This window comes from Tursiops truncatus, chromosome 10 (assembly GCF_011762595.2).
Source record: "Tursiops truncatus isolate mTurTru1 chromosome 10, mTurTru1.mat.Y, whole genome shotgun sequence".
Classification (NCBI taxonomy): Eukaryota; Metazoa; Chordata; class Mammalia; order Artiodactyla; family Delphinidae; genus Tursiops; species Tursiops truncatus.
Genome location: NC_047043.1, coordinates 54135447 through 54388468, shown reverse-complemented (window position 1 = coordinate 54388468; position 253022 = coordinate 54135447). Strand labels below are relative to the sequence as shown.

At 40.8% G+C, this 253022-nt stretch overlaps 3 protein-coding genes, 2 long non-coding RNA genes and 2 other non-coding genes across 23 annotated transcripts; 3 read left to right on the top strand and 4 right to left on the bottom strand.

The window, feature by feature from the left end:
* Window positions 1-41975: 41975 nt before the first annotated feature.
* On the bottom strand, window positions 41976-49865 carry EPM2AIP1 (EPM2A interacting protein 1). 5 transcript variants are annotated; one of them, XM_073810991.1, is made up of 3 exons: window positions 47122-49865; window positions 46438-46558; window positions 41976-43843 (listed from the first exon to the last, which is right to left on the bottom strand). In XM_073810991.1, exon 1 carries the CDS (start codon window positions 49723-49725, stop codon window positions 47899-47901), a length of 1827 nt encoding a protein of 608 aa, XP_073667092.1. In that variant the 5' UTR covers window positions 49726-49865; the 3' UTR covers window positions 41976-43843; window positions 46438-46558; window positions 47122-47898. The 5 variants fall into 5 exon arrangements, with proteins under 5 accessions (XP_073667092.1, XP_019802443.1, XP_019802445.1 ...); XM_019946884.3 differs by having other exon boundaries at window positions 41976-46558; XM_019946886.3 differs by lacking the exon at window positions 46438-46558.
* Window positions 49866-50077: 212 nt separating this feature from the next.
* MLH1 (mutL homolog 1) lies at window positions 50078-101300 on the top strand. Of its 2 annotated transcripts, XM_019946881.2 has the most exons (19): window positions 50078-50325; window positions 52140-52230; window positions 54380-54478; window positions 58525-58598; window positions 60212-60284; window positions 61402-61493; window positions 62928-62970; window positions 63111-63199; window positions 65147-65259; window positions 68002-68095; window positions 68998-69151; window positions 74796-75172; window positions 77228-77376; window positions 93714-93822; window positions 94693-94756; window positions 98178-98342; window positions 98906-98998; window positions 99295-99408; window positions 100988-101300. In XM_019946881.2, exons 1-19 carry the CDS (start codon window positions 50210-50212, stop codon window positions 101153-101155), a joined length of 2277 nt encoding a protein of 758 aa, XP_019802440.1. In that variant the 5' UTR covers window positions 50078-50209; the 3' UTR covers window positions 101156-101300. The 2 variants fall into 2 exon arrangements, with proteins under 2 accessions (XP_019802440.1, XP_033720441.1); XM_033864550.2 differs by lacking the exons at window positions 50078-50325; window positions 52140-52230; window positions 54380-54478; ... (3 more) ...; window positions 62928-62970; window positions 63111-63199 and having other exon boundaries at window positions 69003-69151.
* On the bottom strand, window positions 66316-66388 carry TRNAG-CCC (transfer RNA glycine (anticodon CCC)). The gene has a single exon. It is a non-coding gene; the product is annotated as a tRNA-Gly (tRNA).
* TRNAG-UCC (transfer RNA glycine (anticodon UCC)) lies at window positions 85245-85317 on the bottom strand. The gene has a single exon. It is a non-coding gene; the product is annotated as a tRNA-Gly (tRNA).
* A 2338-nt stretch (window positions 101301-103638) lies between the features above and the next one.
* LRRFIP2 (LRR binding FLII interacting protein 2) lies at window positions 103639-221558 on the bottom strand. Of its 12 annotated transcripts, XM_073810990.1 has the most exons (29): window positions 221364-221558; window positions 200547-200689; window positions 182497-182583; window positions 181227-181277; window positions 174646-174702; window positions 174503-174547; window positions 171251-171319; window positions 168684-168725; window positions 167150-167215; window positions 165775-165849; window positions 164422-164469; window positions 164296-164340; window positions 163384-163431; window positions 162876-162932; window positions 160433-160501; window positions 157996-158085; window positions 152106-152150; window positions 150554-150670; window positions 147691-147762; window positions 142644-142814; window positions 129330-129422; window positions 126430-126522; window positions 115344-115445; window positions 114932-115064; window positions 112685-112734; window positions 107636-107756; window positions 104995-105074; window positions 104322-104426; window positions 103639-103897 (listed from the first exon to the last, which is right to left on the bottom strand). In XM_073810990.1, the coding sequence occupies exons 2-29, from the start codon at window positions 200634-200636 to the stop codon at window positions 103787-103789; spliced, it is 2232 nt and encodes a 743-aa protein (XP_073667091.1). In that variant the 5' UTR covers window positions 200637-200689; window positions 221364-221558; the 3' UTR covers window positions 103639-103786. The 12 variants fall into 12 exon arrangements, with proteins under 12 accessions (XP_073667091.1, XP_073667079.1, XP_073667081.1 ...); XM_073810978.1 differs by lacking the exons at window positions 164296-164340; window positions 164422-164469; window positions 165775-165849; window positions 174646-174702; window positions 181227-181277 and having other exon boundaries at window positions 221364-221553; XM_073810980.1 differs by lacking the exons at window positions 162876-162932; window positions 163384-163431; window positions 164296-164340; ... (1 more) ...; window positions 165775-165849; window positions 181227-181277 and having other exon boundaries at window positions 221364-221552.
* On the top strand, window positions 197818-203335 carry LOC141279756 (uncharacterized). Its single transcript, XR_012334544.1, has 3 exons — window positions 197818-197958; window positions 198085-198131; window positions 203225-203335. It is a non-coding gene; the product is annotated as an uncharacterized lncRNA (long non-coding RNA).
* Window positions 221559-221705: 147 nt separating the features above from the next.
* LOC109552015 (uncharacterized) lies at window positions 221706-226157 on the top strand. Its single transcript, XR_002178739.3, has 2 exons — window positions 221706-221939; window positions 225678-226157. It is a non-coding gene; the product is annotated as an uncharacterized lncRNA (long non-coding RNA).
* The last annotated feature ends 26865 nt before the right edge of the window (window positions 226158-253022 follow it).

The window sequence follows — 253022 nt, the reverse complement described above, 5'->3', positions numbered from 1 at the left end:
TGCATTAGATAATCTCTCAATTTTATGGCTCACATTTATACAGAGATGACAGAGTAGAACATGAAAAAAATTTAAAGAATTGATTGAATAGAGAATAAAAACATGTTTCTCTTTCAAATATTGCAGGCCAGTGTGTCCAATGAATAATCTTAAACTGGCCAGTTTTGGACAGCTAGAAAAAGGAAATGGCTGTAACAACTGACAAAGGGTTAATACCCCACCCCTTTTTTTTGGCCACACCACTCAGTTTGCGGGATCTTAGTTCCCCGACCAGGGATTGAACCCAGGCCCACGGCAGTGAAAGCGCTGAGTCTTAACCACTGGACAGCCAGGGAATTCCCGATACCCCTCTTTGATAAATACCTTTTCACTGCAAGAAAGGACCAACAACCCTGACCAAAACGCGTAAGGCCCTAAACAGAAAATTCACAAACGAATACAAGCAATTGCTAAATACATGGAGAGTGGATACCCAGGTCCACCGTCACTAGTAAGCAAAGAAATGAAGAATTAAAATGGCAAGGTATCACTGGGAAATACTTAAAAGAATGACCCCAAGTGGCGGGAGCAGTCATATCCTTTTTTTTTTTTTTTTGTGGTACCCGGGCCTCTCACTGTTGTGGCCTCTCCCGTTGCGGAGCACAGGCTCTGGGTATGCAGGCTCAGCGGCCATGGCTCACGGACCCAGCCGCTCTGCGGCATGTGGGATCTTCCCGGACCGGGGCACGAACCCGTGTCCCCTGCATCGGCAGGCGGACTCTCAAGCACTGCGCCACCAGGGAAGCCCCACACAGTTATTTTTAAAGTCATGTTGTAAAAGAACACTTAATGATAGGCTATGTTAGTAAATGAAAGATATGGGCTACATAAAAAGGCGTATAATCCCAAATTAAATTTTAAACACATCTAATGTATTGAAAACACGCCAGAATGTTAACAGCCACACCATAGGGATTAGGTAGGGTTTTAATCTTCCTCCTCGTGCTTTTTGAATTTCCAGTTGCCCAAGAATGTTCCACCGTCATAATCAGACCATAAATGTTATTAAAATGAGACTCTTTAAGGGCTTAATTGAAGAATTCAAACACAAAACCTTTCCACTGTATTTACAAATACAATAAAAATTATTCACGTGAGAAATTTTTTTCATACTCCTCTAGAAACCAAGAGTGAGCTCTTAACGTTATGTGAGTAGACATCAAATGTATTCATCCACTTACATCTCTATTTTTTCTTGGTGCAATCACGTGACAGGGGAAAGGGAGACTGCCAACCACAGGGAAGGTTTTTTGTTTCTCAGTAGGATTTATTTAGTTACATCCTCATTGCAGGGGAGAATGCTTTATATCTCTGCCTTTGAATACTTAGGGCTCAGCTATTGAGTCTTCTTTTTAACAAGTGAGCAGTCTATTTATAGGATGAAACCGTTAAATACAAGTGGTAATAATTTACCATAATGCCAATACCCTTGAGAACGAATACGTAGTTAGCATCTGCTACATGCTTTACAGCATCACGTCATTTCATTCTTACAAGAAGCCCCAGGAGGTAGGCTTGACTGTGTCCCCATTTGACACAATATGGGGAAACTGAGGCAAGGAGAGGTAAGCGCCTTGCCATAGTCCCAGGGACAGTGGTAGTGCTGGAATCCAAAGGTAGGTGGGCTGACTTTGGGAGCTCGACTCCACCCTGAAGAGCCAAGGCAGAGGCTAAACGGTCAGCAGGCAGTCACACCCCTCAGAGTGTGACACTTGCTGGCACGGAGCGATCACACCCCTGCACTTTCAGTTTTGTCAGCGGGGCTAAAGCTGAAAGATTAGAACGTAAAGGCAGTTTCACAGGGTAGAGTTGTCTTTTGCTCAGTTTCACTACGTCCCTAGGAGGATTCAAGGTCCAGTTGTTGGGAGGTGGCCAGGGCTGCCTGGCAACGATGGAGGAAGTAGATGCAAGAAAAATGCAAACGCACGGGGGAGGTTCTGAAACAAGCAAGTTTGAAACAGAGCAGATGCAGATTGTTATAGTTTTGTGTGTGTGTGTGGCGGGTGTGTGTGTGTGTGTGTGTGTGTGTGTGTGTGTGTGTGTGTGTGTGTGTGGGTTATCGAAGGATAGTTGATTTACAATGTTGTATTAGTTTCAGGTGTATAGTAAAGTGATTGGGTTACACATACATATGTATATATCTATACTTTTTTTTTCAATTCTTTTCCATTATAGTTCCATTGTGTATATACACATGAAGTTTTCTATAACTGACTTGTGGGAGCAAAACTGAAAACTGGGGTGGGCTCGGGACAGCTGAAAGGGGCAGAGAGACGCTTTTCCCCTATCTCTTATCTGGGTACGACTTGACATCCTAACAGCAAATGTGTTTACTTTTTTTGGTTTCTGGTGGTGGTGTTTCTTTTTTTATTAAAATCCTTTCAAAACACCCCCAAATTAGTGGATGATCCAAGATCAACTCTGGAAAGCTGGGTGTAGAGACAATTCCAGACTGAGGCCAGAGACAGCAATTCTTAAAACCGACTCCCTCCTGCTCCCCACAGGAAGGTGGGTACAGACAGTCCGGGATAAATATCGAAAGTCAGAACTCATTCTGGGGACTCCAATTTGTTTTCTTTGTTTTTCTTTCTTTTTCTCTTGGGGGAAGGGGTGCAATTTCCACGCTCCTTGCACTATCTTATTCCCATCTCTGAGCACCGTGCTGTCTTTCTATCCCACACAACATCTAACACATTGGGATGAATAATATCTGCTATCAGGAGCTAAGTTCTCATGGAATTACTTCTGCACCACATTTCGGCATAGAACGTGGGGTCACAGGTTGCCATATATCCTCCGTTTAGTGGCTGCAGTAGTACAACTAGAAACTAGTTCACTGTTCCATAGCTTCCCCATAAATACACAACCTTGAGTTTCCATCCTACTTATTCCCTTAAACAGAGCAAAGATGTGCAAAAGCAAGGTACAAGTCAATTAAGCTGTTATTGACCTTGCGAAGCAAACATAAAGAAGAAAAGGTTCTGACATGATTTCATGAAGCAGCTTGGTTTCTGTCTGAGGGGGACAGAATAGTTTTAGTCCACTATTCAAGCCTGATCTCTACTGTTCAGACCTGTCAATACAGCCAACTGAAAGTCCTGTTTCCCCTGATATTCATATTGACTCGATTCACCTCAGACTGACTCATTCCTGTCCTGCAACTAACCAGTACTTCAAAGCATGTTTTTTGTTAAATTCTCGATTACAAATGGAACATGTCACTATGTGCAGAAAAGCAGAAGCAGGACTCCTGGGAAGTCAGTTATATTTACACTGCTTTACAATTTGATGTTTACAGGCTTAAATTAACACAGAACAACAACAAAAAAAACCCCAAATAAGCAGAAACAAAAACCTTGTTATCTGTCCAACCTGAGGGAACAGACACAGATTTTCAAAGAAAAAAGAGTAATAAGAAAACTTTTAACTAAAAAAATGTAAGTATATATTACACATAAAATTCTCAAAGAAACTTAAAAAAAATCTCCTTATAAAATAGCCACTAGCACTCTTAAAATTGCAAAACTGATATGGAAAAAAACAAATAAAACTTTACTCAAAAAAACAGTCTTGGGTTTCCCTGGTGGCGCAGTGGTTGAGAGTCCGCCTGCCGATACAGGGGACACGGGTTTGTGCCCTGGTCCAGGAAGATCCCACATGCTGCGGAGCGGCTGGGTCCGTAAGCCATGGCCACTGAGCCTGCGCGTCCGGAGCCTGTGCTTCGCAATGGGAGAGGCCACAACAGTGAGAGGCCTGCGTATTGCCAAAAAAAACACAACAATAAACAGTCTTGAATTTTAACTTTTAATACTCAACATTATTCTGTCTGGAGAAATTCACTATTATAAAATATCAAATCCTCTCTAAATTAATGTATTTTCAACAAAATTCCAATTAAAAAACAGGATATTAAAAGAAATTAATGCAAGAATTCTCAAATTCATCTCAGAATACACAAGACAGAATAGCCAAGATATTCTTAACAAAAAGAAAAGTATCAAGAGAAAAACCTTCTCTAACATTTTAAAATGTATTCATAAAACTTAACTAATTTTTAAAGTTTGATACTAACGTGAAAGCAAGCAGATCGGTGGAACAAAACAGAACGTCCAGAAATAAACATACACTATAAAAGAATTCCATGTGTGAAAAAGGTAGCTTTTAAAATAGGGAAAGAATGAATCCATTGACACAACTGGTGAAATATCTGGAAAAGAAGTCAAATTTCTAATTCATACTATTTGATAGGCCGAATAATAGACACACACACACACACACACACACACCCTCCCCCAAGGATGCCCATGCCCCAATCTCCAGAACCTGTCAATGCATTGTGTGGCAAAAGGGCCTCTGTAGATGTAATCAAGATTACAGACTGTAAAACAAGGCTATTATCCTGGATTGGGTGAGCCCAATCTAATTACATGAATCCTCTAAAGCAGGAAACCTTCTCTGGCTGGAGTCAGAAAGATGCTGGGGAAGAGGAAGGCAAGAGAGATGCAGCAGCAGATGTGAAACCCAAGAAAGACTAGCCCCATCACTTTGTGCCTCGAAGATGGAGGGAGGCATCGTGGGGAGGAATGCAGGTGGCCTTGGAAACAGAGAGAGGCTCCTGGGTGACAGGAAACAGGAACCTTGGTCCTACAGCTGCAAGGAACTGGATGCTGCCTACAACACGACTGAGCTTAGAAGAGGATTCTTGGGGACTTCCCTGGTGGTACAGTGGATAAGACTCTGCACTCCCAATGCAAGGGCCCGGGTTTGATCCCTGGTCAGGGAACTAAATCCCACATGTATGCCACAACTAAGGAGCCCTGGAGCCTTAACTAAGGAGCCCGCCTGCGGCAACTAAGGAGCCCATGTGCTACAACTAAGGAGCCGGTGAGCCACAACTAAGGAGCCTGCCTGCCACAACTAAGGAGCCAGCAAGCTGCAACTAAGGAGCCCATGTGCTGACACTAAGGAGCCCACATGCTGCAACTAAGGAGCCCACCTGCCACAACTAAGACCCGGTGCAACCAAATAACTAAATAAATAAATATTAAAAAAAAAAAAGAAGAAGAAGAGGATTCTTGACAGACCCTCCCTGTAAGAGCCCGGCCAGCCAATACCTTGATTTCAGCTTTGTAAAACCTGCTGCGCAAACCCGGATGTCTCACCTACAGACTGTGAGGTAATTAATCTGCATGATTTTCAGCCGCTGTTCTTGTACATTTAATATGGCAGCTGTAGAAAACTAACACATCATATACCAAAATTTGTTTAAGTCAATGAAAAAATTGCTAGTGTTAAAAAGACACCATGGCAGGGGCTTCCCTAGTGGTGCAGTGGTTAAGAATCCGCCTGCCAATGCAGGGGACATGGGTTCGAGCCCTGGTCCGGGAAGATCCACATGCTGTGGAGCAACTAAGCCCGTGCGCCACAACTACTGAGCCTGCGCTCTAGAGCCCATGAGCCACAACTACTGAGCCCGTGTGCCACAACTACTGAAGCCCGCGTGCCTACAGCCTGTGCTCCACAACAAGAGAAGCCACCGCAATGAGAAGCCCACGCACCGCAACCAAGAGTAGCCCCCACTCACCACAACTAGAGAAAGCCCTCACGCGGTAACGAAGACCCAACGCAGCCAAATATAAATGAATAAAATAAATAAAAATTTTTAAAGTGTTTAAAAAAAAGGTTAAAAAATAAAAGACACCACGGCAATAAAAAGAAACTGCTGGCACACACAGCAACGTAAAGAACCTCAAAAACATTATGTTAAGCAAGAGAAGCCAGACTCAGAAGACTATATACTGTGTGATTCCATTTGGCTGATGCTCTAGAACTGGCATATCTAAGAAAGCAGAAGAGTGGTTGCCTAGGGAAGGAGGGAGGATGACTGACTGGAAAGGGGGTGTGAGTGCACTTTCTGGGGGATGGAAATGTTCTCTACTGTGATTGGGATGGTGGTCACACAGGTATATACATTGGTTAAAGCTCATTGAACAGTACCCTTAAAATCTGTGCCTTTTATTAGCTGCAAATATCTCATTTTTTTTATACCCATGCTTTTTAAAAAAGCATTGAGAGAAAGAAACCATAGCTACAAATTTTAGATTATCTTCAACTGCTCCAGGAGGAAACTTGGTCAGATCTAATCAAGTGCCACATACATAGGACCTTCGACCCAGCAGTTCCACTTCTGGGAATCAATGTTACAGACCGATTGCACACACAGGAAATGGTAGATGTACAACGTTATTCACTGTCAAATTGTTTACAATAATAAAAGACTGGGACCAGCTTGAATGCCCATCAACAGAGGACTGGTTTAATAAATTATAGCGTAGCCCCCCCCCATAGTGAAGTATTACACAAGTTTTTAAAAAGAAAGAAAGAAAAAAAAACAAAGAAGATGCTTTGTATTTACTGATCTGGGATAATCTGCAAAATATATTTGCACAAAGCAAATTTAGAACTGTGTATATTACGTTCCATTTTGTGCAAAATTTTTAAAAGACAGAGGGGAGGGCTGAATAAGAATATATATTTGCAATTGCTTATATATGCATAAAGAAATTCTGGAAGGATGCACCAGAAATAAAATTATTTACCTTTATTGGGGTATGGGATGGAGGAGGGAGCGGAGAGACCTAATCCCGCCTTTTCATTGTAACCTTTTTGTATTTTTTGATTCTTGAATTACATAAATTCGAAAAGGTTTTAATGCAATGAAAAAAATGTATGTAATCTTCACATCTGAGAAGGCCATTCTAATGATACCAAAAACAGAAACCATACAGTGATAGCCATGAATTCATTAAAAATTTAAAACTTCTGTACATCAAAAAGCCCTGAAAATAGTTTAATAACATCCTAAGTAGCAAGATTATGGGTGGAGAATCACTCTCACATACAGCTAAAATGGCAAGATTAAGTGGTGCAGCATCTGTCTTCAGAAATGCACAAACTTCTCACACAGCCGCTCGGAATTTATGCTACAGACCTACTTCGTTCAAATACATGAGGATGTTAATTGCCTCATTCTTTGTCAAAGCAAAAAGGATACAAATCCAAAAGTCCAACAAGTGGAGACGTTTACATAAAGAATGGACAGCTCAGTAGAGAACACTATAGTTGTTAAAAATATAAGGCTGGGCTTCCCTGGTGGCACAGCGGTTGAGAGTCCGCCTGCCGATGCAGGGGACACGGGTTCGTGCCCCGGTCCGGGAGGATCCCACATGCCGCGGAGCGGCTGGGCCCGTGAGCCATGGCCGCTGAGCCTGCGCGTCCGTAGCCTGTGCTCCGCAACGGGAGAGGCCACAACAGTGAGAGGCCCGCGTACCGCAAAAAAAAAAAAAAAAAAAAAAAAAAAAAAGAAATGAATAAGAGTGGTGATCTTTGAGGAGCAGATCTGAAAAAAATGGGGAAGATGCTCCTGAACTAGGAAAGTATACCTTTCTGTCAAGTCACCCAGTTTGTGGTTGCACAATTACTTCCTGCAGACCTAGGAACATAATACAACACCTCTCTGAATATATTCCCAGAATTATATAAAGAGAAAGGATTTCAGAAAGTGAGATGGCTGGACTAAACTTTCCCGAGCAAGGAACCCCAGGCTCAGAGATTCGGGGGCCTGACCACAGTCACACTGTGGTGAGCACCAGGGGTGAGACCTGGGCTGACTCCTGCCCCCACCCAGCACCCTGGGCCACACCGCCTGTGAGTGGGCAGGAAAGCCAGGACCAGAACCTGGTCTTGCCCCCAGTTCAGGAAGGTTCAGGTTAGCAGTACGGGCTGTGGTGATCCCTGCAACATTTACAGAACCTTTGCTTTGTTTACCCAGCAAAGAGAAAATATTTTGTTAAAAACATAGCCCTGGGGTCATACAGAGCGAAGTAAGTCAGACAGAGAAGGACAAATATCATATGATAGCGCTTATATGTGGAATCTAAGAAAACAGTACAAATGAACTTATTTGCAAAACAGAAATAGAGCTACAGATGTAGAAAACAATCTTGTGGTTACCGGGGGGAAGGGATAAATTGGAAGATTGAGATTGGCATATACACACTACTGTATATAAAATAGATAACTATTTTTTAACATCTTTATCGGAGTATAATTGCTTTAAAATGGTGTGTTAGTTTCTGCTGTATTACAAAGTGAATCAGCTATACGTATACATATATCCCCATATCTCTCTCCTCTTGCATCTCCCTCCCACCCTCCCTTATCCTACCCCTCTAAGTGGACACAAAGCACCAAGCTGATCTCCCTGTGCTATGTGGCTGCTTCCCACTAGCTATCTATTTTACATTTGGTAGTGTATATATGTCCATGCCACTCTCTCACTTCGTCTCAGCTTACCCTTCCCCCTCCATGTGTCCTCAACTCCATTCTCTACGTCTGCGTCTTTATTCCTGTCCTGCCCCTAGTTCTTCAGAACCATTTTTTCTTTTTGTTTTAGATTCCATATATATGTGTTAGCACACGCTATTTGTTTTTCTCTTTCTGACTTACTTCACTCTGTATGACAGTCTCTAGGTCCATCCACCTCACTACAAATAACTCAATTTCATTTCTTTTTATGGCTGAGTAATATTCCATTGTATATATGTGCCACATCTTCTTTATCCATTCATCTGTCAACGGACACTTAGGTTGCTTCCATGTCCTGGCTTAAAATAGATAAGTATTGATAATAAGGACTTACTGGATAGCACAGGGAACTCGACCCAACACTCTGTAATAACCTATATGGGAAAAGAATCTAAAAAGGAGTGGATATATATATAACTGATTCACTTTGCTGTACAGCAGAAACTAACACAACATTGTACATCAACTATACTCCAATTAAAAAAATATATATATATATACACACACACACACACACAAACATATATACATAGCCCTGAGGGGAGGGGGGGCAAAACCACAGCCCTAGGATTTGCCGGTTTTCACAGGGGTTCCCTGAAATTACCAGTTAAGCAGCTGAGGAAAAGCTGTGATTCAAGGCCTTGAATGAAGGGTGGGAGGGATCAGCGGTGTTAACATCTGAAAATGGCCCCAAATCTTTCTCTACTGGGATTGCTCCTTTGAAAGGATGGGCCCAAGTGTGTGGAGGCAAGCCCAGGGCCTCGACTGGGCTCTGGGTGCCAGACCTCCAGGCCAGAGAGTCTCCCTTCCTGGGAGGGTTTGGACTGGAACTTTGGGAAAAGTTCCTCTGGTGGTGGCCGCTCGGGTAGGAGGCTCCAGAGGAGTGTGTGTGGCCTTACCCCCAGCCCAGAGAAGAAACCACTCTGGGAGAGAGATGACAGTTCCTACACCTGGAGAGAGGAGAGGCAGAAGGAGGGCTTTCTGGGGCCCCACAAGTCCACATTCCCCTGCCTCTGAGGCCCAGCAGCTGCCCTGCACCTTCCCTGGTTGCCAAAGACAGCAGCAGCCTTCCAGAACTTTCCACCTTTGGCCTAAGTCATTGGAGTTTTTTCTTTCATTCACTAGAAAGGAAGGAAGTGAGAATGGCTTGCCTATTTCACCCTTCTCTACGACTTCGCCATTAGGCAAGCGTCCATATCCAGGGTCCTGCCCCTCCCACTCGATGCCTCTGGTCACATTACTCATGCCCGCAGGGCCTGAGGAGGCCTCAGAATCCTTTTGGCAACATTCATTCTAGGTGGCCACACTTTCATGCCCCAGATGAATCCTGTGTGCCACTCCTAGTTTGCGTAACAAAGACTTGGGCCAAAATCAATTTGTGCATCCAAGCATGAACACCCACAGTGCCCTACAGCAAGTCACTCTCCCCACCTCACCCCAGCTTTGTCTCCCCTAAAGAGGCATGCAGGCCCCGGAACAGGTGTCCCCAAGCTGGGTTCACACACACCCTCCAGAGATATCGCCCCCATCAGCCTGGATTGCTACCATACCGGCCTTGCAATTAGCGCTCCCTGCTCCACACTCACCCAGCTCCCGCTCAGCCTCTTCATCTCCATCAGCAAGACAGTCCCCGGATCCATCAGATCATGTGCTGTGCCCAGGTTAAAAAAGCCTCCAGGATCATAAATGAGGCCTCCTCCACCCCCACCTCCTCTCAAGCACAAGTTCCATGAAAGTTCCAAAGGACTTCCAGATTCTGTGGCCCTTCTCCCCTACACTCTACATCCCTGCAAACCTGTCAGCTGCCACGCTCACCCCAGCTGAAGTCACCACTGCTGCTCCGAACGCCTCTGTCAGGCCCTGTGTGTAGCTTTTATAACCACTTAACGCTCTGAGTTAGGATCTAATCATTCTTTCAACATGTATTTCCCCCATAACCTCGATATTGCAGGCCTTGTGCTAGGTCTCAAAAGCTCCATGCTAGACACTGTTTTTCTGCCTTTCCCCAGTAGCCTGAACCCTTAAGGCAGAAACTAAGTTTTACTAAGTTTTATTATTTCTGCAACCGAGGACTCAGCGTTGTTGCCTGAATAAATGATTCTCTGGCTTTCTTTACCTATCAAAAACAGATTAAGCGGGAGAAATGGGAGAGGAAGAAAGGTTTGGGGGGGTTTCATTTAAACTAGCCGATTTCACTGGGGGTTTGGCCTTCTGGCCATCTCCGGGGAAAGCCAAGAAATGTCAATTGTTCCCTCAGAGAAGGACACAAATTTAATAAAAGCCAACCACACAAAGTACAAACCAGAAACAACCAGATGACTCCAACCAAAATAAAACTGCCAAAGCTGTTGGCAATTTGGGGAAAACAAAGGAGAAAGACGTTTACCCAAATTTATAAGCACCTGTTGAAAATTCAACAGTCAGCAAACAGGGCCACGTATCACCTGTGAAATGATAGCCCCAGAGATTCAGAAATGCTAAAAGCAAAGAATAATCCTGTAGATCAGTGGTAGACTTTTGGAACTGACAAACAGTAACATTTGCACACACAGAAAAGAAATCGAAGGGAATCTAAATAAGGTTGCCAACTCCTTAATTTGCCAAATCAGAACATTTTTTTTAAGTGTACCATCTTTATAAAGAAATAAATAAAGGTGTACCATCTGCTGTCCCCACAATTTCACAAGAGGAGTATTTTAACTCCAATAAATAAATAAATAAATAGGAAGAAGAATGTAAACTCAGACTAAAGAAATTCATTCTCAAGGAAGAGCTAAGAGCTTTCCAGCACATGTTAGTCTTGGATAGAGTGCAGATGGTTTGGACCCTGAAAGGCAGATGTTCCAAGTACCTAAAACCACCAGGTCCCTGGAAGATGCTCAAGAAATATCGCTGAAGGGCCAAGATGGATGCATCTCAACTCCTGGCTCTGAAGTGGAGTCTCAATCACTTGACCTCCAAAGAGGAAGGCCATAAGGAGGTCCCCCCCCCCCAGTTGGTGGCTGGGGGTGGGCGCAATTTCTCCTCCATGGGTGTCACAGATTGGCCTTTTTGCACTGCTCAGTTCGAATGAGAGTAGTCCCAGGCAGCTGTGTGATAACAGGTAACATTCACGGAGCACTTACTATGTGCCAGGCCCTATGCTAAGCCCTTCTCGGACATTTTCTCATCAAATGTCCCTGACAATGCCAGTGAGGGAAGTATAATTATGATCCCAATTTTACAGATCAGAAAACAGGTTTAATCAAAGAATAGGGGTGGGGGGGCTTCCCTAGTGGCGCAGTGGTTAAGAATCCGCCTGCCAATGCAGGGGACACGGCTTCAAGCCCTGGTCCGGGACGATCCCACATGCCGCAGAGCAACTAGGCCCACGCACCACAACTACTGAGCCCGTGAGCCACAACTACTGAAGCCCGCGCACCTAGAGCCCGTGCTCTGCAACAAGAGAAGCCACCGCAAGGAGAAGCCCACGCACCACAACGAAGAGTAGCCCCCGCTTGCTGCAACTAGAGAAAGCCCGAACGCAGCAGCAAAGACCCAACGCAGCCAAAAATAAAATAAATAAATTTATTTTAAAAAGGACAAAAAAAAAAAAAAAACAAGAAAGGGACTTCTCCAAACAAGGCACAAAGCCAAGTCTGATACCAAAATCTGTGTTCACAATACCCCAGAGAGATGAGGTGAACAAGAAGTCAGGGGGACTGGGGGAAACAGGAAGGGTGGCCTTGAAAATTAAAATCAAACCTGGAAAAAAGCGACCCTGAAAAGCTGGCATTCCACACTCTGCCCCAAGACAAATGAGGAAGTTACACATCGGCCAGCTCAGGCTGCTCATAAGTCTTGACTCAGTATCTGTGCTAAATCCAGGATGCCCAACTACTGCCACAATCCCTTCATTTAGGCTTCCCGCGCTCCCTCAGAGCACCTGGGAGCTACAGATGGTTGTGAAGTTGGAGCAGCCCCTACAAGGGCATAAGCCCCACCCCCCCCCAGCCCCAGTGACAGCCCATGAACAACGGTGCTTTCTCATTCAGAGGAGAACTCAAGTTGGATAACAGCAGCCCAGTCACGCTCACCTCCACATCCCTCCCCAAGCCCCTCTGTAATACTTTAGATGCAGATTAATGGCCTCTGTCCCACCTCCCACCCCTAAGACCACAGCAACCTGCTTTCCCCTCAGTCTGAAAGGCAAGACAAACACAGCGGAGAGCCTGACACACCATCCACTGGGGCATGGGAAGGATCCAAAGGTGCCCAGGAGCTCCCCATAAATAAGAGACTACAGGTGTCCCTGAAGGGCACGCCCTCGAAGGGAGATCCCTTAGCAGTGCTGGGGGGACTGAGGTCTAGCCCAAGTTCTAACACCAGCTGACAGTTTCCTGAAACACAGGGCTTTGCACTTGGCCTTGAAAAAAATACGAACTTGGGTCAGGCTGAAAAGATGTGGTTCACCCACTCTCCCAGCCTTCTAAATAAAATACAAAGCTGTTACACACACACACACACACACACACACACACACACACACACACACACACACACACACACACACACACACACACACACACACACCTTTCAACTTCCCTTTCCAGCCTTCTCCACGTTGTAACCACATGAACCCAAATTCATCTGGCTCCCTCCCTGTCACATGCCTTTGCACATCCAGCACCACGGGGAGGATAGGAGTGTCTCTCTCCTCCTCACAGAAGAGAAAGTCCAGAAACCTGTGATCCAGTTCCACTGGGCCTCTCCCAGGCCTGGTGTCAGGTAGCCAATTCCCTTAACCCCGGGCCTCAGTTTCCTTAGTGCAAAACAGGGACAGTATCACCTACATGACTGGACTCCCTCTTTCCTCAGCCAGTCAACAAGTATTGAGCACCTCCTGTGTGCAAGGCACTCTGCTGGATGCTGGGACATGGGAATAAGCAGGACTGACCCAAACCTCTGCTGTCCTCATGAAGCTTACATTCTGGTGCAGATAAACCTGTACAATGGAGATTGCTTATAATATTTTTACGAGGATTAAATAAAAATATATGAAATACACTCAATATAGAGCCTGGCACAGAGTCAACTATTATTATCATTATTATTACATTGGTGCGCATAAGGCCTTTTGCTCACCACTATTCTTTTTTTTTTTTTTTTTTTTTTTGAGGTACGCGGGCCTCTCACTGTTGTGGCCTCTCCCGTTGCGGAGCACAGGCTCTGGACGCGCAGGCTCAGCGGCGATGGCTCACGGGCCCAGCCACTCCGCAGCATGTGGGATCTTCCCGGACTGGGACACGAACCCGTGTCCCCTGCATCGGCAGGCGGACTCTCAACCACTGCGCCACCAGGGAAGCCCACCACTATTCTTTTAAAAAAAAAAAAATTTATTGAGATGTAACTGACATATAACCTTTTGTAAGTTTAAGGTGTACACTGTGATTTGATATTTATCTTTTTGTTTTGGCCCCTCCTCACAGCTTGTGGGACCTTAGTTCCCGGACCAGGGATCAAACCCACGCTCTCTGCACTGAAAGCATGGAGCCCTAACCATTGGACCCCCAGGGAATTCCCGATATTAATCTATTTCCATATGATTACCACCATAGCATTAGCTAATACCTCTATTATGACACACAAGTATAATTTCTTTTTTGTGGTGAGAACAGTTAAGATCTAGTCTTCTGGCAACTTTGAGATTTATATACAATACTGTTGACTATAATCACTAGGCTGTGCATTAGGTCTCCAAAACTAGTAGTTGCAAGATTGTACCCTTAAATGACATCTGCCGCGGCTCCTCCCTCACGGCCTCCTGCGCATGCCCGGTGGAAGACGACGCCCTTCCCCCATAGAGGAGGACCACGTTTCAGTCAGGGTTTAAAAGGAGCTTCGCTCCCCAGTCAGAACCTCCAAACACGCTCTCAAGGTCTTATTACCTCTAGTCTGTATGTAAGGAAACGGTGCTCGCCATTATTCTTCATAAGAAGCTGCCCTCCTTTTTTTTTTTTTTTTGCGGTACGCGGGCCTCTCACGGTTGTGGCCTCTCCCGTTGCGGAGCACAGGCTCCGGACGCGCAGGCTCAGCGGCCTATGGCTTACGGGCCCAGCCGCTCCGCGGCACGCGGGATCCTCCCAGACCGGGGCACGAACCCGTGTCCCCTACATCGGCAGGCGGACCCCCAACCACTGCGCCACCAGGGAAGCCCGAAGCTGCCCCTTTTACCTGGAATGTCCCCTCTCCCTCCTGGCGCCCCTCAATCTGCCTGCTGGAAGTGCCCTCCATCTGTCTGGGCACAGCTCAAAGCTGACCTCCCAGACTTCGTCCTGGGAAGGATTCAAGATCTGGGAACCCTCCTGGAGGGCTTGTCTGCAGGTCCACTCACCCTTTCTCACAGGGCTGCCTGGCACTGCCTCTGTTCTGACCCCGTTAGCAGCGCCTAGGTCTTGGGTGTTTACACCTTTCATCGGCCAGTACGAGCCCTCAGGTATATGAGGAGAGAAACTGCCTTGGAAAACAGAAAAGCAAAAAGAGGTGAGATACTGACAGGAGAAGAAAGGGTATACTAGAGAGAAAGTCTGAGGCCAGATTACGGGGACCCTTAGTACCTGGACAGTGAGTTCAGACCCCAGACGCCAATAAGCCTTGGAAGTCACCAATTTTGGAGCCTCCAGGTGCAGTGGACTCTGATGGCAGAGGATGAGCTGGCCCGAGGGTGACCAAAGGAGACAGCCCCAGGGGCCGCAGGTGGACACGAAGGTCATCCCAGTTCAAGGCTGTGATCCAGAGTATTTTTCACAGTAAATCCAGCTGCTCAGTAGAGCACATAATTCTCTATATTTTCTGTTGTTGTGCAGTTTTCCCCAAAATGGCGTGGTTTCCTCTGAATATGCCACCCAATAATATGCCCCTCTGGCATAGTGATTATTTCGAATTAAAGGTACTTGACAAACAGCCAGTGCGAAAAGGACACTGTGACCCTCCTTTGTTCCCCTCGAAGCAGAAAATAAATTTCCCATGTGAAAGGCACCCTCCCTGTACCGGGAGGGTAGAAGGCATCCTTGTCACCAGAGACAGGGAATTTAGGGCCAAGAGAGCTGTGTAAACAAACCTTGTTACTTTTTCACCAATTTATTACCCCAAGCCCCTTTGTCTTGTCAATGCTTCACAAATGTATTGTTTCTTTGCCTAAAAGGTATAAAAGCTTCCTGTATTGGTCACTTCTTTGAGTCTCATGTTTTTATGGGGCTCCCATATGCAGCAAATTAAATTTGTTTTTTTCCTGTTACTCTCTTATGTCAATTTAATTATTAGAACCAGCCAAAGAACATAAAAGAGAAGACGGGAACATTTTTCTGCCCCCAGACCTTCAAAAGGTCATCACCATTTTCTAAGGCTAGCAATCCCGCCCCCTTTCCAAGTGCTGACCCCATTGATCGGAGGACTCAGTGCTTAAAAGATAAAAACATCTCAATCTAGATGTCATCGGAACTTCAAACATAGACATAGCTAAACTCAGACGTGGCTTGTCTCCAACAGACACACAGGAGGTCCCACCAGCTCGCCAGGCTCACGGAAGCTCAGACAAATGTGCCACGGGGGTGCAGGTGGGCACTGATGCTGATGTTCAACGCCCAGGCGAAAGATGGAGTAGATCAGGTAAGCTGGGTCAGGGGGTCAGAGGTAAGGCTCATTCACACTTCCAGATTTTCCACAAAATCAAGGAAACAAGGCAATGCTTACTTAGGAAATTTGAAACAAAGAAAAAAGTCTGATCAGGCAGAATGGACAACCTCACTAACCAAAGAAAGAACACTGCTCTTGGTTTGGGCACTGTGAGATTTTGGGGTTCACAAGATGTCTGTTTACCTGGTTCAATACCTTTATTTTAAAGTTTAAACCCAGGGAGGAACTCCCCTGGTAGTACAGGGGTTAAGACTCCGTGCTCCCAATGCAGGGGGCCCGGGTTTGATCCCTGGTCAGGGAACTAGATCCCACATGCATGCCGCAACTAAGAGTTTGCATGCCCCAACTAAGGAGCTCCGTGCTGCAACTAAAACCTGGCGCAACCAAATAAACAAATATTAAAAACAAACAAAGAGGGAATTCCCTGCCAGTCCAGTGGTTAGGACGCCACACTTTCACTGAGGGCGCGGGTTCAATCCCTGGTCGGGGAACTAAGACTCCCCACAAGCCATGTGTCACGGCCAAAAATAAAAAATAAAGTTTAAACCCAAATTTTATCCCCACCCTTGCCACTGTCCACACCATCAATCTCAGCAGTGACGTAAAGTGTCATCTTTGCTAAAGAGACTGTCCATTTCCCCCAAAGTCTTCTTTCTTGTAAAGATTTCTCATAACAAAGATTTCTTGGCCTTAAGAACCTCAGGCTACACTTCAAGGAAACTTATTACAAAAGCCAGGAGCCAAGGTCAGCTGTGTCACTGACTAGAAACCCAGAGGCGGGGCACTGATTTGTCAGCTCCACTTCTTCATCTGGAAAGGCAGAGGAGAGCTTGTTTGTTCCTCGACGTCAATAAAAGCAATGCCAACACCATGACAATGACCAGAGGCCCACAACCCAACCCCACTTCAGTTTTTAAAAACATCCTCAGGGTCACTTACCTTCCCCACCCAAACATGGGGTTGCAAGCTCTACTTTGCCTGCTAACAGAATCTTCATCCCAAGAAGCAAAAATAAAGTAATAAGAGGGTACACAGCATAGCCATGAGACTTTGGTAGCAAGTGCAGGAAAACAGGACTGGTCAGCAATGAGAAGTTTAAGAATTCCACAAAGACAAAGCCTCTTTTTGGTCTAACCCCAGATCTACCACTAATTAGCTATAATGACTACCAGGTGATGGGCCTCAGGCTCCTCATCTATAAAATATTCACAGCCCTGCTCCTGACCCTGCTGTGAAATTCTGTGCAGAGACTTAAGAGTCCCCTTTCCAATTTATGAATCCAGAGCTCGTGGCAGCCTTTCAGCACTCTCCTTCCTTCTTCCTCCAAAAAAGAAAAGAAAAGAAAAGAAAAAAGACATGATGGCAAGAAGCCATTACTCCCCTACCTCCCCAGCACTCACACAAGACCCCACTCACTGTGCTTATGGCAGGCGGCCAGCTTGGCGGGGCCAGACACATGGAGCCAGAGTAACCAGAAGTACCCTTCAGCCCACCTTTGCAGCCACAACCTATAATACTCTCCTTACTCAAGTATGAATTTCCTTACTCAAGTTTGAATCTCAGCCTTCTTCATGTCTCATCAACCAGCTCATCCCTTCCAAAGTTAGTTCCCAGGGAAATGCTGATGCTCTCTCCTCAGCTCCTCTGGGCGTGCCCCAAAGAAAGCTTGCCACCTAGAATTGGTTAGTCAGTTGTCAAATCAAGTTAAGAGATTATGACTAGCTTTCTTAAAAATCAGAAAATAGAATAGGATAGAAAATATCACTGTGTCTCTCCCTGTAGAGAGAATAAATATCCTGTGAAGCTCTTCTTGCGGTTTTGTACTTATAGATGTATGTGGGTGGGTGTGCTTCTCTACTGTGGATCTTGATCAGGAAAAGACTGAAAAGATCACAGGCCTGAAGCAGAGGGATCTGACCCTAGGGACGAATGCCACACACACCCATCCCACCTCCATGCCCTGTGGAGGATGCAAGGGCCAGCACAGAGTACTTAGAACTCAAGCATCCATCCTGCAATTCTACAAAACAGAGTTGACTACAAAACAGTTGAAACAAACTTCTGACTCTCCTACAAGGTAGTACTTCCTATAAAGCACAAAACAGTGTGAACTACAAAAGACCAAGCCATCCGGGTAACAGCCTTTCTTCAGAAAGGCGTCTTCCACCTTGGAGGCTCAGCACCAGACAGGGGGCAGAACCTGGGTGCTGGGAACAAAAGGCCCTTGGCTCCCTGCTTTCTTCCCGAGTATGGACTGATTGGACCACAAGCAACTGGGCTGGGGACTAGAGACCTCAGAGGCCCCCATTCTCTCTCCTCTTTAAATTTTTTTTTTCAAATTGCACATCTCCCGAAGTATTTTCCCTGGGAAGCACCAAAGCTTGCAGCCTCACAGAAACGCCCCCAGCTGGGAGCGGGCCTGCAGAAAGGCACAATTTCATCCGGCTAGGGCTCCTAGTGGGCGCGCGGCGAGGGGGTGGACTGCGCCTCCCAGGCTCCGGGCTCCGAGTCCGCGTTTGCAAACGCTCAGAAGCAGAAGCTTGGGCTTCTGGGGACTCTGCTTCTGAGCCCCGGGCCCCTACTGCAATCCCCTCCTCCCACTCGTTTAGCCGAGGACGGTGGGTCGTGAAGCCCCTTTCGGGCAAGCCCAGCTCACGATCCAGCAGGCTGGGGGAGAGGCCTGCCTGGAGCTGGAATCGCCAACCTCCTCCGGCCGGGACGTGGCCAGCACTCTCCCAAGTTCCCCACAAATCCCGCCCTGCGCCCAGGCGCCTGCCAGCCCGAGGCATGCCCCGGGGGCGCGTTCCCTGGTCTTTTCATTCGCGGCCCCGGGGTCCCCGGAAGGAGGTGGGAGGTGGGCCCGGGAGCCTCATCTTCGGTGCCCGGGTGGGGACGAGGCAGGACGCACGCCGCCGCAGTCCTGTCGCAGCGCGCGCCCCGTCCCGCTTCGCCTGGAAGGCCGTAGCCGCCCCCCGAGTCCGACCCCGCGCAACAGGCCCGAGTCTGCACCTGGATGTGCGCGAGGGCAGCCCGCCCGACCGCAGCCTCGGGGGTAGCCGGCCCCAGCGCGGGTCCGCCTCCTTCCGGAAAGAGGCGCGGGGCCCGGAAGGCGGAGGCGCTCCCCGCGCTTCCCGCGCCGCTACGCACCTGGTTGCCCGCGGGTCCCACATGGCCGGCGCCGCCGCCTCGGGAGCCGCTTCCCGGGGGACAGACGCGGCGGAGGGGGGGTCCCCGGGGGGTGTCCCTTGCTCGCAGTGGCTCGGACCCCGGGCCCTGACGAGCGGGGTGTGGGTGCGGGGACCCCGGCGCCCGGCTGTGTGCAGCCGCAGACCTATTCCAAGTTCCCACGTAGTTGCGACGGCCCGAAAACTGTCACGTGCACGTCGCCGCTGTGTGGGAGGGGGTCTTTGTCACCGTGTGTTCAAAAGAGGCGTTTCGATGTATCCCATCTTGCGGGCGAGCGCTCCAGTGGGGTGGCTCTCGGCCGCCTTTGGAAAACTAGTGCTTCGAGCCGATCACCACGAGGGACCGGGCGAGCATACAGCCCCCCTCCAAAAGGTTTCGGTCACCGTGACTTCTCGCCCTAGCTGGGTCGCCGCGATTGTCGGGGGGACTGAGGAAATGGTCAGCCCACGGCCTTGGCCCGCCTCTGCCCCTGGCCTCCCGTCCCCGACAACAAAGAAACTAGGGGGACAAGCCCGGGGTCGATGCCCCTCGTGCCCAGCAGCTCCCACTTTCTGTTTGCCTCCGTTGAGTCTTTCCTTGCATATGGAGTACTTACTGTGCGTTCGGCCCTCCATTGTAGGGGTCCTGGGGATTCGAGTGGGAAGAGGCCGGCGAGGCCGCCGACTTCTAGACCCTCACTGGCTTTTTCATGGCGCCGGCAGAGGAGTGAACCTCTCACCGCAGGCGGGAATAGCAAGGAAGGGCAGTGACGACCTAAGGAGTTGGGGGGCAGTTAGGACGACCTCAGGCTGTCATTGCCCCTTCGGTTGTTGGCGCAAAAAGCTGCACAGCCTCCTTACCCACCGCCCCTGCTTGGTCCTCAACTTCTCCGGGACGGGGATCACTTTCCTCCACGCCGGGGATCTGGCCCAATCAGAGAGCAGAGTCCGCCGCCCTCTATTGGGCCGGGCTTTGGCCGACACTGCCTCCTGGTGGTTTTCCCACCCATCTGGGGGACCACCACACCAGACGGGCCCCATGGAGCTTGAGAGAGAGGAACAGTAGTTTCCAATGATGCAGGGAGGACTTGGTGACCCGTGGACACACCAATACACAGCCTGCATACTTCTCTGTGCTGCTTCCTCTGACTTTAAGAACTAGACTATCAGTCTAGCCAGTGTTCTCCGTGCTTCTGGAACTCACCTCCTCCCACTTCTTCTATGTATTAATCTCCCCATATACCGCACTGCATCACTTCCAGTTCAAAAGCTTTCAGTGGCACCTCCATTGCCCTCTAGTAGCTGGGCATTTGAGACCCTTCACAATTTTACCCTATCCTTTCAGTCTTATCCTCCTCATGCACACACTCTACCCCAATGGTTCCCAAACTTAACTGCACACAGGAATCACCTGAGGGTCTTTGAAAAAATACTGATGTCGGGGAATTCTCTGGTGGTCCAGTGATTAGGACTCCATGCTTTCACTGCTGAGGGCCCAGGTGGGGGAACTAAGATCCTGCAAGTCCCCCAGCATGGCCAAAAAAAAAAAAAAGAAAAAAAATACTGATGTCTGGCCCCTACTCCTACTTAGTCTGATTTAATTGGTATGCGGTATGATATGGGCCTCAGGATTTTTAAAGGCTCCCCTGGTGATTATAACATGAAATAAATTTGGGAAACACTATTACTCTCCAAATCATTGGAGTTATTTGGCATTTCCCTGGCATCACTGGTCCTTTCACTTTTAAGAAAGTTGACATATCCTTTCTTCAATGTTTTTCCCAACATCTCCCAGTTCTGTATTTAGGAAAGACCCAAGCCACCTCTTCCAGCATGTCTCTCTCTCTCTTGTTTTTTTTTTTTTTTTTTTTTTTTTACCAACTGAAAGGAGTCTCTTTTTCCAGAAGGCCTAGTCAGGTTCTTAAATAAAGGAGGGCAAGCCAGGAGATTGGTGAGTGCAGATGGTTTAAAAGGTGCTTCTAAACTTTGATGCTTTAACCAGTTTCCATAAACATCTCAGAGTCATACTTCTTCCTCTGTATCTTTTATCATAGTCTTCAAAACAGTCACATCAACTTAAAACAGTTCTCAAAAGTTATCTTTTTTTAAAAAATTGTTTCTTCTCTCTCTGATATTTTTTATCTGCTATTTTTATCAAAATTACTCATTCTCACAGTTGAAAGAGAATTCCCCCCTCCCATATGATCTATTCCCAGGGGCAACCACTTTTACCTCTGTTAGCTGATTGTTTTGATGGCTGTGTTTGTGTCTGTAAATAACATTCTGCTCTTATTGGGGTTTTTTCTCCAGTTTTATGCATCATCGGGTAATTTATGTTTTTTTAGATTGTGCTTGTCTGAAAACCTTCACCCTCAATGCAGTTTGGCTGGGTATAAAATTCTAGGTTGGAAATCATTTTCCTTCAGGACTTTGAGGCTATTACTCCAATGACCACTAGCTTCCACTTCTGCTGTTGCAAATTCTGAAAACATCCAATTACTCATCTTATGTGACCTCTTTTTTTTTTAATTTTAAGAAATCTAAAAAAATCTTCTTTTTCTCCCCAATGTTTTGAAGTTGTACAATGATATTCTGTGATGCAAGCCTATTCATCCATCCACTGTATACTGAGTGAGTTCTTTCAGTCTTGAAACTCAAGCTCTTTGGTTCTTGGAAGTTATCTTAAATAATTTTGTTATTTCTTCTCCTCCATTTTCCCTGTTCTCTCTTTTAGGAATTCCTATTATTCAAATATTGGACTTCCAGGACTGATCTCTATGATGTAGTCCCCTGATTTTCAAATCACTTCTCTCCTATTTTCCATCTGTATGGGGTTTTGGTTTTTTGGTTTTTTGCTCTAATTTCTGAGAGCTTTCCTCAACTTTATCTTCTGATCCTTCTTAATGAAGTTTTTGGTTTTTTATTTTTTTTAATTTCTGATTCCACACTTTGATTTTTCCAAGAGCTCTTTCTTATTCTGTAAGCATTCCTTCATTGGAGTACCCTGTTCTCTTTTCCATGGTTACATAACTTTTCTAATTTCCCTGCAGATATAGTAGTTTTTGTTTTCTCTACATAGGCTCTGTTTTCCAGGTTCCTTTTTCTGTTTCTGTTTTTTGTTTTGTTTTCCTTGTTATGGATTTTCCTCAGATGGTTATCCGCTCAGGATTAAGAATGAGGGAACCAGATGTACATTAATAGAGAATGATTGAATAAACCATAATATATTCACACCATAGAGAACTGTGCACTGAGTCATGAGGAGGATCACTAGGATAAAACACTATGGGCTAGTGGGCAGAAAATACTATTAAGTGGGAAAAAGTGTTTATAGTATGCTACCTTTAGAGTAATAACAAGAAGTGGATATTTTTATGCATTTGCTTATATTTTCTGAAACAATGGAAGGAAAACCAAAAACTAAGACAAGTGGTTACTTATAAGGAGGAACAGAGTAGAGGGGAAAGATAGGGAAGCTAGGCTTCTTTAAATACACCTTGTTTTATAGTTTTGACTTTGAAACCATGGGAACCTTTAATATAATTGAAAAATTAAATCTAATTTCTGAAGAGTAGTTCCTAAAATTGAAACCATACTGAGACAAATGAACTTAACTGTATATCAAGTGGGTAGCACAACCAAACAAAAATTATTTCACGTGACTTTAAAACACAGTTTTGTTTACCAAAGGGATATACCCTAAGGGAAAGAAAGAACAGAGAAATCTTGAATTTCATAGTCTTATTGTTACTACGTAATATTGGTATGTTTTACAAACATTCTTAAAAACATGTATTTAGAGATATTACTTGGAAATATTTTTATTACTCAGTAATGTGTATAAGTTAGAATAAGCAAATAATCAATTATAGTAAATTCATTCAGAATCAAGATTTTCAGTGTAAGAGAAAAGAAATATAAAATCAAAGAAGTTAGGGAAAATTCTATAATCTGAAAACTAAATTGGAAATATCAGTATGAACTTGTAGTTTATTGTCTGGCTCTGTACATTCTCTTCATCCTTGATGTGATGCATTATTGCTGGGTTTAATAACAGCATACATCCCTGACACCCAGGAGGTGATCCCTAAACACCATTCCTTTCTATCTATACAAGGAGCCAGGACTCTTTAAAGAAAATCATTAATTCCATGTTGGGGGCAGAAATGTACAGGTTGATCCTGGGATACTTTGTTGTTCTAGAAAGCAAAGAAGCTATCACAGGGAATGAAAATGAAGAAAGCCTATGTGAATTATAGGATACCATCAGACAGAACAACATGTTATTGGAGTCCTCAAAGGAGAAGAAAGGGAGAAAGGAGCAGAAAGCTTATTTAAATAAATAATGGCTGAGAACTTCCCAAATCTAGGGAGAGATTTGGACATTCAAGTTTATGAAGCTCATAGGTCCCCAAACAGATTCAGCCCAAAGAGATCTTCTCCAAGACACATTGCAATATAACTTTCTAAAATCAAAGACAAAGAGAGAATTTTTAAAGCAGCAAGAGAAAAAAAAGAATCTCACATACAAAGGAACCCTCAACAGGCTATCAGCAGAAATTTTGCAGTCCATGAGAGAGTGGGGTGATACATAAAAGTGCTGAAAGAAAAAACTGCCAACCAAGAACACTTTACCCAGCAAAGCTGCCTGTCCTTTAGCAACAAAGGAAAGATAAACCCTTTGCCAGGCACACAAAAGCCAAGGGCATTCATTGCCAATAGACCTGCCCTACAAGAAATGCTGAAAGGTATTCCTAAAGCTGAAATGAAAGGATGCTACTTAGGAATATGAGCATATAAAATACAAGTAAGTGTATAATCAAATTCAGAATACTTTAATACTGTAACATAGTGGTGTGTTAATCATTTAATTCTAGTATAAAGGTTAAAGAACGAAAGTATTAAAAATAACTACAGGGGACTTCGCTGGTGGTCCAGTGGTTAAGACTCTACACTTCCACTGCAGGGGGCGCAGGTTCAATCCCTGGTTGGGGAACTAAGATCCTGCGTGCCGCGCAGCACGGCCAAAATAAATAAATAAATATCTACAGTTGACCCGTGAACAATGCAGGTGTTAGGGGCACTGACCCTCCGCATAGTCAAAAATCCACGTATAACTTATAGTTGGCCCTCATATCCGAGGTTCCTGCATATCCGAGTTTCCTCCATATCCGAGGTTCTGCCTCCATGTATTCAACCAACTGCAGATAGTGTAGTAGTATTTATTGAAAAAAGCCACGAACAAATGACCAATGGGTACGTGAAAAGGTGCTCAACGTCAATAATCATCAGGGAAATGCAAATCAAAATTACAGTAAGATATCACCCCTCACCTGTTAGAATAGCTATCATCAGAAAGACAAGAGATAACAAGTGTTGGCAAAGATGTGGAGAAAAGGGAACCCTTGTGCAATGTTGGTGGGAATGTAAGCTGGTACAGCCACCTTGGAAAACAGTATGGAGTTTCCTCAAAAAACTTAAAAAGAGAACTGTATGATCCAGCAATTTCACTTCTGGATATTTATCCAAAAGGAATGAAATCAGTCCGTTGTGGAGATATCTGTACTCTCATTTTCATTGCAGCATTATTCACAATAGCCAAGATAGGGAATGGATATAGAAAATGAGATAGATAGATACATACATACGTGGATAGAGTATAATGGAATAGTATTCAGCCATGAGAAAGAAGGAAATCTTACCATTTGCAAAAACCATGGATGAACCTAGAGGACATTATGCTAGGTGAAATAAGCTTCACAGAAAAAGACAAATACTGTATGATCTTAGTTATTTGTGGAATCAAAAGTAAAAAAAAGCCAATCCCATAGAAACAGAGAGTAGAATGGTGGTTACCAGGGGCTAGAGAGGGGGAAATGGTGAGATGCTGGTCAAGGGATATAAGCCTCCATAAGATGAATAAGTTCTGGCGATACAATGTATAGCATGATGACTATAACTAACTATACTATACTGAAAACTTGAGGAAATTCCCTTGTGGTCCAGTGGTTAGGACTCTGAGCTTTTGCCGCCAAGGGCGCGGGTTCAATCCCTGTTCAGGGAACTAAGATTCCGTAAGCCATGCAGTGTGGCCAAAAAAGAAAAGAAAAGAAAAGAAAGAAAACCCACAATGACCACTTGAAATTTGCTAACAGAATAGATCTTAAACATTTTCACCACACACACACACACACACACACACACACAGAAACACACACACACACACACACACACGGTGACTACATAAGGTGATGGATGTGTTCATTGTGGTAATCATTTCACAAAGTATGTGTATATTAAATCATCATGTTGTACACTTTAAATATAAACAATTTTATCTGTCAATTGTACCTCAATAGAGTTGGAGGGAAAAAAAATAGTATTAATTTAAATGAGCAGGAAAGTCACCTGGCAAGAGCATCCATGGGTCTCTCTCCTCCAAGTCTGTGCCTTGTCCCTTACTACCGTGTTTTCAGGGCCAGAGTCTTGACCCACATATCTTTCTGCTTTTCACATGTGGTTGGTTGGTTGGTTGGTTGGTTGGTTGAAAGAATACAAGCTCTTCTCTCTTGAAAGTGTCCAAGAACTCATTTCAAATTGATTGATGATCTGGGGAATTAGGCAGGACAGAATCATCACTGTCAAAAACATCATGAACACGAATGACAATTGAGTCACTAGTGGCCACAATGGCCACTATACCAAATGAAGATACAGACCCAATCCACATAGCTAACCAAGAAAGAAAGACAAATATTTAGATAAAGTAGCAGGAACACAGAGTACATAAATAAACGTCAGCTGACTTTTTAAGGGAGGAGCTTATATAATGAGGAAGAACAAGTTATTTTCACTCAACATTTATGTAGCACTATTTTTTTAAGTCTTTATGATAATGTAAGTTGTTCTCAAGAGAGTCCCCTAAGAAGCATATTAATTAACTCCACTTTACAAGAAGGGAAATTAAAGAAATGAAAGGTTAACTGGTTTGTTGTACAACCAGTTGGTCAAAGTGCTGAGACTCTAGTCTCTAGAACACAGATGAACTCAGAATGGACTTGACTGTGCTTCTTGGACCCTGAGTTCAGTCCACCCTGGATTCTGGTGCTGAAGCATGATGTCATTGGAGACCATTGGGGTTAACACCCATTCATTACACAATACTTATGTCTAGAGATAGACAGGTCTACACAATAGGAAAAACCACTCCAAACCAAGTTTCATTTCAACTTCAGTAGAGCTGAATCTTAGCGTACTGAGAGTACCAATTAAGTCTCATATATGACACTAATTTATCTTGATAACACAGGAGGAGGGGCAGTGTGGACTATGTACAGTCCAACCTCAAAACACACAGATATCTATGTCCTCATGCATATACGTACACCCACACTGAGAACTGCACATTCTCAGAAATATGTACACAGAGTAAACCAAAGTACATGCTCATTCAAATACATGCAGCTACACACACACACACACACGCACACACACACACAATACTCTGTCTTGGTTTCCCCACTCTGAGCATAGCTGTTCACATCTGAACCCACCAATGCTCCATTCAGATCCCTGTCCACAGCAGGAGCTGCTCCTCTCAGCCTCTGAGCCAGCCCTGTAGAGGCAGGTATATATGCAGTAGACTTCATTCTCACAGTCCTGACCACTGACTACATCCACCTGAAAGGACCAATCCTGAAGTCTCCTATCCCCTTAGAACAGTGGTTCTCAACCAGGGATGAGTTTTCTCCCAGGAGACATTTTTACTTATCATAACTCATTGAGAGGGGGAAGGGATGCAGCTAAACATCCTACAATGCATAGGTCAGTCCCCCACGACAAAGAATTACACAGCCCAAAATGTCAATAGTGCCAAGACTGGGAAACCTTGCCTTTGAAGAAGCAGGGGACAACTGTCCTGCCCTCAGCAACTTGCTAATAAACCAGTTGGGGCTGCTTCCTCTGGGACAACTGGCCATGGTTTGTACAACAAGATCCCAACCCTGGACACAGTTACTTGGACAAGGGTGGGCAGGCACCTATCCCAATGGCAGCCATGGCCATCTGGCCAGTTCCCACTGAGCCCAACTTGTGAGAAAGCTGTTCCGACAGGGACCACAGCGATTTTCCATACCAGACCATTTCTCAGTAATGTAAACTGGAGGCTAGAGTGGACGGCGGGGCAACTGGTAGTGCGCAAGAGATGAAAACTACTGAGAGAGAGCAGCAATACGGGCCAGATAGATTAGCCACACTTATCATCACTAATAAAACTGAACACCCCTGCCAGATCCAGTTGGCAAGCCGAGGCAACCAGGGAGCTTCCCACACGTGGTTTGCCCTGACCTCTTGAACTCCAGACAGGCATGAGGAAATAATGTTGTTTTCAGGGGCTATTTTTGCAGCCTGATATGGCCTTGCTGCCCTCTTCCATCTGGTAAACTCCAAAAGTCTCTGGATGACTCATCTCCATCCTCGCTTCCCATGGAAGCCTAAGCTGGCCATCCACCAGGCCCACCTCCCCGTCTTCAGCACTTCCTGCTCACTGCCGCTTATTCTCTCTTACAGCCCTTACCACATTGTTTTATAACAGTTTACTTGTTATTTACCCCTGGACAGCACATACCTTGAACCCTAGGATTTTATCTTGTTGGTTCTGTGCTGCTAGCTCCCTGACACTTAGTGACACAATGCTTGTGGAATGAATGAGTAAACAATACATGTCCGTAACGAGCCCCTCCTCTCGAAGCTGCTGACTATAGTTCCAAGTTGGTATTTGTGACAACGAGTGTCTCATCTTAAGAGCTTAGGAGTGGGGCAAACAAAAAAAGTTCAGCAGGATTTTGCCAAGAAATTTGCAATTCAATGTGGAAACTGATTCTCATATGGCAGAGGGAGGAGCAAAAGAAGAACAATCCAGAAATGAAACTGAGGGCTCAAAGGACAGCCCTGGTGGGCTGTGACGGTGAGGATGGCAGGGGGAAATGTTAAGACCGCAGGTGAAAGGCAGTGACTGTGTAAAGGGGGACTGTGGGGTGAGGGTTGTGTAGGGACAACGGAGGTGGCGTCATGAGAAGAAGAAAGCTCTTGCAGCATCCTGATCACGGCCACCACACTTGGGAAGGGGTTTGTTTCCTCCCCTGGTAGGAGCACCCTTGCTGCTTTGGAAATGCGCCACCGTGAGGCCGGAGCAAGCAACTACACCTGGGCAGTGGACTCGGGATTTACCTCCATCAAGCGAAAACAGCTCTGGCCCCGCACGCTTAGGGATGCAACTTCAGTGGCATCTAAATGTCATACACAGACTTCTCTTTACAGCAGCTGAGGTCAAGCAAAAGGAAGACCACACGCCACTCATCTCACAATCCATCATGCCCTCCGCTGTAGGGACAGTGGTTTATTTATCTTTGCTTTACCACAGGGCCTTACGCTCAGTGGGTGTTTTATTTTGTTTTTTTTTAAATCTCTTGCTTAGTACATTTATATGAAGATGATGTCTTATAGCAAGTTTGTTTAAAGCTCCAAAAACAAGTGAAATAAGCCAGGCACCAAAGGACAAAGGTTGTATGATTCCACTTGTGTGAGGTACCTAGAACACTCAAATTCATAAAGACAAGGTAGAATAGTGGTTACCAGGGGCCGAGGGGAAAGGGGGAGGGGCAGTTGTTGTTTAATGGGTATAGAGTTTCTGTTTGGAAGATTGAAAAAGTTCTGAAATGAGATAGTGGTGATTGTGAATGTACTTTATGCCACTGAGTTGTACATTTTAAAATGGCTAAAGTGCAAATTTTACATTATGTGTATTTTACCACAATTTAAAAAATGAAAGAGGGGAATTTCCTGGCAGTGCAGTGGTTGAGACTCAGTGCTTTCACTGCAATGGGCCCGGGTTTGATCCCTGGCTGGAGAAGTAGGATCCCACAAGCCACATGGCATGGCCGAAAGAAAAAAGAAAGGAAGAAAGAAAGAAAGCTGGTCTCGCTTTAGTAACATCATACAGAACAGAATTTAGGGGCTTCCCTAGTGGAGCAGTGGTTGAGAATCTGCCTGCCAGTGCAGGGGACATGAGTTCGAGCCCTGGTCCAGGAAGATCCCACATGCAGCGGAGCAACTAAGCCCATGTGCCACAACTACTGAGCCTGCACTCTATAGCCTGCGAGCCACAACTACTGAGCCTGCGCACCTAGAACCCGTGCTCCGCAAAAAGAGAAGCCACTGCAATGAGAAGCCCGTGCGCCGCAATGAAGAGTAGCCCCTGCTCACTGCAACTAGAGAAAACCCGGGTGCAGCAATGAAGACCCAATGCAGCCAAAACAAAAAACAAAAAAACAGAATTTAGGTCAAAAAGCATTAGAGACAGCCACTTCATGCTGACAAAATGTTCAAGTCATCAGGATGAATGAACAATTCTAAATGTGTACGTACCAAAAAACTACCTCCATATGTCTAAAGCAAAAGTTGTCAGACTTTTTCTTCAAAGAGAAATTTGCAACGCTGGTGGGAGATTTTAACAATGCTATACTAGTAACCCATAAAAAATTCTTCTACAAATCTCCAAGACAAGGATATTTTATAGCAGCATTACTCACAGTAGCAAAAACTGGAAATAACGTAAATATGCATCAGCAGTAGAGGGCTAAATACATTGTATTAGATTCATCTGATGGAATACAGCAATGAAAATGAATGAGCTGCAGCCTCATGCAACAACATGAATTTCAAAATATAATATTGAGCAAATGAGGTCAGATATAATATATACTATATTCTTCTATTTATATGAAGCTTAAAATAAGCAAAACTAGACTGTGTTTTGGGATGCATACTTAAATGATAACTTTTTTTTTTTTTTTTTGCCACACGTCTTGTGGGCTCTTAGTTCCCCAACCAGGAATTGAACCTGGGCCCCAGGCAGTGAAAGCACTGGGTCCTAACCACTGAACTGCTAGGGAGTTCCCGATAACATTATTTTTTGAAAGAAAGCAAGTTATGTACACAGAACTCAGAATTATGGATCTCTCTAGGAGGGAAAGGCAGCATTGTGATCAGGAAGGGGAGTATAAGCTGGGGGGTGAGAATGTTGGTATAGACTTCTAGGGTATTGGCAAAATTTTATTTTATGGCCTGAATGGTGGTTATATGGGTATTTACTTTATAACAATTCATTAAGATAGGGGCTTCCCTGGTGGTGCAGTGGTTAAGAATCCTCCTGCCAATGCAGGGGACATGGGTTTTAGCCCTGGTCCAGGAAGATGCCACATGCCGCAGAGCAACTGAGCCTGTGAGCCACAACTACTGACCCTGCACTCTACAGCCCATGCACCACAACTATTGAAGCCCGCACACCTAGAGCCCGTGCTCCGCAACAAGAGAAGCCACCCCAATGAGAAGCCCACACACTGCAACGAAGAGTAGCCCCCACTCGCCGCAACTAGAGAAAGCCTGCACGCAGTAATGAAGACGCAATGCAGGCAAAAATAAAATAAATAAATGTATAAAAAAATTCATTAAGATACACATTTTTCAGAACAACAGTCAGCTCTACCCACCACCAGTTGCTCCCATCAAACCTCTTAGATATCCTCATCCATGAGAGTGCACACAGCAGAAGTAAGAAGAACTACAATCCTGCAGCCTGTGGGGAAAAAAAACCACATTCACAGAAAGATAGACAAGATGAAAAGGCAGAGGGCTATGTACCAGATGAAGGAACAAGATAAAACCCCAGAAAAACAACTAAATGAAGTGGAGATAGGCAACATTACAGAAAAAGAATTCAGAATAAGGATAGTAAAGATGATCCAGGACCTCGGAAAAAGAATGGAGGCAAAGATCGAGAAGATGCAAGAAATGTTTAACAAAGACCTAGAAGAATTAAAGAACAAACAAACAGAGATGAACAATACAATAACTGAAATGAAAACTACAGTAGAAGGAATCAATAGCAGAATAACTGAGGCAGAAGAATGGATAAGTGACCTGGAAGACAGAATAGTGGAATTCACTGCTGTGGAACAGAATAAAGAAAAAAGAATGAAAAGAAATGAAGACAGCCTAGGAGACCTCTGGGAGAACATTAAACGCAACAACATTCACATTATAGGGGTCCCAGAAGGAGAAGAGAGAGAGAAAGGACAAAAGAAAATATTTGAAGAGATTATAGTCAAAAACTTCCTTAACATGGGAAAGGAAATAGCCACCCAAGTCCAGGAAGCACAGAGAGTCCCATACAGGATAAACCCAAGGAGAAACACGCCGAGACACATAGTAATCAAATTAGCAAGAATTAAAGACAAAGAAAAATTATTGAAAGCAGCAAGGGAAAAATGACAAATACCATACAAGGGTACTCCCATAAGGTTAACAGCTGATCTCTCAGCAGAAACTCTACAAGCCAGAAGGGAGTGGCATGATATACTAAAAGTCATGAAAGGGAAGAGCCTACAACCAAGATTACTCTACCTGGCAAGGATCTCATTCAGATTCGATGGAGAAATCAAAAGCTTTACAGACAAGGAAAAGCTAAGAGAATTCAGCACCACCAAACCAGCTCTACAACAAATGCTGAAGGAACTTCTCTAAGTGGGAAACACAAGAGAAGAAAAGAACCTACAAAAACAAACCCAAAACAATGAAGAAAATGGTAATAGGAACATACATATTGATAATTACCTTAAACATGAATGGATTAAAAGGTCCAACCAAAAGACACAGGCTTGCTGAATGGAAACAAAAACAAGACCCATATATATGCTGTCTACAAGAGACCCACTTCAGACCTAGGGACACATACAGACTGAAAGTGAGGGATGGAAAAAGATATTCCATGCAAATGGAAATCAAAAGAAAGCTGGAATAGCTATACTCATATCAGATAAAATAGACTTTAAAATAAAGAATTTTACAAGAGACAAGGAAGGACACTACATAATGATCAAGGGGTCAATCCAAGAAGAAGATATAACAATTATAAATATATATGCACCCAACATAGGAGCACCTCAATACATAAGGCAACTGCTAACAACGATAAAAGAGGAAATCGACAGTAACACAATAATAGTGGGGGACTTTAACACCTCACTTACACCAATGGACAGATCATCCAAACAGAAAATTAATAAGGAAACACAAGCTTTAAGTGACACAATAGACCAGATAGATTTAATTGATATATATAGGACATTCCATCCAAAAAATGCAGATTACACTTTCTTCTCAAGTGTGCACGGAACATTCTCTGGATAGATCACATCTTGGGTCACAGATCAAGCCTTAGTAAATTTAAGAAAATTGAAATCATATCAAGCATCTTTTCTGACCACAATGCTATGGGATTAGAAATCAATTACAGGGAAAAAAAAGTAAAAAGCACAAACACATGGAGGCTAAACAATACGTTACTAAATAACCAAGAGATCACTGAAGAAATCAAAGAGGAAATCAAAAAATACCTAGAGACAAATGATAATGAAAACACGACGATCCAAAACCTATGGGATGCAGCAACAGCAGTTCTAAGAGGGAAGTTTATAGCTATACAAGCCTACCTCAAGAAACAAGAAAAATCTCAAGTAAACAATCTAACCTTACACCTAAAGGAACTAGAGAAAGAAGAACAAACAAAACCCAAAGTTAGCAGAAGGAAAGAAATCATAAAGATCAGAGCAGACATAAATGAAATAGAAACAAAGAAAACAATTGCAAAGATCAATAAAACTAAAAGCTGGTTCTTTGAGAAGATAAATAAAATTGATAAACCATTAGCCAGACTCATCAAGAAAAAGAGGGAGAGGACTTAAATCAATAAAATTAGAAATGGAAAAGGAGAAGTTACAACAGACACCACAGAAATACAAAGCATCCTAAGAGACTACTACAAGCAACTCTATGCCAATAAAATGGACACCTGGAAGAAATGGACAAATTCTTAGAAAGGTATAACCTTCCCAGACTGAAGCAGGAAGAAACAGAAAATATGAACAGACCAATCACAAGCACTGAAATTGAGACTGTGATTAAAAATCTTCCAACAAACAAAAACCCAGGACCAGATGGCTTCACAGGCGGATTCTATCAAACATTTAGAGAAGAACTAACACCGATCCTTCTCAATCTCTTCCAAAATATAGCAGAGGGAGGAACACTCACACTCATTCTACAAGGCCACCATCACCCTGATACCAAAACCAGAAAAAGATGTCACAAAGGAAGAAAATTACAGGCCAATATCACTGATGAACATAGATGCAGAAATCCTCAACAAAATACTAGCAAACAGAATCCAACAGCACAGTTAAAGGATCATACACCATGATCAAGTGGGCTTTATCCCAGGAATGCAAGGATTCTTCAATATACACAAATTAATATGTGATACACCATACTAACAAAGTGAAGGAGAAAAACCATATGATCATCTCAATAGATGCAGAAAAAGCTTTCGACAAAATTCAACACCCATTTATGATAAAAACTCTCCAGAAAGTAGGCATAGAGGGAATTTAACTCAACATGATAAAGACTGCATATGACAAACCCACAGCCAACATCATTCTCAAAGGTGAAAAACTGAAACCATTTCCACTAAGATTAGGAACAAGATAAGGTTGCCCACTCTCACCACTATTATTAAACATAGTTTTGGAAGTTTTAGCCACAGCAATCAGAAAAGAAAAAGAAATAAAAGGAATCCAAACTGGAAAGGAAGAAGTATAGCTGTCACTGTTTGCAGATGACATGATACTATACATAGAGAATCCTAAAGATGCTACCAGAAAACTACTAGAGCTAATCAATGAATTTGGTAAAGGAGCAGGATACAAAATTAATGCACAGAAATCTCTTGCATTCCGATACACTAATGATGCAAAATCTGAAAGGGAAATTAAGGAAACACTCCCATTTACCATTGCAACAAAAAGAATAAAATACCTAGGAATAAACCTACCTAAGGAGACAAAAGACCTGTATGCAGAAAACTATAAGACACTGATGAAAGAAATTAAAGATGATACAAACAGATGGAGAGATATGCCATGTTCTTGGATTGGAAGAATGAACATTGTGAAAATGACTCTACTACCCAAAGCTATCTACAGATTCAATGCAATCCCTATCAAACTACCAATGGCATTTTTCACAGAACTAGAACAAAAAATTGCACAACTTGTATGGAAACACAAAAGACCCCGAATAACCAAAGCAATCTTGAGAAAGAAAAATGGAGCTGGAGGAATCAGGCTCCTGGACTTCAGACTATACTACAAAGCTACAGTAATCAAGACAGTATGGTACTGGCACAAAAAAAGACATATAGATCAATGGAACAAGATAGAAAGCCCAGAGATAAACCCCACACATATGGTCACCTTATTTTTGATAAAGGAGGCAAGAACATACAATGGAGAAAAGGCAGCCTCTTCAATAAGTGGTGCTGGGAAAACTGGACAGCTACATGTTAAAAGAGTGAAATTAGAACACTCCCTAACACCATACACAAAAATAAACTCAAAATGGATTAAAGACGTAAATGTAAGGCCAGAAACTATAAAACCCTTATGAGAAAACATAGGCAGAACACTATGACATAAATCACAGCAAGATCCTTTTTGACCCACCTCCTAGAGAAATGGAAGTAAAAACAAGAATTAACAAATGGGACCTCATGAAACTTAAAAGCTTTTGCACAGCAAAGGAAACCATAAACAAGACGAAAAGACAACCCTCAGAATGGGAGAAAATATTTACAAATGAAGCAAGTGACAAAGGATTAATCTCCAAAATTTACAAGTAGCTCATGCAGCTCAATATCAAAAAAACAAACAAACCAATCCAAAAATGCACAGAAGACCTAAATAGACAGTTCTCCAAAGAAGATATACAGATTGCTAACAAACACATGAAAGAATGCTCAACATCACTAATGATTAGAGAAATGCAAATCAAAACTACAATGAGGTATCACCTCACACCAGTCAGAATGGCCATAATCAAAAAATCTACACACAATAAATGCTGGAGAGCTTGTGGAGAAAAGGGAACCCTCTTGCACTGTTGGTGGGAACGTAAACTGATATAGCCACTATGGAGAACAGTATGTAGGTTCCTTAAAAAACTAAAAAGAGAACTACCATATGACGCAGCAATCCCACTACTGGGCATATACCCTGAGAAAACCATAATTCAAAAAAGAGTCATGTACCACAATGTTCATTGCAGCTCTATTTACAATAGCCAGGATATGGAAGCAACCTAAATGTCCATCAACAGATGAATAGGTAGAGAAGATGTGGCACATATATACAATGGAATATTACTCAGCCATAGAAAGAAACGAAATTGAGTTATTTGTAGTGAGGTGGATGGAGCTATAGACTGTCATACAGAGTGAAGTAAGTCAGGAAGAGAAAAATAAATATTGTATGCTAACACATATACATGGAATCTCAAAAAAAAAAAAAGGTTCTGAAGAACCTAGGGGCAGGACAGGAATAATCATGCAGATGTAGAGAATGGACTTGAGGATATGGGGAGGGGGAAGGATAAGCTGGGACAAAGTGAGAGAGTGGCATGGACATATATACACTACCAAATGTAAAATAGCTAGCTAGTGGGAAGCAGCCGCATAGCACAGGGAGATCAGCTCGGTGCTTTGTGACCACCTAGAGGGGTGGGATAGGGAGGGTGGGAGGGAGATGCAAGAGGGAGGAGATATGGAGCTATATGTATATGTATAGCTGATTCACTTTGTTATACAGCAGAAACTAACACACCATTGTAAAGCAATTATACTCCAATAAAGATGTTTAAAAAAAAATTAATTTTTACAAACAAATGGGAACATGTGAATATGGACTAGGCATTAGTTTTTGTCGAAGAATTATTATTAGGTGTGACAGTAGCATTGTAATTATAGAAGAAAATGTTCTTGTTTTTTTAAGGATGAAATAAAAACTTCAGGGCTAAAAGAGGTATTGTGGCATGTCAAAGTATCCATACCAGTCAAATAATTCAGGGCAATGAAAGGCATAATATAGGTCTTAAAATTTTATTTTATATTGATAATAGGTTTGAGGTACAATGAGGATAGGTTAGTTAGTAAACAAAGTGTAAAAATATTCATCTCAAGGATGAGGGAAAAATACATTAACAGAAAAAATGAATAAGAAAATAGGAAGAATGAATTAAAGAAAATAAAAGCAGAAATCAATGAATTAGAAAATAATGGTACTGATATATTAACACGGAAACAAATTCTTTGAAAAGGGCAAAAAAAAAAAATTCTGCAATGAGGCTAATTAAGAAAAAGAAAGCTCAAACATTGGGAATGAGAGAGAGAGAGTATAACCAGGGATACCAAGGAGATAAAATAAAAATGGTATGAACAACTTGATAAATTTGCAAACCTTCATTTAATGGAAAATTCCAAAAATTGGAATTAATTCAATATACAAGAGACATAAGAGGAAATGCAAAAACTGTCAGAGAACTCCCTAAAGTGGCTGCAGTCTCATTCTTTTCAGATAACTTTTTTCAAACCCTCCAGAAACAGGTAATATATACAGTATTGAAACTGTTTCAGAATACACATCAAAATATGAAAATTTTATATTTTTATTATATACCTCATGTAGCAATATCTCAAAGAATTCTAGATTCCTAAAGGCTTTCTGTGTAAGCCCTGTTGAAACCACACCTCAGATGGGAGTCGAACCCACAATCTTCCAACTGAAACCACACACCTGGTCTCAGGACTTAATGAAGCTCAGGTTCTTTGTGTCTTGCTGCAGAAGGAAATCAGCGAGAGGCAAAGTGATAGGTAAGAAGTAGATTTATTAATAATAAGTGGGGGGCTTCCCTGGTGGTGCAGTGGTTAAGAGTCCGCCTGCTAATGCAGGGGACACGGGTTCGAGCCCTTGTCCGGGAAGATCCCACATGCCGTAGAGTGACTAAGCCCGTGTGCCACAACTACTGAGCCTGCGCTCTAGAGCCTGTGAGCCACAACTACTGAGCCCATGTGCCACAACTACTGAAACCTGTGCGCCTATAGCCCATGCTCTGCAACAAGAGAAGCCACTGCAATGAGAAGCCTGCACACCACAACGAAGAGTAGCCCCTGCTTGCTGCAACTAGAGAAAGCCTGCACACAGCAATGAAGACCCAACGCAACCAAAAATAAATAAATAAAATAAATCAATTTATTAAAAGAAAAGGGACCTAATTAAATTTAAAAGCTGTCGCATTGCAAAGGAAGCCATAAACAAGATGAAAAGACAACCCTCCGAATGGGAGAAAATACTTGCAAATGAAGCAGCTGACAAAGGATTAATCTCCAAAATATACAAGCAGCTCGTGCAGCTCAGTATTCAAAAAACAAACAACCCAATCAAAAAATGGGCAGAAGATCTAAATAGACATTTCTCCAAAGAAGGCATACAGATGGCCAGTAAACACATGAAAAGATGCTCAACATCACTAATTATTAGAGAAATGCAAATCAAAACCACAATGAGGTATCACCTCATACCAGTCAGAATGGCCATCATCAAAAAATCTACAAATGGGACTTCCCTGGTGGCTCAGTGGTTAAGAATCCACCTGCCAATAGGGGACACGGGTTCGAGCCCTGGCCCGGGAAGATCCCACACGCTGCAGAGCAATTAATCCCGTGTGCCACAACTACTGAGCTTGCACTCTAGAGCCCACGATCCACAACTACTGAGCCTGTGAGCCACAACTACTGAAGACTGCACGCTTAGAGTCCGTGCTCTGCAACAAGAGAAGCCACTGCAATGAGAAGCCCGCGCACCGCAATGAAGAGCAGCCCCCACTTGCCACAACTAGAGAAAGCCCACGTGCAGCAGCAAAGACCCAACGCAGCCAAAAAATAATAAATAAATAAAAATAAATAATAAGAAAAATCTACAAACAATAAATGCTGGAGAGGGTGTGGAAAAAAGGTGACCCTCTTGCACTGTTGGTGGGAATGTAAATTGATACAGCCACTATGGAGAACAGTATGGAGGTTCCTTAAAAGACTGAAAATAGAACTACCATATGACCCAGCAATCCCACTACTGGGCATGTATCCTGAGAAGAACATAATTCAAAAAGATACATGTACCCCAATGTTCATTGCAGCACTATTTACCATAGCCAGGACTTGGAAGCAACCTAAATGTCCACCGACAGATGAATAGATAAAGAAGATGTGGTACATATATACAATGGAATATTACTCAGCCGTACAAGGGACGAAGTAGGGTCGTTTGTAGTGATGTGGATGAACCTAGAGTCTGTCATACAGAGTGAAGTCAGAAAGAGAAAAACAAATGGTACTGATGAACCTATTTGCAGGGCATGAAAAGAGACGCAGACATAGAGAACTGACTTGTGGACATGGGGGACGGGGAAAGGGAGGGTGTGACAAACTGAGAGAGTAGCACTGACATAAATACACTACCAGTGTAAAATAGTTAGTGGGAAGTTGCTGTATAGCACAGGGAACTCAGCTCGGTGCTTTGTGATGACCTAGAAGGGTAGGATGGGGGGGGGGGTGGGAGGGAGGCTCAAGAGGGAGGGGATGTATGTATACATACAGCTGATTCACTTTGTTTTACAGCAGAAACTAACCCAACATTGTCAAGCAATTATACTCCAATAAAAAAAAAAGTGATAGTACATCTTAGCAAGATCAGACCCCCATTTAGATAGACATTGAGGTTGCTGGCCTCAAAACCATGCTCAAGTTGTACAAGCTTGATAATATTAAATATTTAGCAGGGTCTATATTTATGTGCCTAACGGTGAGTCTGGGATTTTATCACCTGTGTATATAATAAAGTGTCTATTTTTTAAAAACATCCTTTGTAAAGAGGTTGCAGGAAAATGGGGTGCGAGAGGATGGTCATGACCCAGGTCTCAGGTGAGTTCCTGGGACGGGCCACCAAGTGGGGCTTTGCGTAGTAAAGTGAAAGCAGGTTTATTGAGATACTCCATAGAGTGTAGGTCGTCTCAGAAGGCGAGAGCGGCCCCAGAATATGGGATAGTTTGTTTTTAGGGGCTGGGTAATTTCATAGGCTAATGAGTGGGAGAATTATTCCAACTAGCTTGGGGAAGGGGCAGGGATTTCCAGGAATTGGGCCACCATCCACTTTTGAGCCTTTTATGGGAGGCTCGGAACTGTCATGGTGCCTGTGGGTGTGTTCTTTAGCATATGCTAATATGCTACGATGAGCGCATAATGAGGCTCAAGGTCTACTGGAAGTTGAATTTTTGACCATCTTGGACCTAGTTGGTTTTAACCAGTTTTGTTGTATCCTCAACAGCTCTGTCATTCTTTTAAAGGCTGTGCCCTGCTCCCCACCAAAGCCCTCCGGAAACTGGTAATATGTACAGTATTTAAACTGTTTCAGAATGAAGCTGAATTCAGCCTCTGGCCCCCGACACTGAATTAAATCTCAGAGACAGAGTTTTGGGTGAAGTAGAAAAGAATAGCTTTATTGCTTTGCCAGGCAAAGGGGGCCACAGAGGGCTAATGTCCTCACAACTCTGTGTCCCAACCTAGAGGGGTAGTGAGAAGTTTTATAGTAATCGTTCAAAGAGGGGATGATCAGCTTGTGGACATTCTTCTGATTGGTTGGTGGTGAGGTAAGTGGGAGTCAGCATCATCAACCTTCTGGTTCCAACTAGCCTGGGGTCTACATGCTTGTGGGTGGCATACCGTCCTTAACTTCTTCCACCTGGTGGGCGTTTCAGTATCTGCTAAACAGCTCAAAGATATTGTTATGTGTATCCCTTGAGGGGGAACCGGTTCTGCTGCGTAATTCAGAATAACCTTAGCCCCCAATCTGGGACCCAATTTCTTTACCTGTAAAGGAGTTGGGATAAATGAGCTTTCTATGGATTCTTTAACATTCAGTTCTATAAATTCTGACTCAGAAGGATCAATGAGAACTCTGATAACAGGAGACAATAAATCCATCGGAATGGTTTTGAATATCAATGGTTGCTTAACCACCAGAGATGTGATAGACAACTTTTGGTGTGTCTGCCCAGCCCAAACTCTTTTGTAGAGTCTTCCTCTTCAACCCACCCCAACCGCAGGACTGGAGTGTATGTTATGGACCCCTTTTAAGAAAAATATCTTTCCAGTCATAACAGTGTTCTCCCATTAAAAATATATATATGAGCAGTGGAGGCTGGTGTTCAGAGAGAAGAATGAAGCAGACGTGCAGAGGGAACACACAAGATCCATGAGGGTAGGAAATTTATTTGGCTTCAAAATCTGAATCTCCAGTGTCCAGACCAGTGCCTGGCTCTAGCGGGCCTTCATTAAATAATTGCTGAATGACCACTGAATTCAATTCCCCCACATGGCTTCTGTAAAATACTTCCGTATTTCTCTAAGCATTCCCTTCTTTCCCTTTAAGCTAGTGCTTGTTGGTTCTCACAATCAGAAATCCCTATCAAATACGTTATGGGACCGTTCCCTTCACAACCATCACTCTGGCCTCAGGGAAGACATCAAAGACTGAACTGCCACAAGTTCATGCCCGGAAATGTGGAACTGGCATATGAGACTGGGTTAGTTGGTCAATGGCCCTGGAGTGGGGTAGTGATGGAGAGCCACGGAGGTGTACGAGGCTGGCTGGCAAATGGAGGGAAGTTGACAGTGGTGGTTCTGAGAGACATCCTCCCCCTTAAATTGGAGTAAAATTTCCTTCCCATTAGTCAAAACCAAATGGCAAACTTTTGCAGGTGAGGAAATATTTTGATTGTGGTGAGTTTCATGCATTTATGTCAAAACAAATCAAATTTTATACTTTAAATATGTGCAGTTTATTGTTACTTCATTGTATTGATACATCAGTAAAGTTATAAAAAATGTGGTAAGTGCTTAAGTCGAATTCTTTCAGTTATTTTATAATAACCAATAATGTACCAATAATTTAAGGAGGCCTTTGTTATGACTGCTATTTTGGACTGTGCTTGATATCAGCACTTATTTATTCCAATGCCTTCTCACCCCTGTTCACCCCTCTCAGCCCCCACCTACCCCTCATGGAAGTGAACATGTAATAGTAAATTGTAATAATGTAACCAAGTTGGTGAACTCTAATTCATAATCAGTGGAACTAAAATGCAAGAACTTACACATTTCTTGAATTTATCAACAGGGTTTTACATTTTAATCTTACTTCTCTAAATCCCTTCCAGGAGTTAAATATTATTGTAAATTATGTTATACTAATTATTTTAATCATAGGGCGTATTTGCCTCTCATTCCCTACAGAACTAGTAATTGACTTAACGTAAATCAGTGTCATGGCTTGTTAAAATTATCTATGTAGACTACAACAACTTTAAGGACAGAGTCAAGCCATTTATCTTCAATCCCCAACTTACCAGCAGTGTCTAGTACACAGCAGAGCAAGTTGGGGGAAGGGAAGGGATAACGGTTATGATATAAGATGGGGTAGGAAGAAAAAGGGTGTGTGTGGGTACAGATCTTGCAGACCACGATAGACCTTGGATCTTATTCTAATTGTGATAGTAAGCCACTGGAGGATTCTGAACAGAGGACTGGCATGCTGATTTATATTTAAAAATTAAGCGTCAGTTTAGTTGCTGTGCAAATAATTATGAGGGAAGTATGGAAGCAGGGTATATACCAAGGAGAATACCAAGAAAAATGGGTGCTCACGTTCACTGAAAGACAGACACAAAAATGTTCATAGCAACTTTATTCATAATAACCACAAACTGGAAACAATTAAAATTTCCATCAACAGTAGAATGGATTCATAAATTGTGGTATAAGTCATACAATGGTATACTACACAGAAGTAAAAAACGAATTGCTGCTACACGCAACATGGATGACTCACAGACACAATGTTGAACAAGAGTACATATAATTATTACATTTACATGAAGCTTTAAAACAGACAAAAGTAATCCATGGTGATAAAGGTCAGAATAGCAGTTATTTGTGTGTGTGTGTGGGGGGCACAGGGCACTGACCGGGGTACGAGAAATGTTCAATATCTTGATTTGGGTGATGGGTTCAAGGATGTATATAAAAATCCACTGAGGTGTACATGAAATATTTGCATTTTACTGAATGTAATTTCACCTCAATTAAAAGAAAAAATATTTTCAAAGAAATTTTATAAATAGGGAGATATAACTATATGTGTAGTCGGTAGTTTTGTCTTCCAAGTATTTCGGGTTCTCTTCCAAGGCTCGAGGAAGGATTACACTCCTCCTTGAACTCTGGTGTGGCCATGTGATTTCCTTTGGCCAGTGAAAGTGCTTTAAGGGCCGGCCTATAAGTGATTTGTCAGACTTTTTCATTTCCCAAAACGAGCAGCCACACCATACGTGATATCTGCTTGGTCAGCCTGAGTCCTAGAATGAGGACCACTTAGAGCAGGGATCACTGAACATTTTCTGTAAAGGGTCACACAGTAAATATTTTAGCCTTTGTGGGCCAGACACTTTCTTCCACAACTACGCGACTCTGCCACCGTAGAGCAAAAGCAGCCAGACAATACATAAACAAACGGGCAAGGCTATTTTCCAATAAAACTTTATTTACAGTAACAGGCAGCAGGACAGATTTTGCCCATGGCCATAGTTCTTCAATTCCTGACTTAGAGCAAAGCCCCTAGCCAAACTACAAGAGAAAAGCTGGGATTTTGGGGTTGTTACCGCACAGCAACCTAGGCCATTCTGATACAGAAACTGGCTCTGTTTTTGAAAAACCTAGCATACTGAACATTGGCTTAGTTGGCAGGCATTCAGGAAATTGCTAGTGGAAGATGGAAGAAATAACTTATGCAGGGGCGATGCATATTAATGGAGCGATGAAACTGTCTGGAGAGAACCTGGAAGGCAGAGAATCTATACTTTACTCAAGAAAAAAAAAAAAAAAGACAAGAAAACAAAATATGTTATGGTTGCTGTTGGCCCCATTTGACAAAATAGACAGGAAAGAGATGAACTCAGAAAAGAATTAATCAGTTTGCAAGCAAAAAAGCAAGGGAATAAAGAGAGTTCACAAACTCAAGTACTTACTGGGTAGGAAGAAGCTACTTCTCAATTACAAAGAGATAAAAGCGAGAAATCCTATACGCCAAAGGTTGACTAAAACCCACTTTCGCAGCAAGGATCAAATCACTGGATGACTATCACACCTACTGTTAAAACCTCTGAATTAGTTAATGGGCCTCAGATTAAAAGTCCAACTAAGAGTGTAACACTGGTTAATCCCTTAAACTGGAAAAAAATGGCTCAGGGAAAAAGAGACTAAGGGTATGGCTCTCCCACAAAGCCTGAAAGCCCAGGTTACCCAGAAAGTAAGTTCAGAGAGGCATGCGAACAAGAAAGCAAAGAAACGTAGCAAATCTAAGAAGTACATATTGACCAGATGTCACTTTCGGATTACCTTCCTTGGGGAGGTGATGAGGACATTCTGCAGGTAGGAAAGCAAGTGAACTGAATATCTAGTGACCAGAAGGGCTGACTGAGTCATTCTTCTAACATTTTGTTAAATTTACTTACTTTAAAATCCCAGAAGAGCCAGAAATTATCTGTAAAGGAAAAGAGCAAGTAAATAAGATGCCATTTTCTCCTAGGGTTGATGCTTACAGAAGGAAAATGGATATTAACTCTTAAGCAGCATTATCTTTTTCCAATACTGAATGCAACTTTTTAATTACTGAGATATTGTTTTAGTCCACTAAATAGTTGTCCAGTCTTTCTCATCCAGGTTCCTTTGCAAGCCTCCCTTTAGAAATTAAAAAAAAAAAAATTAAGACTTCTACATCAAGGAGGTAAAGACAATATTACATGGTGGATTTATGTGAGTATACTCAGCTTTACTACTTACGTTTACTAGGGCAAACTGCAATCTAAGTTTGTTTCCTCAACAACATTCACATAGTAAATATTTGAGCCACGTGCCAAGCACTAAACTAAATTCTAGGAATACAATTCCCTAGTCACAAAGAACTTAGTTTCATTTCTTGATTTGTAATATGTAGATAACAATTACCCAGCAAGCAGGTACAGCAGGACCACTGTGAAGGTCAAAGGAGACTATGAAAGGGCTGCAAAGATCGTAAAGCACTATACAAGTATTTATTCATCCAAACATTTATTGAAATGTCAGGCATTGTGCTAAGCACTAGATACAGCAGTGTGCAGGCATATATATGGTCCCAGCCCTTGTGAAGCTTACAGTCTAGCACTGATCAATAAGAAGGAACAACAAAGTGTGCTAAGTATATGGCTGGTGAAGAACAGGGTATTTAGGGAGTGCACAGTAGGGGCACCTAGTCTAGAGGGTATTGATGAAGGCTTCCTAGAGGAAGTGGCATATAAACTGAAACTTGAACAGCCGTATCCTAAGAGCAGTGGTGAAAGCAGAGGAGTGATATGACCAGATACGTCTTTTGGAAAAATCTGGCTGCACTGTGAAAGGGATCACAACCAGAGAAATGGAGCCTGAGAAGGCCCGTGCTATAATATAGGTAGGTTGATGGCCTTGATCAGGATAGTAGCACTGTAGAATCAAGGAAAGTTTAGGCAACAGGCTTAACAGAAAGGTGTGTGTGAGTGGATGTGATGAAGAGGGAAAAGTCATGGCTAACTGGGTTTGGGCCTTGGGTCAGGGCAACTGAATGGTTGGCAGTGGTGGTGCCATTTACTGAGAGAGGGACCAGGAAAGGAGGAGCAGGTTTGGGGGGCAAGGTCAAGGACATGTTGTGGTGCCTATGAGACAGCAAAGTGGACTTAAGTTAGTAATTAGATATAGGAATCAGGAAAGGTCTAGAAAGGAGATATGAATTTGGGAGTCATTTGCATAAAGTTGGTAAGTGAAGCCATGAAAGAAAAAAGAGATCAGCTATGGAGATGATATAGAATAAGACAGCTTAAAACCAAATTTAAAAATCCCAAGGACACAGATGTTTAAGGGAAAGAGGTACCTGCAAAGAAGACTGAGAAAGCATACTTGGAGATGGTATCTCCCTGAAGCCAAACTAAACAAGTATTTAATGAAGGGTGGCCAGTGGGGTAAAGAGGGTAGGAATATTGACAAGGACTTAGTAAGCTTGGTAGAGCAGTCTGAGCAGCGATACGGGACAGTGGAAACACAGACAAATCTTTTAAGAAAACTAGTAGGAATGGGAGATATGGGGACACAGAGTTTTTTAAAAATAGTACTTATTTTAACTATATTTACTGATACAACAGGACTAGTTAACAACTATTTTATAAAAAGAAATTTTTAAAGACTGCCATGCAGTTACAGAATTACTTAGTACAGAAAACAGTAAAATACACACTTTTTTTTTCTGTTTTACATAGACTAGTTTATGGCAATTCTCTATTGTTCAGGGTGAATTTAAAATTCTTAGCTTATGCCTCCCCCACATTCACTGACTATATAACTAATCTTATTATTACCTTAAGCAAAATATATAGTGGAACTTCACAAAATGTACAAGAGTTCAATATTTAAGGAACTGGGGTTAGAAAGCAGAAGCAGCTTTCAGGTCTTCCAATTATCCTTTCAATAAAGCACCTGCATGAAAGAGAATACGCCAAACTATTGGGAAACTACCGGTAGATTTTTGTTGTTGTTGTTTGGTTTTTCACTATGTTGCTTTTCCAGATATTTAAGTTTACTTCCTGTTAACCCAAATCTTAACTTGACCCTTCTTGCTAAGTATCTTAGTAATACATTACACGTTCTTTTCTGCCCTAAACCAATTATGTATAATAGAACAGAGCCCTTTAATCTGGTTCAATACCAATTACTGAGTTATAAATGCTATTGTGAGCTACCAGAACCTAGCAAGGCCTTGATTGCATCTTACCAGCCAAACCTGGAATGTTGGAATTAGTGTCCCTTATCAAGTATTATCAGTCTTCCCAACTTGCCCTTCTAATTCTGCTTCTACCGGTAATTTGCCCTGTCCCTCGAAATATAAGAGAATCTACACAGGGGGTCTACTGGCACTTTGGGAGGAATAAGTCTTTATTGTGCTGTGCTGTCCTATGCACTGTGGGGGATGGGGTGTCATTCATGCTGACATGCCAGCAGAACTTCCCTCAATAAGTGTGACAATTAAAACAGTCCCCTTTATGTCTCCCAACATCCTCTGGAAAGAGGGCATACCGTCTCTGGTTGAGAACCACTGGCAGAATTTTGGTTCTTGGGCTGTTTATGGCATCTATTTTGATAGCTCAGCCTTCAGTTCCTTCTAAATTCTTGTTTGTATTCTGGTTCCTTGAATTTGCTGAATTAGTGGCCACAGAAAAATGCATTACAATAGTTAAGACAGGACTTGAACACAAGTTTTCAAATTGTACTTGAGAGGATCTCTAAGTTGGGTCCTCTTCTTAAATCATTTCACATATTTGGCTTTACTGTAAGATTTCCTTTTCATGGTTAACATAAGTTTGAAAATTACTGTTTTAGCACAAAGCAGATGTCTCACTTAGAAATACGGAAGTGCTACAATCTGTAAATAAAGCTGCTTCTTGAGAGTTAAATATTTCCACTTGTGCACTGTCTTAAATACACAATGTGTGGGATAGTGTCAAATTTATAATAAATCCATTTCCAGCAACAAACAACATTTGATATTATATCACTTTAAAATAAAGGGTTTCCTCTAAGCAGGATTTCTTTATAAAGCTGCAACACTCATGCAGATAGGACAAATTAGCTAAAATATCTCACACCTCCTGATCCTGGGATGCAAACATCTTTTTTTCCTCATCCTTTTTTGACAGGGCCAAACTGTCTAGAGTAGAAAAAAGAATTACTAGCGGGCAACCCCTAAGAGTCTATACTTACCGTAGTCCTTTAGTAGGCAAGCTCATAAAACAGCACCCAATTGTGAAAAATTCAGGGGAAACTTCCAAAAATTGGTTAGTCTGATCTCCAGACTGCAGGAAGCCTCCTAAACTAGCAATTAAAAAAAAATTCTTGCTCCTCTGACTAAAATTTTACGTGCTTATTTTCTGTATTAGTAATATCATTATCGCTAGGGCGGGTGGGAGGGAGGTGAGAGGGAGGAAATATGTCAATATTTACTTCAGACTCAGAAATATGTCTAAAAAAATAGTCTCAAACATTCTGACAGTTTGACAAAATACCTCCACTGTATGTACGTTCCTCCTTTTCAGAAACTTCTGCACTTGCTATGTGAGTTTCTGCAAATTGGCTCAAACATATATTTAAGCAGTTGATAATTTCAGACTATATGCATCAGAATTTTAACACTTTGTTAAAATAAGAGCTAAAGTTTCTTCGAAACACCTTAAAAACAGACTTCTAATTCAACTCACATTATTAGTACTAAATGTCTTTAAAAACAGTTGTATCATAAAAGCAAAAGATAATGACTTTGCCATCAAATTAAGTTTTAAAAAAAGGTGTCTGCATGTTTCAGTCCCATGCTGCCTCTTGATATGGAAAAAAAAATATGTCTGAAGAATTTGAATTGTGATCAATTTGGATGAATAATGTGGTGCTTTCCCACAATCCAAATTAGTAAACTTGAAAATCAAACAGATGTTTGCTTTTAGAATTGGACTCCTGTTGAGTGTTTCAATGTTGTACTACAAAAGTTTATGGATTTGATTCATTTCTTCGTCTCACAAGATCATCCCAATGCGGCTCTATTTCAGTGGTGGCAATCCGAAACAGGGCATGGAGGTGTTCGTCTGTCAATGGCTGGCTTAAAGTGTGTTGGTTCCGAGTCAAATATGAAAAAGCCTTTTCACAGATTTTGCTACTATCAAACAAGGATGCCACCTTACAGGCAACCCCTTTGATAATCGGGTAAGATTCAGCAGACAATCCGGCATAGAACTGCCCTAAGTCTTTGGTTCTGTATTCGTTCCAAAGGTTAGTATTTGCCTGAAGTTTTGTTAGCTCCACCCTTACTGAAATAGGTGCATATTCAGGTTTAAAGCTAAATGGATTTGCAAAAAGTTCTAAGTCCTTTTTAATGAACTTGAGGTCCTTGAAATGTCTCTCAAACTCTTTTTGTAGGCGACAGATCACCACTCGATACCTATCAGGATCGAGTATTTTTTCGTCTTCTTGAAGATGCCCTTTAAGCTCATCAACAACTTGGCTCAAGGCGGCAAAGTGTGTTAGATTTTTTTCCTCAATATGTCTCTGAAGTAAATTCAGCTTCACTTCAAACGCACAAATATGGTCAAAGGCAGCAGCAGCAAAGACTTTACTCACTCTCAATAGTTCGCTGAGTTCTCGAAGGTGGTCCATAATATCCACCAAGAAGCCAAAGTCACAAAGCCATTCGTGGTCTGTGAAATGGACCGTTGTTGCCCCTATCGAAACCAAGAATGTTTTTATCTCTTTTCTTAAGGAAAATATTAGTTTTAAAGTCTTCCCTTTTCTAAGCCAATTGTTCAGACAGCGTCCATTAACCCTTTCACCGTGCTCTGATTCAGATTCAGTTAGTAAAGCCTGAAATTCCGGCCGCCTAACGCCTCTGGTCTTAATTAAAACTATCCATTCAGATATGGCATTTACGATTTGATTAACATCTACATCGTAGGAGCTCAACAGTTCCAAGTGAAGAAATCCTGAATAATGGATCACATTCCAACAGTTGGGGCTTACAGCCTTTTCTCTCATGTATGACACCAGTCCTGAGTTCTCACCAATCATCCTCAGAGTGTGGGTCGTGGTCAGTCCAACCATCCGCTGCAGGCTAAGCCCTGCCGTCTGTAGGGCCTCAAGGATTGCCGCCATGAGGGCACCAACACTGAAGTGATGAGTCAGGTTGATTATGGTCAGAAGCTCTTCTTGCACCTCCAAATCGTGGCCTACGCCGCGGACAAAGACCAGGAGGTAGTTCTCATAGGCCACAAAAGCCTGGTCATCCAAGGCAAGGGAATAGGCTTTAAAGTCCTTGGCTCGGTTAAAAAGCTGACTGCGTAGATTTTGGTTAATGTCCAGGACCCTCTGCCGCGTGATCTCCGGAGATAAATCAATGCCATCCAGAACGCTTACGTGATCGGGCAGCACATCTCTCAGCATCACCTCCATGCACCGGTGCACAAAGTCCCCCTCGCCCCAGCCGCAACCCTTCAAGGCCAAGAGGCGGGCGAGCCCGAGACCTGCACGAGCAGCTCTCTCCTCCGGAGTGAGCGGGGCGGCCTCGGGCAAGTCGCCCTGACGCAGACGCTCCACCAGGGCCGCGCGCTCGCCCTCCGCCACATACCGCTCGTAATAGTCGTGCTCGGCCTCGTAGTGGTGCCTGACGTCGGGTTCGCCGGTGGCTACGACCAGGCGGCGACACACCAGGCACAGGGCGCCCTCGCCCTCCGGAGCCTCCACCACTAGGTACCGCTGTGTCCACTCGGCCCGGAACCCCCGAGACTCGTCGATTTCCATTTTGCTCCTCTTGGGCGTCATCCACATTTCACGGGAGGCCACAGGAGCTGGGCAGACCTCCGGGAGGCCGCAAGGAAAGGGGAGGAGCAGGAGCGAGCCGCAAGCGCCTCCTCCACTCTGCGCCAGATCACCCCAGCTGGGGACACCAACCTGCGGCTCCGACACCTCTGTTCCTATTGGCTGGAGATTTCGTATTCCTCTGCCCCAGACATGAGCCAATAGGAAGAGTGGACAGCGGTTTTTAGTGCGCAGGCGCACATCCTTCTAGCTGCAAAGTGGACTGAAGGCGCTTTAGGGCGGGACTAAGAGAACCGGAACTCACGTATTTGACTGGCATTCACGCTGCCCAATCAATAGCTCACTGTCCCGGAAGCGGCCCTGCCGCTAGAGGTTGGGGCAGGACGGCGTCAGCAGAGTTGATGGAAAGATGTGGGCACGAAGCTCTAAGGGGATTGGCTGAAGGCACTTGCAGTTAGCTTCTCTCCGTGACTCGGGCTCCCCTGGCGCCAAAATGTCGCTGGTAGCGGGGGTTATCCGGCGGCTGGACGAGACAGTGGTGAACCGCATCGCGGCAGGGGAAGTTATCCAGCGCCCGGCTAATGCCATCAAGGAGATGATAGAGAACTGGTACGAAGGGAGTCAAGGCTTCCTTAGAGGCTACGACTTAACGGGCCGATGCTCAGGATAGGGCGGACACGCCTCCCTGCCCGGAGCCAAGGCGTGTGCGGCGCAGGGCCGCGGCGGCGGAGGCCGGGGGTCTTGCCTTCGCCCCTCACGGGTCCTCGAGCGTCCTCGCGAGACTTTAGGGTTGTTGCGGGGCAAGGAGAGGGTTACACAATATTTTCATGTTGTCATTAAGAGAAGTCCTTTAAAAATTATATATGCGGAAGGTGCAAATTTTTAAATGTATAAAAATTTTATAATTTAAAAGGAAAAAAACTTCCTTCATCCTTCAGAGGTTACTATGTGTTATCAGTTTCTTGCTTATTCCGGAAGTCATCCATCTACATTCAGAAGTACGATTCATTTTGAGTTTTATTCTAAATAAATTGCTGAGATTTTAGGAGAGTTCGATGGACTTGGGGTTTAACTTGTGATTCCCCTATTGCCAAGTGATTGACCCCACTTAGGATTTTCCTGCCCTTTACTTTTTGCGGGGTCACTTTGAAGATATCTGATTTTATGGATTCTGAAGTTTAGAACTGTCACACAAACCTTGTGGAAGGAGGAGATTAAAAACGTGGAAAGAAAGTTGGGTGTAAACTGTAAACTTTAAAAAGGACAGAGGCTCATAGTGTACCTAAACGTTATGTCAGATCCTTTGTGTTAAAATGCATTGATGTTAATAAAATCTATACGTTAAAAGGAAAAAAATGTCCCAGCGAAGATTGGTAGGTTTGTAAAGGGATTGTTGTGAAAACACAAACAACCATCGTGGGTAATGGGACTGAAAGAACAGTGGGTCTGAAAGGACCACTGAGAGAAAGGAAGAGAATTAGAAGGTAGACAAAAGAAGGAGCAGGGAGACTGGGGATGGTTTCTCCTTTTGACTTTAAATTCACAAAGGCTGGCTTTTGTTTCTGCAGTGTTAGAATTAACTGACAGAACGATTTAGGCCTGTTACTGTACTGTGCCAGAAGACTACGGCAACACTACACATGTTAGATCAGTGGATTAGAATTCTCTAAGCAGAGATTTTGTATGGAGTCCAGTTATGCTCTTTTTAATACGTAAGTCAAGACGGCTAAGTACAACTTCAATTTAGGGGCTCCTGAGAAAGATCTTTAATATTTAAGTAACTTAATATCTTATTTCTGAATAAAGAATTTTCTGTGTGAGGAGGAGGAAACTTTTCTTTCTCATGCAGCCTCAGTCTGGATTTATTTTCTGTAGCTCTGTAGGTGCTCTATGCTTGTAGGTTACTCTTTGAAGGAATAAAAAGATGTATTGACTTCTTAAAGAGCTTTCTGCACTGCCATTTTTTCTTTCCCCCAACATAAATATATTTGCATAAAGAAAATAGTAGAGAAAAACATTTAGAATTTTTTTAATGACATTTTATAAGGGTCATTTAGGAGCGTGAGGCTGAATAAAGTTTGAGTAACAGATGGTAGAATTAGTTGAAAAGTAGGTAAGAAAGAGGCATGTACTAAAAGGTCCCACTTCTAACTTCCCTTTCTTTTTTTCCTAGAGGAACAGAAAAGTTGCTGAATGTCCTATTGGAAATGATGGTTCCTCACTCCGTCCCTCTCTTCCTTCCCTCTCTCTCACACAGCATGTAAACTGATAACAATGTAGTCACAGAGCCTGTGAGACAAAGGAAAACACACTGAGTCTTATATTTGTCTGGAATTTGTTCTTATCCCCTGACTCGTATTAAAATATGTGCATTAGAGTAGTTGCAGACTAATAAATTATTATTTTTTTGTTTGATTTGCCAGTTTAGATGCAAAATCCACAAGTATTCAAGTGGTTATTAAAGAGGGAGGCCTGAAGTTGATTCAGATCCAAGACAATGGCACCGGCATCAGGGTAAGGAAAACCTCAGAGCGGCAGGATGTTTGTGTGCTTCGTGTGCTACATCTGCAGGAAGTGGTGGGACTTCTCCCTGTTCTGGAAACTTTAGGCTTTTATGGATGGGATTGTTTGAAAAATAAATATTTATTGAGTACCTACTCCATGCTGGGTACTGTTCAGGAGAATAAGGAGGTCAAGGAGCGAGTCATGAAACTTTAAAGGTTGAGTGTCCTGAGCAAAGAGAACAATACACACAAAAACCACGAAATGGAAGCTTGCATGACACGCTTAAGGACTAGCAAGGGGGTTGGTATGTCTAGAATGGGTGGTGGAGGGAGTGGAAGCCTAAAAGGAAATGAGGTCTGAAGGATAACCAGGCTGAGCATGTAGGACCTTGTAGGATGTTGTAAAATATTTGGCTTTTACTCTGGATGAGGTGGGATATTCTTTAGAGGGTTTTGAGCAAAGAGGTGACATGCTTTGGCAAGTTTTATAAGAACTCTTTTGTCTGCAATGCAGAAAATAGACTGTAGCAGGACAGGATAGAAGGACCGGACAGGACCGGTTTGGTTGTGACAGAGATGTAAGAAGCAGTGAGATTCTGGGTTGATGATGAAGACCAAAGCTCTCAGAATTTGCTTGTCCAGGGAGTAAGAAAAAGAGGAGTCAAGAATGACTTCAAGGTTTTGGCCTGTGCAAATAGAAAAAAAGTTGCCATTTACTCTTGAGAAGGCTATGGAACAAGCAGGTTTGGGGGAAGATCAGAAATTCATTTTGGGGTATGTTCAACTTAAGATGCCTGTTAGTTGGATACATGTATGAGTCTGGAGATAAAAATTTGGCGTATTCCATTTTGATGGTATTAAAAGCCATGAGACTCACATAAAGAGAAGCTCAACATGACTGGTAACTAGGGAACTACAAATAAAAATTGCAGTGAGATACCACTTGACATTCACTAGGATGGCTGTTATAATTAATTAAGTAATTAATAAAAACCAAATATTTCAACTACAATAAAAATTAAAAATATTGACAAGGATGTTGAGAAATTGGAACTCTTGTATGTTGCTGGTGGGAATATAAAATAGTACAGCCATTGTGGAAAATGGTATGGTGGTTCCTTAAAACAATTAAACAATTGCCATATGACCCAGCAATTCCACTTCTGGGTATATACCCAAAAGAGTTGAAAGCAGGGCCTTGAAGAGATTTGCACACTCATGTTCATAGCAACATATTCATGATAACCAAAAGGTGGAGGCAACCCAAGTATCAACAGATGAATGGATAAACAAAATGTGATACATACAATGAAATGTTATTCAGCCTTACAAAGGAGTGAGATTTTGACAAGTGCTACTACGTGGATGAACCTTGAAGACAGTATGCTAAGTGAAATTAGCCAGTCACAAAAGGACAAATACTATATGATTCCACTTGTAAGAGGTACCTAGGGTAGCTAAATGCATAGAATCAGAAAGTAGAATGGTGGTTTCCAGGGGGTTGGGGGCCTGCGCCACATGGCCTGCGGGATCATCTTAGTTCCCCGACCAGGGATTGAACCCTTGCCCCCTGCAATGGAAGCATGAAACCCTAACCACTGGACCACCAGGGAAGTCCTGAGAGGTTTTGTTTAATGGGTACAGTTTGTTTGTGGAGATGAAAGAGTTCTGGACATGGATGTTGGTGATGGTTGCACAACAATGTGAATGTATTTCATGCCACAGAACTGTACACTTAAAGAGGGTTAAAATGGTAAATCTTGTCATGTATATTTTACTACAATTAAATGTACCTATAGATTTTTAATAAAGAAGTTTTCTAATACAGTAATGATTTTTGTAAAATCTGTGAGCCTGGGTGATATCATCAAGACAGTGAGTGTAGACAGAGCAGAGGTCCAGGGATGGAACTGTGAATTATCCACTCTCAGGGGAGATGAGACAGAAGCAGCAAATGAGGCTGAGGAATGAGGCGAGAGAGGAAGAAGGAGCAGCAGGACCGAGTGGAGTTCTGGACGTCCAGAGAGGAGGCTCCTGCTGATTTAGAACTCTTCTCCCAAGAGGAATGTCTTCCTGGATTCAATCAAGAAGAGGGAAATTAAAAAAGATTTGGAAAAATGAGTAACATAATTATTCACTGATTTTTTTGCACCTTCTAGAAAGAAGATCTGGAGATTGTGTGTGAGAGGTTCACCACAAGTAAACTGCAGTCCTTTGAGGATTTAGCTCATATTTCTACCTATGGCTTTCGGGGTGAGGTAAGCTGAGGATTGAAGAAATGTGTAAAACATCCTCCTGTGATGATATTTCTGCCATTTGTCAGCATATGTTTCTCAGCAGGTCAATAAGACATGATACTTTTTACTTGTTAAAATATATGCGAATCTAAACAAACTTAGATTCAATTTTCCAAAACTGAGAATTGTTCATAAATACTTTTTAAAAATAATTAATTAATTATTTTATTTTATTTAATTATTTTTTAACATCTTTATTGGAGTATAACTGCCTTACAATGGTGTGTTAATTTCTGCTTTATAACAGAGTGAATCAGCTATACATATACATTTATCCCCATATCTTGTCCCTCTTGCATCTCCCTCCCTCCCACCCTCCCTATCCATAAATACTTAATACACCATAAACTGTATCTACAGAGACCCCCCAGGTCTCTTGATGGAAGAAGATAGCACTATCTACCAAGGTTTATTGTCCAAAATCAAATGTGAATCTTACCAATACTTAGATCCAAGTACCCATATACAGAAAAATACAAGGAGCAAGGGAGCATGGTAAATGGTACTGAGACTGGAAATCACATGATAAAAGACTTGTTTCCTGTAAAGTAAACTGTATGGGGGAAAAAAGGTAAAGGAGGAAGAAGCATAGATTAGAAGGGATTTAAGAGGCATGTGAACCAGCTCCAATGTATTGATCTTACTTGGATCCTGATTTGCACAAACTAAAATCTTTTTGAGACAGATATTTGAACACAGATTGGTTATTTGATGGTATTAAGGAGAAATTACTGTTAATTTTCTTGGTATAAAAATAGTTTCATCGGTTTTTTTTTTTGAGTCCTTTTAAGTTATATTCTGAAATAGCTGTGAATGAAATTATATGATGTATCATAGGGATATATTAAATAGAAAATGGATAAAAATAGTATCATATTTTTATGACAATACTCTGGATATAAAGATATTATTCAATATATGTAGGGCAACATAAATTGTAATGGCTACATACTGTTCTTTTTTTTTATAAACTTATTTATTTTTGGCTGCATTGGGTCTTTGTTGCGGCGAGTGGGGGCTGCTCTTCGTTGCAGTGCGCAGGCTTCTCATTGCAGTGGCTTCTCTTGTTGTGGAGCATGGGCTGTAGACGCATGGGCTTCAGTAGTTGTGGCACGTGGGCTCAGTAGTTGTGGCTTACAGGCTCTAGAGCACAGGCTCAGTAGTTGTGGTACACGGGCTTAGTTGCTCCACGGCATGTGGAATCTTCCTGGACCAGGGATCGAACCCGTGTCCCCTGCATTGGCAGGCGGATTCTTAACCACTGCGCCACCAGGGAAGTCCCTGTTCTATTACTTGTACATACTGCAGTCTATTTATATAATTTCCTGTTGAACATTTATGCTCTTTGCCATTTTTTTCGTGTTTAATGCTCTGGTGAATATCCATGTACATACAATGTGTTTTGTTCAGTTATTTCCTTAGGATAAATTTATAGAAATAGCATTCGTGAGTAAAAATATGTATCCTTTTCAAGTAGTTTGTATTAGTTTCTTATTGCTGCCCCCCAAAATGACCACAACCTTCGTGGTTTAAAGCAACACAAATTTGTAATCTTACAGTTCTGGAGGTTAGGGGAAATAGGTGTCACTGGGTCTCACTGTGCTAAAATCCGGGTGTTGGCAGGGCTGTATTCCTTTCCGCACGTTCTGAGGTACCAGAGAAACTGTTTGGAGTAGTTATTTGGGGGAAATGAGAGCCAGTGTCGGGGAGGGGAATGGGGCAAATTACTTTTCGTTTTAGGCCTTTCTGTAGTTTTTGGAGTTTTTATCATGTGAATGTAGTTTACTTTTATTTGACTTATCTGTTTATTTTATTCTCTTTTATTTTTTGGCCTCTCTGAGCGCCTTGCGGGATCTTAGTTCCCCAACCGGGATCAAACCTGGGTCCCGGCAGTGAAAGCGTCTGAGTCCTAACCACTGGACCACCAGGGAATTCCCTATTTGATTTTTTTAAATTAAAAGGCAGCTGTGACCCAGTCACTGCAATTTAGATCAAATCCGGGTAGTCTCAAGCACCCTCTGGCTCACAGTGAGCCCCAGGTTGTTCCAGGTAGGGGCAACATCAGACTGTGTACCCTGAGGCCCCCTTGACTTTAAGTAGGCCTCAGGTCAACCCTAGCAAAGCAGTTTCATTCTGGCTTTGCAACTTCCTGAGTCAGTTCCTAAGCGCATGGCCTCCTGGAGCCTTAGCCCAGCTGTAGGGTATCTTTGGGGTTGTAATTAAATAGGGAAGATTTATTGAAGGATTGCTGTGTGCCATCCATGGTTCTCAGCCCTTTGTGTGTATTAACCCTTTCACTCTTAACAACTCCATAGAGTAGGTTCTATTATTATTATTACCATGTTTTACATATATACGAGGAAACTGACAGACTTTAAGAAACATGACCAGGGCACACAGCTAGGAAGTGGCAGAATGGGGACTTGAGCCCTGGCAGTTTGACTCCAGAGTCTGTGTTCCTGTCCTCTTGCTCCGGTGCCGGTACAAAGGCCCCTGAAGAAGCAGGACCATCTGCCAGTGGCCCTTTCTTTTCCTGGTGTTGGGTAGCATTGTAGTTTTTGATGTATTTAATGTCCTTCCTTACCACAGGTTGCAAAATCATTTACATTTTTAATGATGAAAATTAGCTCAATTACATACACCAGGGAAATCCAGCTAGGACCTGGTAATCTCTGAGCCTGAGCCATGGTCCTTGTTAATGAACTGAGTCTGCCACAGCTGTATTCACTGTCTCCTGAGATGCTGTCACACAGACCCCATCACAGTGCCTGGGTTGCATTTTTTTATGCTATGGTGTCCTTGGGAAAGGAGATACAGATTCCAAAGGGCTAGCAAACCAATCCTGATTTTAAGGGGGAAAAAATGGTCTTTTGTTTTCTTTTAATTTGTTTAGTCTTAATTTCATAATTAAAAAAATATTTATTTATTTATTTGGCTGGGCTGGGTATTAGTTGCGTTGCCCGGTGTGAGATCTCAGTTGCAGCATGTGGAATCTAGTTCCCTGACCAGGGGTCGAACCCGGGCCCCTTGCATTGGGAGCACGGAGTCTTAACCACTGGACCACAGGGAAGTCCCTGCATAATTTTAAATTTATATTTCGTTTTTTTTTAACTTTATTTATTTTTGGCTATGTTGGGTCCTCGTTGCTGAGCGCAGGCTTTCTCTAGTTGCAGCAAGCGGAGGCTGCTCTTCGTTGCGGTGCTTCGGCTTCCCGTTGCGGGGGCTTCTCTTGTTGCAGAGCACGGGGTCCAGGCATGCGGGCTTCAGTAGTTGTGGCTCACGGGCTCAGTAGTTGTGGCGCACGGGTTTAGTTGCTTGGCGGCACGTGGAATCCTGACTGACCAGGGCTCGAAACCATGTCCCCTGCACTGGCAGGCGGATTCTTAACCACCACGCTACCAGGGAAGTCCCTAAATTTATATTTCTAAACATAAAATTGCTTATAGAAAACAGTTTTGAATAATAGTATACAGCACTATCTATTTGCAGTGTTTCCATTATCCATTTCTGAAGGCAGGCTTTAAACTTGTTAGAAGACAAATCATTGAGACTATTAAATACACCTATAACTCTACACCTGAACACAGTTGCTATTAAGGTTAACGTTAATGCTTGGGGGTGGGGAATTCCCTGGTAGTCCGGTGGTTAGGACTCAGTGCTCTCACTGCTGAGGGCCCAGGTTCAATCCCTGGTTGGGGAATTAAAATCCTACTAGCTGTGCGGTGTGGCCAAAAAAAAAAAAAAAAAATGCTTGGGTGTGTTTCCTTTTGGACTTTTATATATATATTTTTCCCTTGTTCTAGTAATTATGCTACAGATTCAACTCAATAGCTTTCTTTTTTTTTTTTTAAAAAAAAGCATCATCAAAGCGAGTGAGCAGAGTGCTCATTGTTGCCATTTGTTAATACAAAACAGAAGAGGCAATTGAGATAACTTCTCCATTAATGATGAGATGGGGTGACCCAGCAGTGGGTTTTTCTTTCATTTCATTTCCTTTTTTTCCTTAGGCTTTGGCCAGCATAAGCCATGTGGCTCACGTCAGCATTACAACCAAAACAGCTGACGGGAAGTGTGCATACAGGTATAGTGCTGTCCTCTGCTATGTGTATAAATTCATCCTGAAATGTGCTTTTTGTCTGCATCTCAAAGTAATCCTATCTGAACACCAGTGTTATCTTTTTTGGCCTAGATCTTGGGTAACTTTTCTTTCCTGCCTTTGGATTAGTTGTTAATCCACAGGGATCATCATAGGTAATAATCTTACTTTATGGACTCGTGAAAGCTACGAGGTAACAGATTACAAGTGCCTAGCAAGGTGTCTGTTACACAGAGGAATTCTGAGTCCGTGGGAGCTGTGATGTCATTCTGCCCCTTTGCCCTTTGGCAGGATGTCCCTTTGGCCTGATTATGGGGCCATGGCTGGGGTGCTGAAGGATCCTGGTTCCTTAGCTGCTCTGAGCCCCCTGCTGCACCTTCCCACAGGTGGCCACTTTTATGTTGGCACAGTTTTCAGAGGCTGTTGAATGACCTTGGAACAGAACAGAAAGGGGATTCAGGGAATCAAAATCACACCTTTGTTTTCATAAGCACTGGCCATTCCCTAGTGAAAGATGGGTATTGAGTGTCTAATTCACGCCAAAAAACAGAATTTTTTTTTTATCATACAGATTGTTAGTTTATATAGAAAATAGCTTCAACAAAGGGCAGTTCTGCCTGTTTCTCAGCCCTCTTTAACAGTTGAGTGTGTGCAGTAATGGAAGATGGAACATTTCAGAGTCTGCAGCACTGGTGCTAGAGCGGGTTTACTCGATGCAAATTGTAACAGCCCTAGGACCTAGCTGGGCTGATATGATTAGAATCCCTTCTGACAAACTGGGGAGCCACTTGTGAGTGAATATCTTCTGAAATAGTCTGGGACACAGGTTCCATTTCTTTGCCTCTGGGGTGTTATGCCCCTGCTTGGGACCTCTAGTAGCCCTCCTTCTGTGGGAGGATGAAATCGAGTCATTGTCATAGCAACTAGCGTCCTCCCAATGCACTCAGTCCATCTTTCCAGCCTCTCCCCTCCACACATCCTCAGCTGCTGCATATTCTAAAGCTTCTTTGCTTTTGTTTATGTTTTCCCCCTCCTGGATGGTCTTCCCTGTTCTCTCCACCTGAGATTATACTGCTTCAGAGTCCAGGTGAATTGTCATCTCTTCTGTGACACTTCCCCCACTCCCACCCCAGGCTAAATGTTTTCCTACTCTGGATCACTTAGCACCTTGTTCTACACTTAAGGGAAAAGTCTGTCCCCTCACTAAATCAAGAACCTCCAAAGGCCTGCCTTTATTACAGGGCGTTTACAGGCCTGATAACATGGTAGCCCCTCAAATAAATGATTGCAGAATCATTGGAAAAAATTTTACAGTCATCTTAGGCAATGGCAAAACTATTGTTTGTAGCCCAGAACTCAGGAACTAAAAAGCAATATTTGCCAAAAAAAACAAACCAAAAAATGGATTTTTCCCCCCTCCTTTGGTATCAAATTAGAATGGTTATGGAAGTGGAAAAAGAGAGGAAACAGGTAACTAAGACAATTTATAACATGGCTATATTTTAATCTATTGTTGTGTAATTTACCTTTTTACTCTTTGGGTAAGTGTCTGTTCTTTTTTTTGTTAGCTCTCAGTAATCTCTTATATTTTCTGCTAGAGCACATTACTCAGATGGAAAGCTGAAAGCTCCACCTAAACCATGTGCAGGCAATCAAGGGACCCAGATCACGGTAAGAATGGTGCACGGGAGGGGAAAGTTTTGAAAGGGAGCTTTATATAAATATTGAAGTAAAAAACAAAATTGTCTTTGAGTTCTCAAAGGATTAAAAAAAATGAATATTTACTAGTTAATGGGAGCCCCAAGATACCACACTCTAAGAAAGAGAAATAATTATTGACTTTTGTGGCATGGCAGCCTGCCCACCGCCTCCTTTTTTTTTTTTAAGAGGCTGGGAGTTTCTTTTGTTGAGACCACAGAACTCTGTGGCAGGGTAGCTGGCATTGAAAGAACCTTAAGCTTGGCTCCAGTTGAGGAGTCAGAGTCTTAGCCTTGCCACTCAGTGGTTGTGTGTCCAGAGGCAAGTCGTTTAATGTCCCTTAACGTCACTTTGCTCATCTGTCAAGGAAGGATGTAACGAAGAATATCTGCCACTCACTCAAAGGGCTCTGAGTAACAGATTGTATCATTAATTAGGAGAAAGTGTTACACTGCCTTATTTCTGTGGTGCCACATTTGGTCTCTTCCCGTTCCGAGATCCCATAAAGCACCCCACTGTCATGTTACACATCCCACCCTACCACCCTCAGCCCCAGCCAGAGCACATCTCCTCGAAGGTTCCAAGCCCTGGGCTTGATGAGGCAGGTGGAGTGGGGGGTGGGGGCTGAAATGAACGTGTACTTCGTAGTGCGTGTTAAGGGGGAATCCTGTAACTGGGACCACAGTGTAATTTCCAATAACCCCTAAAAGATCTGATAATTATTCTTAGTCTGCAAAATAGGTTTGAATGCCATGTGGTATTGTAATTGTTTATAAGTTTATGTTTGCCCCACTAAATCTTGTGCTACTCTGGGCAGTACTGTGCTTCATTTGTCTTCTTATTCCCAGCACAAGGCAAAGAGCCTGACATGGAGGTAGCCCCCAGTACCTATCTGAGAAATCAGTGAGTAAAGTGGGAGGCAGGTGAAATATCCCTTCTTTCTTTTGTTAAGACTGCCCCATCTCTTGCCGCCTCTCCTAATGCTTAGAACTGTGCTGGTGATAAATGTAGTTGGATTCTCTGCCTTAAGACCCAGCTTTATTTCCATCTATTTCTGTGAGTTTACAAGAAAAATCAATCTTCTATTCAGGTAGAGGACCTTTTCTACAACATATCCACGAGGAGGAAAGCTTTAAAAAATCCAAGTGAAGAGTATGGGAAAATTCTGGAAGTTGTCGGCAGGTACAGTCCAAAATCTGGGCGGGGGTCTCTGAACCACTCTCTCACCAAAGGAATGTGTTCTGCTGCTTAGAAATTGAGAACAGTTGCTGAGCTAGATGGTAAGCAGCAGTACTAGCCTACAGATTGTTTCTGGTCAAGGTTTAGTCACCAATTCTGGGTTGTCTTTCATGTCCCCAGGAGAGAGCAGGAGTTGGTCTCTGTATCAGTGAGGGTCCTTTGGTGGCAGGCAAAACAAACTGACTGTACTAACCTGAGCCCAAAAGACGTTTATTGAAAGGCGAGGAGTGACTCAGCAAGTGGAAAGAAGTGTGTGGACGGCTGCTCCTTGGGGAGAACAAGAAGCAGAGTGGCTTCAGGGATTTAATATAGTGGCCCTGCTCCAACTGTTTTCATTCCTTTCCTGACCCTGCTCAAGAGCCTGTCTCCCAGGAGAGTGCATCTTACTGGCATAGCCTGGGCCCCCCATCGTGTGCCCACATTTGTGGGGAGAAGATTTCTTGACTGGCAGTCTAAGGATATATCAAGTGAAATGGGGAAGAGGTAGTGTCCCAAAGGAAGACTAGGGCCTGTTAACAGAGTGAGAAGGGACTCAGGGCAGGTGAAAACGTTATGTCCACGATTGATTTAACCCGCTAGTACAGTGGCCCCAGCATGGCTCTCTGAGCCTGCGTGTCCTTGAATTGTAACTGAGTGTGTTAACTATTTCTCAGTATTGCTACAAAAATTAAAATCAGTAAAACATTTACCTCTATTAAAGTGGAACAGACACATGAAGTTTTTTTGCTTTTTTTCCCCTGGAATCGTATGAATCAGTATCACAATATCAATTAGCTCCTGGAAATAGAGGAGTTCTGGTTGGCTGTTTTAGTTCTAGGTGTGATAAGTGAACTAATTGTTACTGATTAGTGCGTTTGGCTGGACACAATCCTCCAGGTCCTGGGGCCCATGGTGGGAGGAGTAGTAAATGATAGCCAACCGAGAAAAGGCTGGGAGATACTAGGACAGGACCTCAGGGGAGAAGAAGCGGGTGGGGAGGGCGTGTGTTGGGGACTCTGAGACAGAGCAACAGAGTGCAGGGGGTGTTCAGGCTACATTCTCAAGATGTCTTTGAGGCAACCCAGATCTTTTGAGTTTGTGAAAATAAAACTGTAGGCAAGGAGGAGATTGTATTGAAATATCCTTGAGTCTAGTCAGCAACGTATAGAAGCAAAGTTTTTTGTTTTTTATTCGATTCTGCCACATTTAGCATTGATATCTTCATGTCGTCTCTGTTGGCTTATTCTCCTGTGGGTAAAATATGACATTTAAAGATATTTTTGTTTGTATATATCTTTGTTTAGATTACTTAACTCCACCAGTTTGTTTAACTGAAAGGGGGCATGTACTCTGCATTTGACCACTCTTTTTTTACTGTTTTGTTTTTTTCTCTGCCAGGTATTCAATACACAATTCAGGCATTAGTTTCTCGGTTAAAAAAGTAAGTTCTTGATTTATAGGGGATGGTTATGTATTGTAAAAGAAGAAAGGATTTTTTTATAGTTGCCCATGGAGACGAGGTTATGGTGTTTCAGTCAGCCCTGTGAGACAGTAAGTTGGATCTTCTGTTCTGTTTATCAGCAAGGTGAGACGGTAGCCGACGTCAGGACACTGCCCAATGCCACAACTGTGGACAACATTCGCTCCATTTTTGGAAATGCTGTTAGCCGGTACGTTGATAATTTATATTTTTAAAAATCTGCGTTCCGTCACATTATTTTGGAATCTGTTAACACCTGCCTTAAGAGTTTGCTTTAACCAAATATGCAGGCTTGTTTTCATGCTTCAGGCTTAGTGTCAGATTATTTCATGGAATCAACCCTTCTTGGGTGCATGACATCTCCTAGATGCTCTGGCTATGAATCAGTGTGTTCTCTCTAGGTCTCTGTCTTCAAAATATCTCCAGTATAGGAGAATTCTGTCATTTTCCAGTGCTCCCTCTTGTCCTTGTATTTTCATTATCATCACTTTAGGATTGCATTTATTATCATTCAACATTTATTAATTGCCTCCCATATTCCAGTTTTTGTGTCAGAAGTTAGGATATAAAGACAAATAAAATGTTTCTGCCCTTAAACACTTGCCTGTCTGGGGGCAAGCAGTTTTGTGTCACCAAATCTTGTCACGGAAAGCCTAAGCAGGAAAATTGCTTGTATTATTATAGATTTTCCACGGCACTCCCTTCTGTGGGTGAAAACCACTGTTTCCATCACAGACCCATAGCTAAATCTCAGGACTTTGCAAAGCCCAAAGTGCCTGTGTCATAATCTGAGGGGAAAAATACTAAGAGCCTTCTATATGCCAGGTGTGCACCAGATGCTGGGGGTACACAGATGAACTAGAGAGCCCCTGACTTCACTTTTTCCAATAATCTTAAAAGCAGGAGCAATAGTCCTAGAACTCAGTTTTCTACTTTGAAGGATAAATTACTCACTCTTGGAATAAAACCACGTTCCTAGCTAGGGAACAGTCAATTTGCTTTTAACTACCCTTTTCTTACTAATTAAGTATTAAGGAATTTTTTCAGCTGTGCTCCCAGAGCAAAAAGAGAGCTGTGTTGTACAGTGAAACTTTTAAGAGCTCAATGACCAAATTTTAAGACTCAGAATTAGTTGTTATGAAATTCCTAGGGGCTGTAAGAGAGCAGCAGTTCCCAAAATATGTTTCCAGAACACCAGCCTCTTTTTTTGGGGAAGAGAGGATTTGATGGTTCACCGTGTGTTGGAAGAAAGGCGAGCTGTGCCCTCTACTCAGATTGGGAGCACACACCACTGCCTGCAAAGCATCCTCCATCCATCCAGCAAGTGCTTAATGAGCAAGTGCTCCTTGCTGGGTGCTGTGCTGTGTGGTAGAGATATTCAGTAGGGAATAAAGCAGAAAGGATTCTTGCCCTCAGAGGACTCATATTCTAGTTGGAAAGACACAGGAAATAATTATTCCATTCATTAGTGACTGTGCTATATGCCTCAAAGGAAAAGTATAAGGTGGGGGAATCTCCTGTGGTTGGGGAGAGGGATTGTCATAGAAGGCTCTTTGAGGAAGTGGTCCCCGAGTTACAGGGGATAAGGAGGAATTAATTAGCTAGCAGTGGGAACTTTCCAGGCAGAGGGACCAGCACTTGCGAGGCCCTCAGGCAGAAATGAGTGTGGCTTGTGGGAGAACTTCCTTTCACCTATTAGCCTCCCCTCCCCATAAACACACTCTGGGGAGCACCACACAGGAGCCCCGTCGTGGTGCCCATCAGCAGAGTGAGGGATTCAGCAGAGATGAGTTCTTTGGAATCTCATCTTTGGGACTTAGTTACTAAGATACATAAAAGTTTTGGCAAAATAAGGTCTCAGAGCCTGGACTTGCTGTGTCCTAGCAGTGACGGTGACGCTTGGCACGTAACATATTATAAGTGCTTGAAAATACTAGGTAGGTGGGTAGGTGGGTGGATGGGTGGACAGATGGATGAATGGGCGGGCCCCGGGGATCTCAATGAACCAAGTCACAGGGGTCCACATTTGGCAGTCAATTTATGGGAAGGAGCCCTGATTTTTCCAACTCTGATTCTTTAGAAAGTTTGAATTTTCCATTTTTTTTCCAAAGCCTCAAAATTTCTCTTTTCCAATCAGAGAATTGATAGAAGTTGGGTGTGAGGATAAAACCCTCGCCTTCAAAATGAATGGCTACATATCCAATGCAAACTACTCGGTGAAGAAGTGCATCTTCTTACTCTTCATCAATCGTAAGTGAGAAAGAGCCACGTGGGGAAATCTATCCACAGGGAACCTTAGGGGGCCATGGAAAAAGTCCTCGTGGACAGGTTTGATTACACCCAGGAAAACCTCATGCCGAAATGTGGTTTAATTTCTGCCCTTAGCCTGCTCAGCCCTCTCACATGTGCTCATTGTTGGCTGACAGTTGGGGAGTCTGGTTCTTGCCTGTGAGAGGGCGCCCAGGAGACGGCATCCCAGGCCCCTGGGAGCCAGTTCAGCCTGCTCGCCTGCTGGCCTCAGAGCCTTTACCAGCAGGCCCTGGGCAGATCTTTGTTCTCTCCTTATATCAAGGCCCACCATTGGAAATTGCACAGCAGGATACAGGGAGGGGGTATCTCAGGTGCAGGCAGTATTTGTTTTTTTTAATTGAACTATAGTTGATTGGGAGTTCCCTGGCGGTCTAGTGGTTAGGACTCAGCGCTTTCACTGCCATGGCCTGGGTTCAGTCCCTGGTTGGGGAACTAAGATCCTGCAAGCTACGTGTAGCTGACCCCCCAAAAAAGAAGTAGTATAGTTGGTTTACAGTATTGTATTAGTTTTAGGTACACAGCAAAGTGAATCAGTTACACGTCTATATATATATTTTCAGATTCTTTTTTGTTATAGGTTATTACAAGATACTGAATATAGTTCCCTGTGCTATACAGTAAATCCTTGTTGTTTGTTTTATATATAGTGGTGTGTATTGGTTAATCCCATGCTCCTATTCTTCCCACTTTCCCCATTGGTAACCATAAGTTTGTTTTCTGTCTGTGAGTCTTTCTGTTTTGTAAATAAGTGCATTTGTATTATTTTTTAGATTCCACATGTAAGTGATATCATATAATATTTGTCTTTCTCTGACTTCACTTAGTACGGTAATTTCTAGGTCCATCTGTGTTGCTGCGAATGGCAGTATTTCATTCTTTTTTATGATTGAGTAATATTGTGTATATACATATATACACCACATTTTCATTTTTTTTTAAAAAAAATATTTATTTATTTGGCTGTGCTGGGTCTTAGTTGCAGCATGTGGGATCTAGTTCCCTGACCAGGGATTGAACCTGGGCCCCCTGCATTGGGAGTGCAGAGTCTTAGCCACTGGACCACCAGGGAAGTCCCTAAACCACATTTTCTTAATTCACTCATCTGTTGGTGGACATTTAGGTTGCTTCCATGTCTTTGCTATTATAAATAGTGCTGCTGTGAATGTTGGGGTGCATATACCTTTTTGAGTTAGAGTTTTCTTCTTTTCTGGATATATACCCAGGAGTGGGATTGTTGGATCATATGGTAATTCTATTTTTAGTTTTTTAAGGAACCTCCATACTGTTCTCCATAGTGGCTGTATCAATTTACATTCTCACCAACAGTGTAGGAGGGTTCCCTTTTCGCCACACCCTCTCCTGCATTTGTTATTTGTAGACTTTTTAGAGGTTAGTTCAGACTCTTATGTGTGTCATTCACTTATCTACACACTGGACAGGCTCGCTCAGGTGGCAGGGACAAAGAACACTCCTTAGGCATATCTCAAGATCAGAAATCTCAGCTGAGGGGCTCCAGCTGTCCTTTTGTCAGATTACACAGTACAGCAGCATTATTGAGGCAGCTGTGGGTGATGTAGTGAGCACTCAGAATAATAGTCTCCTCATTGCTAAGATCACGGCCGGTCTTCTCATTGGAAATAAAAAGATGTGGCATATCCTTGGCTCCAGCAATGCAGGACAGCAGGTCATCAGCAGGTCATCGGTCTGAGGAGAAAAGAGAGCTGTGTTGTATGAAGATCTTCCTCTGATTTTAGTCTTTTTTTTGAAAGCAGCTCCTTTTTAAAAAAAATTTATTCTATCTTTGGCTGCACTGGGCCTTTGTTGTTGCACACGGGCTTTCTCTAGTTGCGGCATGCAGGCTTCTCATTGTGGTGGCTTCTCTTGTTGTGGAGCACGGACTCTAGGCGCATGGGCTTCAATTGTTGTGGCATGTGGGCTCAGTTATTTGTGGCGCACGGGCTCTAGAGCGCAGGCTCAGTAGTTTTGGAGCACTGGCTTAGTTGCTCCATGGCATGTGGGATCTTCCGGGACCAGGGCTCGAACGTGTGTCCCCTGGTGGTGCAGTGGTTAAGAATCCACCTGCCAATGCCCTGATTTTAGTCTTATCTCTCCTGATTTTAGTCTTATCTCTCCCAGCTTTTATTGTTTTCCAGCCCCTCAAGCCTGCCTCATTTCCTAAATTACCTCCAACGTGCATTCAGATATTTCTACCACCTGAAATGCCTGGAAAACACAGTCTTAACCTTAAGTACTCCTTTTGGCTCCCCCACTGTTGGAGGTCCTTGAGCAGAGGTAGCCACTCCCTCCCCTGTGGTCCTTACCGCTGGGAGTTGGAATTAGGTTTATTTACCAGAGTTTGTTTCCCAACTTGTGGCACGTGTGGTAGGTCCCCACGATGTATTTGCAGAATGAAATTCTGAGCAAGGGCATGTGGTCCACCTGGACTGGCAGGGGGAAGGGAGTGGGGAGGCAGAATTGACTGCCCCGTCGTATTCCTGCTACTCGGGTGAGAAGAGAGCCCCAATCCCAGTGAGATGCTGAGGAGTCATAATGGTAAAGGGGGCTGATGTGGATGTCACCCCAGAGGTGTTCTTCCTGAGCTGATGTCATGGCATAGTATAGGTGTGCACCTGTCACCTCACCCCTTGGGACAGATTTGAGCTAATTACTTTTATTTTCTAGATCGTCTGGTAGAGTCAACTTCCTTAAGAAAAGCCATAGAAACGGTGTATGCAGCATATTTGCCCAAAAACACACACCCGTTCCTGTACCTCAGGTAATGCAGCTCTGAACTCCTTACCCAAGACTCACAGGAAGAGTAATTCTGTCCAGCGGTCCTCTTTGAAAGAGATGGACTTGCTAATTAGCCTGGTCAGAGTGAATCCCATAACCCAGTGGCACAGGTTGTTCTTTCCCTTTTCACAGATAAAGGGCACAGTTTTCCTTTATTCACTCCTGCAGAATCCCACTGAGAGGCTCCCTTGTGCCAGGCAGTGTGTTAGTGAAACAAAGGTGAATAAGGTCTTGCCCCTGCCCCAGGAGGAACCTGCCCGAACCTGGCAGAGAAACGCTTCCTTCTCCAGGGTCTGTCCAGTGCCCTCTACCTACAAAGATCAGAGCCAGCAGTGAGTGGTGAATTTGGCCTGAGGCAATAAGTTGATAGCTGGCACAGCCTCTAAACTGACTTTTGTATTACATTTTAATGTTAGAAAGTTCTCTCACATATACTGTTTTGATCTCCATGTAATACTGAGCACTAAATAGGGACAGGTTCATGGTTACAGATGGGGGAACCAGTCCAGAGAAGTTAAGTGCCTTGGCCGTGGGTTATGTAATGAGAAATTCCACTAGTTCTGGAGAGGTGATAATAACAGCTGACGTATGATAAACATGCCATGTACATGCAAAGTGCTTTACACGAGTTTAATCCCCACCATGTGTTATGTCCAGTTCACAAGTGAGGAAACAGGCATAGAAAGATGCTGTAACTTACCCACAGCCACTCAGCTCTCAAGTAGCAGAGTCAGCATTTGAACCCAGGTCACTCAGACTTGACCTTGAAGTCTTAACCGCTGTGTCATTCGGCCTCAAGTCTTCCACCCACCACATACACCGTGAGTGAACTGCCCGCCCCCATTCTTCACCATGTGAGGCAACTGTTCTCTTTTTTCCTGCCAGTTTAGAAATCAGCCCCCAGAATGTGGATGTCAACGTGCACCCCACGAAGCACGAAGTTCACTTCCTGCACGAGGACAGCATCCTGGAGCGGGTGCAGCAGCACGTTGAGAGCAGGCTCCTGGGCTCCAACGCCTCCAGGACCTATTTCACCCAGGTGGGGGCGCTTCACCCAGCTCTTTCTCTGGTGCTTTTGCCACCGTATATGTGCCCTGTCACACGAGAGCCCAGGTTTTTGACGGTTGCTTTAGGACTTTCCTTCAGCAGCATTTCCTTCTTTGAACCCAACTGTAAAGGTTTTGTGGTGTTATTCCTGGGCCTGGAGTCAAGCCCTGAGTTCTTCTCTCTGCCTCCTTCTGACCTTAGACTGCCTTCCTAGGAAAATGAGCTGTCTGAAACAGAGTAGGGTGCCGCTCCCCTGCGTTCTCCACTGGAGACTTTCAGAGGAGGCTGATTCCACATACCTAGGGCAGAGTGCAGGGGCCAGGCTCTGGAGAGGCAGGGGAAGGACGGGGCCTCTCGTGTCAGACCTGGGTTACTGCTGTGTGACTAACCTTCCCTGGCCTCCATGTCCCCCTCAGTAAAGGTGGAAGTGGTCACCCCCACTTTAAAGGAAGTTTACAAGTGGTTGGTGAACAGCAGATGGAAAATGTCCAGCCATTCATCTTATTACAATTATCCAGGTTCTAAGTGCTTTGATTATAAACTGCTCCCCCTCTCTGGGGCCTTAGTTTTCCCATCTGTAAAATAGTGGGTTGGTAATATGATCTCTAGTGTCCTGTCCCAGTTCTGAGATGACATCATTTCTGGGCAGTCCTGTACTGTATTCATAGTGAGGATGGGTTCTGATGGGTTCATCAGAAGCACAGCAGACACCAAAACTACAGAAATGGAAACATTTTCCCTGTTAAATTACACTGGGTCCTGCAAGCAGAGAGCAGGCTTCTGTGAGCCCTGCTTCTCAGAAAACTTTCAGAGTGACCAAGCAGATGAGTGCTTCCCGTAAGAGTATTCACAGTTACCACCTGGAAAGAACCTAGGTGGGAGACCAGCAGTGAAATGAACGCACTTGGGGCAGCCCTGGGGCCCGCACGCCTAGAGGTTGCTGGAGCTGAGGGTGGGGTGTGTGTGAGCCGTTGGAACAGGAGCTGCACGGGGGGGCTCCATAACTGGCAGGTGGTTTTCATCCGTCGTTGTTGCTCAGCACCCTTTACTGCTCCCTCCCCAAATATGTGCTGAGGCTCCCCCATGGGCAAGGTGCTGCTGGGTATGGTCTCCTCTCCTCGAGTCCCCATCCCACAAGAGAGAAAAACAGAGACTTGGGAGGAGGGAGGAGGGGGCTCCTGTCCTGGGCTTGGGCCTCAGAGATGTGAAAGAAGGGATATGGAGCCTGGGCCCCCAAGGCTGAGAAGGAATTAGGTGGGCAGAAGGGGACGAGGAGTGCACAGGGCTTTTCTGGCCGAGGAAAGGATGAGGATAACAGGCCTTGGGGAGGGGTGGGGGGCGGTGCAAGAGAACAGGTGTTAAGGATCTGAATGCTCAGCGTGCTGAGTCAGTGTTCTCTATGCTGGCTGCCATTAGAATCACCTGGGAACCGTTTAGATAATACCTGGGCCCTCCCCAAACCAATAAATCAATCTCAGGGGGTGGGGACTGGGCATCAGTAGTTTTCAAAAGCTTTGCTGGGTGCTGGCATGTGCAGCCGGGGTTAAGCAACGCGGAGTCTGCGTGTTGAAGGCCTACGCTCACCGCAGAATTCAGGCCAGATCGAGAGGTTTTTATCAGTAAGTTAAGGAGTTTAGACCTTGACTTGATGGGATTTGACGGGATCTGGTTTGCATTTTATGAAGAGCTCTCTGGCTGTGGCCTGGAGAGTGGATGGAAATCCACAGCGACTTGGGACAAGTGGGGAGGGGGTCTGAGCAGAGGACGTGGCTCCATTCACTAATAGTTAAAAATCTGGAATTGCCAGCATCTGGACATAGGTTGGCTGGTGGGGAGTTGGGGGAGAGAGCGAGAGGAAGGGGTTCACCAGAGATCCAGGAGGAGTCTGTCGCTCCACTGGGAAAAGAACCTCTCAGTTTCCCTCTTTGTCTCATCTTGCATGAGGCAGATTCATTTAGTTAGATTACATTTTATTTCCCAAAAGAACTCTGCATGGTCCTGACCAGTGTGTCTTTAGAAGGAAGGTGGGTTTCTGGATCAGAGGGCCTCCCTCTGTTGGTGCATTGCTCTGCATGGAGGGCTCCAAACTCAGATTGCCCCTGCTCCTGTGGGGTGATTAGAACACCTTCTTGCCCTGCCAACAGCAGGTTGCCCTGGCTCCTGACCTTCTGGCTGTGGGTCGCCTTCGTCCTGCTCCCCAGCTTGTGCCTTGCACTCTACTCCAGGGGCCAGTACAGCAAGAGCCCTGGTTTGCTGTGAGGCCATTTGGTATGGAAATCGGGAACCCTGGCGGCTCTTGCAGTTTGTTCCGACTCTGTCATATTGGACAAGGTATTTCACTTTTCAGGACTTTAAAATTACTGAGTAGTTATGTTACTTTCTGCCTCCCAAAATCCACCTGTGGAAATTGCACAGGCAGATGAAGCAAGTGCATCGCAAGGCCTTTTTAAACTGTGCCAGGAGACTTTTTCCTTTTTGAGCAGAGTTGCTACTGTAACTTTTTATTATTTAACTCTTTATTACTGAATCTTTCTAAACACACAGAAAAGCAGGTAATACAGCAAATCTCCATGTACCTATCACCCAGTTTCAACAGATCATCAACACTTGGCCATCTTGTTTTCTCTCTCCCTCTCCCACTTGAGGGTGGGGGATGGGGAGGAGTGTTTTTTAATTAATTCTTAATTTTTATTATTTATTTATTTATTTATTTGGCTGCATTGGGTCTTAGTTGCGACACCCGGGATCTTCATTGCAGTACTCGGGCTTCTCTCTGGTTGTGGCATGTGGGTTTTCTCTCTCTAGTTGAAGTGCACGGGCTCAGTAGTTGTGGCGCGTGGGCTTAGTTGTCCATGGCATGTGGGATCTTAGTTCCCCGAGTGGGGATCAAACCCGAGTCCCCTGCATTGGAAGGCGGATTCTTTACCACCGGACCACTGGGGAAGTCCCTGGGGAGGAGTATTTTAAAGCAGATTCCAGGCACTTATTTTTCCCCTAGTACTGCATTATGCATCTAAAAACATTTTTTTTCTTATACAATCACAATGTCCTTTTACACCTAATATAATTAATAGTAATAATACCATTTCACATCCAGTCTGTGTTCAAATACCCTAATTGCTCAAAAAAAGATCTTTTTATAAAAGTAGCTTTGTTCCGGAATTCCCTGGCACTCCAGTGGTTAGGACTCGGTGCTTTCACTGCCATGGGCCCAGGTTCGATCCCTGGTCACAGAACTAAGATCCTGCAAGCCATGTGGCACGGCCAAAAAAAAAAAAATAGCTTTGTTCAAATCTGTATCCAGTCAAGTTCCACTCATTATATTTGGTTATGTCTCTTTGAAACTAGAAAGATCACCCTACCTTTTTTGGTTATAGTTCTTTTTAGCTTATCTTGAAGGTGTCCTGTAGAAAAATGCACATTTTGGGTTAGCCGATTGCTTCTTCTTAGTGTCCTTTAATTTGTTTCAATCCTCCATATTTCCTATAAACTGAAAATTAGATCTAGAGGTATGATTATATTCAGATTAAAAAAATGTTTGCAAGAATTTGTTATAGATGATGCCATGTACTTTTAAAAAAATATTTATTATGGCTGCATTGAGTCTTCGTTGCTGCACATGGGCTTTCTTTAGTTGCAGTGAGCGGGGGCTACTCTGTTGCAGCGCGCAGCCTTCTCATCGTGGTGGCTTCTCTTGTGGAGCACGGCCTCTAGGTGCGCAGGCTCAGTAGTTGTGGCATGCAGGCTCAGTAGTTGTGGCACACAGGCTCAGTAGTTGTGGCATGTGGGCTCAGTTGTGGCTTGCGGGCTCTAGAGCACAGGCTCAGTCGTTGTGGTGCACGGGCTTAGTTGCTCCGTGGCATGTGGGATCTTCCCGGACTAGGGCTCAAACCCGTGTCCCCTGCATTGGCAGGCAGATTCTTAACCACTGCGCCACCAGGGAAGCCCCTGCCATGTACTTTCTATCGAATCCCAGCAGGAGGCGTGTGATGGCTTGTTCTATCATCCTGGTGTTAGGATTTCTCAGCAGGCTTAGCTGGTGACAGCCTGATTCCTTCACCATGAAGTTCACTATTAGTGATTAGCTTAAAGGTTTCACCATTCATTGATGACCATTGCCTGCATCAGTTATTTCATTAGGATTGCAAGATTATGATTTTCTGATTTTATCATTTCTTCTTTATTAATAAACTATAATTTTCTGTACAGAATAATTTTCACTCATTTGTTAGAGCTAACAGGTTATCCTGAAATACAGTTCATACCAGAAAGTAAGGATAAATGCTGAGTTCTATGCCTTTGATGATCAATTTGCAGGGAAATGGGTTGGTGTCCTAGCAATGTCCAGTAACATTTAATGACTTTTTTCTGTCTCTCCCTCTCTCCCTCCCTCTTTCGCTTCTCCATTTTTCTCTCTTTCTCTTTTAGTATTTTGTCATAGTTGTTAACAAGCATCATAATTCAATCAGTTGTAGTCAAATTATTCCATCTTTGGCCAGCAGAAGCCCATTCAGGCTGGGGCTCTTGTCCTTTTGACCCAATTCCATGAGTTTTTGATAGTTTCCTTGTGTCTGGTGAGACAGGATGTTTGTAGGCTCACTCTGTACTTTCCCAGCCCATGCCCTGGAATTGGCCACTTTTCCAAGGAACTCTGGTTTATTTTAGTGGGGAATGGCATTTAGACACTATAATCTGGGATTGGGGGACCTCATTGCTACTGGGTGGTCATTGCTTTCAGGCCTTTCCAGTGGACAGACCTAGGAAATGTGTATATTTAAAAATAGTCAGTAGGAAGGTAGTTGCCAGAGCTAGAGGGGAGGGGAGAATGGGGAGTTACTGTTTAATGGGTAGAGAGTTTCCGTTTGGGAGGGTGGATGTTGGTGATGGTTGCACGACAGTGTGAATGTACTTAATGCCACAGGACTGTACACTTGAAAATGGTTAAATGATAAATTTTATGTGATGTATACTTTACCACAATAAAAAAAATCTCTTATGGCAGCAAAAAAATAAAAAGTAGACAAAAATATGAGAGTTTTACACTAGTATTTTTATATCAAACCAGTTTTTATTTTATTTTTTAAGGGTTATTTTGATAAATTTATTTTATTTTTGGCTGCATTGGGTCTTCATTGCTGCGTGCGGGCTTTCTCTAGTTGCGGTGAGTGGGGGCTATTCTTTGTTGCGGTGCGCAGGCTTCTCATTGCAGTGGCTTCTCTTGTTGTGGAGCATGGGCTCTAGGCACGCGGACTTCAGTAGTTGTGGCACGTGGGCTCAATACTTGTGGCTAATGGGCTCTAGAGCACAGGCTCAGTAGTTGCAGTGCATGGGCTTAGTTGCTCCGTTGCTTGTGGGATCTTCCCGGACCAGGACCCAAACCCGTGTCCCCTGCATTGGCAGGTGGATTCTTAACCACTCCGTCACCAGGAAAGCCCTCAAACCAGTTTTTAAATTATAAGGATTTAGCTGAATTTTTTATTTGTGTATTTTTAATTTCATACTTCAAATTTTGGTCAGAATTGCTTCTATAATAATTCTGTAATGATATACCTGGTTCTAGCTTTTACTCCATTTTGGGACCTGTGCTTCTGTCCTTCATACACTGACTTTTCCCACTGTCATCTTTTTTGACACAGACTTTACTACCAGGTCTTACTGGCCCCTCTGGGGAAGTGGTTAAATCCACAACAGGTGTGACCCTCTCATCTACTGCTGGAAGTGGCGACAAGGTGTATGCCCACCAGATGGTCCGCACAGATTGCCGGGAACAGAAACTCGATGCCTTCGTGCAGCCTGTGAGCAAAGCCCTATCCAGTCAGCCCCAGGCTGTTGTCGTAGAGGACAGGACAGCTGCTTCTAGTAGCGGGGCCAGGCAGCAGGATGAGGAAATGCTTGAACTCTCAGCTCCTGCTGAAGTGGCTGCCAAGAATCAGGGCTTGGAGGAGGATGCAGCAAAGAGGACTGCAGACTCGTCAGAGAAGAGAGGGCCCTCTTCCAGCCCTGAGAACCCCAGGTATGGCCTTGTGGGAAAGCACAGCTTGCCTCCTTCGTTATTATCATTATTATTTTAAACTATTTTAAAAAAATTATTTACTTTATTTTTGGCTGCATTGGGTCTTTGTTGCTGCGCGCAGGCTTTCTCTAGTTACTGTGAGCAGGGGCTACTCTTTGTTGCGGTGCGCGGGCTTCTTATTGCGGTGGCTTCTCTTGTTGTGGAGCACGGGCTCTAGGCATGCAGGCTTCAGTAGTTGTGGCACGCGGGCTCTAGAGCACAGGCTCAGTAGTTGAGGCGCATGGGCTTAGTTGCTCTGCGACATGTGGGATCTTCCCAGACCAGGGCTCGAACCCGTGTCCCCTGTGTTGGCAGGTGGATTCTTAACCACTGCGCCACCAGGGAAGTCCTCCTTCGTTCTTTAATGAAACTACCTTCTAACTTGGACTGTCACAAACCCCTTGCATCTTCTCTCCCTGATTTGCCCTCTCCCTCCAATGGGTTGGTGCTTTGGCCTGGTCTACTGTTGGCCTTTGACCATGGCTTTAGAGTCACCCATCACAGTGGCCTTTGAAATATCTTAAATGTCCGTGATTCCAAACATTATTTAAAAACACATCAGAAAAAAAGAAGATCTATCCTTTAATTTTAGTATTGAATTTTGATAAAGCCTCAACAGCAGAGGTGGCTGGAAAGGGGGGCCTAAAATATCTGGAGGATTCTTCCATCCTACTGCAAGCTGCTTTCACTCCTTTCAGAAGAACAGTTTCTCAGTTCAAATTATGAAACTCCCTGAAGTGCATGAGCTAGTGGTTAGAGAGAGGGGGCAGGAACAGCCGTACTAATGACTGTCAGTTAATTTTGAGCATCTTCAGTGTACACTCTGTGGGTGCTTCAAGGACGTCTCACTGACATCTGTAAGGTGGATGTTCCTTATTCAGTGTGTGCGGGTACTGACCCTGGAGCTCAGGGTGAAGTCCTTTGCCTGAGGCCGCACATCCCCCTGGTGTCTGACCACTGAAACCCTGGCTCTGATTGCCCAGTGGAACTTGGGTGAGTTTTTTAACTCTGGTTTGCTCACTTCCAAGTCAGTCTAGGGAGATGGCTTCTAAGGATTTGTTTTCAGAGAATAATAAAGGATGCTAACGTTCACTGAGCATCCACTGTGTGCCAGATACTTAATATGCATTATCTCAGTTAATGCTCTTAACAGCCCTGCTGGGAAGTGTGACATTTCTGTTTATCACTTGGGGACTTAATGCTGCGAGCCATTTACCACACAGCAGAGGAATCTTTCTGAACCAGGAACCAGGGTGTCTCACTCCTTGCTGAAAACCAGTGCTTCCCGCGGCACTTGGGGTGAAACCAGCCTGCCTGCCCCCAGCTCATCACTCTCCTCCCCTTCGTGGCGCTTTGGCCACGCTGCTCCAGTGCTGACCCGACCTCCCTGAGCTCTCACCCCTTTGCTTTTGCTGGTCCCTCGGTGCAGGAACTCTCCGGCTTCTTGTCGCCCAGGTCTCAACTCGGATGTCGCCTCTTACCAGAGACCTTCTTCGTCCATTTAATCTAAAGTTCTCTTGCTTCTCCTTCATTCTGTTACCTTGTTTTATTTTCCTCACAGTATTTGTTGCTACTTAAAATGATCTTTCTTCGGTTGCTGTTTGACTCTCCCACTAGAAAGGTAGCATGGTGAGGGCAGGCACTTTGTCATGGCTGTGTGAGGTTGGTACTATAACAGTGCCCGATGGACGGATGGATGGAGGGCTGAATGAATGAGATGTGGTGAGGTCAGCGCACTTGATCGAGACCCTGCATGTCTCCGGGCTGAGCCAGACTCCAAAGCCCTGCTGCCTGCAGTGGCCACTAATAAGGCTTGAGGGGTGTCAGGGAAGCAGCATCTGGGAGGACATCCTGATCTGGCTGGCCGCCTCCAGCACAGGGAGCCCTCCCCAGATGTGGAGATCTGGCACAGAGAAGCTGCTCCCTTCTCCAAAATGCAAGGCACAAAATTTGACTGGGTTTGAAACAGTTTTTTTAAGATAGTTATGAGCTGCCAGTTCCTCGTTTACTTTGCAGAAAGAGACATCGGGAAGGCTCTGATTTGGAAATGGTGGAGGATGCATCCCAAAAGGAAATGACAGCAGCTTGTACCCCCCGGAGAAGGATCATTAACCTTACCAGCATTCTGAGTCTCCAGGAAGAAATCAGTGAGCGGGGACATGAGAGTACGTAAGTGCTGAGGGCTGCCTGCGACTCCCAGGGCCAGAACTGCTAATGTGAAGGTTTGGGAAGTTCAGGAAGCGTTTGTGTTGGGACAGCCTCTGCAGTGTGCTGAACAAACCTCGCTTCCTTTAGTAACCCACAGCAGCAGCAGCTGAAAAATAATTTTCAACTGGGAGAGAAGGGAAAAGTAGTCTCTGGTTTTAGTTAGAATTAATTGGTACTCTCGTTAAACCAGAGGAGTCAGAGTAAAGTGGTCATTTAAATAATCTTCAGTTTGATTTCTGTCTTAGCTAAAAGCAGCACGGCCTGCCCTGGGTGTGCTGTTGCTGAAAGTGCACAGGCTCTGGGGGGCCCTAGTTTGTATCTGGGCACTACTGCTTCTGTTGTGTGACCTTAGACTCATGACCTAACTTTTCTGTGACTCAGTTTTTCCTCATCTGTAAAATGAGATTAATTTCACGCTTGAAGATTATTGTGCTGGTTAGAGAGAAAATGTAAGTAAAACACTTGGTACAGAGTAAGGAGTCAATAGATATTTTTATATCCTAAAGTGAAAAATCCCTCAGAAATAGCTTTCAGAACACCTGAGTATAAAACTCCATTTGAGTCCCCATTACTCCAAAACTAACTTTACGGTTTTAGTAATGGAAGGGACCTCGTCACCTCCCAGGGATGAACTGACACAGGGACTGAGGTGTGTGATAGTGACTTGGCCCTAATAGCAGTCCTGACCCCACTTGTTGAGTTACAGTCGTGCTCCAGGTGGAGCCATCATTGCTGGGCTCCACTGGGCGGCTCTGCACTTGAGCCTACACAGTTTAGCCCTGGCCTTGCCATTTTTCATCTATTACACATTTCTTTCTTTCTTTTTTTTTTTTTTTTATGGTACTTGGGCCTCTCACTGCTGTGGCCTCTCCTGTTGTGGAGCACAGGCTCTGGACGCGTAGGCTCAGCGGCCATGGCTCACGGGCCCAGCCGCTCCGCAGCATGTGGGATCCTCCCGGACCAGGGCACGAACCCATGCCTGCATCGGCAGGCGGACTCTCAACCACTGCGCCACCAGGGAAGCCCTACTACACATTTCTTGATTAAACAAGTTAACATTTTATAGCAGTGTTGAAAGTTATCTTAAAATATGACAACCTGGACTTCTAAAAGAAATGAGTGAGGAATCCCCTGTCAGTCCAGTGGTTAGGACTCTGCGCTTTCACTGCTGAGGGCCCAGGTTTGATCCCTGGTCAGGGACCTGAGATCCCACAAGCTGTGCGGCGTGGCCAAGGAGCAATTTAGTGCCTTTCCCACTGACTGTTAGCCTCCTAAACAGCTGCTCTGACTCAGAGGCCCCTTACATCTCTCTCAGTTACTGCTTGTTTGAATGAATGCAGGAAGGCCTCAATTTGCCTTTCCTTGCCCGTTCTTTCTTTTCTTCGCACTCTGGGCCTTTGTGTGTCTGCATGTGGGGAAAGGCATAGGGGGCCTGTTCCCTTGGAAGGCTATATGCTTCCTGTGACTAAGGCCTTGCAACTTGCAGATGGCGCTGCCAGTTGGCTTCTGATTTCTGTTTCCGTTAAGATTTTCTCCCATTGCTCTTTCCCTCTGTTATTGGCCTTCAAGCTGGGAGCTTTTAAAACCATTTTAAATAATTAAGAGGAGGTTGGGCCATGACTTGATTTATTTAGCAGCCTTCCTCACAGTTGCTTAATTGACAGACTCCCTCAGATTTGGAATTTACTGAGTTTTCTTTAAGGATTTGTATTCCTTATGCAAAGCAGGCTATTTAAAGTTATAATTTCAATAAATTTCTGAATAGTTGCAAACTGTTTTCAGTGCAGTACAAAGCTAACCTGCACCAGGTTTGGTCAGGTTTGGAGTTCATTGATGAAGTGCTGATGAATCTAAATGTTCTGAAATTGTATGTTCATGAGTGTTACCTCATTTAATTCTAGAATAGTCTTGTGAGGGAGGCAGAGCAGATGCTGTTATCTCTGTTTTAAAGATAAGGAAATGGAAGATGGAGAGGACAGATTAGTTGGAACATCCCTACAAGGCAAAACTGGCCTGGGTGCCTGCCCTGTGGAGGGTGGGTCGTTACTGGTGTGGCTTGCATCAGAGATGCTAGCCCAGTATTTAGGTGCAAAACTAGATCAGCTGCTCTAGATCACATGTTGGGATGAGCACAGCATGTGATCCCTGATCCCTCAGACTTGAGGCTATTTTCAGACATGCAGGGTAGGGTCTACAGAGGGAGTCCCAGTCCTGGTGTGGGGAGTGGGGTGAACACTTTGGAGCCAGGAGGACTCTGCTGAAGCCCCTGCCAGCTACACCATTCCGTAGCCACTCAGAAGTCTGTTCACCTTTGTGGGGCCTTTCCCTGCTCTGTGAAATGGTGTTCCTGCTACAGCCCTTACCGGGCTGTTGTGGTGAACACCTGAGACGCCATGTGCAAAGGTGGGGGTGGGGGTGGGGTGCCGCTGCCTCGGGCCCTGCTCACTGCGTCTGTTGATGCGGCCCCAGGCCGGGGTGCTGCTTGTCTCTGAGTTGAATGCCTATGGGGATTTCTCTGAAGCTCAGATCTGGGGAGGCAGGCCAGAGCCTGGCTGTGCCCCCACAGAGCTGTGACCCTGGCCCAGGAAGGAAGTAAGATGCTTTCCTTTAACGATGTTCTTAGTTGCACTTATTTGTGTGATTATTTCATCGCGGTACCTGGCAGAGTGCCTGGCTCGGGGACTCAGGAGATCTTTGCTGAAGGAGGGATTGGGAGGAGCTGCCTCAGAGGGGAAGCCCTGGAATCTATTTTTGAGGGACGTCAGAGTTGAATGCTCCATCAGACAACTCTGGAGTCTTTGGATTTACCCAGTCCTCCTGGGTACACTTTCGAGCAACCAACGAGGATAATTTCTGGCCTGGTATCCCGTCACGTGTTCCATGGAATTAGGCTTATCCTGGATTAATAATGACTAAGTTACTTATTGCCAGTCACATAATTTTGATCTGTTAAGGAGGATGAGGAATGTCATAAGTTACTTGCTATCGCTTGAATCTGAAAATGTGCTTAGCCTTTCATCCACAACTTTATTTTCTTGACGTTTGGTGAACAGTCCTGGGTTTAAGTGTACACACTCTTCTATGGTTTGTCACCATGTAACAGCTTCTTTTTGTTCAAGAAGTCAGTTCAGGGGGCTTCCCTGGTGGCACATTGGTTCAGAATCCGCCTGCCAATTCAGGGGACACAGGTTTGAGCCCTGGTCCAGGAAGATCCCACATGCCGCGGAGCAACTAAGCCCGTGCGCACAACTACTGAGCGCGTGCTCTAGAGCCTGTGCGCTGCAACTACTGAAGCCCCCGTGCCACAACTACTGAAGCCCGCACGCCTAGAGCCTGTGCTCTGCAACAAGAGAAGCCACTGCGATGAGAAGCCCATGCACCGCAACGAAGAGTAGCCCCCGCTCACTGCAACTAGAGAAAGCCCATGTGCAGCAACGAAGACCCAACGCAGCCAAAAATAAATGATAATTAATAAAAATAAATATTAAAAAAATTTTACCCCCCGCCCCCAGAAGTCAGTTCAGCAGACATTGCACCGTGCTGAGCCCTGAGGCAGAAAATGCATTGAATGCACTCAAACCCCTGTCTTAAAGGAGTCTACGCTGTTGGGGGGCGGGTGTTTGGTAAATCGCCGGCTGTGACATAAGGTAGAATGAGGGACGTTCTGGAACAGAGACAGAGGCCGTGTCACCAGGGTGACAGGGTGACATCTGCCTGGAAGGGCTGCTTGATCAGCTCAGGCAGCAGCCAGAGGCCCTGGCGCCCGGGGGCTGCCAGGAAGCAAGTTCCACATGTGACCCTTAGGAACCAGAGGACAGCTCACCCTTCCTTCAGGTGGCTTTACTTGCTTCTCAGAGAACGTGCTGAGACCCTAGGCTGCCGTTGTGAACTCGGATGTGTGGTTTGGCTTTGAAGCACAGAGCATTTGGTCCTATTTTGCTGCTGGCAGAATGGTAGGGAAACGCCCGCAGACCTCCAGTGCTGTGGGCGTAACTAGGAGAGGAATAAAGCACAGGTTCTAGAGGTCCTGATAGGAGGCCGGAATGGGTGCAAGCAGCCTCATGGAGCCCAGGGAGGAGAAGCCCTGCCTGTCCTCCCTGTCGACCTCCTGCCTGGCTTGAGCCCCCTGCAGGGAGCCAACGCCCCCCTCGCGGCCCCCTGCCCAGGCTGGGCCTTTGGTGGCTTGTGGATGCGTCAGAGCATTGATGAAAAGTCTGTATGGAAAAATCTCTGACCCTTTTTTAGTGAATTACACTGCTTCTCTTTCCTCCAGTGCCTCATTATTCAGGATTATTTGATGTTCTCCAGCTTTTAAAATAATCATTTTCCACCTACGCAGAACATCCTGTAGAGACATTGAGTTTCCAGTGGGAACAGAGGGGAACACTTATTCTAAAAATGAGGAAAATAAGCCTCTTTCTGCGGGGGGAGCAGAGAGTGTTGCAGAACTTATGTAACAATGTGAGAACTCATGTGTGGTGTCCAAGCTTAAAAAAAAAGTACAGTAAAAATGTGATGTACAGGCTTATGGCTGTCCCCAGACCCTTGCCGTGCTGTCTCCACCCCCTTCCCTGTCCCCCTTTGTGGTGGTATGTTTACTTCTTCCATTAAATATATATATATGTATACATACACACACACACACTCAGATAAATTAGTAGATGCAAAATCATGCTTATGAAACATAAGTAGGATCTACAGGAGAAAACAAATGAACGCTAACTTAAAGGAACAGCTCGTTGCCATCACCTGTGCAGCCCTGTGTGCTCTTTCCCTGTCCAGCCCCTTCCCTCCTCCCTTAGGGTAACTGTGACCCTACATTTTGTGATTATTATTTCCTTTCTTTTATTATAGTTTTACCACCCATATTTGTAGCCCTACAAAATTTATTGTTTACTTGTACAAATTTTAAACTTTGTATAAAGGGAATTATATTGTTTTTCTGCAGTGTATATAAGTGTACACATATTCCTAAAATTCATCCATCTTGCTACGTTCTGGTTTACTTTTTCTGCTTGTAATAGATTCCACTTCCTGACTTTGCCACATGTTTAGTCATTCATTCTGCTATGGAAGGACATGTGGAGGACTCCAGGGGTGTCACCCCTGCCTCTCAGCCCGCAGCCCCTTTCCTGGACCTGAGCAGATCAGGAGCTTGGTACACTGGCCGGGAAGCTCTGTGCAGAGTAGACACACACTTAGAGTTACTGCTGGCTTGTAAAGTGACAGCTTGTTTTCCAAACGGGTCGCTAAGTGTGTGGTCCCACCAGCAGTGTGAAGAGTTGCTTTGCTCCACTGTTTCTCCGGTATTTGATATTGTCAGACGTTTTACCAGTTTGGTGTTAGTGAAAAGGTGTCTAATGGTGGTTTTCATTCGTGTTTCCCTGATCACTGATAAAGCTGAGTCGGTGTATTTCCTCTTAAGTGCCTGTTCTAGTTTTCTGCTCATGTTTCTGTTGGGTGCTTGGTCTTTTCTAACTGATTTTAGAAGTTCTTTATATGTTTATTCTAGACAGTAATCAGTTACGTGAAAATATCTTCCCTCAGTTTGGGGCTCATGTGGTATTTTTTTATGAATGCTCCCCCCCATATATATTTTTTAAACTTTTTAATATTATTTTTTAACATTTTATTTTATATTGGAGTATAGTTGATTAACAATGTTATGTTAGTTTCAGGTATACAGCAAAGTGATTCAGTTATATATATCTATCTAAAGAATAGATATATTTATCTAGTCTTTTTCAAAATTTTTTCCCATTTAGGTTATTACAGAGTATTCAGCAGAGTTCCCTGTGCTATACAGTAGGTCCTTATTAGTTATTTATTTTAAATATAGCAGTGTGGGCATGTCAATCCCAAACTCCCAGTCTATCCCTCCCTGCCAAGTTTGTTCTCTAAGCCTGTGAGTCTGTTTCTATTTTGTAAATAAGTTCATTTTTATCATGTTTTTTAGATTCTGTATATAAGTGATATGATATTTGTTTTTCTCTAACTTCCTTCACTTAGTATGATAATCTCTAGTTGCATCCATGTTGCTGCAAATGGCATTATTTCATTCTTTATAATGGCTGAGTAATATTCCTCTGTATGTATGTGCCACATCTTCTTTATGCATTCATCTCTCAATGGACATTTAGGTTGCTTGCATGTTTTGACTATTGTGAATAGTGATGCTATAAACATTGGGGTGCATGTATCCTTTTGAACTATGTTTTTTTCCAGATATATGCCCAGGAGTAGGATAGCTAGATCATATGGTAGCTCTGTTTTTGGTTTCTTAACGAATCTCCATACTGTTCTCCATAGTGGCTGTACCAATTTACATTCCCACCAGCAGTATAGGAGGGTTCCTTTTTCTCCACACCCTCTCCAGCATTTGGTATTTGTAGACTTTTTGATGATGGCTATTCTGACTGGTGTGAGGTGATATCTCATTGTAGTTTTGATTTGCATTTCTTTAATAATTAGTGATGTTGAGCATCTTTTCATGTGCCTGTTGCCCATCTGTATGTCTTCTTTGAAGAAATGTCTATTTTGGTCTTCTGCCCATTTTTTGATTGGGTTGTTTGTGTTTTTTTTGATATTGAGCCGCATGAGCTGTTTGTAAACTTTGGAGATTAATCCCTTGTCAGTCGCATTGTTTGCAGATATTTTCTCCCATTCTGTGGGTTGTCTTCTCGTTTTGTTTATAGTTTTCTTTGCTGTGTAAAAGCCTTTGAGTTTATTTTTGTTTTTATTTACATTATTCTAGAAGATGTATCAAAAACGATATCGCTGTGATTTATGTCAGAGTGTTCTGCCTATGTTTTCCTTTAAGAGTTTTATAGTATCTGGTCTTACTCAAAATGGGTTAAAGACCTAAATATATGTCTTCTTTGGCGAAATGTCTATTTAGGTTTTCTGCCCCCTTTTTTTTTTCGGTATGCAGGCCTCTCACTGTTGTGGCCTCTCCCGTTGCAGAGCACAGGCTCCAGACGCGCAGGCTCAGCGGCCATGGCTCACGGGCCCAGCCACTCTGTGGCATGTGGGATCCTCCCGGACTGGGGCACGAACCTGTGTCCCCTGCATTGGCAGGCGGACTCTCAACCACTGCGCCACCAGGGAAGCCCTTCTGCCCATTTTTTGATTGGGTTGTTTAGTTTTTTTGTTATTGAACTGTATGAGCTGTTTGTATATTTTGGATACTAGGCCTATTGGTTGCATTGTTTGCAAATATTTTCTCCCTGTTTGTAGCTTACCTTTCTTCTGTTTATGGTTTCCTTTGCTGTGCAAAAACTTCTAAGTTTGATTAGGTCCCATTTGTTTATTTTTGTTTTTATCTCTATTGCCTTGGGACACTGACCTAAGAAAACATTGGTACAATTTATGTCAGAGTGTTTTGACTTTGAGCTCTTCTAGGAGTTTTATGGTGTCATGTCTTAATGTTTAAGCCTTTAAGCCATTTTGAGTTTATTTTTGTGTATGGTGAGAGGGAGTGTTCTAACTTCATCGATTTACATGCAGCTGTCCAGTTTTCCCAGCATCACTTGCTGAAGAGACTGTCTTTTCCCCATAGTATATGCTTGCTTTTTTTGTCAAAGATTAATTGGCCATAGGTGTATGGGTTTATTTCTGGGCTCTCTATTCTGATCCATTGATCCATATGTCTGTTTTTGTCCCAATACCACGCTGTTTTTTTTTGTTGCTGTTGTTCTGTGTTTATTTATTTATTTATTTATTTGGCTGCACTGGGTGTTCGTTGCAGCATGTGGGATCTTCATTGCGACATGTGGGATCTTTAGTTGTGGCATGTGGGCTCTTGGTTGCGGCATGCAGGATCTAATTCCCTGACCAGGGATCGAACCTGGGCCCCCTGCATTGGAAGTGCAGAGTCTTAACCACTGGACCACCAGGGAAGTCCCATACCACGCTCTTTTGATTCCTGTCACTTTGTAGTATGTCTGAAGTCTGGGAGGGCATGGCTCCTGCTTTGTTCTTTTTCTTCAGGATTGCTTTGGCAATTCTGGGTCTTTTATGGTTCCATATGAATTTTACGATTTTTTTTTTAGTTCTGTGAAAAATATGGGTAATTTGATAGGGATTGCATTAAATTTGTAGATTGTTGTGGGAAGTATGGCTATTTTAACAATATTAATTCTTCCAATCCAAGAGCATGGGATATGTTTCCACTTCTTTGAATCTTCAGTTTCCTTTATTAATGTTTTATAGTTCTCAGTGTATAGGTTTTTCACCTCCTTGGTCAGGTTTATTCCTAAATATTTTATTTTGGGGGGTGCGATTTTGAAAGGTATTGTTTTTTTACATTCTCTTTCTGATATTTCATTGTTAGTGTAAAGAAATGCAACCAATTTCTGTGTGTTAATCTTGTATCCTGCTACCTTGTTGAATTCATTTATCAGTTTTAGTAGTTTTTGTGTGGAGTCTTTAGGGTTTTCTGTATATAGAATCATGTTATCTGCATATAATGACAATTTTACCTCTTCCCTTCCAATTTGGATACCTTTTATTTCTTTTTCTTATCTGATTGCAGTGACTAGGTCTTGCAATAGTATGTTGAATAGAAGAGGCGAGAGTGGGCATCCTTGTCTTTTTCCAGATTTTAGTGGGAAGGCTTTCAGCTTTTCACTGTTTTTAGTATTATATGGGCTGTGGATTTGTCATAAATAGCTTTTATTATGTTGAGATATGTTTCCTCTATGCCCACTTTTGTAAGAGTTTTTTTTTATCATGAATGGATGTAGAATTTTGTCAAATGCTTTCTTTGCATCTATTGAAATGATCATGTGGTTTTTGTCTTTTCTTTTGTTTCTGTGGTGTATCACATTGATTGATTTGCAAATGTTGAACCATTCTTGTGAACTTGGGATGAATCCCACTTGACTGTGGTGTATGATCTTTTTTATGTGTTGTTGGATTTGGTTTGCTAATATTTTTTTGAGAACTTTAACATCTATATTCATCAAAGATATTGGCCTCTAATTTTCTTTTTTGGTGGTGTCTTTGGTTTTAGTGTCATGGGTGATGGTGGCTTCATAAGAATGTCTTTGGGAGTGTTCTCATCAATGTTTTGGAAGAGTTTGAGAAGGATCAGTATAAATTCTTCTTTGTAGGTTTGGTAGAATTTGCCTGTGAAGCCATCTGGTCGTGGACTTTCATTAGTAGTGATTGGTCTGTTCAAATTATTTGTTTCTTCTTGATTCAGTTTTGGTGGGCTGTATGTTTCTAGAAACTTGTCTATTTCTTCTAGGTTGTTGAATTTGTTGGCATGTTCATAGTATTCCCTTATGGTTTTTTGTACTTCTGTGGTGTTGGTTGTTATGTCTCCTTTTTCATTTCTTATCTTGTTTATTTGGGTTCTCTCTCTTTTCTTCTTGGTGAGCCTGGCCAGAGGTTTGTCGATATTGTTTAACCTTTTAAAGAACCAGCTCTTGGTTTATTGATTTTTTTCTATTTTTTTTTAATCTCTATTTTATTTATTTCCTCTCTGATCTTGAGTATTTCTTTCCTTCTGCTGACTAGGTTTTGTTCTTCTTTTTCTAATTCTTTTAAGTGGCATATTATGTTGTTTGAGATTTTTCTTGTTTTTTGAGGAAGGTCTATATGGCTGTGAACTTCCCTCTAAGAAAGGGTTTTGCTGCATCCCATAGATTTTGTATGGTTGTATTTTTATTGTCATTCATATCAAGGTATTTTTAAATTTTCTTTGATTTCATTATTGACCTGCTGGGTTTTTTTAGTAGCATGTTGTTTAGTCTCCATGTAATTGTTTTTTTTTTTCTCTCACTGTTGTGGCCTCTCCCGTTGCGGAGCACAGGCTCCGGACGCACAGCCTCAGTGGCCATAGCCACTCACAGGCCTAGACGCTCCACGGCATGTGGGATCTTCCTGGACTGGGGCACGAACCCGTGTCCCCTGCATCGGCAGGTGAACTCTCAACCACTGTGCCACCAGGGAAGCCCTACATGTAATCATTTTTTCCACATATTTCTGTGGTTGATTTCTAGTTTCATGCTGTTGTGGTCAGAAAAGATGCTCGAGACAATTTCTATATCCTTAAATTTGTTGAGGCTTGTTTTGTGCCCTAGTATGTGGTCAATCCTAGAAAATGTTCCATATGCACTTGGAAAGAATTTCTTTTTTTTTGGGTGTAATGTCCTGAAAATATCAATTAAGTCTAATTAACTGTTCTATTGTATTATTTAGGATCTCTGTTGCCTCACTGATCTTCTATCCAGAATATCTGTCCATTGATGTGAGTGGGACGTTAAAGTTTCCTACTGTTATTGTTTTTTTGTCAATTTCTCCCTTTATGTCTTTTAGTATTTATCTTATGTATTTGGGTGCTCCTGTATTAGTTGCATATATGTTGACCTGTATTAGGTGCATATATGAATGTAATAATCCTCTTCGTGTATTAATTCTTTTATTATTACATAGTGTCCTTAGATTTTTCTTCGTGGCTTTTGTTTTAAAGTCTATCTTGTCTGATATGAATATTACAACCCCTGCTTTCTTTTCATTTCAGTTTGCATGAAATACTTATTTACATCTCCTCACTTTCAATCTATGTGTGTCCTTTCCTCTAAAGTGGGTCTTTTGTAGGCAGCATATTATAGGCTCTTGCTTTTTTATCCAATCTCCCACTCTGTCTTTTGATTGGAGTGTTTAGTCCATTGACATTTAAGGTAATTATTGATAGATATGTATTTATTGCCATTTTAAACTTTGTTTTCCCTTTGATTTTATATTTCTTCTTTGTCCCTTTTTTGTTTTTCCTTTTGTGGTTTGATGATTTTCTTTTGTATTATGCTTATGTTCTCTTCTTTTTGGTTTTTGTGAATCTATTGTATGTTTTTGATTTGTGGTTACCATTTTTCAAGTATATTAACCCCTTCCTATATCTACTTGTCTTAGACTGGTAGTCATTTAGGCTCAAACACATTCTAGGGAATGAAAAAAAAAATCTACATTTTCTTACTTTTCTCCTCCACATTTTATGATTTTGATCTCCTTATTTACATCTTCATGTTCATCCTTTTGCTGTTTCATTGTGGTTATTATTAGTTTCACAGAATTTTTTTTTTTTAATCTGTGTACTGGCTTATTTAGGTGACTTGCTTTCTGATGGTGATTTTCTCTTTCCTATGGATTCTTTTCTATTTAGAGAAAACCTTTCAATATTTCTTTTAGGATAGGTTTAGTATTGCTGTATTCTTTTAGTTTTTGCTTGTCTGAGAAATTCTTTATCCCTCCTTCTATTCTAAATGATAATCTTGCTGGGTAGAGTATCCTAGGTTGCAGATGTTTCCCTTTTAGGACTTTGGATGTATCTTTCCACTCCCTTCTGTCCTGCAGTGTTTCTGTAGAGAAATCAGCTGATAGCCTTATGGGGGTTCCCTTGCCTCCTTTGTTTTTCTCTTGCTGCCTTTAGAATCCTCTCTTTAACTTTTGCCATTTTTATTATAATATGTCTTGGTGTAGGTCTGTTTGGGTTTACCTTGTTTGGTATCCTCTGTGCTTCCTGTACCTGGATATCTGTTTCCTTCTTTAGGTTTGGGAAGTTTTCAGCCATAATTTCTTCAAATACATTTTTGATCCCCTTTTCTCTTTCTTCCCCTTCTGGAATCCTTATTACGCATACATTGGCACAATTTATATTATCCCATAGGTCTCTTATGTTGCTTTCTTTTTTTTTTTTTTTTTTCATTTGGCTTTCTGTCTGCTGTTCTGATTGGGTCATTTCCATTATTCTATCTTCCTGGTTACTTATTCATTCTTCTGCATTATTTATTCTGCTATTCATTGTCTTTGGTTCAGTTTTCATCTCAGCAAATGAGTTTTCTAATTTTTCTTGGTTCCTCTTTATAGCTTCTAGTTCCTTTTTACAGTACTCTGCATTTCTGTCAATAGCCTTTCTAAATTCCTTCAGTATTTTCATTATCTCCTTTTTGAACTCAGTGTCTCTTAGACTGAAGAGGTCTGTTTCATTGTTTGTTATTTCAGGGGAATTCTCTTGGTTTTTTAATTGGGAGTGGTTCCTCTGCTTCTTCATTTTACTTATAGTTCTCTTGCTCTATGAGTTTAGGAGAAACAATTATCTGCTGTGGTCTTGGAGGGCTATTTATATGTGGAAGCCTCCCTGTGTAGCTTGTGTGGGTTTAAGAGTTTTTGGTGTGAGGGCTGTTTTTAGTCTGGATGTCTGCTACCTCTTTCCTTAGTGTGTGCTGGCTGTTACCTCTTGATAGTGGATGTGCAGATATTGTGGCTGGTGCCTGGTCGTGGAGTTCTCAGTGGCAGTGGCAGCTCACGTGTGCCCCCAGAGCGCATGATTAGAATGGAGGTGGCTCGGGACTGCTCCTGGAGTCTAGGAGGGCAAGGTGCGCAGCTCGAGACTGCTCCTGAAGTCCCGGGAACAGCAGCGACTCGTGACTGCTCCTGGAGCTCCTGTAGGCAGTGTCTTGCTGCCTTAGAGCTCTCGCGGGTAGAAAGGCTGTAGTGGTGGTTCCCGCCCCTCCCCTCACGCACTACTGACACAATGGCACCTGGCCTCTAAGGCAGCCCAGGCTTCCTCTGCATACACCATCAGGTGTGGTTGCACCAGGCTCCAGCCCCTTCAGGCTGTTTCCGTGCAGTCCATCCCAGTCCTCTCTCTGGGTCTGATCTCTGAAGCTCAAGCTTCCGCACCCAGCCCCCACCTGTATCAGCAGATAGGTGTCTCAGGTTCAGAAGTGCAGAGCTGTGGTACTGACTGTGCATGTCTTTTTCTGTTCTAACTGCTGCAAACTGGTTGCTGTGTTCTCTGAGGTTCTGAACCTCCCCCTCTGTCCTGGTTGATTCCCCACTGGTGACGGGACTTCCCAGGGTACAGAAACCTTTCCTCTTCTACAGCTTCATCCCAGGGATGCAGGTCCTGTCCCGATTCCTTTCTCGCTTTCTTATTTATTTATTTATTTTTTTGCCCCACTTGGTTACTTGGAGATTTTCTTGCCCTTTCAGAGGTCTAAGGTCTTCTGCCAGTGTTCAGTAGGTATCCTGTGAGAATTGTTCACATGTAGATGTATTTTTGTTGTATTTGTGGGAGGAGGTGAGCTTCATGTCCTAGTACTCTGCCATCTTGATCACTCCTCTACCACACATTGGCCTTTTAATCTTATTTAGGAAATTCTTTCTATCTCTGGGATAATTAAATCTATATTCTTATATTGTCTCCTAAAATGCTTATACTTAAATCTCTAGTCCACCTGGAATTAATTTTTGGTATATGGTGTTATAGTCACAGTTTCCATGTGTATATCTCATTGTTCCATATTATGTTGTTACTGTCAGTTTGTTTGGGTTTAGCCAATATTTTCTGCTCATAATTCTTTTCCTCAGACCTTTCATGGTCTGCCCAAAGCACCTCCTTCTGTGGGGCCTGAGATGGCAAGCTGAGTTTTGCTTTGTCTAATCCATCTTTATTTTGATAAGTTTCTTTGCTGGGTTTAAAATTCCAGATTGGCAATTATTTTTTTCTCAATGCATTGAAGGTGTTATTTTATCAGTCGTTGGCTTCTATTGTTGCTGTTGAAAATTCAGCTGTCAGTCTTATATTTTAATACTTTGTGGGTATTCTCTCTTTTCTCTCTGAGAGCTTTTAAGATCTCTTTAGTGTCCTGCTTATCTCAGGTGTGGATTTTGTTGGGCTTCCTGGAGCTGAGGTTTGGTGTCTTTCATCACTTCTGGGATATTCTCTGATCTTTTGTCTTGAGAGTCTCCAGTTACTGTCTCTCCCTGTCCCCTGCCCCTTCCGGGACTTACTTACATATTTATTCTTCTCCATATTGCATAAGCTGTCTTTCATATTTTCCATTTCTTTGTCTCTCTGTGCTGCACTTCGGATAATTTTTTTAGATCTCCCTTACCATTAATTACCTTGCCAACTTTGTCCACTCTGTTCAGTCTATCTTGATTTTTTTTTTTAGAGTATTTTCCCCCTTTATTGTGGTAATGTTCATGCCATTTTTTTTTTTAGACAATTTATTTAATTTTGGCTGTGTTGGGTCTTCGTTTCTGTGCGAGGGCTTTCTCTAGTTGTGGCAAGCGGGGGCCACTCTTCATCGCGGTGCGGGGGCCACTCTTCATTGCGGTGTGCGGGCCTCTCACTATCGCGGCCTCTCTTGTTGCGGAGCACAGGCTCCAGACACACAGGCTCAGTAGTTGTGGCTCACGGGCCTAGTTGCTCCGCGGCATGTGGGATTCTCCCAGACCAGGGCTCGAACCCGTGTCCCCTGCATTAGCAGGCAGATTCTCAACCACTGCGCCACCAGGGAAGCCCCAGTCTATCTTGATTTTTAATTTCAGTTATTATGTTTTTTATTTTTAGAAATTTTGTTTTTTTTTGAAATCTCCTTGATCATTTTTAATATAAACTTATTTTTATTAACTTTGGTTTAAATTTTTAAGATTGAGTCAGAATAAAATCATTTTCCCCATTGTTTACCATGGTATTTTGACCCCCACCTGTTAGCGTATTAAAATACAAAAGATGTTGTATCACGTGACCTTGCCAAAGGTGCAGATAGAGACAGTTCTACTTTTTTCCTTTCATATTTTTATACTGTTTCCTTGCCTCACTACAGTGGTTAGGACCACCAGTACAACGTCAAATAGGATGAGTGAGCATGGGTGTTAATTATCTTGTTCTCCATTGTGGAAAGAACACATTCAGTATTTAACCATTAAACATGATGTTAGCTGGAGGTTTTTCATAGATGCCCTTTTCAGATTAAGGAAGTTATTTTCTGTTCCTAGTTTGTTGAGAGTTTTTAATTATAAATTGTTGTTGTCTAATACTCTTTCTATATCTAAAATGATCATGTGTTTCTCATTTATTCTGTTAATATGGTGAGATTTTCCAGACGCTAAATCACCTTGCTTTCCTGGGCTTATCTCTTCTTGATTGTATTATTCTTTTTTTTTTTTTTAATATATTGCTGGATTTAATTTGCTGATGTTTTGTTTAGGATTTTTGCACCTATGACTGTAAAGGATATTGGTCTAAAATTTTCCTTTTTTCAATGTCTTCTCAGGTTTGGTATTAGGGTTATGCTAACCTTGTGAGGTAGGAATTATTCTTCCTTTATTTTTTGAAAGAGTTTATGTAAGATTGGTGTTATTTCTGTTTCCTTTTTCTATTTATTTTTTAAATTGCACTATAGTTGATCTACAATATTAGTTTCAGATGTACAGCAGTCATTCAGTTACACACACACACACACACACACACATTCTTTTTCAGATTCTTTTCCATTCTAGGTTATTACAAGATGTTGAATATAGTTCGCTGTGGTATGCAGTAGGTCCTTGTTTTATATATAGTAGTGTATATCTGTTAATCCCATAATCCTAATTAATCCCCACCTGCTTTCCTCTTTGGTAACCATAAATTTGTTTTCTTTGTGTGTGAGTCTGTTTCTGTTTTGTAAATAAGTTTATTTGTATTATTTTTTAGATTCCACATGTAAGTGATACCATATTTGTCTTTCCTTGATCAGTTTTGATAGTCTCCTGTCACTTATTCAATGTTTTAATACCTCTTAAGCATACTGAACATGCTTATTATTTTATCATCTTTGCCAATATTTCCAGTCTCTAAAACTTGGCAGATGTGATTCTGTGATTTCTTCTGGATTCTAATTCTTGGTGCCTAGTTTCTTTGTGTATTTTGTAACTTTTTGACCACTAAGTCCTGGTACTTTATCTGTGAGGAATTATTTGAAGTCTGGGTTGAAGATGAATTTCTCCAGAGAGAATTTGCATTTGATTCTATCAGGAACCTGGAGGAACAGTCAGCCCTGGAATCAGTTTAAACTAAAATCTCCACTTTAAGTTGTCAAGCAACCTGCTTAGTGTGAATCCTGGCTGCAAAAGGGGAAGTGGCCTCCTGTTACAGTCCACATTTCGCAACATTCCTAGGCTTCTGTTTTTCTTTCTCTACACCTCAGAGCCTGCAAAAACTGAAGTTCTTGATACCTGCAGTTCCTCCAGTGTCTTTGGATAAAGCTGGTTTCAGAGCTCTTGTTACTTCTCTGGCTTCCTGCTTTGTCTTGGATGGTGATCTTTGAGTATTCCTAAATCTTTTGGCAATTCCTTGTTGCATTTTGAAAGATTAGTTCTATCTTATTCCTTCTTTGTGTGTACTTTCAGCAAGAGGTTCCATTCAGGTACCTGTTTGTTGTCTCTAGTTCTGGTGCTTTGGGCTGCAGAGAGGTGTTGGTGGGGTGCAGTTACTGACCTGTGTCTTGTTTTCCAGCTCTCCGGGAGGTGCTGCGTAACCACTCATTTGTGGGCTGTGTGAATCCTCAGTGGGCCTTGGCACAGCATCAGACCAAGTTATACCTTCTCAACACCACCAAACTTAGGTAAATCGGTGCGGATGTGAAAAAAGCAGAGCTGCTAGAAGAGTAGTCCTGGAGGCAGAGGCAGGAAAAGCCGGGGAGAGCAGGATGACATAGTTGGAAAGGGCCCTGGCTTTAGAGTCACATGTCGTTTCACATCTGGGCTCAACCATTTACCATTTATGTGACCATGGACAAGTCACTTTCCTAATCTGTGTCTCGGATTTCTCATCTGTAAGATGAGAAATTTGGGTTATTACTACTTAACTTGCAGGGTTTTGTGAAGGTAAAATTACATGAGATGCCTGGGTTTGCTAGATGCCCAGTGCTCAATAAAAGTTGGCTGCTGTGAACTGGGTGCTAAGGGCTTAGTGCTGGTGGAGCATTGCAGCGTGTGCTGTGTACAGCAGGGTACTGTGGGAGATGCTCTGGCGGACGTCTGCTGCACCGCCCACTCTCAGCCCTTTAAATCCAACTGATTGGATTTAAAACCGGGGTCACGTCCCTGCCCTCCCTATACAGCCCATATTTTTTAAATGGTGAGTTGTAAAAGAAGTGATTTATAGGATTCTTTGCAAGTGGGGAAAAGGTGCGCAAACAAAAACTCCTTCTTAACTTTATCACTACTGAGTGTTAGAACCTTTTACAGCACCAGAGGGGTGGGGACGGAGCACGGGTGATGACAAGGCAGATGGTCTTAGTGGTCTGACCTGTGTGCAGAGGCCGGCCACCAAAGCCCTGGTGGAGCAGGAGATCCCAGGACTGTTAGGCCACCGCAAAGCAGCACATCTCTGTCCTACCCGTCTCGGGTTATCTCTCCCATTTTGTCCCTACTGCTTGGCTCTGAAGCATGGATTCAGCTTTTCCTTAATGTCACTTCATTTTTATTTTCAGTGAAGAACTGTTCTACCAGATTCTCATTTATGATTTTGCCAATTTTGGTGTTCTGAGGTTATCGGTAAGTTTATTTCCTGGTTCTCATTTCTGAAACTTCAACAACTGGTCATTTCTGAAAATAGCTCTGCCTTATTATCTTATTTGTAGTATATTAAATTTTTCTAAATATGCTTAGAATAGTTTATTGTATGATTTGCATATGGAGGTATCTTCATATAGTTTTATACAAAGCAGAACAGTCATTTGGTAGCCAACTTAAATGTTTATTATTATTATTATAGAAATTAATACATATCTACTTAAGAAAACTTGGGAAGAGATAAAAATAGAAGTAAACATTCTTTAAAGCCCATGACCCAAACACAACTCCAGCTAACAAGTTTAGTCCATTTCTTTCAAGACCTTGTCATTGCCTAATTTTAATTTAGAGTTAAAAATCATACTATCTATGTAGTTTCATGTCTTCTTTTTACATCTGACATACTCTACAAAAAACCCTCTGGAATTTTTATTGGGATTGTGTTGAATCTATGGATCAATTTGGGGAGAAAATCTTTTGTTAATTTATCCCTTAATATTTCATATTTTTTGGATACTATTGTGACATTTTTATAAATTGTCAATCATTTGTTGCTACTATCTAGAAATACAAGTGTTTTGGTACATTAATCTTATATCTTGTGACCTAGTTAAACTCACTTAGTAGTTCTAGTAGCTTTTTTATTAACTCCAGTAGATTTTCTCCGTAGATGATCATAGCATCGGTGAGTAAAGACAGTTTTATTCCTTCCTTTCCAATCTGGATGCCTTTTCTTACTTTCTCTTGCTTGATTACACTGGCAAGAAGCTTAGTACAAGGTTGAACAGTAGTGGTGAGAATGGAAATCCTTCTCTTATTCCTGATCTTGGGGGAAGCATTCAGTTTTTGACTATGAAGTATGCTTTCTGCCATCGGTTGGCTTTTTGTAGATGACCCTTAGGCGGTTGAGGAAGTTCCCTTCTATTCCTTGTTTGCTCAGAGTTTTTCTTCAGGAATGGATGCTGAATTTTTTCAGATGCTTCCTCTGTATCTGTTCAGATAATTGTATGGTTTTCCTTTTTTTAGTTTGTTACTATAGTGAATTACATTGATTGATTTTCATATTTTAAACCAGTCTTGCATTCCTGGGGTGAACCCTGCTTGTACATGATGTATTATCCTTTTTATATATTACTGGAATTGATTTGTCAAAATTTCGCTTACAACTTTTTTTTTTGGCTGGGCTGCGCGTCTTGTGGGATCTTAGTTCCCTGATCAGGGATTAAACCCGGGCCCCGGCAGTGAAAGTGTGGAGTCCTAACCACTGGACCACCAGGGAAGTCCCTTGTTTACAACTCGTAACATCTGCATTCACGAATGATATTGGTGTGTAGTTTTCTTGTATTGTCTTTGTCTGGTTTTGGTATGGGGTAATGCTGGCCTCATAGAATGAGTTGGGAAATACTTTTTCCTTTTCCATCTTCCAAAAGAGTTTGTGTAGAATTCTTTATTCCTTAAATGTTTGGTAAAATTCATCAGTGAAGCCATTTGGGCCTGGAGATTTCCTCACAGGAAGATTTTTAACTAAAAATTCAATTTCTTTCATAGATATAGAGCTATTCATGTTAGCTTTTTCTTGAGTGAGCCTTGGTATTTGGTTTCTTTCAAGGAATTTGTCCGTTTAAGTTTTCAAATTTATTGCCATAAAGTTCAGAATATTTTTTATTCTTTTAATGTCTGTAGATCTGTACTGATGTACTGTACTCTGTCATTCCTAATATTGGTAATTTATATCTTTTTAACTTGATCAGTCTGGCTGAGGGTTTGATCTCAACTGATTTTTTGTTTCATTGATTTTTCTGTTAATTTTCTGATTTCTATTTCATTGCTACCTGCTCTGATCTTTATATTTCCTTTCCTCTACTTACTTTAATTTGTTTTTCTGTTTCAGAAGCTGAAACAGGTCACTGATTTGAGATCTTTCTTTTCTAGTATAGGTGTTAAGTACTATAAATTTCTCCCAAGTGCTGCTTTAGCAGCTTCCCACACATTTTGATAAGTTGTTTTCATTTTCATTCAGTTCAGAATACTTTCTAAATTCCCTTTTGATTTTTTCTTTGACCCTCGCATTATTTAGAAGTATATTACTTAGTTTCTAATTACTTGGGGATTTTCCAGAGATCTGGTATTGATTTCTAATTTAATTCCATTTAAAAAAAGTTATTTCATTTTATTTTTTGGCTGCATTGAGACTTCGTTGCTGAACGTGGGCTTTCTGTAGTTGCTGCAAGCAGGGGCCACTCTTCGTTATGGTGTGTGGGCTTCTCATTGCGGTTGCTTTTCTTGTTGCGGAGCACGGGCTCTAGGTGCACAGGCTTCAGTAGTTGTGGCTTGCGGGCTCTAGAGCACAGGCTCAGTAGTTGTGGTGCACAGTCTTAGTTGCTCCTTGGCATGTGGGATCTTCCCGGACCAGGACTCGAACCCATGTCCCCTGTGTTGGTAGGCGGATTCTCAACCACTGCGCCACCAGGGAACCCCTTAATTCCATTTTTGCAGAGAACATATTGGAATCCTTTTACACTTATTGAGACTTGTTTTGTGGCCCAGAATATAGTCTATGTTGGTAAATACTTTATGTGCACTTGAAAATGGGCTTGTTGAGTAGAATATTCTATAAATGGCAGGTGTATCAAGTTGATAGTGATGCTCAAATCTTCTGTATCCTGATTTTCTGTCTACTTGTTCTGTCAGTTATTGGGGAAAGGATATTGAAGCCTCCATGTAGTTGTGTCTATTTCTCTTCACAGTTCTGTTTTATCCTTCATATATTTTAAAGCTCTGTTATTGAGTGCATAGACATTTAGGATTGTTAGGTCTTTTTGTTAATTGACTCCTCTGTTGTTATGAAAAAGTAAGAACAGTGTATTGTGGGTTTATAATATGTAAAATGTATGACAACAGTTACAATGTCTGAAGGAGAGCAATGGAAGAAAATTTAGGCATCTTATTTTTCACAATAGATTACAGTCTTCTTCCTAATCAGATGATTTACCTGAAATGTCATTCGATTTAACTCACTCTCCCTCCCCCTTGCTTTAGTTATGGGTAAGGCAGTAGGAAGAAATGAATGATCTGCTTCGTGTCTGCCTTGTGATTTTCTAGAAATACGAAATTGGGGTCCTTAAAGCTACACAGAAGGAAAGTGCCGCCTCACGGCCTCGCCTTTCCCACCTGTTCAGCAGGTCTTTTTGTTGGTCACACCTTCTCTGTTGCAATGGCCATTGGTGAGGAGGAGGAGGATGAGCTTCTGTTGTGGATTTTCAGGTGTTTTCTTTGGGGGAACTGCAGAATGAGTGTTAGATTTGTCGCTTCTCACCTGCTGTTGTGAAGATGGTTTTGTGGGAATTCAGGCTGCGTTGGATGCCCTGTTATGCTCATCCCTAATGTTTTTGATCCGTCCTAGGAGCCAGCACCACTCTTTGACCTCGCCATGCTTGCCTTAGATAGTCCTGAGAGTGGCTGGACAGAGGAAGATGGTCCCAAAGAAGGACTTGCCGAATACATTGTTGAGTTTCTGAAAAAGAAGGCTGAGATGCTTGCAGACTACTTCTCTTTGGAGATTGATGAGGTGGGCGACGGTCATTTTTATACCTCCATTGTATTCTTCAGATAAGAGTCAAGTTCTGTAGTTGGTCCAGGATCAGGACAAGAAGGCTGGGCCCCCTCTCAGAAGCAGCCTGTGACCTCTGTGACATCTTCACTCCCTATTTGCACTTCTAGGTTTCACAACTTTTATCATCCATTCGTGCCCATTCCTGTCCCCAGGGTGCAGGACCCAGGCAGGAGGGAGAGCTGAATCCCACGGTCCCTGCAGGCCCCAGTGAAGGAAATGATGCTTTGCCACTTGCTCTCCTAAGAGGTTTCTTCCTCTTACCCCTTGATTTCTGGGGCTTTCCTTGATGTGTTCTTTGGTTGGTGAGCAGATCCAAAGAGAAGGTGGCTCTGCTACATGTCAGGACAGAAAGCTCTAAGTGCTTAGTTCTGCTGCCCCCAGTGCCCAGCCTGGTCAAGCACCTGGTTGCCCAGAACGGCTGGTCTGAGGACAAGACCTGGAGGAAGCACCAGGGAGAATTTGTTTAAACTGTAACGGCATGATTTCTTATCCCGTCCTGGCCTTTTTTCCACAAGCAGGAAGGGAACCTGGTTGGATTACCCCTTCTGATCGACAACTACGTGCCCCCCTTGGAGGGTCTGCCTATCTTCATTCTCCGACTGGCCACTGAGGCAAGTGATGGAGCCAATCCTGATGACAGTCCTGTGGGTGTGTGAGTGTGTGTGTGGGGGGGCGGGGAGGGCACATGGCCCTACCGTCATCTGTAATGATGAAGAGGAAAAGGGTAGCATGGCTAAGGTCCCTCTCATCCCTGCCCACCCCAGCAATACTCAGTAGTTCCAACTTACAGCTTTAATGCCTAAAAAGTCACGTTTAGTTTTTAAGTTGTCTGTTATCTCCATTTAGAAATGAAATGTGTTTAAAGCACGTACCTATGTTGAGGTATTGAATTCTCTCTTTGGAGCAGGTGAACTGGGATGACGAAAAGGAATGTTTTGAAAGCCTTGGTAAAGAATGTGCGATGTTTTACTCCATCCGGAAGCAGTATGTGTCTGAGGAGTCGACGCTCTCAGGCCAGCAGGTATGAGGGTGTGCACTGGTGCCCGGGACTGGGGGCACAATCTTGCCCTCTCTAAATTCCTAGGATCCGCTGCATATAAGCTTCAAACACAGTGGTCAGCTCTTACGAGTTTTATTTCCTTCTGAAATATAGAAGGTGCCTCCAGAGTGACCTCACTGTCAGATGTACAAACACAAGCCATCGCAGTGAGAAATGGGAAGTTTCAGGGCTAGTGGGTGGACTGTATCTCCCATTGTGAGCCCAGAAGTGTGTAGCCTTAGCCTTCAGGTTCTGGGTCAGTCTCCCCAGTCTCTTTCGGCTTGTGCCTCACTCTGCCTCTGACCACTGCTGTGCCAGGAGGACACGGCTGTACTTGGGTCAGGGCCCCAGCTCTTACGGAAGGTCAGCCTGGGTTCCTCATGTTTCTGTGTCAGATGACAGTGCTCTTTCAATCCACAACTATTTTGGAGGGTTTGGCTGGGTGGGGGAGAGGGGGCTTTGAAATACAGGAGTACCTCAGAGGTTTTATTGGTTCCGTTTCAGACCACTGCAGTAAAGCTAGTTGCGCAAATTTTTTTGTTTCCCAGTGCATATAAAAGTTATGTTTATACTATATACTGTAGTCTGTTAAGTGTACAGTATATAGCACTGTCTCTAATAAAAAGCCAGTGTATATACCTAAATTAAAAAATGCTGTTAGAAAAATGGAGCCAGTAGGCTTGCTCAATGCAGGGTTGCCACAAACGTTCAATTTGTGTTTAAAAAGAAAAGAAAAAAAAAAAACCCGCAACAGTCTGCAAAGTGCAGTAAACTGAGGCCTGCCTGCAGTGTAAGAATGGAAGGGTGGGTACTTGATACACGTAACTGGCTCGGTGATTGCTCCTAGTCCTCCTCTGAGATGACATGCTGTTTCTCCAGCTTCATGGGTGAGGAAGCTAAGGGACAGTTTCAGTGGGTGCTCAAGGGTTCCCAGAGCCTGTGGGTGGTGGAGCGGAGATCCAGTCCCAGGTCGTGTTGGCCAGAGCCCCTGGAACCATCTCATTCCAATGGAGGTGGCAAGAAAGCACACTTACCAAACTGTGCTGAGAGTATCCCGTTTGATTGGAAACACTGACTTCAAGGTGAGGAAGGATGGATGGGAAAGAACATCTTCTTTTACATGAGGCAGCCTAAGGCTTAGATGTAGGAGGGGAAGGGTGGAGTAAAATAATCCTCATTTATTTTTTCATTTCTTACCTGTGGAGCTTTTTGGGAAATAGAACTACATTGAGACTCCAAATTTAGTGGTAATTACAGAATGTACTTCCTACTACTGCCATCCAAACATTATGTTAGATCCTGCTACAGTAAACACACTCTCCCTGAATGGTAACAGTTTCTATGGGAGGAAGCGTCACGAAAGCCACGACTGATTCTTTTCTTCCATCTCGTCTCTCTGCTCAGGCCTGTAGGATCCCTGAGAGGCTGGCCTAGAAAAGATACTTCACAAGCATTAGGTCACACAGCCTATTATAAGCCACCAAGACTCTCCAGGCCCAGTGCACATCAGCCAGGAAACCAGTGTAGACTGGGATGTGAACATCTAACATGTCTCTTTCAGAGTGAAGTGCCCAGCTCTACTCCAAACCCCTGGAAGTGGACTGTGGAGCATGTCGTCTATAAAGCCTTCCGCTCACACCTTCTGCCTCCGAAACATTTCACAGAAGATGGAAACATCCTGCAGCTTGCTAACCTGCCCGATCTATATAAAGTCTTCGAGAGGTGTTAACTATGGTCGTCTATGGCCTCTGGGATGGGTCGTTCCTCCTCTGTATCCCGACATTGGTAGGTTGAACTCACACTTGCATTTTAACTAGTAGCACTCCTTCATGCATGGTGGATTGACTATAAATAAATAGTCAAATTTGTCCTAACATGGTTTTTTATTTAATTTCATTACACTTGAAATTTTCCTAGATCCATTTTCACCTAGTGTATACTGATTGTGTTGAAGAATCCCAAAAGTAGTTTGAAAGCCTCCTGGACGTCTGATAAGAATTCTAAAAGGGCCTTAAAGACTTTATAGATCATGCATTGATTCGATTCTTTCTGTGTTCTGGTGAATTTCTAATATCAGGTGATAAATATTATGTTGGTTCAGGTGCCTTTTTAAAAAAGAGGTCCTGAACCTATAAGAGGTGCTGATGACATTGTCAGTTCAGCTTTCTGCGTAGTCACTCTATTAGTACCTTCAGTAACCAAAGCTAATTAATTTATTCTTAATTTAAAAATTTGAAGAAAATAGTTCTTGTCCAGTCCAAAACAGGCATGAGTTTTTAAGTTAGCTCACTTTGTTAATGGCTATCAATACTACCAGCTTAAGATAAAGGAATTTCTAGGTATTCTTGTTTGAAGGGTGTTGTAAAAATACAAACTGAAACTGTAAGTACCATTAAAATAAGCTACCTTAATATTAGCCTGCATTAATAGAAATGTGCAGTCAGCACAGGGAGGAAGAATGCCTATAGTTTTGAGGTAAAGTCCAGATTACAAGGCTCAGTGAAGAAAGTTCTGTGGAAAAGAAGAGAAGAGTCTATTTTACGAGAAGTGGAACCATTCCATTCGGAAAAGACTGACAACAAAACAGCTCCAGGAGGAGCACAGGCTGAGTGACCGTGGGTGGAGAGGAAGAGGGATTTCCAAGGCCTCAAGAGGTGGACTACACGATGTTTCAGTTCCAGGTATGTATGGGATTCTAGGATAAATCTGCATTTCAGAACATGCCTCGTCACTGCCCACTCCCACACATCAACTGAAAGAAAACTTATAGGAAATCATCTTAAAATATGGAAACCAATTTCCTGAATTATTTTATTTTTTAAAATTTATTTATTTTGGGCTGTGTTGGGTCTTCGTTGCTGCTTGTGGGCTTTCGCTAGTTGCAGCAAGCGGGGGCTACTCTTCGTTGCGGTGCGTGGGCTTCTCGTTGCGGTGGCTTCTCTTGTTGCGGAGCATGGGCTCTAGGTCCGTGGGCTTCAGTAGTTCTGGCGCATGGGCTTAGGTGCTCTGCGGTATGTGGGATCTTCCTGGACCAGGGCTCGAACCTGTGTCCCCTGCATTGGCAGGTGGATTCTTAAGCACTGCACCACCAGGGAAGCCCCTGGTTTCCATGTTTTAAACACAAAGAGCTAATTATTCTAAAGAAGGGAATAATTATTAGAGATTTTATTCATATTTAAGTTAACTTTATTACCTAGTTTCAAGTCTAATTTTATCTTATGTGGCCTTAATTCATTAGACTTTCCCCCATATTTTTTCCGTGTAAACACATTGAAGATACAATAATCATTTCCATAAAACCACCTCAATTCTGAGCGCAAAAGAGAATCACAAATACTGTAACATGGCTACGACTCGATGATAAAATCCTCAAACTGGGTGCCTTTAAAGATGAAACTGAAGTTCTTAAAAGAAATTCTATATTCCAGATTATTTTTCCTTAAGGAGAGAAAAGAGGGGTGAGCTAGGCGGGCATGATTGCCAATGACTAGTTTTAAAGGCTCCTCTAAGAAAATGAATGTGTCAGTAGCCAACTGTAGTCAGCAAAAGGGTATATTTAATAGAATCTTCAGGCTGACTTCCCACCTGCCTGGCCTGGCCTGCCCTCCCTCCCTCCCTCATCGGGCTGGTCTGAGGTTTCATTCCACAGATGAGCAGCAGATGAAATACTTTTCAAGATACAGCACAGTTGATGTGAAGACTAAGGACCCTACTCTTACTTTAAGAGTACAGGCCTTGGACTTCCCCTGCCCCATGCAACAAAGCAAGTTTTATATACACTCCCCATATCTTTTTCTAACATTTTCTTATATAAATTTAAATATCTTACAAAAAAAGGCTTTTTCCTCCAAACATATAAATTTGAGTGAAACATATATTCCCCACCTGTGAACTTGTGTCTTCACTAAAATATAAATGCTACCTGATATTAAGGGTAAATGTCTTTTGACCACTGGAGATCACTGAAGTCTGAATTGCACTGTGGAGAAGGCACTTGTGTTTTCTGAGGTCTCCAGGAAGTACCTCGGTGAGCGCTGAATCGCTGTCCTCCAGAACCCGTGCCAAAGCCTCCGAGTGCCCAGTCACTGAGGCAGCTGGGGAAAAATGGTGAGTAAACTTGATTCTAAAATTATGGAAATAAAAAATAATAACGGCATGGACCAATTCTTAGTCTAGAATCAAACTACCAACAAAATCCAAAGTGTTCATTCATGAAGATTCAAACCTGTTTCATTCTCTCATAAATTATAAAATACAAAGGTGGCTATTTTAATGACAAAGCTCAAACAGTCCTGAAAGGGGTTTGAGTGGACGAAAGATCAGTCCTTCCAGGCGGGGCCCGGGCAGTAGGGCGGCCTCCCTATTGCTGGGCCAGCAGTGCTGTCCTGTTGGCCTTCATCTTCTCCAGCCGCTTGGCCAGATGGCTGTTGGTCATCTCCATCTCCTCGATCTTGTCCAGTGCTGTTCGTAACTGGAGACAGGAAGACCTTGGTCACTTCACATGGTCAAAAACGAAACCCAGCGCTACTTTCCTCTCCAGTTTCTGGGAAGTGGAAGCACTGCATGCGATCCTGCAGTTGCGTTGTTTTTCAGGCAGCCAGAGGTGTTAACCAACGGTGCTGAACATTAATCAGAGAGGACATAGAGAAGCTGGAGAAACAGACCTCATCTAAACAAAAATAAAAACTCTCCTTTTTCTTATTATCTAACTGACCAAAACATAAAAGTAAATGACAGTCACTGTGTAGGTCAGAAACCAACACAGAACAATGATTCCACTGCTGTTTGACTAAGATTGGAGCCAGGATTAAATTCCTTATGCAGCAAAGAATTTATCTCCAAAGGATTTTTTCTTTTTAGGAAAGTATTCCAAGAAGCATAATAAAAGCAAGTACCTCTCGTTGTAGCTTCCTCTTTTCTGCTTTCAGTTCATCCTCGACTTTCTCCGCATTCTCAGCAGCGGTTTTGTATCTCAGCACCTGCCCCTCCAGGCGGCTAATCTGTAAATATGAGAACACAGGCCTCTGGTGCTGGCACTAGGAACCACCACTTTTTTGCAGCCAAGATGGAAATACAATGTCATGACAGATTCCAAGAATCTAACACTAACAAGTCCCCTCAGGGGGAGTCAGAGGTCCTCTCAGAACTCGACTGCTATTTATACATCTAGAACTGTCCCTAGAGAGGATGACAGCTGTAGTGTCATAATAGGGCCAATTTCCCACGTTAAGTTTTACGACAACCATATTGTTTAAAAGCCATAGTAACATCGCAGGAGGAGACTCCCCGATAGACTTTCTGAAATATACAATAAGGGATTATGTTATAAACTACAATCTTCTTGAAGGCTCTTGAAATAGCTACACGAAACAGAATTATAGCTTCAGTCTCATTCATTCATAGAAAAGGCTGAAATGCCCTATCAGGTGTTCTCCGCTGGCTTTTCCACTTTAGAGCTTTTATAGAGATACAACTGCAAAGGCAGCTCAAAAAACCTAGGCATTCATGGGGTTAATCACTGAGATGCAGGAAGCAGATGTGTTGGTACCGTACACAAGAAGGACTTACACTTTGCTCCAAGGTGGTTATATCCTGTTCTGCTTTTGAAAGCTTAAACTTGTACTCACTAATTTGTCTGTTGGCATCTCCTAGAACAGAAGAGAATAATAAACCATCTCACAGAGGTGAAGGTGTGAACGTGAGGCAGTGAGGCCCCCTGCAGTACAGGAGAGGACTCTGCAGAGGAAGAAGACAAAGCACACATGCACACAGGCAACTGCGGTATCTCCTGCAGCACAGGTTCTGGCGCATCTATGCTATGAGAAGCTCTAGCACTTGTGTTGCAACAGCATTTTAGAAGAAAATTCTCTCTTCACACCATGATGTGTGCAGGTAGAGGTTGAAGCAAGGAGCCCTGTCAGCGCAGCAGGGCCCCTGCCAACCTTACCTGCAGCCCCAGGGCCCAGGGAGCCTCTGTGCCCATGGGACCAGGCCCCCCCCACCCCGCTCCAGTTTCCCTGCCCCCAGCCCTACACCTTCCCATCTCCCCAGGTATCCTGCTCCCCCCCACAGCCCAAGTGCCCTTTTCTCCCCACCTCTGATCTAAGTCTAACCAACTTTAAGGTCCTGCTCAAGGTCCTGCTGAATTTTCACCTCCTTCATGACTCTCCTTAGTTAACTAGAGCTTCTCCTTCCTTTGTTGCATTTTTTTGGACTCTCTTTTATGACATCATGCTTTCCTAACATTATATAGATATGTAAGGACAGGGGCCGAGTTTTGGCTTCTTGAATCTACCTCTGTTTCTAGCCAAGTGCTTTGCACGTAATGTACGCTTAATATTGACTGAAAATAAATACTTTTCAGTAATATGTTGTGATAATGTGTTAAGGATAGAGCTATAAATCATTAGCTGTATATCTGACCTAAGAAGCAAACCATTTAAAATGAGAAGCTTAGAAATGCTGGGGGAGAAAAATTCCAGCAATCCAAATTTAACAAAAATCACTCTGAACTAATTACATTGTAATAGGAATCATAAGGTTTGCAGGAGATAAACCAAATCTACCCTACTTAAGAACTTTTCTACTTTTCCATAAAACTAAGGTTAAAACTACCTACATAATCTTTAATGCAAAAGGTTTTTCTAATTGGATAATTACTGTCACCCTAAAATTAATGTGGTTATAAAAGCCTCTCCCCAAAAGCCATCTCTGGTAGCGAAAGAGAACTACTCCCATTTCTGGGCCTAAAACTGAAGCTTTAGGATACTGTTTTTTAATTCTTAACTCCAGCAACTTATTATCAAAATGTGCTGCTTCCTTCTCACCAAACCACTCATTCCTTCCTGTTTTCAAAAGTATAAATCCCTGGTCTCAGCCATTTATTTCATGCGTGTTCTGAAATTCCATCCCCAAACACCATGCTTACAGACAAGGCAGCTGTCCAGAACTGAGAGTCACCAGGTTCCTGTCCCGGCCTCCGGTGCAGGGGAGCTGCCTGCTTCTGTCGCTACATGCCAGGCCCGGCCCAGCCCAGCCCTGCCCGGCCCTGCTCTGCTCACCTGGGTCACAGCCCCACCCCAGTCACTTGCCCTGCTTGCCACAGACGCCAGCTCTGTCGTGGTGCCTGCTCTGGGAAGATGTCACACATCAATGCACACCCATTCCTCCTCAATATGATTCCTTTTGAATTTGCTGTTTTAGGTCAAACTCTTACAAATCTGTGCACTGCCCTCTTTCTAAGACTGTTGGCGGCCACTGGACTGTTTTGGTCACTATCACAACCTCCTAACTAGTCAACCTACCTTTTGTTATGCCCCTCTTTTCATCTACCCTCCACTCCAAATCGGTATTTCTAGAACAAAATATTTGAACTATATCACAAGGGTTCCAACTGATATCCAATAGAGGAAATGATACTAACCTCAAAAGTTAATAGTAATAAGTTAGTTTTAATAAGCCTGGTTCAAAAAGCTTGTCTATTTGCCCTAACTCAGAATATTTAGATAAAAGGGCCATGGAATAACCACTATTTTAAAATAAGTTATCAGAAAAGCCTTATTCAAATTGGAAAAATAAGTGTCTCCCCTGTGTGATTATACATTATCTAACTGTATATGAATGGCTGCTAAAATCTCCCCGCTGTGGGGATTACTGTGACTACCGTAGGCACTTTAAAATAATATGGGGTCAAAAGTAGAAAGGCAGAACAACTGAAATAATTTGGGTAAACTGAGTAGGCTTACTTTGTGGCCTTGGTTTAAATTCCATCTAATAAAGATTAATTTGGGTTAACAAGACTACTTCTGGGAAAATTCTGAAACTACTCCAGAGTAGTGTGAGTTAGTCCCAAATATATTCCCCTCCAGTTATCTAAGATAAATTCCATAGAAAAACATGTCATTAGGAAGGGTGCTTACAGATGACCCGGCGATGTGGAAAAGGATAGTGTCATGATGTCACTATTTGCAAAATGTTCTAGAAATCACTTTGCCAGGAAGCGGGGAGAGCATTACCTCTCAGGCCTTGTCACCCCACGAAGCACACAGCCTAGTAGAAACCTCTTCAGTTCCATGACTGACCAGGATGGCTTTTCTAGTCCAGCTGAGAACTAACCAGTCTTCAGAACTGCAGGCTCTAACAGCCTGCTCACAACCACGTCCCGGACACAGCCCCACGCAGGTCAGTGGCGGCCCGGCCCCAGCCTTACTCTGCATTTCGATGAGCTGCAGGTCCGAGCCATTCTGCAGTCCCGCCAGGTCACCTGCTGTGCCATCGTTCCTGGAGCACTTCTGCTGTTCCTCCTCCAACTGCAGCTTCAGTTTTCTAATCTGAAGAGGAAGTAAAGGCTTATGCGTGAGATCCAGTCTCTCAAATGAAACAGATGCTTGGCCTGGTGTCCACATCTTAGAATAAGGCCACAAATCATTCATTCAGAAACTGTTTCCTGGAGTGCCTGCCATGGGGCACGCTGTGCTCAGGTGCTGGAGATCAGCTACGAGCTAATTATCAAAAGGAGCAAGCTCCAGGACCAGGTGTCCCAGTTAAAACAGCCATATTTTATTATTTGTGCGGGTCTGTGGAAAAGTACATCTTAGGAGTTCCTTTTTGTTATTTTTTATTAAAAATGGAAAATTCATGGGCAGTTAGAGGTTTCTTGTTTAGAGTTAGGTTAAATATTCTTATTTAGAAAAACTGTATAAAGAAATAATTGGAAATATATTTTTGAGTTCAGCTACGTAATCTACCTTATTTTACCCAAAATAAAGGACATTCATAGCAGCTTATTCATTAATAGCCCCAAACAAGAAACAACTGAAATGTCCATCAAGAGAAGGATAAGTAAATTGCGGTCGATTTATACAATGGAATTACTACTCAGCCAAAGAAGGGAACATACTACTAATACGTGCAGCAACAAGGTGAATCTCAAACTGAGTATATGCTGCGTGAAAAACTCCAGAAAATGCAAACTGAAGGGACAAAAAGCAGGTCAGTGGTTGCCTGGAGAGAGGGAGGGAGGTGGGAGGGGAAGGAAGGTTTACAAAGGGACACAGGAACTTTGGCGAAGTTATGGATATTTTCACCATCTTGATGGTGGTGATGGTTTCACAGGTATTGCTGTGAGTTAAACTGTCCCCCCAAATTCGTATTTTGCAGTCCTAAGCCCCAGTACCTCAGAATGTGACCTTATTTGGAAACAGTCACGGCAGAGGCACTTAGTTGAGATGAAGTTACACTGGAATAGGGTGGGCCCCTAGTCCAATATGACTGGTGTCCTTATAAGAAGAATGCCACATGAAGAGACAGACAGGCACAGAGGGAATATGTGCTAAGACAGAGAATGTCATCTACAAGCCAAGGGACCCCAAAGATGGGCAGCAAAATGCCAGAAGCTAGAAGAGAGGCCTGGAACTGACTTCCCGTCACAGGCCTCAGAAGGAACCCACACTGTTGACACAGAGCTTCTCACCTCCAGACTGTGAGGTGAGAGGACATTCTGTTATTCTACGCCACCCGGTTTGTGGTGTTTTGTTATGGCGGCCCTTGGAAACTGATATAGGTATGTACATCTGTACACTTTAAGTATGTGCAGCTTACTTTATGCCAGTTATAACCTAATAAAGGTTTTTTTTTTTAATTTACAAAATAAACTAAAAAATAAAATTAGGAGGGACTTTGGGTTGGGAGAAAAGAAGGCCCAGGTGGAGACAAGAGTCTCACATGTGAAAAATAAGATTAGACGGACAGAAATGAACTGCATGCTGAGGCCTCTGGTCCACCCTCAGTTCCCAAACTGCACACCCAGCTAGGATTGTAGCTCAGGCACAGGACGGGATCTCTCTCTTTAGAACTCTCTGACTAGCCTAAAATAAAAGACCAACATAACCACATCTAAGGTTCCCAATAAGACACCCAGCCACATCAGGCTTCACAGAAACTTGGACGAGCCCTACCCACAAGCTCAGAGCTGCCCACCAGCTTTTTAGTCCTCTACTTTAAACTGAAGACCAACTAAATGTACATAAAAGAACATCTGGAAGGAAACAAACTATGCAGATAGAAAAAAAGAATCAGGAAGCAAACCAACCAGCCTATCAATACCCTCTGAGATAAGGGAAAATATCTACATCCTTGAAATGACTGCAGAAATAGAAACTCAATAAAAATGAGAAGATAACGGTGAGAATATCTTTTAGAAAGCAGAACAAATGAGACGAAAAGGGATGGAAAAACAGGAGAGAAACATTATCTGTCCCGAGGTCTGATCCCCCTCGCCACCCCCAAATCAAATCAAAGTCGTGTTTCTCCAAATGCCTACAACTCTTATCATCAGAGATCCAGGAAGGAGCACAAATCAGAGCAAGTCTGCCCTCTCCTACAGCGGGCCACCTCCGGACCAAGACCAAGCGTCCCCACGCCTCCTGCGTCCTTCATCATCAGGGGTCAAAGGTGAGTCTGCGTGCTCAGAGTTCCAGGTGGCTTCCCCAGCTGTCCTCGGCTCCATCCACAGGGGTCAAAGGGAAAGCTCAGCACTCGGACCAGGTCTGCCCCTCCCCTGATGGAGAAAGGGTGAGCTCGGCACTGGGACTAAATCTGTGCTTCCCAGACAACTCTGCCCTTTCAACCATGACATCACTATCTGCCTCGGGTCAACCGGGACTAATCTCATCATCCCCATCATTCCTGTTCAATCATTCCTATTCAATGTCCATCTCGAAAAGGCTTGTCGTCCCTTTTCCTGCACTCCTTCCCAAAAGGCCCGGTACAAGCCCTACTCTGTCTTCATCTCCTAACCTTTCCCAAAGCCTGACACTCTTGCACTGCACCCTCTGGACTATCCTCCACCCTCTCTGTGCATCCCCATTACCCCATCGGTGCTCTAATAGAGACCTGCCCTCCCCTGAGGGGCCTGCTTCCTCTGCAGCCTGGCTGTCCTTTCAGCCCACCTCTCCCTGAGCCTGAGAATGGATCAGGTGTCTTCTTGCGTTCCTTGCTGTCACAAACTCTTCTCCCTCTAGCCTCCCTGAATTCCTAATGCAGTTCCTAATCGCATCGCTTCAGATTATAAGTACTAACCCCACCTCATCATTGCCATCTCCCCACTCCTTCGTCACCATTTTAGCTCCTAACTCACATGATCTCCAGGCTACTCCTGCCTTAATTGTTGGCAAATTCAAAATACATCTAAGTGTGATCTCTCCTACAACGGATCTCTAGTTTCTGGAGCAAGGATCTTGCCACGTATCCCACCTTGCCCTCAGCCTCTCACTCCCACTGTCATATACTAGATCTCACCACTAGACAACAGCAGTCCCTACTGAATTCAGTTCCATGTATCTTCTCTCTAACCACTACTCTTGATCTTTCCAGCTCATTCCCTCTGGACCCAACTCCAAAAATCCTTCAACCCCACTGGTACCTATAGTCCACTGTTTCCATCTTCTCTCTGCTGTGCCTTGATATCTTCCTGGATTTCCCTCAAACCTCCTTACCCAGTTTAATCTCCAGGTCCGTCATCATCACTCTCTCGCACAAGCCCTCACCTCCTTTGCCCTATTATGCTCACCTGGTAAAATCTCTCTACCCACTCCATGCCTATATATCTATGCAGCTACATGTGCCTGGAGGAGCACACACAATAAATGCATTCACGCAAAACTCCAAACCACATCACTGAAATCTGAGAACCCTAGGGAGAAAGGAGAGTATGGTACAAGCTGCCAGAGAGGGAAAAACGGGTCATAGACAAAAGATCAAAAATCAAAATGTCCTTGAAATTCTCAATAGCCGTGCAGGAGGCCAGAAGACAACGAAGCAGTTTATTAAAAAAAAAAAAAAAAAGTTCTGAAGAACCTAGGGCCAGGATAGGAATAAAGATGCAGATGTAGAGAATGGACTTGAGGACATGGGGAGGGGGAAGGGTAAGCTGGGACGAAGTGAGAGAGTGGCATGGACATATATACACTACCAAATGTAAAACAGATAGCTAGTGGGAAGCAGCCGCATAGCACAGGGAGATCAGCTCAGTGCTTTGTGACCACCTAGAGGGGTGGGATAGGGAGGGTGGGAGGGAGACACAAGAGGGAGGGGATATGGGGACATATGTATATGTATAGCTGATTCACTTTGTTATAAAGCAGAAACTAACACACCATTGTAAAGCAATTATACTCCAATAAAGAAGTTAAAAAAAAAAAGAATGAAAATGATTACAATGAGGAATTCTATACCCCCATCAAACTGTTAATCAAGTAAGAGGACAAAATGAAGACATTTCAGTCCTGCAAAGTTAAGAAAAATTTACAGCCCCAAAACTCTTTCCTCAGGAAGCTACTGGGGGATGTACCAGAATAAGAGAATGGACACAGAAAGAGGGAGGCATAAGACGCTGCTCCAGCCTGAAGCACAGGCAAAGGAAACTCTAGATGATGGTGAAAGGTGGTCACGTCTCTGTCCCGGGGGAGCGAGCCTCTAAGTTCACAAGGGGCGAGTCAGATGCACCAAGAACCAAAAGAGATGGAACTGAGGGAATACCTGATGCATCTGAAAACACCAAGAGTGGACTGAAACCACTATTGGAGAGTCTGCAGCTAGATTAGTAACAAATACATAGGAAACCAAGAAAATGACAAGAAAAACCACAATACTAACTTCAGGAGAACTAAGGAGTTGTGAAGGAGATGAATCCTAGAATGTTCCATGGCTCCACTGTGAGCAGTGTTTACAGAGTCCTGATAACGTAAACAGACTGGAATCTCACTGCTCCTTTATTAGGAGGATGTGGGAATGGAAAGTATACATGCGTGTGGTAGGGAGAGGGGATGAAGGAAAGATAAATCCTTACGTCCCATAGAGGGATGTCAACAGAGTAGCCTTAAACAGAACAATCAAGAAGCAACATAAGCATGTTATATAGAAGCATACAAGGGCGGTACACACCACAAGAATCAGCTAAAGGAAGCAAAAGGGATGGTCGGGGCTGGAGGTGGGGAGAGGGCAGGGCAGGGCACTTCTGTCTTCAGAACAGGCTTTTAAAACTATTTGACTCCTTAAACTTCGTGTCCTTTAATTTTTTTTTTAAAGAACAGGAGACAACAAAGGTGAATTATCTTTTTATCCTTCAACTCTTACTTGAGTAATGATGTTTGAAACAAGCACATTTCTTTCTAGTGTACATTTTAGTTGGCTAACATTTTACCATATGATTTAGTCAGTTACAATTAACATCCCCTTCCAATGAGAAGAATACCTTTACCTGTGATAGTAGCTCTTCCTTTTCTCCAGCAAGTTTTCGTAGCCTTACATCTAAAACAAATGAAAAATTTGTAATGTTGTAGTACATAAACAATTTAAAATAATTCTTCAAATTCACAAACGGCAAACTGATAAACAGTTCATAGCTCTGAATATCAAGACATGAAGGCTTTAATGGTGAAAGGAAATGTACTTAATTATTCAACACATATTTCCACACAACTGATATTTATCAGGGCACTAAATACAACATTTGCTCCCAAGAGCAGTGATTTTCCATCTGAAGACAAAATGAAGTACAAAGATCATTTCCTTGTTTCAAAAATTTGCAAGTTTTACCAGTAGATAGACAACTCAAAGCCAAGGGTACTTCCACAGGCTCTTAAGCCCTTAGCAGGAGAAAACAAACTATGGGAGAGAAGGCAGGGACTAAGAATGGGCCTGAGAGGGGTGCTAGAGCAAAGAAAACAGAGGAACACAATGATGGAAGAAGCAGAGGCCCACAAAGCTAGTTGGGGGAGGGAAGGGGACCAACTCTAAGATGTGTGCCATCAAGAGCCATCTGAGGGGCTTCCCTGGTGGCGCAGTGGTTGAGAGTCTGCCTGCTAATGCTGGGGACATGGGTTCGAGCCCTGGTCTGGGAGGATATCACATGCCGCGGAGCAACTAGGCCCGTGCGCCACAACTACTGAGCCGGCGCGTCTGGAGCCTGTGCTCCGTGGCAGGAGGGGCCGCAATAGTGAGAGGCCCGCACATCGCGATGAAGAGTGGCCCCCGCTTGCCGCAACTAGAGAAAGCCCTCGCACAGAAACGAAGACCCAACACAGCAAAGATAAATTAACTCATTAATAAACTCCTACCCCCAACATCTTAAAAAGACAAACAAACCAAAAAAAAAACCCCAAAAGAGCCATTTGAGGCTTGGTAGCAGGACTGCTAGGGCTTGCTCCTGGCCTGAGGGGAGGGCTGCTTCTTCCCAACATGCATTAAAATAGGCCCCTTGGGGCTTCCCTGGTGGCGCAGTGGTTGAGAGTCCGCCTGCCGATGCAGGGGACACGGGTTCGTGCCCCGGTCCGGGAGGATCCCACATGCCGCGGAGCGCCTGGGCCCGTGAGCCATGGCTGCTGAGCCTGCGTGTCCGGAGCCTGTGCTCCGCAACAGGAGGGGCCACAGCGGTGAGGGGCCCGCGTACCGCCAAAAAAAAAAAAAAAAAAAAAAAAAAGGCCCCTTGGACTGAGGGGACACCTACAGATGAGTTTTTTACAAAAGCACCTGACACCCAGCCAGCACTCCCCACAATCCACCAAGGTCATGGCCAAATGTTTCGGCACCTCCCATCAGGCAGAGAAAACCATCTGAGCTGCCCGTGGCTGTACACTCAGTCTATTCCCCACGGCAGCTCTCACTCACCTCGCCGGCATCCTCTGCTTTATCAAAGTTCTCGACAGTTACACTTCCAGAATTCTGTACGTTAGAGAATGTGCCCTTTAAAACGTTTTTTGGCTGCCCGCCCCCCTTTATATTATATCTATTCTTCTAGGAAACCTACATATATATGAAAATAAGACAAAGAAGAAAAAACGATCATTTTTTAATATAAAAGTGAGCTGATGATACAGTATCTACTTGTGCCATTCTTCTTCTCTAGAATAGGAATCTTAGTGGAGGCAATAGATGGGCATCTGAGTGGTTTCCTGAGACAGGTGTCATTAGGTTCTCAAGGGGTCAAATTTAAGAGGCTTAGCCCTTAAGAGGCTCAGAAGCCCTGCTCTGGAATAACAGTCCTCTGATATCTTCTTGGTCGTCTGTTTGTTGCCTTAAGAAATGCAGTGGGAAAGAGCTACAGAATCCTGGCATGAGTAGCAGGACAGAAAACCAGATGCTCCAGGAAGAAGAAACTTACACGTACTCTGGAAGCTGCCGACCAGCCCACTGGTTCCCCCGGACGGATGTGCTGGATTATCTCTTTGCAGAAGGTTGTATTTAAGTGAAAAAGCAACATGTATACACCCACAGTGCTTCCAACCAGGGGCCTTACAGTTACACTTACTGCCTGTCAATGACCCCAATGCTGGTTTCGCAAGGTCAAGGATGTCTGAAGACAGCGTGCCCAGATTTCTTCCCATTAGGGATCTAGATAAGGCTCAGACAGACCTGGTGTGTTTTTGTTTTCCAAGAGAGGATGTGAACCAGCTGGAAGTCCAAGAGGACAGCATTAATCCAAGTCAATACAGTGGCGGTGTCTTACCCAGTGGCCCTTCTCCTGCCGACTCCAAGACCTGAGCGGCTTCCTGAGACACAACAGTGATGGCTCCGACCACTGGCTCCTGGTGGACGTCGCCGTTGGGAGTGCCGTCGGGGATGATGACTAAGCCATGTTTCTGCAGAGAGGAAGAAACCCACCATCACAAAAAACAGGCACCAGGGAAGGAGGACATGGCAGTGAGGCGACTGACCCTGCGACAACACATGCCTGCCACGGGAACACCTGGTCAGCACTAGCTACACGGAATCTAGCTCTGCAGAGACAGGACTCACACCTACCAAATCTGTGCTGAGGCGTGAACACTGTACTTTGTATTCAGGCTGGAAAGAGGACAGGACGGAAGGAAGGAGGAACAAAGCAGTGAGGGCCTGGCGCGCGGGGGGAGCTCACGTACCTCTCCCGTCTCCACTGCTGCCTTCAGCTCGGCCAGCTCCTCTCTGAGCGAGTCCCGCTCACTCCTAAGGCAGCCAATGTATTCTTTCTGTTTCTCTAGGGCCTGGTTTAGACAGGGTAGCAAGAGAAAGAACGGCACAGAAAAAGAGCAAGTGAAAGGTAGCAGAGAAGTACCTAATTCAAATTCAAAAAAGATAAAGGCATAGGAGACAAGGAAGCATTAAAAGCTTTGGAAACAAGCAGTTAGATATGGGAGGAAATACACAGTTATACGGGTATCTATCTCCAGAAGAAAGTTTTAATAGTAAGTGGTTAATCGTGCATAAATTTGGCAAAACATGCTTATCACATCAGGCAAGAAAACAAATCTTTCTTTTTCAGTCATTTAGTAATACTAAAATAAAGTCTTCCTTACAAACCTCCTAAGTACGTTTGTTTGGTAGACCAAAAAACCCATGTTTCATGTTAAACTAAAGTATATTCAAGAATATACCTGATTTTTTAAAAAATAAAAATTAGTTCTGGAGGAAAACAACCAGTATATATACAAGGTATTTTAATTAAACACTGGCCGTAGTAATAGTTCTCCAGGAGTATGGTAAAATATCCCTCAGATACCGCTTAATTAAAAATAGCTAATCTCAGGCTTCCCTGGTGGCACAGTGGTTGAGAGTCCGCCTGCCGATGCAGGGGACACGGGTTCGTGCCCCGGTCTGGGAAGATCCCACATGCCGCGGAGCGGCTGGGCCCGTGAGCCATGGCCGCTGAGCCTGCGCGTCCAGAGCCTGCGCTCCGCAATGGGAGAGGCCACAACAGTGAGAGGCCCGTGTACCGCAAAAAAAAAAAAAAAAAAAAAAAAAGCTAATCTCCCCCCCCCCAAAATTCTCAAGGATCTGTTTTTGTTAATTTAATTAACAAAATAATAACTAAGGGTTATTTGGTTTTCTGATATACCTTCAAAATGTGAAAAACCAAAAAAAAATACTGACAAAATAAATATAGTCCACCTATGGCAGGTAGCAGAATATGGGTTTGGAAACAGGACGTTGAGTCCTGGCACCTATTAACTGACCTATGCCTCAGTTTCCTCACTGGAAAAGGGGATACATAACAGCAGCATCCTACGGGCACAGGCTGAAAGGAGTACTCAGTGTCAAGCACCCTGCCTGCAGTGTGTAAGATGCAAGCAAGGCTCAGGAAAAGCCAGACTGGGTTCCATTTTTCCCACCATTGCCTAAATCTCACACTGTCAAGAGCTCAGGACAGTGGTGCAGAAGCAGGAACACACGTTTGGTCAACAATGACATACTGTTACTCTGTGTAATAAAATACCCCATACTTCAGAACCCACCCAGGATAAGCAGTCTGTGCAGGTATCTGACAGCTGCGCTATTTGAAAAAGCCTTTCTCTGCACATTTGTTCCTATATTTAATGTTTTCTACCAGCATTCCCATTAATCTAAGAAGTTAAACTACAACAGGTAACTTTCCTCTTGGTTTACAGAGTTTAGAAGTGGGTTAACTGCTTCGTTACTGACTGCTGAATAGCTGGACAACTTTTTAAATCATTATAATCCTATTTTCCAACCAATAAGTAAATAATGGATGATAGCAACTGTCATTTGTGTAGCTCCAGGTGTTAAATATACATATAATTTCTCTCATATATTTTTAACTTAATTTCTCCCTTATATACCCTGTACTTTCCTTATGCCCATTTCACAGATCAGAAAACTGAGGTTCAGAGAGGCTACGTTTTCACCCAAAGTCACAGTAACTGGTAAAGCCAGAAAATGAATCCAGTTCTTTTTGGTTCCAAAGCCCTTGCATACTCTTTATCTATCGTCACCCCATGAAGGCCACAATTATGTTCCCTTATTGTCATCCCAGATAGTACTGGAAAAGTAGTTCACAGGGCAAGTCCTATTCCTTACCTGCCCAAACTGCAACATGAACATCTAACTTCCTTTCAACAATTTACATTCATACTGTGTGTCTACAGTCTGTGTGTAAGTTAACAATCTGCGTTTCTAGCACCATAAGGCATTTACTCTACCACTCCAAGCTAGTATTAACACTCCATTACATTACTAGCAAGTGTAACATTAGAACAGCAAAGCCCAAGCAATACTCTCCCATCTACTGACAGCCACTCTCATCTCTGCTGCGTTGGCTATTTTGGGTTATGGTATCTGTGTGCATAGTCGTGCCATGCGTCACCACACGTAACTGGGTCAGCAACCACTGTCACAACATGCTCTGTAGAAACACCACTGGAGATAAAAGACCCGTTAGGAACAGACCAATTTGAAACCCAGAATTCTATCAAATGCTAGTACATGCCATTTGCTCCTCTTCCCAATCTAATAGCAGATTTTATCTTTACTTTTGGACTTTTAAATTTCATCTTCCCATAATTACGGATGGGAAAATAAAATACATCCTGCAACTCCTTCCATTTCACCACAAAGTTTGAGGACTACTGAAGTACCTTATAATTGGACCAAATGTATTCACACTGGATCTGAAATCCTCTGTATTACCTGACCATATAATCACTACCCTTGTGTTTGTATTCCATAATTGTTCCTAGAGATTTTTTTTTTTAGGGTAAAAAGTACATGCTTGTGGAGATCTAAGTAATTCTTTACCCCTGACCTAACCTCAAATTCTAGTGTCAAGAAGCCTAAAGGCTGAACTTTTGGACAACAGGTTATAATTACATACAGGCACAAATATCTTCCGTCAGAATGGGAGTGAGCCTTGTTCTGGGCTATAGGGATATACAAGCCCTTCATATGTATTGATTATACGCATGACCACTGGGTGCTCAGAACTACACTAGAGGTACGACCACGAGGATCAATGAAAGAACTAAAGAAAACTGAACTTTAATATGAGAATAATGGCCATGTTCCTTCATGGAGTTACTAAATTTAAATCTTGATAATGAAGCTCCTAGAGACAAGTGATATATTAGGTAGTCACAGATCATACTTAAAAATGTGTCTTCTAAAAGTCAAGGGAGGACCACCTCACACACATTAGGATGGCTACTATCAAAGAAAAAAAAAAAGAAAAAAAAGAGGAAACAAGCGTTGTCAAGGATGTAGAGAAACTTGAACCCTTGTACAGTGCTGGTGGAAAGATAAAATGGTGCAGCTGCTATGGAACACGGTATGGCTGTTCTTCAAAAAATTAAACATAGAATTACCATATAATATAGCAATTCCCCTCCTGGGTACATACCCAAAAGAAATCACCAAGAGAGTTTTGCAAACTCACGTTCACGGCAGCATTACTCACAATAGTAAAAAGGTGGAAGCAACCAAGCGTCCAGATGAACGGATAAACAAAATGTGGTACAAGCATACATTGGAATATTATTCATTCTTAAAAAGGAAGGACTTCTGACACATGCTACAACATGTCTGAACCCTGAGGATATATGCTAAGTGAAATAAGCTAGTCACAAAAAGACAAATACTGTATGATTCCACTTTATGAGGTACCAAGAGTAGTCAAATTCATAGAAATGAAAGTGGAAAGGTGGCTGCCAGGGGCTGGAGGAGGGGAAATTGGGGAGTTGCTATTTAATGGGCAGTTTCAGTTCTGCAAGATGCAAAGGTTTCTATGGATGGATGATGGTGAGGTAGCACAAGGATGTCAATGGACTTAATACCACCAAACTCTACATTTAAATTTAAATGGTCAATTTTCTGTTATTTTTTTGGACTTTACCACAATTAAAAAAATTTCTTTTAAGTCAAAGGAGGGACAAACTACTGATGCATGAAACAACTTGGATGAATCTTAAGGGGAATTATTCTGAGTGAAAAAAATGTAACTCCAAAGGGCTGCATACTGTATGATCCCATATACAACATTCTTAAGATGACAAAATTATAGCAATGGAGAACAGATTAGCAGTTGCCAGCACCTGGGATGGTGAAGGGGAGGCAGTAGATATGGCTGTAAAAGGGCAACAGGAGGGACCCCTTATGGTGATGAAAAGGTTCTGCATCTTGATTATATCAAGGTCAATACACTTGTTGTACTATAGTTCTACAAGATGTTACATTTTGGGAAAACTGGATAAAGGGCATACAAGATCTCTGTATTATTTCTTACAATTGCATGTGAATCTACAATGACCTCAAACATTTTTAAAAAGTTTAATTTAAAAAAAAAGCCTAGGGCTTCCCTGGTGGCGCAGTGGTTGAGAGTCTGCCTGCCGATGCAGGGGACACGGGTTTGTGCTCTGGTCCAGGAAGATCCCACATGCCGTGGAGCAGCTAGGCCCGTGAGCTGTCACTGCTGAGCCTGCGTGTCTGGAGAGACACGGGAGAGGCTCCACAACGGGAGAGGCCACAACAGTGAGAGGCCCGCGTACCGCAAAAAAAAAAAAAAAAAAAAAAAAAAAAGCCAAGTAGATAGCCTCATCCACCAAGGGCAGACAGCAGAAGAGAGAAGAACTACAATCCTGCAGCCTGTGGAACAAAAACCACATTCACAGAAAGGTAGACAAGATGAAAAGGCAGAGGACTATGTATCAGATGAAGGAGCAAGATAAACCCCCAGAAAAACAACTAAATGAAGTAGAGATAGGCAACCTTCCAGAAAAAGAATTCAGAATAATGATAGTGAAGGTGATCCAGGACCTTGGAAAAACAATGGAGGCAAAGATCGAGAAGATGCAAGAAATGTTTAACAAAGACCTAGAAGAATTAAAGAACAAACAGAGATGAGCAATACAATAACTGAAATGAAAACTACACTAGAAGCAATCAATAGCAGAATAACTGAGGGAGAAGAACGGATAAGTGACCTGGAAGACAGAATGGTGGAATTCACTGCTGCGGAACAGAATAAAGAAAAAAGAATGAAAAGAAATGAAGACAGCCAAAGAGACCTCTGGGACAACATTAAATGCAACAACATTCACATTATAGGGGTCCCAGAAGGAGAAGAGAGAGAGAAAGGACAAGAGAAAATATTTGAGGGGATTATAGTTGAAAACTTCCCTAAAATGGGAAAGGAAATAGCCACCCAAGTCCAGGAAGCGCAGAGAGTCCCATACAGGATAAACCCAAGAAGAAACACGCCGAGACACATAGTAATCAAATTGGCAAGAATTAAAGACAAAGAAAAATTATTAAAAGCAGCAAGGGAAAAATGACAAATAACATACAAGGGAACTCCCATAAGGTTAACAGCTGATTTCTCAGCAGAAACTCTACAAGCCAAAAGGGAGTGGCACGATATACTTAAAGTGATCAAAGGGAAGAACCTACAACCAAGATTACTCTACCCAGCAAGGATCTCATTCAGATTCGATGGAGAAATCAAAAGCTTTACAGACAAGCAAAAGCTAAGAGAATTCAGCACCACCAAACCAGCTCTACAACAAATTCTAAAGGAACTTCTCTAAGTGGGAAACACAAGAGAAGAAAAGGACCTACAAAAACAAACCCAAAACAATTAAGGAAATGGTCATAGGAACATACATATTGATAATTACCTTAAACATGAATGGATTAAAAGGTCCAACCAAAAGACACAGGCTTGCTGAATGGAAACAAAAACAAGACCCATATATATGCTGTCTACAAGAGACCCACTTCAGACCTAGGGACACATACAGAATGAAAGTGAGGGGATGGAAAAAGATATTCCATGCAAATGGAAATCAAAAGAAAGCTGGAGTAGCAATACTCATATCAGATAAAATAGACTTTAAAATGAAGAAACAAGGAAGGCCACTACCTAATGATCAAGAAATCAATCCAAGAAGAAGACATAACAATTATAAATATATATGCACCCAACATAGGAGCACCTCAATACATAAGGCAACTGCTAACAGCGATAAAAGAGGAAATCGACAGTAACACAATAATAGCGGGGGACTTTAACACCTCACTTACACCAATGGACAGATCATCCAAAATGAAAATAAATAAGGAAACACAAGCTTTAAATGATACAATAGACCAGACAGATTTAATTTTTATAAGAATTCCATCCAAAAACAGATTACACATTCTTCTCAAGTGCGCACAGAACATTCTCTAGGATAGATCACATCTTGGGTCACAAATCAAGCCTCAGTAAATTTAAGAAAACTGAAATCATATCAAGCATCTTTTCTGACGACAACGCTATGAGATTAGAAATGAATTACAGGGAAAAGAATGTAAAAAACACAAACACATGGAGGCTAAACAATTCGTTACTAAATAACCAAGAGATCACTGAAGAAATCAAAGAGGAAATCAAAAAATACCTAGAGACAAATGACAATGAAAACACGATGACCCAAAACCTATGGGATGCAGCAAAAGCAGTTCTAAGAGGGAAGTTTAGAGCTATACAATCCTACCTCAAGAAACAGGAAACATTTCAAATAAACGACCTAACTTTACACCTAAAGGAACTAGAGAAAGAAGAACAAACAAAACCCAAAGTTAGCAGAAGGAAAGAAATCATAAAGATCAGAGCAGAAATAAATGAAATAGAAACACAGAAAACAATAGCAAAGATCAATAAAACTAAAAGCTGGTTCTTTGAGAAGATAAACAAAATTGATAAGCCATTAGCCAGACTCATCAAGAAAAAGAGGGAGAGGACTCAAATCCATAAAATTAGAAATGAAAAAGGAGAAGTTACAACACCACAGAAATACGAAGCATCCTAAGAGACTACTACAAGCAATTCAATGCCTATAAAATGGACAACCTGGAAGAAATGGACAAATTCTTAGAAAGGTATAACCTTCCAAGACTGAACCAGGAAGAAATAGAAAATATGAACAGACCAATCACAAGCACTGAAATTGAAACTGTGATTAAAAATCTTCCAACAAACAAAAGTCCAGGACCAGATGGCTTCACAGGTGAATTCTATCAAACATTTAGAGAAGAGCTAACACCCATCCTTCTCAAACTCTTCCAAAAAATCGCGGAGGAAGGAACACTCCCTAACTCATTCTATGAGGCCACCATCACTGTGATACCAAAACCAGACAAAGATACTACAAAAAAAGAAAATTACAGACCAATATCACTGATGAATATAGATGCAAAAATCCTCAACAAAATACTAGCAAACAGAATCCAACAACACATTAAAAGGATCATACACCATGATCAAGTGGGACTTATCCCAGGGATGCAAGGATTCCTCAATATACACAAATCAATCAATGTGATACATCATATTAACAAACTGAAGAATAAAAACCATATGACCATCTCAATAGATGCAGAAAAAGCTTTTGACAAAATTCAACACCCATTTATGATAACAACTCTCCAGAAAGTAGGCATAGAGGGAACCTACCTCAACATAATAAAGGCCATATATGACAAACCCACAGCAAACATCATTCTCAATGGTTAAAAACTGAAAGCATTTCCTCTAAGATCAGGAACAAGACAAGGATATCCACCCTCGCCATCATTATTCAACATAGTTTTGGAAGTCCTAGCCATGGCAATCAGAGAAGATAAAGAAATAAAAGGAATACAAATTGGAAAAGAAGAAGTAAAACTGACACTGTTTGCAGATGATATGAAACACTACATAGAGAATCCTAAAGATGCCACCAGAAAACTATTAGAGCTAATCAATGAATTGGGTAAAGTTGCAGGATACAAAATTAATGCACAGAAATCTCTTGCATTCCTATATACTAATGATGAAACATCTGAAAGAAATTAAGGAAACACTCCCATTTACCATTGCAACAAAAAGAATAAAATACCTAGGAATAAACCTACGTAGGGAGACAAAAGACCTGTATGCAGAAAACTATAAGACACTGATGAAAGAAATTAAAGATGATACCAACAGATGGAGAGACATACCATGTTCTGGGACTGAAGAATCAATATTGTGAAAATGACTATACTACCCAAAGCAATCTAGAGATTTAATGCAATCCCTATCAAATTATCAATGGCACGTTTTACGGAACTAGAACAAAAAATCTTAAAATTTGTATGGAGACACAAAATAGTGTGTGTCAAATAGTCAAAGCAGTCTTGAGGGAAAAAAATGGAGCTAGAGGAATCAGACTCCCTGTCTTCAGACTATACTATAAGCTACAGTAATCAAGACAATATGGTACTGGCACAAACACAGAAATGTAGATCAATGGAACAGGAGAGAAAGCCCAGAGATAAACCCATGCACCTATGGTCAACTAATCTATGACAAAGGAGTCAAGGATATACAGTGGAGAAAAGACAGCTTCTTCAATAAGTGGTGCTGGGAAAACTGGACAGATACATGTAAAAGAATGAAATTAGGACACTCCCTAACACCATACACAAAAATAAACTCCAAATGGATTTGAGACCTAAATGTAAGACCAGACACTATAAAACTCTTAGAGGAAAACATAGGAAGAACACTCTTTGACATAAATCACAGCAAGATCTTTTTTGACCCACCTCCTAGAGTAATGGAAATAAAAACAAAAATAAACAAATGGGACCTAATGAAATTTCAAAGCTTTTGCACAGCAAAGGAAACCATAAACAAGACAAAAAGACAACCCTCAGAATGGTAGAAAATATTTGCAAACGAATCAACGGACAAAGGATTAATCTCCAAAATATATAAACAGCTCATGCGGCTCAATATTTAAAAAACAAACAACCCAATCCAAAAATGGGCAGAAGACCTAAACAGACATTTCTCCAAAGAAGACATACAGATGGCTAAGAAGCACATGAAAAGCAGCTCAACATCACTAATTATTAGAGAAATGCAAATCAAAACTACAATGAGGTGAGACCTCACACCAGTTACAATGGGCATCAACAGAAAATCTACAAACAATAAATGCTGGAGAGGGTGTAGAGAAAATGGAAGCCTCTTACACTGCTGGTGGCAATGTAAACTGATACAGCCACTATGGAGAACAGTATGGAGGTTCCTTAAAAAACTAAAAATAGAATTACCATATGATCCAGCAATCCCACTACTGGGCATATACCCAGAGAAAACCATAATTCAAAAAGACACATGCACCCCAATGTTCAGTGCAGCACTATTTACAATAGCCAGGTCACGGAAGCAACGTAAATGCCCATCAACAGACGAATGAATAAAGATGTGGTACATATGTACAATGGAATATTACTCAGCCATAAAAAGGAACAAAATCGGGTCATTTGTAGAGACATGGATGGATCTAGAGACTGTCATATAGAGTGAAGTAAGTCAGAAAGAGAAAAACAAATATAGTGTATTAACACATATATGTGGAACCTAGAAAAATGGTACAGATGAACCAGTTTGCAGGGCAGAATTGAGACACAGATGTAGAAAAGAAACGTATGGACACCAATCGGGGAAAGCAGGGTGGTGGTGGTGGTGGTGTGATGAATTGGGCGATTGGGATTGACATGTATACACTGATGTGTATAAAATTCATGAGTAATAAGAACCTGCTGTATAAAAAAATAAAAAAAATTAAAATAAATGTGACACAGACACTAAGTAATAAGCAAATGCTGTTGGAAAAATGGTGCCAACAACAACAACAAAAGCCAAAAGAACATGTTATTATATGCTACACAGAAAGAAGATACCCACTCATTCACACAATAATAGCAGGAAAATTTAAAAGTCAAATTATTTATACTGTAACCATCAGTACATCTTTTGGGTAGAAAAAAATTTTTGTTTTATTTTGAATAGCTATTGGACTGAGAGATTTGGGGGTTTTCTATGGCTGGTCCAAAATAATCAGTTTAATATGCTAAGATAATTATACAAAATAGAAATCATGGAGCTGCAGATCTGTGCTAAAGAAAATTATGTAAAATCCTAAAAGAAGCCCATTCTAAATAGTGACCAGATTTCAACTTAACTTTACAAACTACCTGCTTTTGCTATACAGTTTTCACGTCTCATTTTAAATTTCCCAAGTAAAAAATTTAAATAGAATCAGTAGTTCACAGTCACAATTCAAAACTCTTAACCGAGTTGTTAATTAATACCTCAGAAGGTTTTTCCAGCTTTAGACAGAATTACAGGAACTTGGTATTTTAGCAGCAGAAACTCTAAAAGGTAGCTTTCTTTCTTTAAAACTGCTTGGTCTACCACACTTTAACAAGTAATTTTGTTTCCCAAGTGTCTATTGAGAGGATAGGGTCCTTGGAGGTGTGAAATGACCTGGATACCAGAATGCCCCTAACTATGGAGGGTGTGATCCGGAGGGCTTCACATCCACGCCTGTCCACCACAGGTGCTCTCGGGGATTTTGGCCAGCTTTTCCCTACCCCACCTAACCTCTGGTAGAACGGAGGCTTCCTAACTATGTCTTCAGGCCAAGGGTTTCCTTCTCTCTTTTCCCTCCATGCTGCCGTTCCCTGACAAGTTAAGCCTCTGTGGAACAGAGAGCTCATATGCCATGAGGTGTACGTGGCTGCCAGTCAAAAGGCCACATGGGATGAACTGGCAGGGATTTTTTCAGCTCCAGTGTCCTTGGAATCTACCTGAAGGGTTTAGCAAAAAGGCACTGAAGACTTTTTCCTTATCTGGGCCCCTGCTTTAGGGAGTTGCAAGGATATGATTAGAGGTGACATCATAGTCTGGCAGCTCCAGCAAATCTTACATTCCTATCCACTTCCGTAATTAAAATGATTTTAATCTCTTCCTACTTTATTCACCAAAGATTTATGGGATGCTAATAACTTTTCCCCCACCCCCTATCCTTTTGCTTCTTATCCAAATTCTTACAATGTAAGGATATCAAATTACCCACAGAGTTTGAATTAAATGCCTGTGGCTGTTTCTGCATAAAAATCCTGGGGAAATAAAGAACAACTTCCTTAGAAAGTTCCTACTTGTAGGTTTTACAAGCCCAGAGTCAGCTGGAGAGAAGAGTTCTTTCCAGGCATAGGATTAGGTTTTCCCATGGAAGTTTCTGTCTTCTGCTTATTCATATTTCACTCTGTATAAATGCTCTAAAAATAGTCAAAGGACAGAATTTTAGGAATCTCTACGTTAAATTTACATTGGTCTATTCCTCATCAATGAGCTTTGGGCCAAAGCCCAATTTGATCTCATACCCTAATGTTTTTATCTTTCCAAAGCAGTGTCTCCTGGAGTTCAAACACCTCTTTTGTCATGGTGTCTACTCTCTGCTGCATACGCTGATTCTCCTGCAGAGGAAGAGGGGAAGAGAAGTAATAAAAGAGCACAAAGAAAAAGGGGACGGGGTTAGAGGGAGGAAAACAGAACAAAAATAAAGCCAATAAAGAAACTTAACAAAAGCAGAAAGTCTGTGATCAACAGGAAAGATGGCATCCAGTGTCTTAGAAGGAAAGATGACATCCAGCGTCTTGGCGCTGTGTCGGTATGACAGCAAGTGAGAGGACTGGGGGCAGCTGCTCCAGCCACAGCTATGAGGCAGCAAGCCAGCTGGGGCTTCTGTGTACACCCAGCTCCACACATGTACTCTTCCTCTCATAAGTGCCTTTCCCCCAAACATGGGACAACTTACACTTTTAGAGAGGGAAATTCAGATTTTCTTATGAACAAATGATCCTTATCACAGACAACAAGCAGTAGTTTTGAACCCTATTTTTTTAAGAAGAACTAAAAAACTACAAGAGGGACATAGCTCAATCATTTTGAATTCCTGTTAGCAGAATCTATGATAGCAAGAACATCATAAATTACACATTTCACATCAGTTTTTAGAAAAACTAGATTTCTAGCATTTAGCAATTCTTAACTCTTCTGACTAGGCACTGATGCTCAATTTATACTCTCTTATATTTAGCAGGTTCTTTTATGCATTATTGGTAAATTATCATCTTCCACTTTCCCTACTCATACATTTCTCATCTACTTTACCACGTGGTTCTCCATTCTAAAGACCAAAAAACATTATTTTGGCAAAGTCAGGATTCTTCAGTTATAAGTAAATGTGCATATTAACATCTGAAGGATGTTAATTCTAAACATAAAAAGTACTTAAGGGCTTCCCTGGTGGCGCAGTGGTTGAGAGTCCGCCTGCCGATGCAGGGGACACAGGTTCGTGCCCCGGTCCGGGAAGATCCCACATGCTGTGGACCGGCTGGGCCTGTGAGCCATGGCCGCTGAGCCTGCGCGTCCGGAGCCTGTGCTCCGCAATGGGAGAGGCCACAACAGTGAGAGGCACGCGTACCGCAAAAAAAAAAAAAAAAAAAAAAAACTCTTAAAACTAAGGTTTTTAAAGTTTGTATACCCTGCACCCTGGGCTTTTAAATTGGAAACCATACTGACAAATTGTAAAAATCAAGCATTAAAATAGCTCTTAAATGCAATCAACAAACTAAAAACTAGAACACTTAACCAATTCTAACATAAGTTACTGAATTTGAGAAGCAGCTCCCAAAGTAGTTTTATTATTCTTTGGAAACCATATGGGGAAAAGTACATATTTTAATTAGAAAAAGAAATAACAAGTGGCTGGCATATTGACACACATAAAAAAGAGGACAAAAAGGGAGAAGAATTCACGTGATTTTTAACTGCCAGCAGAATACAGAGTTTGGATAATATGCTTCTTGCCATATATGGAAAAACTAAGGCAATTAACTTCACATGTAATCTGATATTTTCAAAGGGTTCTGTGTTTGCATTTAGAATTCACAAATTCTATCTGCTTTCAGCAGGCTATGTTCAATTCAATTATTCTCAAGAATGACAAAAAAAGTAACACAAATCCACAAAAAGAGTCACTTCTTTTCTTCTATTAAATGGTTTTTAAAGTCATTTATAGGGGGAGAGATTAAGTGAGGCAGGCCCATGGGGGAAGAGAAAAAGAGGGAGGGAAGGGGGGGTGGTTCTGAAGGACGAGGGGCCGGGCTGAGTTGACTGTGATGCATGTGGCATCTCCGGGGTTGTCAAGAGCTGGCCTTTCTGGGACTTCCCTGGTGGTCCAGTGGTAAAGAATCCGCCTTCCAATGCAGGGGACATGGGTTCGATCCCTGGTCAGGATACTAAGATCCCACATGCCTGGGGCAACTAAGCCCACGTGCCACAACTACTGAGCCCATGCACCCGGGAGCCTGCGTGCCACGCTAGAGAGAGAAAACCTGCGTGCCACAACTAGAGAGAAGCCCACGCGCCACAACAAAGAGCCTGTGTGCCGCAGTGAAGACCTGATGCAGCCAAAAAATAAAAAATAATTTAAAAAATGAAACAAATAGATTATTTTTTTTAAAAAAAAAAGCTGCCTTCCTGATATCACCACGGGATCAACACTAAGTTAACATTAGACGTGCTTGATAACCTCACCAAGAAAGTGAGCATGACCCCTTCCCAACAAACCTCACCCCATATTTATAAAAAATGACAACCTCAAGAGGAAAACCACATTTAAAGAAAAACAGAGATGCATGCAAGCTGGCAGGCACAAAAGGATGATACATGCTTTCAAAGATTCCTTGGAGGCCCACACTCCTCCTTCCCTCCTAGGATATTGCTGTGGCCCTCAGAGCTCCTCCACCCCAGGAACCTGAGTCACAGCCCCGGGCAACCTTCACCTCTTGTCTACTACCAGGCGTCTTGACACAATTTCTTCTTTTCATTTAGCCATCTCAGAAATGCACCTACCTGAGTGACGATCAAAATTCTTATTCCCCAAGAATCATGTCCCCAAATATAGCATTCACTACATTCCAAAGAATCATGGTACTTTTGCCCATTTCCTAAGATATCTTTAGGAAACAATGTGCTTAGGAATAAAAGACAATTATAAAAGCTTCTGCTATTAAAAGGCGAAATATTTATAGGGTTCACAGTATTAATTTTTTAAGCCTGCCTTCATGTTTCACGTTTGTAAGATTTTAGGGTACAGCCAAATGTGAAGAGACAAGTTTGTGGCATTTTAACTCCCTTCCCTCCCAACACACATGCCCTCATCCAATTCAGTGCATTTTTTTCCAAAATTAAGTATTTCCACAGTTCATGTACATACCTCAATAAGCTCATCTCTTTGTCGGAGGCCTTCTTTAAGTTCATCCATCTTATGCTGTAGCACACTACACATATGTTTCTGCCTTTCTAACTCCTGTTATTAAACAAATGATGCAGTTAACACAGATCATGGCACATGACAGACTGGAACATCTACAATATACCATTAAGCAGCTAAGTGTTATCTCCAGAAACACACCTGCACTGCCCATGTATTGTTAACTTAGAAAAATTCTGTATTCTTTGGAAAGGCTCAGAAAATTCTCAATTTTCATCTCATACGATTATACATCTAGACAACCCAAACTAATCAATGGCAAAATTACTATGAACAATGAAATGACTTGGTAAAGTAACAGGTTATAAAATTAACATACAAAATTCAATAATCATCACAGATCAAAATAAAACCTAGAGAGAAGATATAATAAACACAATATCAAAAAATAAAGTAAATACATACATGTAAAATTACAAGATATACCCAAAATCAATATGAGGAAAATTATATAAAACATTCCTGGAAGACAGGGAAGTAGGACTGAACAAAAGGAAAGGCATCTTCTTGGATGAAAAGACTCAGCATCACAAAAATACATGTTATGCCCTAAATTAATCTATACATTTAATGCAGTCCAAATAAAAATACCATCAGGTTTTTTTCTCATCAGAGTAAGACAAGTTGATTATAAAGTTTATTTGGAAGAAAAACAAGAAAAAAAAAAGCTAGAAAAACACAAAACGAAAACGAAGAAAGCTAATCTTACTAGATATTAAAACATAAGGCTTATACAATTAAAACAATGTTGTAATGGCTCATGAATACAGACCAATGGAGTAGAATAGAAAATCCATAAATAGACCCAATTACATATACAAGTACATTAAACAACAAAAAAAAAAAACAAAAAGAGCAGCTAAAATCAATGAGAAAAGATAGACTTTTAAATGAAATGTTGGCATAACTGGATATACACATGGAAAAAGAAAATTGGAACCAAATTTTGTACCATACACCAGAACAAATGCACAGAAGGGAAAGAGAGAGAGAAAGACAGGCACAGAGAGAGACAGAGAAAGAAGAAAGGAAGTAAGAACATACAGTTACTAGAGAAAAGATGAGTGAACTGCTATAACCAAGGAGCAGGTAAAAATTACCCAAAAATGACTCAAAAATCCACAAGCAAGGGGAAAGGGGTAACAAATAAGACTACATAGAAATGAAAACTTTTGAATGGCAAAAAACACGATAAGCAAGGCAAAAAGACAAATGACTATAAAAAATTTTTACAATTTATATTTACTTTCTTTCCATATAGAGAGCCTCTAAAATTAGAAATAAAGAGGAAAAAACCCACTATTATGTAGAACAGTAGGCTAAAAAAATGGACAGTTCACAGAGAAACAAATTGCTTTGCATATGAAAAGATGCCCATACTAAGGGAAATGTAAATTAAAACTGTATTTCTCACTGAAACACCAGTAAGAGTCCAAAAACTTGACAATATACTCAGGGAAAAGTAGTGTGGAGAAGGAAACAGACCCTCTCATTTGTGGGAATGCAAAATTGTATAATCCCTACAAAGGAGAATTTGTTACATATAGCAGGATTACCACACCTTTTGACCCGGCAAACTTACTTTTCTGACTCCCATAGACACCAGCAAAAACACAGAAAGACCTATGCAGTACATTCGTCTTTGTAGGACTATTTTTAACAGCAAGAGACTGCAAACAACTCCAACGTCCATTAACAGGGAACTGGTGGAATAAACTATAGTACAATGGAATAAGTGTACAGTTATAAGAAAAGAACGAGGAAGAGCTCTCTATACTACAATCATCAGGTGATGAAACCCAGATGCAGAACAATATAATATGCTAAGAATGGAGGGATACAAATGTGTGTGTGTGTGTGTGTGTGTATATACACACATATATATATATACACACACACATACATATTTTTGAATGGCAAAAAAATGTCTTCTTAAGATTCAAAAAAAATGGAAGGATAAACCATTTAATTAAAAAAATTTCCTTAGGCAGTCTACCTGAAAAAGTATTCAGAGTAATGATAGTAAAGATGATCCAAAATCTTGGAAACAGAATGGAGAAAATACAAGAAACGTTTCACAAGGACCTAGAAGAACTAAAGAGCAAACAAACAATGATGAACAACACAATAAGTGAAATTAAAAATTCTCTAGAAGGAATCAATCACAGAATAACTGAGGCAGAAGAACAAATAAGTGACCTGGAAGATAAAACAGTGGAAATAACTACTGCAGAGTGAATAAAGGAAAAAGAATGAAAAGAATTCAGACAGTCTCAGAGACCTCTGGGACAACATTAAATGCACCAACATTTGAATTATAGGGGTCCCAGAAGAAGAAGAGAAAAAGAAAGGGACTGAGAAAATATTTGAACAGATTACAGTTGAAAACTTCCCTAACATGGGAAAGGAAATAGTCAAGTCCAGGAAGCACAGAGAGTCCCATACAGGATAAATCCAAGGAGAAACATGCCAAGACACATATTAATCAAACTATCAAAAATTAAATACAAAGAAAAAATATTAAAAGCAGTAAGGGAAAAGCAACAAATAATATACAAGGGAATCCCCATAAGGCTATCAGCTGATCTTTCAGCAGAAACTGCAAGCCAGAAGGGAGTGGCGGGACATATTTAAAGTGATGAAAGGGAAAAAGCTACAACCAAGATTACTCTGTCCAGCAAGAATCTCATTCAGATTTGATGGAAAATGAAAACCTTTATAGACAAGCAAAAGCTAAGAGAATTCAGCACCACCAAACCAGCTTATGACAAAAGCTAAAGGAACTTCTCTAGGCAGGAAACACAAGAGGAGTAAAAGACCTACAAAAACAAACCCAAAACAATTAAGAAAATGGTAATAGGAACATACATGTCGATAACTACCTTAAATGTAAATGGATTAAATGCTCCAACCAAAAGACATAGACTGGCTGAATGGATACAAAAACAAGACCCATATATATGCTGTCTACAAGAGACCCACTTCAGACCCAGGGACACATACAGACTGAAAGTGAGGGGATGGAAAAAGATATTCCATGCAAATGGAAATCAAAAGAAAGCTGGAGTAGCAATTCTCATATCAGACAAAATAGACTTTAAAATAGACTATTACAAGAGACAGAGAAGGACACTACATAATGATCAAGGGATCAATCCAAGAAGAAAATACAATAATTGTAAATATTTACGCACCCAACATAGGAACACCTCAATACATAAGGCAAATGCTAACAGCCATAAAAGGGGAAATCGAGAGTAACACAATCATAGTAGGGGACGTTAACACCCCACTTACACCATTGGACAGATCATCCAAAATGAAAATAAATAAGGAAACACAAGCTTTAAATGATACATTAAACAAGATGGACTTGATATTTATAGACATTCCATCCAAAAACAACAGAATACGCTTTCTTCTCAAGTGCTCATGGAACATTCTCCAGGATAGATCGTATCTTGGGTCATAAATCAAGCCTTGGTAAATTTAAGAAAATTGAAATCATATCAAGTATCTTTTCTGACCACAACGTTATGAGACTAGATATCAATTACAAAAAAAAAATGTAAAAAATACAAACACATGGAGGTTAAACAATACACTACTTAATAACGAAGTGATCACTGAAGAAATCAAAAAGGGAATCGAAAAATACCTAGAAACAAATGACAATGAAAACACGATGACCCAAAACCTATGGGATGCAGCAAAAGCAGTTCTAAGAGGGAAGTTTATAGCTATACAAGCCTACCTCAAGAAACAAGAAACATCTCAAATAAACGACCTAACCTTACACCTAAAGCAATTAGAGAAAGAAGAAAAAACAAAACCCAAAGTTAGTGGAAGGAAAGAAATCATAAAGATCAGAGCAGAAATAAATGAAATAGAAACAAAGAAAACAATAGCAAAGATCAATAAAACTAAAAGCTGGTTCTTTGAGAAGATAAACAAAATTGATAAACCATTAACCATACTCATCAAGAAAAAGAGGGAGAGGACTCAAATCCATAAAATTAGAAATGAAAAAGGAGAAGTTACGACACCGCAGAAATACAAAGCATCCTAAGAGACTACTACAAGCAATTCAATGCCTATAAAATGGACAACCTGGAAGAAACGGACAAATTCTTAGAAAGGTATAACCTTCCAAGACTGAAACAGGAAGAAATAGAAAATATGAACAGACCAATCACAAGAAATGAAATTGAAACTGTGATTAAAAATCTTCCAACAAACAAAAGTCCAGGACCAGATGGCTTCACAGGTGGATTGTATCAAACATTTAAGAAGAGCTAACACCCATCCTTCTCAAACTCTTCCAAAAAATTGCAGAGGAAGGAAAACTCCCAAACTCATTCTATGAGCCCACCATCACCCTGATACCAAAACCAAATAAAGATACTACTAAAGAAGAAAATTACAGACCAATATCACTGATGAATATAGATGCAAAAATCCTCAACAAAATACTAGCAAACAGAATCCAACAACACATTAAAAGGATCATACACCATGATCAAGTGGGATTTATTCCAGGATGCAAGGATTCTTCAATATACGCAAATCAATCAATGTGATACACCATATTAACAAACTGAAGAATAAAAACCATATGACCATCTCAATAGATGCAGAAAAAGCTTTTGACAAAATTCAACACCCATTTATGATAAAAAACTCTCCAGAAAGTGGGCAAAGAGGGAACCTACCTCAACATAATAAAGGCCATATATGACAAACCCACAGCAAACATCATTCTCAATGGTGAAAAACTGAAAGCATTTCCTCTAAGATCAGGAACAAAACAAGGATGTCTACTCTCACCACTATTATTCAACATAGTTTTGGAGTCCTAGCCATGGCAATCAGAGAAGATAAAGAAATAAAAGGAATACAAATTGGAAAAAAAGAAGTAAAACTGTCACTGTTTGCAGATGAAATGATACTATACATAGAGAATCCTAAAAATGCCACCAGAAAACTATTAGAGCTAATCAATGAATTGGGTAAAGTTGCAGGATACAAAATTAATGCACAGAAATCTCTGGCATTCCTATATACTAATGACGAAAAACCTGAAAGAGAAATTAAGGAAACACTCCCATTTACCACTGCAACAAAAAGAATAAAATACCTAGGAATAAACCTACCTAGGGAGACAAAAGACCTGTATGCAGAAAACTATAAGACACTGATGAAAGAAATTAAAGATGATACCAACAGATGGAGAGATATACCATGTTCTTGGATTGGAAGAATCAATATTGTGAAAATGACTATACTACCCAAAGCAATCTAGAGATTCAATGCAATCCCTATCAAATTACCAATGGCAGTTTTTTACGGAACTAGAACAAAAAATCTTAAAATTTGTATGGAGACACAAAAGACCCCGAATAGCCAAAGTAGTCTTGAGGGAAAAAAACGGAGCTGGAGGAATCAGACCCCCTGACTTCAGACTATACTACGAAGCTACAGTAATCAAGACAATAAGGTACTGGCACAAAAACAGAAATACAGATCACTGGAACAGGAGAGAAAGCCCAGAGATAAACCCACGCACCTATGGTTAACTAATCTATGACAAAGGAGTCAAGGATATACAATGGAGAAAAGACAGTGTCTTCAATTAGTGGTGCTGGGAAAACTGGACAGATACATGTAAAAGAATGAAATTAGAACACTCCCTAAAACCATACACAAAAATAAACTTCAAATGGATTAGAGACCTAAATGTAAGACCAGACACTATAAAACTCTTAGAGGAAAACATAGGAAGAACACTCTTTGACATAAATCACAGCAAGATCTTTTTTGACCCACCTCCTAGAGTAATGGAAATAAAAACAAAAATAAACAAATGGGACCTAATGAAATTTCAAAGCTTTTGCACAGCAAAGGAAACCATAAACAAGACAAAAAGACAACTCTCAGAATGGTAGAAAATATTGGCAAACGAATCAACGGACAAAGGATTAATCTCCAAAATACATAAACAGCTCATGCGGCTCAATATTAAAAAAACAAACAACCCAATCCAAAATTGGGCAGGAGACCTAAATAGACATTTCTCCAAAGACATACAGATGGCCAAGAGGCAAATGAAAAGCTGCTGAACATCACTAATTATTAGAGAAATGTAAATCAAAACAACAATGAGGTATCACCTCACACCAGTTAGAATGGGCATCATCAGAAAATCTACAAACAACAAATGCTCGAGAGAGTGTGGAGAAAAGGGAACCCTCTTGCACTGTTGGTGGGAATGTAAACTGATATAGCCACTATGGAGAACAGTATGGACGTTCCTTAAAAAACTAAAAATAGAATTACCATATGATCCAGCAATCCCACTACTGGGCATATACCCAGAGAAAACCATAATTCAAAAAGACACATGCACCCCAATGTTCACTGCAGCACTATTTACAATAGCCAGGTCATGGAAGCAACGTAAATGCCCATCGACAGACGAATGGAAAATGACGTGGTACATATATACAATGGAATATCACTCAGCCACAAAAAGGAACGAAATTGGGTCATCTGTAGAGACGTGGATGGATCTAGAGACTGTCATACAGAGTGAAGTAAGTCAGAAAGAGAAAAACAAATATAGTATATTAACACATATATATGGAACCTAGAAAAATGGTACAGATGAACCAGTTTGCAGGGCAGAAATTGACACAGATGTAGAGAAGAAACGTATGGACACCAAGCAGGGAAAGCGGGGGGGGGGGGGTGGGTAGGGGTGGTGGTGTGATGAATTGGGAGATTGGATTGACATGTATACACTGATGTGTATAAAAGTGATGACTAGTAAGAACCTGCTGTATAAAAAATAAATAAAATAAAATTCCAAAAAAAAAAAAAAACCAACTACAATGAGGTATCACCTCACATCAGTCAGAATGGCCATCATCAAAAAATCTACAAACAATAAATGCTGGAGAGGGTGTGGAAAAAAGGGAACCCTCTTGTACTGTTGGTGGGAATGTAAATTGATACAGCCACTATGGAGACCAGTTAAAAAACTAAAAAGAGAACTACTATACGACCCAGCAATCCCACTACTGGGCATATACCTTAAGAAAACCATAATTCAAAAAGAGTCATGTACCACAGTGTTCATTGCAGCTCTATTTACAATAGCCAGGACATGGAAGCAACCTAAGTGTCCATCGACAGAGGAATGCATAAAGATGTGGCACATATATACAATGGAGTATTACTCAGCCACAAAAAGAAATGAAATTGAGTTATTTGTAGTGAGGTGCATAGACCTAGAGACTTTCATACAGAGTGAAGTCAGTCAGAAAGAGAAAAACAAATACTGTATGCTAACACATATATATGGAATCAAAAAAAAAAAAATCAGTTCTGAAGAACCTAAGGGCAGGACAGGAATAAAGATGCAGACATAGAGCATGGACTTGAGGACACGGGGAGGGGGAAGGATAAGCTGGGACAAAGTGAGAGAGTGGCATGGACATATATACACTACCAAATGTAAAAGAGATAGCTAGTGGGAAGCAGCCACATAGCACAGGGAGATCAGCTCGGTGCTTTGTGACCACCTAGAGGGGTGGGATAGGGAGGGTGGGAGGGAGATGCAAGAGAGAGGGGATATGGGGATATATGTATACGTATAGCTGATTCACTTTGTTATAAAGCAGAAACTACCACACCATTGTAAAGCAATTATATTCCAATAAATATGTTAAAAAAATTTCCTTAAGGAAGGAAGAAATCGGGATGAAGAGAAAGAGACAAAAGACTGACTTCTTTGAATATATTTTCTTTATTGATTTGATTCAGATCTGTGTAAATAATTCACAAAATTGTAAAACAAAAGTAAATTTAAAAGCAATTCATTGTGGAAGCAACCCAAGTTTCCATCAACAGATGAATGGATAAACAAAATGTGGTACATAAATACAGTGGAATAGTATTCAGGAAGGAAATTCTGACACATGCTACAACATGAATGAACGCTGAGGACATTATGGTAAGTTACATAAACCAGTAACAAAAAGACAAATATTATATGATTCTGCTTATATTAGGTACCTATAAGAGTCAAACTCACAGAGCCAGAGAGTAGAATGGTGGTTGTGAGGAGCTGGAGGAGGAGGAATGGGGAGGTGTGTAATGGGGACAGAGTTTCAGTTTTGCAAGATGAAAAGTTCTGGAGATCTCTTAGACAACGATGTGAATAAACTTTACTGAAATGTGCACTTTAAAATGGTTAAGGTGGTAGATTTTGTTATATGCTTTTACCAGAATTAAAAGTAATTTCGTAATAAAAATTTAAAAAGCGATTCCTAAGTATTGAAAATAAAACGTAGCGAACCTAGCTATATACGTCTAGTTAGTAGTATAAGCACAGAGAAACTACTTAAAGTAACTTTTAAAAACAATGGTTGTACTATACATAACCTAGAAGCAAAATAACAACCAAAAAGAAAAAAAACAAAAAAACTTTTAACTATTTTCAGTAATTATACTGTTGGTGGTAATGTTGGTATTGCTATTCTAGGTATTGTGGGATAAAGCAATGAAAATAGACTATAACATAATTACTAGCGTCCCTAGTGACTCTGAGACCTGGGAGTGGTAGTGTGGGAAGAAGGAGATACACATATATAAGAGAAAGGAGGTCAAGTAAAAGCCCTACATCCTGAATATAAACTAGAAGTATAAGCATAACATATTTTGACTTTAAAAACAAAAAAAAAATACCCCATATACATATTTCCCTGATATAACCACTAAAAAGGTCTATAAACAGTTACCATCTTGGTGGCAAGTACACCCTTAGCACCCACACTGCTCCACTAAAAGAGAACCAGGGGTCCTTGTACTAACAGCTGATTTCAGGTCTGGAGCAGGAAATGTACCAGACGAGTCCAGAACACTTTCCTGTGCTAGACAGCAAAGAAGCTATCACAACCAATTAGACTCAGATCAAAATTACTTGGGAATCAACCTGAAGATGTTCACATTAGTTAAAGGTGGGACAACCTGAAAATCAATAAGAATAAAAGCTACAATGGATTGAAATCATCAAATGCTTGAATTCTTGCCTTCATCATGATTTTTTAAAAAATAATTGGGCACTATGAGAAGATGCCAAACAACCAATTCCTTATTTTGAAAACTTGTAAACAAAGGAAAAGAATCAAGTTTTAATCCTGCCTTTCCTATGTAAACTGTCTCATTGAGTAATAAGAGATGAGGGGAAATTTCTCTTTAAAGATGGACTTACACTAATAAATAAAGCATAGGAAAGTGAAAAGACAACCCATGGAACGGCAGAAAATATTTGCCAACCATGTATCTGATAAGGAACTTGTATCTAGAATATACAAACTCTAACAATGCAGTAACACAAAGATAATACAATTTAAAAATGCGCAAAGGATCTGAACAGACATTTCTCCAAAGAAGATGTACAAAGAATCAGTAAGCATATCAAAACATACTTGAAATCATTAGTCATCAGGGAGATGCAAAGCAAAACCGCACCTGCTAGAATGGCTAGGAAAAAACTCAGATAAAAACAAGTGTTGGTGAGGATGTGGAGAAATCAGAACCTGCTTACACTTGCACACACTTGCTGGAGGGAATGGTGCAGCTGCTTTGGAAAAGGGGCTGGTTATTCCTCAAATGGTTAAACATAGAGTTGTCATATGACCCAGCAATTCCACTCCTAGGTGTATATTTAAAAGAAAGAAAGACTTATGTCCACACAACAACTTGTACACAAATGTTTACAGCAGCATTATTCATCATAGACAAAAAGTGAAAAAACACCAGATGTCCATCAACACATGAATGGATAAACAAAATGTGGTATACCTATACAATGGACTATTATTAGGTCATAAATAGGAATGAAGTACTGATGCATGCATCACACAGGTGAACTTGAAAATATTAACCAAAGTGAAAGAAGCCAATTATAAAAGACTACAAATTATATGATTCCATTAATATGAACGTCTAGAAAAGGGAAACCTATAGAGACAGAAAGTAGAATAGTGGTTACTCAGGGCTGAGGGGAGTGAGAGACAGCTAAAGGGTACAGGATTGCTTTCTGACGTGATGAAATATTCTAAAATTGTGGTGATGGTTGAATTTGTCTGTGAAGATACCAAAAAGCCACTGAACTGTACAGTTAAGATGGATGAAGTGTATGGTATGTGAATTATATCTCAATAAAGCTGTTTTAAAACAATAAAAGAAAATGAAAGAAAACAGTAATGATAAAATTAGAATATCTCATTTTGCAACCCCTAATCAACTAATGGATATAAGTATCCAGCTACAGCATCACAGAGAGGGGAGCCATACATCTGGGCCTCCTGAAGGGTTTAGTCTACTTCTCTATGAAGTAGACTAAACCTGTATTTGATTAAACCTCTAAACCTAACTAACTATTTACAGGAAATACAGAGGAAAAAGGAGCATGGTAAAGAACGACAGTAATGAAACAGCAAAATCCCCAAGACTGTCAGAAACTGTTAAAAGAAAAGCAATCCAGTTTCTTCAACACATAAATTGCAAGGGAAAAAAAGAGATGATAGGAAACCTATAAATAAAAACAGACTTATAAGACATGACAACTAATTCCAATGTGTGGAACTTATCTAGATCCTGATTGTTTTTTTAAGTGCGAAAAAGAACAATCATTTATGACATTGAGACAACTGAAATTTTAACAATGACAGGATATGTAATATGAAAGAATTATTATTAATTTTTAAGATGTGAAATGGTCTTGTTATATTTAAAAAAAAGAAAGTCCATATCATTTAAATTCATATTAAATTCATATTAAAATATGGGGTATTTAGGACTTGCTTCAAATAATGTGAGTGGGGGAAGTAGACAGGGCAAAATTGGCCATACACTGATGGTTTGTTAGGGGTAGGTAATGGGTTCAGGAGAGTTTGTTATACTCTTCTTTTTTTCTTTTTTTGTATGTTTAAAATCTGCCATAAAAGATTTTATTAAATCTCAGATAAGCTTAAAAAAAAAAAGGAAAAAAATTCCCTACTATAATGAATAGCTATTAAGAAAAGAATAATACACCTGAGACATTCCTAATCAGGCATTCTGTCCCTGAAGTAGGTATAGAGACAATATTTAAGATGCAGTTACCATAATTCCAGCAGGAAACACTACAGACATTTTGAAAAATGGTATGAATATCATTCTCTACCCTCACAATCTGCTGCTATAATGAAACATACCAGAGTGCCTGACCTCTTTGTATGACTCTGAACAGGAACATCTACTGCACGAGGCAATATCTGTTTAGGAGAAGAGAGCTCAGGGTGAAGGTACAGCAGAGAGAGACACAACCACAAAGTCTTCTGCATCACAGTACCTGAAGCAGATCCCCAGGGTATTAAAAAAAGCATACAGATTTTTCAAAATCACAAAGCACATGATTTAAAAACAAAAACAAACTGAAAAGCCACAACTCTCTGTATACTAAGACATCTCTGCATCTTAGAAAATTATAGGAGGGAAAAATGAAGTTGGTTAAAACAGCTTATCATAAGGACTTTTTTTTATTTTTAAAATGCTCAAGGACATTTGAGGAGATGGAAAGATAAGAACTCGTTTTAGGACTGATCATTAAATACTTAGCATGAGATTTTCTTCTAATCTGTTAGAAGCAAAGAGCCAGAAATAGCTAAGAAAAATGTGTGGGAAGGCAGAAAAGGAGTCCAAGGACTAAGAAAAGTATGACAGCTCAGACACTCCACAATTGGCCTATGAGATACAGGAAGAATCAAAGAGGAAACATCTATTGTCACCAAATCTTCAATGAGCCACTGTCATCAATATGAAAATACCCAGAGGCCTCTTTGTCACTTTATCTAGACACAAGTTTTCTTACTTTAACATTTTTGTTAATAGACACTATTTTTTTCCGAGGAGTTTTAGATTTACAGCAAAATGGAGCAGAAAGTTGTGTTTCCATATACTCCCACTCCTCTCCCCGCCCCTCAGGAACAGCCTTCCCCCACTATTAACATCCCAAACCAGAGTGGTACATTTGTTACAATCAATGAACCTACATTGACACATCATTGTCACCTAAAGCCCACCGTTTACATTAGGGTTCACTCTCAGTGCTGTACATTCTATGAGTTTTGATAAATGTATAATGTATCTACCATTACACTATGATACAGAATAGTACTGCTGCCCTAAAAATCTCCTGCACTCTACCTCTTCATCCCTCCTTTCCCCAAACCCACTACAAATACTTCCTAATACTTTAAAAGTGACCAAAACAGGCTGGAATGAGCATTTTTGGTCCTCAAGGAAAGAAATTCCTACAGTGTCTACAGTAATAATGCTGGTCCCTTAGAAGTTATATTAACAGCTTTTCTCCCTTTATTATGTACAGATACAGATTGTTGTTGTTTCTAACAATTCACCAAAGCTTATTTCCTAAATTATTATTATTATTTTTAAAACTTTTGCAATGTACTGGTAACGCATTTCTTGACAGTAATATCCACTTGTCCTCTGCTTGGACTGACTAAAACGCTTTTAAAAATCCAGTAAGCTTTTAAGAGAACCCAACTTGTTTTCTGCAGTTGTCAAAAGGCAAATCCAGGCCTTGGGCAGTGGCTTTTATTTTCCATCTGCACATTTTAACAATACAGCTTACAAACCTCTAAAGAAAACATCTGTTGATTTTTGACCCACATCTCCACACTGCAGTTTTTAAATAACTGGTTAAAGACGTCTCTCCAACCATTTAGGAAACAGATTCTCTTGAAAAATGAGAGAAGAAACGAAAAGAGAAGAGAAGAAAAGAGAAGAAAAGAAAAGAAAAGAGAATAAAATGAACCACCTCACTGAAAGCCTCTGGAGCTTTGGGCAGTTCCAGCCAGTTATAGCAGGAAGAAGTAATTCACTGTAATTGTCCCAATTAAGAGATAGAAAATAAAGATAAAATTTGAGCTGTATTCTATTTTCAGAAACTAAAGGAGGTCATAAGCTTCCCCTTATGAAAATAAGTAAAATCTTATAAAAATTAAGAAAGGAAAACATTTCAGGACCTGCAATCTTACGTTCTGTCAATTTCCTTGCACCAATCAGTTGTGATGGAAATATCATTCCCGGGGATGCTGTGCTCTCCCATCAAACCCAGTACTTCTTAAATGGCAGGTTTTAATTTTCTGACCCCAGAGAAAGGCATGATGTAAGATGAGCAATTACCTTTGATTTTTCTTCATTTTCTCTATAAAATTCTGCCATCTGTTCCTCCTGCTCTTCAATAACATCCTTGAGGGTATCTACTTGGTATATCAAATTGTTCTTCTCATTGTCTAACTGTGCATTGGAAACCATGGCTTTCTTGTATTTTTCTTCCACTTCAGACAAAGACTCCTAAATGAAAGTCAAAGTCATCAGCCTAATATCTAAAATATGTTCATTGCCTATATGCCATATAACAGGAAACTATAGCACTGGCACAAACACATGAAGATGCATTTTTGCAAAATAAAAGCAGTTTGGGGAACCCTTTGTTTAGTAACATGCACATAAAACATGAGGATGACAAGAAGCCAAGGACGCATCATTATAAGCACTTTATGGGCTCTCTGCTGTCCAAAATAAATTCAAGCAGCAGTGCAGCCTCTGAACGATGAAAAGGTGTGCAGACAACATATAAGAGTCATAGTGTAAAAATCATAAAATACAGAATCATTAATGGTTTCAGAAATGTTACTCCTGTAGTTTTTAACAACAGCTATTTGCAACAGAATACAGATACAACAGAAGACAGCCTCTCTTTACTCAAGTAAATTTCATACTTATTTGAATTGCACCACTTCCTGGACCTGTGTTTTCAGTACTTTCTTGGTCTGCATAACATTAATGTAAATGTATAAACATTTTGTCTAGCAACTTCAAATATTAGCCATTTTTAAATAAGTAAGCAATATAAAAACTATTATTTAAGCAAAAAGAGCTACCACTCAATGCCTAAATTTTTATATACTTCAAAGTTTTCTGCCTAAAATAGCTTACAGCCTGTTTCTTAATAACTACATCTATTTTGGTAGATTACTACTACCTAGCAGTATTTTTAAAAGTAAAAAGAAAAACATTTCACATAGAAAAAGTCATCACTTCTGGAAGTAAATTTTTATTTTATTTAAAAAAAATTTTTGGCCATGCGGCATGCAGGATCTCAGTTCCCCAACCAGGAATTGAACCCACACCCCTGCAGTGGAAGTACAGAGTCTTAACCACTGGACAGCCAGGGAAATCCCTGGAAATAAAATTTTAAAATATTAATGCAAATGTTTAACAAAAGATCAGTGATATAGAACTGAGAGTCCAGAATCCTACATTTATGATCAACTGATATTTGACAAGGGTGCCCAGACAACTCAGTGGGGAAAGAGTAGTTTTTTCAATAAATGGTGTTGGGACAACTGAGATCCACATGCAAGCGAATAAAGTTGGACTCCTACTTCACACCAAACACAAAAATTAACTCAAAATGGATCAGAGACCTAAATTAAAAGCTAAAACTATAAAACCCTTCCCAGAAAACACAGAGTAAATCTTCATTACTTTGGAGTGGGCAATGGTTTCTCAGATACGATACCAAACTATCAATGAAAGAAAAAGTAGACTTTATCAAAATCTTTTATGCTACAAACAATACCACCAAGAAAGTAAAAAGACGACCCACAAAATGGGAGAAAATATTTGTAAATCTTATATCTGATAAGGAACTTGTATCCAGAATATATAAAGAACACTTGGAAATCAATAATTAAAAGACACATCATTCGATTTTAAAATGGGTAAGGATATGACCAGATATTCCTCCAAAGATGGTGTGCAAATGGACAATAAGAATACAGAAACTTTCTCAATATAATTAGTGATTAGGGAAATGCATATCAAAACCATAATGAGATACTACTTCAGATCTACTAGGATGGTTATTATCTATAATCAAAAAATGAGAAACAAGATAAGTGTTGGTGAGGATATGAAAAAACTAGACTCCTCATACATTGCTGGGAAGAAGGTAAAATACTGCAGCTACTTTGGAAAACAGGTTGGCAGTACTTCAAAATGTTAAACATAGAGTTACCATACGACCCAACAATTCTATTGCTAGGTAATCTACCCAAGAGAAATGAAAAGATATGTCTATACAAAAAGCTGTACACAAATGTTTACAGCAGCATTATTCATAATAGCCCCAAACTGGAAACAATCCAAATGCCTATCAACTCACAAATGGATAAACAAAATGTAGTAAATCCATATAGTGGAATACTACTCAGCCATTTTATACACACACACACACGTGTGTATGTGTATATATATGTACATATATGTATACACACATGTATACACATGTGTGTATACGTGTATACACACACACACACACTGACGTGTTTTATAACACGGATGAATCTTGAAAACATTATGTTAAGTAAAAAGCCAATCACGGGCTTCCCTGGTGGCACAGTGGTTGAGAGTCCACCTGCCGATACAGGGGACATGGGTTTGTGCCCCGGTCTGGGAAGATCCCACATGCCGCGGAGCGGCTGGGCCCATGGCCTGTGCTGCTCTGCAACGGGAGAGGCCACAACAGTGAGAGGCCTGCGTACAGCAAAAAAAAAAAAAAAAAAAAAAAAAAAGCCAATCACGAAAGACAACATAGACTAGTGGTTACCCAGGGCTAGGTGCAGGAGTGGGAGTGCAGGAGTGGGGAACATCTGCTGATTAGTATGGGGTTTCTTCTTGGGGTAGTGAAAATGTTCTAAAATTGGTGATGGTTGCACAATTCTGTGACTATGCAAAAAAACCCCACGGAATTGTACACTTTAAATGGGTAAATTTTATGGTATGTGATTTAAATCTCAATAAAGATACACACAAACACATATGCATACACTTAATAATTCTTCACAACCCAGGACTGTATTAACAGGTAAGATTTATATTATGATTGAGAACAAATGTACCCAAAATAAAGAATATAAGCCCAGTTAACTGTATAATGGTTCAAATATAGTAGGTATCTTAACACAATGCAGAATTTAGAATGATTCTCATCCATCTCAGAGACTAATAGCAAAAAAAAAAGTCCTCCTCACAACTCAGTCCCATACAAAACGGGGCATGACTGCATGAACACCAGAATCTAAGACAGTTCAAGCAGTAGCTGCAAGGACACAATATATAACATAATAAAACTGACATAAAATGTATGGAGTGTACTTTTTCCTTTAAACAAAAGACCACAGAAGACTATTTTAAACTTAAGTGTCAAGGTAGTTTGTTGTTGTTGTTTTGGCCACACGGCTTGCAGGGTCTTAGCTCCCCAACCAGGGACTGAACCCTCAGCAGTGAAAGATCGGAGTCCTACCACTGGACCGCCAGTGAATTCCCTCAAGGTAGTTTTAATGATTTTAATCTAGCTCACACAGTGATACCCATAAGGAATGAGTTTTACTTAAACGTGTCTAAGGCCGCGATGTTCAGTGTAGGTGCTGGACTAGAAGCAACAGCATTATCTGGGACCTGGTTAAAAACGCAAATTTTCAACCACTCCGTCCTAGACCTACTGAATGAGAATATCTGGGAGTAGAGTCCAGCAATCTGTGATAACAAGACCCAGGTGACTGTGGAGGGAGGGTAGAGGGGGGAAAAAACACCTCAAAGGCAGACATACTTAAGAATAATGTCATAAGCAGTGACTGAGCATCCTTTTTTAATAGAATATAGATATATCACACCACCATGCTTTGACCACCAACCAGGTAATTTTTTAAAAGATTTTTTTCCATTTAAAAGAGTCATTTCAAGGATAAACATAATTTGAAGTCAAGTTCAATTACACACTAACCATGAATTAAGGAAAGGGGACTTATCTGTTCAGAGTCTCAAATAAGGTTAATCTGTTTTTTGTATCTTTCAAAAAATGAAATAAATGGTAGATCTAAAAGGTAAGGGGAAAATGTTTAAGATAAAATAAAAAACGAGTAAGAATGCCTTTGAATCACTTGCTTTCCTGATACATTATGTTACGTACGAGACTTTAAAATGAATGTATTTATTGAATGTACTGGATTTGTTCCATTGATCTAAGTTATTTCCAAGTCATATCTCTAAAACCTTAAAAGGGGGATTAAATCCTGAAGATGAGAGCAGTAAGACTAACTGAGCACATCAGCTCACTAACTCTGGGATCTTCCTGATGTTTACCGACAACCACACACTGCTGTCAGCAGTGTCCAGGCTTCCTGGGGGCGCTCTCCATAGGCCTTCCCACCCTTTCTGGACCATAATCCCCTGCATGAAGTTTCTGGCTGGTAGCTGGGCTAAGTCCAATCATGCTTGGTGGCTGAGCAAAGCCTTGACCATCAGGTCTACACTCTGTTCTTTGAGCATATCCTGAGTCACCTTTCTGAAGGCCCTGCTTACGCATTTTTAGAGGCCTGGTGTGTATTTCTATTTCAAATAGGGACCTACATGTATTCAGAGAAACTTAAGAGTAATTCATAATACTAGGTTTGAACTTCATAAGAAAACATAGGGAAGAGCATGAAAATCAAGTGCCATTTACAAGTAAAATGTCTGCCTCACATGGACACTTCTACTGGAAACTGGTAGCCATCCTTGACTGGAAGAAATAAGGCCCATTTAAATTTACCTCCAAATGCTTCAAGGCACCGAATCTGTGTAACCCTTTTTGATCTATGTGAAAAACAATCAAAACAAAAAGAAAACACAGTCCTCATGCTTCAGGGTCCTTCCTCCAGAAGGAATATTTATAGTAATGCTCTTTCTCTTAGATGCTTCTTCCTTCTACTCCTAATACTGACTGAATTTGGTGGCAGAAACAGGCAATGCTCTTTCATTTAGCTTGGAAGAATTTTAAGGTCTAATTCTCAATAAAAAATATTCTTAGAACACTTTTTAGGGTTTTGCCCAACTCAATTTTGTAAGGCTAAGACACAAGGGATACGTAAGTATTTTATAAGGTTTAAAAACTGTAAGGCATAATATCTTTTCCTGAATATTCCAAAAACTACAGTACACATTTAAACATAAGCAGAGATTGGAAGTTCGCCTTTCCTATGCATTGCAGGTTAAGCACATGCTTGAAAGACAAACACTGTTAGTAAAGCTATGTGCAGTGGGGTTAATAGAATTTGTGAAACCACCATTACCAACACTTCTGCGTACAGAGAACATGCTTGGGCTGCAAAATGGGCCCTGATACCTTTAGTTCCTTAAGCCCCTGCATGTATCTCCCTTCTACATCCTGTATCTGGTCCTTAAGGTCATAGATATCCTGCAGGACATAGGAATGAACCATTGCATAAAACCACACACAAAGTCTCAAAGGATTCAGATGAAAATGTGAATTACTTTTGCATATTCCAGACTAAAAGCAGAGAAACTGAGGTATACAAACGTAACTGCCACTGCAAACTGCTAAAAGGGGCAAACAGGCAAGTGATGGTGGGGCTGGGGAAGGCCTGGAGTAATGAAATCATTCTAACATATCAAATACTTCCTTGACATTAACTCCTGTGGAAAAAACATTAGCAAATGGGGCTGGCGCTGTGTACAAAAGCTATATAAGTTATAACATTTTTTAAAATACAATTTAAAAAACTGTATCAATCATTCAAATAATTTTTAGCATAACACTCCACCGATAGCTACTAAAATATGTAGTAAATTAATTATAAGCTGAAGATTCTACTGAGCCATGCAGAAGTTTTAAAAAATGTAAAACTAGAGATGAACAAAGTTGTCTTTCAATGACTTGGTTACTGACCACAATTAATTTGGGGGAAAGACAGGTAAAGGGAGGGGTATTAAACAAATATTTTAAACACAGTGTCAAATGAGAGAGTCTATCCTGAGGACATCATTTAAATGATGAGAAAAGCCTTTGCTCCAAATGTTACCATAATCCTTATAAGAAAAGTGAAGCAGGCCAAATTTTAAATGGAAAATATTGTTTCCCTTGTACCTGACCTTGCTACATGAGGTCTATTCTGGATGGTTGATTTAGGGGGGAAATAATTGATACAGGGCCCTGAACATAACTGTACAATTACAGGCAGGATCAATTATCAAAGGCCCATTACACAGAGTTTCTATATTATATTTCCCCTGCCCCCTTCATTCCCTCCTTGGTAGTTTTGTCTTTTATTCATTCGTTCATTCGACAGACATTTATCAAGTGCCTATTAGGAGCCAAATGCTAGGATACAAAAATCTCATTTCCTTCAAGGAGGTTGTTCTCTCAAAGAAGAAATACAAGTAAACAGCGAGCACAAGCTCAGTCTGAGGCTGGAATGCCCCATCCTTTTGTCCCACTAGAAAATAGCACCTAAAGGCAAGAGTTAAGCTTATTCAACGTTGCACCCTTGTGCTTATGCCTGGTACTTAGGAAGAGTTCAATAACACTGACCCCTTCAAAGTCAGAACCAGGCTGACCTGGGCCTCCTTCTGCAGTGCCGCTGCCGCTGTTCCAATCCTCACCCTCTCCTAACCTCCAGCCCACTTTTACGAGCTGCCCATTTCACAAGCCAGACTCCTGCTCCTACCCTGCCCACAATCTTACTCAGTCCCCACCGGTCCCTCCCTCCTCCTCTACTGTGTCAGTGGGAAGGGGCGGCCACCTTCCATCCATCTGATCCCTGGACACTCCTCTCACCCACTCAGGCACTTTCTCAGTCAGCTACCCCTTCTCCTTCCTTAACCTTCATAGTCTCTCTCTACTGGCTCAATCCAACCAATGAAAACAACAACTAATGCTGCCTTTAAAAGAACACAAAAACCTCTTAACTTCCTCTCTCTCTGTACTGACCAAACAACTTCCATTCTCCAATACTCTCTTCAGAGCAAGTTGCCTACATTTTCTCCCATCACAGTTTCGACTTGCTCATCTCATCCCCATTGTTCAACCACAGGGTAACTCTTCTCCTTGCCTCCAATGCTTCTTCCAGTCTGTGGTCAATCTTTAGGAATGCAAATCAGATAGTACTGCTCCGCTATTTAATATCCCCTAGTTGTCAGGGTAAACCTGAATTCCTGCCACACAAGGTGCTTTGTGATATGGCCCATCACTACTTCTCCAGCTTTCTCTCTCACCCACTACGAATCCTCACTTCTCATCCTACCCTCTGGCAACTTTGCTATACACATAATCTTGTGGGTCTCTGAATTTAACTATCTGAGAAAGCCTTCACCCTTCAGCTTCTTTGCCTGGTTAATTTTTATTCTTCCTTCACCCCCTCTCTCCACCGAAAAACCTTTTTTAAAATCTCTTCTTCTAGTCTAATTTAGATGATGCTTCTCTGAATTCCCTTAACAGCCCTATTCTTACTACTGCCATGGCATCACACCACCTGGTTTTACTGGTTTATATCCATTTGTCTTCCCTATGAAACAGCGAACTCTTTAAGTCCAAAGTGTGCTTTACTGCCTGACTCTGTGGGGCCAAGTGCTCAACAACGTTGAACGAATGAATAAATGCAATTTTTATTACTGCCCTTCCCTCGTTCCTCAAAAAGAGCATGTCCAGCAAATAGACATTCAAATACATTTTGAAAGTGTTATTAATAAGAATGGAGACTCAACTAATGGTTTAAATGAGCTTACATTACTCAGGTATTTCTGTCATCCCAAATATTATTATACTTGTCTTATCATGAAACACTGAGAGATAACTGTATTCAGGCAGCCAAATAACACCATAAGGCTCAAAAGACTAATAATTCCCCAAATCTGGTTCCTTGTACATCCACATATTTTCCATTTAAAATATGGCCAATTATTTGAGAGAATTACTTTTATATACATTAGAAAGATTTTTTGGCATTTGTAAATTAGCAGAAGTCATTCCAATATCATCAAATGTTCAGGAAAGAGAATGGAAGAATTAACTAATCTCCTTCCCTTCAGACCCTAGTCACATTCTTGAACTGCACTAACAATTTTTTTTAAAGAACTCATACCATACTTTTTTCTTCCTACCAAGACACATTAAATGTTAAATAGTTCCACTAGACTACAAAGAAGCCAAAAAATTGTTTATAAAAAGCAAACCAAAAATCGCGGTTTACCCGCAATTCACTTAATGAGGTGTCTGGATCTATTAAGCTGCTCGTGTCCCCGCTTCCTCGTCTGGATGAGTTTCCACTTAGAGGGGTTGTTGCTGAGGCAGAATTTCGAGATGAAGGCTAGAGAAAAAGAAATATGGCACTTTTAAGTCTTGTTTCTTTAAAAATATATTTGCTGTGGAAACAGCAATATATTGCTGTTTCCACAGCAAATATATTGCTGTGGATGGTGGGGAGAGATCTAACACAGGGTGACAAGAAGTTACCGAATGCAATCCACAGGCAATTTAGATTGGCTCTGGGGAGAGGGTACCCAGAGACGGGCCCAGGCATACTAAGCACAACTGTGTTCGCTCGCTTTCCTGGAATCTAGAATTCATAATAACTAAGAAGGAAATGGTTCGTGTGAGAGTTGTCTGTTTTCTAAGTTTATCTTTGCTGTATTGTAAACAGCACTGGGGTGAGTACATCTGCTTGATTTTAAACAGTTTTAGAATGTTATACTTGGTATGCTAGTTAGCAGTCCTCCTGTTTAGTTCCTGAAGCTGCTTCTTTAGAATCTTTTCTTTTCCTAATACTTTGCTGATAAAGTTGGAGATACTATTTGCAGCTGACAGCAACAATACCGTGTATCACTATGAATTTAGACTGCTCTTCCCACAATGAGTTTAAATGCGACATCATGCTACTGGAGTAATAAATGGCAGGGATTTGTGCTATTCAATACAGCAGCCAACTAGCCACATGCAGTGATTGAGCACTTGGAATGTGGTTAGTCCAAACTGAGAATTTTTTTTTTAGGTGTAAAATACACACCAGATTTTGAAGGCTTAGTGTAGAAAAAAGAATGTAAAATATTTCATTAATAAGTTTTCATATTGATTATGTTTAAATATTTTGGACATTTGGGTTAAATAAAATATATTATTTGTATTAATTTTATCTGTTTCTTTTTACTATTTTAGCGTGGCTGCTAGAAAATTTAAACTTACATATGTGGTTTACATTTGTGGCTTGCACTGTATTTCTGCTGGATAGAACTGGTACACCTTTTGGGGGCATAGCACAAAATTAATCCTGATAATTTCCCTAAGATGACTTTCTAAAAATATTTCTGGAAGAAAATTAGAGATTTTTTAAACACAAAGCAACTCCTAGAAAGGAGTTATTTTATTGTACTTCGAAGAATAATTTATCTATAATAGGAAAAAAACAAAACCCTCAGAGTTTGTCACCACCATTCCTAAAGACACTTCTTCATTTTCAGTGTTTAATGGCTTCTTCTAAGGATTAAATTCTAGAGGAATGAAAATCAAAAGAGCAGCCAAAAGTTTAAGAGGTGACATTCAAGGAAATAAAATGCAGTGTCTTTTCTCTTCCCAGTGCTTCACATGATTCAACCACAGAGGAATCCGGGGGTCAAGGACAGGAAGTAGATGAAGAGAGGAAGAGTAGCTCCATCAGTTAAACTGTTGTAAAATCAAGAATAAAATAGTAGTAGACAGTAAGTTATTGACCTTGAGAACTTAATTTCCTTAGAAATTTAGATACTCACCCTTGTGTAATTTTCAGCATATTGTTTGTCAGATTTTTCATCCAACTAGAAAAGAACAGACATAAAAATCAGAAAAGATGCTTAGCATTTTGATTTTTTTATGGGGAAAAAAAAGAAGTGACCTCATTTGAGTTCTCCAAGTTCAATCGATATTTGGAACCTAAAAGCAAACATACTAAAACTGAAATAAAAGTTGGGACACATAAAACAAGATGTTAAGAACTTTAATTCTTATCTAAGGAAGACATGGAGTAAACAAGCTGTCCTTATGAAAAAATTTAGAACTTTTACACAGATTTTCTTTTCATGGTATTTGAAACATATTAAAGAAAACTATATGTTAAACTTAAATTTTATCATTGTAAAAGTTAACGCACACACACAAAAAAGTGTATACATCAAAAAGAAAATTCTGATAAAACCAAAAGCCAAAAAACTTTCTTATCTTAGCATTACTGACACAGGACACACAGATTAAGACTAGCATACTTAGACAAAAACGTTCAGATTGGGCTAGAGCATGTAAAATATATCATCAAAAAAATTTCCCCACAGCACTAAGGAAATTGGTTGCCCGGTTTTTGTTTTTGCTTTTTAAGTAACACACGCTCACGTATCCAAAAAAAGAGAAAAAAACAGCACAAAGGGTATGCAAAGTAAGCCTCTCTCTAGAGGTACACCATACCCAGATCTTCAAGGGCAACCTACACCCAGTCTTTAAAAAATTCTAACACATTAAAAAACAAAACAAAAAGAACAACAAAAAAATTCTAACAGTAGTGTCCCAAATACATTCCATATCTTCTTTTTCCTCTTACCATGTTTCAGAGATCAGAGAAAGTACTTTATTTTTCTTCATGGCATTTGTCACTCCCTGACCCCATGATATTTATTAACTTAGTTATTAATAAATAAACTTATTTATTAATTGATCTCTCTCTCTTAATGTAAGCTCTATGTTTGTATGTTCTTTTCTGTATTCCTAACACCAAGAATAGCACCTGGGGCTTCCCTGGTGGTACAGTGGTTAAGAATCTGCCTGCCAATGCAGGGGACAGAGGTTCGAGCTCTGGTCCGGGAAGATCCCACATGTCACGGAGCAACTAAGCCGGTGTGCCACAACTACTGAGCCTGCGCTCTAGAGCCTGCGAGCCAAAACTACTGAAAGCTGTGTGCCTAGAGCCTGTGTTCCGCAACAAGAGAAGCCACCGCAATGAGAAGCACGTGCACTGCAACGAAGAGTAGTCCCCGCTCACCGCAAATAAAGAAAGCCTGCGCGCAGCAATAAAGACCCAACACAGCCAAAAATAAATAAATTAAAAAAAAAAAAAGAATAGCACCTGGCATACAGGACTCAAAATTTCTTGGATGAACGAATAAATGAATTATATCCCATATGTACTTATAGACTTACCTCATTTATTTTAACAGCTGCATAGTACCCTATTATCTGGACATACCATAATTGAGTTATCCTATCTTCTGCAGATAGGCCTTACGGTTGTTTTAGTTGGCGTTTCAAGAAGGGAAGTACCTTAAAGGTTTAGTCTAAAACCCTGATTTTATAGCTGAGGAAAGAGAAATTCAGAGGTGAAAGATCTTGCTGAAGCATGCATAACTGCTAAATGTCAGAGCTGAATCCAGACCTCAGTTTTGTGAATTTTTCGTATTATTTACCTGTATATACTGTCCAAATTACCACTGGGGGAAAAAAGTCACAGAAAAATTTAACTAAATGAAAATATACCCAGACTCCAACTCCTAGACCAACCCTCCCAGCCCAATCTAGAGAAGAGATTTGAAAACCTTCCTTAGTTAATTATTAAAACACAAAATGTCATTATTTCTGGCTCAGTTCAGATCACTTCACTCTAACTTCCTCATATTTGACAGTTTTTTCTGTTTTTTTATTACCCACATTTATTTGTGTTCATTTTCTGTCTCAGTAAACACCTTTTATTATAAGTACCAAATCAGAATATAAATACTATCTCAGACTTCAAATTCTTTTTGCTACTTCTTACTGTAATCCTCTTAAAAAAAAGGAACTGATTTTAGTTCATTTTGACTTCTTTAAACCACATATGAAATGTTTTAAAACAGGCGATGACAATAGTTTTTAATATTGGCAGTTATTGCCATAGAAAGGAATTATCTTCCTCACATCTATACTAGTAAGATATATTGCCTAATATTTAATGTGTTACTCCTCAGAGTGAAAGAAATATCATATCTAAATAAACTGACTTATTTTCCTTAGAGTATCTTCCAACTCTCTTCTACTAATGAGTTAAAGAGAAAAACAAGCAGCATTCAGAAACATTCTTCCAGGTCCATTTGAAACCCTGTCTCTTATCCCACTCTCACACAAATGACCCCCAAACCCACCCAGTTTTTAATAGACAGTCACCTGAGAATAATCTTACATTTCAGAGGCTGCATCGCTGACCCAGTCCACTGCAGGACTGATTCTGTTGCTTTCGCTATCTCCTGACAGATCCCAACTGCAGCACCTGCCCAAGCTGATCGTGTGCCAAACTTCAGGGACTGTGGAGGTAGCAAAAATGCCTAGAGCCGCCCCGCTGCAGGGACTTGGCCAGAGACTCTTCAGTGCTCACTTTGCAGGCTTGTGCTGCATTATACGCAGCCTTCCGTTTAGACGAAAAGCTAGTGGAAACCTGGTATTCTAAAAGCCCTGGGAGGTCTACATAGCTGCATTGCAACGACAAGCTAGTGTTCAAAATGATGACCAAAAGAGTCTGCCAGATCCTCAAAAGGCTCTTAAGTGGAATAAGATATAATCATGTTTAATATACTAAGGTATAAAAGAGGGAAATGTTGGTAAAAGGGTACAAACTTTCAGCTAGAAGATCAATAAGGTCTGAGGATCTAATGTAAAACATGGTGACTACAGCTGATTTAAAAAAATTGTTATATATGAATAACATGGAAAAAATAAATATGCAATAATATGAAAAACCAGAAAACAAAGGCTATATGTACTATATAGTCACACTTTTGTAAAACAAGCAAAGTAAACTGAGATAGAGAAAAATACGGAAAATAAGTCATCAAATTGCTTTAAAAAAAAGTGGCTAAACAAAATGGTAGACTAAAATATAAAACAACAACAACAAAACAGAAAGCAAGGCTTTTTTCCTTAGTAAAGCCCTCAGGACTTGCTCATGAATACTGACTACAGCCTACTATTCTCAAAAACTTTCAAGTAAATATTATGCCATTACACTCCTACATAATTAAATTGGTAATTTTCCAATCAAGAAAAGGGTCCCCTTGATAGCTAGAAATGGAAAGTTAGCTGATAGGCTTGTATCAATAATATTTCATATTCGTATTAATGCACAAAGAAGAGCACATGATGGCAAACTTTATTGCTTCTTTTAAGAATTTCAAATTATCAACTCGTAAACAAAGTCTTAAATATCATCTTTTCCATATTTCAGTGATAAATGCCTTTGCCTTATTTATGTCTGGGAAATCTGAAAATGCTTTGCTCTTGACATCAGAGTATAGATTGTTTCTCTTTAAATCTACACTCCTTATTTGTTGAAATTAGTACATGAGAAATATTTCTTAGAATACATATCTTGTCAAATCTTTGAAACCCTTGGTTTCTTCTTAAAAGAAAGATATTTCTTATTCTCTGATTAAGAGGCCCTTTGACCTTCATTTCAGCAAATGGCTACTTTGACAGATAATTTTATCCTACTAGAATGGTAAAATACAATTTGAACCTTTTTGAGTGGAAACAGAATTCTAGTTGTGAACACATTTTTTTTTTTTTTTTTTTTTTGGCTGTGTTGGGTCTTCGTTGCTACGCACGGGCTTTCCCTAGCTGTGGTGGGTGGGGGCTACTCTTTGTTGCGGTGCGCGGGCTTCTCATTGCGGTGGCTTCTCTTGATGCACAGCATGGGCTCTAGGTGCGCGGGCTTCAGTAGCTGTGGCTCGCGGGCTCTAGAGCGCAGGCTCAGTAGTTGTGGCGCACGGGCTTAGTTGCTCCGTGGCATGTGGGATCTTCCCGGACCAGGGCTCAAACCCGTGTCCCCTGCACTGGCAGGCAGACTCTTAACCACTGTGCCACCAGGGAAGCCCCGTGAACACATTTTAATATCATCATTTGAAAGAGTTGTTTAGAAACAAAGATGTATTTTATTCCAAATTTTTTTTGCTCTAGAGAGGGGTCCAACATATATTTTAGGCTTTGCCAAGAGGTAAAATTAAGGATATTATATAGGTACTTAGATAACCATTAAAAAACAAAGAAAACTTTGGCTGGTAGGCTATAAAATAACGGGGCTGGCCAGATTTGCCAACCACTGCTCTAGAGAAGCTTGTGCTTATGTTACAAGGTATACAGCATGACTCGATACACATATACACAGCCTGTATACATGTATATCAAATCATCATGCTATATACCTTAAATATGTATACTTTTTATTTAAATATGTAGACAGATCAAAATAACTACCTGGCAAAAGAAAAGAGTTTTATTTAATTAGTAGAGGCAGTGGAAGACTAAAAAAAAACTGTCAACCTTTTCACTCCTGTGTAGTTACTAAAATAAATTGCCAAGAAGTAAACGTAAGGAGGACATAGCCAGTAATTCAGACATCACATTAGATGCTAAAAGAGTTCACAGTTTTTAAGAGAAAAGGTGTATACAATAAATTAAATTGTTTATATCTATGAAAAAACAGGTTACTAAGCAAATTAATAAAATGGGCAATATTTCAAGGGAAGGACTTGGGAGCCAGTCTTCTAACTTTGTGTGCAGAGAGACTGTTGATGTGACCAAGGTCAAGATGGGACTGTTGCTCAGCCAGCCAGCTTCGAGCGCCAACAATCTGGAATACTTAAGGACAGCACTCAAAATTGTTTTCTAGGATTAGTCATTCAGAAATAGCTATTTAAATACAATTGGTGACATGCTAAATATAAATAATTCTCTCTTCATTAAAAAACTGTCTAATTTTTTGTTAAGAAACCCTGACTCATCTGCTTCAAAGCACTTGATAATTAGGACAGCGTTGGTCCAAGGGCAAACAACACTAATGCCAGTTACGGAGAGACGTCACAGACAGAAAATCAGGCTGTTACATACATCAGGCAGGTAGACATCTGCTGGTCTAGGTTCCTTCATTAAGGTAAATGCCTCAAGGCATTTCTACTGGACAGTCTTTCCTAAATTCAGTTCCCAATGAATGTGAAAGCAATAGATAGGCATTTCTTCAAAACAATGCCATAATCCAAATGTTCAAAATCTATTCAGATTCTTCCCAGTTACTATAAGTTAGTGACTCTTTGCTAAGTAGGATATTTTATTGTTCAACCTTCAAAGTTTACCTAAAAATTTATAGATTCTCCAAAATGAAAAGGGAAAAAAAATTTTAAGACTGATCAGGAATATCTAAATATGGGCTAGGTATTAGATGGTTTTAAGGAGTTATTTTTCATTTCATTAGGTATGATAATGGCACAGTAAATAAAGAAAAAAGTTCTCAACTAGAGACGCATACTGAACTATTTATTGGGAAATGGCACGATGTATGGGATTTGCTTTAAAGTACTTCAGGAAAAAAAGGAGGGAAAGGGGAAGAAATAGATGAAACAAAATTGGCAAAATATTGATAATTGTTGGAGCTGCTGATGGGTTCTATGGGGGAAAATTTCCACAGGAAAAATGCTGTAAAAAATTGGAACATATCAATATATACATTTCAAAACAAAACAAATAACTGTATTTTATGCTAGTGTGCTGAAATAAATATTTCCTAGGCAGTAAATTAAGTGCCTCATTTAAAAATAGCTATTTTGTTAGCTGTTAGTCACAAGCCTGAGACAGTGAATCCCCATGCGCTGCACTCACGCTAGTCAGATCTGGGATGCTGACATCATCCATGTCGGAGACCACGCTCCCCCTACGATTGGAGCGACTAAAATAATCAGCTGCAGAAACCTTTCAGTCAGGAAAAAAATGAGATGCTTTAAAAGTTAAGAAGAGAGAGAAGAAAAAGATAAGAACATTGGCATATGGGGGAAATTTTTTTTTTTGGTGTGTGATAAAGTATCATGAAATGACATGAGGAAACTGCTGTGACTTACCTACTCAAGAAGGTGAGAAAGAAGTGTAAAGGGTTCCTAAATGACATCACAGCTCCCTAAAATAAGCTCTTATTCATCTTAGCTAGAGTCCTATGCTATAGAGATCATCCATGTACTGCCTGAGAACCAGCGTCACCCTCACCATGAGGGATTCTAGGATAGCATTTACCTAAAGCCTCTACTATATTTCACAAATGTATAATGCATTATAGCTATCAGCTCTGTTAAGCACATATATCCTGAATGTGGAACTATCTGTAGAATATTTACTGTGCCTTTTACCAATTTCCACAGTTTCCTCTTTTTCATATTCCTCAGGACCGAGAACTGTAGAACAAAATAATGAACAAACTACATTGGCCTCTTTCTGGTTCCCCAAACATACCCAGTGTCTTCCCACCTTCGTCGTTGGCACTGGCCTAGGAAGCTCTCCTCCCAGCTCTTCAAGCAGCTCTTCAAGCAGTTCAACTCTCAGCTCAAAGGTCAACTCCCTCGGAGAAGCCTTCTCTGATCACCCCATCCAAGGGTGATCTCTCTCTCTCTCTCTCTCTGCCACACACGCACGCGCACACACACGCACACACGCGCGCGCACACACACACACACACACACACACCACTCAATGTCTTCTATAATATCACCTGCTTTTTCTCTTCACAGTCCCCGGGTCTACTTTCTCTTTTTTGTTCCTATCTTTATCAGTTTATTTTCTATTTCTTTCACCAGGATATAAGCTCCATGAAGTCAGAAATCTGGTCTATGTGGCTTACCACATTATTCCCAGCACTTAACATGGCCCCTCACATGTAACAGGTACTCCCTCCATACACATTTGTTGAATTAATAAATAATGAATATTTTTTACCTCACTCATCAGCTGTTCTTTACCTCAGCTCTGTCTGATTCCCTTGCTCACAAACTCTTCTCTTCCAGAAAGGAATCTGGAAGCCCATCCACAGAGATGCCTTCCTTAAGGCTTACAAATATGAAGTTTTGCTAAGAGCTGAGATAATCAAGCAATAGTATTCTTGTTCACAATAATACAACTTAGATTTAGATATAATAATATAACGGTACCCACTATCTCAGAATTTTGATAGCTATTTCTATATAGTAATTCATTTAATCCATAATATTAAGCCTACCTACAAAGATAGTCATTACATGCCCATTGTACAAATAAAGAAATTGCCATTAACTCAACTAACAGGTTGGAGAAATGGTTCAAGCCCAGGCATCATCATTTCAGAGCCCCTGCCCTTTCCACTCCATCACTTTCTGGGGTACTTTCAGGTGTCATGGACTGTTGTTTCTCCTGCAGCTCTGAGTATGAGCATTAACTGGCTTGCCAATGGACCACAACTGTCTTAATTAGATCACTGGATTTCTGGCAACAAAGCTCACAAACTCTTGCTGTTCCCCTTTTCTATGAAAACTTTGTGTTTACAATCTTTCACAAAACATGACTTGTATTAAATGACCTTCTATTTTCTTAAAGGAATTATAGCCTCTTACTTATTGGGCTCTTTTGTTTTAGCTCTAAGCTGACACACCATCCTCACCAATGTAATTTTTGAATCAATTTTTAAGTATAGCAAAAATGTCATCAGCCCTCTGTAAAATTTCTTGCTTCATCAAAAGAATAAGCTGAAATTATATAATTTGTATTCTAACATAGCTATTTGTTACCTCTATAATTGTAACTCTAGTTGAATTCTAAGACCAAAATTTTTAAATTTTGCCATCAGCAACTCAAAGTATTCATGGGCCTTAAAAGATGTATAAACTATGGTTAAATTTAAATACACAGCGAAGAAAACAACTAATTAATGGCAGCATGATTTCTAATCCATAGTAATGAGTTTTAAACAATGTGGAGGCATTAATTTTGCTTGAGAAATTTTTTGGTTTTGGTGAATTGTGCACGTGCATAAAATAGCAACAAAAAATTAAAAGTGAAACTCTGTCAAGTACACAATGACTAGCACATAAGAGGTGTCACTACGAAAGTTCACATAGCCCACTAAGAAAATGTATTCTCAGGAATACATTTCTGAAGGCAAATTATTCATATAAACTGAATTTGAAGAAAACACTCATTTTGTCAAGTGCAAATTTCATCTTCCAACAGATTTCACATGATCACACAGTGTTGCAATTTTAAAACTCATCGTATGTGTTTGCATGCAAATCACGCTCACCACACTCTCCCTTCGCCCACGGCTGGCACGACCAGAAGAAGCAATGCTTGCAGTGTCATCGTCGATAAACTATAGATATTAAAAGCAGATAATGAAAAAGATGCAATTTCACTACAGGTCTTCCCTGACTGAAGGCACATGAGGTAAGGCTTTGGGAAGCACACAAACACTCTCCATGAGCATAATAATTAGCACCATCTATTGTGCACCATTAAACCAAAAAGCTGTTTCAAGGCATAATGAACGATCATTAAAAACCAAAAGATATTTCCAAAAAGCACAAAGAATAAAATAGTACTTCATCTTTTATTTAAGTTAAATGAACGAAAAGTGGGGGGCATGACTCTACTGGCCAAAACCAGCCAGGGACTTCATGCTTTTTAAACCTCTAGGCTCTTCGGGGTCCTATCAGGAGTCAATAAATACATTTAATGTTTTAGTTTGGGAGAGAAAATAAAAGAATCTTCTTAAGTGAAATAATATAAGTCAAAGACAGAATTTCCTACCGGCAAGGACACTGAAATGATGATTCTTACTGTCCTTTATTCATTCCTATGCAGCAGGTGGAGATATTTCTAATATCACCACACAGTTTTCTTCCTCTTTCACCAGCAGTGGAAGACTCATCTTCAATATATGTAGGTTGCCTCCATTCTGACATCACTAAGAAACCATTCTGGCATCACTGGGATAATACCTCTGAGCCCCCTTGCAAATGAAAGAGCATTTAGCCAGCACACACGGACAAGATTCTACACTTGACTGAAAATATTACCATAATTTTGTTTGCAAGGGACCATCACAGTTGGGACACTAAAAATGCTACCAGGCCCAAGAACTGCCAAGTGGAATTTTATTACCCGGTGGGTTAAAAGTAAACTTCCTCCTTATGTGAAAACATACCTGTAATAACTTTTATCTCCTTAAACATCCGTGTAATAACTTTTTGTTAGCTATTAGAGTAGAATTCTTGATAAGTGCCACTTGGAAATGGCAGAAGAAATGAGCCAAACATATATGTAGAAGAAAGTCCATATATCTCACCTATTCCACTCCACAAAGTAACCTATGTTGACCATTAAGAAACTGCTTAATAATTTCTCCAATTTTGACACTGTCAAGAATAACAAGGTAGTTCCTAAAGTCATCATTTGTTATTGAAAATGTTAATTATTAGAGTTTTTTGGTGGGTAATATGGCAATATATAGCATAATTTAAATGTAAATACTCTGATTCCCATCATTTCATAATTAGCAATTTACCATGCAGATCTACTCATACAAGTCCACAAAAATATACCTGCATAAGCATGTTCATTGTACAAGTGTCTGTAGTAGCAAAACTCTGACAACCTAAATGTCCATCAAAACAGGAGCAATTTTTCAAATTTACAGCCCAGGCACTAATGGAATGATCCATTGCCATTAAAAAAAAATGTGCTGACATAAACCTGTCTCCAAGAGGCACTCAGTGGAAACAGTAACGGACATGGTTTACTTTTTTAAATCTTTTAAATGTCAAAAAAAGAATGAAAAAAAAAAAAGACTGACAAAAAAATGAAATAGATCTTTATATACTGATTTGAAAAGATACTTTGAGTAAAGAAAACAAGTTGAAGAGCAGTATGTATACAAGTCATTTACATACTGTTCAAATAAAGGACACTCATATATACATGAAATATCTCTGAAAGGATATACAAGAACAGAGGTTGCATTTGGGGAATGGATATAGGAGGAAAGGGTCAGAGAACTTTTATTTTGTACTTTCCTTAAGCTAATATTACATTTATAAATTTTTAAAAAAGTTTGCGGGCCTCTCACTGTTGTGGCCTCTCCCGTTGCGGAGCACAGGCTCCGGACGCGCAGGCTCAGCGGCCATAGCTCACGGGCCCAGCCGCTCCGCGGCATGTGGGATCTTCCCGGACTGGGGCACGAACCCGTGTCCCCTGCATCGGCAGGCGGACTCCCAACCACTGCGCCACCAGGGAAGCCCTGGAGCACTTTTTAAAAGCTGACTTATTTGATTTCTTCTCCTCCCACTCCACTGATTGACAGGCTGGTAAGCAAGTGAAATGGTTCAATGTAGGAAGTAGACATGAAAAGGAGGAAGGAAAAGGATAGGGCAACCAACTCATAGTCTAAATTATCACCACTGAGAAGACAAGAATTTCCACACAAATGACAGTTATATATAAATTTTTTAAAAATTCTAATGGCACTGGTTCCAGACTCATTTAAGAAATTACGTGCTTAAGTCACGTTCATACAGAAACCACCCGTTAGGACAAATTAGTTCTTGAGTTTGTGTACTGAAGCAAAATGATAATCCATGCACAACAGAGTGAAACACACCACATCCTCAATATTCTGAATGGTGAGTACAGATTAATGAAACAATCAAAAGTGTCTATAAAGCATGCAAAGAGACTAGACAGCTCACCACAGGACTGCTTCGGGCTGAACTTGTTCTTGATGAGTGAAAACTGTATTCAGATGGCTATAAAGTTTCCAAGAAGAAAGGTTTTACAATTAACGATCAGCTCCTTTTCCTGCTGGGAATACATCAGTGCCCCTGGACCTAACTCGCCCCTGGCTCTCAGGTGAAGATAACTGTTCCTCCCCGGCCTGAACTCTTCTTCACTCCCGCCACCCTCACCATCCAGCAGCCCGTGGCAGGAGGGAGAAGAAAGGCCCTGAGAAGCGCTGTTCCCAGCCTCTTCCTAAGGAACTAATGAGCCAGAAAAGAGGTTTCTCTACTTGTATTGCCTTCATGCTTTAAGCCACAGTTTCCAGCAGGTGCCTTCTCGCAGCTTGGGTGAGAGCCACCATTGTCAAGCTGATGGATCACAGCTTGTAGAGTAATTATAGGTCAGATTAAATGACTCTGTAAGTAAACTGTGCCCACCTACACACCACCCTCCTCACCACCTCCACCTGCTTAGACTTACAGTTCGAGAACCATAAGGGTTATATAATCCACCATCATACAACGACGCCTAAAGAACAAAGGAAATGCCATTTATCTATTCAGCATCAAAGTTATTTTGAAAATGACATAACTTCTTTGCAGTACCTAGTTCCAAAAGTTTTGAAGAATGGTGTTAACGTGTACAGCCTCCTGAGGTGGTAACACTCATTTATGTATGCATAAATTCCTGCGTTAGCCTCATTAAAACTTCAAACTCACACTTCATTTAAAAAGCACCACTGGTTACAGCACTGCCTTTCATCATCACGTTATGAAATTAGGAGAACATTTACGACTTTATTCTCTCAAAAGAGGAAATAGAACAGAAAAGAAAGTAAGGTACAGAAAAGAAAGTGAGGTACAGAAAGCATATTGCCCACTGTTACGATAAAATTAAGTACAAAGCCTCAGGTTCCCAGTCCACTAGAACAGGCCACAAGACAACAAACAACAGCTTGAAAGCAACCAATTCCAACTCGCACATTACACAGAGCTACTGTTTTGTCTTTCTAGTCAGCTGGCTCCATTAGAGTCTAGTATTAACATGGCCAAGGCCACAGCTGTTCCCCCCCAAAATATGACACCCCATGCATGGGCAGCCATCTCACAAAAGTATGCAAGTGTAGTGCAACCCATGCAAGTCTACCTCCTCTACAGGAAGCCAATTCTAAGCAAGGGCCTACCAACAGCCAAGCAGTATCTACCGCTATGATATGCTCATTTTTGCTCCTCAAAAGTTTTGTATTTTAAGCACAGGCAGCACAGTCTGCAGTACACATAGCATTAAAGCCATGTGTCCTTGACTATTCTGGAGGAAAGATGGCAAGCCAGAGTCAGCACCGTGACAATGGCCCCACCAGGAGTACACACGTTGGAAGAGGAAAATACACACCAGACTGGCACTTCTCAGAAGACCAGAATTTGCAGTAGGGGAGGCCTATGGAGAAAGCACATGATTTAACCCAAAGAAAAGCAACTGATAGCTATGAAGGCACCATACTCCCCAGGAAGTACTAACCCTGTAGCTCTTAGATGTTGCCAGAGGGTCACTGTATAGGGAAGAAGACTGATAAGAAACAAAACAAAATAAAACAAAACAAGCAAAAAAAAAAAAAAAAAGGAAAAAAGAAAAGGAGAATCAGCCTCACCATCATGCAAGTAGAAGACAAATTTATTTTATACTCCATAATTCATTAGTAATTCTTGAGTGTTTAAGGCAGTTAAGTGACACACAATGTGAGAAAAACTTAATCATTAGAAATCTCTTTGAATACCAATTTTAAGGGATAAGAAAGAAAAACACTCGGAATAGTTTCCTATAAATGGGTAAGTCCTATTGGTCTTTGAACATTAGTGTTAGGAGATGGGATGGGCACCTAAGAAAACACTCAGGAAAAGAGGGCCATGGCACAGGGAGTGTGGCAAACAGTGTCCACATCCCAGTCCCCAGCAGCTCCTGCGACATCTAATGGGCTTATCCTGATTATTGGGGAACCAGGTAAATGAGCTCTGAGTTATTGCTATAAACACTCTCCCAAATAGATTAGAAAACGTGTATTTCACAACAAGCCATGGACCAAGTGCCTTACTTTAATTAGATAAATTGTACTGGTCACAATGAATCCACACACTAACAAGGCACAGCATTTTTAAAAAAGGAATTAAATCTTTTTCCTGATGTCATCTCAAGACACAATTTTCAGTTTTTTTCACCAAGCCCAATCAGACATGGAAAATAAGATACATAAATATCTAAGTTATGTTTTGACAACTGAATTATTTCAAATGCACTATGCGCTATATATTTAAACATGTGTTTTAAATGTATGATGTGCCAAATGCCTTGTAAAAACAAGAGATTCTAACATTAAATATAATTACATTCTTCTCATCCCACGTACAGTTTAAATTTTCACATGTATATTTTTAATAAAAGGGCATACACTGTGATATGTACTGATGCCTACAACTTATTTTGAAATGCATCCCCCCAAAAAGATGGACTGATGGATGGATAGAGGGACAGCTGGACAGATAATTACATGATAAAGGAAATATAGTAAAATATCAATTGTAGAATCTGAGTGGTAGGTACGCAGGTGGCTACTATAAAATTCTTTGAACTTTTTTTATATGTTAAATATTTTTCATTAAAAAAACTGGAAAAAAATGGTACTCATTTTAAATATGGTGATTCAATAGTTCCCATTATTTAAAGATACACTCACACAGACTATGTGAATTCAGTTACCACAAACTAGCATATACACAGCCATTCACAGATTAGTTCTAACTAGTCAAAATGCAACAGGGGATTAGAAATGTGTTGAAGTTGGATAAAACACACGAAGCCAAAAAACTTGTGACAAACCCGCGTATAGTAGGCAGAAGTGGGTTTGCTATGTCTAAGACTGCTATAGTTTCTCTGGTCAAAGTAGAGGCCACTCTGCAAAAAGCAAAATTAAACACATTTTTCTTAGGTTAAATGCTGTTAACCTAAAAACATAGAGGCAAAATCGGATATTGCCAAAACCCTTCTGCTCCAAAACAATGATTTTAAAGCATTGAATCATATTAGGTGAAAGTGAAAATAACAACTATTTCAGGTCTCTCAAAAAAGATTAATATTTAAAAAATATTAATATTAAAATATTAACTATTTTCAAACCAAGTCATTGCTAATTTTTTTTTTTTTACTTTAAAAACAAGAGTATAAACTCTCAGACAAAATGGAATGGAAATAATAAATGATTTATTCTCATGTCATACTTAGGAATGTCCTTGAAAAACCCAGGATGAATGAATAATTACCTTTTATAATCTATTTAGCAATGCCACAGAAATCATTAAAGTTATTTTTTCAAAACTCCTGGCCCTGCCCGAGGCACCAGGACTCACCTCTCCCCAGAGCTCCCAACACTGCCCCCACCAGGGCATCTCACTAATATCCTCTCCATTTCATTCTCTCCCCCTTCCTCACTGCTACCAGCCAAAGCCTCCCAACCCTCTCTCCACCCCACCAATGGTCAGAACCCTGCCCATGGGAACCTTGAGTTAGCAGGGAGCTTAGGACTGTACTTCCTCTGCCAGTGCTGTAGCAACCTGACAGGAAAGAGGTGTTCCTAGCACCCCAAATGGGCATTCTAGACATTTTTTCCTCCACAGAAATGTTTAGCAAGGTCTGCTGGAATGGAGAGCACTATTAGTTCCATAGTTTAATTACGTTATTGGTTGAAGAGTCTTCTGCAAGACAGCATGGAAACTCTGCCATTGTGTACTTTATTGTTTCTACCAGAAAATTAATTTCAAGTTCCCAAAATTATAAAATCTATAAAAACAATCATTCAGAATGAAACCTATATGTGACTTTGGTACTACTTATAATACCACAACTAAATCAATTCAAATTTCTAAAATAGGTATAAGAATCTCACTAAGCCTATTCTTAAGGTATAGTCCTCCAAAGGACAGTTCATACATGAAAATACATTGTTAATGAACTTCGTGGGACACTTTCCTAATGCTAGCCACTAGGGTTAGATATATTAACTTGATATTAAATCTTGTAAATGAAAACAAAATTATTTTTAAATAAGTTCTGATAAGTCATGTTTCAGTATATTATCAAGTTTCAATAATGCCTTAAGAGCACACCAGTGCAGTCATAATTCTTCAGTTCTGTAAAAGTAATCAGTGAATTTTACAGCCACACAAAATACTGTGATATGAGACACAACAGAACTAACCAGTGGGTCTTTATGAGAACCAGAAGATCTCTTCTTCATTCCATCAGAGTGACTGTCAGAATGATTCTGGAAGTAAATATTGAATACAAGGATCATATAGTGAAGTTTAAAAATAATTTAATAAAATTCATCTTAAAATCATACACAGAACGATCCACCTGAGACAGAGTAACCTACAGGCACTCTATTTCCCACCTGTTAGTAAATGATTCACTGCCCTTGACTGGCTAAGACACACAGCCTCTCTACACACCTGCATTCCCCCTCACCTCCCCTGTGCCATCCAGCTCAGTGTCTAGTCAACTAAAAACTTAATTAGGACTCAGAGCCAGGCAGGATATTTGTGGGGATCCTCACCCCACACCTCATTTGAGCCCCTGCCCATGGGACTATCTTCTTTAAAAAGGTATGAGTGACAAGAGAGTCTACTTCCTTCCACAGTCCTCCTTACCTAAAGGCCAAAAAGCAATCCCGTTCATCAATCAAAACAAGATTGAGAACAGAAAACATAACATTGTACTGCCCAAGACAGTCAGTCCTCTTAACCCAAGTTAGTGGTCCCACAGCATGTGCTGCTCAGAGGAAAGCAGCCAACATGGTATGTATGGATTTTCTCGAGTAGCAGCAGCATCATTAGACAATAATCTGACATCTGAGTCCTTTGAAGATAGCACCGTCTCAACACATAATTTCTCCTAGGAGTACAGGGCCAAGTGTATGTGAGGGGATAGAGGACAGCAATACTACTAAACTGGTCCATTGGTAGACAAGAAGTCCAATCTAGGTATGCACCGTTGGCCTGTAATGAGGAGGTGCAGCTAGAAGGGTCCTAGCTATTAACAGTCTGCTCTACGCAAATCATCTGAAACATGCACAGCTAGATCCTGAATCAGTAATTATACACTCATTTTTCTTTTTAGAATATGCATATCTTTCCTTTTATATATTACCCTGAACATTTAAGAGCTGCTGATATAGTCTAGCAACTCAGGCAATCTATTGACTTATTAACCCAAGAAAAACATGCGATAACTAAACTTCCTTGGCCAAAATGACATACCATAAAAAAACCAAATCAAGCAAAAAATGAGTGGATGTAACTGATGCTTCAGTTGTCATCTGTCACTGCTGGATGCTTTCACACCTGCTGGCTTGTGACACAGAACATGAAACACAGTAGGGCCTGTGCTGCCTTAGTTCAGTATGTATAAAAACACTGCTGGAAACATGTCTTCCAGGTCAATGAGTATGTGTCAGCTGGGTGGCTCATTATTTTAAGAAAAGATACTACTGCCAATCTTAGTCCTGAATAGGGAAGCAAATAATTTTTATCTGATCCTGATATTCTAAAAGACAACGTTATTCAAGTGCTAAATTATGCCACAATTGCACAACACTAGATTTTGCTTTGTTAGTCATACATTTCCCCCAAACATCATAACAAACCTATGAAAAAGTCATAATCTATGATTAGCATCATCAGGTGTTTATAAAGTAAAACTCTACATTTAACATGAAGTTATGCACTACATACTAATGATGAAAGTCTTGACGATGTATCCTTGAAAGCATCATACTGGATTTCAGGAAAAGGTGAAAGTTGGTTGTATTTCCAAAATCAGAAATATAAGGAGGGGAAAAAGTAACATTCATAAAATTATTAAAAATCCAGCAGTATTTTAAAAGCCCAAAATTATTAAACACAAAGGCTGTGACATTTGAATTAAAGAATATTCTTCCCCCTCATTCTTTCCTAGTATAGGTTATTGCTAAACTATACGTACAGCAAAAACTGCATGTTCTCTTTCAGAAACAGAATTTATAATCAGTAATGGTGAGATGATTCATCCCAGTACACTATAGCACAAAACACCCAAGGAAGCCTTTAAATGCAGGAATTAAGCATTCTGAAGTCAAAAGATGTTTTACTTTTTCTTATTGTGTCTGTCACCATCGTTTTCCATTATTTGAAACATGGCAAAAGCAAGGCATGGAGAGGCAATGAAGCAGGATCACATAACTAGTATAATAAAGCTTACAAAAAAAACAAAAACAAAAAGCAAACAAGCAAAAAAACAACTGCGGCATCAAAAGGGGGAGAGTTCTCTTATATCTGCTTGTGCACACACCTGAAAAACTTCCTTCCTCAAGAACTTTCTCTATGAAAAACAGTGAACAAAACTAGAAACTTGGCCAGAGTAAAGTGTGGATTACATACATTTATGACAAGACCAGAAAAACCACATTTCACGTAGGGTCTTTACAAAAATAATATGTGTAACACCACATTTCAAATCCAAGAAACTGAACTAAATAGTAACTAACTACTCAGATTTGTGGTTTCCTAACTTTATTTTTTAAACATTCTAGCTCAGATTTTTTTAAGCAATCTGACCCAGAAGAGCAATGTACAAAACAATAAAACAATGCATAAAACAAAAGCAATAAACAAGTTCCTCAGGTAGTTTGGTAAAAATATCTTTCTTTGGCAACTTTTATACCCATTTAGGATTCTAGGGAACACTATTCAAGAACCTGATCTAAAGTAATGTTTTCCTAAGTGTGGACTGCAACTCATTAGTAGTTCATAAAATCAATTTATGGGTTCAACCAGCATTAAAAAAAAATAAAATAGAAGAGAAAATACTAGAGTTTATCATGTACAGTAAGAGTAAATATTATTTTGTGAAACTTCTGTTTCTATAATATATTTTATATACTTATATACATACAAACACACAGGCATATGTCTGCATATGTATACTGGATTTTGGTGTAAAATGCATTCCTTTTATAGAGGTCGCAATTTTAAAAAGCTTAAAATACACTAGAAGATCAAATTATATAGTGTAGTTCTAATAAAGCACTAAAATAATAGTTCAGATAGAACAAAGGCCTTCCCTTCATGCCCAATGAGGTGGTCATGTACAAAAGATATTGCAGGACCCCCCGAAAATATACTTCATAAGTATAAGGCTAAGTGGTATAATTTTACCACCAGTGTAAATTCAGTGAAAATGATATTGCAATAAATACTAGAAAGTGCTGGAGCAAAATATCTGCATTTGCATGCTTTTCTTATATTATCTTGAAAACAGAATATAAAGAGTGTTATTACATGTGTAAAAAAAATCTTGTTTATCCAGAATTTTCTAAAATGCCTAAGGGTGTGCCTTTGGTGGTAAATGATGTGTAATGGTAAAATGTCACTGTGGTGAATAACATTTCACTGAAAATAAAGTTCCTTCTCTATGGAAGTTTCACTTAACGTCTTTTCTCAGTTAACAAAATATTTTTTTTGTTTAAAAAAAACCCCATGACCAAAACATGTATTTCTCAAGTCACACATTCTTGCATATAAACTATTCCATTCTCCCAACCAGATAAGTTCATTGACGGGATCAGTCAAGTCTTATTAGTTCTTCTCATCCTCCCTGTAACACGAATGGCCTTTTGCAAAAGCTTAAGATTTAACGAGTTGAACTGAAATTGACCTATTTTGATTTTCCTTTTCCAAAATACAATGCAGAGCTCATATAGTTTAATTAATTAATTTATTTGGCCATGCTACACCGCTTGTGGGATCTTAATTCCCCAACCAGGGATTGAACCCAGGCCCTGGCATTGGAAGAGCGGAGTCCTAACCACTGGACCGCCAGGAAATTCCCTCAGGTAGTTTTAAAAATTGCTGAATCTGGTAGAAAAAATCCATAACTTGGACAACCCACTTGCTACTAGAACAACTGAGTAAACAAAAAGAATCCTCCAATATGTGCCAGTTGGTATTTATGTTATTTAAAAACAAATGATTCATCAAAGGAGGGAGAACTGAAAATATTAAGGGCTCTAGCTAAATAAAATGTTTCCAAACTTGCTATTATAATCTATCCAAAAATGTTTCTTTTAACACTCAGAAAAAGTTACCTCAAACTTTTCATTTGGAAATTAAATTTTTAAAAAGTACAGAAAACAGGTTGTAGAAACAAAGTTCAGCAGGTGTTCATTTCTGTTAGAATGGACCTATTTCTCAAGCCCCCAGGACTCTGTGAGTCAACAGTGAACGCACAATACTAACACGGCACATTTCTCTGGGCTACACACCATGATGCCTTTCTTTTTGGGTGTACTGGCTCTGCTCCAATGTGTCCCCATTACGTCCTTCGATGGGTTCTTCCATGGAATTAAACAGTGTAGGAGTAAGTGACAAAACACAAATTGCAAGCATATTAAAATTAACTTCATAAAAATTATACTAAGGCAACTGATATATAAATAGGAACTGATAAAAAAAACAGTAAAAATCTCCACCAATTAAAACTGCAATGTATCTCTACCACTCTGATTCAAGATCACCTCATCTTCTAATTTTGGATCTCTTCCTTATAGTCTTCTTGTATTTCACTGTATAAAGCAGTGACCAAGCACTTCGTAAGATTTTTTTTTTTTAAGGTAGATGTTTTTTAAAGAAACAGATTGTTTCAGTTCTAGACTCAGGGCTTTGATTTCATCTTCCTTCCCCAAACCTACCATTCAGTCTTGAACTATCTTTGCTCTTTCTATTTTTATGGAGAATGTCTATAACACTGTTACCATCTCCAGCCCAAATAGCTTCTGGCAGGACACCTTTCAAGAAAGCAGTACCTGAAAGTTAACTGGACAAAAGGAAAGATCAAAGTCCTAAGAATGTGGCATAAAACCATAAATACATCTGCCTCATATCCAGGTACATATATCTAATGTTCATATATCAAATACAAGGTCCAAAAGTCTTAGACATTTTAATATACAGCTCATAAGTTAAAAAAAAAAAACTGGCGGAGAAATACCAACCCCCCCCCAAATAATATAGCAAATCCCAATAAAATTTAGGTCAGTGTTTTAAACCATCACAATTATTTTTACAGAGAACAAAAGTTGTCTACATATTTATTCAGTTTAATGTAGATGGTAAAGTTACTTTAAAAAGCAAATAATCTGATGCAAACTTAGAACTCCCAATATTATCTAGTTAAGAGAAAAAAGAAAAAAATTCTTATCTCAATTACATTTCTTTTAAACTATGTTATCAGTGAGCTTTCATTTCAAATCAGACATTTCCAGGAAAGTCTAAATATTTTAAATGTGCTAAATGTACACTCACACACAGTAAAGTTCCAAAGTCTCCTCTACAGGGTAAAATTTTTTGTTAATCTTTAAGTTTGCATACTGATTTTTTAAATTAGGAGCTTTACTCTTTTTCCCATAACAGCAAATTTTCATAATTACCATAATGAAATAAAATACTGTGAGAGTTCTAGTTATATCTTAAATTTATTTAATGATATAATTTCCATGAAATGAAAATCAACCTCATTACTTTATAGACACCCTGGATAAACAATTCCTTATTTATTTAATTGCAGATTTCTTTTTTGTTTGTTTGCAGATGTTTTAAAGGCCCCTAAATTAGGTTGAACTTGGATGGTTTTACCATTAGGTTAAACTAATATATAATCAAGTTTTCCATACAAATTTACAAATAATTTGCTTGATAAAAACTGTGTGAAACTTCACACTATGAACATTACAATGAAAAGTAAAGGGAAAACTCATACTTTTTTTGAAAAGAGGAAAGATGGGATTATTTTCAAAGCCCTTAAGGCTCAACTTTTAAGCTTCTGTTGACTAACTCCCTGTGAGAAAAAAAACAATATCTCCAGGGAGAAGCATGACAAGTTTTTCTTAAAGTATTTCTCAGCAAGATCAGCTTGGTGCTTTGTAACCACCTAGAGGGGTGGGAGGGAGATGTAAGAGGGAGGAGATAAGGGGATATATGTTTATGTATAGCTGATTCACTTTGGGGGTTTTTTTGTTTGTTTTGAGGTACACGGGCCTCTCACTGTTGTGGCCTCTCCCGTTGCGGAGCACAGGTTCCGGACGCGCAGGCTCAGCGGCCATGGCTCACAGGCTCAGCCGCTCCGCGGCATGTGGGATCTTCCTGGACTGGGGCATGAACCTGTGTCCCCTGCATCGGCAGGCGGACTCTCAACCACTGCGCCACCAGGGAAGCCCTGATTCACTTTGTTATAAAGCAGAAACTAACACACCACTGTAAAGCAATTACACTCCAATAAAGATGTTAAAAAAAAATAAAACAAAACAAAAACAAACAAACAAAAAAAAGTATTTCCCCTGCAAAATCATTCTTAAACTACTGATTAGATTTCTATAAAGGCTTTTTAATATTCTTATAAATCTAAACTTTTATAATTAACCAAAATACTTATGATTCAAGAATTAGTTTACTAACTTATTCTAAAAAGACAGTAGATTACATTCACCAATAAGAAATATAACCAGAGTAAAAGACTATTTAAGAATACAAACACATCAATAATTAGTATACCAGAACACACTCAGTTTAATATAGTGTATTTTTATACGTTATACAAGATAGGAAGAAAACTAGACCTGGGGAGAATTAACAAATATAGACCTTAGCAAGAAAGATAATTTTACTGATGAAAAATCTAGGTGTAAGTACATATACAATATTATCAATGTGTAAATTAAAAAAGCATTGCTCTAAGGTTTAAAGCACAATTCTTTAAGAAGAGACTCAGTTTCCTGGCACAATATGCAAGCCTTTGATGAGCGATTTGTCATTTATCTTGATTTACAATGACGTACGCTAAAAACCTGAGACAAACTACAAAATGTTAATCAAAATGTTGAAGCATGATAATTTCTAAAAGTATGATAAGACAGGCATTTTTAAAATCAGAAGCGCAATTTTCCCACTGACTAAAACTATAATTAGTCACCCAAGCTCCAAAATAATAAATTTTATTTAATAAATTGTCATTTTAAAAAATATGAAAGTAGGAAAAATCTGAAAGCTAGAACCATGCCGATGTTATTCTATAAAATTAACCTTATTATGTTGTGATGGTTTTCCAAAATCAAAGGTCCTTTTATAGAAAGTGAATATATATGTTAATAGATGAAAATATTCATGATTTTAGAACTGATTTACTTACAGCAATAATTTGAAAGCATCATTTTCCAATGAAATAGCTTTGCCAATATTTCTGTGTTTTAAAGAAAGGCAGGGGCTTCCCTGGTGGCGCAGTGGTTGAGAGTCCGCCTGCCGATGCGGGGGACATGGGTTCGTGCCCTGGTCTGGGAAGATCCCACATGCCGCGGAGCGGCTGGGCCCGTGAGCCACGGCTGCTGAGCCTGCGCGTCTGGAGCCTGTGCTCCGCAACGGGAGAGGCCACAACAGTGAGAGGCCTGCGTACCACAAAAAAAAAAAAAAAAAAAAGGCAAAGGGATAGCTTTGCTATGGGGGTGTAAACAACTTAAAATACCAACCCTGTGACTGCCAAGACTTCGAATGGACAACGCATCCTCAACTCCCTGATAAAAATAAAAACAAACATAGTAAAGGTGTGTGAGTGACTATGGCAAGTTGATGAGGAAAAGTATTAGAGGCAAGTTTGTAGGTTATTACAAACCAGAGAAGGACGATGATGACTGGACCGGTGGGAATACTTGGCCCTTTCCAACTCATCCTGGGAAAGGAGAAAGTACATGGAGAGTTAATCACTCAGCTGAGGGCTGTTGGTCAGAACAGCTGAGCACAGCAGCACCTTCCCCACAGCAGGCGGTAGGGACAGCTCAGCCTCAAAAGCTGGGTTTGGGGCTGCCATGTCCCTCAGTTGGAAAGAAAGTAGAAATAATCTTGGCAGTGTTTTTATTTGAACAAGTGTGTGTGTGTATCTATCATGTATCTGTCTGTCTGTCTGTCTATCTATCTATATCTATCTATCTATCTATCTATGGATAGATAGATAGATAGATCTGACCACTTGTAGAAGGTACTCTATATATGACCAAGGGAGTTCAATGTACCAAGATAAAAATAAGCAAGTATACTTAAACAGAAATTGAGGTCAGCATTAAAAGCAGACTGTGATCTATTTTTTCATTATGATGTTCACCCAAGGCAGGAAGAAATGTTTATTTTATTACAGATGTGGTTTAAGGTGACAATGTGTTGCTTTAAAAAGATTTGGGTTATAATTTTGTGCTCATCGCAAAAAAAGTTTTTTCTTTTTCTTTTACCACTCTAACTGGAAAAGAAGAGAACAACTAAATGAAATAGCCCCTGACTGTGTGTTGTTAATATGAAAAACTACTTAAAATTAGAAGAAAACGAATAAATATTTCAGAATTGATAAAGTTACTCAAAGTTATGCCTTATGAAGATTGTTAAAAAAAACAAAAAACCTCCAAACAGTTGACTAATTAAACGTAATTCTAAACTTTTCCATATTCAGCTATTAGCACTGGAGCATTAAGTAGAGTCGTGAAATTAAATGACTAGTCCCTAGAACCTAATCAAGTGTAAGAAACTTCTGATCAGAATTTCAAAGTCCCAAGTGTTAAAGTAATTTGCATTGACAAAGAATCTACACAAAACTGTCCAGCTGAGTTCATAGCTAATCAACACTGCTTTTTCCAAAATGCATCAATCCTTCAACACCCCATGACGATACGGCACTATCATCATGCAGGCAGAGCAGACGGCTATGCCTGACCATTCATCTCAAATCCAGAAACAGTAATTCAACTGAAACACCACAATTTAATGTTTTATTTTGGTCATGATCTTTGAATACAAGTCCAAAAAACTCTTGGTTGTCATGTGCTGTGTACATTGATGCATTTGATCAAATCTGTTCAGAAGTCGGTTTATAAGCACCAGTATGATTCAATAATTCAATATCCAATATGGTGTTCTGATTTTTAGGAATTCATCACCGATTCACATTTTTGTTATGTAATAGACACATGTAATCTGTAAGGAGCCAAGCAAATTTCTTCCCTTTCTTTGATTATCAGGTGATATACCACAAAAGTTTGGGGAGCATGTGTGTTAGCCCAGCAGAGTAGGTACAGCTTATTAAGTGGTAACCAGTTCTAGGCTAGTTAGCTTGGTTAGTATAAAGAGTCTTGTGCTACACAGGCAAGTTAATTCTACATGCCCCCTCCCAGTATTATTTGGGGTACTAGGGTGAACATACATGGCTTAATGCTCAACCTTTATTCTACCCTTTCTTTTCATTCCACCTACTACACAAGAGCACTCTAAAAAACCCGCCTCTACACATGAAAATATACTCAACATCATTAATTATTAGAGAAATGCAAATCAAAACTACAATGAGGTATCACCTCACATCAGTCAGAATGGCCATCATCAAAAAATCTACAAACAATAAATGCTGGAGAGGGTGTGGAGAAAAGGAAACCCTTTTGCACTATTGGTGCCAATGTAAATTGATACAGCCACTATGGAGAACAGTATGGAAGTTCCTTAAAAAACTAAAAATAGAACTACCACATTACCCAGCAATCCCACTACTGGGGATATACCCTGAGAAAACCATAATTCAAAAGGACACATGTACCACAGTGTTCACTGCTACAGTATTTACAACAGCCAGGACATGGAAGCAACCTAAATGTCCATTGACAGATGAATGGATAAAGATGTGGTACAATGGAATATTACTCAGCCATAAAAAGGAAAGAAACGGGGTAATTTGTAGAGATGTGGATGGACCTAGAGTCTGTCATGCAGAGTGAAGTAAGCCAGAAAGAGAAAAACAAATATCGTACATTAATGCATATATATGGAATCTAGAAAAATCGTACAGATGAACGTATTTGCAGGGCAGGAATAGAAATGCAGACGTAGAGAACGGACATGTGGACACAGTGGGGGAAGGGGAGGGTGGGACAAATTGGGAGATTAGGTTTGACATAAATACACTACCATGTGTAAAACAGATAGCTAGTGGGAACCTGCTGTATAGCTCAGGGAGCTCAGCTTGGTGCTCTGCAACGACCTAGATGGGTAGGATGGGTGGGGGAAGGGGGAGAGGGAGGTCCAAGAGGGAGGGGATATAGGTATACATATAAGTGATTCACTTAATTGTACAGCAGAAACTAACACAACACTGTAAAGCAATTTTACTCCAATAAAAAATTAATTAAAAAGAAATTAAAAACCTGCCTCTAAAGAGCACAGCCCATTAAAGATGCAGCAGACAGATGAATTCATATTTATTCTTAATTATACCTATTATAAAAATAATCCTAAATAACAATATCTTATTAAGTATTGATATACCCCTAGATTTACACAGCTTTCTTTTTAGCCCCATTTGAAAAAAATGGCCTAAAAGGAGTTCAGAAGAACTACAGAATAAAATGTAAACCCATACAGGCTGGTTAATTTAAACTGAGAGAATACAGTTTATTCCATAGTCATAAACGACCCCTTAAACAACCACTATCCAACAGAACTTTCTGTGACAATGGAAATGCTCTATGTTTGTGCTGTCTAGTATGGTAGCCACTAGCCACATGTGGCTACTGAGCACTTGAACTGCTAGAAGTACAACCGAGGAGAGAAATTTTTTACTTTAATCAATTTAAATCCAAATCTAATTATCCACATATGGCTAGTGGCAACCATACAAACAGTAAGGGAAGCTCAAAGCAAATTCTCATTACACCAAAAAAGACTCAAAGCACACATTTTACTAAGAGTCTGCCATGGAGCGCTACTCTTCTACAGAAAGGCAGGTATTCAGGTAGTCTTAAATTACTCCCTCTACCTGGAATACTTTTGCACAGTGGCAAATAGGAAGAAACAGAAGGAAACCCTTGTATAAAAGAAAAGACCCTAGCACCAACTCTAGAATTATTTTTAACAGCTAGAGGATTCTTAAAGATCATCTAGTCTGGGCTTCCCTGGTGGCGCAGTGGTTGAGAATCCGCCTGCCGATGCAGGGGACACGGGTTCGTGCCTGGGTCCGGGAAGATCCCACATGCGGCAGAGCGGCTGGGCCTGTGAGCCACGGCCGCTGAGCCTGCGTGTCCGGAGCCTGTGCTCCGCAATGGGAGAGGCCACAACAGTGAGAGGCCCGCATACCAAAAAAAAAAAAAAAAAAGATCATCTAGTCTGATCCCTTCATTTTACAGTACAAAAAACCCTGCAGCACAAAAAGATTAGGAATCAACAAAGTCAGAAAGCTGGGATCAGCATTCATATCTTCTAACTCACCAGACCATTGAACCTATACCGGCTAAATCCAGACTGATTACATAGAAAGAACATGAAGAAAATGGCAAGGTATCCCGGTTTTTACTCAGAGCTTTCTCCTCCTCTGGAATACAAAAAAAGAAAAAAAAAAAAAAAAGCTTCCTTTTGCAGGTATTTCTGGGATAGTATTGAAACTGCCAATTGGCTTTTCTTGAATTACTAGCATCCGAAAGCCAATAGAAAAAAATTCAGCAAACTGTGTTCTTAGGTACCAATTACAAGGCAGAGTATCCCTCTCTTCCACATCAGGAAAACAAAACATTTTCATTGTCCTGTGAGTCTCCTTATTAGTTTAAAGGATCCAAAGCTGAACGAACAGGACAATGCCTTTAAAGATGGATATTTATCGTTAAAGCTTTCTGGAAAATTATGTTTTGATACATTCAAGTTAAATTAATGGAAATAAAACATATTCTGTTTTTTTTTTTTTTTCCGCGGTACGCGGGCATCTCACTGTCGTGGTCTCTCCCGTTGCGGAGCACAAGCTCCGGACGTGCAGGCCCAGCGGCCGTGGCTCACAGGCCCAGCCGCTCTGCGGCACGTGGCTCACAGGCCCAGCCGCTCTGCGGCACGTGGGACCCTCCTGGACCGGGGCACGGACCCGTGTCCCCTGCATCGGCAGGAGGACTCCCAACCACTGCACCACCAGGGAAACCCCATATTGTTTTTAAAAGTTCACTTGGAGTGAGGATGAAGTGGTTTTATTAAAAAAAAAAAAAGCCCACAACCCTGTGAATACACCTGGCCATCTTCTCTGACAACAAATACTTAATTCAAGGCTGCAGCCATTCCCTCAGTTTTAAATTAGGAAACTTGAGAAACTGCATTTACTCTTTCAGGTCACCAACACGCCACTGCTTCAGACATCCAGTTTATAAACAGAAGCACTGGCTAACCTAAGACCAATTGGAAGCCCGGAGAGACATAGGCCCTTTTCTTCTTGGTCCTTCTACCTCCCGCTCCATTATTAGCACATGGGGCACCCTCTCATCCCTTAGAATTCTGTGTCTGTCACAACGAAGCAAGTTGTTTACTTCACCAATCCTTTATCACCTATCTATAAAATGGAGATAATGTACCTATCTTATAATGGGGAACGAGCACATATATAAAAAGCATGAGCACAGTGCTGGCACACAGATATGCACTCAACAATAGCTTCATTCCTGAGCCTCACGCCCTTGGGTTCCCTATTCACATCCCAACAGCCTACCCCCAGACGAAAAAGTAATAAAATTAGGAGAAATTATTAATATAGGAAGATTCTCCCTTCTAATAACTGACAATCCAATTGTTTGTATATACATTATTTGATTATAAATTTATTAGTAATTTATATTTTATATTGTGACTATCACATGCCAACTTATACTATAAGCTCATAGACAGAAAGCAGCCAGAGAGACAAGGATAAGGTAAGAAGTGAGAGGAAAAATCAGTTTTAAAGCAGTAAAAGCAAGTGTCAGAAGGTGTTAGAGTGTTAATTATTCCCATCCGAAACTAAACCCCACCTTCCCTGCATGTCCAAATCCTACCTATTACTGAAGACTTGGGTTAGTTGCCACCTGCATTTTAAGCCTCTAACCCCCTTCCATGAAAATCTAGCATGTTCACTGCCTGACCTGCACACCTTTCACAGAGATAAAAAATATGTTTATTTTCATGGCCTTTAAACATAGGAATCACATATTAAACTTCTAACTTAGACTTTTCTTCTCATTTAATGTTTTGGTCTGCCCTAAGACATTAAACTCTTAGGCAATTTAATTTGAGAACTATTATACATAATTAAAAGAAGAAATTAATATTTCCATTTTTGTAAATAAAACCGATTTCTTATATTCACACCAAACATTTTTAAGACATCATCAGTAATATTAAGCCAGTTACATGCAGAAGACACTCTAAATAAAAATCATTAAGCTAGCTTTAGTAACAAGAAAGGACAGGTTCCACTCCAAAATAACAAACACATACATGAGGATTCGCTTAATTTTAAGCAACCAAACATCTTTTTTCTCTCTTTTCTAAAATATCACAATGAGAAGTATGATAAAGTTTTAAATGTGTAGGTCAATACAGTCATAACTATTCTCATTCTGGGTATACCTTAGAATGCTATTCTAGAAGGGATCTGTTTATGCAAGTTGCTTGTTTAGCAACAATTAGATAGTGGTTCTTAACCTCTTAGGATCACAGACTCCTCTGAGAATCTGATGATAAAAATGCCTGTGGGCATTTCACATGAAAACATACATATACTCAAATCCTTGCCTGAGATTTTAAGGCTTCATGCCCCATCCCCCATGCCTATTCACATACCAAGCTAACAACCCCTGCAATAGGAGGCAGCTGGGAGACTTATCAACACTGAAAAAAGTTCAAATTTAAGAATGATTCACAGTAACTAACACTCTACTGGTTGCAGTTTGTTCTTGTAGCTAACAAATTTGGGAGTGATGGTAAAACAAAAAAAGTAATTTTCAGAGGAAATGAAAGAATGACTTGGGTCATCCCTCAATGAAAACCCTGCTGACTTAGTTTTTTTAAAAAAAGAGAGAAAGGAAGAAGGGAACAGGGAAGGAGAGGCGGGGTGGAGGGCGGTGGAAGGAATGAGAGGGGTAGAGGGACAAATCTGAGGGACAGAAGAACAAACCCATAGAAAGAAAACACATTCATCTACTCAATCTTTCTTGGTCAGGAGCATTCATGAGATGAGTGTGAGGCTGTAACTAGAACAGAAATGGCTGGACTCCAAGCACACACTTGGTCCACTACAGGCAGAAGAGACACTCTCTGACCTTTAGGTTCAAACATGACAAACACTCCTACTTGGCAAACGATTAGTCAATGTTTTACTTTGAGACTGCATATTTCAGCAACTGATCACAACATGCAGGGCAGGCAATCCTGGCCTACCAGCCACTTCTGAATCTGTCCCCATTTCCGATCAAAGGAATGATAAGAGTGCTACAAATGCAAAAGTTTCATAAACTAAAGCATCCAACATACTGCATTCTATGAAAAGTCTTAAATTAATCACATACATTTGCCCTGAACAGCAATGATTGTTAATTCAAAGTTGTTACACATTCAAAATACAGAACATACTAAGCTAAATATGCTCAATAATAGAGATATATGGTCCTCTGTAGTTTAGAGAACTATAAATAAAACTTATACTTAATAACTGTATCCTTATAATTTTAGGAGTATAGAAGACAATACATTGTCACATTTTCATTTCAAGCCAAGAATTGCATTCATATTTGAAGCTATGAGGTTAAAAAATTTAGCAATATATTAACTGCTTTTGGTTTTGTTTTTGAGCTGTGACAATATGGACTCTATGCACATCTCTTTAACACATTAACAGAAGATCCACCACCAACCTCTAAAGTGTTTAATACTGCCCTGCAGGTTTTACACCCCACTTCGTACTAATACAACATCAGAAATATTTTTTATGGGAATTTTCAGAGCTAGGTCAATGTCAGAAGGAAAGAGTAAAAAAGAGTATTTGTTTTATTTTAAAGCAACCCAATTTCTATATGCCTACTTAGAAAATTTTTTTGCTTTTCTTTCCGATAATTAAAACATATTGAAATGTATTAACTACAGAAAAGCATAAGAACATAAAACCAATCATAATTCCACCATAGATAAACCAAAGTACTGGTAGTAATCACTTCTTTCCAGTAGTTTTTGACCTATATACAGATACTAGTTTTTGTAACACAAAACTGGAGTTCCACCCGTCTTACAGTTGTGCTTTTTTTTTCATTTTCTTAGATGAATATTTTCTTCTATTATTAAATATGCTTACAAACTGTAAGGTTGTATGATTTCAGTTTTACTATGCAGACATCATAACATAATTAGTCAAAATTCTAGGACATTTAGGACCACAGGAAATAACTTTGTCATCGCTAAGCCTACTTTAGCTGTTGCAAGCACTTATTACACAATAATAACTTATAATGAGTAAGAGCTATGTATGTGTTTGCTGTTATGATTTAAAACAAATATTGCATTTAACTTGCTGACATAAATGGCTTGTTAAAATATATACATCAGGTTATTCTATTCCCAGTGTTTCAGAAGAAACCAGTTTTACTTCAGACGGAAACTAGCCAAGTATTGATATTTTTGAGACCAACACTAAATCAGGGTTATCCACCCAAATTACCTCTTTTTGTTGCCGTTCCAGTTCTCTCATGCGGATATCTCTTGCTTCTGCTCGGGCAGCCCGTTTTGCTGCCAGTCTTGCCTCTGCCTGAAAAGTAATGTAAAGATTCAGCTTTATTTAAAAACCACCACCACCAGCACCACACCTGTACATCAGCTTGAAGGACAAGGAGCCAATGGGACATTACTTCCCAAAGAGGGTGGGGGGCAAGATGTCATCCACCAGCAGCCCGACTGACTTCCTCCATCAACATCCCGTCCGTACTCACTTCTTTTCCTAGTCCCAGAGTCTCTCCTGAAATCTGGGCCTTTACCGTCAACTGCTTGCCTTGATTACACATTCAAAACATTTCACACAATTCATTATATGTTTCTACACACTTGCTTTTTCCAGAATTTTCTTCCCCATCAATTCAATCATACAGATTAGAAACTGCAGGGCCAGCCTCTATTTCACTTTGAACCTTGCCAGTATTCCCTCTCCAAGTCCTGTCAATTCTGGACCACTGAGTTTCTCTCCAACCCATCTCAGGTTTCTTTATGCTCACTGTTCCTGCTTGTTTCAGGAACTCTTCCTCTCTCTCTCTCTTTCCATTGAGATATAATTCACACACCATCAAATCCACAACTTAAAAACATACAACTCAGTGGGTTTTCAAGTACATTCACAAAGTTGCACAATTATCACTACTATCTAATTCCAGGATACTTTCATCACCCCAAAAGGAAAACCTGTACCCATCAGTCATCACTCCCCGTTACCCAAACCCAGACCCTAGCAACCACTAATCTACTTTCTGTCTCTATGAATCTGCCTCTTCTGGACATAGCATATAAATGAAATCATACAATAGGAACTCTTTATCTCTTGTTTGGATACTGCAACAGTCTCCAAATCCATCTACCCAACTCCAGATTCTGCCCTTCAATTCATCCTCTATGTGGTTACATGATTGCCAGTCTGCCTTTGTTTCTGATCATGTCAATCATTCTGCTGTGTAAAATACTCCAGTGGCTCCCCATTACTCATGGTTAAAGCAAAAATTCCATAGACTAGCACAAAGAGAAGACAGGAGACGAAAAGCAAAAGCAGAGATTAAGGTTTCTCCCAGTCATCTCTCCACCTTATTTCCCATTATGTGCCCCACCTGCGCCAGCCGCATCCACCTTCCTCCACTCCTGGACTCTATCTACTGTGCTGGGAGGTTAAGCCTCTCTTCACAGACTGCTGGCAGGAGGTATTCTCCCTTCTCTCTTCTTCAGCTACCGTGCTACCTTCTATGAAGGGTTCCCCCAGTCCCTCTTTCACAGAGTAATACCCTATGGACATGTGCCTACTGTGGCTTATTACACTGTATTAAATGTACTACATGGTATTATATGGTATTAAAATTACATACTTCTGTCACCCCACAAATTTCATGCCTCAGTGCCTGCTAAATAAACAAGAGATTTTCAGGTCATGGGCCAAAGTATCGAGGAAATGAGCCAACGAAACAGCTTGATGTACCACATGAAACAAAAAAATCTCTCTGGTTTCCCTTGCGGTGGTTTCCTCAGTTCTTGGCCACATCCCAACTCTGATTCAGATCCCCTCTCTTCTGATAATGACAGTAGCTGCTTCTTCTCATGCTATTATATTTGTGCCTAAGTCTCACACTAGGAAGAGACTCAGCCAATGTTTAAAGTGGTCTTCTGTGTGTAAGCAATTATACTGAGCACTGAAAATACAGAGTTAAGACATGCTACCTCTGCCCTGAAGACGTTCACAAACTAGCCAAGGGAGACAAACACAATGTTTAAAGGGAAGGAAGCATGCAGGGAGGAGCAATTAGTTTTGCCTGGCAAGGTCACAGCAGGCTTCTAAGAAGAGGAGACAGTTTAATGGTTACTACTTTTTCAACTACCCCAATTTTGGCAATTTCCTAGTCTGTTTAACTGACCTTTAAGTAGCAAAAACGCTGCAAAGTGAACGGAAATCTGCCAACCGAAAGCTCTCACACTGTCATCACCAGAGCAATTAGTGTTCTCACATGAATTTTACATTGGCCTCTATCATTAAAAACCCTACATTCCCCACCTTCTTTACCCCTCTATGAATGGTCACCATTTTCTTACCAGAGTTTATATTTTATAGAGAAAGACTTCAAGGCTAAGTTATGCTTCAGCAGATAACAAATACGTTTTAAAATTAGAAATTATCATTTTTCTGGGAAAAATTTTCAAATCTCTCTTTTTAATTTAAGAAAGCCACAGCAATGTGTAGGAATTTTCATTTACACTTACATTAGCTTTGCACTTGTAGCTTCCCTTAGAAATTTATTGAGAATGCCAATTTCATCCTCCTGAGATCTGTGGCCAATTCTGCACAATCTATTCTAAAACGGGACTTCTCTCACCAAACCTAAATTATAGGTAATTGAAATCTATTCTCTAATACAACTTCTTGCACAACAAAAGGACCTACTGTATAGCACAAAGAACTCTACTCAATATTCTGTAATAACCTATATGGGAAAAGAATCTGAAAAAGAATGGATATATGTATAATATATGTATAACTGAATCACTTAGCTGTACACCTGAAACTAACACAACACTGTAAATCAACTATACCCCAAAATAAAAAATTAAATTTAAAAATTAAAAAAAAAAAAAGGAAGGGACCTAACTGCTGTATAACAGAAAGAACATGGGCTTCAGAGCCAGAAAAACATCCTTCTCTTTGTTACTTAGCCAATTTTATGCAAAACTCAGATACTACCTCCCTTGGAGTTGGTATTAAATAAGGCAAGCTTTAAAAAGGTAAAGAGGATTTAAAATTACTTTATCTGTTTTTTTTCTGTACATTGCTTCCACGTGCCTGACAGGAGTAGCAAGGAGCTAACGGTGATTCCAATCTGGTAAGACAAGACGTGTACTCTATTCTTATACTGACATATTTTGAAATAGTCAAATTATAGGTACACAAAGCATACTTCTAAGTACCAACACTAGCACTTTCCCCTCAGAATACTATTGCGTAAAAGAGCTACTGCAAATTCGTTTTAACCCACCCTGACAGATATAAAATAAAAAAGATAAAAAACTAAAGGACCATGAGGATTTAACTGAGTTCAAAACAAAGTTGGTTAAAAAAAAATAAACATGGAATCACCACTGGATCCAATAATTCCACTTCTGGGTACATACAACAAAGAATTGAAAGTAGAGACCCAAACAGGTATTTGTATACCAATGGTCATAGCATCATTATCCATAATAGCCAAAAGGTGGAAACAACCCAAATGTCCATCAGCAGATGAATGGATAAACAAAATGTGTTATGTACATACAATGGAATATTATGTAGCCTTTAAAAGGCTACATAATAGTAATAATTTAATAGTAAATTTTGACACAGGCTACAACATGGATGAATTCTGAAGACTTTTTTTTAAATTAAATTTTATTGGAGGACTTCCCTGGTGGCGCAGTGGTTAAGAATCTGCCTGCCAATACAGGGGACACAGATTCGAGCACTGGTCCAGGAAGATCCCACATGCCACGGAGCAACTAAGCCCGTGCACCACAACTTCTAAGCCTGGGCTCTAGAGCTTGTGAGCCACAACTACTGAGCCTGCATGCCACAACTACTGAAGCCCACACACCTAGAGCCCGTGCTCAGCCACAAGAGAAGCCCACCACAATGAGAAGCCGGTGCACCACAATGAAGAGTAGCCCCCGCTTGCCACAACTAGAGAAAGCCCGTGCAACAGTAATGAAGACCCAATGCAGCCATAAACAAACAAACAAACAAACAAATAAATAAAATATATGAGGAAGTTGAGTCTTAAAATAAAAGTTTTACTGGAGTATAGTTGTTTTACAATGTTGTTGAAGACATTATTAAGTGAAATAAGCCAGACACAAAAGGACAAATATTAAATGATTCTGCTTATCTCAAGGATCTAAAGTAGTCAAATACCATGGAGATAGAAAGTAGAACAGTGGTTTCCAGGGGCTGGTGGGGACAAGGGAATGGGGAGTTATTATTTAATGGGTACAGAGTTTCAGTAAGGATGATGAAAAAGTTCTGAAGATGGATAGTTGTGATGACTGCACAGCATCTAAATGTACTTAGTGCCACTGAACTGTATACTTAAAGATGATTAAAATGATAAATTTTATGTTATGTTTATTTTACCTCAAAAAAAAAGGTTAGTTAACTTAAAAGTTAGCATAAGACATGAATGAAATCATAAGTATTCAGGAGCCTAAATCATTTAAGTATTTGTATGGTCTTTAGGCTGACATGACCCAAACTTTTAAATCAAGTTAACAGGAAAATTCAGGAACTGGAAATTCAGGTTCAGAAGTTACCTGTGAAATCCAGTAAGTACTGGACCAGGTTTCTAAACATTATTCTGATCATTATGCTTTCAAATATTAGGCACATAAAAGCTGATTAAAGGAAATATGTAATTGGATAGGTATAGGAATTTATTCTTCCTAGAGCAGTGAAAATGAAAACACAAAAAATAAAGATATGTTTGGATAGAACTAAATCTATTTCTCACTAAATGCTTGGGGCAAGTGGAAAAACAAAATGACAGCAAAAACCATGGGCCTTGATCACTCCTGAAATAAATGCTTTAGATTGTGTTAAATCATAAACCTTCTAAATTTGTTGAATGTTCACTTTATCACTCAACTAATAACTAGGAACCATACAATGGAAAAGATGAGGACTAAACATGTACTATGGTTTGAGTGCTTCTACATTAGGGACTTTTCCTCTACCATAAGAATCTTGTATTATGTTGTTTGGGGATGTAAAAAAAGAAAAATACATGAGATGCAATAAAAAGACAAATACGGTTGACCCTTGAACAACATGGGTTTGAATTGTATGGGTCCACTTACACACGGATTTTTTTCAATAGTAAATACTACAGAACTACATTATCCACAGATCAGAGGAACCCCAGATATGAAGGGCCAACTGTAAGTTACAGGGGGATTTTTGACTGCAGGGAGGGTCGGCATCCCTAACCTCCTCATTGTTCAACGGTCAACGGTAACTCCATTTTAGAATGGGCAAAGGATTTGAATAGACATTTCTCTATAGAAGATATAGAAGTAGCCAATTAGCGCACAAAAAGATGCTCAACATCACTGGTCATTAGGGAAATGCAAATCAAAACCACACTGACATACCATTTCACACCCACGAAGATGGCTATAACAAAAAAATTTTTAAATGGAAAATAAATAGCGTTGGCAAGGATGTGGAGAAGTCAGAACACACTGCTGGTGGAGATGTTAAACGGTGTAGCTGTTACTGAAAATGGTTTAGCAGTTCCTCAAAACATTAAACATAGACCATAAGACCTGGCATCCACCTCTAGATATGTACCTAAGGGAAACGAACACATGTGTTCACACAAAAACTTGTACATTAAGTATTCATAGCAGTATTATTCATAATAGCCCCCCAAATGGAAACAACCCAGATATTCATCAACTGATGAATGGATAAACAAAATGTGGTATCATCCATAGAATGGAATATTATTCAGACATAAAAAGGAATGAAGTACTGATATAGGTTACAACATGGATGAACCCTAAGAACATTATGCTAAGTGAAGGAAGCCAGACACAAAAGTTCACATATTGTATAATTCCACTTATATGATATGTCCAGAATAGGAAAATCCAAAGACCGAATGTAGATTACTGATTGCCAGGGGCTGGAGTAAGGGGGAGATGGAGAGTGACTGCTAATTGGTATGGGGTTTCTTTCTGTGCTGATGAGATGTCTCTAATTTGCAATTAGGAAGTGGCAGTGGTTGTGCATCCTTCTGAATACACTAAACACCACTAAAAACTGCACACTTTAAAATGGTGAATTTTACAGTATGTGAATTATATCTCAATTAAAAATTTTTAAATAAATGAGACACAGTGAATAAAAAATATGCTAAATTAAATAAATAGTAAAATATGTAAAACTCCAACACATAAAACTCAGTATATAAAATGGGAGAAAGGGACTCATGATCTAGTAAGTCTGGAAAATGCCAGGTTAAGTTTTTAAAAATCTTTAATAATACACATTATGAATTGCCAAGAAAAAGGTAAAATAAAAAAGCATTTCTCAGACTTACCTAACCACATTACTAAATAAGCCCTAAGTAATTCTTCAAGGATTATGCTCCAAGGAACACATATGGGAAATAATGATTAAGCTCTGGCAATATATCAGGACCCAATTCAAACTGTACTAATTCTGTTGGGGGGGGGCTTACCCTTGCTCTCAATATTTATAAAATTAAACAATGTTTTGAGAGTGATCTTCATAGAATCAAAACTCAAACTTTCAAGATGACAGAAAAGATGAGACCTCATTAATATTACTACCATCATTTGAACACTTAGCAAAGCTAGGTGTTTATTTTCCTTTAATCCACAAAGTAACACCTTGAGGTACAGAAGGATTAAGTAATTTGCCCAATATCTCCTGGCCAGAAAGTATTGGAACTGAGATCCACATCCTTAGACTCTGACTCCAGTTAATGCTCTTAACTATGTTGCCACAACTTATATCTTTACACCCCAAGTGTAAGAACATATCCTTAGGCAAATAATAAAAGTTTACTTTGGATGAATTAACCTGTGATTTTTCAATTTAGCATAGATTCTCTCTTTTCTGTGAAACTGTACCATTCTGGTTCCCTTTTTTCTTTGACCATGACTTTACCCCAAATGTAGTTAATCTCCTTTTGCTCTACACAGCCTTTCCTCTCATCTGTTTACTCCACATTTTCAACTATCAGCCAACGAGAATGATTCAAATCTAGCATCTCAAGCTCTGACCAGAATCAAAGCCTACATTTCTGTCTAGTGGATCTCTTGTCATATACTAAGAGTGAATAAAAGCAACCTCATCTTCCCTCAGTGAATATGCTTTTGCTTCCCTATTTTTCAATCTCCAGAAATGGAACCCTTGTTGAAAACTCAGTCTCAGGGACTCCTACTTCCTAACTAAACCTTCTTTACAATATCCCTTAAATGCAACCTTTAATATCCATTCCTACAGACTCCCCCTCTTACAAGCAGGCCCTTACACTTTCACCTAGGATACTTTATTTCCTAATTCTAACTTCACTTTCTCCATTCCAACTCTCTTCCTATCCGTGTTATTTCCACATTACACACTGTTAAATTAATCTGCACCAAGGAACAAGTGGTTGATTAGCCATAATATACTTTATGATGCCCAATACCCAAAGGCATCCTTACACTTTCAGAATTTTAAATTTAGATTCTGTTACTGCTTAGGTCAAATAAACACTGAACAGGCTAAAATAAACCAAATCAGCCCAAATCAATTTCCAAATCAGAAACTCAGCTAAGGCCAATCCTATTATAACTGTCCTGTGGGTCTACAAGTAAAGCAGGATCTATCCTATCCACTGGACAGTGCCGTCTGTTTCCTTGGAATATAACCCACACGTCAAACTTCATTTGGAACTATTCTGGGGGGGCTGAATATTCTGGGGGGAAACAAAGTTATATCCACTTAAAAAAAATAGTTTGAATCCATCATCCTAAGAGTCAAAGGCAAGAGAGTTCATTATAAAGCTACATGGCAATATAAATATAAAATATATGTATATACACGTAAAACACAAATGTAAAGTTATATAAAATATACATATAAAACATATATGGACGTGTCCATATATAAAGAGACACACACCCTCTGTGCTATGATGTGAACTCCACCCTCCCTAGGGACCTTGCCTCAACTATCTGATCTCTCTCCTCTGTCTACACTCTCTTCCTCTACTGGTTTGTTCTTTCTCATCATAAGTAGGTTCAAAGTCTGTCTTATCTTTAAACAAACAAACAAACAAACAGTCCCATCCTGGTTCAGTTCTGCCTCGTCTTCTCTTTACAGCCAACTTTTTCTAGCACCTCCCTCCTCACTCCCCACTCCCTTCAAATGACTGCTTTCTGGCTTCTGCCCAAATCATTTCAGTGAAATTGCTCATGCCAAAGTCACTTATGACCTCTGACTACCAAACCCAATAGAATTTTTCTCTTCTTATCTCACTTGTCCTTTCTGGCTTCCCATATCACTGCCACGCAACTTCTGAAAACTCTCCTCTCTTGGCTTTCTGCAATACTAGTCTCTCCTGGTTTTCCTCTTGACTCTCTGACCTCTCTTCCTCAGAATCCTTCATGGGCTCATTTTTCTCTGCTAGCTCCTTAAACTTTAATATAGCCAAAGCTTCCAGGCTTCATCTCACTCTCTTCACTCTATGTTCCCTCCCTGGTTGATACTGAGAGTCTGCAAAACTTTGTGTCCAACCCAGACTTTTCTGTCACAGTCCTGATCCAACTGGCTATTAAACACTGGGGCTGTCCCACTGGAACCTCGGATTTGCTATATCACAAATGGAATTTATAATCTTTCCCTTAAAGTTCCTCTTCCTCTTTATGTCCCCATCAGCTGTCCCATTACCCAGAACTGAAATGAAGGATCCCCGTAAGGCTCCTTCCTCCCTCGTTTATATCCCCCCATCCATACCCTGTCACTAAATCTCAGCTATAGTTCTCATCAAGATTCTCTCTCTCTACTATTTCTTCAGTCCAAACTTCCCTCTCCATTCCCACTATCACTGCCTTAATTCAGGCTCTCATCAACTGTCACCAAGATGACAACAAAGCTTCTTAACTAGTTTTCTCCTTACCAGTCACTCTTTACATGGTGGCTAAATCTGAAGAAGGTTTTACCCTTCAAGGGCTCCCCCACAGATGCCGAAATCACACGTGAACTCCTTAGCACACAAATCCCTTCCTGATCGGCCCCTCTGGTCTCTCCAGCGTCATCTCCCATTCCCCCCACCATCTCTCCAGCCAAACTGAGCTGTTATTCTAGCAGCTTCACACATGTTCTAGTTGTTTCACACCCCTGTGCCTGAGAACACTTAGAAAGTGACACACACAAACCCATAAAACAATACTGTTTATAGTGATATGTATTAGAACCTTTAGAACAGGAACAGAAAGGATACCTCATGATTTTATTATAGTGGTTCCCTGTTGGGGTGGGGAAAGGGAAAATAGGCCTGGGGGTAAAATAAAGGGCCCTAAACTTGGTTTATAATGTCTTCTTCCTTCCTTCTGATCTTTATAAGAAAAGGTCTGCAATAACTGTCCCAAAATGTTAGCATCATTTAATGTAGACTCATGGGTACTGACATTATCATCAAAACCTTTCTGCATTTAACATTTTTCAAAAAGAATAGAACATAACACACACTCAAATGCCTTTAAAGGAAGGGAAACCTCTAGCTTTTAAACTTTTGTCCTGCTGTGATCATGTGACAGCTTTAAAGGGAGGCAAATTAAAATTTCATGATTTGACAGAAATGCACTGAACTGAGCCAAACATGGAATTGCCAGCCTGCATGTATATCCATAATATAAAATCCATGCAACTGGCATAAGAAAGAAAAATAAGGTATAATTTGGACCTTTACAGACCACACTTTAATATCAAGAAATTTGAAATACAAAATTCTAGAAAGTGAAACATTTAAGGCAAATGACTAATTCAGGTAGCTAAAGACTCAAGAGTTTACTGTGTTTAATTTTGTTTATTCTTCCGTGACATTCATGCCAAAAGAACACTGGAAGACAAATTAAGAGACATAATATTTAGTGTGTTGCTATGGTTTCCAAATTAACAAATAAAAATCATTACTCAATTTCCTAGCAACTTCCCTTTAGTAGAAAATCTTAGGTACCATTTTTCTTAATTAGATTTTTTTTAACGATTATTCTTTTTTTTTTTAAAGAGGTGCATTTCTTTTTTTTTTTTTTTTTTTTTGCAGTACGCGGGCCTCTCACTGTTGTGGACTCTCCCGTTGCGGAGCACAGGCTCCGGACGTGCAGGCTCAGTGGCCATGGCTCACGGGCCCAGCCGCTCCGCAGCATGTGGGATCTTCCCAGACCAGGGCTCGAACCCATGTCCCCTGCATTGGCAGGTGGATTCTTAACCACTGCACCACCAGGGAAATCCCTTTAATTAGATCTTACAATATAATTGTGTTTAACCGTTTTTTTAAAGCTTTTGGTAGTTGAAAACCAACTATATAAATTTTTCTGAGCATAAACACCAATATGTATTAGATAAAATCTAGGGATTTTAACCCATTTTCTTCTGATGTCAAACAACTATATCTTCCTTTTATTTGGAAAACTTCTGACAGCAAAATATTCTTTTGGAATGAGAGAAGGAATTTAATATTACAGACTTTATTACTGAGGTTTGACTACAATCTAGTAAATAGATAGCCCAGGAAGACTGAAACTCTGGCTCAGCAATGACGCATCTAACCGAAGGGGAAATGTGACCCACAGTTGTGGTAGAGATACTCTGTGTGTGTGCTGGGGGTGGCGGTGGGGCTGCTAGCAGCGTCCTTACATTTAGGATAAGGGTACTGCGCTATCTGAATTTTTTCTCCAAATACCTGTAACTCATGGGAATGGTGAAGATTGTGACAATGAACTTTACACCAAGTATTTTTTAGTCACGCTGACACAAAACTAAGTAATAGGGCTCAATAATCCTCCCTTAATTCTGGTTAGAGGGATAAATCAAGGAACAGTGAGATACCGAGAGTAACGCTGGCCATCACAGACCCCTGGATTTGCGGGGGCGGGGGGGGGGCGGGAGGGAGTGCCCAACCACATCGCCTACCCTCCTTCGCCTCAGTTCCAGTGGGTTTTGGGGGAAAAAACAGAGAGGTCTGCACTTGACAGGAATTGGCTGCATTCATGTACTAATGCCACTGGAAAGATTCCTAAATGACTAAAAACGACAACTTAGGTCTGCTCTTTCAAAGAATTTGTCTACTAAAAACAGTAAGTACAAAGGGGGAGAATTTTTAAAGAAAACTTTTAACTGGACAGAAATGGAAAGAAAAACATTCATTTTTCATAACCTTGAAAAATTAACTCATATTTCATAATCTTTTATAAATTTTTGTGTACCACCATTGAGTGTATTAAAGGCATTTGAAAGGTATTTTAAATAAGCGTAATTCTGCCTCCTGTGCAGTTAATTTTTCAGACAAATCCAATTTGCAAAGAACAACCTGAACCAAACACAAAAGGGTGATCAAAAAAGTGCCAAAATTAAGAAAGACTTAAGACATGACCTTGAAATCACCGAGTTCTTTAGGGCTCAGCCTGAGGAGTGATTATCCTCAACTCTACACTTTCTCCCTAGACAATCTCATCCACAACTCATGATTTCAATTACTTCCTACATGCGCACAAGTCTCAAATATGTATGTATAGCCCAGATTTCTCCTTTGACCTCTTGATCCAAATCCCCAAACTGCTTCTTCAAAATCTCCACTTAGATGCCTCACAGGCACGTTAAATACCACACGTCCTAACATAAATTCATGGTCTTCCCTCTCCAAACCTCCTCCTCGCACTAACGTTGCCTACCACCCCGAGGATGCACGACCCCAAACCTCCCCTCTCTGCCACCTAAGCACTGCCACTCGCTGGGCACCTCCTCCTACCTCTGCACTCCAACCGCCTCTCCCCATCCCTACTGTCATCATTCTAGGCCGGGTCACCAATGCCTCTGCAAGTCTCATGACTCATCTCTCCGCATCCACTAACGTCTCCTTGTGATATCATCTCCAACCCGCAGGAAAGTCATCCTCTGAAGGCACAAATCTGTTCACGTCATACCCCTACACAAAACCCTTCAATGTTTTTTCCTTTGCTCTTAGGACACAGACCAAAATCTTATATCAGGGTTCTCACCCTCAGCCCTACTGACATTTGCTGTGGGGACTGTCCTGTGCACTGTAGCATTTTTAGCAACATCCCTGGCCTCTCCCCACACATGCCACTAGCGCGCCCCTCCCCCTGTTATGACAGGCAAAAATATCTTCATACACTGCCAACTGCCCTCAGCTAGACAAAATCACTCTCAGTTGAGAACCACCGGCCTGTGTGACCTGGCTCCTGCCTACCTCTCTGGCTACTCTCCTCCTTGCTGTACGTGTCAGAGTTAACAGTGATATCACGGGAGGCAAATATTAAGAGTGTAGGAGCCAAAGTGCACATTTCAGCCCGACCCTTTTCTAGCTATGTGGCCTTGCGCAAGTTACCTCACTTCTCCATGCCTTGGATTCATCACGGATAAAATGAGAATAGTAGACCACCCCATAGAGTTATCAAGAGGATTAAATCTGTTTAAAGAACTTAGAATAGTGCCTGGTACATAATAAGAGCTCAGCAAATGTTAGCTGTGCTGTTGTTACTCCTTGAATTCTCCACACTCTTTCAGCCTCCAAGCTTGTCACACATTCTTCCCTCTGACTGTAAAGCTCCTCCCCGCATCTGACAACTGCTTCCCCTAAATCACTGCATTCCTCCTTCAAACTCAATTGAAAAGGCGCTTCCTCAGGGAAGCCTTCCCAAAGCCCCCAAAATGTCAAGTCCCCCATCACACACTCTTTAATGAAATCATTTACTGTTCACTCAAAGCATTTAGCACCGTTGTAAATAAATGTATTATTACATTTGCTCAATTCTAAGAATGCCACTGGTTGTGATATACACTGACAATCACAGCTTTCAAGACAGAAATTACAATATTAAATGTAGACATTAAATTTGAAGAAAAAAAAGAAGCTGAAAATCAAAGAACAGGTCCATTATGTAATGATTTTTTAGCGTCAATTTTCCCCTCTAGAACTTAAGCTCCAGAAAGGGAAATGACCATGTTAGACCTGTCCATTCCCTGTCCTCCTTACCTAACACAGCATCTACAGAGAGTAAATGCTCAATAAACATTTACTAAATGAATGACATTCAAAATTCACGTTTAAAAAAGGAACCCATTTTATTCTTTTCTTTTAATCTTTTTTTTAAGTTTTTAATTTTTTTTCTTTATTTTTTTGGCTGCTTTGGGTCTTAGTTGCAGCACACGGTATCTTCATAGAGGTATGCGGGATCTTTTCCCTGTGGTGCGTGGGCTTCTCTCTAGTTGTGGAGTTCGGGTTTCCTCTCTCTAGCTGTGGCACACAGGCTCCCAGGCATATGGGCTCTGTAGTTTGTGGCATGCAGGCTCTCTAGTTGAGGCGTGTGGGCTTAGTTGCACCGCGGCATGTGGGATCTTAGTTCCTCCACCAGGGATTGAACCCATGTCCCCTGCATTGGAAGGCAGATTCCTTACCACTGGACCACCGGGGAAGCCCCCAAGACTACTTTATTCTTAAATGAAAGATGGTATTACCCATAATTATTATTGATTATGGTAATTCTTTGCATTTTAAAAAACTGCTATCCTTGCCAAGAGTTTTTTATCCTTAGTTCGACATGGCCTAAAAATGAATACTCAAATAAAATAGCTAAAAAACTATGAGAAAATCATTAGCTCTATCAAGCTATTATGATTATTATTCCATAAAACAATAACACTGGACAGTATCTTTTTTATTTATTTATTTTTTTACGGTACACGGGCCTCTCACTGTTGTGGCCTCTCCCGTTGCGGAGCACAGGCTCCGGACGCGCAGGCTCAGTGGCCATGGCTCACGGGCCCAGCCGCTCCGTGGCATGTGGGATCTTCCCAGACCAGGGCACGAACCCGTGTCCCCTGCATCGGCAGGCGGACTCTCAACCACTGCGCCACCAGGGAAGCCCTCTGGACAGTATCTTTTAAACTAAGCACAATTCTTCCCTTTGTATCCTTCTCAGGCTGCTAATCTATAATCAAAACCACAAACTTCTGGTTCTCACTACTCATCATTCCAGATGCCTGGAATTTACCTCTTTAAGCAGCAAAATAATAAAATCCAACCAAGGGTCCATCAATAGATAAATGGATAAACAAAGTATAATATATACATACAATGGTACATCATTCAGCTATAAAAGAAGGAATTAAGTTATTTACAAGGAAAAAAAAAAGAGGAATGAAGTTCTGACACATGCTACAACACGGATGAATCTTGAAGACATTATGCTAAGTGAAAAAAACCAGACACAAAAAGGACAAATATTGTAAAATTCCAGTTATATGAAGTATCTAGAATTAGACAAATTCATAGGGACATAAAGTAGATTAGAGGTTACCAGGGGCTAAAAGAGGGGGCAATGGAGTTACTACTTAATGGTTACAGAATTTCTGTCTGGGGTGATGAAAGATTTTTGAAATAGACAGTGGTGCTGGTTATAAAACACTGTTAATGTAATTAATGCCAATGAGTTGTAGACTTAAAAATGGTTAAAATGGCAAATTTTCTTATATATATTTTAACCACAAATTAAAAGTGAATCATGTAAAAACCATTGAATGGTATGCTTCAAATGAGTGAACTATATGTTATGTGAATTATATCTCAATAAAGTTATTTAAAAAAATGAAATCCAAGTTCTAGCAGCTACAAATGTTAAACAGCCATAGTTTCTTTTTCTTCCTTATTATTACAAGTAGGTTTGCACACCAAATATGTATACACGTAAATTCTGCTCAACGTAAAAGTCTCCAAACATTCCACTTACTAGACCCTAACTCCTATAAAAGACGATCGCTTTCTATGCCTGTCATTGATTCTTTAGATTCAAGAGAGTTGTGTGTTATGAGTATGAATTTTCTTTGGGTCCTGAATCTCAAAAGAGATCACAGAATTTTAGAACTGCAAGGGCTTTCAAATCATCAGCTTCAAAAATAAGCAACGTTCTGATGACTTCCATTTGAAGAGATGTGCAGAAAACATGTTTTCTTCATAATTTCAGCTCTACAACAAGGAAAGGAGGAATATTCCAGGCTTCAGTGAGGCCATAGTAAGACTGCTTGCAAACCCTCCAAGAAGCTTCTACTTCTCATAGGAACACTCTTCATAACACTCACCAAACTGACCGTGGTAAGGCGGCATAACTGGCTTTCATCCATCCCTATCTTTCTCCTTTTGCGAGGCTAGCTGCCTAAGGGTCTCCATTTGATACACTCTGTGCTTTCGGGTAATTTTCACTGAAAGTCAACTCTCCAACTGCATTTCCCCCCAAACCTGTGGGACAATCAAAGTCAAACAAGCGAGAAAGGTAAGCATCCAGATTGGCCTTCTGATACCCTAGAGAACCTGCTGCTGACCTCCTCCAACACCTGCTCTTATGACATCTTCACAGAGTTGTGACACACATGCTCACCCAGCAAAGCAGCAACATGCCTATTACAGACACGGCGGGAGTTCTAGATCCATCCACATTCCTGCCTTCATGGAGCAATCTTCAAACATTTCAACATCTTTTAAAAATGCCAACAGGTTTTACAAGATAAGAAGAATTCTGGAGATGGATGGTGATGATGGTTGCACAACAATGTGACTGTACTTAAGTCCACAGAACTGTACACTTAAAAATGGCTAAAGTGGTAAATTTTATGAGTATTTTACAACAATTTTTAAAGTGCACTCGGTTCCACATTTTAGCATGCAAATTATCCAGTTTGCAGAACATATTCATGCCTTTTGTTTCTTTTGCTCTTCATTCCCTCTAGTTGCCTCATTTGGGGCCAACTGAGAAGCATGGATACTTTAGCAGACGGTAAGCAGGAGGAAAAAGAGGCTAGTTTTCTTTATTTATGGTATACCCTGTCTACCTCAAAAAACAATTTGAAGTGAGGAAAAGACAAATTAAACTCTTAGATTTAACTTAAAAAAAAAGAAAGATTAAGCTATTTGTCCTTTTTAATTGTTATGGGGGTTCTGTTAGCTTTTATTCCTAATTGTGTGTGTGTGTGTGTGTGTGTGTGTATTTAAATACAGATTTATAAGCTCAACCTCATAGATTCAGATTTAGCAAGTATGGGGTAACACCTGGGAATCTGTACATTGAAAAAGCAACCTGGGGGATTCAGATGATCAACCACGTTTTAGAACACCTATCTTAATAAATATATTTTTTGTAAAAGAAGAATATTTTACTTCTATTCTTACTTTCTATTTCAACTTATTAATAAGCAACAAAATAGCCTACTGGAAGCCTAACACTATGGTAAAGTTTACATGCACTATTTACTTTAATTGTCACAGCAGCCCTATAATACAGGAGGCCCATAGTATTCCCATTTTACAGATGAGGCAAATGAAGTCCAGAGTAGTTACTTAACAAGATTACTCAACCAGCAACTAGTACAGCCAGAATTCAAAGCCACGCTTATAACTCTCCAAAAGTCCAGCTCTTCTGGAAGTAGTATGATACAGAAAAATAAACAATGGCTTTAAAAGCTGAATGTGAGTCCCAGTTCTGATACCTTCCAGACATTAATCTCTCAGCTTCATCTGTTTCCTCATCTGTAAATAAGGCTAATAACAATGCCTATCCTACCTAACTCATAAGGTTATTGTGAGAATCAAGATGTGAAAGTGCTTTTAAAATCATGAAAAGCTACAGAAAAACAAAATATTAATGGAGGAGATGGAGAAGACTGAAAACAGCCCAGCACAGTGAGACTATGTTTTTGAATCCAAGCTCAGCTATTTCTTAGCTGTGTGACCTTAGGGAAGTTACTTATCTTTTCTATGCAATGATTTCTTCATCTGTAAAATGGAGAATATAATAGAACCCATTTCACAATTTTGTGGAGAGTAAATAAACTAATTCATTTAAAATGCTTAAATAGTATTTGTCACATAGTAAGCACTCCAGTGTTGGATGCTAGAATGCTACCCAGTTTTGTAAATGAAGCATCACATCCAAAAAAAGAGTTCAGGCACCCAGTGACGGTACAGAAAGAGCCTAAAACATACTGGCATTTTCCCCCCTTACAGAAATCTGGGTATGTAAATCCCTCCAATTTTGGAAGCAAACATTTTGAGTAGTTTCAATTTTCAACTAAAACTACGTGGCTTCCAAAATACTTCATTCGGGTAAATACTTAAGACCATTGTAAAGTGTCATCCACTACTTCATTTTAAAATATCTTTTACCTTTTTATCTAAAAATATCTCAGATTTTTTAAAAGTAATTTTGTTGAAGTATTATCACAGTTTTGTCATCAGTTTTTAGATAACTTTCCTCTGCTTCAAATATCCTCCTACAAAATTTGACTTCTAATTCAAAAGCTGAGTAGCTTATAAAAGGAAAAACGTAACAGTGAGCTGGATCCAAAAAAAGACTGTGTAATATGTCAAAAGGAAACAGCACTAGTCCTAAATGAGTTATTTACTAAGAATAACAAAGAGGAAGTGATGAGGGAATAATTCTCACCCAAAGAATACAATTTTAAAATGCTCTAAGCAATTCTTGTACCAGGTTAGTATATGGTCAGGTCTGCAGCTGCAGATAAGAGGCTGAAACAAAGTTGGTTCCTCACTAAGAAATCACAGCTGGGAGTTATCTTAAATTTTCAATATGCAACAGGAAATGCTGCCAGAGATTCGATAGGTGACACCCCTTTCCTTTTTTCTGAGTTGTCAACAAACCAAAACAAAAATGCTCCAGAAGCTCTATTACTAGCTAAAAGTTAGACATAAAAATTCCACTGCAATTATTCAAAAAACAGCTAAGACACTGAATCTGAGCAGACACCAAATAAGGATTATTTCTGTTAACACTTATACAGTGCTTCCTGGAATATATTAACTGTAGAGCCCAATGAGCATTTTTGTAATATAGTTATCATATCTTCAACATTCTAATTACCTTAAGTTTCAATAATGAAGATTAATTATAAATTTCAAAACATCAGGACAAATACCTGGAAGTCAACTAATCCACAAAAATAAAATGAAAAATTAATTTTAAATGAGTTAAATAAATATTCAAGTAAAGAGACAGTAACTGTATTTTACTCTAATACAGTATTTTAGAGGGCATATTTAACATCTTATTTATAGTAAACATTCTGAAACTAGCTTAATGAATGAATGTCTGTATATATCTCCAACCCTCCACCCAGAATTTTTATAGCATTCTCATCTGTACAACTCAGTGTTGAGAGGGGTCTTCCAGACATACCTCTCTGGCAATGCTACTCAAAGCTTCATCTTCTGCAGAAAATCGGTCTTTCACAGGTGTCCTTTTCCTTCCAGAACCAGGAGTCCCCATCTTGTCTTCTTAATAGTCTTTTAACTGCGAAAAGTGACTTCACTGTTTTCAGCCTTGAAATAAAAAGAAACAATAATTTAGGATGCTTCTCTTTATGCACTTTTAATGCTCATTTACACTTTTAACAAAGAGAAATAATATTTATATATTTATGTATAAATTAAAGAAATTAGTCACCAAACACTTTGTCCTCCACTATCAATTTATTTCAATAAATTTTAGAATATTTAAATTTATACTAATTACTAAACCTCCTAACTCTTTTTACCATGCTAAACACAGAATGTATAACCATATTAGCCTCAGAAAACTGCAAAGAGCAGTAATTCTACTTAACAGGTTAAAGTTACTACAGCTATTTCTAAAATCTATTTCCATTTGAAAGTCAAAAACATTTCAGAAAAGTCATTCAGCCTAAAACTTTGAGAGCACATATTCAAGAAATTTTAATATAGAGCCTTAAAGCTACAAGGGTAAGTTGGCTTTTAATGTAATTCAAGAAACAATTCCACTTAAACCATTACCACATCAAAAAAAAAACACAATAAAAAACAAATGAAGGTTTATTACTCTGCAATTAGCAATAACCAACACCCTCTATGCAACAAATTCTGAGTGCCTGCTATTGCCAGGTAGGTACTATGGGAGGTGCCAAAGATACTCTGATGAACAAAACAGTGATGACACAGGCCAACAACTAAGAATATATCTATGGGTCTATTTTTATTGTTATTATTATAAGATAGATGTATTTTTACAAAAGAGAGAAGAAAAATTCATCTGCCAGGATTAAATAACAAGGATGATAAAGACCATCTAAGCTTTCTAACACATGGTATATGAAATTAAAAATACTCCAGAGAGGGGCTTCCCTGGTGGCACAGTGGTTGAGAATCTGCCTGCCGATGCGGGGGACACGGGTTTGTGCCCCGGTCTGGGAAGATCCCACATGCTGCGGAGCGGCTGGGCCCGTGAGCCATGGCTGCTGAGCCTGCGCGTCCAGAGCCTGTGCTCCGCAACGGGAGAGGCCACAACAGTGAGAGGCCCGCGTACCGCAAAAAAAAAAAAAAAAAAAAAACTCCTGAGAATGCATCCCAATTTATACGACCTCCTTCTCATTTAGTGAAATATCCATTAACTTAATTTTTTTCCCTAGTTTTATCAAAATAGACTGGCGAAATTTCATTATACAGTGAGTCACAAAGAAAATCTCAAGTAAGTTTATCCTAATAGTATGAACTATATGAAAAGTACAAGTGACTTTAATGCATTGTAATTTACTTGTTTCAAGCAAAATAAAACAGAACCACTTCATTCTTCCAAAAAAGTTCTCTCCAATGAAAATTCAGGCCATTCCCATCTTAGTTGACACCATTTTTATTCCCACATAGCTGACTTGTATATCTGTCAATCAGAATGAAGACTGAAGACAGTTTATTATTCTGCCATAGAAAATATATCTGATACAAGAAAAGGATTCATTTAAGTGGAAATGGAAGAAAAAAAAGAATGTATATGTGAAAGCAGCAGCGGATAACTTCCAGCCAGAAATCAAGACAATTTCTGGAAAGCACAGAGGAGTTTTTTCAGAAGTCTCCCATCATCCTCATCGTCAGCATCATTTTAAAAATCTTTCACTTATTTAATAGTAATGCTCTACAAATATTAGTCATCCACTGAGAAAAATGCAGCATGCAACACAAAGTTCCTTTTGAGACTGGAGTGACAATTTAGCTGATGTGCTGTGATATCATCCAGTATTTGTCCTTCAGCCAACTTTCCAAGGACTCACTAAAAGACATTTCACAGAAGCAGGCATTTCACAAAAACAGCCATTTTCTAATTCCAGACACACAAAAATAATTACAGAAGAAAGATTTGGCTGGAAGTGTAGCAAAAGCTTAATAGCAGTTTTGTTACGAGGACGAGATTATGGACGCATTTTTTTCTTCTTGATTCTTTAAAATTTCAATAGCATTTTAAAGAAAAAGGAAAAAAGACATGCATTTAAAAATAAAAACATTCATATCAAAGAATAAACTGGCCCCAAAGTGGATCACACCCAAATTAGGCTCAATATACTACACAGCTGAGACATGCAATCTGAAGCCACTGCTGGTGGTGCTCTTTTGAATGTAGGATTTCTTTCTCCTCTTTCCCTGTAATCCAATTTCCATCTTTCTCAACCAACACTGTCTTAGACCTTAGAGCTGCCAGGATATTCCTAGCACGCAGATTTATATAAAGAATTATCTTTTCTTAAAAACGCCTAAAAAACAAAACTGTTTCAACAAGCTCCAGGCTAACCCACCCAGAGAGAAAGATAACAGTGAAAGGGACAGAGGCACAGGCTAATGAGCAGGAAAAGGGAACTTCCCTGTCTTCCTTATCCTTCGTGTCCTACCTACAAGGGTACCCAGGTGTTTACGTGCATGACTGGCCAGGTCCTGTCACCTTTTTCATTTGCACATGAGGCAGATCGACCATTACCTATTTCAAAAAACAATCTAGTGCTTTTGAAAAAAATTATATTATTTGTATTCTGTAAGCAGACACACTTACTAATACCAGAAAAATCTGGTTTTCAGCTCCTATGCAACTATCTTCTAACAACTCCAGAACATTCTACACCAGCGATGGAGGAAACCTTAAAAGAAATAAGATTTCTGGCACAGTCGATAGAAAACTACTTTTCAACAAAATACCAAAATTAAAGGTACAGACTCAAAGGTGACCTCGAATAAATTAGTTCCGGTTTCTGATTCTAAAGGACTTTCAGTAAGTTTCTATTCCAAGGAGGTTTTCTCAAGAACACTTTTCATCGGGAGCCATGTTAATTTCTCCCAGCTTTTCCTTAGTGCTATCAACTAAACCAAGAGCTAAACCTTTACATTCACTGACAAGAACAAAACTGACTGGTTTTTGTTAAGTCCTTTACCCAACATCAAGCTGATTTTCTCCAGATGGTTTTGTCATTAAGTATTTGTCTACCTAAAGGAAAGAAAGGATGTTGTGGAATATAAACCTTCTAAAACAGGTATATCAATTAGGCTTTCTCTTCTCCAATAAGCTTCTCATGTAATACATTTCTGAAAAATAGGCATTTTGCCACATTAAGTGGCATTTCAATCATGATATTGTTCACTCTCGTGAGAACAGAATATCAGTGTGCCATACTCTAAACATAGCACACTTAGATAGTTCTGTCTGGATCCTGATGGCTGCGGTTGCCTTATATCTAAATATTTCATCATAGAGAATTCAAAATATTGGCATAAGTCTTCGCGTCAGCATTGGTATTACAGTTGACCCTAGTTTGTACAATAAGACATTTGTTAGTTATTCATAAGCAAATCCAAGGATCCAGAATAGCACCTGAACTAAAGAATTAGTGTGATTGTAGCTGTTGCCGTTGGACAAGATTTAAAGTGAGAGGATCTGAGTTCAATTGGTTGTATGACCAACTGCTGCTTTGTCCTTCCCACTGCCTATGCCTTGCTTTCTTCATCCAGAGAGCAGAAATAACAACTGTCCCAACTACCTAACACGGCTAATGTGAGGCTCAAATGAGTTAAGATAAATGCAAGCACTTAAAAGACCACAAAGCACTCCAGAAATGTTCAAAGGGTCTTGAATTAACTAGCTCTTTCACATATTTAGCTTATGAAGCTGACAAAAGGGCCATCCTAGCCTTTCTTTAAAATTTCATATTTTTAACTAAATAAAAGTATCCTCAAGTTATTTATTCCAGCATGCATCATGTGATATCATTGGCCATACTAAGAATTCTTGGTGAAGCATGGAACAATATGGAAAAAATAAAAACACTTTTAACTATAATCATTATACTGTAGTACATTTACATAATAAAAACAAAAATAAGAAGAAAGTTTTAAGGTACTCTGTGGTATTCATAGTCTTTTCTGGAAAATCCAAATGAATACACAAGTTTTGCTAGTATGGCCTCATAATGCTCTTAGTTAGTGTTAGTCCTCTTATTAGAATACAATTGACTTAGAAGGAAAGACAGAGGTCATTAAATGGTACACTTAAGATCCGTGCACATCATTCTATATAAATTCCACCTCAAAAGAAAAAGTCCTCTAAACAAATACTGAACTCTAGTCAATGATGCACATGTTGAAATATTTAGGGTTGAAGTGTACTTATAACTGCTACTTATTTTGAAATGCATACAAAAACAAAAAAAGATAGAATAATGGATAGATAGAAGAATGGATAAAGGAATATATAGGTGACAAAGTATAATAAAATATTAATAGTAGAATCTAGGTGGTAGGTACGTGAGTGTTCACAGACCTCTGTCAACCTTTTTTTTTTTTTTTTTGGCCATGCTGTGAGGCTTGCAAGATCTTAGTTCCCGGACCAGGATCGAACCTGGACCCCTGCAGTAAAAGTGCAGATTCCTAACCCACTGGACGGCAAGGGAGTTCCCTTAACTTCTTTGTATGTTTGAAATTTTCTATAATAAAGTATTAGGAAAAAAGTAACCGGTGAGAGCTTCCCTGGTGGTGCAGTGGTTATGAATCTGCCTGCCAATGCAGGGGACACGGAATCAAGCCTGGGTCCAGGAAGATCCTACATGCCACAGAGCAACTAAGCCCGTGTGCCACAACTACTGAGCCTGCACTCTAGAGAGCCCGCGAGCCACAACAACTGAGCCTGCATGCTGCAACTACTGAAGCCCGCGCGCCTGGAGCCCGTGCTCCACAACAAGAGAAGCCATCGCAATGAGACGCCCGCACACCGCAACTGGAGAAAGCCTGCGCACAGCAACGAAAGCCCAACACAGCCAAAAGTAAAAACAAATAAATAAATAAATTTATATTAAAAAAATGTAACCGGTGAGAAAGGTAGATGACTAAATGAACAATAGGCCTGGGAACTGGGAATTGCAATTAAAAAATCTTGATTTGAAACAAAAATGGAAGGCAGAGGTAACCAGAGGATAGAAGAATACAAATAGCTATGTATACCTTAGAAAGATTAGGAAAAGGAGAGAACAGGAATTCCTGGACTGAAAGAAGAAAATGGAGGAGGGGGAAGGGCAAAGGGTTGGGTGGGGAGAAAGGAAAAAAGGAAAAAGAAAGGAAGGAAGGGAGGGAGGAAAAGGGAGGTAGGGATTATAATTAAAAATACCAATTCTGCAAATATCTAGATGAGACCATTACACAAAATGAATAAATCATTACCAGGACCTACAAAATCGACCAAAAAAAAAAACCGTCTAGAACTTGAGGCAAAGTAAAAAAAAAAAAATATATATATATGAGGCAAAAAATACATGAGTCAACACTGGACGGCCTGGCAGAACAAGGAAAGGTAGATGCTAAGCACAAACTAAATCTCAGGAAAGTATCAAAACCTATAATGGTTAATTTAAACTCATCTTTTATAAAATATAATGCCTGTAAAGGGTCGAAGCGAACTCGTATAATCATATCTCCTACTTCCACATTCAGAAGTCCTAAGAATTACCAAAAATGTTTTTTAAAGTTTCATATTTTGAATACATAGTATTCTCATATACACAACACAACTGACAATCTTTCCAATTCTTCTTTTCATAAGATGACATGCCAGTGATGCACTTCCTTCCTTGCCAACAATGTTATTCAATAAATGAACTCTAATGGGCTGTATGTTCAACGTGATTTATAATACTACTTCATCAACTGTGCAGAACCTAAATTAGGAAGATGTCTCTTACCAACAACTGCATTCTCAGTTTGCCCTACGAAGTAAACCATGTTCTAGTACCACTCACATGGCCTCCTTTCCCTACGCCTTTTAAAGTATCTCAGAAATACACGGTCGTATGTTCAGAGAATGAAAGGAAGGGAGAGAGAAAATTACATACTGTTGAAGATAGGTCACACTTAAAAGTGTGAAATAAAGCAGAAAACAAGAAAACAGCAGAAGTACTAGGGTTAACAGAAGCTCAGGTGACGAAAACAAAGATAAAACCAAAAACGAGGGAGAAATATGAAAGCATGCAATAAGGATATGATTTTTAATGTAATTAATATGGAGATTGTAAAATTAGGAAATTTTAATAAAATAAATCATATACCTTTAATTTTTCCCTTTTCAACAAATATCTACTGAGAATTTGCAAGGTACTATGTACATACTAATCACTGCCTTATAAGTAGGCAAAAGACTACAGTGGGAAAATTAAAATGGTAAAGAGGTCAGAGAATGTACTTATACTATTTCTGCATATCCTTTCTTAATAGTGTTCTCTGAAGCACAAAAGTTTTTACTTTGAGGAAGTCAAGTCACCTAATTTTTTTTTCTTTTGTTGTAAGGCCTTGGTGGTGCATAGCTAAGAAAGCACTGCCTACCCCAAGGTGACAAAGATTTACTCCTGTGTTTTCTTCTAAGAGTTTTACAGTTTTAGGTTTTATATGATCCATTCTGAGTTAGCTTTTTATATGCTGTGATGCAGGGATCCAACTTCATTCTTTTGCATGTGGATATCTACTTTTCCAAGTACCATTTGTTAAAAAGACAATTTTTTTCTCTCATTGAATTGTCTTGGCACCCTTGTTAAAAATCAACTGACCATAAAAGTAAGGGTTTATTTCTAGACCCTCAATTCCATTCCATTGATTGATATGTATATCTTTATGCCAGCATTACACTGTCTGGATTATTGTAGCTTTACAGTAAGTTTTAAAATTAGGAAGAATGAGCCCTCCAACTTTGTTGTCCTTCTTTAAGATTGTATTGCCTATTCTGGGTCCCTTATCTTTCCATACAAATTTTAAGATGGGCATGACTATTTCTGCACCAAAAACTGGTGCAGGGAAAAAAAAGGGGGTGGGGCAGCATGGACTTTGATAGGGATTATATTGACTCATAGATCAACTTGGGGAGTACTGCCATTTAACAACATTAAGATTCCAAACCATGAACATGGGGTATCTTGCCATTTATTTAGATCTTCTTTAATTTCTTTCTACAATGTTTTGTGATTTTCAATGAACAAGTCTTGAACTTCTCTTATTAAATTTCTTCTCACATCACAAAGGTCGTTTTAAAGATCAAATGGATATAAACGTTTCTATAAGCTGTAAAATGCTTCAGAAACATAAGGTATAACTGACACCAAAAAAAAAAAAAAAAAAAACCCCACAAAAGATCTGAAATCAAAATAGCAAAAGAGGTGGCAAAGCAAAACTCAGAAGTAAATCCCCTGGCTAAAGTTAATTTTAGTTGAGCCACAGGTGGGTGGGTAGGTGGGTGGGAAACTGTACATTTTCAAACACAAATCTAATCCAACATCAGACCTACATACTTTGTGGGAAGGCACTTTTCACTATTTCCAATTAACTAGATATGTAGCAACATCTCTTACTGAACTGTACAAGGGTGTGTTTTCTTTCTGAGGTATGTGGAATTATTACTGAAATACTTCTTCCATGAAAAGGAATGAAAATCAGAATATGATAGAAGCATGTAACTAACCTCTGCCACTAATAATAAAATAGAAGGGACCAGAATTAAATCCCAAAGGGGGAAAAAGAATTAGCCTTAGAACTTAGGTTCTCCTTCTGATTGGGAATGAATTCTACTGACGATACTCATAATAACTCTATTCTAATAGTAACAAAAATAAAACTTAGAACATAATACAACAAAAGAAAAAAATTACATGAATAAAGACAATCATTTGAATTTCTTTTTAATCTACGGTAAAACAAAACACTAAGCTGAAAATGACCCAAACTGACAACAGCTTTAAGTCAAGGCCAGTCAACATGATGCAATAAACTGTGGCATTAGAAAACTCACGGGAAGCAAGCAAAGACAGGGACAAGTTTGATATCATGCCTATAAGGTACAGAAAGATGACAAAATGGCATGTAAAGTTTGATTGAAAATATGTAAAATTTTGTACATATGAATAATAAATGGCAAAGGCAATCATGTAAAAAAGAAAAAAAAAGAATTTTCTTTTTTCTTAAGCTTTATATACTGTTGATAATCACCTTACCAAAAACTGATTTAAGCTAAAAGCTACAATTCTGTGGCTATTTCATAGTATGAAAACTTGTAAGGATAACCAACTTTGACACTATATTTATAAGCTTTTAAGGGGGAAAGATTCATTTAGCCTCTCAGACCAACTGCAAAGTATGACTATAAAAATTTATGTTGGTCATCTCTGGTAAAACCATAATTCTCTAACAGATTTCACATCAACCAATACACTTATGGACATAATCAAATTCTAAGTAAATGAAAAACACATTGCTAATTTTAAAAAGAATGAACACCATTATATTAACCTTAAAAATGTAATAAATTTAAAACTCTGACTCAAATCAACAGGTCAAAGTTAGAACAAAGAAGCAACCATTAATGTCCTCTAAAGTCTTGGGGAAAACATCAATGTTTAAGTCCACACGTTTTTATTATCAGAGCAAAATTCTCGAAAATTTTTGGGTTTCCCTGAAGACCTGTATGATTCCTTCCACCATGTAGCTCACCCACTAGGGAAACAAAATAATGCCCTGAAATGGTAGGCAAGATACTGATTAGGCTCATAAAAGGAAGAAGTCAACAAGATACAATGCGATATAAGTACAATGTTCATGAGGGAATGATTAGAGAGCAGAGCTGACAGCACAGCTGTGACAGTAGGTAATCCAAGTGCTACTCCAATCTAAAGACACACGCAATGAGGTCCACTCTAGACACATCACTTCTGCTCAGAAAAGACTCAATACCAACAGTTGGTGGCCCCTTTTTATAAAAATAAAGAGAAACTGACCCTCCCATACCTGTTCACCCACTACCCCCATCCCCCCAACACACACACACACACACACTCTCTCTCTCTCTCTCACACACACACACACACACACACACACTCTCTCTCACACACACAGACAGACACACACACACAGAAACACATACACACACACAGAAACAAAGAGAAAGAAATCATTAATAAAATAACTTCCCAGAAATTCAGGACATGAGTCACCAGATTCAAAGGGCCTACAGAATGTGTAACACAAGTCCTGAGTCCACAGGTATTTCATAGTGAATTATTATAGTTAATTTCAAATATGGGGGCAAGGATGATTTTACAAGCTTCCAGGGGTGGAAAAACCAGGTCACATATAAAGGATTAACAATTAGAATTTTCAGTCTTCTGGAAGCAAAAAGTAATTCTGGCAACAAGAAGACAATAGAGTGATGCCTTCAAATTCCTGAAAGAAAATTACAGACAACCTATGCCCAGCCACACTGTTCTATTCTCATACTTGATTATTAAAAACACGTCAGACACACAAGTTCTCAAAAATTTACCTCTTTTACACCCTTTGTTAATAAGTTACTAGAAGATACATCTCTAATAAAAGAGAAAATCAAAAGGGAGGAAATTTAGCGTACAGGAAATAAATCCAACACAGAAAAGGCAAAGGGAATTGATACCCAGCGAGGGTGAGACATCCCAGGAAGAAAGCTACAGATTGAAGCAATGAGATTCACGAGACATAGTAGAGGGCTGTCACCACCCAAATTCCCACAGCCTTTAAGACTTCTTTTTAATATGAGCTGATCTGGCCCAGGTTTGTATCTGAATTTACTTTGTCTTGACCCCATGTTGATGAAGTTCCCGCTGTCCTACCCCCAGGTGCCTAGATTGGCTGAGGCCTTATTTCACACCACGGACACATTTTGCTTTTACCTATTCTTAACGGCTAGAGCAGGAACTGCTTAGAAATAGCACTGTACTTCCCCAACCATATTTCTTCTAGATATTTAGTACCTTGTAAAAACTTCACCTCTGCCAGGTGCCCTGATTGTGATGAGTCTTATGGTTTCCCAAGACTCATAAGCCAACTTTCCCAAGGACTTACAGAAAGGACTCAAGGAAGACTCTGTTCAGCTTATCTTCTCCTGTAAGCCTTCATTTAATAGTGGCAATATGGACCTTTCTGTTCATAGCTAGGTTTATACTTGCCATTCAGGTTTTCAAAACTGTCCAAAAAAAGATACTCCTTAGGAATACATACTATGGTAGAAACTGGCCTATTGTTCACCAAGGTCACTTCCCTTTTCTGCCCACAGCTATGCTACATTTCACAACCTTCCTTGCATTAAGTACAGCCATTTGACTGAATTCTGGCCAATGGAATGTGGACAAAAGTGACGTATGTATTAGTTCAGGCCCATCAAACTTCCCATGGAATCTACCACTCTCCCTCTCTGCCCTCAAATCTGCCAGCCAGACGCAGACAGCTCAGTGAAACTGTGAAAGTCTTTGAGCCCCAGGGAATGGCAGTCACTAGATGAAAGGGGCTCGAGTCCCTGGGTGACTCTGTGGAACCAATTACTCCTTTGCCAGTGCTTCCCAACTCACAGCAGAGATGTGAGTGAGAAATAAGCTTTAACATGTTAAACCACTGAAACTTGGGGGTTTGTTTGTTACAGTAGGTTAGCCTAACTTGACTAACAGACACAGAAAGGTGGTCAAACTATTCAGTTTCTCAAAATTAAACCATGTATTGATTAGGAATACATATTTGGAGGGAGGGATGGGACTGCAGGGCTAGGCAGGGAATGGTCCCAAAAGAGTGATTAACGTGTAAAATGGGATTATGACTACCTGGAGGGGGAAAAGGTGACATTTAAGGATATTTACAGGAAACTTCTAGGATACTGTAATGTTCAATTTCTTGGCCTAGGTAGTAAGACTGCAGCTGCTCATTTTATTATTCTTCCTGAAGCTGTATTTTTGCTTTCTATTTCTCTACAGGTATTTCACAAATAAACCACTAACTATTTTGCTCAAAATAAATTAGAAAGAGTAATAGACACTTGAAAAATCTGTTGGAGCATTTGGGAAAAATAAGGTGAATAGAAAACTAAGCTTAAAAAAAAAAAAGGCCTTAACCCCCAGGGAAAAAAAGAAAGTTAAACAAGAAAGGAAACAATCATGATATAATTCTTGGCTTAAGTAGTAAATAATACATATTTAGTTATAATGAAAACACAGATTTAAAATTCCAAAACTGGAATGTTGCAGGGAGAGGAAGTAGGAGGAAACAATGAAGAAATACCACAAAATAACAATAAAAAACAACAGTTTTCCACCATTTGAAGATATTTTAAGTGCACATATATGTTTTTTACACAAAATGGGTTTATAAAATATGTGCTGTTTTGTAACCAGCTATGGCAGACAGACACTAAGGTGGCCACCCCACCATGACCCCCAACTCTTGCTGTTCACATCTTTGTGTAAACACCTCCCCAAGAATGTGGGCAGAACTTATGACTTGCTTCTACCAACAGAATATGACAAAGGTTATGAGATGTCATTCCCATGATTATGTCATATTACATAAGACTGTCTAGCCTGCAGACTTGCTCTGGGCTCTCCCTGATGGTCTGATGAAGTGGTGAGACTGGGAAACACCAGAGGATCAAGAACTTCAGGTTGCCCCTATAAGCTGAGAGCAGCTGGGATTTCCCTGGTGGCACAGTGGTTAAGAATCCGCCTGCCAATGCAGGGGACACGGGTTCGATCCCTGGTCTGGGAAGATCCCATATGCCATGGAGCAACTAAGCCTGTGCGCCACAACTACTAAGCCTGCGTTCTAGAGCCCTCATGCCACAACTACTGAGCCTGCATGCCCATGTGAGTCTGCACTGAGCCCATGTGCTGCAACTACTGAAGCCCGTGAGCCTAGAGCCCATGCTTCGCAACAAGAGAAGCCACCGCAATGAGAAGCCTGCGCACCACAACAAAGAGTAGCCCCCACTCACCACAACTAGAGAAAGCCCACGCACAGCAATGAAGATCCAACGCAGTCCCCTCCCCAGAAAAAAAAAAAAATTAAAAAAGCTGAGAAAAGCCTTTAGGAGCTTGAAGATAGCCTCTAGATGATGAAGTAACTTCTAGTAAGCAAGAAGCCTCAGTCATAAAACCACAAGAAAATTAATTCTGCCAAAAATCTAAGTGAGCTTAGAAGCAAATTTTCCCCCAGTTGAGTTTTCAGGCGAGAATTCAGCCCAGCCAACATCTGATTGCAGCCTCACGAGACCCTAAGCAGAGGACTCAGTTCAACCTCACTCAGGCTCCTGCCCCAGAGAAACTGTAGGATAACAAATGAGTGTTGTTTTAAGTTGCTAAATTTGTGTATTTTGTTATACAACACAGAAAACAAATACAACTGCTTTTAAAACTGTGGATGAATGAATTCAGCAAAGTTGTAAGGATACAAAATCAACACAAAAAAAACCAGTTGCATTTCTATACACTAACAATGAACAAACCAAAAAGGAAATTAAGAAAACAATACCATTTACAATAAGAAAAAAGAACAAAATAATAGGAATAAACCTAACCAAGAAGGCAAAAGATGTTCACTGAAATCTACAAAACGTTGCTGAAAGAAATTATAGGACTCATAAATAAATGGAAAGCCACCTCAGGTTCATGGATTGGAAAACTTAATATTGTTAAAATGTCAAATACCCAAAGAAATCTACAGATTCAATGCAATCTCTATCAAATCCCAATGACAGTTTTTGCAAAAATAGAAAAACCCATCCCAACATTAAAACTCCTGTGGAATCTAAAGGGACCCCGAATAGTCAAAACAATCTTGAAAAAGAAGAACAAAGTTGAAGGTATCACACTTCCTGATTTCAAAACTTACTAGAAAGCTACAGTAACCAAAACAGTGTGGTATTGGCATAAAGAAAGACATATAGACCAACAGAATACAATAGATAGCACTAAAATAAACCCGGCACATGTGGTCAAATGATTTTCAACAAGGTGTCAAGATCAGTCAATGGGGAATGGACAGTCTTTTCAACAAATGGTGCTGGTAAAACTGGATATCCATATGAAGAAGAATAAAGTTGGACCCTTAGTGTATGCCATGTACAAAAATTAACCCTTAGTAGGTCAAAGAAATAAATGTAAGAGCTTAAACTGTCCATACACAAAAAGCTTCCTGACATCGGATATATTAGATAGGACACCAAAAGTACAGTCAACAAGAGAAAAGTTAGATGAAGTGGATTTCAAAATTAAAACTTTTGTGCATCAAAGTACACTATCAACAGAGTAAAAAAAAAAATCAACCCATGGAATGGGAGAAAATATTTGCAAATCATATATCTGATAATGGATTAACAACTGGAATATATAAAGAACCCCTAAAACTCAACAACAACAACAAAAACAACCCATTCAAAGATAGGCAAAGGACTTGAATAGATATTTCTCCAAAGAAGATATACAAATGGCCAAAAAGCATGTGAAAAGATGCTCAATATCACTAATCATTAGGGAAATGCAAGTCAAAACGCAATGAGAGGGCTTCCCTGGTGGCGCAGTGGTTGAGAGTCCGCCTGCCGATGCAGGGGATGCAGGTTCGTGCCCCGGTCCGGGAAGATCCCACATGCCACGGAGCGGCTGGGCCCGTGAGCCATGGCCGCTGAGCCTGCGCGTCCGGAGCCTGTGCTCCTCAACGGAAGAGGCCACAACAGTGAGAGGCCCGCATGCAGCAAAAAAAAAAAAAGAAAAAAAAAAAAAAAAAAACACAATGAGATAGCACCTCATACCCATTAGAATGGCTATTATTTTTAAAAAGAAAGAAAGATAGAAAGAAAGAGAGAATAATTAAGTGTGTCAAGGATGCAGAGATATTACAACCCTGTACACTGTAAAATGGTGCAGCTGCTGTGGAAAATGGTACGGCAATTCTTCAAAACATTAAACACAGAATTACTATATGATCCAGCAATTCCATTTATGGATATATACCCAAAAGAAATGAAAGGATGGACTCAAACAGATATACACTTGTGTTCGTAGCAGCATTATTCACAATAGTCAAAAGGTGGAAGCAACCCAAATGTCCATTAACAGGTGAATGGATAAACAAAATATGCTATATATCTATATCTATATGATGAAATATTATTCAGCTTCAAAAAGGAGTGAAATTTTCATACATGCTACAACATGGATGAAGCTTGAGGACATTTGCTAAGGGAAATAAACTAGTTTTTAAAAGACAAATACTACATGAGTCCACTTATATGAGGTACCTACAGTAGTCAAATTCATAGGGACAGAAGGTAGAATAGTGGTTACCAGAGGCTGGGGGGAATGAGGATTATTGTTTAATGAGCACAGAGTTTTCACTTGGGAGGATGAAAAATTTCTGGGGATGGATGTTGGTGATGGCTGCACAACAATGTGAATGTACTTAATGCCAATGAATTGTATACTTTAAAATGCTGAAAATGGTAAATTTTATGTTATGTGTATTTTACCACAACTAAAAAACCACTTTGGATAGAGAGCAAAAGATGAGTGTAGTAAGACAGGAGGACAGCAACCCTCTTATTTCCTTGACTATCTACTTAGACATAGTGATAACCATGATACGGGAAAAATATCTAATCTAAACCTACAATGAATTTTCCCCCCCTATTTTTAGCCCTATAATCTATGCATCACTTAACTGGAATACTTCTCTTTTTTTTTTTAATAGAAACAACATGTATGCTTACTAATTATATTGTAATTATACAATAAATATTACAATAAATACAATAATTATATTGTTTGTTATCATAAATGATTAAACCATTTAACAGAGAAATAAACATTTTAACATCCTAATCCTCTGCACACAGCATACTCTACTTAAGGCAGAAATCAGACAGCCAAAAAACTGCTCCTAGCTGTTAAAATGTTTCTATTGAGCAAAGTGGGAGATGTAGAAAGAATAACAAAGTGATCAGAATAAGCAACTTAAAAGTTAAATTTGTTTCCTAAAGCAGTAAAGACATTTTGTATCAAAAGTAGTTAAAATTTTGGTGTTCATAATGAAAGAAAACTAAGATATAGAGGGTTCAAATTGAAAGCACTGGAAAAAGATGACTATGATTTTAAAGTAATAATCTACTTCTGAGAAAATAAAAACACTCTGATAAGCCGCTGCACTCCAAGGTTTTCCCAACCTCTTTTCCGCTCTCTCCCCTCTGCTCTGTTCTAATCCCACTCTTTTAGGAGGAGGAGGGGAAGGCCGAAACAGGGAAGGGATATAACAAGATAATAGGAATAAACCCGATAATAGGAATAGAGAAGAGAGAAAAAGATTCCTATTATTTTTTCTCCTCACACTGAATACTAAATACATCATCATCATCAAATGCTAACAATCCAAATTTCTGAGGGCAAGAAAAACTCAGTTTCCTGGAGTGCCAACCTAACCTAAGGCAAAAGAAAGGAAACTAACTGCGGGCTTTGCATCTATAAATGAAGTCTGTATGCCAAATTCTTCAAACAACCTCCACTCTAATCCAAGGCTGCGGATAAATACGGTGACATGAACCTTGATCAAAAGACTGACACACTAAGCTCTTTAACTGCTTTCTAGCCTAAGAAGTGAGATCAGTTAAAGAACTTCAAACCCAAGTACTTTATTCACTTAGTACAGAAAGACCAAGGTTTTCATGAGAAAGCACCTGGTACAGAAAGGCAGCTATGCTGGGACACAGCATCTGGTAATAAGCAAGAGTTTAAAGAGATAACTTCCTGATATTACACATGCTACTGTACAGTTCTATGGGAAGAAGAGAATGAGAATTTGGGAAGAAGCTGATTTCTCTGTATAAACTCAAAATAATCCTGTAAAACAGCCCATCATTCCCAGTGTCCTTTTGATCCCAGGGACAAGTGTGAAGGTCTCTGAATTGGACTACCATTTCAACTCGGGGCATGACCTCCCTGTGTGGGTAACAGTAATGTCTTTCCCCTGTTGTAAAACATTTGACTGATCCCCGCCAAACACTCTCAGAACCAGACATGACATCAATACTGGTACAATCCTGTGCTCCTCTTTGTGCACATTTTTCTAAAATGCTGGCCTCGTTAGTTCTCCTTAATCATGCTCATTCCCTAAAAAGGGAAGACCAAAAAAAACTGGATCCTAGGATACGCATGCTAAGCACATTTTCACCCCAAAACTTAGCCTTAATCTTCTGAAGGCAAATGTCCTTTATAAGCTCCCTCTTCTGTTGTTGCCACTTTTCCTAAACCGCAGGCCTTCCTGACTTGCAGTGGGGCCAGGATAGATTGTGGTTATGTGGTGGGTTCTGTCAGACGAGCTTTGACAAGGCCTCAGAATAGACCCTGGGCACCAGCCAGGGAAACTGCCACTCATAAATTCCAACTTCATCCTCATATGTTAGTCCCTCAGCACTTTTTTTTTCCACTAGTCTCTCTCATTTTAAAAGGGCAAAGATTCCTGAACCTCCTCCCGGTCATGAGTGAGCTGTATAACATTGAAATTAAAAATGTAAACCTCCCTTATTCTGTTCACAAACACTTTGAAGAATAAAGACTAAATCTGTACCTACCTTTTGCCTTGAGAAATTAATCCATCAATAGCACTTTGGTTTGCAAAAGGATTTTGGATCTCAAACCCCAAAGAGGTTTATTTTATTAGGAATAGACTAGGCTATGGAAGATAAAGGAAGAGAGAAGGTAGGCCATTTATTTCCCATGTGACTAATAATATGGCAGCAGACTTCTGCAGGGCAAGAAATAAAACTATATACAATGTTTTTAATTGATATTGGTCATCAAATCCTAAAACAATCAAGCTGCTACAAAAGGCACTCATTTAACTAGTATTACCAAATATAAATGAAGTAGTTCGTCTGTAATAGCACAGTCTTCAAGGTACAGTACTTTTATCTTTACCTGTATAAATAAAATTACCCAGCTGTCACTCTAAAATGTTGAAAATTACCTTATAAAATACATTTACAGTATATTTTTAAATTGTGAGGATAAAGAATACAAAGCAATTAAGCACTCTTTTCTCCTACAAGGTTAAGAAAAAGGTAACTTCTATTATAAAATAAATCCCAATATAAGCTTGAAATAAATTTTTAAAATTTCACAATTTAATTCCCAAACTTACATTCACACTTTCAGAAGTAAATTCCATATACACACTTATGCACTAGAGCAAAGATTTACATATGAGTTGTTCCTTACAGCAGTGTTAGTGGAAAGCTAAAAACAACCTAAATGTCTGTCAATAGGGAATGTTAAAATAAGTTATGGAAAATGAACAAGCTATGGTTCATCTACACTAGGCAGGACATCCATTCTTTTTAAAAATTAGATGGACATATGTGCTAATATACAACGATCTCTAAGACATATCAAAGGTAAGAATGAAAAGTATAGGACATTCCTCCTAAACATAGGTGATTATATATGCAAGAGAAAATTTGGAGAGAGATACACAGGAAACCATTAAGAGTGGTTGCTTGGATTATGTAGTCAGCGTAGGGGGTGGGGGAAGAAGGTTAGAAGTTTATTGTGGAAAGAAAACTTCCTTTTCACCATATAACATTTTCTTTTTAAATGTTTAGCAATTTTAAAAAGTCCCACAAACATCTACTGAACCCATGAAGTGAGCACTCCCCTTCTATGGATGCCATTTCTTCCCTCTTCTTTTTTTTTAAAAAAATTAATTAATTAATTTATTTATTTATGGCTTCATTGGGTTTGCACATGGGCTTATTTGCTCTGCAGCATGTGGGATCTTCCAGGACCAGGGATCGAACCCATGTCCCCTGCACTGGCAGGCAGATTCTTAACCACTGCACCACCAAGGAAGTCCCTTCCCTCTTCTTAACCCCCTGTATTCTTATCTACTGCTCTCCCCACCACTAGACCAAAACAGAAGCATACATATGGAGCAAATCTCAGAGCTTCTACAAGAAACAGAATTCTCTCTCCATTCCCCAACCAAAATAAAGATATAATAGAATAAATGAAAAAGTATTAGCATATAATAAACCCAGTTTTTAGCCCAGTGTTTGATTCCTTTTAAGTGTGGATTAATTTATTGTAGGCCAAAAAGTTTTTAAAGTGAAAGCACAATGTGCAACACACAAAAAATCATTACTAATGGTATCCTATCTATTACCTTAAAGGAAAGAATGGAGAAAAAGCCAAAGTTATTTTACTCACAGGGTAAATTTTGCTCAATTCCTTCCTTCTGAAGTTTTAAAAGTTGAGTTTTGAATGATGGTCATAAAGTCTTTATTTGCAAACTGGATAAGGTGGTACAGTTTTCCTGTTAAAGGACCATCTCTCCGTTCAGATTCTCCAGAGAGAAAGCAACCACCTAAAAGGAAAAGGCTATGAAATGGTCTCTATGTAGGTGCAATGGAAAGTGCTTCTATGCTGAGGACAGAAGAACTGTATTTCCTCTAAAATGATCCTCATCGACATTCCCAACACGCTATAGGGAGTTTTTTAAAATATATATATTATCATCAATTCTGTTCCTCTTCCAACTAGGAGCAGGGTAAACAATACACAAACAGTTTTGCAAGAAACTGCTCCCTCTCTCTCATTTCTAGTAAAGATCAGTTTTTGGTTTTGTTTTGAGAGAAAAAGACTCTACTTTGCCAAATATATTCCCCGTATCACTTTTTTCCGTCATTGTGGAGATGCTTAAATCCTGACCTAAGAAGGCTTCTCTTGCATATCTACCTATCAGGACTGTCAGTTCAGGCGGTTTCCACAAGGGATTTTCCAAAAGGGAATAGTTGTTCACTGGAAACTGAAACTCTTAAGTCACTATTAGCTGGACACAAATCAAAAGCAACATTAGGGAACGCTCTGAATATAAGAATGGATATCGAAGGAAATAAGATGCGGAAATTTAGTCAAAGAATTAAAGGAATTTAGTAAGCAAGACCAACAGGGTAAACTTACCATTACGTTACAACTGATAACTAACTAAAGTTCCTTATAAATCAAAATCAAGGTAAAATAAGCTGACTTCCAAAAAGAAAAAGAAAAGAAGGCTAAGAGTATCAAGAACGCTGTGATTCAAAGTCATTTTGCTTAGTAACACGTTAAAAGCCAAAATGATCAAATTACATTTCTGCAATAAAAAGTTATTTCTAGTTTAAAATGAATTCATTCCAATAATGAATCACCACTTCAATACACACTTTCTTCTCCATCAGAACTTAAATATGAGCTCAGTATAGTCTCATTGCACATCTTTAAGGGCAGATTCCCCCAAATGGGTAAGGCCTTTCACTCAAGACTCTTCTGTGTACCGCAGGTTCTTTCAGTGAAGTTTTTCCTGCCTTAAAGATGTAGCTCTCCTTTTCACCGATATTTATTTTGTTTCTAGACGCTTACCTTCCTTTATTTATCTTCCCACATTTGGCAAAAAAAAGAAAGTGGGTAAAATCACAACAATCCACTTAGGAACTAACAAACTATTCTAAATCCAAAGCTTCTGCAAAAGTTCACTTTTTATTTCCTTACCATACTTCACGACAATAAATATGCAGCAACAAACCTAACAAAGCATCAATACAACACTTCCTATGAGCAAGGGCATCTAATTAAACAGGCAGTAACAAACCTCTAGCTTTCCTCTATTCCAAGTTTAATATGCATATCAATGATTCACAAAGCGAGTGACCTAACTTCCTAAATGAATCACACTTTCCGAAATTCTTATTCTACATGAGTATAATACTGGGTCATCATCTCTACATGTGTTAAACAGAGCATGATGTTTGTTAAACGGTTAATTCTGCAAGACCTTCAAACCACAGCAAACGCCAAGTCCCTGCCAACTAACCCTTACCTGCAACACTTTGCCTTTTCCAACAATTGCACCTCTTCATACAGAAGCATCCCCCAAATAAACATTTTACCTTGAAACAATGTTATTTTAAACACTAATTAAGAACTGATCCATCCACACCCTGCTCTCCATCTCTGTGGTTCCATTACTGTATCCACATTCTCTTCCCATTGTGATGCCATAAAAAAGTAACGGGCACTGTTATCCTTACATATTATCTTTTAATCAATGAACCTACGCTGCAGCTTTTCTTTTTAGGGCAGAAATGCTGAGTCATTAAGTGGAAACTCAAAGAAAATACGCTACAAAGAGTTACAGTTTAGGATGCAACATTTCCCTGGCCAGGTCTCCGCAGCCTTATATTTGTAACTCCCACGGTGGAAAAAGTAAAGCAAACACTTGCACTTTTCCGTCCCCTCGAAGAAAGAAAAAGACACGGGTTTCCTTAGGTCCTCCGGCTTCCTGCGGGATATCCACGAGCACGAGAAGCAGGCCTGGCTGGAGCTATATAGCTTAACAATCTGGGTGTGAATAACACCTCGCATTAGTCAAGCATTAACCCTGACACTCCTAACAAGCGCCTGTTATGCCCGCGCTTCAGCTCGGGTCAAGGAGGAAGAAAAAAAATCCCACAAAAGCGCTACGCCCTCCACCGGCCTGACACCCTTCCCCGGGGTGGCCGGACGGGTACAGAACCGAGGGAGTGCCGCGTCCGGGGTGCAGGAGAAGGAGCCCTGAGCACTCGAAGCGGAGAGACAGCGGCCCGAGTTCATTTCTCCCACAATGGGAGTAACGCCGTCCCTGCTCGCGGACCGAGGCTGCGCGTTCGAGACCCGGCGTGAAGCCCGAGGACGCCGCAGGCAGGGGGCAACCTCGACCCCAGGGTCCGCCTGGGGGCCCGGCCCCTAGCAGGAGTCCGCGGCGGCGCGGACCTCGCCAGGCTGCAGAGGCCGGGAAGGTGGCCCCGCTCCCCGCTCCCCTCCAGGCCGGCGGGAGGAGCGGCCCTTACCTGTCTCCGGGCGCGGGCTATGGCTGCGACGCCGCCCGGGAAGGGCCGGAGCGCAGCTCGCCGGCCGGGAGCTCGCCGGGGCGAAGGGCGAGGGGCGCGGGGGACGGACTGAGTCCTGGGTCCCCGGCCAGGCGGGCCGGGCTGGATGCGGCGGCTCCCGGCGCGGCAGCCGGTCGGTCAGTCACGCCGATGTCCCTAGGCGCCGCGGCTGAGACAGCGGGAACCGGCCCCCAGGAGGAGCCGCAGCCCGAGCGGCGGGCGGCGGAGGCGGAGGAGGGGCGGGGCCACAGTGTCTACGACCCGCTCACCCGGAAGCAGTTGTGGTCGCGGTAGCGCGCGCTGTGGGACGGGCTTTTCCCCCAGCCACCGGCTGCGCACCGCCTGTGGGGAAGAAGTTTCGGACCGCGGGTAAGGTGGAGGCCCGGGTGGCCTCCCGAGGTGGCTCCTCCGGGCCCGCGGGGCCCACCCAACCCCTCCGACCCAGGACCGGGTCCGGGAATGTGAATTGATGCGCGTGCCCGTTCGAGGCAGCCCCTGCCCTGGTTACCTCCAAACTGTCCGGCCTAGTGGGCTTGGGTGAGTGGGCCCGGGTGGCAGTTCTAACGGTAGGAACGAAGGTGGGTGGGTGTGGTCGAAATGCTGAAAGCCTTATTTCCAAAATGAATGATTTTGAAATGATTTCCGTAGAAGAATGCTGGGGGCGAGGGGGGAAGAATATAGAGTCCGTTAAATATCTGATGGACACGGACCTGTCCTTCATTCCGGAAGTATCTCTCGAGATCCACCAGGTTCAAGGCCCTGGAGAAAGACCGGGTCCTGCGCTTTGGGAAGCTCATCTTCTAGTAGGGTAGACGGATTTAAGCAAACAAGGCAATGGCAGATTGCGATGCGGCTCCGCAGTAAATACACAAAGGTGATTAGAGATTTTGTGGGCGAGACCTCTGGCAGGATGGGATGGTTGGAGAAGACCTCTAGAGGGAAGTGGTAGTTGAGCAACCTCCTGGGAAGAAGGCACGAAATACACTTCGACACCACTTTACATCCAGGGACTGTAGGTTCCAGAACCCCCTGAAAAAGCCCACAATTCCATGTTAAGAACCTGGCTCTAATGCCTTCCAAGGGCTGCTTCTCTGCTGCCAACCCCTGCGATTTCAGAAGGCTTGCTCTCCCTTTAGAGTTCATGAGGGCTGGATGGAGTATGGCACTGCGAGGGAGGCATGAATTAGGGAACTTTGGTCTCTAGGCAGTGAGACATCAACAGGTGGCTTCACCACAGGAGAATTATCATACCATCAGCCTTGAAAGACAAAATCTCTAACCTCGCACTTTCTCTTTCCATGTCACTATTTTTCTCAGACCTGTCAGCAAACACTGAAACTATGGTTTTCACCTGGGATCAATAGGGGCTTAATATTCCCAAAAGATCATACTATGTTATGATCTAAATAAAAGGATTAATGACATATTTTTGCTAAATCAGTTAAAGATAAAATAAAAAGAGGACTTTCAAGAGAGAACCTATTCAGGTACCTGAATAATACCAATAAATCCAATAATGTTTATTAAATATTTAAGTTTATATAACTGCATAATTAATGGAAAGATTGGGTAATATTAGGATTAGATGCTCTTGCTTTCTAAAATTTTACTCCTTAGCCACTTGTTTTGGCTCATAGCAAACTAACAGAGAAAGAAAGGTTTTGCCATATCTTCTGGGAAAACTGGGAGGAAGCTCACACTTATTGACTACCTACTATTTGCACAGCATTGTACTAAGCTATTAAATATATTATCCCTTTCAGTACTAGGACCAGCCTTGAGATATGGAGATTATTATACCCATTTTAGTAACAAAGACATTGAGATTCAGAGCAATTATGACTTGCCTAAGGTAACAAAACTAGTAGCTGAGAGTCAGAATTTGAAACTCTAGTCTTTCTGGCCCTAATTCCCCTTTTACTTTATGCTATATTGCTGTACTTTAATACTTAAAAAGGAAATATAAATGAAGTGTGCGGCCAAGCAAATTTCTATATTGCTCTTATAATTTTATTATGAGAGTATACTTTAAGGTAGAGTGGTATGAGGCAATTTTGGAACTTCTCTGTACTTTTACTTCTCCCACTATAGGATATTTGCCATCTGTTGCCAAAAAAACTATTCCACTTGTTTTAAAGTTCACAATGGGGACTTCCCTGGTGGTCCAGTGGCTAAGACTCCGCACTCCCAATGCAGGGGGCCTGGGTTCGATCCCTGGTCAGGGAACTAGATCCCATATGCAGCAACTAAAGATCCTGCATGCCGCAACTAAGACCTGGCGCATCCAAATAAATAAATATTAAAAAGAAGTTCAGGGCTTCCCTGGTGGCGCAGTGGTTGAGAGTCTGCCTGCCGATGCAGGGGACACGGGTTCGTGCCCCGGTCCAGGAGGACCCCACATGCCGCGGAGCGGCTGGGCCCGTGAGCCATGGCCACTGAGCCTGCGCGTCCGGAGCCTGTGCTCCACAACGGGAGAGGCCACAACAGTGAGAGGCCCGCGTACCGAAAACAAAACAAAACAAAAGTTCATGATGGCCTGTGTCTTTTAAAGGCTCCCAAGAATGTTATAAAGTATGACACTAACATTTTGTCATTGCAAGGGGATCCTGACTAAATGCATCACTCTGAACTGTTTCACAACGGTCTTTCCCTGCACATTCTTTCTGCCAAAAATATGTGTTCCCAAATCTTTATGGAATAATTCTGACATGTGAATGCCCCCAGGTCTGTGTGGGCTGTCCGCTCTAGGGACATATTAATAGATGAAGGAAAATTTTGAAAGTGTTTATATGGTTTTGAGCAATGAGGTGGTAGGATCTGTACATTTTTGTTCATTTCATATCAGATCCTTCACATTTTTCTTTGATGATGTCAAGAAATACAAATTTTCCTTTCTCAAGAGCAAACACTCATTTTTGTGGCTTTCACAAAATTGACTTTTGCAAACACAACACTATGTTTCACTCTACACACATCTCTGCAAAACATTAGTTCAAACATTAAAAATAGGATGCTACTTTTCAGAGCCTAGTATTTTTATTAGTAAAGTGTATATGTAGCATACTTTGAAAGACTTTTTAAAATTTTGGTTAACTCCTTACAAACCTATGGAAACCTAGCAAAGCAACAGTCTGTGACTGCTGACTATGTATATTTGCTTTAAGCTCTCTTTCCAAACATTATTTCTTATCTAGATTTCCTATTTTTTTCTTGCTTTCCTATTTTTGGGGGTGGGGAGGGGAATAACTATAGACTCACAAGAAGTTACAAAAATAGTACAGACAAGTCCTGTGTACTCTTTACCCAGTTTCCCCCATTGGCAGCATCTTACATAACCTATAATACATTATTAAAACTAAGAAACTGACATCTTGCTATCGTTAGACTTTTAGTTTCTTTTTGTGTTTCAAAAAACTGCCCCTAATAAGCAATCTAAGCTGCCCCTACTGGGGGCAACTCACTCTGAGCTCACTGTGTGTTCCACACATATTTCTTTTTTCACACATACTTTGTTCCTTCCACACGTACTTTGTTTCTAATAAATGCTTTTATCTTTTACACAATCTTGGTCTCTTGGCTGAATTATTTCTTCAAAGAAAACACAAAGGTCCTTCTTCCAGCTTTTGACCACAGGAATCAAGGGCATGAAAGTGGAACTCAACCTAATCAGAAGTATCAGAAATGACTTCTCCTAGCAAGAGATGCTCTGAGCCAAGATTTAAAACTGCTTCAGAGTGAACTCAGTGCAGAAGTTAGGGAAGAGAAAGGAAGAACATAAAGACCTCAGGATGGGACAAGCAGTCTCAGGGTCTATAAAGAAATGAGGGAGATAATGTGAGATGAGTCTAGAGAACCAAAGGCCCACCATGCAGGGCCTTACAGGCTTCCTAAGGATTCTTATCTTTGTTTTGAAAGCAATGCAAATGAATTGAAGAGGTTTTAGTAGGAATGACATGATCAGACTTTGTGGTTTTAAATGATCACTCTAGCTTCAGTGTAAAGAATTCATTCTTTAAATAAATGTGACGTGGGTGCGCACTATAGGCCAAGCACTGGTCTGCACACTGAGTACACAGTGGTGGACAAAATGCACAGACTCCCTGTCTTTGAGGCTCTTACAGACAATACATAAATAGTACATAAGATGGTGGGAAGTGCTATCAAGAATATTGGAACCCAGGTAAGAATAAGAGGGTGGGGTGCTGTTGCTATTTTATTAGTTTGAACTGTATGAAAGTACTGATCTTTTTATATCTTTTTTCTTTTTAACCTCAGGATGATATTAAGTTTATGTGGTACAGCCTGGTAGGATGACATTAGTGTTATACTGTTCAACCTAATATTTGGAAGAGTCAGAGAAGACCTAATGAGGTGATGCAAAGAAAGAGGCAAGCTGTGCAAATTTGTGGTGGGGAGAGCATCCCAAGCTAAGGGAAAGCAAGCGCAAAGGCCCTAAAGCAAGAATGTACTTACCATGTTTGAGGAGCAAAGAGGAGGCCAGTGTGGCTGAAGAGTAATCGACAAGAGGGAGGAATGGTAGTAGGGACCAGAGCGTGCTGGGTCTTGTAGACCACGGTAAGAAATTGGCTTTTCCTCTGAATGATGTAAGCTGTTGAGGAGTTTTGAGCAGAGGAGCTATACAATCTGTCATCTTGAAAAGGACTGCTCTGTTACTGGTATACAGAGGGATCACTGTAAAATTTTTCAACTTTGCTGTATCCTTTAAATTTTTCCTAATAAAATGAGAAGACTTTCCGCTGCTGGATTGTAAACAGACTTTAGGGGGGGGAGGATGAGATCAGGAAGACCAGTATTGCAATAATTCAGATAGTAGTGAAGATAGTAAGAAGTGGTTAGATTCCAAATATATTTTGAAGATAGAGCCAGTAAGCTTTGCTTATAGAATGGCTGCCAGATGTGAGAAAAAAGATAACACTTAACGTTTAGACCTGAGCCACTGGAAGGATGGGGTTGTCATCTACTGAAATCTGAAAGGCAGTCTATTCAAACAGGTTTGGAGGAAAAGACTTTTTGGACAAGGTGAGTTTGTGATGCCTGTCTTAGATGCCATCTAAGTGGAGACATCAAATAGGCAATTGAATATACAAATCTAATTCACAGGAACCATCCAGGTAGGAAATACAAATGTATGAATCCACCTAAAGACTAAGATATAAAGATCAGTGCCTTGAGAATTAAATGAAAATACTCAGTTTAGCCTAAAGCCTGTCATGCTTTTTGTTCTAGGCTAGTTTTTTTTTGTTTTTTTGTGTTTTTTTTTTTTGCGGTACGCGGGCCTCTCACTGTTGTGGCCTCTCCTGTTGCGGAGCACAGGCTCCGGATGCGCAGGCCCAGCAGCCATGGCTCACAGTCCCAGCCGCTCCGCGGCATGTGGGATCCTCCTGGACTGGGGCACGAACCCGCGTCCTCTGCATCGGCAGGCGGACTCTCAACCACTGCGCCACCAGGGAAGCCCTCTAGGCTAGTTTTGTTTGTAGTTACCAGTTACATTATATTACCATTCAGAATATTTATATGCATCACTATCTGCTATTCACTTGCATTCTAAAGGGTTTTGTGTTTTAATGTTGGTCTTATCTAAACAGATTATACATTTCTTGAGAAAAGATCTATTTTCTTTTACACACTCCACAGTGCCATATCACAAAGACATTTTACAATGCTCATATAATAAATTATTGGAATGTAGAGTTTGTTGTTATCATAAAGCATCAATTTTCTTACAAATATTTAATTTGGACACTTGTAGCTTCGTAAACACTTAACGAAAATAAGGGTAGACTTACAATTTTCAGTCTTTTGCCCCTCACGCCCATATCACTTTGGATGAATAAGAGAGAGCCTTCTTGGGGAAAAAAAAAAAAAAGGCTCAGCCCTCCTCCATATTAGCTTTATACTCAAACTTCACGTGATAGCAAGACAGTTCCCAACAACTTCAAAGTGTACCTCCACCCCAGTCCAAGTCCGGCAAGAAAGAAATCCTTCCCAGTAGTCCTGGATTCACTAATTGAACCAACCTGGTTAACTGCCCATCCCTTAACAAATTACTGAGCTAGGAAAATTCTGTGCTGTGATTGGCCAAATATGCGTCATATGCTTCACCTCCGGTTCACCCAAACAGCATGGAATATAGAAGAGGAGTGGTTCCCTGGGAAAAAAAATAGGTTGCTGTCACCAAAACAAGGAACTGGATAGTGATGTCAAAAAACAATGCATTCTACACCTGGTAACTCAAAAGGCCTAAACATTGTTCCTTCCTTAAGCTTTTAAAAGAAGTCAGTAATGCCATGCACTCATGTTGAATCTTTTCCGATTCTGTATGCAATACTTTATTTCCCCATGAATCACTAGGCTGTCATATATTCACTTGTTATTGCTGAGTGAACCTCACCAAAAGTAAATGCATGAACCTCAAAGTTAACCAGCTGGAAGGGTCAATATTTCAGCACAACACTTTCCAGGATACTCCCACTTAGGTATTGCAGGTAGTTTCTTGTCCTACAATTATTTCCTATTGTCAGTCTGCCTGAAACATATTTTTTTGCCCTCAACAGCCTGCAGGCAGGGTGGCTGCTAGCTAAGGTGCCTGGAAAACCACTGCAGAAGCAAGTGACAATGAATCAGCCTAAATTCATCTTCTAGAAGGACATTTACATAGTGTAGAATCCTGAAAGCAAAATGTATCTACAAATATGTCTTTTCAGCTTCTTTTCAGGTTCACCGTTTCCATTCCTTTCTATACTAACAGGTTACTTTCCCCACAAGATGTCTGACCAAATTTATGTGGCATTTTTAACATTTTAGTTTAAATTTTGCTGCAGTAAATGGATAACTTTGCTATAAAGAGAATGTTGACTCTATCTATTTGTCTGGAATTTGGGGTGGTTCCTCTACTTTGCTGCTTCCCTGGACACCAAACATAACATTCTCTGTCCTAGGACCTGCTTCAAGTTGGTCATAAGACTGGCCGAAAATCAAACCAAATCTAAATGAATGGTTGTTGAAGTTAATCTCACATCCTGGAGCTGTGTGTGCCACGGAATAGCCTGCTTTTATTAACAAGCACAATTCTGATCAGAATCACTGCTCTGTGGTCCTGTTCATCAGAATTTCATGTTTAGAAACTGGATTTGGGTCTGGTTACTTTTAAATTTATTTATTTAATTTATTTATTTTTGACTGTGTTGGGTCTTCGTTCTGTGTGCAGGCTTTCTCTGGTTGTGGTGAGCGGGGGCTACTCTTCGTTGCGGTGTGTGGGCTTCTCATTGCAGTGACTTCTCTTGTTGCGGAGCACGGGCTCTAGGCGCATGGGCTTCAGCAGTTGTAGCACATGGGCTCAGGAGTTGTGGCTTGCGGGCTCTAGAGTGCAGGCTCAATAGTTGTGGCGCACGGGCTTAGTTGCTCTGCGGCATGTGGGATCTTCCCGGACCAGGGCTCGAACCCATGTCCCTGCCAATCCCCTGCATTGGCAGGCAATTCTTAACCACTGCGCCACCAGGGAAGCCCAGGTCTGGTTACTTTTAAATTTTCTATTGCAGGAAAAGGTAACATAGGATAGTGTTAAGCATGTATTTAAATGTTAAAAGTAGGTTACTGAACAATATGTTCTGGATGATTCCAGTATTCTTAATATTATACATAGAGAATTACAGGATGAGATACCCAAATGTTAACCTTAAGAAATGAAATTATCAGTGATTTGACTTGATTGTTTACTTTTCAAAATATTCCTAGATGAAATGTACTACATCTGTCTCAAATAAATTAATTTTTAAAGATTTTTTCTTGATGTGGACCATTTTTAAAGTCTTTATTGAGTTTGTTACAATATTGCTCCTGTTTTATGTTTTTTTTGGTTTTTTGGCCCAGAGGCACGTGGGATGTTAGCTCCCTGACCAGGGATCAAACCCGCAGCCCCTGCATTGGAAGGTAAAGTCTTAACTACTGGACCGCCAGGGAAGTCCCAGATAAATTAATTTTTAAAGAAAGGAGTTTATAATACCAATACCCCAGAGTCAAAAATATGCAACAGATACAACTGAAAAATAGATCTAATTATGATTCTCACTGCTCAAAACCATTGTAGATTTTTCTCTTGCTTGGCATACATCATTTATTCTTTCATTTAAAACAAAAAAGCATGTCCTGGATGCTTGGGAGTAAATGAACAATACAAGTGCGGCTCCTGCCCTCCTAGAACTAACTAACTAACTGACTGTCTAGTGGAGATATAATGAGTAAGCTGACAGCAAACCCAGTGTGTCATATTCAATAGCAGTTTCATGTACTCCCCACCAAAATACCCAACCCTCCTTTTACAGAATAAATTCTGGCCTTGGCACATCAGCTGACAAGCATGTTGAACTCTCCCACGGTGCCACTCACTGCTGGTCCATGCTTCAGTCTGAGCCTCATCCCCATTGCTGTCCACACGCTACTTTTCAATTATTAGAGCAGCGTTCAATTATTTGAGTATTCACACACATAGATAACAAACTCGTGGTTACCAAAGGGAAAGGAGGGATAAATTAGGAGGCTGGGATTAACATATACACACTACTATGTATAAAATCGATAACCAACAAGGACCTAGTGTATAGCACAGGGAACTATACTCAATATTTTGTATTAACCTATAAGGGAAAAGAATCTGAAAAAGAATATATATATATAACTGAATCACTGTGCTGGAACTAATACAACATAGTAAATCAACTATACTTCAATTAAAAAAAAGAAAAAATTATTCGAGTATTTACTTGCTCTTATTTTATAAAAATGAAAGTACAAATACTAGTTATAGGAAATGTAGATCTTGTAAGTGTAGTGTGAATGATGTAAAGATGAAATCCTTAAGTGTGCCAGAAGCAGTGAGTGTCTAGCCTCAACCAGACGATGAGACATTCATGAAATGAAGGCCTGTAGACAGTGAAGGAAAGAAGAAAATCAGAGACCAAGCAGAATCTTGGAAATATTCATTGTTCAATGTCATAGCTAAAAGTTTAGCTATGTTTAGAGATTTCGACCTTACTTTTTAGCTCTGTAGGAAAGGATTCCTCCTAAACCAAGGAAGTTTATTGTTTGATTGTTAGATACATTTGCAGGTGTGCTTTACATTTGAAAGTTGGGAACTGCCTTTGGTGGTTCACCATTGCCTACAGAACTTTTCTAAATCATTTATCACATCAGTGATGTTAACATCCACAAGTTTATAGTGATATTAAGAAAAGAAAGAACTTACAACTTACCTATAAGTTGTTACAGTAAGTTGCTAAATTATGCATTAATGGTAATCGGTAAATAAAACATTTATTCTGCCTTTCTTGTACAAATTGTATTTTAGGGTAGCCAAAGAGTTAAGGAAAAGTCCTTTTGTATGAAATATTTCCAACTAATAAATGTAAAAGGAATGATTTAAAAACTCATCATTTCGGAGACTCAAAAAAAAATATCAGATTTAAATGACAATCATCGATGGTTGCTAAACCCATTAAGTGAAAGATTGATGGATAGAGTTATATGGATGGATTGGGTTTATAACACCTGGACCCACTGATCAATTGTAACATCACTAAGAGTTGAACAACCATACATCTACACGTCCTAAGGTGGTGCAATCGAAAATATACTGAATCACCTATGAGGTATTTTTGCCACTCCCCAAAATATTTTGAGTTTGAATCCAGTCAAGCCTGTAAATGTAACTATCAATTTATGGAGAGAAGGGAGAATAAACAATATAGGAAAGTGTCAAACAACACCAAGAAGATGCAATCAGTTAACCCCAGAATGTGGAAAGTTCTACTGGGCAAATGAGAGGATTTCTTCAACAAAGAAATTACCTTAATAAATTAAAAGAGATTTAAGACACCTAACAACCAAATACAGTATGTGGATCCTGATTTGACCAATCAATTATAAACAGACGTTTTTGAGACAATGGGGAAATTTGACCAAAGACTGGATATTAGATGATATTAAGGAATTATTATTAATTTAAAGGTTAATAATTTTGTCAGTGTCATAATGATATTGTGTCACAGCATACAGTGGTTATGTTTTTGAAAACAGTCTTTTGTCTATTATAGACATATAATGAATAATTTAAGGGTGAAATTCTATGATCTCCAGGACTGCCATTAAGATACTCTAGAGGGAAGGGGGGAAATGGCAGGACAGATGAAACAAGATCAGGCGAGGGTTGATGGGTGTTAAAGCTGAGTGATGCCCATATGCTGGAGATGGGATATACTACTATATTCTCTATTTTATGTGTATGTTTTAAATTTTCCATAATAGGAAGTCAAAATTTAAATCAATACATACATACATACATATATAAAGGCTTTAGGGCGGCTTACTTCTGCACCTGACTTGTTACCTGGGGAAGAGACTGAGTGAATGAATCCAAAAACTATAATATTGGGATCCCTGAGCCAGTTAGTATGGGTGCACTTGTCTAAATGTATAATCCTGAGGAAAGGAGCATCTTCCTTTCTTTTTTGTGGAACCCCTGAGGGGAAATGCACCAGTAACGGCCACAGTGAGGACAAGAAGCTCAATCCAAATCATTTCTTTTGGACGGCCTGTGTATCCACAGGTGATCAAAGGAGTGGTAGCTGAAGCCCTCCCTGACACCTGGGGCTGGGGTCTGAGTTGTGGTGTGATTATCTTAGACTGGGGCATACGTAAGAGGTATAAGGACAGTGTGCTCAAATCCTGTGGGCAGCAGTGGATGTTGACAAGATCATTGCTTTCCAAGGGCATAGCTATGGAATGTTCCAGAGCCAGCAGTGACGCCAGGCTCCCAGCTGCTACAGCACTAGGGTAACAACTTCCAGAGCAATCAGCCCTGGTTGTGATGGCTGTGATTCCTAGACACAGGGGAAGGAGTGGAGTGAGAAGGAGAGAAGGAGGGGTCTGGGTTTCCCAACTGATCTAGACGTATGGGGCTTGCATTGACAAACCAGAGACATCCCTATGGTGAGACACTGTGCATTTGTCAGCTGGTGAAGCAGGATTTACTCATTACCCAGTTCTCGAATTGCATGATTCTATCATTGTATTACATGGAAATGACTCTGACCATGATTTGGTGGCGTGACCAGAGTGCTCCTCCCACTTCCTTGTCTCTTGCATAATCTTGGGCAGGTCGCCCTTCTTTAAATTAGGATAATAATACCTTGCCTTTCTACCTCCAGGGCTGTTGTGAGGATCTTAAGAGATAATATATCAAAGTATAATTTTTGTGAACTATAAAATGCTATTCAAATATGTAATTTGATATAAAGGTCAAATATCATTCTGACCTTAAATGACTAGCTGATTTATATCTTTTTTTTTTTTTTTGCGGTACGCGGGCCTCTCACTGCTGTGGCCTCTCCCGTTGCAGAGCACAGCCTCTGCACGCGCAGGCTCAGCGGCCATGGCTCACGGGCCCAGCCGCTCCACGGCATGTGGGATCTTCCCAGACCAGGGCATGAACCCGTGTCCCCTGCATCAGCAGGCGGACTCTCAACCACTGCGCCACCAGGGAAACCCCTAGCTGATTTATATCTTAAAGCTTCTTATTTCTTTGATTCTATGCTAGTAATAAATATTTAATTAGTACATTATAAAACTAGATAGTCAAGAAACAACTACAGAGAAATTTAGTGTATAGTATGATCTTTCTGCATTCTCCTATGTTACATAGGAATTCCTGGAAATAAGAAAATCTTGCCCAGTTAATATTTTATAGTTATATCCTTGAATACATGCCCATCAATTTAGGAGACAAATAAGTTGCTACATATTCCATAAATCATGCTTATTATTTTATAATCTCAATTTCATAAATCAATATTTCTTCTATTCAATAATATATAATCAACTGGGGAACAAGAACAGGGTTGGCAAACTATGGCCCATGGCATAAATCTGGCCACCACCTATTTTTGTATGGCCTGCAAACTAAGAACTGTTTTGACATTTTGAAATTTAAAAAAAAAAAAATTCAAAACAAGAATATTTTATGACACATGAAAATTACATGAAATTCAAATTTCAGTGTCCATTTATTTATTGGAACACAGCCACACCCATTCATTTACCTACTGTCTATGGCTACAATGGCAGTTGAGGAGCTGTGAGAGGGACCACATACATGGTCCACAAAGCCTAAAATATTTACTATCTGGCTCTTTACAGAAAAGTTTGCCTATTGCCAGAATAGAAGGTTCAAAGGGACAGAAATTTAAAAATTTTGCTATTTTTTTATCTCAGGATAAATAAACCTGGGATATATGGACTCAAATTATGTATATGCAACAAAAGAAACCCACAGTTACGGTTTTAATATACAATGACTGGTTTTGAGTCAATTAAGAAAAAGTTATATAATAAGTAAAATATAAATAAATGGAATGCAATTAAATCCTTAAAAACATGTTCTCATTTTGCTCAATGTTGGTAGCAAAGTAAAGAGAATTGGGAGTAGTGTATTTATTCTCTAACATACAATAGAAACCGACTTTAGTAAGGGAAAGAGGAAGTTCGTTGGAAAGAGGATTCTTGAGCAGTTCCAAAATTGAGGGAAGAGCTAGAGATCATGACCTTTGGAAGGACAGCAGACTGGTAAGCTCCAGGTCACCAGCAGCAAGAGACCCTGGATCTGCTCTCAGGGCATTTCCACAAGACTTCAGGAGGCTTCTATTTGAATTTTTGGGAGAAATAAATTGATGGGCCCAGTTTATGGCCCTGGAGCCCAGGGAACGGAGCGATGTGTATGGGAACTCACTGGAATTCCATGGTTGGAATGAAGAAGGAGGAAAGAGGAGGTAAGAAGGAGGATGGGATGCCAGGCAAACAAAAACCAGCAGATGTGCTCACAGGGAGCTTCTCAGGAAACACAGGCTTTAATCCCAACTTCAGCACCAAATGGGTAAATGTGAGTAAGTCATCTCATTGGGGGTCAGTTAGGGGTATTTCCATTTCATGTTAGTATAAAAGGAGGGGCATAATTAGGCCCACCTGCCATAAAACTCTTCCTTGGCCACAGTACCTAAAATTCTCACCCTCAGGACAAATTTTTTTAAGTTAAAGAACAATAACTTTTAGAGGATCAAATTAAAATATAATTGTGTAACCACTATCACCACTTCTATTCAACATTGCACTAAACTTTTCAGCCAGCACAGTAAGATAAGAAAGTGAAATAATAGGCATAAAGGTTGTAAAGAAAAAAGTTACCATTTTTTCACAGGTGTGATTATATACATATACTATTCAAAAAATCTATTAAATATTACAATTAATAGTGAATTCAGCAAAGTCACTGGATGAGGGTCAATATAAATTTCATCTTATTTCTGTACCAGCAACACAATAACAACAAAAATAAAATGAAATTTAAAAAATGGTACTATTTACAATAGCATCAAAAAACATTAAATATGTAGGACTAAATATAACAAAAGATGTGAGCCAATTTCCTCAAATTGGCTATAAGTTAACGCAATCCCAACGAAAATCCCAGAAGACTTTTTATTTTGGTGGAAATTGATAAGCTGACTCTAAAATTTATAAAGAAATGCAAAAGGTGAAGAATAGCTGAGGCAATTTTGAAGAAGAAAAACAAAGCTGGAGCATCTAGGTCACCAGATATCACATCTACTAGGATGGCCAACTGTCCTACTTTGCCAGGGACTGAGGAGTTTTCTGAGATGCAATACTTTCAGTTTTAAAACCTAGAAAGTTAAATATATCAAATCACTATGTGGTACATCTTAAACTAATGCAATGTTATATGTCAGTTATATCTCAATAAAAATGTTGGGTGGGGACCAAAACGTACTGGGAAAACCAAGACACGTCAGTCACCCTAGGACTTAGTATAGAGCTATAGTTATTAACATGGTGTGATATTGGCTCAAGTATAAACATATAAACCAATGAAAGAGAACAGAGAGACCAGAAATATATTCATACATATTTTATCATCGGCTTTTGACATATGGGCCAACAGTAGTCCATTTGGGAAAGGATGGTCTTTTCTGTAAATAGTGCTGAATAACTGGCTATCCACAGGGAGAAAAAAACACCTCAATTTCTAACTCATAACACAAAAAATAAATTCCAGATGAATTATGTTTCTAAATTTAAAAGATAAAATAATAAAGCTTTTAGGAAAAAAATAGGAGAATATCTATTCGACCATGATATGGATAAAGATTTCCTAAGTAAGACACAGAAAATGCTAAATATAAAGGAAAAAAATTGATAAATTGAACTAGATTAAATTTAAGTGTTCGTATTCATTAAAAAATATCTTTATGAAAATGAACTGCAAGCAAGCCACAGAGTGGGAGAAGATATATGTGATTTATATATATAATTCATCAAACCTATGTAATATATAATTATATAAATACAAAAATATATTCGTATTAAGTATTTTATTAATATTTATTTAAATAAATATATTTAATATAAATATGTTGTTTATATTAAATGTAAAATTATAATATATAACAAATATATTTTTCTATATAAATCACATGTATCTCCTCCAACTCTATATATGTGTATGTTTGTATGTGTGTGTATATGTGTGTATATCTATAAATCTATATTTCTATCTATACCTATCTTATCTATTTATATATATATACACATACATATATCATTTGTTAGGTATATATCTGACAAAGGACACATATACAGAATATATAAAGAGTTCCCATAAGTCAATAAGAAAAAGTCATATGAAATGGTGCTTGACTTCCTTAGTCATCAGAGAGATGCAAATTAAAACCACTATGAGAGAATACTACATGTCTACCAGAAGAGCTAAAATGAAAGACAGGGAATTCCCTGGCAGTGCAGTGGTTAGACTCCACGCTGTCACTGTTGAGGGCCCGTGTTCAATCCCTGGTCGGGGAACTAAGATCCCGCAAGCCACATGGTGCAGCCAAAAAATTTTTTTAAATTTTAATAAAAGGAGAAAGAGACAGACAATATGAAGTTCTGGTAAGGATGTGGGGCACAAAGAAATTTCACACAGCAGTATCAAATGTACAATCATTCTGGGAAGCTCTTTGGCAATGTCTACTAAAGCTGAACACATTCATACCCGATAACCTACAGATTCCATTTTGGGTACATACCTAGGTACACACCTAGACACCTAACATAAATCTTCCTAAGGGGTTTAGACCTGGGGTCACAAATTCAAACAGCCCCATGACCACGTCTAGACCTCAAGGTTCCACCTCTCTCTCTCTCAACGGCTGACTGCTCGTGGGTTGGCACCTTACCCATACCAGGCGCCGTGGACGCAGTCGAGGCTCTGCCCCGATCCCCTTGCCTGGGCAGTGCACCATCCCCCAGCTGCTGTGAATGCTGGCTGCTAGCAGCTCACAGCTGCCCTTTCTCTTGAATCGCCTTGCCCAGAAATGCTTGAGAAACTATGCCCTCCCCCACCAGAGGCAGCCCACAGTCAATAACTGATGGGTATGGGGGTACAAAAGCAGGCTCCATGCTTCGAGATGGGGTAACTGCAGTGCTGTACACTCTCCAGATTCCAGGGTGGGAGCAGCCTGAGGCTAGAAGTGCAGCTCTGTCTCCTGCTCCATCCTGCTTCCCTCACTGCCTATCAGGTTTCTCCTGAGAGCGCTCCCCCAATAAATCACTTGCACCAGCATCCCTCCTCTTCTAGGGAAACTGAGGTAAGTCATAGGGCCCATAAGATCCTCTTTCCCCAAAGAGCCAAGCGCCTAGGCACACTGAGACGGCCCCATCAATGTCAACACAGCCATGCACTCCTGGAGCTCACGGTCTTCCCCTTGCTGAGCTGTGGTTGTTCAGCTTCCCTTTGGTTTCATAAAAGACCCTGGGAGCTTTCCGATAATCCCCCTTTCTGTTCAAGTCAGCCAAAGTCCATTTCTTTTCCCTGAAACCAACATAACCTTAACTAGTATGATGGGTAATCCAGGCCTGACCTAACATGGCTTTGGAGATAGGACTCAATCCTTTGTGGAAGAACATCAGTTGGAATCCTGAGGGAAAAATTGATTACCCTTCCTATTCCCTTGGCTTCAGTAACTGTACGTTTTGCTAGGAATGCTCCCCATCTTTTAATCCTCCAGGAATTTGCCTTGCTGAGGAGTTAATTTGTTACCCAGGGCTATGTTTCCCCGAGACCTTGATTCCCTGGAGGCAGAGAGCTGAATTCCTTCCACTGGTCGTCATTCTCTTGCATCTCTGTTTCCAGTCCTGTGCAGGAAGCCTCTAGCATTTCTGTGAGCCTTCTTATCCCTAACATGTACTTTTCTACATCCTCTTATTCTCTCTGTGTGTGCATACATATGCAGTGTGTTTGCATACATGTTAGGAAAGCAAAAAGAGGAGGTGGGGAAATCGCAGAAGGGTGGTTGGATTTCAAATCACTCAACCATGGGTTATAAAGAAAGGGTGACACAACACCAACCTGATTAGTTCCACTCAGAATTGTTCACTGATTCATCAGAAAATTGATCCTTCTGACCCAGACTCTCCTCTCTCAATGGTCAAAGGCAGCTTTTGTTTGAGCCAGTAATTGTGCCTCTATAGTAATTTTATGTAGTCTAGCCCAAGACAAGTTTCTACCTGAGCCAAATGTGGATAGAGCTGGATAATTTTTTTTTGGGTGGATAATATTTGAAGATATTAATCTACATCCTGTTTTCCAGTGGACATCTCCTCCTCTCTCCTTCCTCCACTTAAGCAGACCATCATGTGGTCTCAGGGGAGCCATGCTGCAGGGTGAAGGGTGAAAATTTGACACATCTTTCTGGCTTGTTCCTAAAGATTGGTAGAGGCCATAAACTGATGGTCCACTGGTCTTAGAGCTCTCACAGATGAGGTTTGCTTGGCCCACATGGTACTTTTTAAAAGTCTGATTTGGGCCACACAGGGCTTGGCTCTCCAGTTTATCACAGTCCCCAACACTCCCTATTGTCTGCCACAATTGACATTTCCTGCTTGGCTTCTGTGTACACTTGAATCTGTGACCCCCCCAAAAACCACTGAGGAAGATTATGTTTGGTACCCTAGAAGCAAACATTCTGCTCTCTGAGGAAGAAACAGGAAGATTAAGAGAGGAAATTTCCCTCTCAGAAGAGAGAAAGCCACAACGTAAGGCCCAGTGATGGCTTATGACCATGATTTCATTGCACGCAGTTTAAATAACAACCCTAAGCAAGACTGATGGGTGAGTGGCCATCGTGAGGGAAGACAGAAATGTGGATCTAAGTTAGAGAGAAAGGAGGGGAGGCTGTAGTCTAGGGTCTCATCTGCTCAGCATCACTTCCTTCTCCTTCCGGTTGGAGCACCTTGATTACCCTTGGGAAACTGCCCCAACACATTGCATAGAATCTTGGAGTTTCAAGTGCCATGGCCAAGGGGTATGTGTGACCAAATGACCCAAACCAGGCCATTCACACTCTTTCTTCAAGGAATTTGGACCTTGAGCACAGGAAGATAAGGGTAGAAAACCTACCCTGATGGAGGATCCTTAAAGAACTACCCACTAACTCCTGCTACCTGGACTCCTTAGGTACCCTAATTCCTCTTCTTTCTGGGGCCTATCATGTCAGATTCTGTAAATCCTCTGAGCTTCCCCATATTATTCCAATAAGGTCTTCTAAGGGTCAGTTTCTGTTGCTGGCAGCCTGAGAACCCTGCCTTGTACAAGAGGGTTCCTGGAGGATGTGGGATGTGAGCCAGCAAGAATAGCTTCTTCCAGGTGAGGAGCACATTCTCAGCAGAGCCTCTCATGAACTCTTCTCGGCCTGACTCAAGGGGAAACTTCAAGGGAGGAAGTGTGAGAAATCGGGGTGTGGGGAGATATGGGGAAGGGGCTAGAGTGGGAGAATCCTTTCTTGCTTGTCTGCAGAGTATGGCCTTTCTCCCAGAGCAGAGGTCCCCATGATGTTGTTGCAGTCACTCCTGAGGCGTAATCAGTGAGCAGCAGAGAACTGGGCAGGATGCATTAGAAATTGGAGATTCACCAAGGAAGTGAGTTCTGTAGGAAGCCTCATCCACCAGGTGAGTTGGGGCAGCAAAGAGCTGGTGACCATTATTTTTATTTTTTAAAAAGATATGTATTTATTTGGTTGTGTCGGGTCTTAGCTGCAGCAGGAAGGTTCCTTAGTTGTGGCTCATGGGATCCTTAGTTGCGGCTCAAGGGCTCCTTAGTTGTGGCTCGCCAGCTCCTTAGTTGCCGCTCGCCGGCTCCTTAGTTGTGGCATGTGAACTCTTAGTTGCTGCATGCATGTGGGATCTAGTTCTTGGACCAGGGATCAAACCTGGACCCCCTGCATTGGGAGCATGGAGTCTCCCAACGGAGTCTCCAGGGAAGTTCTGGGAACCATTACTGAAGAGATGTAAGAGCAATGGAGGAGGGGAGAATATGAGAATGCAGTGATTGCTTGTAAAGAACAGAATGGACTCCTGAGTCAGTCTGCCTGCACTTGAATCCTGGCTCTGTCACTGACATTGTGTGATCAATTTTTTCACCCCTAAATACTCCCTACCTCAATTTAATTTAGTGGCTGGCAAAAACCAATCACTTAATAAAGGATGACTAGTGTTATTATTTTTATCACTAACATGTTATTCTATTAATCCAAATTGTTAATTATCAATTATTATTATTACCAATTAAACTTCAGATTCAAAGCCACAGACCATGCCTGCACACCCACCCACATACAAAACACACAATTATATTTCAGAAATACCCCTGGGGCCCAGCCTGAAATTACAGACTAATAAACCCGAGACAAAGCCAATAAGATATCAAAAAATAGACGATCCAATGGGCATAAACTTGTACCACTGTGTTAAAAGGGAAATGTGGTCTGAGACACAGAGCTATGGGACGGACAGGGACCCAGGTGAGTGGCAAAGTTGGGACAATAACCTGGGATTACTTCCTGTTCTGGTAAGATTCTTGGAAACTAGATACAGACACAGCCCATGCTGCTGAACAGGAGCACAACAATCTGTGATGTATCCTGTGAGCCCAAGGAACTGGACCTGAAAATGTAAACTGTATTACTAAAATAATTGCATTTATCACTCTTCAGGAAGATGGGAGTGATGGAGAAAGTGCTGGTCTGGGAGTTAGAAGTCCTGGAGTCACCAGAAGGTCTATGAGGACTTCTGGAAGGGATTCACTCTCTCAAAGCCTGGCTTTCCCATGTTAGTATCCCATGACCGTGGCATGCATGGCCCTCCTCCACCCTTGTGAATATGGCCCCCTCTGTCTGGAACACCCTAATCTCACTCCTCCTCCACCTCATCCAGATGCTCTCAGGATCTCTGAGTTGTCTTTTTTTTCTTTATTTATTTATTTTTGGATGTGTTGGGTCTTCGTTGCTGCGCGCGGGCTTTCTCTAGTTGTGGTGAGCGAGGGCTACTCTTCGTTGCGGTGGCTTCTCTTGTTGCGGAGCACGGGCTCTAGGCGCATTGGCTTCAGTAGTTGTGGCTCGCGGTCTCTAGAGCGCAGGCTCAGCAGTTGTGGCTCACGGGCTTAGCTGCTCTGCAGCATGTGGGATCTTCCTGGACCAGGGCTCAAACCCGTGTCCCCTGCATTGGCAGGCAGATTCTTAACCACTGCACCACCAGGGAAGCCCAGGATCTCTGAGTTTTAAACACAATGTGTCCTCCCCCAGAACCGATATTTTTTCCCAAAGGTCAGTTGGCACACATGGACATAGACCTTTGGTCATCACCTGCTAACGTGTGGGCCATTTCCCTGGGTCACTTCCCACCACACTCCCGCATGGCAGGAGGGACAAGTATTAACCTCATTGTACAGATGAAGAAACTGAATCTTAGTGAGGTGAAGTGACTTGCTCCAGATCACAGAGCTGGGAAGGGGCCACTCAGCCCCACATCTACCTTGTCTGCTTCAAATCCAAGGTTATATCCTAGATAGCCTTATCATCTGCAGGGTATGTAGACTCTGAGGGACCTTCTGCACCCAGGGTCTGGGGAACAGTCCCCTTCAGGTAGAGGGGAGCCCTTAGGGAAAACCCCAGGATGTATCTAGAATCATCCAAAGATTATATCAGTGATTATATCAGTGAACAAAGCAGAAAGAACCCCATCTCTGTGGAATTTATGTTCTGGTGGAAGAAAGAGACAGTAAAGCAGTAAAGCATAAATGTAACAAGTAAGTAGATGATATAGTATTATTAAGAGGTAATAAGGGCTACTAAAAAAGAAAGAACGAAAAAAGGTAACAGGATGGGGGGAAGTGTTGCAATTTAAAATGAAGTGGTCAGCCATACTTTGCAATCAGGCTTACATGTGGCATGCTTTTCTCATTCCATCTTTATAAATCAGCAAAAAATGTTTTTTTGTTTGCTTATTCCACCAGTTCTACTGTGACATACTCTGCATATAAAGACATGTAGCAATAATGGGGGGGGGAGGGTAATCTCACAGTGTCTTTGGAAGGGCCAGAACTTGCCTTAAATCTTTCTCAACCAAATAAGTATTTTGTCTATTAGTGCTTGTGAGAATTTGAATGTAGGATGGGTTCACCTGCACAAAAGGAAAAGACTTTTATCACATTTTTTATATAGAAATAAAGTGAAGAGGTATGTAGTACATGAATAGTACAAAAATGGTATGTAGTACATGAATATGCCTTGTTTAATTACAGAAAATTCCAAAAGTTGTACTATATATATATTTTTTTTTCCGTGTGGAAAGGCAGGAATGCTTTCCTGGACAGCAGATGAATGAGCAGTAGCTTTAGTTTGTTTGTATGTGGGTACAGTTGGAGCACTATGTATGTATGTATTCTGGACTACTTTGAGAGAAGTATTTAAATGTAACAAGGTTAAGTGAACTTGAGTTATAATATATTTGGGGAATCAGTTCAGTACAAATTGTGACTGTAAACATTGTACTGTAAATGTTTTGTAGTTTTCCCCCAATAAAACTTTTGGGGAAAAAAGTGGAAAAAAAAGTAAAAAAAAAAAGGAGTGGTCAGGGAAGGTCTCTCTGAAAGGTGACATCTGAGCAAAGACTTGAAGTTCAGAGACTGACTCCCGAGATATCTGGACAAAGAGGATTCCAGGCAGACAGAATTCTGAGCCAGTGCAAAGGCCCTGAGGCAGAAGCATTCTGAATGTGTGGGAGGAACAGCAAAGAGGACAGTGGCTGCAGCAGAGTCAGCTGGGGTCAAAGAGATTAGGGAAGGCAGGTCACAAAGGGCCTCAAGGGTGACTGTAAGAACTCTTACTCTGAGTGAAATAGTAAGCCATGGGAGGGTCCCAAGCAAAGGAGTAACATGATCTGACTCACATTTTAAGACTAACTCTGGCTGCTGTATTGGGAGTAGATTGCAGGGAGAAAGGGTGGAAGCATCTGGGCCCATTAATATCAGCGGGTCAGGGAGAGGACAAGAAACCAGCAGAAGAATGGATGGAGAGTTAGGAGATAAATCAGAGTCTGTTTTCCTAGAAGCTACAACAAGAAAGACTATTTTTTTTTTTATTGAACTATGGTTGATTTAAATATAGTGTTAGTTTCAGGCATACAGCAAAGTGATTCAGATATATATATCAGATTCTTTTCCACTATAGATTATCACAAGATATTGAATATAGTTCCCTGTGCTATACAGTACGACCTTATTGTTTATTTTATATATATAGTGATATGTATCTGTTAATCCCCAACTTCTAATTTATCCCCCCACCCCTTTCCCTTTTGGTAACCATAACTTTGTTTTCTGTCTGTGAGTCTGTTTCTGTTTTGTAAGTAAGTTCATTTGTATTATTTTTTAGATTCCACATATAAATGATATCATATATGTCTTTCTCTGTCTGATTTACTTCACTTAGTATGATACTCTCTCTCTAGGTCCATCCATGTTGCTGCAAATGGCAATATTCCTCTTTTTTTATGATGAATATTCCATTGTCTATGTGTATCACATCTTTATCTGTTCATCTGTCGATGGACACTAGGTTGCCTCTGTGTCTTGGCTACTGTGAATAGTGCTGCTATGATCACTGGGGTGCATGTATCTTCTCGAATTAGAGTTTTTGTCTTTTCTGAATGTATGCCTAGGAGTGGGATTGCTGGATCCTATGGTAGTTCTATTTTTAGTTTTTTGAGGAACCTCCATACTGTTTTCCATAGTGACTATACCAAGTTAACATTCCCACCAACAGTGTAAGAGGGTTCCCTTTTCTCCACATTTTCACCAACATTTGTAACCTGTAGTCTTTTTCATGACAGCCATTCTTCTGAGAGGTGTGGTTTTGATTTGCATGTCTCTAATAATTAGTGATGCCGAGCATCTCTGGGGCCTTTACTGGCTGTTTTCTTTCTCTGGAATGACTTCCCTCCAGCATCCCTCCTCAGAGAAGCTGCCTCTCTGAGATGCTGTCCCATCCCCGTTTAATCTCTTTCTGTGCATGTCGCACTGTGTGGAGTGATCTTATTTCATTTGTCTACTTCTCTGTGTGCCCTGCCCCCTCCGCTTCCACTGCTAGAATCTAAGCTTCAGGAGGCCAGGGACCTTCTCTGTCTTGTTCCTTTAGGTATCATCAGTGTCTAGAACAGTGCCTGGAACATTTTAAGCTCATAATAAATATTTGTTGCATGAATGAAGAAGTCCCTGATTTCCCCTGACCAGGAGACCAAGGACCCATATTACACAGGTAGTGAATGGCAGAGCTGGGATCTGACCCCATAATTACCAAAGGCATGGCTCCTCTCTCCATGTCACTTTGCCTAGGGAACCCGGAAAAGCACATCCGTCCCGTTTTCTGTTTCTTGATCCCAAGTTTTATGACCTTGCCTTTGGTTCCCATGTGGGATCACAACGGCCATCCCTCTAGGTCAAGTACTAATGGTTGAGTTGCAATGAGATAGAATCTCCTTAGCTGTTTTTCTTCATTCTAAGATGGCTACTTTTTCCCATTTCAGCATTTCTCCAATTGTAATGCTTTTTCAAAAAAATTTTCTTAAATTTATTGATGCTTGATTTGTGACCCAAGATGTGATCTATCCTGGAGAATGTTCTGTGTGCACTTGAGAAGAAAGTGTAATCTGCTGTTTTTGGATGGAATGTCCTATAAATATCAATTAAATCTATCTCGTCTATTGTGTCATTTAAAGCTTGTGTTTCCTTATTAATTTTCTGTTTGGATGATCTGTCCATTGGTGTAAGTGAGGTGTTAAAGTCCCCCACTATTATTGTGTTACTGTCGATTTCCTCTTTTACAGCTGTTGGCAGTTGCCTTATGTATTGAGGTGCTCCTATGTTGGGTGCATATATATTTATAATTGTTATATCTTCTTCTTGGATCGATGCCTTGATCATTATGTAGTGTCCTGCCTTGTCTCTTGTAACATTCTTTATTTTAAAGTCTATTTTAACTGATATGAGTATTGCTACTCCAGCTTTCTTTTGACTTCCATTTGCATGGAATATCTTTTTCCATCCCCTCACTTCCAGTCTGTATGTGTCCCTAGGTCTGAAGTGGGTCTCTTGTAGACAGCATATATATGGGTCTTGTTTTTGTATCCATTCAGCAAGCCTGTGTCTTTTGACTGGAGCACTTAATCCATTCATGTTTAAGGTAATTATCGATATATATGTTCCTATTACCATTTTCTTAATTGTTTTGGTTTGTTTTTGTAGGTCCTTTTCTTCTCTTGTGTTTCCTACTTAAAGAAGTTCCTTTAGCATTTGTTGTAGAGCTGGTTTGGTGGTGCTGAATTCTCTTAGCTTTCGCTTGTCTGTAAAGCTTTTGATTTCTCTGTTGAATCTGAATGAGATTCTTGTTGGGTAGAGTAATCTTGGTTGCAGGTTCTTCCCTTTCATCACTTTAAGTACAGCATGCCATTCCCTTCTGGCTTGTAGAGTTTCTGCTGAGAAATCAGCTGTTAACCTTATGGGAGTTCCCTTGTATGTTATTTGTCATTTTTCCCTTGCTGCTTTCAGTAATTTTTCTTTGTCTTTAATTTTTGCCAATTTGATTACTATGTGTCTCAGCATGTTTTTCCTTGGGTTTATCCTGTATGGGACTCTCTGTGCTTCCCGGACTTGGGTGGCTATTTCCTTTCCCATGTTGGGGAAGTTTTCGACTATAATCTCTTCAAATATTTTCTCGGGTCCTTTCTCTCTCTCTTCTCCTTCTGGGACCCCTATAATGAGAATGTTGTTGCATTTAATGTTGTCCCAGAGGTCTCTTAGGCTGTCTTCATTTCTTTTCATTCTTTTTTCTTTATTCTGTTCCGCAGCAGTGAATTCCGCCATTCTGTCTTCCAAGTCACTTATCTGTTCTTCTGCCTCAGTTATTCTGCTGTTGATTCCTCTGGTGTATTTTTCATTTCAGTTATTGTATTGCTCATCTCTGTTTGTTCTTTAATGCTTCTAGGTCTTTGTTAAACATTTCTTTTTTTTTTTTTGCAGTACGCGGGCCTCTCACCGCTGTGGCCTCTCCCGCTGCGGAGCACAGGCTCTGGATGCGCAGGCTCAGCGGCCACGGCTCACAGGCCCAGCCGCTCCGTGGCACGTGGGATCCTCCCAGACCGGGGCGCGAACCCGCGTCCCCTGCATTGGCAGGTGGACTCTCAACCACTGCGCCACCAGGGAAGCCCATTTGTGAAACATTTCTTGCATCTTCTCGATCTTTGCCTCCATTCTTTTTCTGAGGTCCTGGATCATCTTCACTATCATTATTCTGAATTCTTTTTCTGGAAGGTTGCCTATCTCCACTTTGTTTGGTTGTTTTTCTGGGGTTTTATCTTGTTTCTTCATCTGGTACATAGCCCTATGCCTTTTCATCTTGTCTTTCTGTGAATGTGGTTTTTGTTCCACAGGCTGCAGGACTGTAGTTCGTCTTGATTCTTGTAATGCATTTTACAATTGATGAGTACTTAACATAGTTTCCTTTCCCTCTTGAAAGCTCTTATTAAACCTAGGGTGTATCCTGCAGTAATGATGTCCTAGAATTTGGAAGTAAATTGCAGTGGAAACTCTGTATTGGTTTCCAGAAAGCAGTGGTACTTGGAATAAATGGTGGAAATTTCTCTCTTTCCCTTGGGTTGTATTCTTTCTGTTTAACACAGATACTGTAAAGAGCAGCATCAGATATTTATTTTGGTGTTAATGGTATATTGTTTTTCTCCTTGTCTATCTTCCTGATAGGATCTGGGAATTGAATAACACAAGAACATAAAAATATATCTAGATTTGTTCTGACAAGTTTCATATCACTGAATATACTTGGAGGAGGAGAAAATTTGACCTTAAGAAAAATTACATTGAGAAATCCAGCTGCTATTATAAAATCCATGCAGCACAGAGAAAATGATGCTTCGTGTATTGTGGTACCCATGTAATTTATGTCAACAGAAAGCCAATAACTTCATCATGATCTGAAAGTAAATTTCAGTTGCGAGATCTTGGGCTCTCTCCTGATCTGATAGAAGGAAGCATGCTGTATAAACTTTCAGTTCCCAAAAGAACTTTTGGTGGGAGGTGGGGGGAGGGGAAGACAGATGGTTCTCAGATTGCTCTGATTTCTCATCAGCCATCACCAAAGGCTGCCAGGCATTTGACAGAGAGAGAAGATTTATGCAGGAGCATCACGGAGGTAACTGAAAACAGAAAATATGATTTTAATAAACATTCTTCCTAAAACTAAGGATGTCATTTTAAATTGACATGTTGAAATTGATGTTTCTCCAACAAATGTAGATTCATCCGGTCTTTTAAAAAAAAAAAATCCAATCTTGATGCAAGTTGCTTAATTAACCTTTGGACTTTGGATTCCCAGTCTGGATCTGGCAGGTATTAATAACGTTTGCCTGGAACCACAGTTGTGCAACAATTATTGCATACTTTTATTTTCTGTCAGTTGAATTATGTTTTGAGTGTGTACCCCATCCTACTGGCTGGTGGGCAGTGACCTCAGCCATCTGCTCCACACTGGACCACCGTTCTAGGGTCTTGTGAAGTCAAGTCCCGGGGAGCGTCCTTTAGTGACCAGTTCCCATGGGGTCACTGCTGACACATCCACCATCCAAGCCCACTTCTCTGCTGCCCCCTTGCCACTCTAGGGCCTGGGAACCCTTTGTACAGCTGTCCATATTCTTATCTCCATGGTCAACTGATTATTCTTCTTTGGAGTCCTGACCTTTTACCATGTCTCTACTTGGAAGCCTGGGGCTCCCAAGGCCTATAGAATTCTGTTTCCTCAAGGCAGGAAGAATCTCTTTGTATGGCTTGAGGGAGCCCTTCCTTCCTCCTTCCCTCTCTGAAAACTCCTTTCTCCTTCCCTATAACCTCCGTAGATCCTCCAAATTCTCCCTCAGGCAGGGCTGGGATTAAGGTGAGGGGAATGAGGTATTCTCCTCAGCCATTAAATTTTTGAGTACAACCTTAAAAACTGTGATTTTAGGGGGTATTTATTATTTTTTTAATTTGTTTATTTATTTTTGCGGTACGCAAGCCTCTCACTGTTGTGGCCTCTCCCTTTGCGGAGCACGGGCTCCGGACGCGCAGGCTCAGCGGCCATGGCTCACGGGCCCAGCCGCTCTGCGGCATGTGGGATCTTCCCGGACCGGGGCACAAACCTGTGTCCCCTGCATCGGCAGGCAGACTCTCAACCACTGAGCCACCAGGGAAGCCCTATTTTGATTTTTTAAAACTATTGCATTAAAATGTTATTTGATCTTGATTATTAAGTTTTGTGATGGCTCCTTAAATTTTGCAGCTGAAGAGACTGCCTCACCCTAATCCTGGCCATGGTTTTTGGAAACAAAAGCAGAAGAAGACCCTATGGCTTGCATCTCTTTTTGTCTTGCTGTGTACCCTGAAACCAGTTTGAATTGAGGGAAAGAGGGAGGGGACATGCAGGGCGGATGAATCATAAATTAATATCTCAGGATACTACCTGGCCACACACAAGTAGAGGGCTGGGCTCTGTCTCAAAGGCTCCTTCCAGCTCTCATGCCTGGTGCCTCTAATACTGAGGAGAGGATGAGATGGCAGTTGGTGATTCATAGACAGATGTACAGAAAGGGAGATACCTGTTCCCTCACCCACCTTAGTCATCAGCAGCAATTAAAATTGCTTTTCAGCTCAGATTCTTCACCAATCAACAAAGGCTTGCTGGCTAGAAACATCCCAGCAGAGATAACAGTGGTCTCTGATCTGTTGGATGCCTCTTAGTTTCCATTTCCTCTTTTCTCTGAGGCTCATCTGTTGACTTTCTGCTTGTGGCCCTGGGCCGCTCTGCACTTTTGCACTCATTAAAAAACAAAAACAAAACTGCTTTTTCCTGAAGAGTCTCCATTCCCCAAAATGCCATCAGCAAAGTTTGATTCTATTTTTTTAAATTAATTTATTTCTTTTATATTTTGACTGTGTTGGGTCTTCGTTGCTGCATGTGGGCTTTCTCTAGTTGCGGCGAGCGGGGGCTACTCTTCATTGTGGTGCGTGGGCTTCTCATTGCGGTGGCTTCTCTTGTTGCGGAGCACGGGCTCTAGACACACAGGCTTCAGTAGTTGTGGCTCGTGGGCTCTAGAGCGCAGGCTGAGTAGTTGTGGTGCACGGGCTTAGTTGCTCCGCGGCATGTGGGATCTTCCTGGACCAGGGCTCGAACCCACGTCCTCTGCATTGGCAGGCAGATTCTTAACCACTGCACCAACAGGAAAGCCCAAGGCACTTTTCTTAACTCAAGTGTACAATTATCTATAGAAGCTGCATCTTTGACCAATGTCACGAAGTTGCAAGTAAGGTGAGCAGGTAGAAGGGGGTGCATTGCTAGGTCATGGGGGGCGCTCACAGAAGAGGTTTTCCTGAGAAAACCCGGGGTCACGGTACGGACTCTCCAGCTTCACTGACTCTCTGAGGCCCAGCAGCCTTGAACCGGGTGTCACCCCCCAGCCTCCCACGTACAGCTAGCTTCACCCCAGCTTCCTGGGGCTCCCTGCCTGGCATCTGTGGGTGTCAAGGTGCCCACTCTGGCTCCCGGGTCCCCGTTACCCTGTAGCTTGTCTCCTCAGAGCCAGCAGGGCCAGTCTCTCAGGGGTCCATTTCCAAACTCCTGGGAAAGGACTTGGATCGGCCCAGTGTGGGTCAGGGGTTCACATCTAGCCCCCGCCACTGTGTCTGATGGTGGTGGAAGATCACAGGGTAAAGGGTTGCCCCTTTGGGAGGACAGTGGGGTTTCCTAAGAAGAGGAGGGTATGGGCTGGGCAGGAAATACTGGGTCTCTCTGTTGCCACCCCTAAATGCCACTTCCTGCTTTCTGTCCATGGCTCAGGGGCACACCCCTGGTAAGCTCCCCTTTCAAGGAAAAATGATCCTCTTCTGATGGTCCACCTCCCTGGTCTTCTCTGTTTTGGGTTCTGAGGCTGATGTATTGCTTAGAGAGACCTTTCCCACACCACGATTAAATATTAAAAATTTTTCCTATGTGTACCTTTATTAAACACTTAAACAGTAAATATTTCATCGATCCAGAATTAATTTTCATGCAAGGATTTAGGTAGGAAATTCAGATTTATTTTTCCCCCCAGGTGGCTAGCCAGCTGCCCTGACACACTTTTTTTGACTTATCCATTGTTTTTTCCTTTTAAAGAGTACCTCATTAGTTACATACTGAATTTCCTTATGCTTTAAGTCTGTAACTAGAGTACACAGATCTTCTTCAACTTATGATGGGGTTGTGTCCCAATAAACCCATTATAAGTTGAAAATATCTTAAGTTGAAAATGCATTTAATACCCCTACCCTACTGAACATCATAGCTTAACCAAGCCTAGCTTATATGTGCTCAGAACACTTATATTAGCCTACAGTTGGGCAAACTCACCTAAAACAAAGCCCATTTTATGATAAAGTGTCAAATATCTCATGGAATTTATGGAAAGTGTACTGTACTGAAAGTGAAACGTGGGATGCTTGTCTGGGTACAGAATGTCTATAAGTGTATCTACCTTCACGATCAGGTGGGTGACTGGGAGCTACCTCTGCTCAGCATCACGAGAGAGGATCTATCACACATCACACACATCACTAACCCGGATAAAGATCACAATTCAAAATGTGAAGTAAAAAAATAAGTTTCTACTGAATGCATATGTCTACGCCCCACCATAAAGTCGAAAAATCATGTTGAAGCATTGTAAGCCAGGCACCATCTGTATTCTGTTTCATTAACCTGTTAACCCATGTGCCAGAGTCACCATGCTTTAATGACTACAGGCTGCTTCTTTTACACCGTGGAGTTGTTTTGTACATCCCACGGTTATTCTGATTGCTCATCCTCATAGAGGAGACTGGACCCTGGGGCAGGTTCCCCTCTCCACAGAGTGAGGCCCTTTGCCATGGGAGTGCCTGCTTTGTGTTGGGCGTTTCCCCTCCATGCCCACTTCAGCTGACCAGAGCTGCCAGGCTCACGGTCCCCTCATCAACCAGCCCAGCTGCCCATGCGGGAGCCATTCTCAGCAGGGCCCGAGCACCTGAGCTTGCTCCCCACAGGTTCAGTGCACGGGTGAGCTGTGGGAGAGTGAGGTCACCCTGCCAAGGACCACATTCCATCTCGCCCTGACAGCAGGGTAAGGTGCCATTCTTCTAGGACTTGCTTTTGCTAGGACTGTACCCCTTCCCCATCTCTAGCCACGTTGGCTCAGCGTTGAAAGACAGGTGAAAAGATGGGTGAAAGCCAGGTTCCTGGGATCACGTTACTTAACTTCCAGTTGGACCCTTCTTAGAAGCCTGTTTAGCAGACAGTGAAAAGGCTGACACTACTTCTAGGGTCCCCTTTGTCTGTAATTTTCCAGTTTTTAAGTTTTAAGCATGTGTTTGCTCCCCTTCTGGTTTCCTGTTGCAATTTAGAATTTTTGACCCTAAGTTCATTTAGTTACTTTGATGGAGACTTCAGAAATGGGAGAAGAGAATTAAATGCACAGACTTGATTACCCCGTGGATGGGAGATTCTATACTTTTTTAAAGGGAATAATGGGAATATAAATGATCCCTTTCCTTAAAGGCAGTATTTCTAAAATGTGGGTCTGTGATAGGTTGTATGATTTGTCCACAACTCTACTTTCCCTCCTGGCCCTTGTCCTGGCTTCCCTCACCCTCCGTGGGAGGTACATCTATCCCTGCCCTGTTGATATTGGCCATGTGACTTGCTTTGGCCAATAGGATGTGAGCAAATATGATGTGAGCAGAGGCTTTAAATGTGCTTACTTGTTTAACTTGGCCTCTTGTGCTTCTGCCATCTGCCACAAAAAGAGCATGAGCTGGCTCAAAGACGAGAGACACCAGGAGCAGACCGGAACCTGGCCTGCAGTCCACAGCAGAGTGGCTCCAACTGACCTGCAGACCGGTGGATGAGAAAAACAAATGATTATTGTAAGCCACTGGAAATTGGGGGTTGTTTGGTACACAGCACAGTACTATTGCAGCCAAAACCTGACTAATACTGAGTCATATATGGATCCGTTTTAGAGAAAGAAATTTCTAGCATACCCTCTGTATGCTTTACATAAGTCCTTCAACAAATAATACTGTATATATGTGTATACTGGGGAGAGGGATAGTAACAGGAAGACCAGTTAGAAGAAGTAAATCATTTTATATAACGAAACTTAAATATTTCAAACAATACTAGGCATACATTTCTTATTCGTATAATTCATACACGACCATAAAAGCAAAACAAAATTACAAGTTAACTTCAAATAAAGCTACATCAATAACCTTCATCAACTCAGTGGGAGGGACAATGCTTCCACTAAATTGTCTTTGAACTGCACCTATGCTCCTTGCTGTTCTATCTCAGATTCTTCTGGGTCAGGTGTGTCAGAGCCTTGCGATGACGGAATTCCCACAGCCCTTCTCTACAGTCGCTGTGGAGCTCGCAGCTGAGTCCTTTGGCTTTTACTTCTTAGTGTAACTGCTTCCTTAGGAAGTCAGTCCACCTCTGTTCTGTTTCACTAACAGGCAACAATTAAAACAGTAGTACTGGACACAACCAAGCAATATCCTAACAAATGTCAAACAAAGGCCTGGAATGTGGTTTGATGTTTTTCCCTTCATTTATCAGGCTGATGGCCCGGCATATGTATGTATTAACTTTTTAAGGCTATCATAGAAACAAAAACATGTGCAAAGAGTTCAGAAATCCTGACGAGAATGTCAAATCCTCAGCCTACTCACCCAGTTTGGGACCCGCCGCATTAAAGCTTTCTGCTGATGTCGCTCAAGACAAAGAGACAAACCAGACTTTTCACAGTCTGGGCAGCAGGTGGCGCTCATGACATTTAGAACCACACGGGGGGCCTCAGTACTGCGTGCATCAGTCTGTTTCGGATACGGTTTGCTGGTGTTGCATTGCAGTGAGTTTGTTGTTTTAAAATCTTTTTAAAACACCCCCTCTGCACGACCTTATCTGGACTGAGTCAGCCAAATTTAGCCCAATGTAGCACAGGCTGGTGACTGGGCTGCTGTTTGGTCCTTGGGCTATGTTCTATTTTTTTTTTCTAGCAACGCGGGCTTGCTGGGAAAGTTCCTACCCTCCT

Excerpts from the sequence above, each read along its gene's own strand:
- EPM2AIP1 (XM_019946884.3), bottom strand. The coding sequence starts at position 49,725 with ATGTGGATGACGCCCAAGAGGAGCAAAATGGAAATCGACGAGTCTCGG.
- MLH1 (XM_019946881.2), top strand. The coding sequence starts at position 50,210 with ATGTCGCTGGTAGCGGGGGTTATCCGGCGGCTGGACGAGACAGTGGTG. Across the intron at positions 68,096-68,997 it reads CACCCGTTCCTGTACCTCAG|TTTAGAAATCAGCCCCCAGA; the intron begins GTAATGCAGCTC and ends TTTTCCTGCCAG. Across the intron at positions 98,999-99,294 it reads TTCTCCGACTGGCCACTGAG|GTGAACTGGGATGACGAAAA; the intron begins GCAAGTGATGGA and ends TCTTTGGAGCAG.
- LRRFIP2 (XM_073810990.1), bottom strand. The coding sequence starts at position 200,636 with ATGGGGACTCCTGGTTCTGGAAGGAAAAGGACACCTGTGAAAGACCGA. Across the intron at positions 168,726-171,250 it reads CCAAAAAGAAAGGCATCATG|TATGATGCTTTCAAGGATAC; the intron begins GTGTGTAGCCCA and ends CCTGAAATCCAG. Across the intron at positions 164,341-164,421 it reads CAACATCTAAGAGCTACAGG|GCCTCCCCTACTGCAAATTC; the intron begins GTTAGTACTTCC and ends CTTTCTCCATAG.